At 41.9% G+C, this 251051-nt stretch overlaps 13 protein-coding genes and 1 long non-coding RNA gene across 26 annotated transcripts; 6 read left to right on the top strand and 8 right to left on the bottom strand.

The window, feature by feature from the left end:
- Window positions 1–9867: 9867 nt before the first annotated feature.
- LOC105895825 (uncharacterized protein C14orf132) lies at window positions 9868–25173 on the bottom strand. Its single transcript, XM_031580776.2, has 2 exons — window positions 24928–25173; window positions 9868–11757 (listed from the first exon to the last, which is right to left on the bottom strand). The coding sequence occupies exons 1-2, from the start codon at window positions 24952–24954 to the stop codon at window positions 11518–11520; spliced, it is 267 nt and encodes an 88-aa protein (XP_031436636.1). The 5' UTR covers window positions 24955–25173; the 3' UTR covers window positions 9868–11517.
- Window positions 25174–45664: 20491 nt separating this feature from the next.
- LOC116223574 lies at window positions 45665–48137 on the bottom strand. Its single transcript, XR_004165149.1, has 2 exons — window positions 47881–48137; window positions 45665–46933 (listed from the first exon to the last, which is right to left on the bottom strand). It is a non-coding gene; the product is annotated as an uncharacterized LOC116223574 (long non-coding RNA).
- Window positions 48138–95724: 47587 nt separating this feature from the next.
- On the top strand, window positions 95725–106122 carry LOC105896159 (gamma-aminobutyric acid receptor subunit rho-1). The gene is made up of 10 exons (XM_012822888.3): window positions 95725–97777; window positions 100047–100097; window positions 100195–100301; window positions 102882–102949; window positions 103081–103304; window positions 103900–103982; window positions 104095–104235; window positions 104341–104493; window positions 105475–105671; window positions 105826–106122. The coding sequence occupies exons 1-10, from the start codon at window positions 97680–97682 to the stop codon at window positions 106120–106122; spliced, it is 1419 nt and encodes a 472-aa protein (XP_012678342.2). The 5' UTR covers window positions 95725–97679.
- Window positions 106123–106713: 591 nt separating this feature from the next.
- Window positions 106714–110729, bottom strand: LOC105896307 (peptidase M20 domain-containing protein 2-like). The gene is made up of 7 exons (XM_012823056.3): window positions 109980–110729; window positions 109552–109700; window positions 109324–109466; window positions 108832–108986; window positions 108596–108722; window positions 107759–107866; window positions 106714–107449 (listed from the first exon to the last, which is right to left on the bottom strand). The coding sequence occupies exons 1-7, from the start codon at window positions 110385–110387 to the stop codon at window positions 107313–107315; spliced, it is 1227 nt and encodes a 408-aa protein (XP_012678510.2). The 5' UTR covers window positions 110388–110729; the 3' UTR covers window positions 106714–107312.
- Window positions 110730–115751: 5022 nt separating this feature from the next.
- Window positions 115752–120957, top strand: akirin2 (akirin 2). The gene is made up of 5 exons (XM_012823467.3): window positions 115752–116429; window positions 117115–117255; window positions 117341–117490; window positions 117580–117651; window positions 120193–120957. Exons 1-5 carry the CDS (start codon window positions 116258–116260, stop codon window positions 120201–120203), a joined length of 546 nt encoding a protein of 181 aa, XP_012678921.1. The 5' UTR covers window positions 115752–116257; the 3' UTR covers window positions 120204–120957.
- orc3 (origin recognition complex, subunit 3) lies at window positions 120862–130016 on the bottom strand. Of its 3 annotated transcripts, none has more exons than XM_031581015.1 (20): window positions 129311–130016; window positions 129080–129134; window positions 128773–128852; window positions 127348–127492; window positions 126915–127019; window positions 126389–126552; window positions 126049–126185; window positions 125768–125927; window positions 125327–125440; window positions 125069–125202; window positions 123052–123115; window positions 122844–122960; window positions 122658–122737; window positions 122444–122577; window positions 122251–122336; window positions 122064–122161; window positions 121819–121960; window positions 121619–121735; window positions 121402–121481; window positions 120862–121124 (listed from the first exon to the last, which is right to left on the bottom strand). In XM_031581015.1, the coding sequence occupies exons 1-20, from the start codon at window positions 129332–129334 to the stop codon at window positions 121019–121021; spliced, it is 2142 nt and encodes a 713-aa protein (XP_031436875.1). In that variant the 5' UTR covers window positions 129335–130016; the 3' UTR covers window positions 120862–121018. The 3 variants fall into 3 exon arrangements, with proteins under 3 accessions (XP_031436875.1, XP_031436874.1, XP_012677982.1); XM_031581014.1 differs by having other exon boundaries at window positions 128773–128867; XM_012822528.2 differs by having other exon boundaries at window positions 128773–128870.
- Window positions 130017–130106: 90 nt separating this feature from the next.
- znf292a (zinc finger protein 292a) lies at window positions 130107–143797 on the bottom strand. Its single transcript, XM_031581013.2, has 8 exons — window positions 143560–143797; window positions 142377–142531; window positions 142015–142093; window positions 141710–141845; window positions 141351–141553; window positions 140964–141100; window positions 137100–137238; window positions 130107–137004 (listed from the first exon to the last, which is right to left on the bottom strand). The coding sequence occupies exons 1-8, from the start codon at window positions 143707–143709 to the stop codon at window positions 130681–130683; spliced, it is 7323 nt and encodes a 2440-aa protein (XP_031436873.1). The 5' UTR covers window positions 143710–143797; the 3' UTR covers window positions 130107–130680.
- Window positions 143798–144278: 481 nt separating this feature from the next.
- Window positions 144279–145968, bottom strand: cga (glycoprotein hormones, alpha polypeptide). The gene is made up of 3 exons (XM_012822755.2): window positions 144951–145968; window positions 144504–144691; window positions 144279–144353 (listed from the first exon to the last, which is right to left on the bottom strand). Exons 1-3 carry the CDS (start codon window positions 145045–145047, stop codon window positions 144279–144281), a joined length of 360 nt encoding a protein of 119 aa, XP_012678209.1. The 5' UTR covers window positions 145048–145968.
- Window positions 145969–146025: 57 nt separating this feature from the next.
- Window positions 146026–150770, bottom strand: LOC105895867 (5-hydroxytryptamine receptor 1E). Its single transcript, XM_012822560.3, has 2 exons — window positions 150382–150770; window positions 146026–147374 (listed from the first exon to the last, which is right to left on the bottom strand). Exon 2 carries the CDS (start codon window positions 147290–147292, stop codon window positions 146219–146221), a length of 1074 nt encoding a protein of 357 aa, XP_012678014.1. The 5' UTR covers window positions 147293–147374; window positions 150382–150770; the 3' UTR covers window positions 146026–146218.
- Window positions 150771–155202: 4432 nt separating this feature from the next.
- Window positions 155203–165085, top strand: LOC105896520 (heterogeneous nuclear ribonucleoprotein Q). Its single transcript, XM_012823296.2, has 12 exons — window positions 155203–155384; window positions 156907–157064; window positions 158930–159048; window positions 159378–159485; window positions 159678–159791; window positions 160029–160205; window positions 160331–160466; window positions 160700–160905; window positions 161036–161185; window positions 161284–161405; window positions 161510–161876; window positions 162865–165085. Exons 1-12 carry the CDS (start codon window positions 155218–155220, stop codon window positions 162901–162903), a joined length of 1863 nt encoding a protein of 620 aa, XP_012678750.1. The 5' UTR covers window positions 155203–155217; the 3' UTR covers window positions 162904–165085.
- On the top strand, window positions 164924–177097 carry LOC105896503 (sorting nexin-14). Of its 3 annotated transcripts, none has more exons than XM_031579761.1 (30): window positions 164924–165080; window positions 165373–165517; window positions 165605–165725; window positions 165825–165898; window positions 166063–166141; window positions 166233–166276; window positions 166375–166462; window positions 166607–166691; window positions 166907–167063; window positions 168602–168677; window positions 168810–168854; window positions 168955–169035; window positions 169128–169242; window positions 169372–169527; window positions 169731–169855; window positions 170298–170356; window positions 170776–170802; window positions 172975–173107; window positions 174061–174247; window positions 174397–174480; window positions 174676–174776; window positions 174891–175002; window positions 175096–175136; window positions 175243–175362; window positions 175566–175689; window positions 175797–175961; window positions 176218–176313; window positions 176477–176568; window positions 176687–176743; window positions 176831–177097. In XM_031579761.1, the coding sequence occupies exons 2-30, from the start codon at window positions 165381–165383 to the stop codon at window positions 176870–176872; spliced, it is 2823 nt and encodes a 940-aa protein (XP_031435621.1). In that variant the 5' UTR covers window positions 164924–165080; window positions 165373–165380; the 3' UTR covers window positions 176873–177097. The 3 variants fall into 3 exon arrangements, with proteins under 3 accessions (XP_031435621.1, XP_031435620.1, XP_031435622.1); XM_031579760.2 differs by having other exon boundaries at window positions 164976–165084; XM_031579762.2 differs by lacking the exon at window positions 170776–170802 and having other exon boundaries at window positions 164976–165084.
- Window positions 177098–178260: 1163 nt separating this feature from the next.
- senp6b (SUMO specific peptidase 6b) lies at window positions 178261–185169 on the top strand. Of its 4 annotated transcripts, XM_031580808.2 has the most exons (18): window positions 178261–179584; window positions 179927–179997; window positions 180113–180241; window positions 180351–180415; window positions 180636–180865; window positions 181054–181227; window positions 181339–181372; window positions 181670–181834; window positions 182065–182234; window positions 182484–182626; window positions 182726–182842; window positions 182924–183046; window positions 183424–183516; window positions 183654–183936; window positions 184039–184091; window positions 184527–184592; window positions 184672–184813; window positions 184937–185169. In XM_031580808.2, the coding sequence occupies exons 3-18, from the start codon at window positions 180117–180119 to the stop codon at window positions 185081–185083; spliced, it is 2130 nt and encodes a 709-aa protein (XP_031436668.1). In that variant the 5' UTR covers window positions 178261–179584; window positions 179927–179997; window positions 180113–180116; the 3' UTR covers window positions 185084–185169. The 4 variants fall into 4 exon arrangements, with proteins under 4 accessions (XP_031436668.1, XP_031436666.1, XP_031436667.1 ...); XM_031580806.2 differs by lacking the exon at window positions 179927–179997; XM_031580807.1 differs by lacking the exon at window positions 178261–179584 and having other exon boundaries at window positions 179617–179997.
- Window positions 185170–187358: 2189 nt separating this feature from the next.
- On the top strand, window positions 187359–223384 carry myo6b (myosin VIb). 6 transcript variants are annotated; one of them, XM_031580995.2, is made up of 35 exons: window positions 187359–187503; window positions 193659–193803; window positions 196018–196087; window positions 196398–196471; window positions 197211–197340; window positions 197479–197584; window positions 197718–197773; window positions 197886–197983; window positions 198149–198313; window positions 199962–200042; window positions 201041–201049; window positions 201715–201895; window positions 203130–203274; window positions 205116–205273; window positions 205787–205878; window positions 206250–206322; window positions 207069–207196; window positions 207425–207520; window positions 207920–208090; window positions 209365–209403; window positions 209562–209655; window positions 209850–209980; window positions 210087–210164; window positions 210410–210539; window positions 210692–210782; window positions 210977–211127; window positions 212033–212241; window positions 212587–212665; window positions 214460–214620; window positions 215307–215345; window positions 217133–217171; window positions 218220–218323; window positions 218934–219065; window positions 220862–221080; window positions 221364–223384. In XM_031580995.2, the coding sequence occupies exons 2-35, from the start codon at window positions 193687–193689 to the stop codon at window positions 221561–221563; spliced, it is 3846 nt and encodes a 1281-aa protein (XP_031436855.1). In that variant the 5' UTR covers window positions 187359–187503; window positions 193659–193686; the 3' UTR covers window positions 221564–223384. The 6 variants fall into 6 exon arrangements, with proteins under 6 accessions (XP_031436855.1, XP_031436858.1, XP_031436857.1 ...); XM_031580998.2 differs by lacking the exon at window positions 215307–215345; XM_031580997.2 differs by lacking the exon at window positions 217133–217171 and having other exon boundaries at window positions 187360–187503.
- Window positions 223385–223748: 364 nt separating this feature from the next.
- On the bottom strand, window positions 223749–241762 carry impg1b (interphotoreceptor matrix proteoglycan 1b; the record flags this gene model as incomplete). The annotated part of the gene is made up of 17 exons (XM_031580936.1): window positions 223749–224518; window positions 225642–225725; window positions 226792–226975; window positions 227115–227300; window positions 227621–227831; window positions 229637–229856; window positions 236860–236943; window positions 237321–238093; window positions 238478–238615; window positions 238707–238885; window positions 239200–239258; window positions 239911–240063; window positions 240505–240548; window positions 240659–240699; window positions 240924–240955; window positions 241046–241212; window positions 241627–241762. Coding segments are annotated over 17 exons (2778 nt in total), but the record flags the coding sequence as incomplete, so codon positions are not given.
- Window positions 241763–251051: the final 9289 nt, after the last annotated feature.

Consider the following 251051-nt stretch of genomic DNA (forward strand, 5'->3'; position numbering starts at 1 on the left):
ACCAATCTATTTTAAGTCTAACGTCTGGCTCTAAGAATCATATGCAAAGCCTGTCAACTCCTAATGGCGCCATGGAGTACATACCTTTAAAGGAAATTTGGCTACCAGAAAAATGCTCCCTATAGTATAGTATAGAGTAAACTTTGCTTTGTAAACAAAGGTAACATTCTTCAGTGAACTCCTCTCCCCTAAAATCCTAAAATGTAATGTAATGAAAATGAGTTATAATAATAATAATTTCAATTGAAATTTAAAAATGAAAGGCAAATATGAGGCATTATAGTTACTACTCTAAAGTCAGGACTGCATATTTGCCTGCACTGTTCCAACATAACATATTCCATGTCAGTAATAGTTTGAGTTTCATCGTGTCATGTAGCATCTTACACTACATCAATTGAATTGCCTGTTAACCTCTATGTCCTGTTTGGTGGAAAGATAACCTGTTCTGAAAGGGTTAACACAACAGTTATGACATCTACCTTGACAAATAACCTTAGTTTCTTCCCTCTCCCTCTTTCTCTCTGTCTCTGTCTCTGTCTCTCTCTTTCTTTCGTTCTCTCTCCACAAACTCACAGAGACCCACATACAGTACAGTAGCTATAACTATTTCATTGTTTGGGCTCAGCTGCAAGTATTGTCTATATTTGTTTATATCATACAAATTCTCACAGTTTAGAGACAATCTTTGTCTACAAATATCAGCAAATACAACAAATCTTTGGAAAATCTCTATTTTGTCTGGGTTGACCTCCTATCCATACAGACAGCGAGAGAGTGTCTTGTCAACAGAATTCTGCTGAAGACAACCTTTCTGACAAGGCTGAAGACTGCCAGGCAGCAAGCCAACAGCATGGGTGTGGTTAGCCTTGTCTGGACGGAACGGCGACCAGCTCAGACTACCCGTCAAACACACTCATTTGTGGTGTTTTCTGTCTGCTGTTCACCCCCGCACTGCCACCCTGTCCCCAGAGCTGTTTTCCAGGCTCTCGCCATAGAGGTAGACCTCAGTGCCCCCCCTCGACCGCCATAATGAGTGTAAGTTTGGCAACTTATCCCCCAAAACTTGGAGTTTTATTCCCTTCTTACATAACCACAATATTCTTTTAACACACGACTATGCTTAGGCAGAAGGTTTATGTGCAGGGCCATGATTGATGAGGATACTCTTTTTGATCCTCGGTGGTGAAAAACAAATCTCTAAAGACTATTCAGGGCCACAGTGAAGATGCCTTTTTTTGGTGTGAAAACAAACCCATGCGCGTCTTAGTGGCTGTTGAGCATCTGCAAAAGCTCAACCCGAGAGCTCTTGTAGGGGCGTGAGAGAGAATTTAACACTTTGAATTTCTGCGCGTGGCGTCATGAACGAACCACAAATTTTTCCACTAGACCTTAATCCTCACAAATATACAATCCCAGACTCCTGATTGGTCCAACTGACGGGGCTGTTTACAAGAGTCTGACCACTATCAAAGCCACTTGACTTATTTGAACACAAAGTGACCCCATAAGCACTGACGCTGTCCAAAGAAACACATTAGTGCTTCCTTCAGATGCCATCACAACAAAAACAGCTTGAACTGAAACATTAGTGGTGGTGACCAATACATCTTAACAGTCTTGATCAAAACTAAGATAAAAAAAAACAATCCACTTAGCTTGTTCAAATTTTAATGTTAAACAGTGATTATGTCCTTATACTAACCACATCAATCCATCCTCACTGTTCGACTGACATCATTATTGCAACACCCAGTTCACCCCCTCAGTGGCTCTGCCTTGCTCCGGTTTAGTTGCTGAACTAGAAATTCTGAAGAGTAAACTATAACAACCCTTAAGCTATATGTGATGCAAGTGCTTGTGGGTGGACGTAAGAGAAGTTTGTGCTTGTGGTTTGTGACAGGTAGCATAAATGAGGAACAGCAAAGCACACCTGTGGGTTTTTGCTTTCTTTTTTTTGTTAAAAACTCCAGTACAGAGCCACTAAGAATAAGGGGGGAGGTTCTCTGAAAGAAATGATGAAAATGATGACTGGTTCAATAGGGTTTTTGTGGGATGAATTGAATAGTGTTTTGTATTATCTACTCATCTTTCTTAAAAAGAAATGAATAAATAAAAAGAAATAAATGTTGATCTCTCATCAGTTCATGGGATGCGCACATATTTAAATAAAGAAGCTCATACCAGCTGAGTTAAATTGACCGTAGTGCTTAACTGCACAAATGAACTTCAGTGTTCAAAACATTTTCAAATGTCATATTCATGTCAAATAATAGAAGTTTCATACTCATTCATATTAACACATAAAAAAATTGTGTTGACCGTAGACATAACATCTGTCCAAGCTGTGGTTCTCAAGAAACTGTCTGGTAACAACGTTTTCTTAGGCATTTATGTAGTTTTTAAAGTGACAGTTTGCCACTTTTTGAAGCACGTTTTTCTACGCAACAAGTACTGGTATCATATTCCAATTATTTTCATGGCAGATAGCTTAGTCATGTGTAGGACACATACACACGCCTGCTATTCCAATTAGCCGCCTATGCATGCCATTCTGAGGTCTGGGTCAGGCCACCGCACGAAACTGAAAAAAAGGCCTTCACAGCATCACATCTCCAACTTTATTGCCAAGCCTTTTATAAGTGCCAACTGTGCTGGTGTTGATATTTGTAAGGATTTTGTATGTCTTTTCAATAGTTAGATTGCTAGCTTTTGACTAAAACTCCTTACTTTACCTCATTTACTCCTTACCGATTTAATAACGGAAATCTCCATTACCTCACTGTTGTTTCTCTGGGATATTTCTTGTGAAGGAGCGTTAGGCCACTTTTTGCATAGTGCTTGAACATTCTGGATTAAACCCTCAGTAGATATGCTCTTTCTAAAGAGCACTAACTTTACTGCGCACCCCTTTCACCATAAATATTCCTATTTCACACCAAATGCTGTCTCTGAGAATAAATAAGGACAATAATGTATCTGTCTGACGCAGCCTACTCTTTTCCCATTAGGACATATCCGTGTAGGTTACGTTTGTGTCAGTAACAAACTTTCACTGTAGAATAAACAACCTGAGTTTTGAATAAGCCACTCCCAACAGCTGTGAAGAAAACATACACGATGTTTCAAACAGCCACCAAATATTTCTAGACCTTATAAATATTTGTATTCACAAGAATCCAGTAGTCAAGCAATCCAAATTTAGACATACCGCCGATGCGTTTCGATATCGTAAGCAGTGATCCTGATACATATGTCGGCATCTTTCCCAGCCACAAGAAGCATTGCATGTCTTTCAGTGCCCTCTGGTGGTGAGAGTTTTGAAAAACCGTTGCAACGTTGCTGATTCTTCCTCTCATTTGGTTTGCACAAAGTTGAAAAGGTACGTTTTAGATTTATTCCTGTTATAGCAATCAGATTGCACTTTAAAAGTGTATATCAATAAGTTAAGACAATTTAAATGTATTTATAGGCGTACAGCACATTTCAAAACAATAGGAGTTGTCCCAAAATGCTTTCCAGTCAAGCTGAATTAATTTACAATAAGAATAGAGGAAGAGATACAAAAAAATTAAGAAAAACATATAGAACATATAAAACATATTAAATATATAGTGCAGATAAAAGTGAAGGAATAAAAGACCAAATAAAAACAATAAAAAAGAGATAACAGGAAAAGTAGATAGGCCTAGAAAAATAAAACCATAAATATGGATAATAGAACCAATTAAAACCACCAAAACGATAAAAACTTAAAATTTTGAATTTAAACTGATGGAGATAATTTCAAAACACTGTTAATGACTTAAGAATATAATAATCAAGTGCCTTGTATTATTAATTACTTTAGATTAATCATGTACTTATGTAAGCAGGAACATGGCTTTTCTGTGTTTTTTGTGTGTGTGTAACTTAGATTATTAGGTGCCACTTAGTCTGCATATGTACAAGAGCATGTTTAGACCAGAGGTGATAAGAAGGGTCGAACTGTGCTTCTTCCGACCTTGTGCAAAACCGCCATCCTTACAAGACAGGGAGCCTCGGACGTCAGAGATCCACCATGTGGTTATCCCTGCTGAACGCTAAACTTCTGTCCATATAAACCTTTTGCGATGTGTTTAATATTGCTTCACTTTCAGCCTTGTGCTGGGAGTGAGCCCAATTGTTGTTGTTGTTGTTTGTCTAATAAATATACTTATGTGCAGCTCCGGAGTCCTGAGGTAACTAGGGTGAATTTTCACCTATCATAAATCAAAAGGAACTTGACCACAGAGTTGCCTCAGACTGACTAAAAGCACAGATAAAAACAAAAACTCTCCGCCCCTCCCTGCACCCCCTCTCAGCCCCTTGCCCACTCTCATTTTTTCAAAATGATGCAGTGGGTGGGGTTAGGCTCAGAGCTGTGGGTATACTTACACTTTAGAATTAGACCAAGGTAAAACCAGTCACAACATGAGCTAAGAATAGAACATGGACCACTTGACAGGAAGGTCACATGTCTGTACCTTACATCCCTTTTTCTGGTGCACGGAATAGCAGCCCAATATACAATGCCTAGTTTGCTTGTGCAACACTGCGTTTTCTGTTGCAGGCTCACAACAGTCCTCCTCTTCTCTCAGTGACTAATTATAATGATGCATTTTCAATGAGCCAGTGTGTATGTGAGAGAAATGGAAAAGCCCCTGCAGCTACGCAGACTCCATTTCCTGCCCCAGTTTGGCCCAGCATATCATTTACCTAAAGCAGATTTTAATGTAGAGATTGATTAGATCTGACGTCTTTGACTTTTCTTTACCCCGACATCCTTTTAATGATGGTAAGAATGCAGCGTTAGCCATGCACAGCTGTAAGCGGAACTGCACAGTAATGGGTGCAGAGGTGGAATGTTCCCAAAAGTGAATTCCCCCTTTTTTTTTTCAAGGTAATCTACTGTGTTCACTCATTTAGGATGCCATGCCAGGGCATTGTATCATAATTACATCTCTAATTCAACAATGCCAGGGCAGAGAACGATCTAATCTTGCCAACTGATGATGCTCATCTCGTCCACTCTCTCTATCAGATCCTCAGAAAGGAAACCAAGGTCTGTTTTAGACTCGACTGCATCCACCACCTCTGCTGATGGGTTGTGAGGATTTACCAGCCGGAGTCATTATCACCTTACAGGGACAACATTTTGGTCCCCTCCCCCACGGGTGAAACGCGCGGGAGGACAGGCTGATTCCAGGTGTCCGCCACAGTTTGTGTCTCTCTGTCTCTCCACTGACAGACAAGGGACTGTGTGGGCAGACTACGGAGCGGACTGTGAGACCGTCGCCATCCTCACGATAGACTTGAGATGAGCAGAGGAAAAGACTCAGGGTGTGCTAGGCACAAAAATGGCACTATTTGGTATAGAAATGTTGAAAGTTAACTAGCTTATATTTTATGGAAAGAGTAACCAACGTAGAGTTCTGCTGATGCACCAGTCTGATTTTGATGCCAAAGTGACTCTCTGCTGAGTATCTGAGTTGACAGACTTTGACAAGATGTGTCCAAATTGCTTGGCCATCATTAGCATATTCAACACCTCGCTGCTGAGCTGTCACTAGTCATCAGGCAAGAGAGCAGAGGGCTCCAGAGATGCATTCTGGGAGACTCCAGGTTTCTAGGCCATCTCTGGGCTCTAACACGACACAGCAGAGGCTGTGCTGCATCTAGCTTGGTTTTAACCCAGGGACTCCGTGAATATAAACAACCTATTTGTTGCATGCAAACAAAACCTGTGAGAATCCAGAAATACGTTGAGTGGCAGCTGAGGATTTCCTCCTCCAAACACACCTGCAACAGACACTAATTAACCCCAAATTAGCATAAGTTACCATGTGATGAGTTGGCCCAGTGGTCCTCCCTCTGCCACCGGGGTGTGTTGAAGATGGTGGCCCACTGAAGGCTCCCAGTCCCCAGGGAGCTAGGAATCCTTCTAGAGGTACGACACAGCAGTGCTACTGAGGCCTGGAGAGTTAGGGCTAAGCCAGGAATAATGATGAGCAGGGGAAAACTCAAGCCAGTACATAAAAAGGCACTTTCACGGTGGCACAGTGAGAGTAGTGTCTGTGAGGGCCACGCTCAACCATGTGGGAAGATTCATTTGAAGGAGGTGGTAGCTAGATATACACAGCATGATAAAGGATCAATACATGATATTTATGTAAATCATATGTACCAAAACCTTTTATAGAAGTTTTCTACATTTAATTTCTACATTTTCTATATTCATTTCTCCTCTTTTGGTATGTTTAAATTCGTGCAAGAGTTTGAAGATATTGACATACCACATGTCTTTCACTGTTGCTGTGGGATGAGGAACACTAATGTAATTCAGTCATAACATTTGCCTATGTCATATGTAAATTTGGGGACAATTAGTCATCTCAAATCGTTTGATAGATTGCATGGCTCTGAAAAAAGCTAAGAAATGAAATTACAAATGATGCAGGGTGCCCGATGGGTGTAGGTATTGCATGGCATCATCATAAACCCCAAGGGCATTATTACCAGTGTTCCATGTGCATATATATGAGCACATTATGACTGTATGAGTGCAGTGTGTGAATAAAGAGGAAATAACCATCAGGATTATGTGGGGATATGACCATATAACATCTCGCTTTAATGTGTGTGCAATGGAAAGAAAGGGTAACGAATGTTCATGCCCACCTTTTCCCATGCAAAACCCATTAATAGCTCAAGCGATAATAACATTGTGAAATGAAAAATAACCAGTCACACAATAACGAGTGTAGTGTTAACCACCAGGAGGTACAATGAGTGAGCAGCCCCTCCAGTGTGGTCCTGTAATCAAAGGGAGATAATCTGCTTGTGATGACATAAAATGGCCGTCCTTGCTTATGACCTACAGTCTTTGGTATAATGTGCACCATCAACAAGCCATCACAGCCTCCCGCTCTCTCAGACCCACAAGACAGCAGGGAAAGAAAATGGCAGAGCAAGAAGTAAAACCATTCAAATGCACAAGTGTACCTAATATCACTTTGTGTTGCCTTGCACGTGTTTCTGTTCCTCTTTCAATAATGTGAGCTAATGACTGTTTTAATTGTTTGTAACAATTTAATTATGGTACTCTGGGACAGCAAGCAATTTAACTTACCTGTAGGTGGACATCTAGAATAATAAATCATTCTCTAACATCGAGATATGTTCCACAATCATTCTAGACAGCTAACATAAAACTATCTCTTAAAAAGCCAAACCTTGACCCCGATAACATGGCGAATTACAGACCTATATCAAACCTCCCTTTCCTGTCAAAAATACTTATAAAACAGTTTCAAAGCAACCTCTACACAGAAACAATATCCCTGAAGTCTTCCAGTCAGGCTTCAGAGCCCACCACAGCACTGAGTCAAGGTCAAGGTTGTTAGTGACCTACTTATTGCATCTGATCATGAATCAATACTAGTCCTTCTGGATATTCACCATCATATGCTACTAGTGAGACTTGAGTACCATGTAGGCATCAAAGGTCATGCACTTGCCTGGCTTAGGTCTTACCTTAGGTCATCAGTACATGTCCATAATGAATCATCTAGTCATACAAAGGTAAATTGTGGTCTCCCAAAACTACCTTTAGGCTCTGTTATAAGGAAATATGGCATCAATTTTCATTCCTATGCTGATGATACTTAACTATACCTGTCCATGAAGCCAGATGAAAGCCTCCCTTAAAGATGTTAAAGTTTGGATGACTTCTTGCCTCTGAACTCAAAACTGATGTTATGGGCATAGGCCCTAAACATTTGAGAGGCACACTATCTATCCACCAATTTACACTTGATGGCCTCTCACTGACATCCGGCCCAAGTGTTAAGGATCTTGGTGGTAATCCGCGATCAGGACCTTTCTCTCAACACTCAACATAAAACAGATCCTTCTTTCACTGGCATAATATTCCCAAAGTAAGAAAAACGTCCTATCCTTCCCTGTTGCAGAAAAGTGCATTTGTCACTTCAACGCTTGACTACTGCAATGCGCTACTAACCCAGTTAATACAAAAAGCAGCTGCTCGTACATCTAATTAGAACTCAAAAAATACAAATACTTTTCTCCTGGACTCGCTTTTCTTCACTGGCTCCCTGTCAAAAATAGAATCGACTTCAAAACACTCTTCCTAACATACATAGCCCTGGACTACCTCTGGGATTTACTAATCCCGTACTGCCCATTAAGATCTATTTGATCTCAAAATGCAGGCCTTCTTGTAATTCCAAGAGCGTCAGATATTGCTGTAGGAGGTAGAGCCTTTTGTTATCGAGCCCCTCTCCTCTGGAATAATCTTCCTTCCTCTTTACGAGAAGCCGACACCCTCTCTACTTTTTCTGTCTAGACTGAAAACTTGGTGAGAACAGAGGACAGAGGGTGATTGCAGGAAGGATGCTATCTGGGGGGAAGGGGTTCAGATGTTCAGATGAACGGTTCAGGTCTCAGTGAGACAGACAGAGTACACATCCAGGGGTTTGAGTTACAGATACTAAATAATGCTACACTTAGTTCATGTCTCATACAACAGTAGAATAGCAATATTCGGTTCTATCAGTCCCCCATATGAGCATTTCTATGCTCACACAAGAACCACCACGCAACAACCAATCAGAACAGGAAAACATCAATATGCGGTTCCATCATTACTCTCTCATAGTTAGAATTGGTGTGCAGAGGTCCACACTTATTGCAGAGCCTCTGGTGGAAAGGGCTGCCTTTGCGGTTGCCTCTCTATGACCTGCCTGCCAGTCACAGCTGGCTTACTCAGCTCCAGACCATCCACAGCTGGCTTACTCAGATCCAGACCATTCTCATGGGGGTGTTGGATCAGAGTGCACCATCCCTTAGTTCCGCTGCCACAGGCCTAGACTGCCAAGGACCTCTCATGTATCATGCCGTACAACTTCTCCTTCCTCAGTCTGTCTACTGTAATACGTCGTTTTGAAATTGTGTAAGTTATCTCTCTTCTCTCTCCCTAAAGGAGGACCTTTTAATTCCATTCTCTCATTATGTCTTCTCACTCCTCTCTCAGTTCAGACTGTGGGGTGTTGCTGTCTCTCTCTCCCTCTCTCAGTTCAGACTCTCCACTGTGAGGTGTTGCTGTCCCCTGCTTCCAGCTGCCCATCCCCACCTAACAACCGCAGCCAGAGTTCTACTACTCATTGCCTACAATTCAGACTGCGAACCTAACAACCCATTTCTCTGCAAATATGATCACTATCATCTCCTTATTGTATTAATAGGAATCCCATGAGTACACGACTCTCAATTTGTTATGACCATTATAATTGCATGCTGGCATTATAAACACACTGTATACCCATAAAGATGTTCTACAACCAGTACTTTGAATGCTAACTCTCCATTTTTTACACACTTGTAGTTGTCGTGTATATATCATGTATTCTTGAATGTATATATGCAGTATGTATGCTAATCCTGATTAGCGTGTATGAATGTATCTGCTTGCTCTGATCCTCTCTTCTCTTCTGCTGCCCACCTCTTCCTCCTCTGCTCAAGGTTTCTTCCTGGTAAAGGGGAGTTTTTCCTTGCCACCGCTGCCTTAGTGTTTGCTCTTGGGGGTTGAGGCTCTGGGCTCTGTAAAGTGCTTTGAGACTATTTAAATGGTTATTGATGCTATGTAAATATAATGGAATTGAACTGAAATAAAAAAGATGACCCTTATTATTGGTAGCATGAAGTTAGGTGTCTTTTGTAGTCTTAGTTACTGTTATGTCAAGAAATACAAACTACTGTTCGAACATCTTATTATAGGACAGTTTGCACACACTACATCTGAGGACATTGCAATCATCAACGATTTTGTAATAGTAAGTATAGTCTCTCATTACAAAAAGTTTATTCTTGTATGTGTGTGTGTGTCATAATATAGTACAAAGACAGGCATTAGACTCTTTTTCAAATGGAAAATAAAAACAGGTCTTTCAGAGACCCTGTTTGAGTGCATAACTGAATCATCCAATACTATCTACAGTATCTGGCACCAGTGACACACGTTTAGTATGCTCTGTTAACCCTGCTGTTTATTATAGCCTGCTTTTAAAAATTAACAATAATATAATTAACTAAATAATTTTCCATGACGAACATTTTAGCCAGTTGTTTAAAGTGAGAATCACAGTAAATGATGAAAATATTGTAAGGTAGATGCTTTGCCTGTATTACTACTGGTACTACAAATGGTGAAAACACATCTGGTGATTTGTCCATGTAATGCAACAATCTGTAGCAACCTCTAATAATCAGCATCCTTCAGCTAATGGTGACGCTTCAAGTCCATAATTGTGTCACCATTACTGTAATAATTACAGGTGATCTGTGAATGCAGGAATGGTTCCAGTAGCCATCTGTGAAAAAGGATAGGCATGTTTCAAACATTATTTAACATTGTAACGAGAGAAGACCAAGTGTGCAATACATGACTTAATCTAGAGAGGTGTGTTCCACATTTCCCATCTGTTTTGGAGTCCAACTGTTTTCTCAACTGACGAAAATATGGCTGGGTACTCATATTGGTCTAGATCCAAATAAAACCCACTCGTCCACAGTGAGCTCTGTTTCAGAAGAAATATCATTAAGGTGCTATATTAGGTAGGATTCATCACTATGACAACAGCTGCCAGAGAATTGATTCTCATGATCAAAGTCAATCCAGTCAATAGAGAAGGAATGTTTCTACATCATAATATAAATCATAAATAAATAATAGTCGATTACTTTTTTGCATACAGTGATCATTTGAAGGAAAAACGACTGCAGTTTTCTACTGTGGTAGTCCCAGGTCCATTCAGTGCTGCTAGTTTAATAAGCTGTGACAGCGGAACATCAGGAGAGCATTATAGCCCATGCTTTGGTATGGCCAATGAAGCTGGAGTTCCGTGATGGTCTTAATATGGCTGATAAAGGAATAGTGGCAGAGGCTTAATGCACTCCATGGAGTTGGAGCAGTGGGTCTCATGCAAAAAGCCACCACAGTGACAGCAAACCCTGTTGTTTCAAGTCACCTTCCTCTGGCCGTCAAATTTACAAGTTATTTATAATGTAATAAGTTTGCCAAGTGCAGAGCAATGCAACAGTAATGACCGGATTCGCTTGGAACATTTCAAGATTCATGGTCCCTTCATCCAAATAATTAAGCTGCACTTTCCTTAATTGCCTCTCATCTATCTGGGGGGCGATTAAGCAGGTCCAATTCACTAACTACATCATAATCCTCTTTAAACCCAACACTCGGCTCTAGTGAAAGTGTGCACACACGATTTGATGAGGGGGGGGGGGGGGGAGTCCTTCCAGCTAGAACTCTCTACAGGAGTCAGATGGTTATTAGGATCACAGTGTCTCCATAGATCCAAGACAAGTTAGGGCACTGAACTGCTGGGGAGCTTGGTGGTTCTGTAAAGTTTCATAGCACTTTCCCCATGACTCATGTGTTTTTCAGGGTGGGGTTTCTTGGATTCAGAAGGTGAAGGCGTAGACGACTCCGACCACGACGATGTTGCCGATGGTGGCCACGATGGCGATCCAGAGCCAGATGGTGTCGCTGGACATCTGCTCCTGGTCGTCGGGTGGGGCCTGGGCGGAGGAGGCGGAGGCTGTCGCCACGTGAACGCTGGCCGAGGAGTTGAAGAGGGAGCGCTCGGTGCTGTAGTCGTCGTTGGGCGAGGAGTCCATGAAGGCACCCGTCATCACAGGGATCTGAGAGCGAGAGAGGGAGAGAGAGAGAGAGAGAAAGAAATGGGGAGGGTGAGATATGTTGCTTATGTTTGATCTGTGATACGATCTATGTCATAAAAAATACATGACTGTACAGTGGTGGTGTGGGTGTACAGTATATGCTTCATGCTATACCGTGTTTAACGAGATCTAGCCCATATTTCCCTATGGACAGACCCAATCATGAAAAACCCACAGATGTAGATTACGGTCTTTGAGCTAAGTGTTCAATGCTGTATCAAATGTACGGTGGTACGGTACAGTACTGTACCTTAACAGAGGATTTTCTACTTTGCAATGAATGAACAGTATTTATGCAATACATGAAACAGAGAGGACATCTTCTGTGCCATTATTTTGCGACACAACCAACACGCTTTCCACCACAGGCACAAATTCCAACAAGGACAATGGCAGGCACAAGAACCTGTGCTTAATTAAGGCCTAAATAAATATTTGAAGCTGCGGTAAGGTAAAGTGATTTATTGCCCAAGACAATTAGAGCTGGGAGGAGACTGGAGGGCTGAGCAGTGGAGCGTGCGCTCATAGCTACTGTACATCCTGTATGAGCAGGCTGAGTGCAGGCTACGCCACTCACTCGCACACTAGAAAACACAACCACCCCCTCCTCCTCCTCCTCCTCCTCCACCCCCTTCTCCTCCTCCACCACCTACTCCTCTCGCAAACACTGCTGAAAACAATGCTAAAAATACCTTGGGGCAAGATGAGAGATACACACATGCTCTCTCTCTCTCTGTCTCACTCTCTCTCAGGCAAACTTTGCTTTCACAAGCTGATTATGAACAGAGACAAATATGCAGACATATCTTATTGTCCATCTCTGTCTATTTCTGTCTTTGTCACTGTCACACACATATGTAAACATGGGATCTTACTCATAAACACACGCAATACATGCACATTAACACACCCTCTCACACATACATATAAATATGTATGCGTATGAGATGGTGGTTTGGAGGCATTTCCTTAACCGAATACATAACTGAAGAGAAACTTTACATTTTTAGATTAGATATTGAACAATGTAATTATAAGGGAATTCTGGGAAATAACAGCAAAATATGGGGAGAACTGGGGAACAAATATGAGTGGCTATTCTGGGGTGCTATCTCTATAATGGAGCTGGATTGGTTGAGGTAGCTGATGCATTTCACAGCTGTAAATGCAGAGCAACAGAGAATGGAATATTGTTACATGAATAACCATTATATAGATATAGATCTACAGTAGTGTGAACAAGGTTTTTCACGGACTTAAGATCAACCCGGTGTCAGATATGAGAAATTACAGACTTACCTTACATGTATGTGGTGGTCTCTTTGCCAGAAGTATGTGTAGTTGTACTGCAACTATAATGACACCATGACAGTGGAGCTCTTCATTGCTCAAGTTGATGGTCATATGACCAGTAGTTAGCATCTGTGTGCAGTCAGGTCTTTTAACATGTTGGCCATTACAAAAAATGAACCCTAATTAAAATGGATTGGTCAGGCAATCAATACTATGGATTTGTATACTGTGGAGAATATGGATTTGTTAACATGTAGTCAAATAAATATGAAAAGTTTGCATATGTTTTATGTGGGAGTCCTTGCTCATAATACAGAACAAATTGTCTGTAAGGCCTGAATCGTGAGCCTTGTTGCATTGCGTGATTCTCTGGGGTACAACATAGTGTATATTTGAATTATATTCCAGAACTATGAAATATGAATCAGATACAGATTCATTGGCATTCATTGTATTCCCAGTGGTGAATGCATTTGAATCTGCTCAAAGAGGACTAGGATCATACGTTTCTACAGAATGCATGTGAGAATGAATGTATAATGATTAAACCAAAGTTTCAGTCTAAGCTTTGACATTTTTCTTCATTCTCGTTGCATCATGAATTTCATTCTGTATATGCACTAACTTGTGTCAGCACTTCGTGGCGTTCCCATAATCATAATCGGAGCGTTGCTTTTCCTCAGCTAGTCACCTACCAACACAAAATTATTCTATTGTGTTGCATTGTGTCTTGATCGTCCCAGGGGCCTACGTGTTGAACTAGGCATCGAATGTGTTACATGTACATCCCCTACCATTCATTTCAATGGGAAATGAAAGCACACTGTGGTATGCCTAGAAACATTCAACAAATCATACACTGAAATAATATGCAATCAGATAAAGGGAACTAAAAGCAAGTCTCTTCAGGAACATGAAAAGGCATTGAGTATTGCACTGTGGTTGGATTTGGCCCCTTTTACATTCATTTATGGCCTCATCATTATTGCCCCAGGACAACTTCAACATCTGTGAGAAAGAGAGAGCCAGCCGAGAGAGATCTAAACAAAGTTCTTATATTAGTTGGAACACCCAAACTGGAGGGGTGATCAGCATGCAACCCCAGGTTCTGCCAGCATGCAACCCCGGCCTCATCGATTTTTCCCCTGGTCGAGGCGAGAGTGTTTTGCCGCGCGCTGCGCCATTCGATAGAACACGTAAAGAGGTGGGCTTCCTCAGCACGTGCCCGATGATCACTCAATAATCTCCTTGCAGCAGGGGAGTATCTCAATATAGATGACAACCATGTCTTCCTCATAACAGAAAGGGGGGGGGGGGGAATAAGGCAGTTGCAGTTCTTTATTTTTCATTTTATAAAGACTACTTTTCGTTTGTATCACTTTGATTATATTTACTGCCATAATTGCAAACTGACAGTGGAAAGCGGAGCAGCAGAAGAGAGCACATTCTGCCGATGAAATCCCTGTAAGTGACAAAGTGTTGTATGTGAGTCATTGAGTTATGTGAGGAGGAGAGGGCTTGCACAACAAAACAATGAAATATTGACAGTGCCGACAATTAGAGATGATTCCCCATTCTACCCAGATGAGCGAAGGGCCCTGGCCTTCTCATGGAGCGGAGCACTCTCTTGATTTATTATGTGTGGTTGTGTGGGCTTGGCAGTGACGATAAAAACACGATTTGCCTTTAATCTTGCTCGCTCATGACGTCTGTGTAGCTGTATATTTTAAATTCAATAGGAGTACTACTCTACTGTACTCCCCTCTACCAAAAAAAAAAAACACTGTTCGAGGGCAAACCCACGGCAAGCGTGGCACTCTTGACTAACTTTAAAGAAATGGGTGTGAGGCTGAGGAAAGCCAGTGGGGAATTAAAGAGCTTTAAGCTTCCCCAAAGATTCGGAGGGCCAAGTTTAATCTCCAAGGAAACGCCTGTGTTGCTTTCACGTCGAGGACTAACAGAGGGGCTTAAGCTGCCAGGGAAAAAATGTCTGTTCACTGAAGAACTTCAGAGCTTTACATATCTCAGCAAGCTATTTTTAAAAGAAGCGTGTTTTTCCGCCAGGTGGGTAGTCATTGTGAAGTGCTTTGTCCTCATTAGTGCCATTATCACCACTGCCAGCTCAGAGTATCTAGAGCTGGCCATTTCAGGGACTCTGAGGGACTTTTATTGATCCCTGTAGTCTGAGAACTGTAAATAAATAATAAGTCTCCTTAATTGTTACAAATAGTCAGAGTCCATAACTCTGAATCTCAAACACAATCTATTTGAGAAGGCTCTGCATATCATATCAGGTTTGGGTCCACAGAACTCGAAAACTGTTGTTGTGTTGTACAGCGTGTCACTGCATTTGGTGGATCTCATGAAATTCTGAAGGCAGCCTGCCTGCCAGAATGTTTTTGGGAGGGATTACATTGCTCGATAATATGCTTGAAGACAATGTCACATTATCCACTTAAAAATGTCAAATCATAGTAAACAGTATACAGAAGACATAACTAGACAGGCATGAACGTGAAATAAATAACATATTTTCCATTCAAAGAAAAGTGTGCTATCTTGAATGATTACATTTCTGGCAACAATAGACTACAAAAAGGTAGTTGTATATCTTATTCTGAGTGAGCATTTAGGGAACTATAATTTGTGGATGTGGTGGCTATACATTGATAGGGTGTGAAGCAGTACCTGTGAGTTAGGTTCTGCAATTTTGCAACTTGTCTAGTGAATATGAGGACAAGTGGGACTTAACACTATAACAGATATATTCTTTTGCTTAATTTGAGTATTTTGAGTACCTTCCACGTGGATCGGTGAAGTCTAACTATGAGATATCACAGACTAAAAGTTAGTAAAAAAAGAAGAAGAAAACAAACTTTGTGCACTACATATATGCCCACCTGCGCGCAGCAGTGGTCATGATGAGACTAGTCAGTATACATCTGGTTCTATCCTACATCCATTGCAATATCCAATAGATATACTGTAGATATATACTATAGATATCCAATAAATATACTACAGATATCAAATAGATATACTGTGTAGATACAGTATATACTATAGATATCCAATACATAAGACTCTGCTGTGCATTTCTGCATTTCAGTGAGGGCTGTTCATAGGTTTTGCTGTTTATCAATGATTCAACTGAGTGACGAGTGAAGGCCTGTCTTTTCCCTAAAGTGAGATGACTTTCAAACACATCTTTTCTCAGTAACTCCTCATAAATTATTTAAACAGACATGTGTTTTAATTTTATCCCACGGGAGTATGTGAGCGTCACCTATTTGTATCAGTATAGTTTACTGCCAAAGAAATTCCCTGTGTATGATCCACAAATAATGCCTGCAATAATGAAGACATTAACAAAATGTTATATGTGTTTAATGGTACCTCAACATTTTTTATGTGGACCAGTGTAACTTTCACCATGGAAAATGAGCAATTCCCTAAATTCATTAGTAAAATAAAATTATACATGACCGGGAATGATTAGTTTAGGTAGGCACCACATACTGTTATAAAACATATTCTGATCTTCTCTTCTTGTAGACACTGTAGCTTTAAAAGTGCATGCGACATATTCAGTTGGCTTTAGCCTGTTGCCAGGGGGATGTCCTTAGCAATGAATAATGTTTTTTTCTTGACAGCCATTCAAGGATAGACAAATAGGTGTAGTGTACTCTTGGAACCAAGAACTCTTTCCACTCTACTGAAGACTATGGAGGAAGACTATGGAGGAAGACTATGGACATTGCATCACGTGTCTGTCTGTCAATGCAAATAGCCACCGGGGCTTCACATCATTCATTACTGTGGAGACATATTTTAAAGCTGTATGGGTCTATTTGAGAGATGGCATGGTAGAGGGGTGTCATGGTAGACTGGGGAGAATTTAATAATGTGGTGTGTGTGTGTATGTGTGTGCGTGTGTGTGTGATTGTGTGCGTGCGTGTATGTGTGTGTGTGGGTGTGTGTGTGCGTGCTTGTGTGTGTGTATATAATTTAAGAGCCAAAGCGGGGAAAAAACAATCTTCTGTGTGCTTTTATCTTGAGTCTACATTGGGTTCTCTTATCTGGGTGGGCTCAGAGTGATATTGAGTAATACCAGAGCAGTGGTGGAGGATATGTAATGAACCCAGACTCAAGTAAGACCTCACTGGAAGGACGGTGGTGCTTTCAATTGGATCCACACATGGAGAGACCAAAAAAGATGAGGGAAGAAAAACATAAGCCGGAGCTTTACTTTCTTTGAATCACCTCTGAGACTTGTGGTGAGCAAGCTCTGTTTGACACAGTCCTAAATTGCAGTATCTTGCTGATGCGAAAAACTGTATACGCAGACATTACATTATGTAACAGAGATATTTGTGTCATAAGCCTGAGCTGAACATGTGACCCATCCAAGTGGTCGTATACATTATATGCATGTTCTAGACTCTAGTCACTACAATCCAACGTACCTTAGCAGTACTGGAAAAGAGATCACGACATCAGTATATGATAATATGATATATGATAATATGACAGAAGCTACACTATAACTCCCATCAAAAGCTACATGGATGCAGCCCATTGCTATTCTGCCGAGCATGTGACGGATAACACAATTCAGTCCTGCAGCTGCATGCCCCATGAGAGGCACATCAGACTGAGGCAGCCCAGCCTCTATGCCACGCTGTCTCTTATGCTGCCCTGCTGAGCCCCGCGGACACTGTGGAGTAGAGCTGCTCCGGTGTGGTGAGGGAGGCTTTGTGTCTGGAGCCTTCACTTTTCTGCCTCCTCCAAGCCTGCCTGCCTGGGATTCTCTCCAGAGCCCATGTCTGTCAAAGCCCCCCCCCCACACACACATCATACATCACAGATGAACAGTGGTGTGGGAGGTGTGGGGGCTGGCAACTGGGAGAGGAGGATGGAAAGAGGTAGAGAGGCATGAAGAGAAAAGAAAAGCAGGGCCAAGATGGGAAGAAGGAAGCGAGAAAGAGAGGAGGGAGGGAGAGGATTGAATGTCTGAATGTGGTGGTGGTGCTGATATGTGCCATCTATCAGTATTCACAACAGGATCCTGTCAACAGAAGTTTGGTTTTTGAGACCTTCTTTTGGTTTTGCATATCCTCAAACATATATTCCATGGGAACCCTTGACGAATGTTCTAAAGGAAACTTGTTTACTAGTTTTTGGCCTTTATCTCCCTCTCTCTCTGTGTGTTTCCCTCTCTCTCTCTGTGTTTCCCTCTTTCTTTTTCTCTCTCTCTCTCTCTCTTTCACTTGGCCCTAACTGAGTGCTTCTCCATGCTCTTTATGGACCGGGGGAAAGAGAGGAATGGGAAAGCGACAGCATCCAGCGTTGATGCATCTACTAGTCGCTACCCGCACTAAAGCACTCACAAACCATGACCAGGGCCCAGAGCACAGAGGCCACATCCGTCTTGAATCAGTCCTTGCGCAAAATAGATATGTGGAGTGTTCATAGTGCCTGTTATATTTCATCATACTGGAACAAAAGCCACATCCGATGAAGATCTTGATAAAAAACTGGTCAGCTTGATGTGTTTTTAATAGGCTGTGCATGACGTTCATGAGCGTTCAACAAGAGAAAACAACACAGCTGCTCACAGAGCAATTCATCAAACTGCTTGTGACTCATAACCCCCCGAGTCATTACTGTACGTCCTGCCCGCCCGCCTGCCAATGAGGGCTAATTGGCTAATTTTCACAATCACATTTAGTTGCGGAGCCGACACAGGTGTTTCTCCAGTTTCTCTGACACGGGTCAAATCTCACTGGGAACCCATAACACTGCATCTGCAGATTTTTTCTGTCATTGTGGTTTTGTTTACTGGTTGCTTTGTTGGTAGATTTGTTTATCCTGCTCGAATCTCACTGACCTTTATCTTCAACAACATGTGTATGTGAGCACTGCTGTTCACAAGGACACACTCTTACTTGCAAGAGTACATGGAAAAGTTTGTATTCAGGCGCAAAAGTGACCTTGTATTAAAATGTATTTCTGTTTTAACCTAAAGCACAATTTGATATATCATGTTGTATGAATAATCGTTACGAATTGTACAACTGGATCATTACTGTTTGTAGGGTATGGTGACTATTCTTTATAGTCCAGACCTGTATGGAACTAGTTCTCTGGGGCTTGAGGTAGCTATCGGATGATGTACATAAGGTGTGACAGAGAGAATATCTCCCTTTGGGAGAACATAAAAAAGCAGCACTTTACTCTGTGTTATTAGGATTGGCATGCCTGCTAGTGTAGCTGGTATACTGTGGCGCTGAATAAACATTTTAAACAGGAGAAAGATATGAGCAGAAATGAAAGAATTACCCCAGGGCACAGTTGTACAGACAGCAGCCCCCATGCAACTTTTCAGGGAAAATAGCTGCCAGCTGGCAAAAGGAAATGGACGTTCATTTATTTTACTTCAGGCAAAGACAGTGTTGCCACAAATGAGCTAGGAGTTATTTTCTAGTGAGCTTACAGTATATACCTGGTAATACAGTGAAGGCAGCATGTCCTTTTCACTGTATGCTGTATGCTCGGTGAAAAGAAAAAAGACAAATGTGATAAGGGGACTTAAATTAACACGTTTATTGGGGCTAGTTTGGAATGGCATCACAAAAGCAGGAGTCCCATCAGGGGAGAATGGAGGGAAAGCCAGACAGAGTGGGATGCTTGGGGATCCGTCAGATGAGGCTGACATTTGAAGATGTGAGGGACAGCTTATGAAGCTGTTTGCTGAGAAAACACCCCAGCAAAGGCTTGGGCTAATCCACCTTGGTTTAGATTAAGCTCTTAGCAATGATGCGCCCATCACCCGCACACATCCTATCCAGTGTACACACACACAGACACACAGACACAGACACACACACACACACACACACACACACACACACACACACACACACACACACACACACACACACACACACACACACACACACACACACTCTGGCATCCAAAGTCACACACATCAGTCACTGAGAGATACACAATATGTCACACACGAAAGTGATGATGACTCACACAGCCATTTGCCGTCTGTGCAGCTGTTAGGCTTGAATAGCGTTGCATCCTCAGCACAGTGTGAAAGTCCTGAATACTCCGGACGTCAGCTATGAGACTGGGATTAGGAAATACCTCTGTGTTGGTGTCTCGTTTTCCTTCAGTGGCAGATTGCTTTTTTTGTGGACAGCAGCAACTTCCTTTAAACGCTCATTTAGAGTTCATTACATAACGATATTAGTCTTTCAATGGTAAGGAGTTATTCAGTGAAACCTTTTTAGCTATTGAAGGAAACTGGCTGAATTAGCTTACATTTTGGAGTGACTCAGGGAAAGTGTATTGCAAAACTGCTAACTTTATCTACATTCAAATGTTTCTGAAAGGGAAGATTAGAAGGGGGAAATTCAGCATGAATGGATGGTGGATGCCGTGTAATGTGTAGCTAGGATGTGCTAGTTCAGTGACATGTAATCTACACAGAGGGCGGGCCAGTAATGTCAACACTGACACCTGTGAGGTCAAACAGACCTCTCACATAACCTCTCGGAACTTGTGTAATGGATAATGGAAAGAGTTCCAAGTGAGTACCGGTAACAATTACCCCTACCTGTTAATCTTGCTGAAGCAACACAATCTCTGGGAAAGAGGTAGTTCCACCTGCTATTGCCATTTCACTACAGCAATTTCTATTGGATAAAAGTTATGTCATGTTTTTATTAAAAAGGCACTGGTTGTTGTCTGCTAAATGATCTTTATGCTCAAACATGGTCCTTTATGACAATGTGAGTGTGAGTCATAACATATTTGCACAAGCAAACCAGTGAGGGGAGAAGTGAGCATGTGCAAAGGCCTTACTATCCTCTCTTATTCACACATGTGCAGATGAGCAGATTTGGGAAATATTGAAATTTAAGAACCACATCATGGTGGTTGCTGTGCACATATTTTAGCTTAATTGAAGTAAAGCCATCTATTTTATACTCACTCATTATAATATAGTTAATCTTGTCATATCTGATATTTGGCCTGTTCTATTTAGCCATAGCTGACAATAACAATGATGAAAGATTAAAGCAACTCTATGCAACAATTAGCCACTTTATGAGGTATGTTTTTATGAGCAACTGCTTTACGTATTGTCTTCAAATTAATTTTAATGGACTTTTTTGTGAAGGACAGATAAATATACCTTTCATTCCCACTAGCCGTCCAGGCTATGCACTATGTAGTTTTGCTGTTCCAGTCGGAACACCCCGCGAAAAGCTTTTATGCCAACATGCCAACAGGGCTGTTGGTGGTGTTTGCAAGGTCTTTGCGTGCATTTTAGGTAGCTCACTAGTTTTAGACAGACACTCCGTAATGCTGCTTTAAACATTTAAACAAACAGTATTGATGTTGTCTGATTTGTCAAAAGTGATTGTTTTTGGTTTGTGCTGCATTGAGATGTGAACTCATGTTGTAGGAATAATTCCTTCAAAATTGTTGTCTGTAGAGCCATACTTTGTCAAAAAGCCTCTCGCAGAATGTTCGCTTTCCAAGCACACATGCTTTGACATCAAGTATGCATCACATACAACACCCTGATCCTCCCTGCTACCCCAACCCTTGCAGCCCACATCACGCATTCACTAAGCAACGGCAACCACTTTCTTTACCATTTACCACTTCATTTAAAGCGCATCCTCTGCACGCTGCCCTACCAAACGCACACCGCATCAGCCTGCACTTCCTCTTTCATATGTGGATGCAGAAGACCGTATGGATAGCGTGCTCAAAACCAGTCATCTCAGAATGTAATAATCTACACCTTGCATTTCAGCACAACAAATGATCCAAATCCATGCCACCTCTTGTGGAACCCAACTGCAGAGTATCCATGGTGTCAGCCACGATGGTTTTTTCATGTCATGCCATTTTATACATGTGCAATTCTCAGAATGAATGCACCAGGGTCATTCTGAAAATATTATGTCTGGCTATAGTATTGGACAGTTAGTTTGCACAAGATGGCATTGAGCTGCAGGACCAACATGGACAATGGGACAGCTCAGCTCTGTGTGAACTCATACTGTATTTATATCTGTCTCAGCCAAGTGCAAATCAAATTCTACTTTGAAGCCAAGTCTTTGAGCTCATTTTTCTCTGAAACTGGGTAGAAAAAGCACTTCTCTGGAGGGGATAAAGGATATACGTCATGAAATCCCCTGTCTCATATATGGTGTTTTTGTCATGCAAAGCTATTGAGATATAATGGGAGAAAATATGCAAGTTAAAAAAACAAACCAGGACACAGCCAGGAACTGCTGAACTGACATAAATGAATTGCTTCAGAGTTTAATGGTTCCATCCCTAGATTATTTCAGGCGTGGTAATATGAGATGGAAATACGAGACCAGAGCAGAACGGATATATTGAAGGCATTTCCATTCACACCCAAATCACAGCTGCTTTCTGGTGTCACAGTTATTACTTTCCTGTCATGTAACTGACAATGAAGGTATACTTTCAGAATACTCTCTCTATCATACACAGTATAAATAAACATACAATAAAATAATGCCTCCCTTGACCTGTCTTGGCCAGATCTGTTCTTTGACATATTACAGCACTTCCCAAACAAATTAAATCAGTTAATACAATACAGCTGTAAATCTAGGCAACATGGCCATGAGCACCAATGAAGATGTCAATTTTAAGCATCTGAATATTGAAATATGCGCCCATCAATCAAAGACTTGCTGGACTCGCAAAGGACAACAGCTGTGTAGTGATGCCTCCATGTATGATGTAGTGGTGTGTTTATACAGCACCTTCCAATGGCTATCAAGAAGTCAAGTCCATAAAATGCTGGCCACAGGCTGATCATATTTACATGTAGGATCTACATTCAGCCTATATGAAGATCTAAGATCTAAATCCAGTATGAAACCACATCCTACCTTTAAGCAACCGGGATAAGTCTGTCAATAATTTTGAAGTTAAGTAACGATTGTGTTATTTTATTACGGGATCAGGGTTATTGTTAAAGTTGCAGATACAATACTATTTTAATTCATAACGACAGTAAATACTGTGCAATGGTATGGAAGTAGGACACCAGATGTACTCAATTGCAACACTGTATATAGAGTGTTGGAATGACTTACAATAAAGCAGCATCATGGAAATGTGTATCCTGGCCGAGAGTGTTCAGTTCCACGCCTATGCCTATTCCATTTCTCATGCCTACGCAGGTTCCTGTCAGCCATCGCATGTGTTTTTACAGTTACAGTCGTGATGAAAAACATGGAAGTCAGAGACTCTTCGGTCAAATATTATGACAAAACATGTCATAAGTTATGTCAGCTGTCATAATTTGTTGCAATGCATTTAAAACATCCTGTCATCCTTCAGAGACAATTCTACAGTCTTTGGCAGACATGACGAGCCACTCCAGTGATGTGTCAAAGCACATAACCATCTCCAAGCCATCACTGGCTTTCACTTGTGTGTCGAGGGCAACCTTTCTCTGTGCCTCTACTATATGACAGCACTTCAACTTAATGGAGCGTGACTGTTCAATTTGCAACCACTCAGGTGTCGCTTTGGCGTCTTAATTGGTAATCAAAACACATGGATGAACTGTTAGTTTAGTTCAATGGTGTGTGGTCAGGCGTGCTTTTGAAACACAATGTGCAAGAAAAGAAAGAGACTTTGATGCTCCTCCACTAAACATCATCACTGACCTGAATGATAACGCACCGCCGTGTGCTACTGCCCAAACTTGTAACGCATCCTGCAGCTGGCCTTGCAGGCAGCATCTGCACAGCCTCACCCCATAGCCCACCCATCAAAGGTCTGAGTCTATTTGATGTCACTCTACCTTACAGCGAGCACGGGGGGCTATGCTGGCTTGGAGTGATGTTTTCAGGTGGGGTGTGTCGAGAGAGCCCATCAGTCAGCAAGCTAGCAACCTGCTGACTGTGGTGGATAAACAAAGATAGAACCTGTGTTTTCCCTGTTGAATATACTCCCAAAAGTTATTCAGGTATCTGTGTGTGTGTGTGTGTTTGTGTGTTAGGAGTGCAGGATAACATGTAGCCTACGCTTGAAGATGAGCATTTCCTAAGATACATTGATGAATTCTTAGCCTCTCCGTGGACACTGAACAAAGCCAAGAACTATATTCCACCCTTTGAATATAAACAAAACAACTGTGCACACAATAATACATCAAAGCTGCTGTGTATTACCAAGAAAGCATTATGATGTATACCATATATTATCAAGATGAATTGGGATACTTATTTGACAAATCATTGCGGTGAAGATTTGCAACATTCATCCTCTTATACCCAACTATACAGCTGATGGATGGTAGTTTAATCTAACTGCTTACAGCAGCCAGAGGGCGTTTTTCCCCGTACTTCAGAAGCAATACAACGTTCAACAGTCTACATTTATCTTGAGTAAAATCTGAAAAATATCTGTTACAATCAAACTGTACGTCTAATCCCAGAAGCAAACAAAAGACATATTTAGTGTCGTTTTTACTTTATTTCTAGTTTGCCGTCTGCCTTCGACGTTTCCATTGCATGCTTGCTGCATTTAATTGTGCCCATAATCTTCATGGTTAACCACATGTTGTCAACACGTTTTCCCAGAATTAGCGTAATTAATAATTGGTAGTTTTCAGTCAAAACATGATATACGAATACTAGTAGGCTATCCTACAACTCTTATAACCACGCCCACATATGTGAGAATATTAAAGTTAGATTTCTGTCTACACCTGTCGAACTGACAAAAATATTTCAGACCAAACATGTATCTTACCTGTGCTGCCATAAATGAAAGATCCATGATGTTTACTGGCTGGTGCACCCGAATTCAACTTACGTAGGGGTGTTTCAACATGTATTAGTATGGTTTATTACTCTAAACAACCACCACGAATCTCTGAAAGTCCTCGCTCCATTGAAATGATACCGAACTCAGAGCAGTTTTGACGGGCGTCAGTTCGTAAGCACAACCTGAAGGCGAGTGAGCCGAGAGCGGGCGGGGATGTTGACGCGGGCGGGAGACAGCAGTCAGTGGGTGAGCTGTAAGGATGTGCAATAGTTAATCTCTCTCTCTCTCTCTCTCTCTCTCTCTCTCTCTCTTTCTCTCTCTTCTCTCTCTCTCTCTCTCTCTCTCTCTCTCTTTCTCTCTCTCTCTCTCTCTCTCTCGCGTTTCCCCTCTCTCGCTCCCTCTTGCTCTCTTCCACTCTGTCGATCACCCACGCTGTGTCGAATATTAATTGATTTCAAACTGAAAGTTTGTGTGCGAGAATATCACAGAGGGTGCCTGACAAATAAATTCTATCTAGTATACTAACCATATACTTCACACTCCTTGGCTTCTGATGAAGAAAAGAAAACTCAAGGGCCACAATATCCATCCAAAATAACATGCAAGTACAAGTATCCAACCATTCATGTGCATCAAGCCCTTTCAGAAACATTCATATTATCTCTAATGGAGTGATATCAGTCATACATCTTGAATCAAGAGCACTGCATTTGTTTTCAGCTGTAATAAAGTGTGTGTGCAAGATGGACCTACTATTAATCAATTGAGCTGACTTTAATGATGTATGACTCAATAAGAATTCACAAGGGAAAGAGCACATCCTCATTACTCACATTAGGTCCTTTATTCTATTCAAGAAACCCTAGGAAGTCTCAGTGCTACACATACATCTGTGTGTGTGTGTGTGTGTGTGTGTGTGTGTGTGTGTGTGTGTGTGTGTGTGTGGGTGTGTGTGTGTGTGTGTGTGTGTGTGTGTGTGTGTGTGTGTGTGTGGGTGGGTGGGTGGGTGTGTGTGAGAGAGAGAGAGAGAGAGAGCAAGAGAGAGAGAGATAGAGAAAGTGAGAGAGTGTGTGTGTGTATTACAGCAGTACTGTCATTTTTTCTTTCAAATAATCACAATGTTCTTTCATTGAATGCAAAAATATGCATATTATTCCATTTGTGTCACTAAAAACTTCCACAGTGCACATAAATATTCAGGATACCGTATATTTGCATAACATACAGATAATCCTCCATGGCAGCGGCTTGAGGGGCAGTAACTGACTGCTTCCAGCTCACAGGGAGAACTAGAAAGAACTCTGAATGTTGGAAGTTCCCTTTCAGAGAAGAAATGCCTGAAAATGTATGTATGTTAAATTTGGGGCGAAATCCTCACACCTGTGACTGAGAGTTACTCGCTAACCCTTTAAAAGTCGGTGTTGCTATGTGTATTCAAATAGAGACAGCTTAACTGAGATATCTGTGAAGAAAAGCATTGTGTATTGCCAAAAATGGGATTTTACTGAAGAACTTCACTGTTTTGTTTTTTCATGTGTAACACTGCTGACATTTCTTTCTGCAATATGATTTCTGTGAATTCTTTAGATCTTTTGCTGTTGTTGTTTATTGATCTTAAATGTATGTGTGTGGGTATCTGTTTGATAGGAGGGGTGTGGACAGCTTTGAAAGTATAATGGAAGACCAGCGGAGCTGTGTTCTGCTATCCCCTCGTCTGCACAGCTGGGCTGGTTAAATTAACCATCTCACTCCTCTCTCTCCCAGGGTGGCCGTATCCGCTGCAGCCGAGCAGAGAGTTCCTGTTCCTGCCCTTTATGACGCAGTGTGGCTCCATCCTATCCACCACTGGAGGAACCACCGCAGGCGGCTGGCACTGTGGCTCCGAAGTGTCTGGGTTTCTTGTCTCCACCATGGTGAATACAGTGGGTGGTGGTTGGGGGTGTACTCCGCTGGAGGTGGTTTGTATGAAGAAACTATGGGTCAGCACTCTGTTGTGACCTTCTCTATCATCCCATCAGCTTGCATTTGCTGGGCCTCACATGAGGAGGACAACATCGGAGCACTGTGCGTCATTTGTGGCTCCCTTGTGGACAGTTTCTGCTGTGTGAAGTGATGATGTGCTTGTGTGTGTGTGTGTGTGTGTGTGTGTGTGTGTGTGTGTGTGTGTGTGTGTGTGTGTGTGTGTGTGTGTGTGTGTGTGTGTGTGTGTGTGTGTGTGTGTGTGTGTGTGTGTGTCTGTGTGTGTGTGTGTGTGTGTGTGTCTCCATATGTGTTTGTGTGTGATGTACATGTACTGTATGTGTCATAAGTATTCTCGTGTGGATTGGAACAGCGTCTTCCTCCAACTTCTCCTCCTTCAGAGGAGAGAAAGAAGTGAAAAGCGCTGATGCTGATGCAACAGTTTCCCCACCGGCAGTCGTGCCCCGAGGCGACATCGCTCACCCGCTGACCGTCACAGCGCATGGGTGACTCCACCGCTCCATTTGTCATCCTCCACAAGAGGGTCATCGCCTGTGAAGGAAGCGGGCGCCGAGGTCTCCGTGGAGTCTTTGGCCCGGCTGCCCGTCCCCTGGTTGGAGACACTCCATGTGGCACTCTATATGGTTCATTCCTCCTCAGTACACCAATAGTGGAGAACCTACATCCTCAGCACCATGTCCTGTGAGACACTGGTATGTCTTTATGGATGGGCATTATCTTGGAGTGAAAGGCCTGTGTCTCTAGCCTTCCTCCAGATGTCCTGCATCTTCCATGCGTGACACTAATGCGTGCGTCTGGATTTCACACTCTGGTTGGCGCTTTGTCATGTGCCATGCCTGAGTCTGGCGTCTCTCTCTGCGGCACTGACCTATACTGCATGAGTGGGACTGCTTTAAGCAAAGAGCTCCATCAATAGAGATGCACTTATCCTGATCTAGGACAGTTCCACAGTATGACTAACTGACTGACTGGGAGTCTTAACAGATGTGAGACATACATATATATATATATATATATAGGAGGGAGTGTTTCTGTGTAATGAGGGACTGACTTGTGTGTTTACTCCTTTGAGAATGGGTGTGAGTCAGGTGGGCCTTTTCAGACAAATTATATGTTCTTGTCCAAAGGCCATAAAAATGTCATATCTGATCATAATACAAAGAAACAAATATCACAAACAGCTGTAATGAACAGCTGTAAGACACTGTTCCATGTGAATGTATGCCATGGATTTATCAAAATGGGAATCTGAATTATTCATGCGTGTGTGTATGCTACGTATATCTTATGTGTGATATATGCATTGATGTTTTGACCATGAATGACATGTAAATTTTCATAAACTAAGTCATGTCTCCTAATATACTTTTGCTTGTAGACATTTCCCCCATATTATTCAGTCCATTGATGATATGGTGACATTTCACCCTTATTGTCCCCTGTGAGATATCTCACATCAGACTGGCTTTTAAGGTTCCTACACTGGACTAAAAGCTACTGAAAATCAATTTCTGCCAGGAAAGGTCACTTAATGCCATATAAAATGTGTGTCATTGTAAATGTGCCTATTTTTGTCAACGTCTTGATACATTTTGCAAAACCCCACCTGTATGCTTTTGCACAAAACTAAACAAACACTACTTCTCACTTCTGCTCTGCGGGTGTCTGCACTTCCTTAAATAAGTTATGATTACAGCTAGACTACAGAAAAGATACATTTCATAGTCACCTGATTAAAATGGATGAAATGGTATGTTTGTGCTGGGCTGGTACACCATATGAGAACTGCTGCCTACTCTTCTGAATCTTAGAATGTTTAAGGTTGTCACGAGACTGTTATGATAGATAGATAGATAGATAGATGGATACTTTATTAATCCCGAGGGATAGTTTCAATATGGCCATGTTGTCACATTCAGTAAATAAAACAACATTTCATTTGTATTCATTGATTCATTGATCCACATTTGACAACAGAATTTTTTTTTAATTATTTGTCTCTTCCTCTAATGCATTAATTAAACATCAAAAGATCTGCACTGAATACAAACCACACCCACATAAATGTTCTTTTATCTTTAACTGCCTAGAGGGATTGTTTGTGGTTTCTAAAAATAACCCGACAACACACATGAGATTTGAGGCCGCGAAAAGACAACACACAAAAGGAGAGCTGCCATGTAAAAAAGGCCTGACCTGTCTCTGCACTCTCCTTAACATATCCTATACAGCGCATTACATCTACGGCTCTTGTTTCAGAGAGCCCTCATACTGCACTGTCTGACTAACCCATAGGCCCACCTCTTCAGATTAATATTGCATGTGTTCTTTTGCAGTCTGAAATTTAAGGTCTGTTTTGTATAGAACCGGAGGAATACCCTGTACACCTTAGCTTTGGAACATACTGTAGAAATGCACCATTGAAAATAAAGTGCTAGTAACTGTATTTTAGCCAATCAGCCTTTCTTGATGATGATGGGAAATGTATTCCCAGTGAACCAGTGCTTTCCACAATGATTGAAGCAGACAGCAGAGAAGTGCTGTTGGATGGGAGATTTCTACAAAAGTTTCTGCGTAACTTTTGCTTACATTGATGAGTGAGAGCCCAGACAGTCTTTGTCCAAATTGCTTCACGCAGCAGATCAGAAAAGCAACTTTGACTTCACTTTGTATTCACTGTGTGTAGTCAACTGTCCTCTCTGGCCTGCCTCGCTGTCTGCTGACTGGGGCTAAAGTGTGTCGCTTTGCATGACATGTTTCTGTTTTTGCACCGAACTCCCAGCTGGTGTGGTCAAGCTTTTATTATTGGTCGTGACAGCCGATGTCTTGTAGATATGTGGGAGGACACTGACAGAGATGTCCACAGAGCCAGCACCCTTTTCCCCTTGGATACCCTTGGAAAGCCTCCGTGGTTGTGTCTCAGTTACTGCAACACTCGGGACCCTTTAATCATCACATCCAAGAGTACATGATGAGGAAGAGGCAGAGGTTCACCAAGAACCTCATCAGACTGTCCAGTGCTAAGTGCATTGATCAGGAGACAGCTTCAGCGAGACCATGATGGGTTGTTTCTGATTATGAGAAGACAGGCATACGCCCATATGACAGCCCTACACATGGCCAGGCAGTGGTTTGCCATAGAAATCTCCAAATAATCCAAGCCATCCTGTTTTTGGAAGGAGCAGGAGCAAATATGGGCTGTAAGAGGACATCTCTGTCTGACCAGTTTGCTTCCATCCAGAGAGCTCTGGGTGAGACAGTGTCCTCTTCACACAGACAAGCAGACATTGGAGAAGGATGCTGCGAGAATGGATGGCTGAGTCTGAGTCACGCCCTGTGTTTCACAGGAGATTTCCCCAAGGACCCTCCTTTCTCAATTCAATTTGTGTTACAGATGCAGCTAAAACGCTAAAAGAGGATTTAATATTGTTTTTCTTCCCCCATGTCAGTACCATGCCTGAGCGCTGCACACCGGCAAAGGGCACCACACCGGGGTGAAGAAATGGAAATGAGGGAGCATGAAGGTCTAATATGAATGTGAGGTGGGAATTTTTCACCTCAGACTACCCACAATCAGGAGACTGGGCATCTTTTGAAACAACATTGCCCTTTATATGACAATGTTATTTGACCCTATTTTTTAATAGGTTGGTTGATGTTAGTTGTGCGATGTGAGGTTTTGCACAAGCCAACCCAGTCTCTGCGGTGCTACTATTCCTCGTGGTGTGAGGAAAGCCCACAGTCTTTGGGACGTTCAATACATCTCAGCTTGGGAAATAACTTGGAAAATTGTAGTATTGAAAACCACAAAGCATGATTCACTATGTGACACAAACTCAATTCAGAAGATAAAAGAATATATCAGTAATACACTATTTTAGGTCTTGCCTGGCCTTATCTAGGCCGGAAATGCCAAGAAATGTGACATGATTAACAAAGAGCTTTGGTGATCTTTATCCTCCAATAGAAATGATGCCTGTTTACCTGTGTTATGTGATAAAAGGGGAATCAGCCCTACCATGCATGTGAAATCTCTAAATAACCTAAGCTGCTCCTCACTGACAAAGATGTGTGGTTAACGATTGAATGTATGGAGGAAATTTACAACAAGTAAGAGACAAAGCAAGGCTCCCCTTTTCTCTCTTTGTATAAGCTTCCACAAGGGCCCAGGGGACAAATCAGCCATTTATCAAGTTCACAGAGGGTTGCTGAGACAATACTATTTAACCTTTTGCGCACTTGTAACATGGCGAGCTGCCTGAGGGCATGATTTATGACAGTATCTCTCCGACACACGTTGTTGTGGGCACCGGATGTGTCCCTTGAATGAATTATGGGAGAGTGATATTTAGTGGAAGGTGAAGGCGCCGGTAATGAGTCCATGTCAGGCTCTTAATCTCATCGGGATGCAAATGCATTATGCATAATGTATTCATCCAAATGCACGTCATGACAACTAAGTTCCTCATCCTCAGAAACCCGCTCCAAAAAAAGCTCCAAAAGCAACACAAATATGACCACTGTACAGATATTTTCGTCGAGTCATCTGTAAAATGTTCCTTAATCTAAAAAAAGGTATGAAAGGCATGACCGGAATCTCTCCATTGTTTTCTTTTTTCTGTTGTTGGTTGGATGTGTGGAGGAGGCAGTGTTTCCCAAGCAGTGGCGTGTAATTGCTTCATATTTTATGTTGCGAACATGGCAGCGGGTGGCTGAGAGCTTGTCTCTGATGAGTCGAGTGCTTGCGTGCCCTCCTACTCTGGAGCAGCTGCTCGCGTCCTCACTAGATTGGGCTCCGGTATGCACTTCTTGTGTTTCTTGCACTGGTGCATAAAACGACCTACCAAATGAGTGGGACTGAGCGCTCTCGGCAAACTTACATGCGCCGCTACACAGTCAGGGCCAAAGCAATCCGTGTCACTTTCAACGTCACCGCGGGACAGAAAAAAGTTGGTTGCCTTCATCTGGAGGAGGAAGAATTATCTCCTGTTGCTGACCATTTGGGTAAGAGGCTAGGTAAAAGGGAATTCAATATTGAGAACTCAACTTTAATATCTCCCAGTTTAAAATCGATCTACAGACAGCATGTTTTCATGTACACAAGCAGTGCTGTATAATGGATGGACTGTTGATGTGACTCTGATCACTGTTCATGTGAGTCAGACAGATGACCCGACCTGCATACTATGTCTTTAGGCTTACTGTTTCTGTCTCAAACTGCAGGAAGATGGTGTATTTGGCTACCAGAATTAAAAAAATTTAAAAATGTTATAAACTCTTTTGTTCTTGTTTCGCTTTCTGTTCTTACATCATATCTGCTCCATACATGTATAGTTGTAAATGTGAGTCCCAAGGTTAAATATTGATTTTTTTCAGAATCACTCAGATGTTGAAGGCAAACAGTGATTCAATCACGGTGGGGTTTTACTAGAGTGGCTTATTTGATTGGCAAGATGAATGGTGAGTGGTCCCTAAAAGGCTGTCAGAGCTAATCTGGAATGGCTGCACTGATAAGGTCACCCACTCCCTTGTTTCTCAGCCCGAGGTCTGCTCCAGCATATGATAGCTGGGCCAGAGATGGATCATGTGCTGAATGATGCCTTTCTGACTGACCCCCACCCAACTCCACCGCATCCGCCTCCGCCACCGCCACCACCACCCTGCTGTATTCCTCAATCCTCTTCATCAATTGGTGTCACATTTGTCAGTTTAAAAACAAGTACTGAGAAAGCCATACAAGGACTACTAGCCAGAACAATCTGAGACTGACAGCTGAATGAGCGTATGTGCATGTCATCACTCAAGCATGCATATAGGCAAGAACAGAGAATAATTTGCATGGGCTAACACTGATAGAGGATCCCACACTGTCCAATTAATATGAATACAAAATACATAATAAGTAAAACGTCAACGCCATTAATAATTCAAATTACTGACCTCTATAGTATTTTTGTGAGTGACCCACGTACTACATCGGGGACATCACGAAAAAGCAATTTTTTCAGTCATAAAGAGATGAACATGTTCTGGTATATAATCTAATATTGAGCAGAAAAATGAGACTGACATGACTCAGGTGATTAAGGTGACCCAGTAGGCTGATGAACTGCATTTAAAGATGTAATTATCCATGCGTTCAGGATAACATAATCCATCAGGTTTTCAAAATTGTAGCCTACAGGGTGCCAGAATTCTCTCTGCTATTAATATTAACATTGTCATTTGCTTAAAAAATGCATAGACCAAGTTCACTTGGTGCATCAGTTGATATCTGTGTGTGTGTGAGTGTGTGTGTGTGTGGGGGGGGGGTGTGTGTGTCAATAACAGTGACTGTGACAACTCACTGTTAAAGAGCGAAGAGATATGGTACCAACAATTAATATCAATAAATTATTCCAGCAAATGGAAGAGCTGGGGCATTGGAACAAATGTGCACATGGTGCAATCTTTCACTGGTTTACTCTCAGCAATATTCTCCCCACACAATAGAAGGCTTTAGTTCAGGGCCTGGAGCTAATGCTAAATAAATGACTGTCTGAGTCTGTGGCAGCTTATGGAGGGGAAAGTTGAATACTTAAAAAATACCCTGTGCGGACCTCACCTTGCTCTTAGGTGAATTACACCTTTAAAGGGACACAACTACTCACCTGCCCTGGCTAGAGAGAGAAACATCTAGAGCTCCATCATCATGCCTTACATGTCTTCTGCTGACACACCCTTTGCTCCAGTATACACACCACAATGCATAGAGACACACACTGCTTTCTTGCTTTAGCACCTTCCTGCCAGTGGACACCAAACAGTACCCAACCCACACTCTTCTCTTCTACAAGTTCTCTCTTCTGCTGTCCAAACTCTGTTTTCTTTTTTATCTGGGAAGCAGATTTGATTCATTACACTTCTTAACCATAACTACTGTTAAAGACACCAAAACACGCACCTCAGATGCAAATTTGTTTCAAAATAAAAGGTTTGGTGAAAGGTTGATGATTGAACGTCAACAGCCAATCAAACTACACTTCTCCCTTCCATATTCCTGAAGCTTCGTGTTCATTGGCTGTAATTGTTTAAGACCTGGTCAGAGCCACTGTGTGTGTTTCTCATTACAGCGCCAGAACTGGGCACATTTTTCTGAGCGCACGCACACACACACACACTGAATGGACAGTATCGTCATAAGTATCGTCATTAAATAAATAAGGGCGGTTTTCACACCAGTTTGTCCGAATATATATAGCAGTATATATATATATATATATATTAATGGCAGTAATAGTGGATTGCTGACCTCAGTGACTGTAAAACACAGTTTTTACCATCTTTGGCGACCACACCAAGATGATGCAAGTTGTCATTCAAAGAGTAAGCTGTAAACCTGCATCTTTTTCCTCTGCATAAAGTTTGTAATGTAACGTGATGTGTACATTTAAAACAGTCATTAGAAATTAAAATTGAAGGGTAGACATTTAAAATTAGGAGCCCAGATTCCTTGGCTTTGCCGTCATTTTAGTTTCACCATGCCTTCCAGGTCAATCTCATCAACTGAAGAAAGAAAATGGCATATGGTGTCATAACAGTGTCTCTCACTAGAGGTCAGCAGTGGCTTTTTTATGCTAGATCTTTATTCATAGTGGTCTGAAATGGTTCAACGGATAATAATAATTAACTATTGACTGTGAAAACTCTGTGGGGTGAGAGCTCTATAATTGATTTAGTTTTAATGTCCACAAGTTTGAGGTAAGCTGCAATCTTATGTCAGCCAAAATATCCTACTTATTCTATTAATTTTGAAATAATTAAATGAATATAAATAGTTAGATTTACGGAGGAGTTCATGTCTGTCGATATGATACGCATGTGTAGATTGCTCGGATTCCCCCACACGTACGCACACAATACTCAAACTAATTTTGTAACAAAATATACCCAGTAGAGGGCAGTGTATTATACAACAAGCTTACTGCCTCTTTTCTCAGATAATAGCTTTTTAAAGATGCTGTTTACTGCCAGCTCTTACAATCCTGGCAAAAGAATAGGCTTGTCTCGGAGGCTGAGAAATCACTCTGGCAGTTCAAAGTGAGACATCGCTTCGCTTCCCCCGCGTGTGCCTATTTAATGCACTTTATCGGCGCTCTCCCCATCCTACCCCAAAAGAAACCAGCCCCGCTGTGATCTCCTTGAAATGATCTGGATTTACACACAACACAGCCTGTGACAGAGCCCAGCTTCGCTCGTGCTGACCTCATTACAACATGGCTCGTGGCTAAATGAGAAACTGTGTTACGTTTTTTTCCTTCCCGGCATTAATTAAGAAAGCCTTCCTCACCACGCTGATCTGAATCTAATGTGATGAATGCGAAGTGAGAAAGTTCAGTCAAAGCCAAACTCGCTTCCTGAATTCCGAGCAACCGTAAACCACTTGAGGTCATTTTGACATGCTTGCACATTGAAAAACAAGTGCTGGTCCATCAGTGATGTACCTTGATGGGTCATAGACTACAAGTGCAAAAGAATCAGTCAGACTTTCCCATTACTGTGACAGGTGTGCTGGCTGGGCATCAAGGTCCATTTATGGCACAGATCTACAGACATAGTTATCATATAGAGAGACATGCACTGTAGAATGCTGGGATAAGAAATGGTGGTGAGGATTTCAATTTCCATGCCGTCTTCACAAAGTCATTCTTTGATGGTCTGATTTCATATTACACACAATAACTCCACTACCAATGAAAACATACAGGTAATACACTGAGATACCCAAATAGAGAGGCGATGCACGCTAGGACTGAAGACTAATTGCATTTGACTTTTTCCCGAAATGTCTGACTTTGGCTCCTTTGCCTCCTTCCCCACACAGCAACACCTTACTCAGACTCAGCCCTTAGTTTGTTTTATTAGGCCCACCCTCTGTCAGGGCAAGATAGAGTTGCCCCCTCTGCTCTTCCGGGTGTAAATCACGTGTTAATTGAGTGGTATGCAGAAAAACATGTCGGCCTCAGGTCCTGCTGTCTGCCAATGAATCCCCTCCACTAAGAACAACCCCATTTTGGACCCAAACCATGCATACACATCCAAACAGCCAACATCACAGGGTGTATGGTAATCCTCAATCCTCATTTCAACTGCTTAGTCCAGGGTCAGGGTGAACTCACTCGATGTGGCGATGAGTTTCAGATACGCTGAAGCTGAGCGAAGGGACGATGACAGATACCATTGGGCATGAGAAGCTGAGACAGCACACAGCTTCCCCCCGCCAGCTTCCCTCCTCTCCTCATTAAAAACGAACCTGCTGAGATCTGTCCTTTGCATTCCATGCACGGCCACCCAAATGGTGATGAGCAGAGACACGCCCGGACGCATGCGTTTGATACCTGTGTTGTATCAATTTAGGATGCTGACAGTGATACATTATTTTGGTACGTAAATAAGAAGGGGCTAAATGGAAGCATACTTTAATAGTTGCCATGCTAACTAGCTCATGTGAACTCACTGACTTCATCAAGTCTACTCTGGCAAGTAACGTGCTGCATTCTGAGTAGAAAAGTGGGTAGAATAATTAATCTGGACAATATTGAACTTTTACCTCATCTTACCTTGATTGGCAACCACTAATAGCCCATACAGTAAATAGATCTTGGTCTTTTTGCAACCCAGCAGACAGTACACCCATACTCCTGAGACCCATTTACCTAGCAATGGTTCTTGCATATGGATCAGCCTACTTTAACCTGAGGCTAATCGCAAAGTACCTCTCCGTAGACTTAATATCCATGGACTCCATTGACCCTTATCAAGTAGCTAAAAACCCATATGTACCTTCTGGACTTCACTAGTTGTGTGTGCCTACTGTTTGTCATTCCTGTTCTGGTGCCTACCACTTAGTCCAGTAGCGAATACAATACAAAACAATATTCTGCATGATATCGTAGGTATGGGTAAGTATGTAATTGAGCTGAATTTTATCCATCCTCAGAAAAACAAATCCACGTTGAACTTGACAGTCAAACACAATAGTTGAGGTTGCTGCACGAACCCTGAAGCTTGAAGACAAAACTTTTTTCCAAACAGATGAAACGTGCAAAGTGGCAGTAAGGCAAATTGGTCTGAGGAAACACATTTCAGCGAGAGCCACTTAGCTGGAAACCCAAGACACATCCCTCCCACCCCCAGTGTTGCACACGGCAAACGTGTTCATCCTTAACTCCTGTCTGCAGTTGGTGCAGACAGGGAGGAGGGGGAGATTTAGTCAGATTAAAAGCAGAACTGGGCGGACGGATGAAAAGAAAGCTCTTTAATCATCTCGCTCCGTTACATGGTGCTGAGTAAATATTAACATAATTAATCATTGTCCAAACGTCACTCACGTTAAAAAGAGTTCCCCCGAGATTATGCAAACACTTTTCTCATGCTGTGTTCAAGCAACCGCCCCCCCCCCCTCCCCCAGCCTGCTGCTTCAGGATGTAATTAGTCAAGGTCATACTTTGCAGTTTTTTAGGATCCTTTCCGCAGTGAACATAAGGGTTCTATGTGGTGGGTCTGATCAGAAACACTTCTCTTCTACTAAAGTGTCAAACATGTACAAGTGAGCTTGTGTACACTGCCAGTAATCACTTTTAATCATTAAACAAACTGGCTTAGGAAGCACGATTTAGAGCATCTTTGTCCCAATAATCAGCATGACTGAAACAAACAGCTAAATAAACAGAAGTTGATCCACACCATATTTCTTGTTTTGGGCTATTTGTTTAGACCGCCTCGACTAAATTCTGTTTCTACGACATGCCAAGCTAATTTATTAATTTTACATCTTCCCTTGAGCTAATTTACACATTCTAATAAAAGTGGCCCACATTTCAACATCCTTGTCTGCGGAGGCATGCAGAGCCCAGTGAATGCATAATGCAGCGCTTTGATGAAAGCCCATTTTTAATGACTTCGGCTGTTTTGTCTCCTCTTAATAACGGACATATCTCCAGAGACAGATCCACGGAGCCGATGGGAGTTTGGTCCATTCTCAGCAGGAGCCTGCCCACAGCAGTTAACAGCCCTGCATGAAGTTGCTGTGTAGCCTGCTGTAATGTATTGAACACCATCATGATAACATTTTATTTGAGCTCACCAGTGCAACTGGCAAAGTAGTACAATATGTTCCTTGCTGAAAAAAGTTATTGTTAATACATGAATGAGTGAATATATGAAGTGTGGTAAATAAATATAAATACTGAATATGACTTTACACACTTTATGTACATTCGAGGTTTGTGGGAACCGTGAGAAGAAAAAGTATATACCAAGGAACACAACAGAGACTAAATCTAGACTCTGACACTCAATGTAACTTTGGTGATCCAGATTTTCTTTTAGATATTCATATTTTTCTTCCATATGGGCTGCATTGGGATTTGTCATGGGTCTTAGCACCACTCGTTTTGATCACAGGATTTATTGTAATGCTCCAGTAGCAGTTGGTTAAAATAGGAATCTGTTGAAATTTGAGCAACATCTATGAAATCTGTGTAAGATCCTATTCTGGGATGGTATTTGTGCCATGGGGTCACTGTCTAACTTTCTAATTATGAGGTAGACAATACAAAAAGTTTATCAGTACTGTTCATGTCTGTATTCATTTCTTAATTTAAAAAAGGTTTCTATACCTCCTCCACATGTCGACAGTCATGTATTCTTCCTCCCCCACCTATGAATCTATATGTCTCTATGCATGATGTGCAAAATAATACCCCTGTAGCATATGTGTCTACAATATTTATATATAACAACAACATGTTTCAGTTCAAGTAAAACATTTATTAAAATAAAATTGAATATGTAGAAAATATCTTTAATTTTATGCAAAGAGATTTAAAATATCCCTCTGAAGTCGGATGACTATTCATGCACATAAGATCCTCATACATGGAGCAGCCTATGCTATTTTTCCCCAAAGGATTAGACTGAGCAGAGACTGATATTACTACAGGAATGCCCATGTACTTTCATATGAGCACATATAAAGGTAAGGTAATTAATGTTGTTATACCAGTTGGTCATTGAAAATACTAATTTCTTATTGGCTTTCAGGTGTGCTGTAAATCTTTGGACTGTGTGACTATGTGGTAGGTTAGTTGTGGGATAGCTGAGAAATGTTAGCTGTGGTATAGAAGAGAGATTTTGAAGTCTTAATATAGGAAAATAATAAACTTAGAAACATAAATTGTGATTTTGCTATATCCAGGTATAACTACACATTTGATAGTTGACTAACTTTGTGTGAAGTGACCAAGCTGAGGCACAGACAAAAGTAGAATGTGAATGTGAATGTGAATGTGAATGTGAATGTGCCGTACTGTAGCAGCAGTTGGCTGTTGCATACTTTAAGCTATTCGATTTTGTGGATGCTAACCTCGCCCTTCGAAAGAAGGGTTTGACTCACCTACAGTGGGGAAAATAAGTATTTGAACCCCTGCCGATTTCGCAAGTTTGGCCACTTGCAAAGAAATGTGTGATCTATAATTGTAATAGTAGGTGTATTTTAACAGTGAGAAACAGAATATCAACAAAAAAATCCAGAAAACTGCATTTTATAACATTTATGACTTAATTTGCATTTGATGCAGAAAATAAGTATTTGAACCCCTAGCAAAACATGACTTAGTACTTGGTGGAATAACCCTTGTTGGCAAGCACAGACGTCAGACTTTTCTTGTAGTTGGTCACCAGGTTTACACACATCTCAGGAGGGATTTTGGTCCACTCCTCTTTGCAGATCCTCTCCAAATCCTTAAGGTTGCGTTTTCAATGGGAGGGAATGAGGGAATGAGGTTCAAACCCAATATTCCACGTTACATGGCCCCATCCATAGTCCCCTCGATGCAGTGGAGTCGTCCTGTACCCTTGGCAGAGAAACAGCCCCAAAGCATATTGTTTCCACCTCCATGCTTGACGGTGGGGATGGTGTTCTTGGGGTCATATTCAGCATTCTTCCCCCTCCAAACGCGGCAAGTCGAGTTGATGCCAAAGAGCTTGATTTTGGTCTCATCTGACCACATCCTGTCTCCCAATCCTCCTTAGAATCATTAAAGTGTTCATTGGCAAACTTCAGACGGCCCTGTACATGTGCTTCCTTGAGCAGGGGGACCTTGCGAGTGCTGCAGTACTTCAAACCATTACGGCGTAGTGTGTTGCCAATGGTTTTCTTGGTGACTGTGGTCCCAGCAGCCTTGAGCACATTCACAAGCTCCCCCTGTGTAGTTCTGGGGTTATTCTGCACCTTTCGGATGATCACCAATACCACACGAGGGGATATCTTGCATGGAGCCCCAGACCTAGAGCGATTGACAGTTGTTTGGTGTTGCTTCCATTTACGAATAATCGCACCAATAGTTGTCTGCTTCTCACCAAGCTGCTTGCCGATGGTTTTGTAACCCATTCCAGCCTTGTGCAGGTCTACAATCTTATCTCTGACGTCCTTGGTCAACTCTTTGGTCTTGCCCATGGTGGTGAGGTTGAAGGTGTGAAGTATGATTCTTTGGACAGGTTTCTTTTATACACGTCACCAGTTGAGATCAGGTGTACCTTGTTAGGGCTAATGAGGACTAATCTGTGTGCTTCGTGGGCACATAACTGGTCATTGGGAGCCAGAATTCTTGCTGTTTGCTTGGGGGTTCAAATACTTCTTTTCTGCATCAAATACAAATAAAGTCATAAATGTTATAAAATGCAATTTTCTGGATTTGTTTGTTGATATTCTATTTCTCACTGTTAAAATACACCTACCATTAAAATTATAGAGCACACATTTCTTTGCAAGTGGCCAAACTTGCGAAATCGGCAGGGGTTCAAATACTTATTTTCCCCACTGTACCACCTGTTGGATGAGCGATGCTTTTTTCCACCTCCTGATGAAATTCACAGACCTTACAACGCCCGCCTTTTCAACAGTCACCACAAAACATGGAGAACATTACATATCCATCAGTGGTCCAACTGTTTACGACCAAGCTTCTGGACCTAACATATTGACCATAGCTAAGGCAGAATTTGACTGCATGGAACGTCTTTAAATTAACCTGTCTCCACCAACACAGGTTAATAATTAACCCTTAACTCCAGTCCAGTGCTCCAGGAAATTGAGTTCCTGGGGCACCATCTCACTGGGAGTAGGGAATTGCTGTAGGTGAGGCTGTGCTGAATCCCCCACCCCCCACACCCCCACCACCACCACCAAGGCCCTACAAGAGTTTTTGGGCATGGTAAATTTAGACCATTGGTTTGTACCCCATGCCACTGGGCTCATGCAAACCCTCTATAAGGCATGACTCCTAAGCAGGAACTGGAGGAAATGACCCAATTGTTCTCAGCCACCAAACAGGCCCTCGCCAAGGTGACACTGCTTGCTCACCCATTACCAGACGCCCCCCATTGCCTTAACCACAGATGCCTCTGATGTGGCCGCTGTTTTCGAGCAGTTGGTTAAAAGGGGTGTGGGAGCCTTTCGCCTTTTTCAGCCAACAGCTCTGAAAGGAAGTATAGCACTTTTGATGTGGACCTCAAGCCATTGACATTTACCATGTCCAAGTCATCTGAACCATGGTCAGCCCAGCAAGTTTATTCTAGGTTTACCACAGACATTCAACACTAAAATGGGAAACACAACCTTGTTGTTGGCTGCCTCTCCTGTGCTCTAATTGGGACCATCCACCTGGGAATTGACTATGCGTGTATGGCCATGGACTATGTTTTGGACCTGGCCATCCTGGCCCTCAGGACAGCCCTACAGTTGGCGTATGTACCTTTCACAGAGGCGGAGGCTATACTGCTCTTTAACATGTCGGCCTCACATTCTCGCCCAGTGATACCTTAGTGCTGGAGACAGCAAGTTTGTATTCAATCCACGGCCTCGCAGTCCCCTGGGAGGAAACCTACACAGTGTCTCATTCCAGCTAGGTTTGTTTGGCACGGCATGTAGAAAGACGTCCGTGAATAGGCTACGACTGTCAACTCGCAAAGGTCCCTCACCAAATTAGGGCCCCATTGGAGCCCGTTTGCAGTCCTGGCATAGTGTTTTGACAATGTTCATGTAGACCTTGTGGGCCCTCTCTCCTTCCAAGGGTTTTACTCACCTTTTAAGAATGGTCAATAGAACCACAAGGTGTCCAGGGGCAGTTCCACTGTCATCCACGACAACAGCTGATGTGGCCTCCTTTCATTGGCGCTTGGATTGCCCATTATGGTGTCCCTGGGCATTTTTCTCTTACTGACTTCATCCCTACCACAAACGTTCCCTGGTCAATGGAAGACCAACACTCCTCACTCCTTGATGCCGCCCGCACATTTCTGCCAACCCCCACCTCAAGAGGTTAAATTGTTATGCTTTTTTCATCTTAAATTAAATTACATGGTAAGCTAACATTTCTCGGTAGCTACATTAACCTGCTGCAAACACTGCATAGCATGCTAACATTATATTGAGGGTTTTTCCCGATCTACTGACGTCTTTGCCTTTTCAGTAATTATTGTATAGCCTTGTATACAATACACATACATTTTCTGTCAATGATTGTATTATAAAATGTAGAATACAAATAGGTTACATATTACGCTACCGGCCATAACTGCATTGGGGTCTTCTCTCCAAAAAGCCTATAAAGCCACAAAAGTCTTCATCTGCTCTCCCGTCCCACATTTCATACCAAGAGGAAATGAAGACCTGGCACAGTAACCTTTAGGCCCAGTGAGCCTCTATCTCCCATTTGCCGCCAGTCACTTTTCCCGCTTTGTTTTCACCCCAAAAGGGGTGTGGCCAGCAAAAATACCTCACGTTGATGTCATGTTGCCCGAGTCTATTCTGTTGAGCGCAATAGTATGGACTCCCAATTATAAAGTCACTTTGAAGACAAATTCACATAAAAAATAACCTGCAGTTCTTTCCCACACTTCCTCACAACGGCCCATTTTTACTTTCTTTGTGAAGGCTGGATAAATGAGAGTTAGTTCTCGGCTAAAGAAAGACCTTGCCCCAAGGTATATTTGGAAGCACAGTGGTGAAGGATACATTAGATAAAAGAGCAAAATAAATCATTAATGTATTGTTAATGAGGAGAAAATAGATTAATGGAATGAAGAAACATACACAAGACTAATCAAGACTTAATTTTTCTTTACAGCTCTGGGTGATACTGTACTTAAAATATGTAATCTACTTTTAACTGCTCCAAGGTTGGACTGGATGAATAATTTGTATGTGAAACACAAGCCACAATTACAGAGAAAAAGGTTGTGAAAAGATGAAACACTGATTACTATAAATGCTAAATATTTATGAGTTGATGATATTCAATTAACCACATATCTGTGATTTTACACTAGCATAGAGATCTGTATGTTTTAAAAATAAACTGGGAATACTCAGAGGCCATGTCAAACTATATATTGGTGAAAAAACAGCAACTTATTTAGTCATGTATGTCAGACAAGTGTGTATTTATTCCTTTTACTTAAGTCTTTTTTTACCATAAGAGGATAGCAACTCTGGGAGTGGAAAAAATACTTCAAAATGAAGCATGACATCTGTGGTGGATACTTTGTTATTATGGATTTTATATAATGTCTTTGTTTGCATGTGAGTTGATTGGGTTTGCCCTAATTGTGCAAACTGCCAAATGTTCTGTTCAAACAGTCATAACGATAAGTCAACATGCACTTGCAAATAGGGTTGTCATCACCCTCCGTGTACAACACTAAAACAGGGAACTGGTCCTCCAGTGCCAACTAGATTCAGCCAATGCTACTATATGCTATGGGATTCTATTCTGATATATAATATGATGCTATAAATCATACTGTGATGAAGTGTAACTCAACCTTTCTTGAGTGGCAATGCTTTTGAAACACATCCCAGTTACACTTGGACGTGTATGTGTGTCGCTCCACAGACAGGACCACGGACAGCTCACAGCCTGTTACTGAAGGCTGCAAAATCAGCTATCTACTCTCCTCTCATTATCTATCCTTTGTCAATGCTAGTTCTTCACTTAACAACCACAAGTGAAAAGATTTCAAAACATGGTGACTGATTGTGATTAGCTTGGATACCTTACATTATGAATGTATTATAGTCTGGGAGGTGTGCCAAGAAAATCAGTGTGAAGTTTGCACTGTTATCTCTGCTGTCTACAAAATGGCAAAATCGCAAAGGCAGTCTATGTACACAGGCACACGATACAATATACATATTTGAGCTGTTAATAGTGATAATACTCCTTGTTATCCTGCAAAGAAGAGCAAAAACTGTGTGGTTAGAAAAATCAAAAAGTGTTGTAATTAAGTGCCTTGCTAATTATTGCTGTCGTACCATCAAAATGAGACTTGAGGCTTGTTTTCACAGAACAGAAACAAAGGTTTGCAACTGGAATGACATCAAAGAGAAACACCATTCTCTGTTGGTTTGCAGCCAATACACAATAAACATGGAGAGAATAGGGAATGAAGACAATAAAAGAGGAACCCAATAGAGAAGCTCCCCTTTCACTAAGCCGAAGTCTGGCCCTCAGTTCAGTCTACCTATACCTAGATCTCAAAATAAAATGTACAGTAGGTCTATGTTCCTCAAGATCTGGTTCCTAGAATGAAGTCAGCCAGAACCATAACAGCCCCATGTTCAGGATGTAATTAAGCATGTTGAAACTGTTTAAACAGCCAAACAGATTTTTCACAAGAAACAATACAAATGCAAAACTCTGGAAATCAGTTTCAACTCAATATTCCTATAGGTGAACAAATGATTGATTTAACCTAAAGCTCTTGAGCTGATTGCTTAAAGCATTGGGATGATTTTATGCAAACAGATGTACTGACTATGACCACTGTTAACTTCTCTGACAATTAGTGTCTAGCATATCTCATCGAAAGAACAAAATACCAATTAGAGAGAATTACAGGGCATTAAAACACAGACACACACACACACATATACACCCAGACACACAATCACCATTGGTCAATTTGAGTCTTACAGGGGCATAATTAGACTTCTTTAAATTCATAAATTGAGCACATTGCGCAAAAACCCTGAAAACATTTTTTCCCAGTGAGCACATTAGAGCCTCAACGTGATCTCAGGCTGTGTTCCACATCCAGGTAAGACAATAGCTCAGAACAGAGGCTCCTGGGCATGTGGGAGCTCCAGCAGCTGTGGAACTTCAAACAACATTGTTTACTTGGTTCACTGCCTAATCCAATATATTCAAGAAATGTGGAGTTAAGCTGTTTTAGTTTTTTTTATATTTATTTCTCTCCCCCCCAAACAAGATTATTCCAGTCTGTTACAAATCTTGAGGGGCTTCTGCAGGAGTAGAAAAATTATTCTGACACTTATATGACTTAAATGATGCAGGCAAAAAGAAAGAGACAGGACAAAAATAAACTTGTTTGGTTTCTGCTGCTTTTGTTCCTGCCCGTTATGCCCCCTCTCTCTTTCCATCCTTCAGACTGATTTGAGATTTGACGGGGATCTGTCTCATTGTGTGAGATGGTGTAGTCACTGAAGCACAGTTTCATCTCTGCTACTTCAATAGAGAGTGTATTCTAAGGTAGGTCTTAAGCTGGTTAGGTTTGCTCTGTAGTTTGAGTAGTGCTTTAAAAAAAAATGCTTCTTAGTCTAAACACATCCTTGTCCTACATTGTCACCTGTTTTATGTAGTGAATTTTAATGACACAAATGTGTTGCGTGCAAGAGAGGTGTTGGTATTTAATTTTTATTTGGTTTTGATTGTTGTTAACAAATCAGCCAGCTTTAAACTTTGCAGTGTTGCAATTGTACAATTTATAACCATCCTGCCAAATTAGAAAACACACCAGATGAATCCTTATTTCCAAGGGGGGAAACACATAATTTACCTCACATTATTTTAAACAAGTTTGAAACTGGAGGATTTATGTAAATAATATACTGAAGCTGTTAATAAATCCCAATAGAAAGCATTTAGATAGAAATGATCTTTCCTCCCCATGCTTTGTCATGATAGTGAGGGTAGACATTCTTGGGCTGCGCCTTATCACAGGTTTTTACAGTAACTTCAGTCACTTACACTATCTAATCAATCCCGTGTCACAAAGAAATGACATACAAGACAAACTTTACATGGCCTATGTATATGATTCATTACTTAATTCAAATACATTCTCATAATTAGCCATTTTAACAGCACAGATTCAACTGCACAGATTTAACTGCACAGATTCCAATTGCCTCCATTTCCTCCAGGTATTGTGAAGGGTAGAGGCACAGAAGTCTCAAAATGTAAGCTTTCATGAGTCCAAACTTCAACTTGACGGAGTTTTTAAAACAAACAAAGCCCAATATCTGACAGAGTTTTTAAAACAAACAAAAAAAACGTGTGTGTGATACTCCGAAGGTATTCCACACTATTTTCATTGGAAATGGTTGTCATGGCACATGTAGATGTGAAGACTCAGTTGAGTTCTGGGCACGTACTGAAACTGTTAAGTCATCTTTTTGTATAATGTCCAGAGTAACAGATGATGGCGATGTCTTAAATGCAGGCACATGAGGCGAAAAGAGGGGAGTCCCACAGTAAGACACATTAGCACACTGTAAACACATACAGTAGGCCTTCATAATGAACATACATTCATACCGTACAGAGCCTACATGAATTGTGCTTCGTGTCCTCTATCTATGTCATGCTAAACTGCTAAATACCTGTCCATATATCATAACTCCAACACCTTTGGAACTCTAATCAACTTGGGGAAATAAAAGTCACACATTACAGGGTTGATCAACAATAGCATTAAAACAAATTCCGCTGTACAATGAATTGGAACTAGAATGAGAAACTCAAGGGTTTGTTGACTCTCAAAAACATTAGCCAGTGTGCAACATGAGCAGAGAGAGACAGCAGTGCCCTAAGCAGACATTTGACAATACTGATTTATTCGTGCAGAAATGTAAAGTCGCCAATTACAGTCCATCCTTACCCGAAACCTGCTCAGAAGAAAAGGTTTTTCAGTAAATAAAACAGTATGGCTACTCAAAAAATGTTTCTTCTTTTGACACAATTCACATTATGGTGTTAGTTAAAATTAAGAAGTTACTTTTAAAAGAGCTTATAAGATCAAATTGTTTGGGATGCAAACAGGGTTTGGGATGCATTGCTGTATATGAAGGACTGCACACAGATATGATTTTAGTCATTTCAGTATTTTTAGTTTAGACACAGGTGAATAAACCAGCGACATCCATCATTCAATGATTTAAGTAAAAGAACGTTAGGAACTTTTACAGTAAAAATGGACAGAACTAGAATCAGCACTACAGGGCTTCATGATGTCATGTTGATTAGAATGTACCTTCAACGCCTGTGTGTAACTTGGCAAAATGTGTTAATGTTCATATGGAAGAAACCATGTCTTCTAAACTGCATTACTCACATATATATGTAACGAAAAATGAAATACTTCTGAAATAATTATTTACCAAGGTCAGTAATGATAGTATTGACTGTAAATTTAGAGCCATTTCACAAGTATGTACATATTTTGAAAACTTAATAAAGTAGATAAAATACCGCTAGCATACTGTGAATGTGTGATTAAAGGGATATCTAAAATTTCGAAAAACAGGAGAAAATACACTTTTAAGAAGTTCTATCCAAGGTTAGATACAACCATTCCATATCCATGGATATAAGATTCAAATTCCCTTTTTATTTCATAAGGCAATATAAGCTGAAAAATACTGAAATAGCTCGTTACAACTGTGTAGAACACAAATGCATCTATTTCATCCTACCCTACAAATGAGCTACAAAACAGAGCAGTAAACCAATCAAATAAAACACGGTGATGCATTTAAGAAAAAAACATTGCAGACTTGCAAAGCCTTCGTGAGGCATCCTTACATTAAGCATGACCACTAGCTCAGATACTGACCTGATCATTATATAGAAGTTAAATGCTGATCATGAAGATAATGAATCCATGATTCCTGTAGAGGTCCTTTGCAGCCAGCTGCTTTCAGATTCTGAGACCATGACAAAAAAAAATCAGCTCCTAGACAACACTTCTGAAAGGAATGCCTCATGGTAAAATCTCCATCTTTGTAAAAAGTGTGGATGCATCACTTAAATCAGGCATGCTCTTTTGCTCATGTTTCGTGATTGACAAAATCCCATATTTATGGAGTGTCATACGCAAGATGCAAAATGTATTGCGTAAAATAAAGCATTTACAACTATACTCAATATGTCCTTGACAAGGTGAGCAACATACTGCACAGAGTTGCCATTTGTGGATTTCATAAATGGGTTTAACCTACAGCATCAGTGCCATTTCAAACAGTACATCAAAAAATGCTAGAAAGCTCATTTCGCTCACTTAAAGTCACTGAAAAGAGTTTCATTGGCTCCTCCATGTTTGTGACGAGGCCATCATCACAGCAGTAAAGCATGTTCATGCATATTTACAGTGGAGTAAGGGCTTGTTCTGTGACAGTGGTAGTGACCCAGTAACGGGAAGCCCTGGTGATTCTCTGGGGCCTTTTTCGATGTAACCGTAAGTTAGTCTTGCCGTAATAACATTGTCTGAGATCTATGTGGCAGTCGGGCGAGTCAACGGCCTGGACAGCCAGTCTGGAGTCTGAACCATTAGGCATGGCGGGAAGTCAGGGTGATTCTTTGCCTTCCGGGAGCAGCGGAGGGGTTGACTACAGTGTGGTGTAAATGTAGACAAAGATGATGACAACGAGGTTTAGTATGGTCCCAATGATTCCAAGCATGGCCAGAATGGACTCCTCCTTGCCCTCCTTGTCTTGGATTCCCTTTTCTTCATCACTGATCACAGTGTTGACCATTTTCCCAGAAAAAGTCTGCAGCTTTTCTCTCAGACCAATCTGCTGAAGACAACACACACAAAAACACACACAAAGAATTAAATAAATACATAGAAGAATGAATCGACAGAGAGACAGAGATTAGGGCTGCGAAAAATAACATTTAGAGCAATCAACAAAGAAGGATAAGACTGCAGCTGGATACAAACCCTTTGATGTGCCTATGAATGAGATCCACAAATCCCCTTTAATGACAACAGCATATAATACTAACAACAAAAGTCTACATATGTCTCTATTACAATCTTCATTGAATTTCAAACCACTATGGAAAAAAGGCAGAAAAGCATACAGCGCTGCTCAAATACTGTTCACTGTCAGAGATTAGATCATTGAGTTAAACATACTGTAGCTCTGGGCTAGTTGCTAGTGGCCAGTTTTCCCAGCGTGGCCTTGGGAAAGTTTTAAAGCAGTTCAATAATGCAGTCAAGAATACATACTAGAAGCATGTGACATCTCGCTAGGCTCCTCGCTCCACAAAGGCCTGAGAGGGGTAGTGAGCATATGTGCATCAACGTGTTCTCTGTAGCGTTAGCACAGGCAGAGAAGAGCCAACAGACGGCATGGGAATTCAGCGAAAGCCTCGAGGATGCCATCATTAGCATGGCAAATGTGATCCAAACATGTTCAATATGCACAAAAACATTTCTCGAACTTATACAGGAGTCCAGACAATGCTTGCATGTATCCATAGAAAATAATCGTACCTTTATTTGAGGTAAATTTAGTCTGAGATTATAGCAACCAGCAGTGAAAATGATATTCTTAAAAAAAAATCACGTCACAATTATTGGCACCCCAACACATTTGAATTAAAATGCCTACACAACCGTTAGGGCAAACATGAAGAAGTTTAAGACATTTTAAATCATGAACCGCCCTGGATGACGACACAAGGACATTTTGTATGAGTTTGGTTTGGTAGCATCTTGTCTCCAAATCCACCATAAGACGTTTGTTTCTCTTTCAAAGGCCCTGGCAGTATTGTTTGCATACATGGCATTATGGATTCCAGGAAGTACCAGGTGATTTTACATACAAATCTGGCTACCTTTGCCAAGAAGTTAAAACGTAGTCGATGTTGGATCTTACAGCAGGACAACGGTTCAAAGCACACATCAAAATCCACTCAAAGATGGTTAAATGAACACGAAGGCCATCCCAGTCCCCTGACCTTAAACCAATTGAAAACCTGTGGGTTGAGCTCAAGAGGAGAGTGCACAAGAGAAGACACAGAACTCTGCCAAATCTGGAGAGACTCTGCATTGAGGATCGGTCAAAAAATCTCTTCCTCTGTGTTCTCAAGTTGCACAAAATAGTCAGTGATTACGACACACGTTTTTTGGCAAAAAATAAATTGTCATGTGGATTTAATATATTTTCTTTATTTACTAAGCAATGACAACATTTGATAAACAGTAAGGGGCATTTCAGCCTTTTCAATCATAAGGGTGCCAATAATTCTGGAAGGCACTGTATTAGCTATAGCATTGTCTTTATCATTACTTATATGCAATTGCAATGTCTATAGCCCATATAAAAAAGATCCCCTATCTGGTTTTTGATTATTCAACTCCACAGGCATTGGGTTTTCCCTACATATATATCCTTTGCATGTTGCATTAGTTTTCCCTCATGCTTTTACAAGGTAATGTTTTATTTAAGAACGTGAAAAAGATTTTTCATCAAAAATATATTTTCATCATCCACTGAATAAAAAATGGTCATCATCTGAAAATCTTTTGCCAAAGCTGTAAAATGTCAAACACTTGGGGATTGTTGTCACACATGTTAATCCCACTGATTTATTATGGATTAATTAATATTAATAATTAACTCCCAAATGGAGTTATTTTTTCAGATCCTAGTTCAGCTATTTCCCAGAGTATGAAGAAGTTAGCCCTCTAGTAGCTCAAATTTAAAAGATAAAAACCATCTAAAACGTTGTTAATGCAGTAGAATGTCACCCTCCAACTAATAATGCAACTTTGATGTGCTCAAATAAAGCCTTGAACTTGAACTCAAAATCTGAAGAACCAGGAATCCACTTTATGTTCCCTCACAAAACTGCATTCACAACATTACTGTCCTACATTGAGCTCGGTTTTACCTCAACACATCAGTGTGAGTCTGATTCCATTTGCACTGGATGGTTAACCAAGCACACGTGTAGCCCCCGACCACACCGAAAAAAGCCGGCTCTCCAGAAATACCTAGCTGACTTGATTCATCTTGACTGACACGTTTGTCATTGTAAGGACAGTTCTCTGGTGGTTCTCTGGATAAGAGGGTTGCTGATACAATATGCCCCTGCAAATCACCATGGCAATAGGGGGGGTTAGCAAATAGGTTAGCAATGTGGACACTGACAGAGGGATTGGCCCACTTATGGGGAGTCAGTGGTTTTGGTGTGTACACTTGTGCTAATAAAAGAAGTGTAAAAACAGAAAGTGGTTGTACATTTACAGTAAAACTAGGGTTCTATTTTATAAAATGAATAATTGATACCTAAAACACACTAATGGAGAATAAATTTGGTATTTCGACACCACCAGAGGTGCTAAAACGGTACCAGGTTTAGACTAATGGGCAAAATATTACACTGTTTATGCAACTCAGAGCTGTGGCCTGCTGATTGGAAGTCTATGGTTAACATTCAGTCAGCTTCTGGGGTCTCATCCATCTAAATGACTGGACAAAAAAATCCTCCCCTTTGGAATCCATTTCCAACCAATTGTTTGCTATAACATCCAGATTATTAAGGCTAATTTGCAAATCCTCCCCCCAGTGTAATTGAAAAAGTATATGTGACCTTCTAGTAGGTCAGGTGGGGCTTTGTCAATGCCCACCCAAAGGCTCTGTCCATCCCACAGGCCCTTGAGACACAACTTTTTAGCACCACAAGCGAGTTACAGATGAGAAGCCGCTAGTTATTTTCCCACACTCCTGTTTTAAGATGTCTGACAGCATTTATCACTTGGGATATGACTCCCAGGTGTTAAATTTAATTGTGCGCTGCTTGAATAAATCGTTTAGCTCTGCCAAAGAGCACCACACCATATGACCGGCACAGTTCCTACAGGCAGCCCTTGCAAGTGTTACTGTTAAAAACAAAGTCATCATGTATTCTCCTGTGCTCCCATCAGGTTCCTCTTTGGAAAGCGCAAATGAGCACAATTGTGTGTGTGTGTGTGTGTGTGTGTGTGTTTGTGTGTGTGTATGTATGTGTGTGTGTGTCGGTGGGCACACTGGATTGTGCTTGTCTGTGATCCGCGCCACAACAATAGTCTCTCCCCACGCCACTGGGGATCAGAGGGAGATGCAGGGGCACTGGATGCGCTCTCGTGCATGAACACGGCTGCTCTCTGCTGATACACACACTGGTGGAAGGAGCGCAATCCAGGACTAGCCAAAAAAAAGAAGAAGCGCACACAGGAAAACAGCTTCAGTGGAGAGACAGACAGAGAGAGAGACAGAGAGACAGAGAGAGGGAGAGAGGGAGAGAGAGAGAGAGAGAGCGAGAGAGAGAGAGTGTGAGAGAGAGAGAGAGAGAGAGAGAGAGTGAGCAGCTGTTCATCTCAAACAAAAGAGCTGGACTTAGCCCAAAGGCCCCTCCGTGGCCAAGCATTTGGAAGCGTATAGTTTAAAACCGCCACTGAAGTGCTCTCCAGGTGGGGCAGGCTGTCATTTTCATGCCACCTGAAGTCTATTCTTTCCCTGCACGATGCACAGCTATATGGTGTGGCCTGTGCAGACATACTAAGCCATACACACTCAGGAGGACTCTCTCTGTAGTGTCTCTATGGCCACTCTTGAGAAAGTGGAGGGCCTGATTTCAGAATGTGTTTAGCCTTAGTTGCGCCCCTTACAGTCATGGTCAGCCAAATGTTTCAAAGACAAAGTAACTCTGGCCGGTCTGTGCACACAAAATATTGCATAACACAGCAAAACTGGACAATCTTTTTCCAGCAGATCAAATCCATTTGTTGAGCACTCTGAAGCTAAAAGATGGAGTGATATGGCAGCTATTGTTATCTATGTAGGACATGTGGAATTATATGGTAGGGCTTGCCCAGCCAGACTGGCAGATATATTGTTTAATGGTCTTAGTCTGGGTCATTTGCAAAAGGAAAAAGCAGGAAATCAGAATATAACATGGTAAATGCAAATGCTGTGGATGCCAACTAAAGAATGATGGTTACAGAATAAAGCTCACTTGCCCGAAGACATCCACTTAAATGCCTTGAAAAGTGAAAGCTTAGCTTACATATCTTGTTCCTTCCTACCTGCTTACATAAGCCTGAAAGGAAGAGTGTTATATAAACACCCTTTCACCACAAATATAAACATTCATTTGGTCCAGTCCTCTACTGACTCCTCTGTCTAACATGGAATATGTCTAACCTACTCATGTGAGCAATTCAAAGTTATTGTGCAATTAGGTCACCCTGTATCTCACCATTTTACTATTATGTTACAGTAAGAGACTAACATTTTTGGATGAACTAAAGCTGAAACTTGTCCAAAACCAAGTGAAATCCCTGTCGAAAATACATTTCATAGAGAAGCTAAATGACGTTTACGTTCTGAAGTGAACTTGCTCAAAAGTATTATTTCTTCAAGGTGAGTCAAATGAATGTTAAAAGAGTTTGTTCTTAGGACTAATTGAGATTCACTGAGGGAAGTCAAACACACACATTTATTTAACCTATTTAACAAGGCATTTAAATATATTACTCATTCAAACAGATAGTTCAAGGCTTTATTATGTCGATGTTGCTCAAGTCTAAGACTGGGCAGACACAGTTTTATGGTGAATGTCAATTAAGTTTTTCATGCCACGTTTATTGATGACACAGAGAAGATCACCATACAGTGGCTACGAGCTGCACACATTAACATGTATGATTTGTAAATACATTTTCATTGTAAAAGTAATAAACTTCAGATGTAAGCAGTTGTAAAGTGGCAACTGCATTGTTCAGTATGTTTAGTGGCAATTACATTGTTCAGTATGTTTAACATTATATTACTGCACAACTATAAAGCATAGTAGTTCCAAATGAGGCTTTATTTATTTTGCTGTACATATCAAGCTTGCTTGGAAAGTGCTTGCAACTTTTTTTTATCAAACTGAAGGGGAAAATCATTACTTGAACCATTTTAGTTTTCCTCAGCAAGTACAGACAGCCTTTAAGGGGCACTTAGCCATAGAATATTTTGCACTGCCGTCCTTTTCAGTTTCAATATGAAATGTAACACCTGGGTAATCTGTTAAGTAATAACATGCTTCATTCATCCTGACTTCAGGATTATATTTAAGATTGGAACATGTCCCATGATTACACAGTCACACATAGAGCAGCACCCCCTATAAGTATTACAGAACCCAGACTCTTCACTTGCATGAAATACAGAATTTCTGCCTAAAATTTGCCGGTGTGGTGTGTGAAACTGCCAGACTGCAGCAGTTATCTCTCATGAAATCATGTTCATCTTTGGGAAAGTTTCTTCAAATCAAGACCTGCAATGCTTGACTGAGCCTCTGTAGTCAGACGAGAGGGGAGGCAGGACAACGGGTCAGAACTGAATGTCATACCTGGAAAATGGAACGCTTGGACTGCTGCTGCTGCTACACCTAATCGAAATTAACCTCGCCGGCCCACTCAAGTGAAAAACCCGCCTGCGCCGTGAATAATTCTGAGCATATCATCAAATGTTTCGAGATGCTAACCTGCACTGACAGCGTGTTTTTGCTTGTGGCATTGTTTTAAACTGGAATTAAAACAAACAAGACCCAATATACACAGACACGCAAACATTTACACACACACCCTCTTACACTGTCAAACACACAGGCATGCACACACACACGGACACACATACACACACACACACACACACACCCTCTTACACTGTCAAACACACAGGCATGCACACACACACACACACCCTCTTACACTGTCAAACACACAGGCATGCACACACACACACACACCCTCTTACACTGTCAAACACACAGGCATGCACACACACACACACACCCTCTTACACTGTCAAACACACAGGCATGCACACACAAACATTCACACACACACACACACACACCCTCTTACACTGTCAAACACACAGGCATGCACACACAAACATTCACACACACACACACACCCTCTTACACTGTCAAACACACAGGCATGCACACACAAACATTCACACACACACACACACACCCTCTTACACTGTCAAACACACAGGCATGCACACACAAACATTCACACACACACACACACACACACCCTCTTACACTGTCAAACACACAGGCATGCACACACAAACATTCACACACACACACACACACACACACACCCTCTTACACTGTCAAACACACAGGCATGCACACACAAACATTCACACACACACACACACACACTCTTACACTGTCAAACACACAGGCACAAACACACACAAACATATACACACACACATACACACACACACACTCTTACACTGTCAAACACACACAAACATATACACACACACGCACACACACACCCTCTTACACTGTCAAACACATAGGCACACACACACACAAACATACACACACACACACACACACACCCTCTTACACTGTCAAACACACAGGCATGCACACACAAACATTCACACACACACATACACACACACACACACCCTCTTACACTGTCAAACACACAGGCATGCACACACAAACATTCACACATACACACACACACTCTTACACTGTCAAACACACAGGCACAAACACACACAAACATATACACACACACATACACACACACACACACACACTCTTACACTGTCAAACACACACAAACATATACACACACACGCACACACACACACACCCTCTTACACTGTCAAACACACAGGCACACACACACACAAACAGACACACACACACACACACACACACACTCTTACACTGTCAAACACACAGGCATGCACACACAAACATTCACACACACGGACACACACACTCTTACACTATTAAACACACAGGCACACACACACACACGAAAACATACACACATATCCACAATCATGCATGCACATGTAAGCGTGCTCCCAGATGCACAAAGGGAAATGCATGTATCACAAACATATGACGTGTAATTATGCGCATTACTCAGAAATAATGTTTTGCAACACTCCACTGCATCTCATAAGCTGTTTTGAAAGCATTGATTTTGCCTTGCAGGCTGAAATGAAACAAGCCTTTTAGAAAAGTTTTTATAGGTTGATAGGGTATGTTTTCACAATTATGTATCATCTTTTTGTTGCTCCATGTTTGTAATAAAAGTTGTTATTTTGCCATCAAAAATGCTTAGACAATTTTGAGAGAGCAATTCAAAAACAGTACAGTCATAGGATCTAAGAATGTGAACAAATGAATAGAAACCACAAAATGCACGGCAATATCAGATCAAGGATATCTGTGAAAATCAACTGTGCAATGTCAACCAACATCTGAAAAGCAAGAGCTAAGCCAAAATATATACGCTAATATAGTTCCATTATGAGAGTGAATCCATACCCAAAAGAATGTATATAATGAGGACGTTCACCTGAGGGGATATAGATGCCCCCGAGTTCCTCTTATTAAATCAAATAAAGTCACATGTCTGAGAATTTGAGTGCGTAACACAGAAACTGCTTCAGCAAATTAGTGCACCACCACAAATGTCTCTAGACACACATACAGCATAGACTGTCCACATGTCGTTCCCCCCCAGTCCAAATGATTAACACATGCGTGTGTTAGTACAGTTAGAGACACACAGACACCACGGCACCTTCAAGAGAGGTGATCCCAGCAAAAGCCAATTCCCTTACCTTGCACAGCATCAGGAGGAACGTAACATTGGACATGCTGGACAGGACTGCCTTTCTGGAGTGGGCAGACATCCCTGGACACTAAGGGGAAAGTCGGCTCCGGTCATTCTTCGGCTGGGGGGGGGGGCTCCTGGATTTCAGAGAGGTTTGTGTCCACTCGCTCTTCTCCTTGCGGACTGTCCGTTTCGGGGCGTCTGTGCAGTTTGTCTCTCGCTCGGGTGGACGGATTTCCTCTCGCTGGCGAGTTTCATCTCACTGGCGCCCCGAGTTTCAATCTCTCATCAAGTTCCTCTTCTGCGTTCAGGAGGAGAGGAGAACTCCTCTCCATCACTTTGTCCTCTCAGAGATGAAGTGAGAGCCAGTGATGAGCAGATGAAATGACAGGAGAGGAGAGAAGAGAAGAGAAGAGGAGGGAGCATGAATCATGTGCTCAGTGCTTTCTCCCTCTGTTTTTAATTTGCCACGGTCACAGCCACCTCCCCACACTAGGACACTACAAGGATGCTGTTTAATTGATGCTGTTCCAACTCTCACTCAAAACTTTAAAAGAGTTTAGAGCTTTGCGTTGGGCGTCCCCCAACTTAAATGTCCACAAGAGAATGAAGACGCCAGGAAGACAGAGCAAAAAGTTCTAGAAAGAAAGACAATGATAAAGTGAGAGGATCATTCTTCCACTGAAGTGCGACCGAGACCCTCTCAGCTGCTTCGGCGGCAGACTGAGGAATGAGTTGGCTGTCTAGCTGGGGCGCTGAGAGGGGGAGTTGCACTCCACGCTGACGCCAAACCCCACCACAGGCTCCGCCAACTGCTGATGCTGCCGCTGATGCCGCCGCCGCTGCCGCCACGCTCCAGAGGCAAGAGGCTTCCCCTGCTCCCTCCGCCGCGCATATTAATGCAGCGCTCCGTTGCCTGGCAACCGGCTCAGGAGAGCCACCGGATGCCTGACGACAAGCAGCGCTTGTGACAGGAGCCTTGATGAAGGGGAGGAGGAGGAGGGACTTCTCGAACCACGACTCGAGATATATATTCAGATATATATATAATATATTATTTATTTATTATTTTTTTTCCTCTATTTTCTATATTTGTCCCTTCAGTCAGCTCTTAGTTCTCTGCGCCCTGTTAGTGGGGTTGCAAGAGTGCACATGCTGATTTATTGGGGTGTGTGTGTGTGTGTGTGTGTGTGTGTGTGTGTGTGTGTGTGTGTGTGTGGGTGTGTGGGTAAGAGGCACCACAGGGGGACTGACAGGCCTCCACACGCGTCCCCTCATGGCCGCCGAGGCGCAGCCGGACCTGTTTGGGCCGAGCGAACCTGTCCACCGGGAACCACAGCAGCATCCGCGCATGCAGCACCAAACCCATCCGGGCCTGACAGCCCGTTCCACTTCAACACCAGGGAATCCCCCCCCCCCCCCTCCATGTTAGTCACTCCCTGACTCACTCTCCCTCGTTTGCCCAGGAAAAAAAATGACACGATGAGCTCACTTTGCAAGAACAGACCAGGGGGGCTCCTGTCACAGTGTGGCAGAGCGTGATGCTCAAATGTGAATCAGCCTGGGCAGTGGCATCAGCAGCCCTGTACACACACAGAGAGGGACAGGCAGATTGGCCCCCGCTAATCTATCTTCTCATTCATTCATTAGTGCTAGAAGTCCCCCTCAGTGATTCGTATCTCTATCTGTGACTAGCACAGGGGAGAGCAAGGCACGGCTCATTAGAGCCTTTGCTCTCAGACTTTGGGGATCCATTTCAGGGGAGTTATGATCAAGGGAAACAAATGACAGAGATATTTCATCTCTTCAAGGCAGCCAGGGAGCAGCTCCACGAGCTCTGTGGTGTCTGTGTTTCTGTGTCGTTCTGATCTACTAAAAGCCTTATTTGTTACTGAAATAGATGAACTGTGTTTTTTCTATTCGTTACCAACCAGAGGAAGGCAAGGAACTTAAGATGGCCTTTGCTTTTGGTTTACTGACAGACCGGTGCTTCTGGACTTTTGATGCTGCAGCTGCTGCCACTACTAATGACAATGATGATGATGATGATGATGATGTTTATACTGATAATGATGATTACAGATGACACACCGCCCTTGATTCTTGATGCACAATTCTTGTATGCTTAGGATTCTCATCAATTAACACATACCATTTTAGGAAATGTTTGTGCAAAGTATCAAACCCATATGAAATGGAGCTAGTCATGATGAAACGCAGGCATATGTGGCTTAAGATGCCACTTACAGAGTACTGACAATTTAATCTACTCCCTTTTGTCATTTGCATATCATTGGATGGGACATAAAACAGAGCCACGTCCGTAAAAGGACCACCTGTTCCTGCATGCTTTGCAGATGTTCAATTACTCTGCACGGAAGCAAAGCCTTAAAAATAAATAAAAAGAAGTGACATGGCATATAGCACATTTTACAAGTCCCAGTGACAAATTACCCTTGTGAGCATGTGACCCTGTTGCCTTGCCTTGCCTTGAAACTGCAAGCTTGCAGCAAAGTAACACACAGCAAAGGGACTAACCCACCATACCAACACACCGATGGGTGCTTGGATGCTGAAGTCACTGTCCAGTGAAACCTAATCATGTTTTGGGTCATTTGGTCACATACAGAAACATCATCTAACAATCCTCTGGTGGGTCTTCAAAATGCTGAAGTAAACCAGCCACGTAACAGCATAGCCATGATCTTTTTCAAATGAGGAAGGAATGCGAAATCTATAATTATTCAAAAAAATATCCTCTGATGCTGTGGGGAAGACTTAAAACATTTTTTATTTATATTTTCTGTTTTGGCTGCTCGACTTCAGATAATGGTAATCACTTGCAGGACAGATAAAGCAGTCTTTCTCCAGCAAAACGGTCTAGTTTGTTTTCCTCTCTCAGTTATTTTAATGTTGACTCAATTTTCCTCGAATGCTAATACCACATATTTTAAGGCAACAAAATGGACATCTTGATAAATGCTGTTTCTATGGCACTGATCAAATTCAGGTTTCTGCTCCATAAAGTTGATACAAATTAGATAACTTCATAGTCCCTGCTTAGTGATCCTTGATATGATTAGATTTATATGTTGCGCAAACTCCGCGTCCAACATTTTTACATAGGCAATATTTCATTATGCGGAAGGGATGTTAATGGAAAAGTTTAAGGAAGAGTGGAAAAAAAAGTCAAAACAAATTGGTTTAAGGCTTGATGTTGCTTTTGCGCATGAAATGGCCTGGAATGGACAGCAATAAAAATGGAAATATACAGGAAGGAGTCCACAGACGGAAATCGCTACCGCGCATAATTTCAACACTGGCTCTCATTCCTCTCTGGGCTCTGAATTAACTGACCTCCAGGGTCCATATTTATCAAAACATTAACAATTAATAATCAGACAGGAAAAAAAAAATCTGTTACTGTCATTTGTCAACCCAATCATGCAAAATATCACGGCAGACATTTTAACTTGTGATGTTGGTAAATATGTTTAACATTGAACTCCAGTATATGGGAAGCACAGCTGCTTTACTCACCTGCTTGTCCCTTTGTTGACCCCCGGAAGCAAAATGCAGTTTGCATGTGTTTGCAGAATAAAGATAACAGTGGCCTCAAGCAGTAAGATTAGGTCCTCTCATTCTTAGTGTTTCCAAGCAAGTTGAAAAGGGCATTGCAGGCATCAGGCATTTGCTTAGCATGGGGGGAAAACTGTTCAGCTCTACAGTCTACAGCACAATTCTGTCTTGGTCAATGATGAAACCACTGACCTTGCTTTACACTGTTTTTTTTTACCACAGGGCCTCATTTAAACTGAAATAACTGCCAAGGTTTGAATATATATAGGCACCCTGGATGACTATGTGTATGTGCATTAGCACCTGGAGGGGTTGAAAATGTTGTTCCAGCTAACCCCAGAGATAAATGCATTGATCCTCATTAATGATGGACATGCCAAGTCCAGGCTGATGAACATTAAAGGGGTTCTGCCATGAACTACAGAACATCTATGCAGAATGAGGTGCCCCACCTCCCTCAGATGAATCTTGTGCAAAGACTATGAAGATTTACGAGCAAAAAGCCTAATCAGATGTTTTTCCTGGTTGGAAAGAAGATCTGTGAATTCCACAGTAAAATTGATTAATCTTCCACATGGCTCAGCCCAAGGTTATGTAAGTGTCTAAACCAGAACTATTTTGCAAGCAGGAACTATAGATTTTGTGATAAAGAGTTCCACTTGAACAGTCTTCCTCTGATGCTCCAAAAGGGTATGTTGATGTAAGGAACCATCCTCACAAAACTTGGCTACATGCTCTAAATGTTATTAAATCACCCATTCAAAAGTAATTTAATTTTGAACATTAATTCAATATGCATCTAAAAATGCAAAAGCTAAGCTGATTGCTGGCCAAATATACCCAACATAAACTTGAGGGTTGTTTAAAATTCAGCCATCCCTAAGGAATGAATTAGAAGGAATAATTTCGTAACACATGCAATGTCTAAACTAAACTAATGAAGGTTATAAATAATGTTGTCATGCTTCCATAATGAATTATGTTAATTAAACATTTACTCCTTTTGAATATCTAGTCTAGAATCATTCATAGAAACAAGAGACGTTACCATGATTAAAGTCTCAATGAGAATCTCTTCCTTGAAATTAAAAGACAAGCACTAAGAACTGGTATGGTCATGGGGGGTACTCTTGAACATGCATGAGGCATCTGCATGTTTATTACTACATTAACCCTATATGAAAAACGCACCATGCAAATGTCAAATTAACAAAAGTAACCTAAAGTAGGCTATCCTCACATATTGATGATTACATTTCCCCAAAACAACAATGTGTGCCCCAGCTGCTTTAGTCAGTTAGTGTGTTTTTAAGTGTTAGAACAATGTTAAATTTGAATGAATTGACATGAATTTCTTTGTAAAACTTCAGCTTTAAGCCTTTTAAACCACTTTGTTCAGTCTGAAGCTTCAGTCGTACATCATTTCAGCACCCAACTGGAGAGACTCCCACTGAGTCTAGACTGACTCATACCGAGTGTGTTCAAAAAGTATTGAGGCCGTTTCTTTTTGTTTGGTGTTCACTGGTCCTCAAGCACCAAAACTGAGCCTGAATCCCCTAACTTGTCAACGTGTAAATTACTTATCTCATCTGTTTTACTGCATCTGACTTGTGCATGCCAGACACTCGGGAGGGTAATAAAACCAGTTATATAATACAACAACAACAATGATAGAACAAGTGGAGTCCTAAATAAATAGCTGCCTATTGAGAATAAGCATTTATAATAAGCTTGTCTTGTCTGGCATTTTACTATAGCTAACAACAGGGCTGGGTTTCCCGATTATAAAAACCCTGCCCAGTACTTTAACAGCCGTCATGGTGCTTCAGCCAGAGGATGAGTGAACAGTTCATTTTATTGCATTAAGAATTCAGTTTGACAACAACACAGTTGAGAAGGCCTTCAAGAGGAACAAACAAAAGTATGCACAGCTGGTAGCTGAGGAGATGGAACAAAGCAAGTAAGCAGAGATAAAACAGAGGTAGGCCTTGGTGGTTTCACAGCAAAATCAACTTCTTAACTTCTTGCAAAGTTCGGTTTCTGATGCAGGTCACGTAGGGTCGTCCGAAGCAAGCCACTTGGGGAATTAGCCACGAAGATACTCAAGTATGTACTGCATCACTTGGGCTAGCTAGGTAGTTAGTCAAATGATAACTAAATTGTAGAATATTTCTTTGCATCTCTGGGACATGGGTTTGAAGAGGTTTGGGTCTGGTACACAAGACTTGACACTGTTGAGTCTTACAGAGCTTGTGAGCTTAATCCAGCGAATGACAAGTAAAGGAAGGCAGCCACTTGACAACCCCTTGACAACTTGAAGTCTGCAAAGGTAGCTCTTGTCATAATGTAGTTGAATCTTGTTATCTTCCTTGTGTGGGGATTTCCTGGGCCTGATGTTCCTGTCTGGGTGCCAAGACAGAGACCAGGGATTCATATTTCGGCCTGGACTTTTTAGCCTATACCTCCACCGGGCCTTTCCCACCCAAACCATATTCCCTTACTCTAAACTGTGTTTATATTCAGTGTAACCCCATATCCAGGGATATCCCACCTCACATCCTTTACCCATGGTCTGTGGGTTGTTGAAGCTCTCCAGAGCCACACTTGTGAATTTAGTTATCTGTGAGACTAGGGACAAGTGGGTTAGGTGGTACGAGCTGTCATTTGGTTACTTTCACCACAGTACAATTAAAAGGCACTTTTACCAAAAGGAAATTTTTCCAGCTTTTTCTTAAATACTGAATGCACTCTGGTTGCTGAACTTTCTTGATTATCTGAGTGAAATGACCACTGCAAACACAACACAGATTCTCCCCGCGAAAACTAACCTCCCCGTCCTTCTGGACTACATAGCGATTCTGTGTAGGTAGGGCAAAGTTTCAGGTAGGATCAGCTTTCACTCTCAAACACTGTTTGAGAAAACAACATCCATGATGCCGGTCATGAAAGGAATGTAAAATGTAAGAGTTGAAAGTAAAGGGTACAACCTAACTACAACACATACCAGCTCAGCTTCATTAATCTGATGAGAACCAGCTCAGCTGACATGCTGTCTAACCGTATTGAAGATAACAGCAAGCATGAGTAACATCAACTGCGAGTGACGTTTTACTTGTCAAAAGGCACATGACTCTTAACTTAGCTTCAGACAAAGGCAATCAAGTGCATCAATCAGCTTGTTCAAGGATGTCTCATTAGTTGCAAACTTTTACACTTTTTTTCTGGAGTGTAGAATTTCAGCGAGGCTTTATCTCACGTTAAGTGATCATTCCCTTGAGGCCAGCTAAAACAACTGCGAGATATTTTTAAGCAAACAACTTCCATTTTCTCACTGAAGATTTTACACAACATACCAAGAGAGCGGATCACCAACTAGTATTACTAATAGATATTTGTATGAATGGGAAGATGTCTGAGGCATTGATCTGTAAAGCGCTTTGAGTGCGCTATGAGTAGAAAAGCGCTGTATAAATGCAGTCCATATTTGTTCATTATAATGAACCACTCGTCATTTTTGTATCAGTAACTCTGTTCATCAGTGCTGCTCAGTGTATCATCATCCAGGGAGAACCATGTGTCTCTGCAGTGAGACTGCTTGCATAACTCCTCTGAAAAAGAAATGTTGCCTTAAAGTTTGAGGAGAATAAACACCAGGTAGACCCTCCAAAGGAATCTCTGTCTGAAATGCAATCTCTGAATCCAAAACCCAGAATCTCTCCAATCTCTCCTCTCCATGGCTTACTTCAAAAGCCTGTCAGGAGGAGAACATGAAAGCTTGCGAGCTGAGAGACCCTCGCTGTCTGACTGGAACACTCGATGGAACACCAGCTCTCGTTCTTTTTTACCCCGCAAAACATCTGGGAGAGGAGAGAGCCGTGCCTGTTTCACGGACTTCTTCGGGTCAGTGAGTATACACTTAAAAACATTTTAATCTCATGGAAATGCATTCAAATGTATTCCCCTCCACCACTGCTTGGTACTATATGCGGCATATATTATCTTTTATAATGACTAGATCCGCAGCGGCACAAACAACCTCCTCAACATCCCCGATATCATCAATCAGATTTGACTTTGGGAACAAAAGATTGATCAGCTTTTATGGTCATCCTCACCCATGCAAAAGTGTTATTTCAAAGAGATTGAAGGATCTCTTTGAAGGAGTGAATAAAAAAGCAACTAAGTATAAATAAATGAAACCACAAAAAATACACAGTAGGTTGAGTGGCAATATGAAATACTGAGCCTCCATCTGGCTCTTAAAAGTTGTTTTTTTAATCAGCCACTGCTCCCTAGTGAGATCAGGCTCCTTAAACATCCACAGATGAAATCTAAACAAACCCATCTTCAGCCAGTGAGACCAGGACGTTTTGGCTGTCTGCTGCTGCTGCTAACATTCATGATTGATGTTTTCCTCTGGTGCTCTGCTGATGCCAGTACAGAGGTTGCACACTCTGAAAGCCCATTTAAAACATGGCACAGAGCGGGTTTCATATTGGTCTACTGGGTGATAACAACGTATGCCTCGCCTTCTGCAAAGCGACACGTTTCGGCAATGATACTAACACCTAAATGTTTTCATCGTGAAGCACCACCACACACATCCAATTGGATACGAGCTTAGGTTTCAGACCCAAAAATAGTTTGAGATGTAGAAGCAAAAACAGGAAGGGGGAAAAAGCTTGCATCATAATGCAGCTGTCACGCTTGAAATGGACAGTAACATCTCTGCCAAGTCCTAGACATATTATCCATTTGGTAAGAGATATTAACATATAAAACACGCGGCTATCTTGCAGTGGGATTAGCAAGAAACATGATCCTAGATACATCAACGATCCAAGGTATTAAAAAAATGAAATAAGAAATCACTGGCTTGCCGAGTGAGGACCACTCTAAATTCAGGATGATTCTGAGGATTTAACAATGGTACTTATCCAGGCCAAGATAAGGCTTGAGCCTTCTCTTCCTCTCTCCCTCTCTCTCTCTCTCTCTCTCTCTCTCTCTCCACCTCCTCCCCCTCTCTCTCTCTTTCTCCCTCGCTCAGGGATTATAGGATCTGGGCTTTGGCAGCGGTTCAAGCCTATCCTTCAGATCTCCCATCACGTGGACACCTCAGTAGGTGGAGTATTGACTTGGGAGCCAGAGACAAGCTGTCTGTGTGTAGCCGGAGGATATTTGGGGAGGTGGAGGCCCAAGTTTTCTGAGCAGCACAATATGCTGGGGAGAGAGAGAGAGAGAGAGAGAGAAAGAGAGAGAGAGAGACGAGCTCGCTCCCATTACCAAACCTTCAAACAGCAAAGAGGGAAGGCAGCATGGGGCCCTGCCAAGCAGCAAGCCTTCACACTAATTTCATCCCTCTTTCAGTAAAAAGCAATGGGGTTTGTGTGGTTTAAGCACTACACGTTCCACCGCACAATATACCTTAAAGACTGTATTTTATGCATTAATCCCTAGAGATGCTCAACAACTAACAAGCGTAGAGGCAGACAACTCTAAACCTAAACAGGTGCTTTATGTTGCAAATAAAAATGTTACTGAGCGCTTTTACACGGACACTCTATCGCAGATGTCGATTTTGCCCTCATTCCCTGATGCCATCCAAGAGAGAGAGAGACCAAGTTGCTTGACAGTTGGCAGCTGCTGATTCTAAAATCTCAAAGGGGGGGAGTGGGACCACATGCTGCCTCGAGTCTGTCAATCAGCGGCGCAGAGATAAGATGACTGTACATTACACATCTTGTGCAGATACACTTTCCCCCATCTTTCATCACCTTGTCCTCCTGTTCCTCTCTTCCTGCAGGCATGGGACCAGGGGCATTTCTAGGGATTCTGGAGGCCCCAAGCAAAAGTCTGAGCATGGGTCCCCTAACCCTATCCCCTGACCCCCACTGTCTACACATCTACAAAGGGGATCTGTTCAAGCAAAAATTTCATTTTTTTAAAGTACAGAAGAAAGTGCATACTATATACGGTAAGTAGTGCCTGATATGTTTGTGCATGCATCATGAGCACAGCAAGAGGTGGAAAGTGAAGGAAGTGAAGGACTGCTAGAAATAAAATGATATATTGTAATAATGAAAAATGTGTGTGTGTGTTTGTGGACACCTTATACTAAAAACGGCAAGAAGTCAAGTCACTGTCATCTTCATACTGGGATAAACTGATCCTACCTTCTGTAGTATACCTGTCCGTGGAGACATGTAGGTCTACGTATTAGGATGCACTAAGAAAATCACCTTCAGAGAGAAGAGCGTAGTTGTGTTTGGTCTGCTAGCTTTGAAAACAGATTTGATTTCTATTGGTTTGGAGAGAACAATGCCAGCACAGCTCCCAAATAGGCCTATTTTTAAGATCATCATGAAATTCTTAATCCACAGCCTTGGCTACATCCTAGGTTATGTCTTTGTACACTGTCCGACTTGAACAACCATTTTGTTTTGAATTACATACACTATGTGCTGTTTAAGCATTTAAAACAGGTTATTAAAAACAGATGACAGTATAAGAAATAACCATATCAGCCAAAACATGAATGCAAGCTAAATAGTGTACACTCATTAATTCAATTCAATCTTATTTATATAGCGGCAAAACAATAAAATTGTCTCTAGGCGCTTTACAGAGCCCAGGGCCTGAACCTCCCTAGAGCAAGCACAATGGTGACGTTTTTTTCCCATCATTATTAGGTTACTGGCTACCGTTGCCATACCTACTTCATTCTTCTTCCCCTTCTATCACCTGCGCTTTTGTTCGAAACAGCATGACAGGTAGTTGGGTTCAAAGAGAGCTCTCAGTTGGAAAAAATAAACCAAGATGGCGGACAGAACTCTGTTGTATATAAATGTAATTTGTTTGGATTTTTGGCTTTGGAGATATAGACACTGTACAATCTAAAAACCCTGTAATTGTAAAAAAAAAAATACATCCAAGACGATTTGCAAGGTGTCTGCTAGCAATCTATCTAACATTAGCAAGCTAACTACCCACAATACAGTTTATACAGTTTGCCAGGGAAGTTAAACCGTGGTCAGCAATTCATAGCAATGTGATTGGTTGTTGACCTGTCAATCTCGCTATAATACCTGCGTTAGCAAAGGTTTTATCACACACCCTTAAACATCAGGCAAGCCCACCATCCACCCGTATGTATGAATGAGCCATAACGTAATCAGCTGTCCTTGGAGGCCCCATTCCAGCTTTGGCCCCCGTGCCGCCTCTGCATGGGACACATAAAATACTTTTACAACACATTTTACATTTTACAATCTAGTGTTTATTCCTCATGGACTGTAAGTTGCCAACCTTTCAGGATGAATTGGGATGTCTGTAAAAATGCGATACTGATTACAAGAGCACACAGAATGTCTCATTATATCTCAGCCTCTCAGGTAAGGTGCAACCTTTAATTACAGAGGCTTTAGCTCATTTACGTAGCAAGTGCTCGGGCAATAAAAACGCAAACGTATCTGAACGCTACAGTATCTGTATGAAATCAGAGCACATCACAGTTTGATAAATGTCCCCCTTGATGCAACACTCAGACTCAGCATGAGGGGGGGAAATGTGAGGTGACTATCCCAGGCTACGCTACGGTATAAAACTCTGCTGTAAAACGTGTCAGTTTTGAGATGATAAACTTGTTTAATTCTGCTGTTCTGACAAGACGCTGAGCATATGCATGGCTGAGAATGTATTATTGAAATGGCCAATTCAGGCTGCTCGGGTGCAATAAGCAGTGGGGCGCTCCGTGTTAATCTTACAGGCATTCCCTGGTGCTGACTGCGCGGGTATCAGGAGTTGAGGCCTGCGATTTGGGGCCTTATTTCATAATCAGGTGCAGCGTTTGCATATTTCACTGCTACGAGCAAATGGGACTCCCGTTTCTGTCCTTCTCAGCATAGTAATGCCATTTCTTTCATAACTGGAGAATCAAGCATTTGTTGTTCATAATCGCTCATTCCTCATCTCTGTAGACAAAGTTTTGAACAACACCTCCACAAACAGCTGTGAGATGAGACAAACATGTCACAATCTACTTGGTTCTGTGTTTATAGCGAGCATGCCCTAAATGTCAACTTTCTATTCTAGGTTCTTTTCTAATCCTTATCAAATTGTAAAAGTATTTGAATTGTTGCTGATAATATGGGATCATCTTAGAGGGGTTTGACAGGAGTTTTTGCTTAAGGGATATAAGTACAGCAGGGCTTCTATTAACATAATTACTAAATGGACAGTTACATGAGCTCCATCTATGACGACTGGTATTGGATGCCAGCTCACTACCACAGTTAAGTCACTATGACGACTGGTATTGGATGCCAGCTCACTACCACAGTTAAGTCACTATGACGACTGGTATTGGATGCCAGCTCACGACCACAGTTCAGTCACTATGACGACTGGTATTGGATGCCAGCTCACTACCACAGTTAAGTCACTATGACGACTGGTTTTGGACGCCAGCTCACTACCACAGTTAAGTCACTATGACGACGGGTATTGGATGCCAGCTCACTACCACAGTTAAGTCACTATGACGACGGGTATTGGATGCCAGCTCACTACCACAGTTAAGTCACTATGACGACTGGTATTGGATGCCAGCTCACTACCACAGTTAAGTCACTATGACGACTGGTATTGGATGCCAGCTCACGACCACAGTTAAGTCACTATGACGACTGGTATTGGATGCCAGCTCACTACCACAGTTAAGTCACTATGACGACTGGTATTGGATGCCAGCTCACCTCCACAGTTAAGTCACTATGACGACTGGTATTGGATGCCAGCTCACTACCACAGTTAAGTCACTATGACGACTGGTATTGGATGCCAGCTCACTACCACAGTTAAGTCACTATGACGACTGGTATTGGATGCCAGCTCACTACCACAGTTAAGTCACTATGACGACTGGTATTGGATGCCAGCTCACTACCACAGTTAAGTCACTATGACGACTGGTATTGGATGCCAGCTCACTACCACAGTTAAGTCACTATGACGACTGGTATTGGATGCCAGCTCACTACCACAGTTAAGTCACTATGTCTGCTGTGTAATTCTGTGCTCAAACCCTATGACCCTGCTTGACCTGTGTGGACTGTCAATGCAGTCTATCCCCAGAAATGTATTCGCCATTTTATTCACTTCATTTTTATTCACTTCATTTTTTTTCATCCTTTTATTATGATGAACTTTCAGTATTCCCCCCCAAAAAATTATTTCACATACCTCGCTGGAAGTTGAAATGCAGCACACGTCCTCTCTCTCTCTCTCTCTCTCTCTCTCTCTCTCTCTCTCTCTCTCTCTCTCTCTCAAAACGGGTCTTTGGAGCTCTTGAAGCTCACTGCGCTATCTGCAAAAACGTTTATATCAGCACTTTTTAAAGAATTCATTAAGGTCTTTGGGTCACAGTGACTGTCATATTCTGCTTTCACAATTTCTTTTCTTTTTTTCCCCTTTTTTTTAATGAGTGAGAAGGGTCAGAGTACAATACATTTCAACGTGTTACCTAGTCATCAAGAAATCAAAATTCATGATTTGACCCTGTTTGAGTTGCCCCTCCACAAGAACCATAGTCACATACGGTGGTCATCGCAGGTAATAATGCAGCACCCCCACATAAGCATTTTTTCATCCAATTTTTCAATTGCAAGTACTTCTTACATATAGTACTTATTGCAAATACAATTTTTCTTTGTCATTCTTTAGTTCCTGAAATGAAAGTACTGCTCCCGAGTTATGGCTTGTAATATCCAATAATTGTTTTATTAAAATTCTTTTTTTTTTGCTTGGAGAAAAGGGCTAGAATTAAACCATTATGTTGTAACTGATGATTTTCAATATCCACGTTTTTTCACTTGTATTGTCGTTATGTGGTCAATATAAAACATTTGAGCTGAGTTGTGATGAAGTTCCAACTTTGGAAGGTTTAGGAATGAATGCAGTGATTGCATCAGAAATTAAATTGATTGCATGAGAGTGCGTCATCCTTACGTCAGCCTATTGTAGTCACTTTTCAATTGACCATCACACAGTAAACACGTCATTATTCCGCATTTCGCTGTGTTTTACCTTCACTAAAAGCACATAAAAATGGCTAAAAAGCGTCACTCATGGATGCCCACACCACTTTCCCCAAGTCCCTGAATTTGCACATTTCATGAGTGCCATTGTGAACTCTATACTTTATTCTCACTAATCGCTTATTCACAATATCCTTCCTGGTGAAGAACAAGAATTTGAGTCCTCTGGACTTCGTAAGTGATGCTTTTTTTACCCATTTCATGGCTGTTTAAAAAAGGTGGATTGATTTTCCTGCTTTTGGTTGAGCTATCAAAGGAACTAAACATGTTGTTCAGCTCTCCCCCAATATGATCACTCCTATTGAACTGTCCAACACCGTTTCAACAAGACATATCTGATAGGAGGTTTGTAGCCATTAATAACAATTCATAATTTGAGTTCTCACATTTCACTATTAAGAATCTACCATAGGTAGCTGCATGTTGGGAGACCAACTTAAATGATATCCTCTTGTAAGTTAATATTCACACTTCCCCTACTCCTAGAAGAAAATACCGCTTCAAAGGCCTCCCCTCCTCATTGCTTCTTAAGGTATTCTATTTTCCCTGCTTTGAAGTGGAGCCCCTTTAAGTCTAGTCAAGATCTACACTCACAATTCCATGAATATGCTATGTTCTATATGTCTATTTTTAGTTGCTGATTGTTGTAGGTTAATGAATACCTGTTAGTTCATTATACTGAGTTTTACCTTTGTTTACCCAGAGTAAATAGACCGGGCAGCTACTGCTCAGCTTTTGCTAGTAGCAATGCCCTGCCAAGCAGACACACATATACAGACACACACAGACACAGACACACAGACACACACACAGAAGTACAAGCAGCCATAGTACAACTTTAGGCGATCACATTGGAGTAATGGGGGTTTAAATACCCTGTTCGGGGGCTTACAGACAACGTTAAAAAGGGAGTGGGAAGTGCTTGTGTTTCACCTTCTGATTTCAGACTGGTCCAACCTTTTAGTCCCCAATCTCTAGGCCACAGCCTGTGATGACATTTACTGTGTGAAACCTTTGAATAACGTTTGAGGATCCCTGCATATGTGTCCATCCATCTTAGATAACGTTTGAGGATCCCTGCCTCATATGTGTCCATCTATCTTGTGTCAAACTATGTATATTTTGGAGCTTTACAAAACAAACTGAATCCCTGATGCCTTTATAGTGACAGTTTCAGAGGATATGTGTTCAGTGACAGAGCAACATTTTAGCTGTATACACAGACTGGACAGAAATGTAGCTAATTAATTCTTCATTTGGTCTTCCTTGTAAATTTAACTACAGTATGTTGACTAAACGCTATTGTGGAGAGCTGTGGCTGTGAAGAAAAAATGTGTGCAGGTGAGCATCGGTGCTGTCTGAGAGTCTATCAAATTGTCTGGGTCGCAGTCGCCCTGTCGCTCCAGACAAAGGTGCATTCGTGGCCACTGACCTCCGTGATCGAGCTTGTTCTCACTAATGAGCACTGGACGATTAGCACGACTTCATTTTGGAAGCCCAAAGTCAACATAGACGGGAGAGCAAAACAAAGGCAGAGACAGAGGCCCCAGTCAATAGCGCTAAGCCAATTAAAATCAGTCTTCATTTGAGCTGTGATCTCTATTGATTTGTCTTTCAATTCCCGTCCGTCAGGTCCTCAGACTGCAGACGGCCTTGAAGGGTTCTGCTACGGACTAAAACTACTTACCAACTTACATCTGCCAGCAGCTCCTGGAAACCCTGCGTTTATGTTTTACTTTTTTTTTTTGCGGTACATAAAAGTAGCAGAGGAAAAAAAATCTATTTCATCTTACCACAATTCTAATGATCCACATTCTCTTCGCTGCCTTTTGTCCTTCCAGCAGAATACTCTGAGCGCCTGTGTCTCCCTCTTTATTACCACTTTTTCCCACAGTACCACCACATCGAGTTGCCCTTGATTATGCCTCCTGGTTGTCATACTCGCTATGAGACATGGAGGGCTTGAATGTAAATTAGCACAGCTATAACAGCGGCTACTTCTAAAATAATATTTACGGCAACATACATGCGTGCAATGAGTGTTTAGGCTGACTACTTTCGTGACGCCAGCTAATGTGTTCAAGTCAAACGGAGCTGACAGCTGTAATGGAAGCTGAGTGAAAAATGTAGCAGCGTTTTTGATCTACAGTGTTGCAGCTCTTTTTCTTTTTTGCTTACTGCGTTTTAATACTGCCTTGTAAGCACACCTAAATGTTAATAATACGAGTGCTTACAGTTGCATTTCTACGTTGCGCTTTTTTTTTTTACTTCTTGCAGACTGCAAGGCCTTGGACTGTCAGTACCTTCCCCTTCAGGCGCAAAACGAAGTTTCTGGTTCAGCAAGTTTGATAATAATCTGATCTCATTTTGGTTTGGTTAGTTGAAATGTTGAACTGATCTTTTTTTCCTCTTCTTCTTTCGGGGTGTGATAAATTCAAACCTTCATTTGGAATTCCATTGATGGCTCCCCGCTCAAGCAGACAGCTCACAGCACTGAGGTGCTGTAGCTGAGCCATTACATTTACATTGAGTCACTTTAGTCCAGGGTGATTTACAAGTGATGTGGAGTACAACAATCACCAATATTTTGCCTTTTTTTTTAATAGTCGACATGGTTGCACTCCAAACATGGAATTTGGCAACACACCATCCATAAATTCACTTTTACAAAATTGGCGCTATTTAAATAGGCTACATTGAACACAACATGCAACAGTCAGCCTTATATCTCTCATTTTGATGTTGAAATATTATGAATCTAGGTGGTTTCTGGGATGTAAACTAACATCTCAGTAATGAAGCAGCTCAGTATTCACTGCCTGTCCTGCACATGAGAATATAGAGTGCAAGAAGACTGTCTGCATTTTCTGGGCTCTATGCAGAGAGAACTGGGCTTTGAGCCTTATTGTGCAATCTGCCCATTGTTGCTCCGTCCAGCTCATCCAAAAGTGATTCCAATTAAGAGGGTTGCTTTAGCGTAGAACACAATGTAAGTCGTGAGCAGATTTCAAGCAGTCACTTCATTTGTAGGCCGGCAGTTCTCTGCACTTGACAAGTTGCTAAGGCAAGGAGAAGCTCAGTCTCACGTGAAGTTACCTTGTGCTCACACAGTGAGAAAATCAGCTGAGATGTGATGTAACAGTGATAATATATTTTGTGAAACAAAAATAACAAAGTTGTTATTATTATAATCATTATTATTATTGTTGTTGTTGTTATGGACATATACATACTACTATGAAGGTACATATCAAAATTGAAATGTCAAGTGTCACAAATAAAGAACTAAATCTTCGTCTCACCACCAAATTACAAATTCAACCACAATAACAGTGAAAGGCCAAAGGCCACGAGTTATGAAAAAGTTCATGAAGAGGCTGCTTCCCACCGACTGCTCTTTGAATTCCTCTTTTCCCTTCTTGTTTACCACTCAAGTGTCCTCTAGGTGAAGAGTAGGTTGGAGCTAAGCCCTCAGGTCCTGATAAATACCAGCTGACACAAGGTGTTGACAGCTATGGCTTTATGTCTCCACATGTGCGTCTCGACTCCATTTATTATGCACACCGATGAAGAGCACCGTCCGAAACATTGGAACAACACAGGAAAAGGTCACTGTGACAAGGTGAAGTGCCACCTTGGAAACGGCTTGTCATTTTGCCATTAAAACAAAAGAACGTTCACGTCATACTAAACCTTTGGTATTCAAATGGTAACTTATGTATAAAAGTAACTGAAAATGGCAGACCTTACCCTTTCAGAACACTGTGATATGAAACAGCTGGTTTCATATGATGCATGAAGTGTCAAGTTCAAGTCAAGGTCCCACAATCCACTACAGTGCACTTTTTCCTCATGGTTACTCAAGGGGGCGAAAGAGTTAATGTATTTTTTTTTGTGAAAACTAATTACAACAGTGACACAGAAACAGCACAAAACTAACCAACCCCCAACAGTGGGAGTGGGAGAGGGGAGGGGAACAACAGCCATCATCAGCGTGAAATAGAGGAGAACACTTCTGGGGATATGTCAGTCTCTCACCAAATTTCCCTCTGACATTTAAACACCTGAGAGCGGCAGATCCCCGCTCCAAAACAAGCGTGTCCCCACGAGAGCAGGCGGAGGGGAGGGGAGGGGAGCGGCGGGGGGTCGGGGGCAGAGCAGCGAGATGTGGCAGCCGTCTGGATTTTCTGGCACTGGATGGTCTTGAGTGGGGCCGTAATGTTATTTTGTCAGCTTGGTGAACTGGGGGGGGGGGGGGGGGGGGGTTTGGGAGGATATGTGCTGTAGCAAGCACTAGCACCATGAGAAGTGCCACAGCGCAGCCTGGCAGAGCGCTCTCCATTACTCTCTCTCTCTCTCTCTCTCTATCTCTCTCTCTCTCTCTCTCTGGCCTGGCAGCCTGTTCCAGGGCCAGCACATTGTTAGAGGGGATGATTAATTACGGCCCTGATGAGACGTGATGGCTGGGAGAAAATGTCACGGAGATGACACCGCTCGTCAACATGCGGCAGCGGGAGGGATGGATCACACGCCGACATCTGAAAGGTTCCGCCGCAGCAGCCGCTCACTTGCTGCCTCGGCGGTGAAGGCCTCCTCTACGCTCTCAGAATATCTCCACCGCACTCATTTATTTCATAAAAGTGACAACACATAGTATGTATGAGGTATTTTCAACAGAACGGTCAGAGCTGACGTGTTATCGATAAGGGCTCATGTAAGTCAATACAACATTTATGACACATGGATGTGATCAGTCACTCTGTCAATTGATTGAGTTAGCAGGGCAATAAAAAGCTTCATGGGCTTCATTGAGTTCGTGTGGGTGGCAAGACGGGTTGCTATCGACGGACTTGACATACGTCTCGAGGCTGTCAGCCACCATACATGCACCATACACTGAAATGAAAACACTGGTGGTGAAAGCTCATGTCTCAGCGTTGAAGGCATGTCTAGTGTACGGCATCAGCCAGTTTTGTCCAGTCAATCATTCTGGCGAACCTGTACTGGGCTTATTTATTTAATAAATGTGACAACGTGATGTGTCTGTGAGGCATTTCAACTGCCTGCTCACAGAATAAGTGAATGGTTGTGGAGATGTGAGTCATTCCCACACGAATGCAAACTTTCTCTCAGAAGCTGTGGCGAGTTGTCCTGCGATTTTACACCAAATCTTCATAATTTCCTGTCCAAGTCCTTCCTGGTGTCATGCTGTCCACATCTAGTGACTGAACCTGATTTCAGGTTAGACATTTTGACAACCATTTTTTTTCTCTCTCTCTCTCTCTCTCTCTCTCTCTCTCTCTCTCTCTCACTCTCTCTCAGAAAGCCTTTTTAATTTCCCTGACGTCTTCAGAGCGGTTTAATTTAACTGTGGTCATGACAGAGCAGTGGGAAGGTACCTTTGGTATAAAAACTCAGATGACACAAAAAATTCCTGATGAATTGCTGTATTTGCTGAAATAAATTGAACTGATGTGAGATTTCCCAGAGGTGCATAAAATCGTCCAGCTGTGGACAGAAGCCCCTCTTGTTTGCGCTGTCCTCGCCTTAAACAATTAAACACCAGAATTTTTCCGTGACATGTTGTCTGTGACCCCTTTCACACTTCAAGGGATCCCAGACCCTCAGTTATGTCAGCTCCAAACAAAAGCACATCTCTGACGCATTAAGCCATCTCTAATTCAGGTTTTGGCCATCCATGCCAGAGAGAAGTGAAAAGGCCTTGGTAATGTATTATTTCACTGTCTCACATACAGAACTTTTCGGTTTCATCGTCCGCTAAACTTGGCCAACCACCGTTTTCCATTCTTTATTTGTCATTTTCTGTTTTTATATGATAAAGCTCAGCATGGCAGCAAAACGAAAGACATTTTGAATCTGCATTAAAACCACCAGTTGTTTTCCATGCGAAAAACACAGAATGAAAAAAAACATTGAATGCAAGCCCTGCTTGTTTGACAGCTGTGCTTATACGAGGCATGTGAAAGAGGACTGTTCTAGAGCACCTCTTAAAAGACACCTCCATAACACACATATGGCCACTCTTTATCAGCCATGTGTTTCAAAGGCCCTCTCATCCCTCCAAGACCAAAGAGAGAGAGGGAGAGGCTGCCCACACAGTGCTATTCATCACAGCGAAGCACACGGTGAGCCAAAAGACTTGCCTCCCTGATGGTTTCATGTTCTCCAAACGCACACTAAAAATACATAAACATGCCCATGTCAAAGTGAGAGACAGTGCTCTAACATGAGTATCGTATAGGATTCAAATACTGACTGCAAAATCCAAGGGTTGATGTGTAGATTAAAGGAAAAGTGTGTGATGTGCTCACTTAGCTCTCCAGTTCCCTGTAATAGAACATGGTCAGCCACTGTATATTAAACTAATGTGGAATACAATTTGCATCAAAAATGTAAAGAAAATCATATCTATAGTATAGGCAAATAAGCACAGCAGCCTGACAAAGTGACTGGTAAACCTTCCGCTCTGCGATTTCATGGCAGCATATCTTAATCTCAGCATAAATACTGTGTTAACTAACTCCACCTCCCCCGTCGTTCTCATTACCCCTCTGCCGGCGCTGAAGCATATGGTGGACCTGATTCCCAGGCCTTCCTGATCAGGACGAGAGCAGATGTTATCTGCTGATTTAAATCCAATTGATCTGGAATGATGAGTGTCTAATGGAGCGTTTCATCGCAGTGCGTTTTTAATGAAGCGCACACCACTGCAGCAGTTTTCCTCCTCTTGGTTTGTTTGCCATGTGCGTTCGGCACAACTGATTTCAGGCCAAGGAGGTCACGAGCCAACTTCTCAATCTATCCCTCCTCATTACAACTCCCAGATTGTTTTCAGTGCCCAAAAAATGTAAAGACTAACTGGTAATAAGTTATTCTCTGCTACTTCTAGCCAAGTTAAGGTTGGGGTTTTAGTGGATTTTGTAGTTTTTTAATTAGGTTTTCTTCCAAAGTGTATGAAAGTGTTGGTTGTGCAAAATATGTAGAGATGTATTGTATGCTCTGTGCTACATAGTTGAGACGTTACTCACTCTGCCAGCTGAGGTGTCTCAATCTTCTCTTTGTTGTGACAACATGACAAACAACGCCTATCTAGAACACAGCAGCAGAGCTCCTTATCATGTTTACAGCAACAGAAAATATAGACAGAGTATAACAGAAATCTCTTTGAAATTCATAAATATGATTTAAAATCCAACTCTGTGTTGAGACCTGTAGGAGTAAGAGAACCCAATGCCTAGATCCACTCAGCTTCCTTTTGCAAAAGTATTCTATCCAAATCCACCTGTCTTGGTATCTCTACCTTTTCAATTCCAATGTAACGAAGCGAGGTGTTACATTTGTGTGTTACATTTAAATAAGGTGAGCGGCTAAAGGGTGTCTGTTGTTCTGGCACCTAACGGTGTTACGGTGTTCGGCCACACAGAGTTTTAGTTTAGTGCCTAGAGTCTAGTTTTACAGACGTACACCTTAACACAAGGACATGTAGGATTGTGGATGTTTAAGGTCAGGGCATCTACAGTATATGTACTATTGCACTGAGCACATGCCTCGCTCTGGTAGTTGCGGGAGCCAGTGTCAGTTAGGAAGGTTTTCATTTTCACTGTGGAGACCATCTTGAATTGGAGTTGTACCTTCACATCAGGATTCAACTATGTCGCCTTGCAGTGTTATGTTGATCATCATTGGTGGAGCCATCACATCTACAGGCAATAGCATTTTATGGGCATTTGAGCTAGTTTGTGTACTATGGGTTTATTCATAACGTACAGAGATAAATATTTACCTGCCAACTAGAAGAAATATTAACTCAATGTCTTGAGACAAGAGACAAATTGAGACAAACTGACCCTATAATGGCTGCCAAGGTTTATTCTGTAAAACGGTACATGGTCTTTAGGTAAAAACCTGCTGCAACCCAGTTCTCATAGTTTCAGTATTTACATTATTCTTAAATCTTTTGAATATGGCTCCTTTAGTGATTGTGAGGAGACCAAAATGCATGACTCACTCAAAAAGGTTTAAAACACCCCTTGCAGCAAACTTCTGGCTTGAAACACGCATCAACAAAAAGAAGAAATAAATAAAATTAAAAAAGTTCAGGCCTGCCTTGTGCCACCAACAGCCTTCTTACGAGAGATGTTTTGATTGCAGGCCTATAGTCTTAACTAACTTTAGAATGTCCCATTCATTTACAGTAACACAGTTGTCTCTACGAAGCACAAAGGCAGATGTACAACTTTGTTGTCTTGTTTGGTATTTGGGTCTTGGACTTGTGTTCCACTTCATGGTGGTAAACACTGAATGTGAAACTGTTCATCTCAATACATAATACAAATTCACATGAAAAGAACACATCACACTACACTGTTTTTCCACAGCTAACAACACCCCACTTCTACGTAATAATGTAGGATAAACTAGTAAGAATTGCATTGTACTTTACATTGTAAACTTTACATTGTAAAGTTTACATTGTAAACTTTACTGTTCACATATGACAATACAACTTAACGGCACTGCTCTGAACCTGGAGTTCATCTGAGAAAGAAATCCTCCGCTGTCAATTAAGAGAAATGATAACATGTTTCTTGTGCACAATGCAAAATTATTTGGAGACAGAAATGGTAGCATAGGGATATCCTCTGTAAGATTGTTGTTGCATAATCCTCAATTAAGGGCATGAAAGCCAAACTAACCTTGAAAATTACTCTGAGGAAACACAGCAGACAGCAAACCTTTTGAGACTTTTGATTAAAATGTTCATACGTGGCTACCACAAGAACAAAGGCATTCCAGATGTACTACTTGATGTAGTTTACGTTAAGCGCTGATGTACATGACCCCTTCAATTTCTACTGGGTAGAAGTTTACACTTAAGTCTTTTAAAACTTTAGACCTTGAATTTAATAAATGGACAGATGATAACATTTTTGCCTTGATCTAAAGCTGTGTAGCTTGTTGTACACAGCAAATAAACTGTCAACCCATTTTGAATACTGTTTTATTAATCATAAAGCCTACTGTATGCTCATGTGTTCCAGATTTTATAATTATAATAATTAGCGTTAGGGCTGTAATAATCTGTCATTTGCTGGGCAAGGGTTAGTGACCCACTGCTACTGTTGAGCAATCACACTTCGCATTTTCTTGCAGAAATGCATCTCTAGTTTGGAATCATATTTTTAAATTCTGCCATTGGTTTTGATGTACGAGCCCATCCGAATAGGATCCCGCCTGTTACAGCAACTTCTCATTGCATTGCTATCGATCTCTCACTATGACAAACTAGGATGTCTCAATTATCTGTGATTTGTAAGGACATAATACATTAATCGCCATCAACCCGCATTAAGCTGCTCATTTGTCAAGGCATTGATTTGCGGAGCAAGCAGTCAATTATCTTTTTATCAAGTTATTTAACAGAGCCAAATGACTGCTTCCAAAAGGGAAAAGGCCCTACACGAACTGTACCTCAGGGAATGTGGGACATTTATTTAAAAATGGCAGTTATTTCAAAGCCTGATTAAAATATCAAAGAGATCACTGGGGCACAAGTCGTTTATTTATGCCAGGATCTGTAGTAAGAAATAAAGGTATTACAGCAACATTGGCATGAGAATATTCTATAAGTATGATGATTTGCTAGTTTGGCTTCAGATCCCCTTGAACCCTTTGGCCTTCTGTTTTTCTCTACGTAATATGCTTTCATGCAAGTGAGGACACAAACTAGGGAAAGACTGTTGATTATAAATGCCAGGCTTTTTTTGATGCCTCATAAACAGAATGTTATACTGACTGTAGATTTTGGGCTTTTGATTGACAGCTAGAATTAGCGGCCACGGCACACATAGCTGACACCAGCGGTTATACTCAGCATGCATCAAGATACACCCACACAAACAAAACAATAGGCTCCATCTGTACACACATGAAACCATTAAAGCTCAAATAAACACCTGGGTAAACACCCAATATACTTTGCAAAAATCAAGGGTAACACTTTATTTGGATAGCACTTCTACAGAGACTTTACAGACGGCTCTTTGAAATTCATGTTCAGTCTTTCCAATTGAGAGTTTTAACAGACAGTTTGCATACAATCTGAGTATCTGTAGATAGTCTATAGGGGGCCATCCAAATAAAGTGTGTCCAAATCAAGTATTTGTAGGTATCACCCTTAGTGAAAATACTCTGTCACATCAGTGTAGGAAGCTGAAACAAAACATCTCTCAAAAACTGAAACTGGAGGATTATTTGGAGGATCTGCATTTGTCCATCCAGAGGAAAGAAAATCATATATATTTATATTTAACAAAGAAGTGTAAAGAAGCAATCATTAGGAATGCATGCACTCCGGGTTTGACTAGCAATGCCAAAAATGGTTAGCAATCTTGAGAGTGTTGAGCCAGAATATTTTGTACAGCACATCTCAGAGTGTTTTTGGGAGTGTATTCCCTAGCCAGCACCTGTGGGGGGGCACAGGAGGCACACTTGAGGTCTGTCGGGGTTGTGGTTTTTCCTGTGGCTTGGGATCAATGACCATTAATCATCTCGGAAAGCCACTGACTGCACTTTCAGGAGCAGGATCGCTGACCTAGGGTACAGGGCAGTTTCTGTGGCACAGCACAAAAATGCACTTTTTTCTCAAAGTGCTGTGGCCGTATTGCTCCTTATGGGGGATTCTAGGCAGAGTTTAATTAAATCAAGTGTAAGACGGTTTAACTTGATCTATGTGTTGTCCATTTCATGAATATCGTCTAATGTTATATTGTACAGGATATGCCAACTTCTATTGACATACAATGGCATACAGTCACTGAATGTATTGATTGAGTGCCTCCTATTGCACAGGCTGACTTTGGTACGACAGCCAACAAACTAATCGCGCCCTGAAAAATGTCCTGGGAAAAATGACGACCATAGTCAGAACATTTCAGACATTGAGAGCTGCTTTGAGACATTTGGGGGACATGCTATTTCTGAACCACATCCGGCTCCTATGCATAACACATCTTGTGAGACTCAATGAGAAATCCCAGTCTTAGTGGGGTGGGTGGGGGTAAGCACAGCTGACTGATGTGAGGACTCACAAAGGCTGAATCCTGTAAACCACATCGCCCTTTGTCAGCAAAGTTCAGCCTACTCAGCACCAGTCACTTCGATGTAGACCTCCAAAGCACCTTGCAGAACAGCACAGGGATCACATGCATAAGGACACATCTGCTGCTTCAGCTGGGATGAGACGAGACGAGACGAGATGAGATGAGATGAGATGAGATGAGATGAGATGAGGGCTTTGCAGACAGTGTTGCCTGTTCCTGTGGAGGCATAGAAAAATGGAGCTCCCTGCTCCTTCAAGCCATCTGAAAGACTTTAAGTGAAGTTACGCAGAGGTCGTCACATACATTAACACGTCCCACAGAAACACTTAAAGCAGGACCCCTTGTCCGCATGGAGAAGTCTCTGGTGCCAGAACTGGGCATGCTATACAATAGCATACATATCACGCAATATGATTGTTAATGTCTGTGTTTGGTTCATCTGTTGCCCTGAATAAACGCCTGCTCCCAAGGCTGCCATCTCCCCTCCACCCCCCTCGCTCCCCCCAACCCCCCACACACTAAGCATCCCTCACTGGCCCAGTAATATGCTGAATGACAAAAAGAAGGGAAAGCAATAAAAAGGTGTGTGTGTGGGGAGGGGTGAAGATGAAACCACTAGATTGCAACTATTACAGTCAATACACAAATCAAGAATAAAAAGAGACAGACAGGGTAATAAATCAATTTAATAAGCTTCCTTCTCTGTTTTCTTTTTCAGCCGTAAATATATATACGAGTTACTGTTGCAAGGCATGAATGTCGGGCAAATTACTGGCATCTCGTTTCTGTTGTGTTCACCACTTTTCCAGATGTCATTAGATCCCGAGCACGGAGCTGTTAAATACCCCTTTGCATTTATTTTGACACCCAGGCAGATGGTGCGCCCCGATCTAGAGCAACGCTGACTTTAGTGAAGTGTGTGCAAAGCGAAAAAGACTGAGGATAACTTGCATAGACATACCTGTGGCAACAAATACGACTAAAAAAAACCTTTGAAGTTTTAGGAAGGACCAGAGAATGGAGAGTGGATTGCCAATCAGAGGTCAGTCCTTACAAGTATACGTCAGATGAAGCCATTTTTAGTTCTAGGGTTTTGACAGCATTTCTTTTTTTTTTCAAGCCTACATCCAAGTGGTCCACTGATAACAAGACCCAATTTAGCAGCTAAAACCCTTTATGAAATTTCCAGGAATTCTTTCATCTTTTTCAGTCTAAATATTCCCTGTGTGCTCCTGAAAAAGATACTGGGGGTATTTTCCACGGCCAGACTATTTAAGGGAACAATAATACCCAGGATATATTTTATGCATTGCAGTCATTACTTACTATGACTAATTAATGCCAAGGGGACACTGCATCAAAGCACAGCATATCGCCCTCTAGTGGCAAGCTTTTAATGTTAGCCTCAAACCAAAATGTTCATTTCAAATTAGGACATTACCATTACCACTATGGGATGTGAATGATTTTTTTCCCCTCCAAATAAAGATTCAAGATTTCATCTCATTTTCCTTCAATGTTTTTGGGGCAACATCACAACTCCTTTGTGTATATCTACCGTGGGGACTTGTGAGCATGCTCCCTCAAAGTTGTTTCAAAGATGAGTCGCTGAAAGCTGGTGCGTACTCCGCAGGCAAACTTGTGACCATCACAAAGCTTTGCCCTGGGAGGCAGGAGAGGATGCGCATCTTCATCAGTGGAGGCGCATCCCCATCAGGGAGGCCATGTTACACCATTTCAATTAGACGCTGCCTCCTCGGTCATCCATTTATTTCAAACCTCCAGGAGCAAAATAATGACAAAGAAATTAAAGTTGAGTCTTAAATGACTCCAGAGCTAGAGTGTGTAAACAAGCTCTTGTTATTGCCTGAGAAGAGCTCTGCCCTGTGGCTGTGAGAGGGATTAAATAATGAATGCTCGCCACCATCCATAGCTTTCATAAGCCTTTAAAACTCAGAAGCATGTAACTCCTGATTGACTGTGCTATCATATCTCAGTTCTACATACCCTTAGATTGAGATTACATTTACTGGGGAAAATGTTGATGGATCAGTGTTAGGAGGCATTAACGCTCTTGCCATGCTCAGTGCAGGTCAAGTTCAGTGCCATGGGGAGAGTGGAGGTTGGGTGCAAAAGGGTAATGCCAGGAAAAGATGGGCAATCACTGTGGACATCATCTATTTCAGGATCAGAGGCAAGAGGGATCCCAGCTGGACCGCGATTAAACACAACTTTATGATGAGGGTGAGGCAGAGGTATGTGGAGTAGTATGCACAAACACAAACACACCCACACACACACACACAATGAGAGAGAGAGAGAGAGAGAGAGAGAGAGAAATGAGGATTGACAGATGTTACAGTATGTTTTTTAGGGTATTTAAATTGTGTGTGTGAGTGTGTGTGTGTGCGCATGTGTGATGTGACAGGGAGAGGTAAGCAAAATAAACAGCTATCCTGGACTTCCCCAGTTTGATTTCAACACTCCTGAATAATTCAGATATGAATATAACACCTTCTGTCCTTATTTTACCATACATCAGCACGTGGGGGCTTCTGCAAAAGTACTGTACTGCTAGAACAAACAAACAAACACAATAAGCCAACCCTGTGTCTCTTTTTGTTCAGTGTTTTCATGAAATTTAGCCCGAAGGAATACCATAGAACAAAAACCAATAATTTCACATAAACAGCAGCGTGTGAATATGAACTACTTCTGTAGGGGTGACTTAATAACCCTAAGAGGTGGGTCTACTAAACACATTTAAAAACTTCTCTTCCATTATAACATTCAGGTGTCACTGATGACTACAGGCGATATATTAAAGCTTCAGAGACAAACTTGACAGTGTGACACTAAGGAGGGGAAGTGGAGGCTTCTGCCCACTGGAGGTGAACCTCTGTCTGGCGCAGGGAAATAATGTTGAGGGGGAGAAGGACCCAGTCCAGCGGAGGACAAAGTTATGGGAAACCAAGCTCACTACAATGCGTTAATGGATGCGTCAATATGTCAAGATATGTCAATATAACATATCAAGATTCTCTTAGCCTCCAGCGCCTCTAAACATGGCCAGTTCTGCACAGGGCTCCCCAGACAGTAAGGTCAGAACCCATAGGGTTTCATTTAGGACCCTGGTACTAGTGGCATTTGTCATAGCTGACTTCTGGTATACTGCTAGTGTGTAATATTGGAGGTAGTGGAAATACCTAATATCCACTTGGGAAATCATGCCAGCGTTTTTAGCCATGGCCTTCGTCATCCTGGAGGCCAATATGGTCCTGAATGTGTTAAGTGGAAATGATTAGTAGCCACTTTGGGATTTATGTGTGAAACTTATGGCACTGAGGTAGTGCATTAATGCACATATCTGCGGGAATAGTCATGACATTAGACACCCATTAGTAATAGTGGATTTCTATTGGGTGGTGGGCATTTGATGCATGAGATATCACATCTCATTGTCCAGTCTTCTAAAGGGGTCGTGGGCTTGAGCAATACAGAATTAAAAAGGTACTGACTTTTTAAAGCCTGCTCAATACTATCATTGGCAGCCATGTTGACAGCTGCACATTAGTAAGTAATTAAGCCATTGAAAACTGTGTTTATAGCGCTGCCTGATGGGGCACTGGAACAATTTGGCAAATTTCATAAATCTGGGTCTTTGTGTCAAGCTATCTAATTACCAGTCAAAGATATTGAACATCTCATTTAATTTACATACCCTTCAAATTACAATCGTCAGAATATGTCTACAAACCAATGACTCCTGTGTTCTATTTTTTCTACCACTGAATTTCCCTTATTTCAATCTGATGCTATGATACTGTGTAGAGTCTCTGAAATAGACATGGTTCATACATTTACATTATAAATACTACATGAAGGGCTACTATTAGTGTCCAGTCGAGTATATTTTCATTATTTGTTTCTGCGAACATTCAGATCAAAAGTTAAAAGTTAACTTAAATAAATGACAAGTCATACCAGCCAGTGGACTAGGAGCTGGTTTACCTGTGTCCTATTAATTATTCTTTTAATTATTCTTTTAATAATGCCTGTGCTAGTCCGCCCTGCCGTGCAAAAGGCCAACTCAGATCTGTCCCTGGCTGAACATAACAAAAGGTTGCGGTGACCTTCAGCAAGGAGAAATAGTTCTGTTGTGATGTAGCATAAATGAAACACGGCATAAAAAGGGGTCATTAAAAGACTTTAATTACCTTGGCAAAAGGTCAATGAATGGCCCTGTTAATTCATTGTCATTTGTTGTCTCAAAGATTCACGCCATTGGGCCATGCGGTAAAGAACAGGATGATACAGTCTTGATTTATAGATAGCTACTCCACTACTCTCAGATCTCATGCCTCTATTTCACTGAACTACCACTGCTTTCTAGCGGCGTTATATAATTCCCCACATGCCTCGCAGTTGCTTCATGCAAACCATGCTAAATGGAACTCTCTCAACATCTATGCCGTCTGTTCATTCTACTGGGGTTCCTCTCTGCTGTTCAATACAACATTACCTCTGTTCTTTTCCAGCCTTTTCCTCAGCATTGCTGGGGCCAACATCTGCATCAGGGAATCTAATCCTTGACTCGCGCATCAGAAACATTCTTCCACATGATGAAATTCCTCTTACTACAACTTCAGTGTTCCCCTAGACCTCTGCCCAATGCTCCATGCATTCTGATCCTTATTCACTGCATGTCATTCACCATGGCCGCCTTCAGTGGAACTCATCAAGCCACAAGATGGTGTCCAAGCATTTACATATACTGCCTGAAAGAGCATCTTGTGAAATGCCTTTGTAACAGTCCATATCTCTTAATTAGCACAGCAACTTGAAGGGACTGACTTGATGCTGGCTGACGCACAGGGTAATTGCATTGCTCAAATGTCATCCTTCCATCCCAGGTGAGTCACTCTGACTTAAATGTCACAGTGTTACAGTATATCTCACATATGATATCAGACATGGATGTGAATGAAGGATGCTGGTAATTACTTAATTTCCCGAGAGCCAATTAGCTCATGTAATGACATGCCAATGACATGCCTGCTAAATTGTGGTGACATTTAAAGCAATGATCCATCAACGCAGCTAATATGTAAAGATGCAGAGGTCCTGACAAATTATGAGGCTGTACCCTTTGTGAGATGGGAGTCTACCTGGGACACGGCCTTGACTACTTTCAGCTGTATTTAAAAGATGTCACGATTCTCTTGAAACAATGTTCTGTTTTCAGGTATAGCTGCAACAGTACACACACCCATTATAAACTCATACAGCACTAAAACTTGTTTTCAACCATAAAATGATTTAGAAGAGCTGTAAAGCTTCCATTATGTTGTTTTCTGTCACAAGAAAACAAAGAGTTGTACGGACTGTTTCAGTGAGAGTGAAGTCAAATGCTTTGTTTTTGCCCCATGGGAACCAATTATCCTGTCAGTGCCTTCTTTTGACCATGACAATCACTAAATGATGGCTACACAATCAAACACTTGGTCCTTGTCAAGACTGAAATGAGAACTCAGTTTTGTAGACTATGTTTGCACAATCAAGATTAGTCAATGGTCAAGGTTGTCTTCATGCTGCACGCTGCAAAATATGAAAGATGCACGTCTTTGGTATGAAGACGTTATGATTCCGTAACATCCAGACGTCGAGACACCACTCTGATCAACTTAAAATTGCGTTTTAGATCCCTAACCCAAGTAAAGCTCCCTATCAGATGGTTGAAAGATCAGATGGTCGTCTTCATCTCTATATCTTTCATTTCCACAGACAATTAATGACTGAAATAATGAATGACTAATAATTCCAGAAATATCAGCTCAAGCTAAGCAGTGCTTCTGACAGAGGCACTGCATTGGAAGTGAGATCTCTAATGAGGGGTGCTGGCCAGGAAACAAGACAGCCAGGCAACAAATTAGACAAATTATTGAGGGTTATATATAAGTTTGCGTGTGTGGTAGGTAAGTGCATGTTTGTGGGTATGTGTTTGCGTGTGCGTAAACAAACATTCACTTCAAGAGATGCCGAGAAAAACACGAAGAAAAAAAATCTGTGTAAGCGTAGTAATGAAAAGAAGCCCTCAGGACATATTTATCAAAGGGAATAATATTTCATGGATGATTTATCCACAGGTACTGAAAACAAACGAGGACAAACAGATGTCCCTTCCCTTTAATTGGGACTAGGAACATAAAATAAGGCAGCTGTTGGAAACTGTTTTGGAAAAATACCTGAAATTCTGCTTTTTATCTGAAGGAAACCTTAAGGGACCCAAAACAAGAATTTGTACAGTTGGAACGTGATGGCTTTATTAAGGCGGAAACTTCAGAGTCAGTCTATGATTAAGTTCTCATGGCATGTAGCTGCAGCCAGAGGTCAGACAGAGGTTGTCAGGTGAGGGATGTTCCTACCCTGAACAACAGACTCTAGAGTAATGAGGTGAAAGGGGTGAAAGGCCAAATGGGGCCATGGCTAGTAACAACTACCCACATCCATAGGCTGGATTGTCTCATAATTCGCAGTACAGTCCATTTAAAAAATGAAATGAAAGTTTTTTTCAGTTGTGTGCCTATAACATTACAGTCAAGCCAGTCTTCATCCTAATCTTCAAATGTATTTGATTTCTCTGTTTCTATGGGGAAAGACAGCTTAATGCCAACACGAACACGTGTATAGGACTGATCGTGACATGCTGTACTGCTATGAGCCTGATGTCTGATCGTCCTGGGTAACAGGGACTGTTTAACCAGGCCTAGAATGCAACAGGTTTCGCTTGACCCAAAAAGCTCTGTTTCACAGCATGGGCACCCACAGATTATTAGAGGGCTATCACGTACAACAGAAGCAATCAGGCTGCTGTCTAGTGCCACACAATTTGTCAATGGTACACGGTACAAGAGGCCAAGCAGCTACAATGGCTGTGTGTCGCCTACCCTAGAACTTCGGTATCACTATAAATTAAATATTTCCTTAGATGGCAATAAATAAATCTGTCATTTCCGATGGCTGGCCCAGACCAACACCTCTGTTTCCAAACATTAGTTCTGGTTTGCTGTGTCCTCAGCAACCATGTTGTTGTCAGCACTACATAGCAGCATGACTGCATTAATGGCCATTGATTTTGAATGTAAATGCTCCATTGCTTTTGTTGTTTCCAGAGAAAGGCCTTATTCAAGGCTTCCTCTGGCTGACAATTGCAATTATGGCCTTTCAGAATCCGGTCCTCTAACCTTCAGGTTGATTCAGTTACGTCTTTGATTTTATGGCCCTGACACGAACATGAAAGGGCAATGTACCTCAGTGAACTTCACACTTGAGAAATGTCAGGCATTGCATCTCTGGAGAGCATTACTCTGGAGAAATGCATCTGGAGCCATTTGCAGGGCTGTGCATAACTTGGAAGGCTGGCTTGGAGGTCATTTGCGTACGGTCGGACAAAGGTTGGATTCGCTTGCTGTAGTAGGCATGTGAGCATGCAGAGCTGGGCTGAAAGTGTGTAAGTCATCATGAAAGGCACCTCAAACTCATCTACAACAGCAAAAATAGAAAAACAGAATCATGGTATGGAAAGGGATGTCAAGTGATTCATTTTTCAGCTAATTCTGATGTTGTCGGTGCTTGTAATTATCGCTGCAATCGTTGTTAGTCGGAATTCATCCTTTCGGTTGCTTTTTGAAGGCACAAGTTTGGTTGAGGTGAGGTTTCAATGAAGGGAGGCTCTGGGGCTTGTCGCTGGCCAAGCAATCTCTCTCTCTCTCTTTCTCTCACTTTCTCAATGTCGGAGAGGAGAGAGGGGCTACTGGTCCGTGAATAATTCACACAGTCCGCTGAGCTCTGGCTAACTCTGAGAGCAAGAGTGAGCGCTAAGCAGTCTTCTGCAATACCATGATGCAGAAAGAAAGCTCGCTGTACAAGATGCATACCTGACGGTGCACATGAGTCAAATTGGAAAACCTGTCTCTCTCTCTCCATCTGCCTTGAAATGTGATTCCGAGATTGTATTATTGATCTATGGTTGAGTGACTTTATGTGAAGTGATTTTATATGTTGTAAAATGTTTAGTCTCTTATGATGTATGTACCAAAGCAAGACATCAAAGAAGACAAAAATCAAACAGGCTCTTTGCTTTATCAATTTTTTACACTAGTGTATAAACTGTACGTAGAACCCAGCAGACCAGCGTAAAGGCAGGTAGTACACTAACAGAACCAATAAACTTTTGTGAGATGTAACATGAATGCACCTCGTATACGTACAGAATGTCACAGGCGGGGTCAAACAACAGGCCTTATATAAGCATGCTTTCTTTGCACTATCCATGTTCAGGTTGTAAACTTTTATGGTCTCGTAAAATTAGGAAGTGGCATCATCAAAGAAAAGGTCAAGATAATTTGATTAGAATGAAAAAAAAAACACATTAATTGCAGCATGCAACATTATTGCTCAACAGCCATTTTGTATTTTAAATACTTTTGTTTTACTCTTGCATTTCATCCGTAAATAAATAATGTAAATGGAAAAGTCCTAATTGGGTCACATATCCAGGTGTCTGGCTGGCTGACAACAGATGATTTAAAAAAATATGTACTTATATTAAAATATGAAATAGTCATACTAACTGATTAGCATACGCACCTAACTGATTAGCAACACAGGCAACCAAAGGCTATGAAAAACTAGTTGTTGGTGACAGAAATCCTCCTTTATATGAGGAGCAACACTGAAATCATAAACAGCACAAGAACGAGAGGTCCTGAGAACGATTACCCAGGCATCAATTAAATCAGGTCAAACTGTCCTCAGAAGCTTGTTAGATTAAAGGAAACATTTGTCCAATGATGTTTGATTAACTACACCACAGTTGGCTCACGTCCATGGACATCAGCCCTGTTTAAATCTCACAGTAATTGCCAACTCAAGCCAAGTCCCTATGGTGGAGCACAAGGGGTGGGGTGGGGGGGGGGGGGGGGGGTGAAGCAGTGAGCTGCTACACAGTCTGGCTTATTAATGACTGTCATCTGGCATGGCTCTGAAAACGTCTCCCTATCAAACACCCAGAGACTATTTTTGTGATAAACCTCACAAATTTCAGTAGGAACACTTTTTTTTTTACTATGATGGGATCTAAACAAATCCCAAACACTGTTTCTGGTCAATTACATCAATGCCACACACTGTTAGAGTTCATAACCATGAATGTTAGATTATTGCCCTGGCCAATTACTGTCTGGTTGCACAGCATGAGGCAAACTGCATCAGTGGGAGATAAGACAGTTAAACAAAAAGCTAGATACTCTATTATCCGCTAATGTGTCTTTGCTGTTTATTGTTATTAACTCACTGAATCTACACCAAGCAGAGCTACAATTTGTGTAGGCATTATATATCCACATTATATATCCTGGAATGTTCAGTCCCTTTGATTAATATATAAATATGCCACTGGGGTCCCTGGTCGTGAGCGAGCCACCAAAGAGCAATGATCATATGTTCAACAAGCAGCAGGCAAATGGCTGATGCCTGAGGTAGAATCTCAGACCTCTTATCATTAGATTTAGAGTGCCCCCCTATGGATGACACTAAGGAGAAGGGGAATCCCTCAGTTTAGTATTAGATACGATCTTTTTGCTGAGAAAAATCATAAAATATTGGGATATCATGATTAAATGACATATAACTATGACAAAATATGAAAAATGCCATGGAAAATTAGAAGTAGTGAAGCAGATCTTTAGTCAGGTAGGTACAGCAAATATTGATGTAATAGTTTGTGAGGAAACAGTGTCATGTCCAAAAAAAAAAACATCTCAAAATGTGTGAATGATTAATGTTCAAATTGTTAAGAAGTGATGTTTAAGGTTTGGGGTCTAAACAACTGACCAGATGAATCACAATCACACCTCTGTCCTTCCAGCTGATGTGGTTGTCTCTGGTGTCAGAGAGTCTGGAAATGCTGCAATACACTCAAGAACTTTCAACAAGCTTGTGCTCACATCAGCCTCTCCTACTGAAAAGTATATTTTCATAATTTCCTCAATTCAAATGCTGCAGTGTCACTAATTCCCGTGGAGAAGAGAGAGAGGCAGAGCCAACACCCCCGGGCTGTGTTACCTCACGACGCCTCCTTTCTTTAACATTGCTAAAGTGGCACCAAGGTTTATTTTTGGGGACAGAAAACATCTTTAAGGCCTTAAAATTTTAAATCCTCACAGAATTTTTTTTTTCCTTGAACTCGTCTGAACCCTATTGCTGTGCAGACAGCTCACTAGACCCAACAATAGAGTGCATATTTTGGAATGAAGCACGAGGCTCTATACGGGTCGATACAGCAGCGAGGGCTAAATGTAAGTTAGCACAAGGCGAAAGGGGGCGCAAGGTTGCATCACCTAGTCCAATGAAAAAGATTGATTTTCCAAATCTCTGGAAGACACTCCTTGGCTGGCGGGTAATTAACAGCGGACCGCAGACGTATAATTGACTGGTCTGCTTAAGAAGCATGTGCACGGAAGGCAGTGGACAATTTCAGCAGTCAGCTTGAAGGGATGAAGTTATCTACAGGTCAATCAGGACTCAATTTGGAATTGATCTCACTTTATCAAACCAAACCAGTTTATGGGAAGACCAAATGGATAACAAGAACAAATGGAACTGTCAGATACTTTTTAAACACAGAATGATTTGGTTCATTACCTCTTTCTACCATTATACATTTATGAGATGTTTTATCATATGTTTTATTATATGCACAGATATCATTAATACTAAAGCTGGAGGAAATCCACCGCAACTGCCAAGAAGCAACATGAGACATGAGTGATGCTGGTAAGCTAGGCATCCACGCCACCTGGTGGTGAAATGCAAACTATCGTGAGATGGGTGGGTTGGGTTGGGTGGGATGGGTTGAGGGTTCTCTGGTTCTGCAGTGTATTCCAATTCCCTGCCATTTTATAAGGATATCAAATTACAGGACTTTTTCATTGGAAGGTTGCTATCTTTACCTTCAAGCTAAGACCACATTCAGAAGACCTGTGACCTGCGCCAGAGCGCAACTACAGGGGGAGGGGGGTGGAGGGCGAAGGCCTATGGAGCTTCTGAAATAAGCAAAAGGAGAAATTTACATCATCATATTCAAGTATGACTTCTCCTATCCAAAGAAATTGCGGAATTTTAACCTACACCAATCTAATACAGTGCTTTGCCTGCACCTCTGTTTGAATTCAGCTATACACAGTTTCAAGAAATAAGCATTTGAAAAAATCACCCCTATGTACATGTAAATAAAAAAGAAAGCAAACACTTAGTATGATTACTGCGTTTACATTTCTTCATTAGTCATTCATTTATTCATTTGCAGTTCCTCATAAATTTGTTCATTTAATCATTTAGCTAATGCTTTTTATCCCAAGAGACTTACAGTGTACATTTCACTTGAAATATTCAGCTATAGATTTATTTTTTTATCAGTTTGCCCCATGGATGCTAGAAGTATGAAAACTGACATGAGGCCTAGCATGGATAATGGATTTAGCTGACATGTCTTTTCAACAACTCCTCTGTTTGATTTCTAGCATGGTAAACTGTTCTCTCTTACAAATGCAATCGTGAGGAATGATGTTTTTTTACTTTTACTTTTCTGTATTCCATCGGACAGGCAACCACAAACCTGATAAACTGTAGCAGGTATGCTGAAGAAACCATTTAAAAATCCAGGGACCTAAGAGGTGACTAGGGGAGTGCCACTAACAGCTACGTCAAAGTGTGTTAAAGATCAAAGAACGATGGTGGCTGCAGGCATTGTATGAGAGTCCAAAATGGAATACAGTATTTGATGTTGTATTTAATGTTGAGGACTGAATTCCTAAGTTTGTGATGAAACCTGCTGTCCTGCCACCGTGAACTGAACTACTCCAGAAAAGCTCCATGTAACTCTTACGCACATCCTCTCAGTAAATGACTTGAAGCTCTTAACAGCTAACAGGTTACCTTAGCAGAACAGATGAAGGCTGTAGGACGTGTAGAAGGTCAGTCTTGAACCACATTTTTATGGCTGTTTGTATGACACCAACCAACCAGTTATGAGTGGGTCTATTTGGACTTATCTGTGATATCTTTTTTTCTTTTCACCTATGAAAAACATTTATGTATTGATCATGTCATTTTTCTATGAGCAGCCAAAGAAAAAAATGATTTGAACGGTCTGATCCACAATTCTTCATGGACACTGCAGGTGAGAGAGGGCAAGTAGACAGTGATGCAGTGGCTGGATTAGTAAATCAATCATTGTAAAGTTCAAGATCAACTGAAAAGAGTGTTCAACTACTTAGACTGTCTAAAACCCCACGTTGTGCTGTATTCAATAAAACATACTTTTACCAGAAAGACTCATTAGGCAAGAACTGAAATGACGATTTAATCCTGATATGTAACAGGGTTAAGAATAACAGTCTATAAAGCAGAGTAACAGTCTTTGGCGTAGGCCCCCATCCAGGATTCGGTAAACGGCAAAGAGATCTCTGATCCTGTCAACGGGAAAAGGCAGGGACGAGGAGCCTACCCCTGGATTTCTAGAAGTTAGAGTCTGCGTACAGAAAGTAGAAGAGAGGTGAGTGAGACGCGAATGGATGAATGGATGATGTTGACAATGAGTCTTTCCGCTGGCTTAGCTCAAGCCATCATTGGTTAGTAGTAATGAATGAATGGGGGATGTAGGCTACAAGTCTTCCTGGTAGAGCTTTTGCATAACCAATAATTTCCTGTAAAATCAACCAGAGAAGTTTACAGTTTAATTGAACAGTTGGTCTCTGTGTTGATGTTTTTGAATATTTAAGTATGCAAAGATCCTAGGCTAGAGTCTGTATTTGGTCATGACATGACTAAAGTGCTAACGCACGGTTCTCCATAAGGTTCCAGATTCCCATTGGCCACTTTGGGCTGAGACATCCTTTCAAATCCCCAGCAGATGGCACACACTGACCAAACATCAGACAGCTGATTATGAAGTAGGGTTCTACAACAACAGTAGTTTAGTTTGGCTTGACCATATTATCTGTTTGCCATTGGAAACCAATGTAGTGTAAATGTAATGAACAATCTGTAGAACTTTCCCTAGATGGCATGTTGTGCTAGTACTGATACATGTTCTGTTATGTACCAATGAATGTTGATCACCCATTCTAATGTTCATGACACATTCTCCATGGAATCTCACAACCACCTTTAAATGTAGTCAAATTTACTGGACGCTTTCATCCAGTACAGTCTACAAGTAAGATACCAGCGAATGGCTGATTGAGATGGAATCATTCAAAGTGCACTTCAGTTTTACCTGACGGAAATATCAGACCACTGTGAGGATATTAAACAAAGTGCGAAAGAAGCTTGAAACTTAAAATGAAAGAAATTGTGTGTTGTTTGATGTGGTTGTTTTGTTCGCCTCCTATTGTTTCAATTTTAGAACTTTACTAACTCCATTTACTTGACAAAGAGGTCAAGGTCAAAGAGCTCTTTCCTTCAGTATGGCCTGCTTCTCAAGCTTCAAATATACAATCTCCGGATGCACATTATATATATATATATATATATATATATATATATATAATGTGCATCCAGAGATTGTATGTTTGAAGCACTACATTATATATATATATATATATATATATATACACATATATATGTTAAATTAAAAACCTGCCGGTCAAAATGTCCGGTAATAATGCTCATACAAGATGTACCTTGTGTTTCGACCTATTAACAGCCTACATTTTTTTGGGTGTGACTTCCCCTGAATCAGCCTCTCATTGATGGCCAAGGTGTGGGTGTGACATCACCTCTCATTGATGCCAAGCGAGTGCCAGTGATGACGCCGCTCCACCGTTTTCCGACTGCATGCAAAGCACACATTTATGAGTCCAGCGAGCTGGAGGCTCCCCCGACAGGGCTACACTGCTTGTGTTTGGCCCATGTCAAGCGTGCAGGCAGAGGGGCAGAGGGGCAGAGGGGCAGAGGGGCTTCTCAGTGCAGCATCAAGTTAAGGCGGCGCTGCAAAGTTGTCTGGAGGATGAGAAAGTTACCCGGCTTATGCGCACTGCAAAGACATATTGGACACATTTGATTTCAAGTAAGCAGCAGAGGATTCTACTGTGGAGCCCCCTAAAGTTCATGGTGGTGATTTCCCCCCCAGATATTTTTACGTTCCCTCGCAATTTTTTTGCATTCCTTCGCAATATTTTTGCGTTCCCTCGCTAAAGCAAAACTGTTGTGAGGTAATGCATAATTATTGCGAGGGAACACAAAGTTGCTCAGAAAACCACCGTGACCCTTAAAGGGCTCTGTACTTTCCTGCAATATAAGAAGGAGAAAATAAAATTATAACTGGTAGCCTATAGCCTACTTTTGATGTCATGTAAGCCTTTTTTTTTAAACACAGGCTACAAATGTTACAGGTTACAGATGTTATAGCCTACATTTTAATGATGAGGTTTTGCTCAATCATTACTGTTCACTTTGCTTATCGTTACTGTTCGGTAAATTGTCAAACTGATTTGAGGTCGTTGTCATTCTTTTGTCAACCTTGGTGTACATTATATTTCCATTTGCACATAGACTATTATTGAAACGTGACCAGTACGTTTCAAATTTGTCCAGAAAAATACATTCTTTCTTGACACCGGACCCGCAAGAAAACAATTCTAAACCCTCTAATGCTCCATTTCATGTACATGATTTAAAACCTGATATGAATAGAATAATTTAAAAATGATTTAAAATATATATATAAAAAGTAAAAGCGATATCAAACAACAACAGTCCTAGGAAGCCAACCTGCTATATATCAATATGTATCAACCTTCACAAACTCTAATATTTCAGTGTACATAAAAATCAGGTGTACCATTACCCTTAACTGTATTAAAAACGAATGGACAGAACAAAATAAATCGCATACATTGTTTTGTGCCATTCTCACCAAAGAGACATCCTGAGGCACATCACCTGTTCTACGTAAGAGAGAACCTTGGCATGGGTCTTAATTAAGCTCTTTTTATTCACTACATCTACATTAATATTCCGAGGATGCATTCCCATGTACCTCCGTGTGTGATGACACATGACCCCTGATCCTGTATCCTGTATCCATGACTACCACTATCCCGTCACTAAAAATAGGTCATCATAGGCGGAAATCCCAAATATGCTGAAAAAAATCAAACATCAACAATGGCGTGCGTTACTTACACCAATTTTAAAATTGACTCACGTGGAACTAACCCAATTTCATGAGCTCATAATCCAACTGTTTAGCCTGGAAAGACAATGGGGCCAACGGAAAATGTCATCAGATTTTTAAATAATTTTACCTAGCCTTTCTGGTCTTTCACGTGCCTTGCTACAAAAAGTTCACCAAAAACAAAAGATAAATAATTGAATAACCTTGTAAAATCAACTTCTAATCTATTTGAGATGTAGACACATTGCTTGGTAAATAAAACTATCCTTGCCCAATTCAAGGATACAGATGGCCAAGAAAAAAGTAGGTGGGGGGGATGTCTTCCAGGGGCATCTTTTCCTCCAGATGAGCGCCACTGCCATGGGGACCAGGCTGCCTGGCCTCCAGTCACGACAGTATGACCGTCTCCACGGAACCTCCAGGCCCTGACCTCCAGGGGCTGAAAGCATCCCAGCTGTGTCATTACGGGGATTGGTGCGGGGCGGTGCTGCCGCCGCCGCCGTCATCGTCGCTGCCGTGGAACGCTGCACATTCTCCACTGGAGGGATCAAATCTGTGCCATCTGACGCCGGGGGATTTGTGGGTTTAGTCTAAATTGCTTTTTTTCTCTCCCCCCACTGTGGAGATTAACCACTGAGGGATGTTTACAGAGCACTGAGGCAGAGAGAGACAGAGAGAGAGAGAGAGAGACAGAGAGACAGAGAGAAAGAGACAGAGAGAGATAGAGAGAGAGAGATGCCGCTCAGGCTGGCTGAAGCGCTGCGCAGCTGAAGAGAATGTCCCTGGACCTGGGAGCTGTTTTAGCCGGTGCGCCGAGTGGATTTGGACTCTGAGGAGTTGCAGGGTGGTTTTTTCCCCCCCACTTTTGTCTTGTGTGTTTGAGTGTGGGCTTTTTTTTTTTGGTGTCTTTTTTGGCACTCCGTGTGGGGTAGGTGCATCATGCAGATGGAGGCTGTCCTTGTGCTGTTCTGTGCCTGTCTGCTGGGGGTGACTGCACGTCAACGGAGCCACAGGCTGGAGAACTACAGACAAAGCAGGTAGAGTGGACATCTTGTTGGCTTGGCACCATGCATGGACAGAGCAGATGACGGAAGTTGCTTGTGAGGAGGATCACACTGTGCTGACCTGTTCCTTTTGTCGACCAAGTTTCATTTGATACGGTTCTTATAAACAGGGATCTTTTTCAGAAACTTGTAGCCCAAAGAAATAAAGCGGACTTCCAGTTCATTGTTCCAGTTAGCATTGTCAATGGATGTCTATTAAAACTAAGTTGGCATTATGCGTGTGACTTATTGTACTGTGGTTAGCAGCGCAGAGCTCATCTGCTGTGCACAGAGGTTATGAGCTGGACCTTGTCCGATTACCTTGAATTCTCTCAGGGCATAACAGAGACCTGTAATATGGAAAGGAAATCCGTTTGTGCATACAAATAGAGACCTACTTTATTTCCAGGGCGGCATACAGATGTTGCCTTGATCTGGGTGAACTGCAAATCCATATGACAATACACAGATGCTACTTCCTATGACAAAGGCTGAAGAGTTATTTTAACAGGCTTATAAAAATATGTTTTACAGGGAGTGTTTATGTCAAAATGTCAGTCAAAGTCACATGACAATCGCTGAACTACTTCCATGTGCATAACCATTTCACTTATAACTGTTCTAAAATGCCTTTTTAATAGTATCAACATTCATCATTTCAGGCCAAGAGTCATTAATAGTTGAAGTACCATACACTCAAATTAGGCTACAAGCTACTACTGACCCTGGTGCCAGAACTGAGCATAGTGTCTTAATGTGCCCTAATGGCTCTTCTCACATAATCCTGCTAAGATGTAGTGATGAGACAGCATATGGCACCATGTGATGTGGAATGTGACGTGGTTTTAGAACAGACAACTAAAAACCAGACACAAGCAAACCTTCTCAACAGCATGTCCACTAGGCCTGTCCAAGCAGGCAGAATGAAGGGTTTTCCAGTTGTTAACGCAATAGAATGGGTAAGGGATGGTATAATATTCTGCATTCAGCTGGGATTCTGGCAGCAAAGGCATAAACAACGGAGCTTAGCCAAAAAAGGTCGGCCTTTTTCCCCGACTTTGAAACCTGTGAAGCCCAATCTATCCGCCTGGATGCCAACGCTCAAAGCAAAACATTGCGAGCGTCAAATACCATTACAGGTCACGATGATGGCAATTTCCAGTGACCGTGACCTGCAGCGTTTTGCAGTGCCATGGACTGTGAAGGAAACACGGGGATTCAGGCAGACAGACAGTCTGTTCTCTGGGCCAGGAAAAAAAAGATTGAAAAGACCTTTCTGCCAAGCAGATTAGCAACCAGCTGTTGGGGCGGACAGAGAGAGACGCAGCAGCCATCAAGCACACTCTGGCCCGGCGCCCCGCCATTGTCACGGGTAGATAATATCAAATGTCACTTTGTGCCACAGTGACCACGCAGTGTGCCCGTGAGTCACTGCATGCTCTCACTCTTTTGTGCCAACATTAATCCATTTTGGGTTTTCAAATTCATCTACAGTGACCTACTTAGCACTAGCTAACAAAAGACAAGCTTACCGCATGGCGTCAACTCTCGGACAGGAACAAAACTGCCTCTGGAAGTATGGAGGATGGCTCACGATAATGGCCATTTCTGAGGGCTTTTACAAAACCCATCATGGTTACCACAAATGACAGTGGGATGTCAGATTTCTATGAGAACATCTGCCATATATGTATGACCAACACATGAAGATAAAAAAAAAATTAAACTAATCGGCCTAAAATATCCTGACGGAAAAAAAAACTTAATCTGCCTAAAATATTCTCTGATATAGATTCAAACGGAGTAGGATAAGAAGCTAGTGTGCAACAGGTTTGTTATGTAGCCTTTGACTATAAGCCTAAAGCTGCATCATTGGCTGCCATTAGACATATAATATCATATATGCATATGCACCTGAGACGATGAAATCCAGTGTGTACGGCCCAAATTCAATGAAAGGACCAACATAATGTTGGTAATGGAAAGACAGTGAAAACAGTTCTCCAGCATTATATTTGCAGTTTTTTTCAACATAAAACCGTCAGATACAAATATTGAATGAAGATTCGATTTATGTTCACATACTGTACAGGCCTCCATAGACCATGGTCAAATAAAGTCTGAAGCCACAAGTTGTCTCAATGCAACATAACAAAAACATTACGTCTATTAGGAAGTTTTAAGTCTATTGTCAACTGGTGCTATGCTTTGGTTCTCAGGTGGCCAAAAATAATCCTTTCCCCCTCTGATTCCTTCCCTACAGATTAAGAAGAGAGACACCAAAAAGGGAAGGAGTGCCTCACAAAACTGGCAGGTCAGATATTCTCTCATTGACATTCAAATGATCTACTCAAGTTTTGAAACTCGATCTGATTACTGATAAAAATTCATTACATTTTCAAATTTGACAGCCCAATCTTCAGAAGAAGTCCAGATATGACAAAAACACCAGTGACAAAGTCAGAGCAACTGTTAAGAATAGACGACCATGACTTCTCAATGAGGCCAGCATTTGGAGGTAATGTTACATTTCTGACTACGCCACAGCTGTCATTATTATGGATGCATGCATATGGGCACATGTATAGCAAATGCACAGAAGGATGGGTGTATTTATGAATGATGAATGCACAAGTAGGAGGGGTAGGTCCCTGGATATGTGTGTGTGTGTGTGTGTGTGTGTGTGTGTGTGTGTGAGCCTTCTGATGCATTTCTGGCATACCTCAAACCATCAATCTATAATGTAATTTCATTGATCTGAGCCCTACTTACACTGTATGACAAGCTGGGTCATAATTACACAGCAGTAAATCATGCCTACAAAACCTGAAACTTTATTTGTGTAGATTACCATACATGTTTGTTTGTTTTCTATTTATTGACATTTAATCTAATTCCACAGGAAAGCCAATTCTGTACTCTTTATGGACGTGATGATCAAAGAACTTCTTTGATACGATATAATTTTAGACAATATACACCACAATTTTTGTGGTTTTAAGTATGGTTATGTTATCTATAATTTAAAATGTTTTAAATGTTTTAATCATGGTTATGTTATCCTACGTGACAGCCATGAGAATAACAAAAGAACAGGATAGAATGTAACATCTGAGCAAACAGAATCAATTGGAAATTATGGTATACTGGCTTGGACAATTTCATGTTTACAAATAAATACATAAATAAATAATTTCCTTGATGAAAAGTCAGCTTCATTTTAATTTGACCACCATCCTTCATGGATGACTGGAACAATGACATGATGGATGGATGGATGGATGTATGGGTAGACAGACAATAAACTGGATAGACAGAGGGATAAACAGATGCATCAGGTGATCAGGAGGATAAAGCAAAAAAAAAGAACACTGGTATTGCCCTAAGAGTGACCTAAGGGTCACTAGAGTCACTAGATTTACCCCTCGGGAACATTTAATGACACAAATGTTCCCGGTGCCGCTGGAACGTGCTGTGTGAGAAGAGATTTCTTTCTCCGTGTGTTTGGTGGTTTCATGACAACACAGCAGAGGTCTGCTGGCAGGGGCTTTACAAAGTGGAGGATTAGAACACAGCCCCTCATGATCCTGTGTGCCAGCACAGGCTCCAGATGTGTTTATGCAGTCCATTTCACATTTATGGGTGACATGTGACAAATGGGTTTTGTTCTGAAGGCATAATGACAAGCAGGTCATTGAACATGATATTAACATTATGAACATTATATTAATATGTAAACAAAATATCTACAGATAAAATTCTTACCTAGCTATACTTCCATTTAAAGAGCAGTAAACCTAGTTTGTTTCAGTATTTGCGTTCAGCATTAAAACCCTTCAGACAAAGTGAACTGTCGGCTTGAGCATTCTGTCCTGTGTTGCTTGGAGATGGCGCTAAATGAATAATATCAGTCTGAACGTCTAATCTGCCGAAAAAACATGACACCAAGAATGAGCCTTCTGGGCTTCTTTTGCCTTCATTTCAAAGGTCCACTCTGGCCAAAAGAAATGATGCTTAGCCAAAATATAAAACTGGACAGAATCCAGATGTCAGACGCTACGACAACTTTGATCCATTGTGACCTAATTGTATTTACGTACAACGAAAGACCCTGGAGCCTGCTGACAAAAATAGGACAGAAATCCTGTGGCGAAAGCAACTGCAAATCCAGCCGTTTTCCTGAAACTTCCAGAAATTCCATGGATTTCATGCAGCTTGAGTACAGTATATGTGATATATTTCTGAATAAGCATCATCATCCGTTATCATGCAAACATATGCAAACACATTTTGCAGATTTGTTATCATTATTATTATTGATAGAGGAGTGTGCTGGAGGTGTGCTTTGAAAAATATAATGTCTTTACTAATACTAATGACAAATATTTTGTGATACTGGGCCTCGTGCAGGATGCGATACACAAACAAATTTCCTCTTATTTTTGTTCGTATCCATGATTTGTTCTTTGCATTTTTGCTCTTCTCTTAGGTAAGAGAAAAGTAGAGAGAGTGGCAGACTTACCAAGATAAAAATAAAAACATCTAATTTTTCACAGTCCCAATAGTGATTGTCCAACCCAAGGAAACATACGTTTTAAATTTGAGGAACATAATATGAATGAATATCATATAAATCAATTTAAATTATTATGTTTTAAACTAACCATAATGATGGGGTTATGAAATGTGTGGCCTAAGGAAATACTATTGGTCCATTGATCCCAAGTAAGACTATAAAAACCCTTGGATGATATTGTGTGTGTTCAGCTTCTGGATGCCTTACATACTGTTCTTAGATGCTCCGCTCCATGTGGGCATGTGGCAAAATATTTGCACACGGCACCACACTTGCTTTTATATAGCGTTTACTGGCCGTTTCCTGTGATAACAACAAACAATTGGCCAGACGCCTCCAATTTATGATCAAGTGGGATTCATCATTCAGAACAGCAGAGTAAGAGCAGATTTGGATGGTTAAGAATGTTTGGTGTATCTGGAGTTGACTTCTCTTCCCACGTTGCTGCATGAGGCCCACTGTATAATATATAATTTTTTTCTGTCTGTTTGTATTCTATATAATTGCTTTCGCTTGTTCTAGGGCCTCCTATTCCAGTAGGTGTGGATGTTCAGGTTGAAAGCCTTGACACCATATCTGAAGTTGATATGGCAAGTACCTTGAAACTGTTAATTTCCATAAAAAACACCCAAAACTTCTTATCCCCAGAAACATTCAGATTTTCCTGCCAGCTACCTGACTCCCTATGACATCTGTGCTCTTTAATCAAACTCTCCACCAGGACTTCACCATGACCCTATATTTGAGGCACTACTGGAAGGACGAGCGTCTGTCTTTCCCCAGCACCAACAACCAGAGCTTGACCTTTGACAGTAGGCTAGTGAAGAAGATCTGGGTGCCAGACATGTTCTTCGTCCACTCAAAGAGATCCTTCATCCATGATACCACCACCGATAATGTCATGCTTCGGGTGTCTCCGGATGGCAATGTCCTCTACAGCCTGAGGTGACCAGTTCTTTGATTTTCTTTGTGTTTAGATGCACAGATACACAAACAACTCTGGTAAATGGTGGAATTTGATTCATTTTTCTAACTGTGCCGTGACAACTATGAACCGGCCAGATGGGCTGAAGAATGTTGTAATCAACAGAAACAGAAAAATATGTCATCTCCTGCCAATGTTGTCCAGCAAACGGATTAAATTAAATAAATCACATAGCTGATAGCTGGAAGGGATACAACGGTACAAATGTGACACATACAAATTCCATGGTTATACAATCTAGCAAACGAAAATCATTCCTTAAATACAGAATGTTAACATTTAGCTCACTCACAGCATTCCGTGAACATGATTATATGGCACACAACATTGCTCCCAGCTTCTGCACTGCTGTTAAGGAAAATCAGTTGGCTATGCTAGCTAAAGGGTTTTCAGTGACATCGACTTGCAAAATGCAGGGGAGCATTTCTCACCCCACATGGAACTATAAAGTCAAGCTATCCACAAATGTCTTTTAAACCAGACTAAACCAGACTAAACCAGACCAGGCTGAAGGACCACCGTGAAAGGCAGTCAACTTTGTTTCTTTCTCCTCAGGGTCACAGTCACTTCTATGTGCAATATGGACCTGAGCCGCTTTCCTCTGGACACACAAACATGCTCGCTGGAGATCGAAAGCTGTGAGGAGGACTAGCATCCAATAAACCATCTCATGACTTCAGAACATCCTCTGTAATACTTCAAAAAGTTTATACTTTTAAAAATGTAATGCTTTGTTTTCCCTCTTCTCAGACGCGTACACTGATGACGACCTCATGCTCTACTGGAAGAAGGGCAATGAGTCCCTGAACACAGATGACCGCATTTCTCTGTCCCAGTTCCTCATCCAGAAGTTCCACACCACCACTAAGCTAGCCTTCTATAGCAGCACAGGTGACCGGCAAGCTGTGCAATACCAGGCAGAACTGGTATCTAACGCGCTTCGTGCTGAGAACTCTGCAGAGATAAGGAGTTCCTAACTTTCCTTGTTCTTCACAGGCTGGTACAATCGTCTCTACATCCATTTCACCTTGCGACGGCACATCTTCTTCTTCCTACTTCAGACCTATTTTCCAGCAACGCTGATGGTAATGCTGTCCTGGGTGTCCTTCTGGATCGATCGCAGAGCTGTACCTGCCAGGGTACCTTTGGGTAAGATGTTCCTGAGCACACCATAACATCCAATAGGAAAGATTCAAATGCTACATATTGGGAAAGCTGAATGTTGTAGCGTGTAGTGTGATGAGAAAATATTCTACACTTCAAGCAAAAAGAGAGTCAGGGAATCCAGGCATATGGACTACAAACACCTGCTGGACAACAGTCAACTTCAGTAGCTGGAGCAGATAAATGTGAGGTAAAAAAGGGTAGTTACATTACAATCCTCTAAAGCTCAACTACAATATTGACAAGCAGGGCAGACATCAACATCTGACGATGGTACTGACCATACTCCACAGGAATGTAACTGACTATGAATATATTGAGCTACTTGTACAGAACAAATGAAACACTCAAAAAAGATATGAAGCCCCTTTGAATTGCAAGCACAGTGTTTTTGTGTGGGCACAGTTAACCTATTTTTAGAAAAAACAAACCTGAGGAAAACATGTGCAACTCAAATTGAACGTGTAGGCTGTTGCATGGCGCAGCAAATTAAAATCCATGCCAGAGCTCCAGAGGCATATTTAGTTCTTAGTTCTGCTATGGCTATGCTCAGACCACTGAACATCCCTTTTGTTCACCTAAATGTGTCTACAAGATACACAGACCAACAAAAAAGGGAAAAAAAGACATGCTTTTAGACTAGACTAGAATTCCAGACTATTTTTAGTGCATCCTACCTGAGGGGGAAAGTGGTCCCCTAGACCCGAGAGCATAGAGATTGCAAATATTCAGGGTTGTTGTTATGTAAAGCAAATCTTGATTATATTAGCTGGTATATTTAGTGTTGAAATCCACAAAAAACATTCAAATCTACCTCTGGTTAAAACCCTCCCCACTTCCCTTAGGTGACCACCCATTTCTTTTTACATCCAAAGAAGTGAAGAAAGGAGTGCTGCATGACATTCAAACATCAAAGCTGTGTTTATGTTCCCCCAGTTCCCAAATAATGTGTGCTTCTTCTCTTAGGAATAACGACCGTTTTAACCATGTCCACCATCATCACTGGTGTCAATGCCTCCATGCCACGAGTGTCCTACATCAAAGCAGTGGATATTTACCTGTGGGTCAGCTTTGTATTTGTCTTCCTCTCTGTGATTGAGTATGCAGCTGTGAATTACCTATCCACAGTGCAAGAACGAAGAGAGAGAAAACTCAGAGATCGGGTGAGATTTCACAGTGTTTATTTAATACAGTGCCATCTTACTTTTCATCCCCCTTGTTAGTTCACATGAACAAAATTACAGAAATTGTACATAACTGCAGTTATTTTGACATGTAATATGCACTTATGGAGCACTTTTTTGTATCCATATGCAGCTGCCCTGTACGTGTGGCATAGCAAATCCGGACGACATGATGATGAACCCGAGCTACAGCGATGTAGACCCACAGAACAACATGGGGAACTACGGGATGCCCGAGAACGGAGGACGCCAGGAGAGGATTTTAGCCCAGTTCACTATGGGGGACAATCAGACGACGAGCCAGGTGAAGAGTTCCAGGACCTACGTTAACATCTGGATCGACACTCACGCCATAGACAAGTACTCGAGGGTGGTCTTTCCAGGTGCCTACACCCTCTTCAACATCGTCTACTGGTCCATCTACTGCTAAAGATGCGTTCGAACAGGGAAGGGAAGGACCCTTGCCCTGTGCAAATATGCTTTGGAGAAATGATGTGATTTTGAACAACACTGTGTCCTTCAAGAGAAAGGGGAAGTCTTTTTTTGTCATCCTTTTTTTGTCTCTCCAGAACATTGGATACTTTTGAAAGACTTTAAGCGTTACGTCCAGCTGAAGATGAATACTGCTATACATTGCCTTCTTTATTCCGTTCAAAAGAAGGCATTTACAAAGGTACTATTCTATTCTTCAAAGATTACAAACCTTCTTGAACAGTATTTTTTCTGTACTTTTTTTGTCTCAAATCGAGGAGTACCATTTTGTACATATAGAATGTCAGAAGAAATTAATGACCTGGGTCCATGTATAATGCTTGCAAAACGACAGCTCAGGTTTAAAAAAAATCTGTAGTGTCATTTGTACATGGCGCACTTTGTAAACCTGAAATGGCTTCATGTAAGGTGCCACTAACAGAGGTGCCACTGTGATGAGGACATTCATTTGTTGAATGTTGAAGCAGGATAGAATGCATGACAAAAAGGCTCTGTTCTGTAAACCACTTAAAGATAGTCAGTACATTAATTCTGATGAAACTACATAGACATTTAATGTTTCAGTTTAGTAACATAAATTAATTGTCTTAAAAATATAATAGTTCGCAACGTGTACATGTATTTTTATGCACAAACGACTAAATCAACTGAGATGGGTTTTCACAAAATTATGCAGTTACCCAGAAAATACTACTGATATGAACTGTGGAACCTTGAGACCTCAGTAGTGTACAGTGGTCATGGAGAGACAATTAACCATACAAAAACATGGTTAGCATTCTTAACACTTGAAAAGCTTTTTATGCAGAGTAGAAATAGTCAATAAATATAGTTTTCTGAAAGCTGTTGTGATGTTTTGATGTGATGAAAAACCAAATGTAATTATGCCTTCAAGATGCTTCCATGGCCTTTGTCATCATTTAAGATCTTAAGATTAAGATTTTCATAAATTAAGATTTTATAACACAGCATTAGAGGATGTATGTGTGGACAGAACAAATATCTGCAACAACAGTTGCTGAATTCTCGGTGAGATGTGAAACCTCGGACATACACGAAGTTGGTCAGAGATGAAGAAGTACCTCACGAACATGTGGGCTGACTTGGGCTGACGCGAGTGCTCAGTCCTCACTCCTGCTTCAGTTTGGCCTGGGTGAACTCCTCCTTCACCCTCTGCAGCACGTCTGGCCTGAAGAGGACGTCTACAGCAGTCATGGCCAGAGCGTTGGCTGTGCGAAGAGCGTACAATTGGGCCTTCTCTGCACCTGAGTCATTTCGGGTAGTACATTATTTCCTTGTCAGAACCTTGCAGAGATCAAAATTCATATTTTCTACTCTGCTTTGTTATTTTATTATGATGCTAACAGCTGTTATGATGCTAAACCTTTGGCACGTTAAATGCCTGGCCAAATACCTCCCTAAAATAACATTACTTAACTAAGCAACTCCATTTCCACGTAAATAGAATAAAAAATGGTGAATATATAAATGTTACATTTCCAGGTCAGTCTGCATACAAATACTCTTGCCATTACATCATGAGACAAAGTGATTCCATTTTGTGGCTGTCTTACCGGCAGCTTCTGTGTACTGTGCAGTGTGATTTAGAGCCTGAGATCCAATGTAAAAGAAGGGGTGTATTCCAGGGACCACAAAAGACACATTTCCAAAGTCGGTGGACCCTATAACAAATGTTAACATATTTTAGAAAATTGCAATGCTACTGAAATACTTTAAGTATTCCATAATTCCACTTGATATTACAGGCAGGGACATGGAAAGATAAAAAGTAACAATGTTGTGTCTATTCTATGTAGATAAAATACTTGAATATGTTGTAATTACTAATCTGTAAACAAGTGTGTATAAATCGTGTGTATTGCCCCATCTATATAGTTGTAACTAAATGTACAATACATGTGCACATAAAACACAGTTTTGATTCTTTTAATACAGTACACCAGGGGTTTTCAACCGGGGGTCCGTGGCCCCCTGGTGGTCCGCGACGGCATTGCAGGGGGTCCGCGACATGAGCCTATGTTGATCAGTTCACCATTGAATTTTTTTATTTTTATAAATTCGCTTTGATATTTCAACACATTTCCAGATTACTCTTGAATACCCTGATAACTGCACATATTTAAGTGTTATAGGCAGAATATCTGTGCAGGGGGAGGGGGCGTGGCGGCGGCTAGCGATGCACCCTGATAATTTCACATATTTAAGTGCTATAGGCAGAATATCTGTGCGGGGGGAGGGGGCGTGGCAGCGGCGGTTACAAACACGTGCGCGCATGCAGGCACATAAGTGGGCCGCGAATTACTTTCTAGTCAGAATAGTGGTCCCTGGGACAAAACCAGTTGAAACCCCCTGCAGTACACCAATACTAGAAAATATTTTGAGATTTTTACCAACAAAATGGTTTGGGACTTCTTTAAATTCCATTCCAAGCGCCTTCCCATTTTCTTTATAGAGGTTCTCCAGTGTAGTGTTTCGAAGAATATTTGAATATGAATGATTAGGGTAAGTTATTTCCACCTGAAAAAAAAAGATTATAAAGCAGATATTAAGAGGTATGCAGTTGAACATTTCAGTGAATGCTGTCTTGCTAAATATATCTGCACTCTTTCTAATGTTGTCAACTTACTTGGCTACCAGTTGCAAGGGCAGCAGATCGGAAGCAAGCCTCTGCTTTGGCTTTGAGCTCAGAGAGATCTTTGTACACCGGTGTGCGGAGATAAAACTCAAGCTCAGTGTAGTCTGGGATGATGTTAGGCTTTTCTCCACCATGTTTGATGATACCTAGGCAGGACAGAAGTGCATGTAGAAAGCGATAACTGGATAATGACAGTTAGGCCGAAATATTTTTCAAGACTGGTGTTTTTTACAGTATTTTAATGATGCAGTACATAAGGAGCTGCTGTATTATGTAAATGAATGTTTGGGGAAAAGTCATTTAATTATCCATCACCTCATCAACCGACTGTTTTTAATTCCCCAACACCTTGTCACCCAACAATGTGAACTAAGACAAAATGTGTAACTTGAGAATACTGAATTTCATTTTTTTAATTAATTTCATTCAAGTTTACGAAAAAGTATTGAAAGAATGTGGACAGAAGATCACTGGAATACCTACCATGAAGCCTCCATTCAGGCTTGAGCTGCTGCCTCAGCACAGACAGGTTGTTATATGCCAGCACGGCAGCATCCAACGCATTAATCCCCTCCCAAGGATAGGCGGCCGCGTGTGAGGCTTTGCCGTGGTACTTCACCGTGCAGCTAAAAATTACACAGCATCTAATTATGATTGCAGTACATCAGAAATCCTTTGACTATTGTGATATAAAGGGCTAGTGCTTCTCACTCTGTGATAGCCATGCACGGGCTGAATGATAAATCTTCCTGAGCGGGATGGGCCATGAAGACAACATCCATGTCTTTGAACTCCCCAGCCAGGATCAAGTCCACCTTGCCCCCTCCGTCCTCCTCAGCTGGGGTCCCAAGTACAGTGACCTACCATACAAACGGCATATTTCTGCTTACCCTAAGCTCCAAACCTCTCTCTCTCTCATAAACACACACAAAATACAGTGTGACTCCACCTTAAGTCAAGTCAGGTTTGAGGACAGTATTTACTGATAGGCCATCCCATTACATTCAGAATCAGGACTTTTTGGTAGCATGGTGGTCTAAATCCCAATAGTTTTGCCTATGTCGATGTTTTCTGATATTCAAATGTTTGAAATCGGTTTTTTTGCTAGTCCTTCTTAAAGGATCCCACAGCAGCCATACCTTGACACGCACTGGACAGTTGGGCTCGCGCTCAAGTGCACCTTTTAGCCCTATGGATGCTGCAGCTCCGACCTCTGCTATCAGGTTGTGTCCGCATGCGTGACCAATAACTGGCAATGCATCATATTCACACAAAAATCCAATATTCACAACTATATCGCCTTCTTTGCCACCAAATGGACCCCAAGTTGCCCGGAATGCAGTTTCTAAAATGAAATGACTTTCAACAATCCATCCAGATTCATTTGAGAAAAAAAGCGCGAGCGTATCATGCGATTGTTTTTCCTGGTATGCAAGCTCTGGGCAGCCCCATATCTCATGACTTAGAGTTTGCAGTTTGAACTTTGCCTCGTCTATACTGTTGACAATGTCCCGTTTCAATTTTTGCGTACAGTCAAAAGACGACATTGCCACCAACAATATCGCACCTGCAGCACAATGGAAATTAACAAAGGCAGAAAGATACGACCACTACTCTAGGGGTAACTTCGAGGACCTGAATGCAACCTCAGCATTTTGTTTAGGTGGAATGTTTACATGAAATCCAACCGTCTGCCGGTGTCTGCCAGCGACAATAACGAAAGTTTATATATGGCCCCATCCGTCTTTTTTCTTCAGAATAAGAGTCCACACTTATTATAAAAGGCTCATTTAACAAACTGCAAAAATACCAAGGTATATGCTATATCTTATATTTAGATATAAGTTTTATCACAAATGTCCAGCATTTAAAAAACAGTCAGATGACATAAACTGCGAGGTGTGTTTTTGTGTGTGCTGTGTTGGCTTTCTAAAAATCAATGTAAAACAATGTAATTTAGGTTGAATGTTATTTAGGCTGAACCACTGAACTGTGGAATGGCTGAATTTGTGCTATCCTTAACATTGTAATTATGTGCCATTATTCTTCTTTAGTCAACTTTAGTTTATCCACAAGAAATAGTGCAATTATCAATATAAGTCACAACGGTAAAATTAAACATTGTAGCAAAACAGCTATCAGTAGATGATGGGTGGAAAGGTAGACAATCTTCCCCGGAAGTAATCTAAGTAATGATGGGTTAAGTTCCGGTCAGGTGACTGGTCTTAACAAATCATTACTTAGAATTACTTCCGTCTACCAACAACATCTCCTAAAGTTCCATTTGGCTTGTGCATTAAAAAAAAGTGGTTACCTATTGCCAATCAAAATTCAGCAGCTAATACATGCTTGTGTGAATGGCCAATCTTTATGGAATTATGTATGCTCATTAATAATGGCATATAGAAGCCATTTACCCAATTTCAAACAATTCATCCATATGATGTTACACTATGTTTTCCTCTGTTCCTCTGACATGGTTTGGTCTATCTTCAAAAATAATTTTGAGTTTTAATCCTTACGGATCATTCCATCTATCATTACTTGAGACAGTTTGCACATTGTGCTTGAAGCTCAATGATTGCTGCTTGTGGCTTTGTTTTTATGTATGATAATATATACCATGTCCTGTGCATGAAGAGGCAGTCATAAAGTGTTACTGCTTTACACCCTTTTAGTGTACAGCCAACAGAATCATAAGTATAGTTATTTACATTTTTGGAACCCTAGGGATCTTTCCTATTTAGTGCTGTTTCAGTAACTAACCTTGGTTTATCGTTTCAAAATATTGGCATGGTTTGATATATATAGGAATCAAAATGTGGGAAAGGTAAATAACTGCTCACTACTTTTCACTGTGTCTTCGCAGAACAATGAAATACGGCTTAACCATTATATCTTAAGGTTATAAAGAGTATTTTTCAGTTATTGGACTAGAGGCAATATGTTTATCGGTTTAGCCAAAACAGCAGCCACTTTTGACACTTAGCCGTCCATATTGGTGTCAGCCTCCTATAGGTTATACCGGTGTCTGGGTTTTATCAATACTAGTGTAAATGTACCCTCTTTTGTTTACCTAATGTATAGCATGTTTGTTTTCCTGAACACCTGTTGTATCATACTTGCTATATGAATTTTTGAGACATCTACATCATCATGATCAGAACTTTCTGACCTGTCTTCTGCCCTCTGGTGGATTATCTGTGCACTCAATACAGCAGTGCACTGTAGGCAGTAGTGCAGAAGTGGGCCTTTGAATGCTATTTCCAAAATGGTTGCCTTCATATAGTAACTCACAAGCACACAATTGGTAGGGACATCTTTGGTAATTTTGAAAAAATGACTAACAATAACATTTATATTGTTACTTATATTTCAATAAATACATTGACTGTATGCCTATTGCAACTACTTATAATTAATATTTCATACTTTAATATTTCATACTTCACAGTGAAATCTTGAAAATGTACGTATCAAATATGATACAGCAGGTGTTTAAGGTAAACACATTAAACATAAAATATGAAACAGCAAGTATTTAAGGCTTTATATTGCAATTCATGAAGCTGGCAGAAAGATCACGTCGCATCAAATGTTGCATCATTTTATCACGGGGGGGGGGGGGGGTAATAAGGCTGTAATAAGCAAATTATTGTTTTGTTTTGGGCAATGGCAACAAGGAAAAATAAAAAAGGTTGTAAAAAGGTTCAAAAGAAATATAAAGGTTATAAATAAATATATTGTTCTGTCTTTTTATATATTTTTCAATACTGTTGTTATTTCACCTAATTCTTGCTCATTCTCTCACTTTGTGCGGCGGTCATATTATACACCTCTAGACAGTACTACTTAATATTGTCATGCTTTTGCCATGGACTACATTTTGTGAAAATGTGCTATTAAGTCACTCCACTGATGTACACCTTAGTGTACACTTTAGGTTTAAAAATGCCAGTGTGAGTGCATAAAATTACACAACAAAAATACAGTGCAACACAGCCTTCCTTCCCTTGTGGCCCCTGAGTCCTGCTGAGATACAGTAAACTAGACATTGGATTATGGTCACTCTCAACTCAGAAAATGGATATGAAATATCTTTAGTACAGCCTAACCCCCTGCTGTCACTAAAAGTCTACATAGTTTTGCCTTTTTTTTTAATTATTATTGTATGTCAATGTTTGAAGTTTGTCTGTCATTGGTTGTTAAAATATTGCTCCTATGTACACATTTTATTTTAAGTTCCACAAATGATAGGTCCTTCAGAGTGTTCCTTATTATTTATGTGGAGTGTCAAATAGATCTTTAACATGTTCTCTGTCATCTGGGTCAATGTATACACAGCACATATATAGCCACCTCAGTTGTTATTCCTTTATACAATTGAATAGAAGCTTGTGAAAAGCCATGTGGTTTTTCAACTAAACAGGCCTGGCTTCCTCAACAAGTCATCTGTCATCTGTTTTTTTTGTCTCTGTATTTGATCTACTTTTTTTTAGCTTTTTACATGTGTTTGATATTATATGTAATGTAGACAGATACAGTATACGAATACTCCCACCTTCCCTGTCTTGCTAGAACACTCTCCTGTCCATCCCTGACCAAGACGGACAGTTCACTTGGTCCCTGGGCGCTGAAAAGCTGCCCACTGCTCCTGGGGGGTCCTAGAGGAAGGACAGTCCGGGAAGGGTTAAAGGCAGAGATTACATTCACAGCGACCTCAGGCCTGCGTGTGTGTGTGTCCTGTGTCGCCTCCATATCCACGTGTGTGTTGCAGGGTGTCGCTTGTGCAATAAAAAAACTGACATGAGTCAGCCTTGTTTGCTAACAAAAATGGAATCCAAAAGTTACAATTTATCCATTGTTCATCGTCTGTCATTGGTGTATATAAATAGTGTATGAACTGTATCTCTATGTTTGTGTATTGTAAGACATGCATATTTTAAATAGGGAACACAATACGGGCACTCTGTAACTCTTTGTGGTGAGTTGTGTAAAGATGTCAACAGGTCCTTTTAGAAAATACTGTATAAAGATATTGAGGCCTGAATCGCCTTTGCAGGTACCAGGGTATAGTAACACCAGTGGAGTCACATGCACTAGGTCTACAGTAACAGTCTAAGACTTCTATTTTTGCCTCTCAGATACGCTTGTGTTCAAAGATGAACTGGTGTTACACTGATGAAGGTGTCTAATGCTATAAAAGCCCTTGAAAAGGCAAACTTATCTCCGTCATGGTTTTTTATCATTTTTTGGGGTAAAATAGTAGCAATCTATAACAAAATGATATGCTTATCCTACATACACTATAGAAACTATTACAAAACTATTAAATTATATAAACAAGTTCTTATTTTCATATTCATATTCATATTAAACACTGTTGATCACTGTTGTAGCTCAATTGATGCAAGATAAAACGACAAAATTCACAGACGCAATACACAGTATATTTATCTAGGCTGGTTTGCAGCACAAAATGGCATATGTCGCCTAAAACTTTGAAACATTTGTGAAATCGGATTTTTAAACAACATTTTGAAGTGGACTTTTATGTTGACGCCTTTCGCCACCTGCTGTAAGGAACTACAGACGTTTCCTCGCCTTCATTCGTTTATAATTTTTTTAATACGTTTTAGAGCCGTCTAGTGGTATTGACGAAATCTGTTGTTTAGGAGATTAATAATTTCCAAAATAAATTAAATCTCTGACAGCAAGGGTCGAAACTGTTTTAACTTCTGCGCTTTCAAGATGAGGAACTGATATATATACAGTATAAAACATTCCCTCAGTGGAGAGTAGCCTATGGTCTGCCATCTCGAGATGATCACTAATACACTTAAATACAAAACGTTAAGGACAATTTACTCCTCAATCTTACACATTTTGTATGTATTCTTGTTTTTTTTTTAAGAAAATTAAACATTAGCTTCACTGATGTTTTCATTACAATAACCTATGAGCAGGCTAGGGAGAGATCTAAGTCTATAGCCTTATTTGCCAACCCTAAGCTATTTGGTTGGTGTCATTGGGCCCAGACCATACTGAACAATGACAGACAGATAGCAACCACACATACTGGAATAGTACTGTAATACTACTGCTGTCCTAATATTGTAATAAAACAGTATTGTAATTGTAAAATGGGAGGCATGATTGTTGTGATTCATTAAGAGAAGATCAGTCATTGCCGTTATCTAACTAACTAATATACGCCTAGAATGAAGGAATTGCACTTACACAAACAACATTGGGAACAGACCAGCATTGGCAAACAAAACCAAGAATAGCTTGATATTTTTTATAATTAATATTTGGTAGGCCAGCTGATATTAAATGTTTTCCTCCGTGGGTACACGTGAAGAAAGATGCATGTCATCTTTTTTTGTATTATTACCTCACTGAATAGTAGCTGATTCATTCCTATATAAAGGTAGGCTACTGAGTAGTAGTAGATTATAGACCACAACATATGCATGGCCCAGAGTGCTCGACAATCTAAAGTATTGGTGGATTAGAAATAAAAAATGAGTGGAAGACATCTGTATATTTTCTGATAGGCAGACCACCTGACACTGTAGATAACATTAATGCTGTTTATGAAGCCTAATTGGTAAATAGCCTAATATGTCAGCAGGGCTTGTGTGATATTGCCATCAAGTGGCCGGACACTGAGGGCAGTCTACAACCTGTCTGAAGCCGTCCAGTCTTGTCAAATTGCAATACTAAATAAGTGCTTTAAAAAAAAAAAAAGGATCTCGTGGACATCTCAATGCGAGACTGACTATTCAAATCCCACCTATCAGTGAAACCATTTCCTTTTCTTTTGTCAAATTGCAACAACGTGGTCATCATTGGCTAGTTGTGGAAGACAAGCGGAACTACAACTACCAGAGAGTGAATTGCGCATGCCCAACAGTTCAAATTTACGTCATCAAAACGCAGGAAACGGTGGAGCTATGTTGACGTCCAAAACAAAAATTGTTCTCTGAAAATCTTCGTCGGCTTATCGCCATCGACTACCACATCGGCAGGAAGGTCAATCGTCAGGAGACTGGTTAGGAAGAGAAAGTAGGAGTCAACACGGGTGGAAGTACCTTGTCCACTTTCGGTTATTTTCTTGGGATTAAGAGGAGTTTTCGTTGTCTAACATTAGCTAGCAAGTTAGCATTATCGTAGTTAACGGTAGCTAGCGAGGCAGGTTACTGCGTGAAGTTGGCATTCGAGCACGTTAGTCATTTGGCTTGCTCACAACTCACTTGCCAAGGCCCAGCAATCTAACAAAACGTGCTAGTGTGGAAGTATAGTTACTAACTGGATGGTCTCAATCATCTGGTAAACGTAGTTTTATTCGGCAAGAAACAACTACGCAATTTTGGATTTTTAGTGCTCTGGGGCCTCTGCTAGCTAGCTAACTATGGCGTGTGGAGCTACTTTGAAAAGGACAATGGATTTTGATCCTTTGATGAATCCCGCATCACCCAAAAGGAGGAGGTGTATTCCTGTATCGCCATCGTCGTCTTCACCAAGGAAATACCTGCGAAATGAACCCTCACCATTCGGAGAAGTCTCCTCTAAACTTACAACAGGTTGGTAGCTAGATAACCAAGCTAGCATAGTTTGCTAATGCTATGGTATGGTTGTTTCAGTTAACCTACTCGAAACGTTGTCGTTACCTTGGGTTAACTAGTCGGCTGGTTACCATCTGTGATTGTGAGTTAAAGTTTACAAAAAATACATTACTTACGACTATAGGGTTGTTAACTAGTGTTAAAACTACCAGGTCCTTTCTAACTACGTTATCATAGCGAACTACTCTCGTCTTCAGCGTAGAAACTGGGCCTATCGTGCTACTTGATTAGCTGACTAGGTAGGTCACGCTCGTTAGCTAACTTATATATTTCAAAGAGCTTAAGGTTAAAATAGGCCAGTGTTAATATATCTAGTAAATTATATATCCGTTTTAAGTATATCCATAGTCTAATTAGATATGATTACGTTAGTCTAACTTGGCTATTAAACCGCGGCACTTGTGTAACTGAAGATATTCTTTGGCTTTTTCTCAGGACTAGTTAAATATTTCAGAACTGACGTTGCTTTTAATAAACTGCTGCATGAAGTAGCTGATAAGATTTTTCAAACTTGTGGTAATGGTAGCAGTACAAATGGCATGTAAATGTGCTCGTTGTAATTCGTACGGCAACACATTTCCCCATTGGTGTTAAGACCGATATTTCTGAGACCTTAAATAATCACGTTGTTGTTTTCTCACAGAGCAAATTCTTCATAACATTAAACAAGAGTACAAGAGGATGCAGAAAAGGAAGCATTTTGACGGTAGTTTTCAACCAACGGATGGCTGTTCACCTGAGTCACAGCCTGGTATGTCCATCCTAAGTGGCTGCAGTCTTCAAGGTATTTATAGTTTTTGTCATCGTAATCGAGTGGTTTAACTCTATTAAATATGTTGGTGAGAATGTTTTTTGTTTCGTTTTTAAAGGTGCATCCTCAGGTTCGGTCTCTCCATCAAGGAAAGAGCAGCCGTTATTCACTCTTAGGCAGGTGGGCATGATCTGTGAGCGTCTAATTAAGGAGCGGGAGGAGAAAGTTCGTGAAGAGTACGAGGAGATGATGACTACCAAACTGGCAGGTGCGCATTTAGGTGTCAAGGTGCCAAAAAATTGTGCTCTGTACATCTTGATGGATCGTTGTAAGTTGTGGAATTGTAATGTTTTACAGAACAATATGATACCTTCGTGAAGTTCACTCATGATCAGTTAATGCGACGCTTTGAGGAGCAACCTGCTAGTTGTGAGTACCTAATTTCTTAACATCACACAGTTGCAGCATAAGTTTAGACTTTCTTTTTTTGTTTAACCCCCGTACATCATGGTATTAATTGCCTTGCATGCTGATGAATAGTGGTTTTAATTTGCAGTGACTCAAGACTTGATTTCCTTAAGTTTGAAATTCTTTTTTTAATGTTACTTATTTTTTAGTACAGTACTTTTATATATGTGTGTGTGTGTGTAATTTTATCTAAAATGTTCGGATGGGGATAATTCACACGTACTTATTGTGTGTGTGTTTATAAGCTACGTGTGTGTTGTCATTCATGTGAGCTGCTGTAGCACTGAAATTTTCCTTTGGGGATAAATAAACTAGTCTTATCAGTTAAGTTTACCTTGAACATTACAATGTATACATTACATTCGAAATATTAGGTGATGATAATTAAGTTATTATTTATAATTAAGCATATTTCATTATAATGTATTATATGGAAACTGAAATGAGACACACACCTTACCTTCTGCGTGGGTGTGATCAACGCCGAAATGGCCAAATAGGACCTGGGGCGGTCTTCCCATTATCAATAGCTGGGTTTCCCTACAACTTTTTAATGTTCATTGTCACCATCAGAATTAGAATCCTGACTAAAAACGCTTGAAATTAGCATAGAATCCTCTAAACTGAATTTTTTTAATCGATTCGCTAGTAGTGAAGGAGTGGCGGTGGATTAACTCCCGATTCGCAAAAGGTATAAACATATAATCCATAGTTTATGGAAACGAGTTGACTCGCATAAATTCGCATTTTTATCAGGTGTTTACGTTAAAGTTTCCCTGACGATTATACGTTCTGTTTCCACAGCTGTTCACAACGCCTTGATTAGGAGGGTGTCCATTTTTTATTCGCATAACAGCGCAAAGATTCGCATTTTCTTTAGCCGACTTTTCGTGAAGGCCCTTGAAATGTGCAAATGAGTTGGGTGGAGACCCAGCTAATTACATGGGCAATGGCATAGACCATCGGTTCCCCAACTGGGGTACGCGTACCCCCAGGGGTACGCGAAGTGGTTCAGGGGGTACGCGGGGAGAAAATTTCCGCGATAACAGAAAACGGACGGAATTCGCAGAATGTACCGTTTGAAACACAATTGCAACTTTCAGACGGAAACATCATTTTGTGGATCAAAATCGCCCAAATTCCCCTGTATTTTGTCCTGCAAGGCTGTATTTCTTTCTTATAAACACAACAACGATCGCAACGATGAACAAGCATTAATTAGAAAACAAAACCACTGAGAAAATGTCACGTCTGTGCTGAACTCCGCTCCGGCCACGCCCCCCTATTCAACACAGACCTCCGTAGCCTGTCAAATGAATTCGCTCATCTTCCCAATCGCCTGCAAATAATTTTTTTTTTTAGTCTTCTGTTCTGTTGATGGCTGGCAAACAACAACCTTAGAAGGTTTGGGTCACTTGTGGCACATATTATTCACTCATTTTAAGCCATCAATCTACCTCTTAACAAAATGAGCCGAAACGGATTGAAAAGGAATTAAAGTAAAAGGTGAAAAGGAAAACTTTTTGTTTCAACGGGGGGGGGGGGGGGGGGGGGGGGGGGGTGTGTGTGGGCTGTTGGAGATTAAATGCAGCTGGAGATTAAATGTCTGAAGGGGTACGGGACTGTAAAAAGTTTGGGAACCACTGGCATAGACAATCTCCCATTCTTTGTCAGAGACGTCAGTGGCATAGATCACCAATGATGGGTAGGGGAGCGGGTCTATTTTGCCACCAGTCTTCTCAGAGATTCTGATATAAACTAGGCACAGCCCATGTTGCTGGCATAGGTCAGATTCACATTCAACCCGTTCTTCATCAGTGTTATCTGGGATATGAATTTTGTCAGCTGAACTGTTCATTCTCAATTGAGCGATTACTATAATCTGCGCTGAAAAGAAGTCAGTGTTCTGAGTGATGGATCGGTCCCTGCAGGATTTGTGTGTTCGGGTCGTTGTGCAACTTCAGAGCTTCAGGCTTCAACTGTGTCGACCCCTTAACAAGTTTAGAGTAGGCTGCAATGGATGGGCCACACTGCCTCCCACAGATACTGCGTTTGTCATTGTGGTTGAAAGTAATACTTTTTCTTCACCGTCTGTCAGACTCTCCCTGCAACCCGTACTCTAATCATCACTTGTGTCTTGAGTCGGGACGGGTCATTGGTCCTCTCCACCAGCCTCCTCCTCTCAAACGTTTTACTGACCGCTTTCCTTTTTGGAACACGGTAACAGCTAAATGCATTGTTCCGCGCGTTTCATCATCAGTATATATAGCTGATGAAATGCATGTAGGGGGAGTGACTGAGCTAGGTGAAGAAGTAGTAGTAGTGCCTGAAGCAGTACCTATGTCGGGGTGCACCTAAACAACCATGTTGCACCATTGCGACCATATGAAGTTTTAACTCGCACACACTCAAAAAGTGGTCCTATAAGACCTTTTTGGTTGCAGTCTGAAGCCCTGAACGACAATAAAATGCTTTGTGCTCTTCTCTTTTTTTTTTTTAAAGATGTTTCCTGAGACAGACCCATCCACCACCAGGACACAAGCTGATGTACTGCTGTGACTGATTTGAATTATTCTCTGATGACGTCAATGCCAGAGATTGTGTTTGATTGCAAATAAAAAGTGCCATATTTCACTTGTTGGCAAAGGCTACTTAAAAGCTTCAGTCAGTGGTATACACCCTTTCCTAAGCATTTAGGTGCCTCTTGGTGTAAAGCTATGTTTTGGACCCTTCCTGATTTTTCTACCAGTGGCCTACCTATCACTTGCTGTAAAAGCCTTTTTTTCTCAGATTTTATTTAGTCTTGGCATTCCACATCCTTTGTGTTTTATATTATTTTTGTTACTTGTATATCAAAGTTATTCAGAATGCCATGTAACATTTACTGATCAGCCATTTTTAATGAATACAGGTTGTTATAATCAGAAAGTGAAAGGTATCACAGGTCAGTTTTTTTTTTGTTTTTTTATAATTAAGGGCAATACATAGTTTGTAACAGAAACAAGTATTGTGTGGGTCATTTTTGGTTCAAGCCCGTGGTTGCTTTCTCTATTCAAGTCTCACTTCTAAGTAACAGCAATGAAGATTGATTATTGCCGTTTTGGGTAGTGTGAGCCTTAAATACATTGTACTGTAACACACAAGCAATTACTAGAAAACATCACCACATCACACAATACCATCTCATATTTATTTTGATCTTTATCCTGTTCATTTTTTTCCTGCTTACATAGTTGAAATGTAAACAATAAAACTTTTTAATACAGATTTCCACCCAGCACTTGTCGTAATTTGCCATTGAGTCTTTTGATAGAACTGGAACTACAGCTTAGCAGCCTCCCCAAGTCAGTCGTGCTACATGGTCAGTCTTCATCTTGGTGGACTTCACAAATCCCAGGAACTCCAGCTCTGACACCGCTTGGATGAATCGAGCACTTAAAACAAGCAGTGAAGGAACAGCAATGGTAGGGGGAATCCAAGGGCATTTAACAAACTAGTTCTAAAGAAATCACTTGAATATTTCAGTTCTGTATCTATACTAAGTGGGCTTTAGAAAAATAGTGAGTGGTATTCAGCAGGAAAATTAACACATTTCTTAAGTACAATTCAGGTCTGAGAACTAGGCAGTAGACTTAAAATGTTAATGCAACTCTTGTTACTGTCATATGGCTTAATGGACAACAGAACACGGTATAGTTTTCAAAAGGATACTGCTTTAGTTCATCCACCTTGCCATAATCACTGGAATCAGGATCTTTACCCTCTGCTGCACTGACAACTGTGGAATACGCCTAAAAACACCCACCAGTTACTTTTCCAGCATGTTTTAAGGTAATTCCAGTTACTTAAGGCATGTCAACACAGAAACATGGGTCACTTGAACAGAAGAATGTCAAAACAGCATATTTAAATCTTGGATCAAACCTACCTCCAGCCAGTCAAAAAGGTTAATTAGCCTCCCACACTCAAGGTGGAGTTTGTGCACAATGCAGATGTCAGGGGCTGCGTTAGAGAACGTGCCACTGTCGGTCTTCAGACCTTCATGCTGTACAAGAACACACAGCAATTACTTCTGGCTGTGAGCGCAAAAAGAACTGCAACTGACCCAAATCTATTTGCTTGGTTTACCTGTAAGTAATAGTACGGGTGACTGAGGGCGGTCTGAATGGAGGTACGAGGGGTGGCATTGAGATGTCTCCGGAGGACCCCAGAAGAACCGTAATAGCACACCTCATTCAATGGCTGTGACTCAGGCGGAACCAGGTGCGCTCTGCAAATGGATATAATACAATCTATTGTGCTCTGTATATAAACACAAGAACACGGCCTGATTAGTTCTTAGCTGGTTTTGTTGGATGTATGTTAATGCCTACCTTACAAGACTGTCGACAAATTCCAGAATTTGATTTCGGAGCACCTCGAAAGGAGTCATCTTCTTGGTTCTTCTGGTTTCCTTCCTCTCTAGAAGAGTCTGATTGAAAGATAGAACATATTGAATCTCATGTAAAAAAAATTTAAAAAAAAAGCTGTTACCTATTTCTACCATAATATCCATTATACCTTCTGAAGTTGGAAAAGGTCAGTTTTCTTCTGGAGATCCTTTTCTGGTGAAACCGCCTCTTGCATTACCTCCTCTGCTGAGAGAGCTAATAAAAGATAAATGGAGACGGTTGGGGATGTTTCAGAGTAATTGTACAATTGAAGATGATGAAAAGGTGAACAGTCATTACATGTGAAACTACTGTAAACGTACTGTCAAGTTGGTCAAATTTTGCTAAGTAGTTCTGCAGCTGTCCAAGAGCAGCTTTCATTTTCTTTGACTTGCTGGAACTCAGAATGACCACACACTTCTGCAAAAGTGCAACAAGTTCATCTTTGGCCATCAATCTGTAAAAGGACACAATTGTTGCCTCAAGAAAGTATCCACATTGTGTCTTATCAAACACTGTATAACCACCATGTCTTACTTAAGGAGCTGCATTGCAGAGTCATACTCTTCAGTCTCCCAAACATTCTTCTCCAGACAGGATATGTGTATCTCTCTGATCTGAAAATATAAAAGAACCAGTCTATTGGAGAGTGCAAAACACGTTTAGTATCGTTTATTTTTTCCCACTCAAAGCTTTTTTTGTTTTGTTTTAGCCAAACTGTACCTGTTTCCCCAAGGGGTACTTGGGCAGCGAGGATGTCAAAGTATGGAGACATCTGAGGATGGGGTAGTAGTTCTTGTGATACTTCCTGAGGGCTTTCATCAAAATCTTACACACTTCCTGGAAATTTTTCCAAAGGCAGCAAGGTCAATATTCTGAGCAGTTTTGAAATGACCAACAAACTATTCCATTAATAGAGGTATTCAGTCACCTTTACACACCCATCATTGGTCAGCAGCTCAACTTGTTTTTGTGGCTCCTGATTTTCCACATACCTGCAGAGAGAGCGAGAAAGAGATGGGTAGGGTTACCTAATGCTTAACATTTTGGTTAAAGCAACATAACAGGAAAACCACAGTCTACCCAGATTCACCAAGTCCTGAAAGCAAAATATTCCAACATGCATTCACCACGCAATAACTTTCTTGGTATAACTGTACATCAAACTATAGTACTGAATAATAATGTGAACACACATCCGGAAGCAATTAGCTTAATTCTGGCAGGTAAATGCATCAGTTTTGACCTAAAGTGGTATTACCAGGACATCAGTGTATTTGACATTGCAACTTCTAATTTGGTGTAATTTCAATTAAACATTCAAGCTGTCCTGCCATAGATGTAATCCATAGAGGTAAAAACTGAAATTCAGCTAGTTTTGATCAGCTGAAAAAATTGCAGCAGAGCAGAGGACCACAGGTTTTAGTTTTGGTTTTTTTGCGCCATGAAGAAAATAAATAAATAAAAAATAACAGTGGATAGGCCCCAAATCACCCCAGAGAAATAAATGTACCAGCACACAGTGTGCGGTAAACACAAGTGAAGAGAAATAGGGTGGTCTGCTTTACCTGTTTTAAGGTTGCTAATACGCTATTTATGGTCACCTTATATCAGATAAACCCAGAGAAGGCCGATAGTTTTCCTATAGATTATGCCTGCCTCGTAAAAATAAAACAGAACTGGCACAATAAACGCAGTTGCCAGTATGCGATCACCAACAACGCTACACTGAATCCGAGCTTCATTACATCAATAATTATTCTAATTTAATATGATAAAAACCACTGCCCCCTCAAGAATAGATGATCAGTCTAACGATCTACGATGCATCAGCAGTTACATTTCCAGCACAGTTTGAAGCCTCCTCCCCAAGCTCCCACACAGACAGCTACAGCTGTAGAGTTGAGCCTTCAACGCACTACTGAGGTGATAAATTCAGCGACTACTTTAGATGGAGTTACAAAGAAATATGCTTCACAATCTATTTAGTCAAAAACCGTCATAACACCAAACCTGATTTAGATTAATTAGATTACATTTTCTATCTATTGGCACTTAAGCCTGTTTCACACTGCCTGCATGGCGTGTGCGGTGCGGCTGCGTTACCTGTTGATTTTCATTTCGCTTCCTATGTTAACAGGTTAGAGCATGCACACTGCCTGCGGGAGATGCACGGCTCAGATTCGGCATGGCGCCTATTTTTCATGCGTGAGGAAAGCAGTTCTCAGCAGAAATAGACAGTAAAAGATGTTTTAATAATCATATTGACATCATATGAGCAGCATTACATAAACTGACACCTTTCACTGCAGTTCCGATGTCCAGGCTATAGGTCACAGACATGACAGAAAAAATCTTATATTTTTTAACCATTTTATCAGCTGAAAGGGGAAAGTGGAAGATACAGGTGTACTATACAGTAACACAATGTAGGCTACAATTACATTATAATCAATACGTTTTCAGTTGCGCTCTCTCCCTTTCCCTCTCGCACTTTTGCTCTGAACGAAGGTAACACAAGTCACGTGACTGATTCCTGGTTACAACTGGTCAACTTCCTGGTCTTTACTTTTCGGACCACTCATCAACAATGGATGACACCAAGCTGATTGTGTACTGATGCCCATTATCATAGGCAAACTAAATGCAAAAAGATAGGGCTGGCAGTAGCAGCGCCGCAGCAGAAACGTCTGCGGTGTGAATAAGCACATGCAACCAAGACACAGCAGTACCACAATGCAGGCCCCAGGCACACAACCCAGGCATTGGGGTGCGGTAAAGGCTTTGAAGGGCAGAACTCACACTCACACTAAACGTGTTTCTGCTTATTCTCGTCCAGTTTAAATGAATCAGCTGAGGGCAGGTGCCAACAATGGTCTCCGATTTTGACATAGCATGGATGGTGTTGTTCATTAACATCAACTACACCGCCCGGTCTCTAGTTGTACCTCATAAAGGATGGCAGCTGTCGGATCCTCTCCACCTCCTGGTGGCTGAGTTTCTGGGCGTGATCCAGAGCCTCCTTTTTGGGGCAGCACAGCACACTGAGGGGCTGGGAGTGGAAGTGCTCGACCAGGGCCAGCTGAGCAGGGCACAGCAATCACAGATGCAACATTCTAAGTATGCCATCCATCTGAACCATATATGCCAGAATTTACTTTGTAAGGCTGTGTTAGTCTTGTACAAAGTTCTTAAGCAGTACTCACCTGAAGGCCCTTAATGAAATTGCGGACCGAAAAGTCGTGGTAGAGAAAAATGCTCACTAGCACCTGCAGTACCTTGCCAGAGAGCTTGAAGGGGAACTCTGTATTCAGAACCAGCTGAAAGAGAAATGATTTTAGAAAGTTATTATTGTGCATCAGGCACAAAACTATACACACAGAAATGAGGCCTCAATTGGCTTAAAATTGATGCTGTCAAAAAGTGTACTCCAAAGAATCCTTAATTTCCTGTATCCATAGGCAAATCATACTGGCAGTCACCTTCCCTCATTTCAGCTGTGCTCTATTGTTTGACTGAAGCTAGATAACAGTATGATTTGAATCTCCCTAAGACCAAGGACAGGTGCATAAAGTCAGTCTGCAGAGTGTTCACAGCCATTTCGCCAGACAAAAAGAAGGGAGAACAAAACGACCAACAATGGTAACCTTGTCAACGACTGTGGCCAGGTGTTGTGTGCAGGACAGAGACTGAAAGAGCTCGATGCAGAGCAGAGAGGACACAGAGTGGGGCAGCATGTGCTGGATGGTGCTGGGAGACGTGGCAATTCCAAAGATGAACATCAAAGGGAGTTTCTGGATGTATCGACTGGAGAACACAAACAAGAAAAATACAGGGAGTTCAGCTTGAGGTCTCACACACACTTTCAGTCCTAGATCCTATGAGGAAATGAACTCAAGCCTTTTACTTTTGTTACATTCCAGAATACCTGCAAATCACAATGAAGTCCTGTAGTACCCGTGGGTTGAAGGCTTCAAGGTCTTTGAAAATGATTACTATGGGTGGCTTAGATATCATGTCTTTGGCCATCGAAGTACGTTTTTTGCCTGGAGAAGTTTCATATTTCTGCAAAACAAACAACAAAAAAACAACACTATGCATGATGCTCAAGAAAGTAATTCATGTAACTTAACATACTTCAAGTACTTCTTTTGTGAGTCTCCTGGAGTGTAAAAACAGGTGTTGTACTTTTGTTTTCCAATATATATATTTAAAGCCCTTTACCTAAATGTCGTAAATCAAAAAGGGAAAATCTTCAACACTCTTACCTTGGTTACTGAACTGTACCAATCACAGAGTGAACTGAGGGAGCAGTGCACCCTCTTTTGGTGGACGGGAGCACTGCGCTGACCTCCATCTTCGTCGTCGTCATCCACAGCCACATCTACTCCTATTAGTCTCTCCAGGACCTTCTGCATCAGGTGCTTTAGTGCTGAAGAGTGGCATGGGAGGACTTAATATCTTCACATCAACATTGATATGGGCTTTTAAAGTGTCTCAATCACTGAAACAACTAAACTGAGGTCAGCAAATTGAGTTCATATCATAACTCTGTTTTGTAATTTCAGAGCCTAAATCCAACTATTTGGACCACAAAGCATGCTTACATTCATATGGCACATTAGGGATCACACTTGGAGACAACAGACAGACAGAACAGTTAATGATGGGTTTAAAGCTTTTCATGGAAGCATTATGATAAGATAATGTTGAGAAACAGATGCCTTATTTAAAACAACACTGAGAAAATAAACATACAAAAGCAAACAAAAGTATGTAGCAACAAGAGCACACCTGTACACTCTTTGGCTTGCACAGAAACCACAAACGGAGTTACAGACTGCTGCAAGAGCACTGAAAGGCTCTGGAATGTCATGTCATGATCTGGTACATTCACTCCTGTAGAAGGAGAAAAAAGAAAATGTGTACTTTATCTTATTTTAGAAAACACACCAATTGAATTAACAATTATGATTTAATAATAGTAAGGATTGGTCTAAACTACACAATAAATCCTGAACTCTATTCCCTTTGCATGACAAACAGAACATTCAATTAACAAGAGGGTGATTTCAGCATTTTATGACAAACAAGTAGGATTATTTAATATATGTCAATTCTAAAATGCTGTTAGAAATAATCTGTGGATTGTGTATTGACTGGATTCTGGATTTGTCCTGAATTTAAATAAGTGATCAGGTCACATCTCTCCCTTCCCCTTCCTTACCCAGCACCAAGGCAGCAGTGGGGATCTCGCTGGCCCTCATAAGAGAGGCCCAGTCATTCATTTGGGACTGAAAGCTTGAGGCACATTTTTTGATGAACTCAAGCAGGCTATCCAAGATTTTCTTGTTGAGTTCATCCTGCAACATCTGTTGAGACATGACATTGAGACATTGTTACATGTAAACATTAAATGTCAAACTATTATTGCGTGTCATATTGCGTCATCATAAGCAGCATCAATATGCTGGTAGATGACTTAATAAAAGTGAGCAGCAAAATGTACAGATTAGACATGAAAATGGGCTGTCTGCACAAACTGTTCAGCTCCACCACGGTCATACCACCACAGAGTTCACTAGCTAGCCAGCACCTCTGTGCACTGCCATCAAATTGTGGAGTTCACAAAACAACCCAACAATGGACGCCAAGAAAACAAAGACATAATAGACTTCAGTAGACACCACGTGAAGACCACTGAACATCAACGGAGAAAACATCACATAACGGAGGGCCTCACGTGGACAACCAACACAACTGCACAGCAGTGGCTCGGTCTTCTAAGGGGAAAAAAACAACAAAACTGTCCATGCATCTGCTTGTGCATTTCTACCATTGTTCCATAAAGAGCAGACAAACATACTGCATCACAGCATGGTGCGCTAAGTGTTCAGCAGCAGACAAGAAAGCTCTACAGCACTTTGAGCTGCATTCTTTGTATGAAAAGTGCCACACAAATACAGTATTGTTTATTATTATGATCATTGCTGTATTATTATTATTATTATTATTATCTGCAGAGGATATCATTGGCCATTCCCTGTTCTCACTGAATTTACCTTATCGCCTTCTTGGAGATGCTACATGCAGTTAAGACCCACACCTCTGAATGATTGAAACGGTTTTTTTCCCCAAGAGCCATCTCTGAACTACACCTAACAAGAGCTGTCATCTCCTAGCCATCCCCTCTAACCATCACTGACTGACTGTCCATCAATACTTTTCCACAGTTACAGTATTCAAATTTCCATGTGCAACATTTCCGTTTTCATGTGCAACATCGACTACCAATGCAATATACAACTGCCACTTTATATTATATTTTTCCTTTTTTATGTATGCTACACTGTTTTTGTATTAATACACTGGTTCAACTGTACTTTTAAAAAAACTTTATCTATCTACCTTTTTTTTACCTGTATGTCTTTGTTAAAATGTCGTTGTACTGTATAATGACATTAAAGACATTCTTTTTGTATTCAAAATGTATCCATAGGACCCGCACTTAGGGCCAAAAAGAGGTCAACTTAATTTATATCGACAACCTGATCATAAGAACAAAGGCATTTATAATATGTCCAGGCATAGTACAACTACACAGACCCTATACAAGAATACAGTTGGATGAAGTGTGGCGGTTCATGTTTACCTCAGTCTCAGATTTCGTCATGTCCCAAAGTCTCTGACAGATGTTGACCCGTATTCTTGCCATTTCTCCATCGTCACTACCTTCAATGAAATAGTCTACTGCGAATGACACATTACACAAATCATAGTACTGTTCATTTCAGTTGAATTATCAACTCTCATGACTTCCCCTAACATTTATTGCCATAACGTCAATTTGACAAACCCAGCTGTAAAATCCAATAGTTTACATGAACTGTAAGTAGTCCTTCAGGAGTGCGATATCTTCCACAGCAACGCATTAACTAAGTTCGTTATAAGTTACTCACCAACATCGGAATTTTTCTTCCTCTTTTTAGAACTTGGCTTGAAAACAAAACAGCCCTGAGGATGACAACATACGGCACAGATGTAATTTTATCGTTTTGTTATATTAAGTTAATAGATTACACGGCCTGACTGTCTGCATTTAATCGCAACATATAAAAACGCTTGCTCAAACCGAAAAAGCTATAGAGGTAATGGTAGTTCACGTTTAGCCGCCGAACAAATGTTCTTACCTTCGATACAGAAGATGTTGCCATGTCTAGCGAATGCCCTTTAGATGGATACCAGCTGAAATGTCATTTGGTCAGTTCCTTATTTCATAAAATGTAACTGAGTACTTGCCTGAAACTTGCTAGCTAGCTCAGGTTCAATGAGTTTGCACGAACTCACATTGTTTATGCACTTCCTCGTAAGTTTCCCGCGGCTGTAAACGTCATGAGGAGAGAAGGCTATGCATGGATGTGATTGGTCGTTTTTTCTGTCACTTCTCTGTTGTTAAAATGTAATCAAATAATCGTCGAGTGGTCAAATGCTTCGAGTGAGGCTTCAAACATTTAATTTCTATCCAATATCATTGAAAAAAAAAATCCAAATGAAAGCCTTTATATCGTAACAAAATTATCTGATAAGCAATTACTCCAGATTTTTTTTTTTAGCCCTAGGCAGACTCTAGAACAGCTTTTAAAAATAATAATTCATTAATTAGTGAGTCTTTTTCACATTCAGCTCTCCACTAAACTGAACTGTATGCATAGACTACTCATGCATGTATGCACACTTCACTTCGCCTGTAAAAAGTGAGTGTATTTAAGTTATAATTGTATGTTCCATAGGCCTACATTAGTCACCTATCTTACATCCATTCACACTTTAATATAGTAATTTAAAATAGTAATCAGATTTTTCACCATTTACAGTCTAAAGGATGCAATGTACCGTTTGCAAGCTGTTGCTAAGATAGGAATTTTTATATAAAAAATGTAATGATGTTAATGAGTCAAACATGTATTAAATGAGATGAAAACTTGATTAAGATTATAAACACATTTAATTACACAGTGCAGTCATATTCATTACACAATTCACCATACACACTGCTGGTGTTTGTTGTAAGAAATGTAAACAAAGTTTACAAAAGCAACCATTTCCATTTTATTGAATACTTTGTGGAAGACATGTAAATGTACAGACACTACATTGATGTAAAAAATAAATACATACCAAACAAGAGAATATAAATCCCATGGGGATATATCAAAATGTCTTTTTTATTCTTTAAAGAAAATTTATCAAATCATACTTTAAAAAGAAGTTTTATAAATACAAATGTGTTTCTAGTCTAAAACCCTACATATTACCTGCTCCTGGGGCATTTCCAACAACATATACTGTATAATGATATATCAAAATTTGTCAACATTTTTTTTCATATTTAAAAACCTATACAGTTGTCCAATATCCATGGTCTACTTGCAATAAATGTTGTCTCACGTTAAGAAAGTATGGGTCAAATGAGTTGTTGATGTACCACTCTGCAGCATGTTACATTTCTAGTCCTGAGTGCAAGGCATATGAATGGAGATGTCAGCTTCCAAATAAACCATCAGCTATAGAGCCACTTTTTGAGAATGACCATTGGACGCATATCCTGAAGCTGTTTCAGCAAAAGATCAGCACCATTTGAAAAAGCTTTGTCCATCACTATCTTTACATTTTTCACAGACTTGATATTTAATGGGTTTCTAAAATGAATGAGATTTTCATTACTTGCTGTCCTCTTCCTATAGTCACTCAGTCTTTTGCCCATTATGTTGGAGGACTGTGGTTGAAGAGTGCGCTGCTTTTTGGGGGGACTTTCAGTCTTGCTACTCTCAGTTGCTTTCCTTTTCAGGGAATCTGTTGATTCCTCCAATAATGAAAGAAATGCTGGCTCCAATTCAAGAGGACTCATGGTATTTTGTGTGTCCTCACTGTCTTCAGAATTCTGCTTCTGCTCCACATTTGTGTTGGGCTCTGAGTCTTTCATCACATTTTCATCTGTGTGGACTTGCTGGTTTAGCCTCTTAATCTTTGGGGGACGACCCCTCTTTCGTTTAACCACCGACTCAATTGGTGTCGTTGGGGCGTTTTCACTCTCCATAAACTGATTTTCAGATGATGTTACGTCAGTGCTTTCATCTTCCAAGGACGTTTCAAGTGAATCATCTGCCATATCACCTGAACTTTCAACATTCTCCGTTTCTTCATCTTCTGAGCCCTCACTTGATGTGCCATCTGATTTGCTGGCATCCATATTTCTAGAGCGTGGGTATTTCTTACAAAATATAAACTGACTTCTCTGATCCTCAATGTATCGCTCTGTGAGACCATGGGTAGCATAATGTTTAAAAATATTCCTTTCAGCACTTGAAACTGAATCACAGCCCTTTATCATGCATGGATATTGCAAGGGAAACCGTTTGGTGCACATGGCAGAAGCTTCATCCATAGATTTCAGAGTGGGCTTGCCAAAGCTTGTCCAGTGATTCAGCACTTTTCCTTTCTTCTTCAAATTCTTCTTTTTCATTTTTAATTTGTTATTTACCATGTTCTCCTTTCCATTGTTAGGACTAAGTCCTGTTTTCATTTTCTTCTCTGCTAGTTCTTCGTCTCGAATGTTTTTTGGTTTAATTGTGTCCTCATAAACATCATGATGCTTCTTCATGAGATGCCGCAGAAGATTTGACTTTGTGGTGTAGCTACGATCACATCCCTCACAGTCACACTTGAATGACAGGTCCACCTTAGCAGAGGACCCATCCCCACCTTCAGATACTCTTATTGCCTTGTGGTGATCTTTGACGTGGTCGATGTATTTCAAGAAAGAAGTGAATGATGCGGAGCACTTGTTCTGATCACAAGGGAAGGTTCCAACGTCCACACCAGTGAGCATGGTACTAGATTTTTGGACTGTGAACTTGTGATGTAACAGGTAATGTTTAAACAAACTTGTGGCTTTATGGAGTACCTTCGAACAGTCTTCCACTTGACATTCTAACTCTGTGACCTTGAGAGTGCCATCAGCACCATCGCTTGACACTCCTCCCTGCTCAGTAACATGATCAGCCTGGTGCACAGCTCTATAATGGAGGGTCAAGTTCTGCTCAATTGAAAAAGCAGCCGTACACCCTTGATGTATACATCTGTATGGTCTGAATGACTTAGAAACCTCACTAATAACAGTTTTTTCAATTTTAAGTTCTGGGCCAGTCTCCAACGATTGGTTATCAGCCTCAACCTTAATCATTTTTAAATCCCTCAATTCTGTTACTGATTGTGTCTCTGTCTTAAAACTGCCCTCTGCAGCCTTCTCATTACTGCTGACTGGCTGTAGTGGCCCGGCTGTTGATGGTTCTGTTGATGGTTCTGTTAAAGGGTCCACAGAGTTGTCCACTGATAAATGGATATCACCGGGCACCATATCTTGATTTAACAAAGTTCCCTGTGCAGCTACTCCTGAAATACTCATCTTTTCAGCCGACTGGCTGTTACCTTCCTTTTTAATTTCGAAGGAATCCGGTTTTCGTTCCACCTTCAAGCCATTGCAATGACTGACCGGTCGATTAACAGGAAGAGATTTGGGAGCTAAAGAAGCCTTCCCAGCTGTTGTGGATTTGATGATTCTGTTGATTTTGCTTACTTTTATCTTGGGTATTGCCTCTTTTGCCATATGGTGAACGTTCATATAGTGTATTCGGAGACCCGTTGTTCTCGTAAAGGTTTTTGCACATATATGACAGCTGTAAGGAGAAAATCTGTCTGGGTTTTTTTTAAGTTCGTTTATCATATCATCAGTGTAGTTATGAATCCTGAACAGATGCTTGAATAATGCTTCTTTTGTCATTGCACCATAAGAACAGTCTTCCTTTTCACACTTAAATGGTTTAGAGACATTTTGGTCTGCGTCTGCCTCTTTTTTTATAGCCCTTTTCGGCACCACAGTTTGTTTCGGTCTTTCCTTTGAATGGTCCTCACTCTTCAGAATGTTTAGAGAGGAATTCTCATTTGCCTTTAGAGAATCTTTTAGGACTGCATCAACCAAATCCAATCGTTGTAAGGCTCTTTGAATTTCCACAACTTTACTGTCTTCTCCATCGCCTGTGGATGTTATATCCACTGCATCTGTAACAGAATCCTTCAAATGTATTCCACTTGTATGTTCTTGCTCCGAGACCATGTTTACTTCAGCATCTTTGTTCTGATAAGCTGAAGTGTTAGGCAAAGACTGTGACAGATCTGCAGTAGGAAGAGATTCACTCTGATTAAGAGCTGTATGTTGTTCTGTGTTAGACATGCATGAGGAGGCAATACCTGCTTCTTGTTTTGGAAAATTCATGTTGTAAGTTGGTTCATATAATTCTTGAAAACGGTCATTTTGCAAATAGTTAGAATCTGCTGATTGATACATGCAGGACCCAACAGGTTTGCCCTTGTAGGCGCCTTCAATCTTAACCGTTGGAGTAACTGCTGGCTGGTAGACAGCTGAAACATCGGGATCATTCAGGAAATCAAGGAAGGATGTTGGTAAGTCAGCATTTAAATCAACTTCATCAAAAGCTTTACACTGAGACCGCTTTGATAAATGACCACCAAGAGATTTTGTGCTAGAAAACTCCCTGTAACACCTGCGGCAGATAACCTTCCCATCTTTTATAATGGCAGGCCATTTCGTCCTCTTGGATGATCGTACCTTCTTCAGTTTCTTCGCCTCATCAGGCTGACCAGAGGTTTCCTTTTTGTCTATGGACTCCGTGCCTGATGCGGCATTAAATGTTCCTCCATCAGAATTTTGCATTTGTGAATCAGCCACCTCCGCGGTATTACTGAAATAGGAATTTGTACAGTTTAGCATCTCTGTTGGACTCTGTAGATGGGTTGCTGCATTGTCAACGTGGCTCTTGTAGGGCGGTGTATTAAGGTGAGCAATATCATTAACATCAGAGTTACTGGCAAATGAGTCATGATGGTCAAAACTCAAGGATTTGTTAATGGACTCCAATGGTTCGACCGACTGTGCATGCATTTCAGTAGGCATATTTGACACATAGGGATGAAGGCTTTGTCCTGGTACACTGTCTGAATGGGACAAGCTGTCATTGTGAGGGATCCCACTTGGATGAATGTGCATTGGAGACACCATGTGTCCTACATTTCTCTCGTTTTCTGCGAGATCACACTGCTGTCCACCCTCTGGTGAATGTAAAACCATAAGAGAGCTAGATATATACTTCGACGCTTGATTCATCACACTGGAGTCCTGGGTCATCATGGGGAGGATATTCCCATCATCACTTGAGGCAGTGGCATGTAGTGTATCACTCTGTGTCTCAAGAGCAGCCTGAGACCTATCCATTTCAGGGGAGAATGAGTGAAAGCCTTGCAGTTGATCAGGTAAGACTTTTAAAGGGGAACCACTCTGCTGGGTATAATCACAACTGTAACCATTTGCTGTTGGTGAATGCCATAATTGAGAAATATCTGAATGCATCAGTCCAGCTGGGCTTTGTAAAGTCTCACAAAATGAGTTTTCTGGTTGTGAACAAAAACCAGAATAGAAAGGCAGAGAGCAATCAGGAATAGAGTCGGCAGAGAAAGACGTTGCAGGTAAAGTTCCACTTTCCTCAGAATAGGGCAACTGCCCGATGCTTGCATCCAGTTCTTGTGATGCAAGACCTGTAGTATTCATCTTCTGAATCTGCTTACTAGGGGACCTCTGTACATTTGATTGTTTTCTTGCTGTCAGTTCAGCAAGTCGTTTGTACCTCTTAGACAGTTTCCATTCCTCGAAAGCCTCAGAGTGCACTTTCTTGACATGCCTCGCCAGACTTTTAGATGTACAATACCTCCGAGTGCATGCCTCAAATGGACAGATGTGTGTTAGTTTATCATCTGCATTTTGAGTGGTGCTACTTTGTGATGAACTGCCTTGTGGAGAGACTGAAGAGCAGGATGTGGGAGGAGGTTGCTCTTGTTTTATCTCAATCATTGCAGGCTGATTTTTCGGACAGGAGAAGAGTTTTTTGTCCTGTATAATAGTCTGAGGCTGTAGCTCAGCCTTGGAACAACCTACAGCTTCTAAAGTGTTAATGGGAATCGGTTTAAGTTTTACGGAACAAGGCTGTGTAATTGGTAAAGGCCCCTTCAAGTTAAACTCAATAGAAGATTTCGCCTCTGAGGCTTTTAAAGGCTGAATGATGGGCACATCATCTGTTGGGGACTCAGGCTCGCTGTTACCGGGTGCACTGGCTGCATCTGCAACAGCAGCACAGATTTCCTCTGCAGTAGCAGGACCATCGTTCAGCATGCTCTCTACAGAGTGCTTTATTCTCACTGATGCAGACTCGCCTGAGGCATCATCAGCCTGGCTCGGGGACTTCTCCACAATCTGCATGCTGTTTGGATCAGTTTGTTCTATGAATGTGGAGGACATCTCTTGTTTCACGTGTTCCTTCATGTGTGAATTCAGCAGAGATTGTGAGTAGAAGACCTTGCCACAGTTTGTTGCTTTACAGGTGAACATTATGTAATGCTGTGCTTCGTGGTCATACAGCTGGTAGGTTTCTGTAAAAATCCGGCCGCAATTTGGGAACATGCACTGGGCCTGGAACTCAGTGTGCACTTTTCTGTGCATTTGAAGTTCAGCATGAGAGGGAAAACCAGCTTTACAATTCAGCTGAATGCAGTAGTATGGCTTTGGGCCACTGTGCATTTTCAAGTGATCATTCAGGTGTGTCATGTTAACAAATTGACGCCGACAATACTGACAAATAGCCTTTTGGCAATGTGTTTCAAGGAAACACTTAGCCTCTTCGTCATCTTTATGCACTCTCATATGGGCAACTAGGTTCCTGAAGTACTTGAAAACCTTCTGACAGCTGGTAACAGGGCAAGAGCAATCCTCAGTATTTTCAGCCACACCCGCAACACGTTTAGGTTTTTCTTGTTTCGAAGTGACTATAATTGCACTGCTGCTAGGAGCTCCTGTAATATTGGAAGTGTTTGCAAGTGCTTGGAGTTTTGCTTCAGGATTTACCTTCACTACAGGGGATTTTTTCAGAATGTAATCCTTTAAAGGTGACTTCGTGGGAGATTTCGGTAGCTTCTTCTTAGGGACGTTCATAGCAGCTAGTCGCTCCTTGCTGGACTGTTTAACATGCGAAGCAACATGTGGTTCAAGAACTTGTCTCGTCTCAAAGGACTCTGCACATATTGGGCATCGATACAATCCATCTTGGACATGTTTTAGTGCATGCTTTACAATTCTGTGACCAAGAAACTCCTTGTCACACAAAACACAATACTGCATATAAGCCCGCCAGTTTCGAAACCTTGCTGAAACAAATCCCTGTTCTCTCAGTTTCTTAATTTCCCTTTTCTTCTGTCTTTCAGCATCAAGATCACTAAGATCAGCTGAGGGACTCATTATCAAATCCATGTAGTTTTGACCACCCTCTCCATCCTCTCTTCCTTCAGTCTCTTCATGATCATTTAGTTCATCAATGGATGACACGATCGAGGCCTCATCGCCCATCAATGTCAAGCAATTACGTTTTAGCGTTTTCCAGTCCCAGAATTCAGGGTCAAAAGGCCACTGTGTCTTCAAGGCCAACAACAAGTCACAACGTAGTGAGTTGGGAATGGGCAGAGACTCCTCCTCAAGCTTTTGGTCTGGTTCATTGAAGAGCGTTTCAACAGCATAGTATGAATCCACAGTGGGCTTCAAAAGGAACTCTGTGAGTTGGCATGCACGTTTCACTTCCAAGTCATTGGGCATTAGGCAGGATATAGTCTTGCAGATGGTGGCTTTGCTGTCTTCGCCATCATTGGCTCCCATTTTCAAAGCTTGGATGCACATTTCAATGCATACTGGAAGTCCTACATTTTCCACCTTAAAAAATAAAATAAAAAGGTTTGTCATCATCAAATCTGTACTCTGTGATAACTAAAGTGAGCAATTAACCATGAATTCAAAATACCACTTACTTCAGACTGGATGACTTTGATGAGGAGCAGAATATGGTACACACTCGTGGACAGAACCACTAACTGTCTGCATTGATCCAAGAAGGCCTGTGCAGATTCTAGCCTCATCAGAAGCTTACTCCACAGCAGTGTGAGTTCCCTTTAAATGAAGAGTATATAAACAGTATAAGAATTGTGTAGAGACAACATTTGACAGTGACACTAACTTGATGCCAGATTAATTTCAATGCATTTGAAATATATATGCAATTCATTATCACACCCATTAGTTTTGTTACTTGCATTTCCCATCTTAATTTGTGGTAACACATATTTTAGATTGTTAGAATGATATATAAAACAGGCATGCACCATACCAATACCAGAGTTATTATGTCAAGCCAACTAAACCATGATTATTCTCATAATGGTTAAAAACAAAACATGTCAAACTGACATTGATTCTGATGGCTTGTTGGCTGTTCAAGGCAGACTTTGACAAAACTTGTAACCAAAGAACATACCAGGCTCAGGCTGGCTGGTCTACAATATCAGAATCTAAGGACCAGAGGAAGGAGAATGGATGTTGCTGCTACTATGTCAATGTCTGAGCGTGCAGGTCTGTATTTGTACTTGAATCTAAGTCCAGTAGTTGAAGTAGGCTAAATAAAATCAGCTCAGAGTCACACCCCATACCCTATATGCCAGAGAGGATTCATTAGATTACATCATCTTGCAACACCCTATTATGATAGTTAGTGGTATCCTTGGCATTAGAGAGCGCCCCACCACAACACAGCAAGTACAGTGTGGGACGGTTATCACTCAATGCTCGAATGCTCCATGTTTGTGAAATGGCCAGAGTAACCTCATCCAAAGTGAAATTAAGATTACATATGGTACCACCAGTCTACATCTGATAGAGATTCAGCTGTCCCGCTCTGACGGAGACAAAACGCTGTTATTCTTCTGACTCTCACTTCAGAGCAATTCAGTGAATAAACAGACTGTATTAAGATCACAGCAAAATACATAATGTTTTTTTTATGTTGTATCTCACCAAAACCATTAGCGCATATCTTTTTAAAAAAAAAAGAATTTTAAATCAAAAAAAAATTTCAGAGCCCTAAATGGTAACGTTTTCTTGGTAAAATAATTGCTTTGCATGAACTAGTCCCAGTTTCCAACATTCAGAATCAAATAATCATTTTGAATCATTCAATTAAGATGAAAATGGTGTATAATGACAATGATTACTGCTGATGTTGAACTATTCAATAGACTACCTGGTACCTCTTCGTCTAGCATCAAAACAGTGCAATTCAAACCTAAGATTATCCCTTACTAAGACCAAACATTATTTCGCTTATGGAGCGAAGGCTCTTTCTGGCTCTTTAGTAAGAGAAGGCAGAGAAGAGAATTTGTAAGAGCACTACAGCTTACTTTGATCATGTGTATGTTTTACACAAATCCTTGCTCACTGATGTGTAAATGCAGTGTGAATGCATTTCGATATAATGAGAAAGCTAGCTTCATTAGAGGCACCAGTAAAGCCATATATAGTCAACGCTTATAATAATATTATGACATGTGTAATGACCACATGTCAATGGGATTCACAAGGGTCTGTGATCTGCTACAAATGTTTCATCATAGTCTGCCTGTGTTTACGAATAAACCTTCCTATTATTTTGCAACTGCACAGGGAGTTGACAGGAGGTGGTAATATGGGCATGAAAGTTTAAACTCTAAGTGCATTTAACAGATAAACTAAGTCTAGATTTTCACAGACAGAAATTCACTTCTGATAAATCAGGAGAGCTAAATAATGGTAACAAACTACAATAGTGTAACAAAGTGTTGGGGACAGGTAATGATAGTCAATATATGTTTATTCACATGTCAGCTGCTTTATAACACTACAAAGTCAGAGGGACTTTCTGCAATATTTCAACTTCTGATCATGAGGGCACTCATAATTTAGTGATGGATCCGTACCTGCGCTATTAAATGGATCGGGTATTGGTTAGATTTCACTGATGGTCAACTTAATTTAGGCTACAGAATAGTTTAAGCTTTGTCATCTATGGGGGCCTATCTTCTCTGTCCATAGCATATTATAATGCAGCCAGCTGTTCATTGAAAGTCACAATTGTCATTACAGTATGTAGTAGGGAGGGTGACTATTACAGGTGTGTTGACACCTTCTTCATCAGTGTTTATTGTGTAGGTCACTGGCTTTGAAGAAATGGTGTCACTACAAAGTTGTAACACTTTAGTAGTCAAACCACATGATATTTCGAATGCTTTAATCAACTCTGTGTAGCCAACACCTAAGTTTACACGGTCCAGACCTCAAAAGTGTTGGCCTTGGTCCTAGTTATATTATAGGCATGTCAAACTACCTCAAAAGTGACTTCAGAGGGTTGATAGGAAGTGATGTGTGGTTAACTACAGCCTCATGTAACCAACTAATGTAACCAAATAATACCAACCAAAAAGTGGATTGGTGCTTCTCTAATTTGGACCCAGACATGATTTCAAAAGTTCAAGCTATTTGCGTGTCCCTAAAGTTAGGGAGATCTTGGAAACTGAAATGATGCAATGAAACAGCCATGTGACCCTGAATAATGGGTCAAGGTTACTCAAACTGGTCAGTTAAAATCAGCGAACCAAAGTTTAAGTCCTGCTGAATGTCCTGGGAGTCCTGTAGCACAACTGCACTGAATTTCACAATGACACCGATTCAAATGTCAACGTAGCCCACAAATTGAAATATTTGAGTGTTTTAAAGTTACTGTTCCCCTTAACAAACAGTATACCTTGTTTTCTGTATTCCATTTCTGAATTAGATTTATTATTATATGGCTCTTCAGAATATTGCAAAAAGTTCCACTGAATTGAAGGGGCCATCCAAATGTTGGGAGGTCCGTTATTTCTTTATAATGACCACTGCAAAAAAAGTATAACCCCTGCCATTGGCAATGGGTTTTGTTCTTATAATTCACATCTTTCATATCATTCCGCAAGAAGTCCGTTCACTTTTCGTAACAGAAATTCATTGGAACAGCAAGTAATGCATTGCTATGCAACACCTGAAACTTAAAGTTCTATTTGCGTGAAGAACAATTTTTTTCTCGGCAGAAGCCACTAAATGACAACAAAATCACTTAACAAACAACAATATTTTGGAGGAATGTATTTTATCATTTTGGCAAGTAACCATATAATAAACGGGTTACGGTAATGTATAGTCCGCCGGTCAGTACAGGATGAAACAAGACCTGTTCATCCTGTTGGGATTTATTTTCCTCTACTGACCGCTGGACTACACACTCTAGCTTACTTAATATATTGTGCCACTATAGGGAAAAAAAACTAAAACAATAAAGTTGTCATCAAAGTTTGCTTGCAATGACCAATAAGACTTGACAAAAAAGCTAGCGTGCTTGCTAACTGCTGTATTTAGGAAGGGTTTTTGGCGACATATTCAGATATTCTCACAGGCTTTCAGAAACATAGTACAAAACCACATTGTGAATAGCATGGATGGTTAGTGAGAACGACAGCGTGGAAACAGCTGCCTATATTGTAATGAGCCATTCAGTGATTCACCCAGACCCTTCAGCTGAGGTAACTATTTCTGTGTTATCTTGTGTGTGTATACGTGTGTGTATAGTGTGAAACCAGCAAAAGTAGTACGTCTGCTCTTTCATAAAAAGGTAGGGTTCATGTTCGAAAATACATGTGGCATCACAGAAGTAGGTCATATCCTATGACCGAATTTCAAGAACAGCATCTCCACTGGACCTTATCCCAAGCCACTGAGCAAAAGAAGTGCCCTCATTTAAAGGTGTTCAAAAACGAAAGACAGTAACGACTCACCAGGCACAATACACATCCCCTTGAACTAGCTGCCGTTTAAGGAATGCAGAGCACAGACTGAGGGCCCCCTTCTCGTCTCCTTCAGATTCCAAGTTACAGATCATGTCCAAGGCATCTTTGCAATCTACTTCTGCGATCTGTATACAAAGACCATAGGAAGCTGTTAAACTACCGCCTATAGTTATCAGGCACACGGAAAAGAAACACTATTTTCTTCACTGCCATTTTACAAAACTACAGATAATTTATTACAACAAATGTTGAAAATACACCTACAGTATACATATAAGCATACATTGATCTATGTAAAATATGAAGAAAAATACATGTTTGCAGATAAAATGTCATGGCAGTCATTTAAAAAAAGTGAAATGTATGAACACTCACCTCTTGCTTCAAATGTTCCTGTGAACTTGTCCCACAAAGGCATACCAGATAGGCTTGTTTGAAGTTTCTTTTTCCTCCAAACTCAGGAAACTCTGTACAGACTTTGGCCAGCCTGGCAGCTTTTTCTACTTCATTCTGTTTTATAAGGTGCTTGATGCGCATATCAAGGAGTACAGGCCCCTCTACAACCAAAAGCTCATTAACTTAAAAACAAAGGAGAGTGAAGAAAAAACAAGAAGAAAAATCTCTCATTTAGGAAGACCACCAAAGCATGGAATGCATGAGATAATTTAAAAAATGTCAGCCCAATTGATCAATTTATCCACAAACATCTAAACGAACCGCTCGGACATTCTTACCTTTTTCTGTTTCTGGTGTCTCATTTGACAGAATGCTGCACAGAGTGGAATTAGTCCAAATTCCACTTTCTGCGGCAACAGCTGATAGCGTCTGAAGTTGTGAGTTCCCACTCTCCTGCAGAATACCATGTGCCAACTGCAGAGAGGAACGGTATGACAATCAATTGACATATGGTATGATCAAAGCCAGAATACCAATCGCCTGCATCCCACCAGCAGCTTTTTGTGTTGATGAGTAAATTCATGTATCGTTCAAATTGAGTCCACATTCTTTTCCAAAGTGCTTATGCAGTACAGTCTCTAACCTTCACAGATGACTGGAATTCCTCCCATAAGGCACCTGGGATCTGCTCAGAGAGTGAAAGGAGAAGATCCATGCAGTTCCTACAGACAAGGCAGAAGTGGTGCAAGATGCAAGAACTTCAATACCATTAATTAATTTGAATGCGATACAAGTAATGCTTTCTGGTATGCATTGTTATGCATAACAGAGTTATGCATTAAATACTACTCGAGCTTCTTAGACACTTCACCCAACAATAATGTATAGGACCACACACACACATACATATATAACACAAAAATCAATTGCAACTATCAATGCCATTTTAAATTTGTACGATATATGTTGACCAGAATGAAGGACTGTTGTAGAATTACTACTTACAGGCCTAATTTATCAAGTACAAATGGTGCCTGTTCACATTCAGGAGAGAGTGATGGGGTGGCCTCTGCATAGCTGAGTATGGCCACCGTGTACATCTCCAACAGAGGCAATGGGTCTTCCTCTGTCTTCCATCGACTCCCATGTTCCACCAGAACCTGGTGATACATATTGCAAAACTGACTAAGTTTGCTTAAATCAACAGTAATCTTTCAACAAAAGATATCTGTTCCAACAGTCAAAAACAAGTAGACGTGCCTATAGGAGATCAGTTTTCCCTTGGCAATATCTTAATCTTTAAACAAACTCTGCTTATGTGTAAATTGATTGTCAAATTATTTTAGTAAAACTCCCATATACTTTTCAACAAATCTTAAAACTTACATTTATTGTACAAATTATGTGAATATGGGAGCATGTCATAACCATTGGTCTTCAAGTGGCCTTTACTGCACAGGCTAATTAAGGCCACTGCATACCATGCATTTTATTGATATTTGTTGTCTATTGGTGCACATTAATCTCAGCACACATTACGAAAATGTAGGTTAAAAGCGTCGAAGTTGAACATCATGCCAATCTTAGTCATTAAATGCATCACGGCTGGTCATTAGCGGCACAAGAGTGGTCAAAGCAAGCCACAATATGTCAAAGCAAATTTTCCGTTGTCTATGATAGCTGACCAAGTCATATTAAATTGCATTTTGCAAACTCTGACCCATAACTTGCATCTACAACATTTCAGTTGCACAGGGGGTGCGGGGACAATTGTATCATGCCTTCCGCATTAAATCATAAGTCAACCATGCAATTAGTCCATATTTGCACAAAAAGCTAGCTAGCGTCTAGCTTGCTCGACCAGGGAACGGGAGGCTTGGCCAAACCTGGTACCAGTAAATTTGGGCAGTTATCAAAATTAACATTCAGAACTTCTTGAGCAAGCTATATTCTTTGTAGTACAACTACAGCGTGCAGATATTTCAAATGATTATAATAACTACATCATTGTGCAATTATGGTATCGTGAATTCTATCCACCTAGGAGGCTGGATATTTTTTTTTGCAGTCGGTCATTTGATGGTTAGCAATCAAGATAGCAAGCTAACTAGCTAGCGTGCTAGCTGAGAGCAACATCATCAATCAGAAAGCTTGCGCGCTTGGTAGCGTTAAGGGAAATATTGCAGACCTGGCAAAACTCTTGACAAAAACTAGAAGAGGCATCCAGTGGCGATTCCGAACTCTCTTTCAGTCCTGTGATCAATTCCTGGAAACGTTTACGGAGGGCCACAATTACTTCCCTTGTGTTGCACTCCCTCTCTGCCTCCTCCTCCGCCATCTTCACAACAATCACGGCCGCGTTCAGATAGACCTTCACGTACTCGTTCACGCACAGTGACGCATGGGCGTGGGGGTGTTCGAATGACCTACTGAGCCACATAGAGCAATTCTTATAACCTTGCCCACCACTTTCCCTGCAGTTTGGGAGGAAGGCTATTTAACCTTGTAAATTGCAGACATCAATATTTGTCAGCTAACATTTGGGGGATAGTGTGCCATAAGAAATATGGATTTTATGATACTGTTATAGCTCATGAAAACTCTCAGATATAGGCCTACCCTGCACAGATGTGTCACAATGATTTTGGCAAACCAAACACATCCATCACATCATCTAACACATCAGTCACATCTATTTTCCATTTTTCAGCAGAAAAGCAATTGAAAGCCAACTTGTTATACACATTTAGTTCTACTTTTTATTAAGTTAAAAGAACAACAGCGACACCCAAATGAATACACTACATCACAAGGGGTTAAAAAAATGGCAATGTAAACTACTAATAATTACATTGGAAAAACACATGGTGCATTTAAGGCATTTATTTGCTTACACTGAGACATTTTCTAAGACTTGTGATGGTAGCATGTGCTGCAATGGCATTCTGTGTGGTTCTGCACATTCACACCATAGACGGACACCTGTGAAACACGAACAGAATTAGTTAATATTTAAATTATTCTTCCCCATGACAAATACATTACTTTGTCTTAATTGTGAGATAATGTTTATACACATATTTTTTTTTTTATGGTTCTAAATTCTAGAAGATTTCTAGATTTCTATCATACCGTTTCATACTGTCTGGCCACACAGCATGTTGCCTCTGAGGTGATGTTTTTTGGGACCATCATTGTATTCTTGGATCGCAAAGGAGTAGGATAAGCTCTTGAGAAGCAGCATCCCATACACTGATAGACTTGAGGTCCGGGCTTGCTGAAGAAATCATTCACTCCCAGATGACACCGCTCACAGCCCACTGAACAAAAAGAAAATACGGAACACAAGATCATACTTCATCAATCTCTTCAGCATTCATCAGTGGACACATTCCAGCTGTGCTGCACTCGTAACAACTTTCACAAAGTCGCTTGTTATAAGCTTCTTTTCATTCGCCAACCGCTATGCCACTAAGAAGTTTTACACTCTCCTATATTGTTCATATCATTTAATTGTAATTAAATGATGTACTGATAAATTGCTAGTGACCTGGTAGTGATCAGTGACCTGTTACTTACCGGTTGCGATGTCGCTGTTGGGATAGAAATCTCCTACGTGAACAAGTATTGATACCAGCAAAAGGGATGCCACACAAGACTTTGTTGGTATAATCATGGTATCCTAGAACAAATAATGTCTCAAGCTTAATACCATGGCAACGATACGAAATCATTTGAATAATACATTGAAAATAATCTGAAAATAAGAATATAAAGTACAAATGTTACCTTTGGTCTTCACCTGCTGTTGTTGAATGAGGGCCTCCAGAGTGCCTACCAGCCACTTTTATACTATTACCTGTCCTCCTGCAGATGCCACATGGATTAAAAAAGACCTTCATCCTCATGTTCTCATTGCTGTAATCAGCATGACTCACTGAGTGCTTTCCTGACTTATAATCCCTTAAGTAAATGAGAAGTGAATACTGTATGCACTTCAGTGGCAAAACACATCATTTTCTCATCAGTCTGATATGTTGGACGCAAGGTTTTGATTACACCGATAACAGCGAAGGGCACATGTCCCTTGAGGAGTAATCATGTATCCAGGCAACTCTTGGGATATCGTTGTCATGACACGGAAAACTTATCTTACCTGATTCAGAATTATGTTTAGTATTAGAAAAGGAATGAAGGTTAAAGTGAACTAATTAAGACATTAGAATGGGTAAAGATGAAAACCAAAGATGAATATTCTTTTAAAAAAAAGAGCTATGAACAGATTCTTCTGTAATAGTTTAGTTGTTTTTCTTCTACAGTATACACTTTATAGTCTAAGTTATTCAGGTAATGGAGGTGCTTAGTATTTGAACCCACATTCATTCCAAACCCAAAATGTATGATAATGTAGCACTGATGTATTTATTTTTCCATCTCCATGGTTTTCCAGAATGAGTCAAAGATAAATATGAACTCACTGTGCTTTTCCTCGTCTTTCTAATGAGGAGCCTAATATTTTCCATGTGTCCTTGGTTGTTTTAGATACCAATACCTGTTATGGTCCTGGTGTAACGTGGTCATACCCAAGGACAATAAAGCAGACAGTCTGAGATTTTATGACTTTTATGGAGACACTTTTTCTTAATCTACATTGATAATGTGAACAAATCTCTGATTTGTTTCTAGACATTTATGTTCCAGACTGCTTCTTGGCTTAATCACATAACAGTCAACATTATGTACTGCATTGTATATTTAATTTATTTCAAATAATCCTAATGATTGAAATAGCTTGATTTTCACCAAACTTAACAACAGTAAACTATCGATCTTAATCGCTACTTCAATCATACCCTGCGGCACTGCAGTAGTCTTTTAAAGGACTGCTTAAAGTCCTCATTAAAGCTTGTATACAGCAGTGGGTTAATGAGAGAGTTAGTATAGCCTAGCCAAGTGAGAAAGTTGGACATGTGCTGTGATGGCTGGAGAATCCCAAAGCCTACCATCAACTCTTTCACAAAGAAAGGCAGCCAACAGAGCACAAACGCTCCCAGGATGAGGCCTAGTGTTTGGGCCGCTCTCCTTTCTCGAATGGCATACAGTTGACTCCTTTCTTTATCCTCCTCCAGGGTACTCTGAAACACATTTGGGCAGGGGATGTCACTGTCTTTGTTGACCACAAGCTCTATTGGTTTTCCTGGATTAGGAGTGGACGTCTGGGACACACAGACAAACTGAACGGAGGGGAAACGTCCATTCTTTTCTCCATTAGAACACAGATTTGTGGTGACACTTCGTCTCTGGTACAGGGTTTTAGCAGCAACAAAGATCCTGCAGTACAATATAAGGATCAGAGCCATTGGGATGTAGAAAGCTCCAAATGTGGAGTAAATTGTGTAGGTAACATGATCATGTTCAATTGTGCACTGAGTAATACAGCGATTACTCCTCCAGAACAGTGGTGGAACTGAGATGAGGACAGAGAGAGTCCACACAATGGTCACCATGACAGCGGTGAGCCGTGGGGTCCGTTTGCAGGTGTACTCCAGGGCACTGGTAATGGACCAGTGGCGATCCACGGCAATGGCACACAAGTGGAGGATAGAGCAGGTGCAGCAGATCATGTCCATACTTAGCCATGCCTCACAAACAATGTGTCCCAGCATCCATGTTTCTGTGGCAATGTACAGAATGCTCAGTGGCATCACCAGTGTGGCTACCAAAAGGTCCGTGATTGCCAATGAGCAGATTAAATAATTGGCCGGCAGGTGGAGTTTCCTGGTGGTACAAATAGCCAGAATGACGGTGCAGTTTAAAAGAGCAGTGATCAAGGTCAAGACAGTCAGAAAGCTCACAATCAATACCGTCCCAGCATCAAACAACTTCTGCTCCTGCACTAATGAGCAGCTGCTTATGTTCATCGTTCCCAGTCATTCCAAACCGGAAGGCATCTGTCCACATATGTGAATGTTTCTCTCCATTGCTTTTTAATATCAGGTGACCCTGTAAAAATAATACAAAATGATAAATAATACATTACAAAAGGGTGTGCAATTAAATCATTTATAAGGGCATGATGATTTACATGATGAGCACTATTATTATGGTAATACAGATTGTATGTATCAGTTGTACTTTCACCTCAGTGTTACCTCAAAAAATGACAACAGATCTTCAAACATATCCACAGTCTAAAATAAACTAATCCTTGAACGTTAAATGTTTTCAATCTTAGATCAGCCTGTATTCCAGTACTATTTGTCCTCATGATGGCAGTGTCGACTTGTGGGTGCTGTCTGCACACTACTGCAAGAATGAAGGGCATATGACACACCATGAGGGCACACAGTTTCCAGCACAGATGTTTAAATGTGCAAGCCAAGTAAGATATATTTGGTACAATTGGGTGGGATTGGTACATTATGAGAAGTTCTGAAAAGCAGCTTTATTCTGAGTCTGTAGGGAAGATTGAGTTTGTCAGATCACAATTTCCACCTTAGAGGCTTTGTGATGAAGCAGTAGGCCTACATTAAAATATCACAATTGTGTGTGGATTGTAAACATGTTCAGTTCCCTAATGTGTTTATATTAACCACAACCTTTGCCTCTGTTTTGCTCCATGTTTTGTGTATACTTGTGCAATGATGTAACTAAACATAAATTAGCACATCATTTCTGGCAGAGGAAATCACTCAAATCTAACATTTAGCATGTGTCCCGAACAAACGTCTATATACAGTTCATCCCAAAGAACACTTTCCTAAAGATAATCATTCAAGATTCAAGCTAGTAGAATCTAAAAAAAAACAAGTGTTTGAAGAGACACTATTGCACACAACAGAATGAACCTCTTTGCAGAGGAAGATTTCCATTACATTTTGCAGACCATTGCATGCACTCCCCTTCCCCATGGAAGTGGTGGATACTGTTACTGGGCCGGCTGCTCAATTTCAAATAGACAGCATTTTGCATGATTGGGTGAGTGATGAAGTGATACATGATAAAGGGACATATTGCCTTAGACTAACGATTAAATGAAAAAAAAAAAATTGTCTCAATTGCTTTTCAGGCATCTCACTGGCTTTGCTCAAATGATGGTGATCATTCTTATCATGCAGCAATATCTGTTCAACTGCCTGGGGTTCTGTGTCAAATCACGTCATCATCATTTTGATGAACCATCAAGCACACCGACTTGTCAGAACTCCATTTCCCCTTTATCCAACTAATAGTTTGGATGCAAAAATGCACCATAAGAGAAAATGTCATCGTCAAATGGCAAAATTGTGGCTGCCCGTCACTAGCTGAGGAGTGGTAGCTATCAATTTCATTAAAAAATAAGTAGGAATGCATGGGATTTCATATCTGTGGAACCCTTCCCTTCTTTAGAAAAAATTCTAAATGTCAAAGATTCATCGGAGTCTGTGGTTGGTGAGAGACCTGGAGAACCAGGAGAGAAAGAGTTTATTACTTTATTTATTTACTATCACTTCAGTTATATGTATTACAAACATTTTATTTACTGTTTTAATACTGCAATCACACATTTTGGGCTTGTCTCCTGAAGCAGTGCTTTGGTGGCAGCAGCCACCTATTTTAACATGCACACACGAGAGAAACTCAACATTCACACTGACGATCACACCAACGGTGCACAGATAACGTTAAACTAATACATGAACTAACACAGGAATGAATCAATACCACACACGGACGAAATGATAAACAACTACATAATCTACTACACACAAAAGGGATACCTAACCTGTGGGATATTCCAAGTATGTAGTATGACCCAGATAACCCAGATAAGTTTACTCAGTGTAAGTGGTCAACCTCTTAATAGAAGAGACCAGTAGCTTCATTCTCCTAGAAAAACAAAGCCATAGGGCTCCTCTTTTAGGAGGGTTTACTACTCACTCTGAGTTCACTTATCCGGGTTAGTTACTAAACCACATACTAGGGGGGTATTCCATGTCGTATCAGAGTGTACATGGTGTTCCCGTTTGTGAATGCAGATGCTCAAAGTCTTTCACACTCCCGTGTATCCAAGGAGAGAGGTAACTCGCCTTTGCACTGAACCACAGCTGTAAATAAATATTGCAGAACATATGTGCTTGTTAGTTGTTGGCTGTATTCTCTCTGGTGTGTTCAAGTGCAACTTTGTTGGCCCAGACACAGACGATGTGAGGCAACGCAACAGTCGGCCTTTGTTGCTGCTAGTTCTTTTATGTCAGTTTGGTGTGTTAAGGGTTTAAGCATATAGGCAAGTAAGTTGATGCAACATCTTAAAGCATGACTATACCAGCTCTGTGCTTAACTCCACCCACTGCATAATTTTGAATAATGCTAAAAAGTGGGCAATGTGCTGAAAGGGTGGGTGGAAGGGGGCCTAAACTCCAATGTGCTGAAAGGGTGGGTGGAAGGGGCTCTAAACTCCTGTGAATGTTGAGTCTCGATTAGCAAATGAAAATGAACCTCACAAGCAAGGGAAGGGGCTGGGGGAGAGGGGCACCCATTTCATGACGTAGATAAATCCCAAACTGTCATCTGTAGGCAGCATGGATGATTTTAAACAGTAAATGTCCTTCAACCCATAAAATGCCTATTTTTTACAAAAAAGGTAATTTTGACAATAATAACACCAGCATAGATGTGTTTCATCACAGTACGGCCATTTACTTTACAGCAAAAAAAACTAAACAAATGTAAGTGTGCAGTACCTCTTTAAGGGTGAATTGTGATTGAAGACTACACTACAATCGGTAAGCATACTGTCAGTGTAGCTAAAACATTAAACAATCATAAATGTTCAAATCGTCGCCTATATTTGTTCTACATGTCTAACGCTGTCACGTCTAGGACAAACATATTTGAGTTGTCTTTAAACCAAGTTGTGGGAGCCAAAAAAGCTACATTCATCTCAGCAAATAAACAGCCATAAAAATAAGATATAAACACTATAGGCTATTTGTACAGTAGGCTACATGCACCACAGAAAGGTGTGTACCTTGGAAACCGGTGGATTGCGGATGATGATAGGTGAAATCTGACGCAGCCAGCCCTCAGCCCTGTCACATTCAAAGCTGAGGTTTATTCCGGTAGCCTACAACCAGGTTGCCTTCTCCTGACGCACGAGGTATTGTGGTCTACTACAAGCCCGCCGTCCCGCAAGCATATGCAGATAATAGTCAGATAAACGCATCCACACACGCGTGCGCTCACCGCGCATATGAGCACGCGGTCGTTCGTTGGGCTATTTCAGTAAGCAATCCGAAGAAAAGTTAAGACTTCTTTAGCAAAGTTACCAACGAATATTTTCAACGAATGCATTGTAGATGCTTCCATGTGGAACTGAACCACTTGGAGAAACGTTGTCCTTATTTTGGGGAAGCTTATGATGTTGTTTCTCTGGTGGAGATAACGCTGCTGGAGATCTTTTCCAGTCAGCATTTTATGCAGCACGTTCGAAGGATGCCTGTGCAGGTCCCAAATGGGACCCTTGGGATTTAGCCCATGCTTAATCTGAATTGATTCAGTCAGCAAAACTGTATAAATGAATATTACGTCCATTTATGAAACAAAGACCTATCTATCCATCTTTCTCTCTCCCTCTTTCCTTCCATATTGTGTGTGTTGAATTGCTGAGTCATTGTAGTGATACCCCTACACCTTTGGATAGGCTTGGACAGGTGGAACTGAGCACAAGGCTATTGAAGAGATTTGTATTTTCTGCTACTTCTTAGTGCTTTCTCAGTGTTGTATGCATACATGACATTCACACCAAATGTGGTCACTACAGTGCCCTCCAGAATTATTGGCACCCTTTAGTAAAAATGAGCAAAACGAGAGGCGAAAAAATGTCTTACTTGTTTATCCTCATGATCTTTCTTTCAAAATATTACAAAAAAATCTAACCTTTAATTGAAGTAATAATTGAAAAATACAATACATTCTTATCATGAAACAAATGTTGGTGAACACATGGCACAGGATCTGAGACCAATTCTCCATACAGTATCTCTCCAGATCCTTCCGAGGTCGACGCTTGTGGACTCTCCTCTTCAGCTCATCCCACAGATTTTCAATAGGTTTAGGTCAGGGGACTGTGATGGCCATGGCAAAGCCTTTATTCTGCGGTCGGTGAACTATTTTGTGTAGATTTTGAGGTGTGCTTTGGATCATTGTGCTGCTGGAAGGTCCAACCACGGCCCATTTTAAGCTTCCTGGCAGAGGCTATTAGGTTTTCATTTAATATCTGCTGGTATTTGATGGAGTCCATGATACCATGTATCCTAACAAGATGTCTAGGGCCGTTGGAAGAAAAACAGCCCCACAACATCAAAGATCCACCACCATATTTCACAGTGGGTATGAGGTGCTTTTCTGTATGGCTATCTTTCTGTCTATGCCAAACCCACCTTTGATGTTTGTTGCCAAAAAGCTCTATTTTGGTCTCATCTGACCATATAACCCGGTCCCATTGAAAGTCCCAGTAACATTTGGCAAACTGTAGGCGCTTTAGTTTGTTGTTGATTGACAGCAGAGGCTTTTTTCTGGCAACCCTCCCAAACAACTTGAGGTGATGTAGATGTTTTGGAGACTTTCTGACCCCAAGACTCAACTTACTACTGCAATTCTCCAGCTGTGATCCTTGGAGATTCTTTTGCCACTCGGACCATCCTCCTCGCAGTGCGTGTCAATGTACACACACATCCTCTTCCAGGCTGATTCTTAACCTCTCCTGTCGCTTTAAACTTCTTAATTATTGCCATGATAGTGGAAATGGGTATTTTAAACAGTTTAAAGATTTTTTTATATCTATTTTCCGATTTGTGCAGCTCAACAACCTTTTGTCGCACATTGTCACTGTGTTCTTGAGACTTTCCCATAGTGATGAAAGACTACGGGAATTTGGCCTGTGTCACCTCACATTTATACTCCAGTGAAACACGAAATCATGGTTGACCACTTAAGAGTTCCTAATCAAACAGGTGAACTTAAAAATGTAAAACATGACTGGAAATATACTTCAGTTAGATTTTAATTATAAGATGTTTTAGGGGTAGCAATAATTGTGGCACACAAATATTTATTTAATGTCAAAATTCTTTCAATAATTTTACTTCAATGAAAAGGTAGGATTTTTGTAAATATTTTGAGTGAAAGACCAGGAGGATGAACAGCAAAAAAAATGTTTCATAGCCTGTTTTGCTCATATTCACTAAGGGTGCCAATAATTCTGGAGGGCACTGTAAACAGTGAAGTAGAGGTGAGAAGAGAGTCAGAATTATTTTCAAGATGATCCAAATTGTTATCAGCGAGATTCTAATTTCAGAAGCCCTTTGAACAGTGTAGCACAGTGGTGATGAAAGTGAACTAATGCATATCGAAAACTCTGTTAAAGGCTACCCGCGCCCAGATAATTACTTACATCCAGTGCAAACAACCTCATACATGGATGCCTCTGTGTGTGAGCAGCATATAAACTAGGTGCAAAGGTATCAAATGACTACAATTGCCCTTCAGCCAGTCTGCTTTTGCCAGACTGGCCAAACAGCCTACAGCCTCCTCTTAGCTTGGGACATTGCAGGTACAATAGAAGTGGCATAAACAAACCAGACGTTATTAATGGAACAACAAGATAAGTTGGTAAATCAAGATGGGTAGGTAGATGAGGAATAAGATATTAGTACAATCAGATATTAAACACAGATAGCATGTGCTTCTAGTCGAGTTTAAAGGACAATAGATGTGGCTGTACAAAATATGTGAAGTTATTGCCATGATTATGAATACACTTTGGTCACTTGCAAATCATAGTTTTAATTTAGTGGTAATGGGCAGTAAAACAAAAAGGGAAAAAAAGACAGGCCTTGTTGACCCAGTATTAGCTGTAGGGTTGGGAGAGTTTTGCCAAGTAAGTCTAATTTCTCCAACAAGACAGAGGTAAACTTTGATACAACTGTTTTATTCAAACAGGAACATAACTCTCCGAGTGACACAAAATGAATTTAGTTAAATGTCTTTAAATATGAACTCAACTGCATATAGTATCACAAAAAGTAATGGTGAGAGGCAATGAGTCCTCAAAATGGTGGGTCTCTTTTCACTAGCACCCATTCTCAGGAAATCATTGGTTCCCTTTCCATATTGCCAAAAAAACATCCATGCCTGCCACACAAAATGGAGGCAAAAGTCTGGGCCTCCTTGGGATTTGGGACCACCAGGCCTGGGCCCATTTGTAAGCTACTATTGATTAGAGGTGTAATTACATATTGTTGGGGGTAGAACAAAAGCAAGTGCAATCCAGTATTAACGTGTAACTTCACCCCAACTCCACTGACACTACAAAAATGACAGAAAAGGGTGCGGTGGAAATCTAAATTAGTTTACGGTTTTAGATGAGACCGTTTCCTTCTAGAAAGATATTGCAGGCAACATAGATGGCTAAATGTATGATTCTTATAGCATACTAAAACAAAAGCTTAAAATTGCAAAAATTGCTATAATTGTTCGTATAGGCTTAAATAATTTTCCTTAAACTAACATTACCAATTAAAAATTAGGTCAAATTCAAATAATTAAAGTTTGACTAGTTACACTCCGCTACTGAACTTGCAATGGGCAGCATCACTGTGGAATGAGTATGAGTTAAGTATAATATGTTGTCAGGCATTTATAAGTGGACTTGTGTCCAGGGTTAATTAAGGGGTTGGCTACCACATGCCAGTACAATACTGGTTTAAGGAGAAAAGTAAAGGCTTGGGAATACTCATTAGAGAGTGTGGTATGATTTCTGGGAAAATGCAGATGTTTTATGTTTACATTTTAAGGGTGTCCTCATGCATTTCCTCATGATATCAGCCGAACACATAATTAGTACATTAAACGTCTTTCTTATCATACCCAGTTAGGAAGAGAACCCCTTACCCCTGATGTTATAATTTGGGCTATGTACCTCAACTGCAGTAAAGGCTAAAAACTAGAGCCAAGTAGTGTATGTAACTACCAGGCCCTTTAACAGTTCTGTCTGTACCAATATTTTGGTCTCAAAAAGAGGACATGTCCATGAACAAGGAGATATACAGTATGGTCGATTGCAATGTGGTATAATATGTTATATTAACTATTATTATTACTGGTTTTGTAAACAGAAGATTATTTCAGTTGACTCTGACAAAAACCCATTTGTTGCTTACATACTTTGTGAATGAACTGACAAAGGTTAGACATTTCCAGCAAAGTGAGAACAACTTATGAGTCTGTCTGAAATTGGGGGGGGAAAGATAGGCTATGATATTCTATTCTATTCTCCAAATTCAGGTGCATGGAATGGTGTTTTGAAGTCTTACTAGCCAATCTTCACACAAACTGCTCTTTTATAGGAAGTCAACATTTCGTTATTGAAGATTTGCCAACCTATTCACAGAATGTTTCACATTGCAAAAAAATATCAGGAACAGACATTAAATTATTCCAGGCCTGTCTGGTTATTTATTATAATATATTGACTCAAGAGACAGAGGCACAAATAAAAGCTTATATTGAAATTACTATGTTGCTTTTCCTTTTCGCGCATTTATGTCTTCTCTCTGACATAGGCTACTGTGTATTGTACTGTAGCTCAAAATTCATTTTAAGGTGCACTTACACTTTAACGAATCTGTCATTTGTAGAAAACTAGCATTTACTTACTCATAGTAACTGGAAATAGATAAGGAGTTATCATGATCTACAGTGCAAACTTGTACATGACGTCTTTTGATGCAATGATTCCTCCTAGTGGTACATTTGGTCATCGCCCCTGATTTGGTACAAAGCTGAAAAACCTAGTCCCTTGCATATGGGTGTGAGAAACCCCGTAGATGGGAAAAACTCGCGGCGTGAACGTAGCCGCCATTTTACATCCTCTAGAGTGAAAGAGTGGAGCCGGAGCAGCGGCGGGGATTTCGACTCTTTTCTCTATACGTTTCCCTCCCATTCAGTACATTACAGTGGTCTAATCATCAGGTACGACAAATACTTACTAATTGGTCGCATGTGCTGTTTTGTAGTTATCATCACCCTTCGATTATATTGTGTTTTTAAACAAAGTGTGAACTGGTTGGGACGTTTCTTCAGACCGGCTTTTTGAAAATGGATTCCCCTATGTGGCGGCACGTTGGCAAACTCGTTCATAGGCGAAGCAACTAGCCATTCACTGTAGCTGTGTTAAATAAATCATGAATGCAGGTGTTTAGTTTTGTAGAAGCACAGATGATCTGAAATTGTTTGCAACAGAAGGTCATGTGGGTAACTTACTGTAAACTAGGATAAGTAAGCTAACGTTAGCAAGCTAGCTATATAGTTTTCTAACGTTTGCTAGCTGGCGAATGTCACGTCAGCTTGCAAACTTGGTAAAGTCGTCCTGGATTTTAGTGGCTGGTTGTCTGGGGTAGTGTGCGTAAAGTTGGCCCAGGAGATTGACGCTACGATGCACAAGCTTGTCTTAAGATGGCTTGTTTTTCAACCAGACACCGCCTACTAAGTAGTGTTGCACACGTAGTTAGCTCGCTATCTGCCTTCCTTGCTCGTCCAAGTTACGCTAGCTAGCTTAGTGGGTACGTTTGAATTCGCTAACGTTTGCTTGCAGAGCAGCTAGCTGTCGTATCTGTTTGTACTGTCTATCAGATGCTAAGGCTAGTAAGAACACTGGCATGGGTTTTGATGGCTTTCGGGTTGAAGTGAAGCCCAATAATGTCTTATTAGTTACTGTGGTTAACTTAATGTTAAACAAATCATGCCTCTTTATATAAATGTATAGATAGCCAGCGTATTAAAGTGAACTAATTGGATTTAAAGCTATCTTGAGTAATGTTCCCGAACTTGAATAATCTTGGTTGCACGACATCAGCGCCAAACAAACATCATAAGGCATTGATCTCCCGGAGGAACTTTAACTTCCTATAGTGTGCACTACTTGAATATATGTATTGTTATTGTGAATTAGCCAGCTAGCGATGTAGGTAGCTATCATTACATTGTGGCGCGGCACATGCTCGCTAGCAAAGTAACGTTACCGGAAACAGTGCTAAAGGAACACGTGTACTAGCAGGGAGAGCTACAGCGTTACACTCCCCGTCAATTGCCCAGTCTACGCGTCAAAGGCAGGGCAGTATCAATGACTTGAACTTCCATACACCGTTTGTCGACGTTATGTTAGGGGCGCTCTCAGAGTTTGATTGCAGGACGTTAGGAGGAGGAGGAGGTGGTTTTGCTCGGAGGCACTTTTCCCTGCAAGCTCAAACCTTTACAATTTAGGTAGTTAGAGTGGACGCATTTCTTGTTATGTTGTGAAATTTGGCCCATGAATTTTCTGTAACATCAGAGGGATTGTCTGCATGTAGACATAGCATTGACCTGTAGGTAGGGTGTCTCAGTGCAAGCATTCAGAATCTGTGGATCGTCAATACCCAGCATGGAAGCAAATACAGAGTACCTCACTTTAATTTTGTCCAGTTTTGGATTAATTTGGCTCATTGCATCTGTGCAGATCTGGAGACATGGCCACAGAGCATATTAATGGCAACGGTACTGAAGAACCAATGGAGACCACTGCTGCAGTTACCCATTCAGAGCACTTCCAGACTTTATTAGACGCTGGTTTACCAAAAAAAGTTGCTGAAAAACTAGATGAAATTTACATAGCAGGTAAGGCCCACTAAACATCCAGCTCAACCACATTCATTACCATATTTTGTTGTTTCTAATTGCATGTACTCCCAAAAATTATCTTGGAATAATGTTAATTTTGACTATCAAGCAACTTTTTGTGGTTTCCTATCGAAATGGGTACTGCAGTGTAAAATTTAAAGAGGCAAAATTTAAAGTGATGAAAATGCACAGTAATGCAAAACCATGGGTGTATACTTATGATCCGTGCATCGTCAGAATTGAAATCACAACTAGTCTGCTTGCGTCTCAGTGTTTAATCTAGATTTTTTTTCTGCAGCGGGGGTTATAAAGGGTTTTGTTGTACCTGGGTGGTGTGCGCGTAGTATGATGTTGGTTGGTGTGAATATCAATAGGTAGCTAGAAATTATGAAATAAAATGACACTTGACTGCAAAACAAACATTTATGTATTCATACATAATGCCTCTTTGACCCACTACTTGGAGAGGGCAGTGTTTCTCCTAGGATTGTTTTTGGGCAGTCTTACTATTGTGCATACAGACATGCTGGATTCTCAGTGCTTTCCTTTTAATTGCTTCAATTAAAATATATATATATATTTATATATATATATATATTAATATTTTTACCTGCATTGTGTCTTCACTTATTAGAAATGGAGAACAGACTTATACATGCAGAGAAGTGTTATCTAAAATCATCTGTGTTAATTTGTGTTCTGATTACTATGCACTGAGTTTTCATTCACAGTTGAAAATGAATGTACTGTACAAAAACGTAGGCCTACACTGTAATGGTGCACTGCCACTTTAAAAAAAAAATCTGCTGGTTTAGGTTATGTTTTCATGACGTGAACCTAACACTGGAAAGTGCATCGGGTTTTGCATCAACCCAAATTGAGCTGTTCAAGTATTTATTTCAGGACTACAACATGTGGTAAATAAACTTGGCAACATTTCATTCTAAGCACGTTGATAGACGACAGATCAAATGAGGTTGGAAATTGACTTATTAGGCTAGCCTATAAACTGGTGTGCTTAACTGAGAGTTTGAATTGTGTCTTGAACAGGGGCGTAGTGGATAATGCTCCCCCCGTATACGTTTTGTTCAGTCATATTCGGACATTGAAGCACTCATGCTAACAGTTAAGACTCAACATTAATATCTCTGCGTTTACTTTTTTATATATATTTTTTTAATCAGTACTCACTTACTTCTGGCTTCCGGTAGTTATTTGCCCCATAGATTAGGCCTGCAACACTAAATGTACCATTACATTTGTTCCCAAGCTAAATATATTATAGTTTAGTCATGAATAATCAACCGTGTGAAATTTCAGCAGTGGCGTGCCTAATTGACCAGCGGCGCGGCGGTGCGCTGCTGTCTATGCATGTAGCGGAAACACTGTCTCTGAATTGCATCACAGACACAACCGAGAGAACTGGACCGGGTGGGTGAGTGAGTAGCCCCCTTCGTTCAGTTCAGGGGGTGGATGTGCTGCATGCGCAGATTGTCCTAAACACACAACACAAGCAGCTGTTGGTGGCTGGGACAGGTGAAGGACAGGTTGCAAAAAAAAATACTAAAGGAACTGGCCAGTGTAAACCAATTATTCTTTGTGTGAAATTACGCTGTAACTTATGTTTAGGAGAGTCATGGTTAGTGCCCTAATTTCGACCGGTCTCATGTCCTCCTGAATGTATATTTTGCCTGCAACCTATACACCTGTTGGTGTGTTATGCTTTCCATTTCAGATAGGCTATGTGGAAAAATTAAGCATCGGTTTCTAATTTAACCTCCTAGATTATTAAAATATATATGAAAAACATGAATGGTTTGATAATTTGCTTGTTCTTTTTTGTATGTCTGCCTCTTCCTCAGGGTTGGTATCACACAGTGATCTAGATGACCGCGCAATCGAAGCCTTGAAGGAATTCAACGAGGAGGGTGCCCTGCAAGTACTACTGCAGTTTAAGGATAGTGATCTCTCACATGTTCAGGTAAGTGTACACACTCAGATGATTTACTCTTCTCAAATGAGCAGCATCATGGCCTTTCTCGCTGTTATGAAACGTATTATTGAAGTTTAATTTGGCCTGAAAGGATACAGTGGCCCACTGTTGGCATAATTGACGGGGCCCTGCTATCTTAATCTCTATAGCAGAGTCATTCTGGCCAGTCAGACTTTTGAGAAACCTGGTGATGTTGCCACGTCATCAACCCCAAGTTAACTTCTGGTTTTGTCATGCTAGTTTGATGGAAATGGTGTCAGCATTTCCCTGCATTTCTGCCTCCTATAACGTGTACTCTTGTGTGTGTTCTCAAACAGAACAAAAGTGCCTTTCTGTGTGGAGTGATGAAGACATACAGACAGAGGGAGAAGCAGGGGACCAAAGTGTCAGAATCCAGTAAAGGACCAGATGAAGCAAAAATAAAAGTAAGCCTGCTGTTCATGTGTTTGAGGAATTCTGCATGCAAATGACATGCAAATAGTTTTACAAGAAATGTGGTTGAAAAATCCACTATGTTTGGATGTCAGTTGGAGCGCAAACTTTAGTGTGTGTACATCGGCCTTGGTTATCAATTGTGCTAAACAGAGATTAATCCAAATGTCTCCCCTCGGTCTTAGGCTCTTCTTGAGAGAACTGCTTACACGCTTGATGTAACAACAGGTCAGAGGAAGTATGGTGGTCCTCCTCCAGAGTCTACCCACTCAGGAGCACAGCCCACTATAGGCACAGAGGTGAGTAGCTGGAGGAGTCGAGGTGACCACACTTTCACTGCCAAACTAATATTAGCTGCCTCGTTTAAATGATGAATTATGTACTATGCTTGAGTGGCTTCTGTTACACTGAGGGTATACCACCAAGATCTGACAGCCTGGTTCCTTAGTTTAGGGTTTAGTTTTGTGTCATGGCATGTTGTAATACTTAAGGCAGTGTGAAGCTTAACTCTTGCATCCTGTTTTGCGTTCCTTAAGATATTTGTGGGGAAAATCCCACGGGATCTCTTTGAGGATGAACTGGTCCCCCTGTTTGAGAAGGCAGGACCTATCTGGGATCTGCGTCTGATGATGGACCCACTCAGTGGCCTGAACAGAGGCTATGCCTTTGTCACCTTCTGCACTAAAGAGGCTGCCCAGGCGGCAGTTAAACTGGTAAGGCTCTTTTGTGGCATAGCAGTGTTTCCGTGTATTCACTCCCCACTCACTGCCGCTATTGAATAAAAGAATATGGGCAGTGTTTTGATGACTGACGCTCTGCTGTCCTTTCCCCTCCCTAGTGTAACAACAGTGAAATCCGACCTGGCAAACACATTGGCGTGTGCATCTCTGTGGCCAATAACAGACTGTTTGTCGGCTCCATCCCGAAGAGCAAAACAAAAGAACAGATTGTGGAGGAGTTTGCTAAAGTCACCGGTAAGCACTAACATGTTCGTTAAGCCACACAGAATCTTCCACAGAGTCTTTTGATTGCATTGTGATCAGTTTTTTTAATATAAATGCACACTGAAAAACTGACACTAAATTGGTTATCCTCTCTGTAGTTATAGTAGTAGTATGCAGTGATTTTGTAATTGATGAACATGTCAATTTTTTGTATTGCCTTGTTCCTCACTAGCCCCCCCACCCCCTTTTTTTTCTCCATACAGAGGGTCTTAATGATGTCATCCTGTACCATCAGCCAGATGACAAGAAGAAGAACAGAGGCTTCTGCTTCCTGGAGTATGAAGACCACAAGACGGCCGCCCAGGCGCGGCGCAGGCTTATGAGCGGTAAAGTCAAAGTCTGGGGCAACGTGGTGACTGTGGAGTGGGCTGACCCTATTGAGGATCCTGATCCTGAGGTCATGGCCAAGGTGAGAGGGTCAGCCAATCAAGGGATGCCAGCGATGGTGACATAATAGATGTTAGTTGTAGATGGAAAGCCTCTTCTTTGAAATGCCAGATGCGTTGTGTGTCTGATTTACTGTATTTTATGTATCGCAGGTCAAGGTTTTATTTGTGCGAAACCTGGCAAGTACTGTAACAGAAGATATACTTGAAAAGACATTCAGCCAGTTTGGTAAACTGGAACGGGTGAAGAAGCTGAAAGACTACGCCTTCATCCACTTCGAGGAGCGAGAAGGAGCCGTCAAGGTGCCTTTCTGTTGCTACTGTTGACCTCTTGATATTGCAGTGATGTAAAAATCTGGCCGTATTTATTTATTCATTTCTTTGTTTATTTGTCTTTCCAGGCACTGGCTGACATGAATGGCAAGGAGCTGGAGGGAGAGCAGATTGAAATAGTTTTCGCCAAGCCCCCAGACCAGAAGAGGAAAGAGCGCAAGGCTCAGAGACAGGCAGCCAAGACACAGATGTAAGCGCAGACGGGGCCTGTTCATTACGTTTAACACAGTTTAACTAACCGATAGTGAACTAAATGAATTCTTTAATTTCGATGGTATCTCTCTTCAATCCCAGGTATGATGACTATTATTACTATGGTCCCCCACACCTGCCTCCCCCAACGAGAGGCCGAGGACGGGGTGGACGAGGAGGCTACTCCTACCCCCATGACTACTACGGCTATGAAGACTATTACGATTACTATGGCTATGACTATCACAACTACCGTGGTGGCTACGAGGATCCCTACTATGGTTACGATGACTTCCAAGCCACAGGGCGGGGCAGAGGAGGCCGAGGTGCCCGCGGGCCCTCCATGTCCCGGGGTCGAGGAGCCACCGCCACGCCCAGGGGAAGGGTTGGCTTCACCCAGCGTGGAGGTCCTGGAACCAGCAGGGGTGCACGCGGCTCCAGGGGAGGGTCCCAGCAGAGAGGCCGTGTGGTAGGTGATGGTGGACTCTTTTGGGGAGAGGTGGTCGGCATAAGGGAGTGATTGCGAAGTGGTAACCTTACAAGTGAGCAAGAATTGGGTCCTGATGCAAATCCTTGCATTTTGTTTGATTATTTATGACGTCCCTTTTTTTGGGTTAATGTGAAGTCTGACTTGGTCTCTTGTGATGTTGAGGTTAACTGGCATCTGTGGAGCATTTGCATGTTGCATTTTCTTGAAGTTTATGTTTGTTGCCAGTAAAAAGTAGTTGTCAGTCGTGCTCAAGCACAGAATAATTTCTGGGCAGCACTAAACTGAAGACCATCTGCATGATCTTTTGCAGACAAAAGCTGTATGGTGGACTAGTATGGAATTCAATTTAGACCTATAACGCTGATTGTTATGTACAGTTCATTAGATTGTGCTGACCTGCACCTTTGTCAGTGTAGGGTTTTGAGTCATTGAGTATTGGGTATTGAGACTTCCCTTTAAGTTTGCACAGCTATATCTCACTCTTAATGATCAAGCTATACTCATTTGAAACGTGTATTCTGGCTGTTTCTCCCATTTTTGCATACTTGTTGAAGGCTCCATGTGGAAGGAATGGACCAAAGGTTAGCATTTGTGGCTCACTAGCATGCTGTCAAGTCCCATAGACCCTCAAATTCACACTCATCAGCTGGTTGTCATTTGGTCAGCTGAATGTAGACTGCTCATTTTGGACGTGTCATATGTCAGTGGGTGTTTGATTTGAGTCTTGGGCCACATACATACCGGGATCACCCATGACTTCACAAAGCTAGGTGTTCATGACCCAACTGTATTCAGAACTTCCTCCTATACATTCCTTCATGCATCTGTACATCACAGCTTGCGGTGGAATTCCATCTATTCCTCTGTGTGTGTGTGTGAGAGAGATCCTTCATTGAAAGCTAGTCTGAGCAAAGTGGGCATTGGAGCGCTGTAGGATTCTGACTGTCCTTGTGTTTCTCTTCAGCAGGGAAAAGGGGTCGAGGCTGGTCCTGACCAGTTACTATGAAGACTGACTTGTTACATGGGGTTACACCGGAAGCTGCCAATGATATGATGGTAAGGTCGACGCAATGGTCCAATGATATTCCAGCCTTACAGAAGCATATCTCCCATACTGCCACCCTAAGAATCTACGGAAAATTCAGAAAGCTACATGCTTGGACTTACTGTTCTCATTGATGGAAGCCTTGCATTTAAAATATGATATATAAACATGCCACCCTCTGTCAGATGCCCCAACGCCCCCCCCAATGGATGCCATTTTAAATCATTGAAGTTCAGCTATCCTAAAGGATGCTGAAATGTCAAATGAATTTTGCACTTTTTGTTTTTAAAGTTTTTAAGTTTGAAGTGGCTCAAAGGAGCTTGATGCTATTGTATATTTTTGTGCTAATTGCAATTTTATTGTCAGAAATATCCATGTTAATCAAAATTGATACAAATTTTAAGAAATTAAGTAATTAAAATCTGCAGGTTTTTGGTGTAACCACCTTGCATGGATAAGTCAGGCATTCCAGGAAAGTGGTTCTTTTCAGAACTTGTCTTTAAAGGGTTGGTGTACTACCTCAGTACAGAGGATTCAACTACCCTGCCTGTACTGTAAATAGGGAAACTTATATGGATGAAAGCCAGGCTTGTTTATCATTTTAAATATGCACAAATGCAGCAGCTAGGCAGATGTACTTAATGTAATATAGTCATTTAGCTGCTGCCTTGACACTGCGAACAGTCTAACTGGGCATGCAAAATCTCATAAGATGAGCTTAAACAAGCCTTGCTTTCATCGTATTTTTGAACTGAATTAGCTGCCTTGCTTGTTCAGCTGTAGTTACTGGTGTATGATTGATTGTATAATAGTTTGGAATAAGATGTTACTTTTTTTGTAATGGCTTGAACATCACAAAGGCATCTGAGTGCTTTTGAAAAAAGCCCTGCAGTGTCCCTTTTCTCCTCTCAGCCAGACAGGTTTTTACTTTGGTTTTATTTTAACGTTTCATACATAGCAGTGGAGCATTGTGAAGTTCACACACAAAAAAAAAATCAAAACAATTATGTCCAGTACCATTAAATCATCCCTTTTGTGTCGGTTTGAAAATCTTAATCATGAACAACTGGTGATCACACGCCTAAGCCAACTGCCTTTTGGTCTTTGACTGAGATGAGGCCTGTGGTGATTGCCTTTGGTTGAACACAGGCCTGGTTCAGTTGACTGGTAAGGTATGGGTTCACACAATGGAAAAAGGGATGCTGCAGCTATGGTTTCTATTCCATGTTCTTTAGCCAAAAAGGAAGACTGAACCATACACCCGGTTTTGTACACAGGTATTAACTCCCTCTCAATAAAGCTGTATCCATACAACCTTTTGAAAAAGATGTTAGCAGTTTTAAACTATTGTTGGTGGCCAACAACGTTTTTGCATTCCTGCAAATAAATGTTTTATACTGTAAAATGAGGTTGAGTGTAACTTATTTTTGTAATAAAGTTGGTTGATTTTTATCTGTGTCCCTAAACTGTTTACTGTGGTAGACATTTAACAGTTTCTTAAAACAGTCCCATCATATGTGTAACACTACTGTGTGTTGTATAAAATATTTAAGTAATTTTAGGGATATCCTGTGCTCTCTTAACGGCATGGTAGCAAATCCTTCATATATCATGCATTTAACTGTTATCCTGAGTTATATTAGTTGGTAAGACCTGGCCAGATGTTTATACATGAACTGAAACATTACATTCTGGGTGGATCAATCCACTACAACGCAATGAGTGGGGAAAACAATATTTCAACGCACCGCCATAAACCGAAGCATGGTTGAGTGGGTTATTCTGGGCCACTGGAACAGTAGCTGGCATCTCTAAAGACCGGAGATGACATCAGCTGGAAGCAAAACAACTGAAGTGTAAGCCCCGTGCGGGACAGCAAGCAATAACATGCCTGGTTTCAAGTGCGTGGTAGTAGGCCTATCGAAACCATGCCATATCACCATCTTAGAAATATAACAGTTGTTTGAAAGATCCCTTTCAACGGCTGGTTAGCTTGTGAATGCCAGATGGAAACGGCACCGTTATTTATGAACCAAACCAGCTAGCCGACTAGCTTAGCATTTAACAATTTGGGTCAAAACAATGCCGTGACAACCATAGCGAACTCAGAATGAATAGCCCTCTGCGTTTTTGAGTCGGTAGGTAAGCAAACTATATTGTATTACTGATGTCAATATGCAAGCTTTATCATAAAATGGATAAAGAATTTTAACAGATTGCGAATCACGTCTAGATTCTAAAACGATTTGGTCAGTGAGTGAAATGCCCGGATTGTAGCACCAAAGCTATAGTATTTATTGAGGGTAAAATATGTGACCAGCAATTGTGAAAAGCAGTTTTACATCAATAACAGTTGAATTAAGTTTACGTCTTTAGCTTATTCTGCATGCAAGCGTTTGTATGGCTAAACCTGTGGTTTCTCCACTACAGGAATAAAAATGACAGGCATCAGGGCACGTTTGTCAATTCTGAGGCAGAGGCTGAAGCTGGACTTATTCAAAGAAGTCGGGCGACAGTACCCAGTGTTCTGCTTTCTCCTTGTTATTTTGCTTTTAGCCACTGTTCTTTTGAATAGGTATTTTCTACACTACAGTTGCATCCATGTTTGTTGGGCTTGTGGCATATTGGCAGCTTTGAATAATCATATATCCGATGTTTCCAGATTTCTCCACATTATTATGGTTTTCTGGTCCTTTCTGGCCGGCGTTGTTACGTTCTATTGCTCATTTGGACCAGACACTCTACTACCCAACATATTTCTGTCCATTAAGCCAAAGGTTAAGGTTAGTAAAGCAGCAACATGTAAATGTGGTGCATATTGTTTGGCCCGGGGTTCAAATAAAACGATCAATCTAATTTGGGCCTGTTACTGTCTGTAACAGCAAGATCAGCAGGAGCTGTTTCCACTGGGGCACAGTTGTGCAGTCTGTGGCAAGATCAAATGCAAAAGACACAGGTGAGCCAACTATTTTCTGTGGAGTGTTTCTGTCATTAGATCTGTTCATGGGTTTCACCACAATTTTAGGCTTGTTATATTAGGTGTTAGAAGGTAATTCATAATTAAATAGAACCACTTGCCCTTTCATTATATTAGGTAAAATCTTGTTTTGTCCTTTGCAGACCAACATTGCTTTTAGAAAACTACCAACCTTGGCTGGACCTAAAAGTGCCCTCCAAGGTGGATGCCTCTCTATCAGAGGTATGAACTTAATGTCAGTTGTCCTTTTAGATTTATTTTGGTGCAGACACGATTGTTTGTTTAGCATGTGATACATTTTTTACCATCACAGATTTTGGAGTTGGTGCTTGAAAATTTTGTGTACCCGTGGTACAGGTACAGACTCAGCTGTTCATTTTGAGCTTTAAACATTTTCTTTTGGCGCATTCTAGTAGTCTCAAATAGATCTAACATTAAGCAATTTTCTCTGGCAGAGATATCACAGATGATGAGGCTTTTGTGGATGAGCTCAGAGTCACCCTGCGCTTCTTTGCTGCAGTGTTGGTGCGTCGAACGCAGAAGGTAAAATTCAGTTTTAAAGAGTCGCTGATTGGATGTTTACTACACACGACTGAAATCTCTTAGACATATTGTATATAACAACAAACATTTCCACTGTAGCAGCCTGCTTCCTGTGGTAACAAAGCTACACTGAATTACTTACAGGTGGATGTCTCTTCACTCATCACGCAGAAACTGCTCAAAGCCGCCATGAAACATATTGAGATTATTGCCAAAGCAAGGCAGAAAGGTTGGTCCAGTGATCCATGTATGAACCAGAGAAAAGCCATGCCAAGAAAATGAATAAATCCAGTTACTATTGGAGTCAATGAGTAGTCAATCCGGAATAAATCGAAGGGACCAGAAAGAGTCGAGACTCCATGAATTTACCATGAATGTGTAAGGATCATATGACAAGTTTGTTGTAGAAGCTTACATTTATGCTGCTACTTTCTCTTCTCTCAGTGAAGAACTCTGAGTACTTGCAGCAGGCAGCCCTGGAGGAGTATGGGCCAGACCTGCATATGGCGCTACGCAGCAGGAGAGATGAGCTGCTGTACCTGAGGAAGCTGACGGAGATGCTCTTCCCCTACATTCTGCCACCCAAAGCAACGGACTGCAGGTGGGCTTCTTACGGACCAATCGGCCTCTCTGCTTATCTCAGTCTGCACTCCACTCCCCTCTCATCTTTGTCAAGGGTTGTCTGCTATCAGTCTGTTCAGAACTTGATAGAGATCTGTCTTTACTAGGACTCATTATACATACCCACTCAAAGATGGGGGGAAACTATAAACAGAAATATAAAACCCAGACCCAGGTTACTATGCTGCACCTCCACCCAACACTAACTTCAATTTTAATTCAATTCAATTCAATTCCTTATTTATATAGCACCAACAACAATTGGAATTGTCTCAAAGTGCTTTACAGAGCCTGGAGCCTGAACCACAAGAAAAAACTCCAGAAGAAGAAACTAGCCACTACCATACTAGCGAAAACTAGCCACTACCTTGCAATTCCACAATCAAGAGGCTGAATGTGTAGATCTGAAGTTTATTGTAGTCACTAAGCCACAATAGAAGATGGTCAATGGATGATCTCAGAGTATGAATCGCTGATCAGTCTCTTTAAAGGAACCTAGTTCCTCCCACATTCTTGTGTGTAACTGTTAGAATTAGCTCCGTCCTTTAACTTTTACTCAATCCGAATTTGTTGCGTGTTTAGTACTACTCCCATTTCCAGGGATAGTCAATTAATCTGGTTTACAACCTGGCTGTCCGCCTCTCAGCAGTCAGCCTTTGTGGTATTATCTGTTAGCCACTTTGAGTGAGGCTATTCATACTTTCAAAAGTTGATCCATGGTGACCAGATACAAAAAAAATTAAGGGGGACCCATCAAGCAGAGCAGATAAATTCATACATGTGTAACCTGCGTTGTGTAGACAAGCACAGTCCCGCACAGCACCCTCAGGGATGAGAGGAGAGCATGCTAAGCAGAGAGGCTAAAACCCATGGGTGCTAGTATCTGTTGCTAGCATGTCTCTAGGTGTCGGGAAGTGAGATGTACTCACTGCACAGCACTGTATCTGCTGGCTACTGTTACATATGCATCAGGATAAAACATATTAAAATACATGCAGCATATACACACTCGAGGATGCATTCAAGATTGATAGTGGATAAAAAGCAGAAAGAGCCTGCGGCTCTACAGCAGCGTCCCACAGTGGAGATCTAGAGTAGGAGGGGAAAAAGAGGCAGAGTGGGTGGACACGGCTAGGTATATGCATATATATATAATTATAGGTTAGGGTGATGAGGAACAGTGTTATCACAGCCATCAGCATTTGCAAGGTCCTACTATATGGGAGAGAACAGACACAGGTTAGTAAACATAATATCAGTCATACACAAGGAAAGATTTCACATCCATATCTCAGTGTCTAAACAATGCACTCCCTAAATATCTAAACATGAATCTATAGGAGCTATACAGGGTAAGGGATGGGGTGGGGATAACCCCCTCGGGAGTACGAACCCGGGTTAGGGTAAGGGTAGGATTTGGTATGGGATCCCTGGTCACTACAAGAAATGTGGCCGCTTAATCAGTATCAACAACACAGCACAATAGTATTTATAGAGAAAACATTTCTTTTTCAACAGGTCTCTTACTTTCCTGATAAAGGAAGTGTTGACTGGTTCCGTTTTCCTCCCCTCCATGGACTACTTGGCTGATCCTGTAAGAGGCACTAAAATCCTTACTTTACATTCATATTCTTTTCATACATTTACATTATTCTGTTTGTTAATGTGATGCTGACTAGTGTCAACAGGAACATTGTTGTGACTGTAGATGGGTTTTCTCTACTAGGATACAGTGAACCATCTGCTGCTGATATTTATAGAAAATTCTCCGGTAAGCAAAAGTAGTTGAGCTGTCTATGCCACCTTTGTTTGTGAGATGGTAGCTGTGGTGTTGTGAGTTTGTAATGTAAAAAGCTTGTATCCATCTGTAGCCAGAGGCAGTGACAGAGCCGTCACCAGCCCTAGTGCCCTTCCTGCAGAAGTATGCTGAACCTCGCAATAATAAGGCCTCGGTAAGCGCTCATGGTGCTTGCTCCCATGTCCCTACACTGCGTCTTTTCCCGGTGCTGACTCTAGCTTTGCTTTTTCGCCTACCTTTGCACAGGTGCTGAAGCTGGAGCTGAAGGAAATCCGTGAGCAGCAGGATCTGCTTTTCCGCTTCATGAACTTCCTGAAACAGGAGGGTGCCGTGCACGTCCTGCAGTTCTGCTTGACAGTAGGTGAGTTGGTCCACTTTTGAGCTCATTTTAACCCTAATGTGAGGTGAGTATTCCTGTTACTCAGTCTGGGACTTGAGTATGGAACCGCAGTGATTTATTCAGTGTACAATTTTATTTCTCATTTCACAGAGGAGTTCAATGACAAGATCCTGTGTCCAGAACTGACTGATGCGGAGAAGCTCATGCTGCACGAGGAGGTGAAGAAGCTCTATATAACCTACTGTCTGGATGAGAGCATTGATAAGATTCGCTTCGACCCCTTCATCGTGGAAGAAATCAGAAACAGTGAGTAGCTGATTTCTCACTACTTAAAAAAAATCGCACAATATTTTCTTTGACAAGTGAGATTCAAAGGCTCCCCCTTATTTCCTTAACAGCTAGTCATATCACAGTGAAAGAGGACAGCTCAGCTGAAAAGATCTTCCCTTTAATTCTGACACCATCATTGGCTATGTTCTTTAATGGTGGTTTATTTCCTCCCTTGGCAGTTGCTGAAGGCCCATATGCTGGTGTGGTGAAGCTCCAGACCATGCGCTGCCTGTTTGAAGCCTACGAGCACGTCTTATTCCTGTTGGAGAATGTCTTCACACCCATGTTCTGCCACAGCGACGAGGTAACCAAAAGGGAAAGCCTGCCTCTCCCCCCCCCCCCCCCCCACTGGTCTCTGTCCCACACACTGACCAGCGCCCCTCCCCTTAAACAGAGAGCAGCCCTCACAGCGATAATCTGCCCACTGTGCACAATCAGCGCTTGTGTCATCACCTCAGGAAGACACATGACTGGACAATGACTTCACCCTGGCAACAAGCCCTCAGACAGGGGTTTATGCTGGGGGGCATCTGTTGTACAAGAGAGGCCTGTCTTTGGTGATGCAATTCATATGTAATGGAGGGTGTTCAGCAAGTGGAGAGTTCCTTGAATCTTTGAAGATTCTCTTGAATTTCATGTCTTCAAAGTATTGAGATGAAACTGGTGGTTATGCAAGACCTAGCCCAGACAAGAAGTGATTAGCCAGAAACATTGAAGTAACCTAGAGCATTTTATGTATTTTTCAGTACTTCAGACAACTTTTGAGAGGGGCCGAGTCCCCTACCAGGAACTCCAAGCTGAGCAGGTGGGTGTCTGTCCACCTCCCTGTTCATTTCATTAGTCTGGTCTGGTGGGTATCAGAATACCTGAAGCCAGATGGTGGATGTAATCAGTAGACCCCCCCCCCCCCCCGTTTTTTTCTTTGTATCTTTTCGTGATACATCTGTGTGCATGAAGCCTTAGGTTAGCTTAAGTGGTGTCCCTCACCTAGATGCCTGGTAAAATACCTTACTACCGTACTACCTCTTGAGTTGGACTAACATCCCTGACACGTCTGAATATCATTGTTTTGTTTTTATCAGCACCTTGTAAATGGTATTTCTCCCACTACATGGTTTACGTTGACGGACGCGGTTCACCAGTTGTATATTTCAGCAGCCACTGGTTTTTGATAGTGGGGTATGCATATGGGCCAGTTATAACCCCCTGTGCCTGTTATTTCAGAAATAGCGTGAGTTTGGATGACATCCGGTGAGTATGATGTGCAGCTTTCCTCTGCCCTTTTCACGCTGCTCGCAGGATAACTATACTTGCTGGACTGCAGTCAGAATACAAAGCTGCTTTTATAACAATCTCATCAGATGATATTGATGCAACAGTTTCAGCCATTGCCCGTGAAATATCTGAATCGAGATGGCTCTTGGTGTCTGATAGCATTTAGCCTCTCGGCTAAGGTCCATGCATAAAGCCTTTTCATCTGTGGCCGTGAAGCAGTTTTTAGATGTGTTGAAAAAGAATCAAGACTGGTTGCACTTCTCTAGGTCTAAGTGGCACTCAGGCTTTGCTACTTATTTTGATGTGTGTCTATGTTTTTGAGGTTTATTTTTCTGAAGATGGATCAATGTTAATGGAAAGAAATGTCAAAAAACCTAGGTGAATCCTCACCAACCTAAAATTGCTCTTAGTTGGGAACAGTTCTTGCTGTTGGAGCTTATGATATGATCATTTGCCTGTTCTTCCTGGCTGTAGATTCAATTTAATGGACTCTCATTGCGTTACTTTCCCCATAATTGGGCTGCAACAGATGCACAGTAGCTCTCCATCTGTCAGAAGCTCCCAAACGAGACTAAGGGAAGATGAAGAGTTCACTTTGTTGGTGATCAAAACAGAATATTCAAGCAAAGTGTAATGCCAGAGCATTTCTCATAACCAGAGAAATACAACCAGCCTTCATACTTTTTGAACACACCTTGTTTACCAGTTTGAGCTGAAATGACAGTTCAGCCAATTGAAATCGCGAATGACAAATCACATAGTTATAAGACAGTTTGCGCAGAGTCTATAGACACACATAAGGAAGATGTTTAGGCACGGCCATTGGTTTAAAAAAGGCAGTGCTCATGGCAACATGGACTGAGGCCTTTGTCGCTGGAATGAGGAAGAGGCAGAAGAGAATGGCACTTTTTCATGCGCCCCCCCCCTCTCTCCCCTCCCCTCTCCGCTAACCTCCGTCTTCCCACGTGTCTCTCTCTCTCATACCTCTCCACTTGGCCGCCATGGACTGTGCTTGTTGTTTGTCATCCATCCTTGTGGCGTGCCGTGCCTGTTAAATACGGGGCTCTAGCTCTTCGGAGTGGGACGATCCGCTGAGCGCGGAGTCCCCGTCCATCTCTCCTGGTTCATCACCTGCATCCGTCTCCCCCCATTTCCAGTCCATTCACACTCTCCCGTCCGGCGGCTTAGCGAACCGCGCTGCCTCGCTGAAGTAAGTCAGGGCCCATTGCAAATATCTGTCCACCCCCCAGTCACCATCCCCTAGCATGGGCCCTTGTGTTGCCTCCTGATTTGATGTTGAAATATGTTTGTCCTTTGGGTGTTTTATGTGCCCTTGAGCTTTAGCATGACTGTTTTGGTACCTAAGATGTGCATACATGGAACAAAATTGTATCTGATGTGTACTTTTTTATTTATTTATTTATGTATGTATTTATTTATCTATATATGTATGTATGTATTTATTAATTTATTTATTTTTACTTTAATTTGCTCTCTCTGCTTCAACTGATTTCAGGCAGGTTTCTATGCAATTCTGTGTGTAGGACATGTTAAAAGCTGACATTTTCAGATTTATTACATTGTTCCATGATGTTTTTTACTTTAATTATGTGATGCCTTATCAGTAGTATTATGAAGCTACTGCAATTTTGTTTTACTGGAATTGATTTAACCCTCATGTTGTGTTTTCAACATGGTTGCACATGTTGTGGCTTTGGTCTGGCATAAATGTTAATAATGCTTTTTTGCAAACATTTGATTTTGATCTGATTTGATTTCAACCTTTCACATTATGGACATTCATTTTAAAGGCCCAGTCATTTTTGACCCAAGATTTGGAAACACTTTATGAATTTTACTATAATTTTTGTATCCATTCAAGTTGGTAGTGGATATCATGAATCCTTGTGTGTTTAAGATGAAAGAATTTTCTAACTGGTCATTTTTCGACTGGAACACAACACGAGGGGTAAAACCTGTGGGCGTTTGAAATGGTAAAGCCAAGACATCAATCTGTTCCGTGTGGGACAGATGTTCCTCGACAGCTTATTACGCTGCATGTGCCATGATGTGGTGGAGCCTCCATCAGATGTAGCCTCACAACTAAGGATAAAGATAATGATTTCTGTGTGTGTGTGTGACCTGCAGAAACACGTCAAAACGAGGAGAATCCTTTGGGATCGGTCGAATTGGGAGTAAAATCAAAGGCGTGTTTAAGAGCACTACTATGGAGGGGGCCATGCTACCCTCCTATGGACTGGCGGAGGGAGAGGATGACATGGTTAGTGAGGCGTTTGCATTTTTGACAAAAAAATAATGACATTTTGTGGATGGCTCTTGCCTCTGTGTCAATTAACAATTATTTCTCCTATGAATATTATTTCCTAGCAGTACCACCATGAGGAGTTTTACTGAAGTATGGGTTCTTTGTGTTGAGTAACCACAATGTATTGCACTGCAATAGTCTCCCTTGTAATAGCCTACACTAGAGACACTTAAGACTTTTATGTCATGCTTTCCACCCCTGTAGCTGTAGAAGAGTAGTAAACCTGAACCATCAGCATATACTTTGCCTTTAGGTAATAGTGATACTGCGATCCACCAATTCCTTTCTTACTTTCAAAATATAAAAAATAGTCAGTCAAAGAAGTGAACTGCTCTCTGTTCCTCTGGTATGAAGAACAGAGGCCGAGTCATTCATCTGGGTGTGAGCATGGACTACTTCCCCCACAGTGATGTCTCTTCTACAAACATTCATTTCTGAAACTGAAAAGTAAGAAACCTCGGCAACAGCCAGGCTTCCTCTCCCCACGCAGTATGGAATCTAGCGAAACAGAAAACAATGAAGAATTGAATTGAATGGTTTACCTTATCTATATTTCTGTCCTAGTTGTTATGGTCTTATGCTGTGGGAACTGCTGTGGGAGATAAAGAATGTCAGATTTCCCCATTGTCTTGTGAAATTGGCCAACCTTAACAAGGGTATTACTAGAAGGCTGCAGTGTCAAACCTTGTGAGGATCTACACCCAGATACAACAAGACTGCTGACCATGACATTTGATTAGCTTACTAGCACATTTTCATTTGAATAGTTATTCAGCCATGGTACCATGATACATCTTAATAAACCTGCACTTTAAATGAAAGATCATGTTTGAACATCTTCCCCAACAGTCTGTCATTATGGGCACTGATGTTCCCTCACGTCTTGTTGTGTTCGGTGGTGCTTCAAGGTGGAGGAGGCCACTATGGTTCTTGAAGACGATGCTCCGATGGAGGCCGTCAGCACCCCCAGCACCCCTCGCAACCTCTCAGCCTGGGACATCACCATCCCTTACGTGGACTTCTTTGACGACGAGGTCAAGAAAGAAAGGATCCCAGTGTTCTGCATTGACGTCGAGCGGAATGACAGACGTGCTGGTGAGCATTCAGCAAGTGCCACATTAAGACTGATGTCAGATATGAAGAAGAGAAGTGTCATTTTGTGTAGATTTTAGACACGTTTCTGTCAAGTGTACACTGTAGTGTTCGCCTTAACCATGTCCTGCTTTCATGTGTACACCTCCCAGTGGGTCACGAGACAGAGTGCTGGTCTGTCTACAGAAGATACATTGAGTTTTACGTCCTGGAGTCGAAACTCACAGAGTTTCACGGTATGTGTAATACACACATAATATGGTTCGATTTTTCACCGCACATGACTTCGCTGCACCGCAGCTGGTGTGTTGTGTTTATGGACTGTAGTTGCCATAGAAGTATCGCCTCTCCTCCTTGCTCATGCTGTAAATGAAATTACCATGCCTTCTCTCTCCGTCACTTTTTCTCACAATGCTTTACTGTGCTAACAGGCTCCTTTCCAGATGCACAGCTGCCGTCTAAAAGAATAATTGGCCCAAAGAACTACGAGTTCTTAAGATCCAAACGGGAAGAGTTCCAAGAATATCTACAGGTACTGAGCATGTCACACAACATTCCATGCTTTCACTTTTGTATGAGTTTGGTAGTTTGTTAACAGTGTCGATTTAATGCAATTAACTGAGGGCGTCTTGTGTTCTTATACCAGAAACTAGTACAACACCCGGAACTCAGCAATAGCCAGTTGTTGGCGGACTTCCTCTCTCCTCACAGTATGGAATCCCAGTTCCATGACAAGATGCTCCCCGATGTCAACCTAGGTATTTATCTAATGTATGTCAGCATAGTAAATCTGTCCATATCCACAGATTTAGTCCGATTTTCATAACCACAATTTGTATTTTATTCCTCAGGAAAGATAATTAAATCTGTACCGGGAAAGTTAATAAAAGAAGTAAGTCACTCAATTTTGGGGTAGTTATGGTCCTAATCGTCCCTCACTGATAACCGCTCAGTGTCTACTTGACTTTTATTATGTTTGTTAACCTCTTTCACCTTAGAGAGGACAACACCTGGAACCCTTCATACAGTCATTCTTCAACTCCTGTGAGTCACCCAAGCCAAAACCCAGCAGACCTGAGCTGACAATCCTCAGCCCCACGTCTGAGAACAACAAAAAGGTACATCCAGTGGAAATGGCCTTGTATGGTGACTCCCATGCAATGACCGCCCCCTAGTGTCATTTGGGCGTTTTTTCTTCTCTTAATATGGTTTTCTAAAACGTCCAGGTGACACCAGCATGATAATGCCCCAGTCTTTTTCAAACCTTCTGAAACAATTATTTAGGCAAACTAATGGTTTCCTGTTTTCTTTTCCCTCAAAGCTTTTTAATGAGTTGTACAAAAACAATGCCAGTCGCTCTGAAACCAGTGAGAAGAAGCATAATCAGAATTACTTCATGGAGATGATCACTGTGGATGGAGTTTATGACTATTTAATGTATGTTGGTAAGTGTAGTCTGTATTTACATTCTATCTATTTATCTATCTTAAAATTCTACATTTCTGTATTTTACATTCTATCTATCTTAAAAGCACTTTCTTGTCATTACCAGGCAGAGTAGTCTTCCATATCCCTGACTGGTTGCACCACCTTTTAATGGGTGGAAGAATATTGTTGAAAAATACACTGGAGGCCTACACCGATTACTACCTGACACTCAAGCTGGGCCAAGTTGTGTTGGAGCATCGAGTGGTCTCACTCATCACACTACTGAGAGGTACTCTGTAGGATCCCTGACAGCAGTCTGTCCATAGATTCACAGATTCACATACTTTAAGAAACTAAGTTAGTTTATACCCACTAAATCTTGCAAGTACTGGAGGTATAAAGTTCCCTATTAAATCTGGCTAGATTTAGTTCAATTTGAGATATTTTGGTAATATTTGAATGTACTGGCAAATGTGTATGTATCACTTATCTGAACATTTCAGTTCACTTTATTTGAGATAGTTGCCTGTTTTATTCTGTTTTAGATTCTGTATTCTGTGAATCCTGTGAACCCCGCCCCCTTCAAGATAAGCAAAAAAGAGCTAAGAAAACGTTTGAAGAAATGATGCACTATATACCAGGTCTGAGTTTTTGGTCTATTATACTTCCAAATGATCTAACCGATAAAATGATGCCACAGACTTTAAATTGGCACTGAAGGTTTTTTTTAAACCAATTACAGATTTGACAGTCATGATGGTATATTTCCTTAGTATTTAAAGAGGCTAATATGTTTATCATCAGATCTTCTAACAAAGTGTATTGGAGAAGAATCAAAATATGAAGGGGCTAGACTTCTCTTTGATGGACTCCAGCAGCCAGTTCTAAATAAACAGGTAGGCCTATTAAGTTAGTCACCAGGAATTTACAATATTGTTTTATTCAGCAGAACAATGCCTATGACCATTTTACATTTACAATAATTTATTTCCCTGTTTTGTTTGGTTTTTGTAGTTGACCTACGTCTTGTTGGACCTGGCAATCCAAGAGCTCTTCCCAGAACTTACCAAGGTATGGCAAGCATGAAGGACCGTGACATAGCCGCATGTATAAAGTATCTTTCGGAGAGGTCATCTCATGCCATGCCTTTCCTGACAGGTACAGAAAGAGACATATCTTCTGATGGCCCCATGGATGTAGGAAGCTACCCAGTCACTGTTGTCCTCTTAGCATCTGCTGCATGTGCAATCTACTGTGTGAATGCAATACACACCACACTGATCTTTTGACCGTAATACATTTCCTAACCTGCTCTGTGTAATGTTGGGGAATGACTCACTGTAATGTATTTTGAAAAAGAATGTTACTGTAACTGTTGTTGTATGTAATGTAGAGAACTAAATAAAATATTTATTGCTTAATTCATATTGATTAAAGAGAGTGAGGTAAATTGGATTCACTGGAAATAGATCACACCTTCAACAGTAGTTGCGGTTTCATCACGGAATACTTTCTGGGGCGACAGTGGTACAGTGGTAGAGAAGTCGTTTAGTAATCAGAAGGTTGCTAGTTCGATTCCCTGTCGAAGCGTCCTTGAGCAAGACACTGAACCCCTAATTGCTCTTGATGTGCAGTGTGCCATCAGTGTAAAATGTAAAATGTGTATACATTGTTAGTCGCACATATAAAAGGATAAAAGCGTCTGCTAAATGACTAAATGTAAATGTAATGGAAGTAAGTAGCCAAAAATAAATTGTTTCTTAGACAGACATCTACAAGCTATCATTGAAAATACAATGAAATGTAAGATAAGCTGGGTTGTGATGATGAGTAAATGAGCGATGTTCTTTTCCTCTGGTTCTTCATTTAAATGTGCATCATTAGGTGTCGACTGTGGGAGTGGCATGCGGACCAGTGTCGGTTTGCTGGTGTATGGGACATGTATTGAGATTTGTAAGGATAGGCGCGCTCTACTTCCAAAATAAAGGCGATTTTGGGTGCGAGTGAAAAAGACTGTTAACTTAAAGTAGAAAAAAACGCACTCTCAAGCTTGTCTCATTTCTTATTTATTTTGACCAGTTTGTCCACAGACACGTTTCGGCCTCATCTGTGTTGAGATGCCTTTTTCAATTTGAGAGCAAATAGCTTACACATGGCGATTTCAAAATGAATCCCTTCAAGTGATCTGAACTGTATTATAATGACCTCTGAAGTACCAATTGAAGGTACTCTCAATTTTGTATTCTAATGAACACTTTTACATGTATTCCGTTACTCCCCAATACTGGACGCAGATATCTGCACAAAATACGTTTGGGCTAGACAATTGACAACGCAAGGTAGGCCTGATGTCACTTGCATAATGTGGTACATTTAGTTATATACAACATCATTAATACTGAAGCATCAGTGTGTAAGCAGCATGTTGCTGTTGTAGGACTCGGAACTTGGAAAATTGCACTAGTACGTCACCCCACCCGGACTCGAACCCGGGTCTACAGGGGGCCAAACATGCACTCTGACCGCAACGCCAAAGAGCCAGGCTCGATGGCATGGCAGTCAGAGCACATACTCATCTGTAGTGACGATCACATCGTCACACTGCCCTCACCTTCGGGAAGCGCACCCACCCGATCACATCGTCACAAGCTCTGACTCAGAAACTCGGAGAAGAAAACATCCTTGGCTTTATTGAGGCATCGGGCTATGGATGAGTGTCTGTGGCCCTTTATGGTGTGTTCTACAACATTGGCACTCAAATTTGGCTTTTTGGCCGATTGAGCATGTTGAATCGGCGGTAGGGCCCATTGGTGAGAGACATCACTCTGATTGACCATTCAGCTTAGTGTTAGTGTCAGTTAGTCTTTTGTCACTGGATGATTGGACTGATTAGTTCCTTCAACACGTGGAATCCCTTGAGCCTTACACTGTAGTAGCCATGATTTCACCGATTTAGTGCGAATTCTCCTTATTTTTCATTATTATTATTATTATTATTATTATTATTAGTTCTCCTCCACTAAAAGACCAAGGGTTGAAACACGGTGTTTTCAAGTACAGCCTTTTGGCCCCCAGACAGGCGCCGTGAGGTGACGCAACAGTAGTTCTTTGATGTCAGTTTGGTGTGTCTCTGGCTTTACACAAACATCGATCTGGCTCTGTCCCTACCTCTGCTGCCGGCTTTAAGACGGAACAACAATCTGACCCCCCATTCTGTGTTTGTTCCTTTTCCAGAACAGTGAGGTGTAATAAATCTTAATCTTTAACAATGTGTTGTATTTTAAAACCTTGTTATATTGTAAAAACTTCATCCTAAGTAACTACTAACTACAGCTGTCAAATAAATGTAGTGCAGTAAAAATTACAATATTTCCCACTGAAATGTACTGGAGTGAAAGAATAAAATGGCATAAAAAGGAAATTCCAGTAAAGTACAATCACCTCAAAATTGTACAGTAGAAAATGTACTTAGTTACTTTCTACCACTGTCTAAAATCACAGCACTACCAAGGGAGTTGTTTGTCAATTCAATCTGACCAAATCTGAATGAATTTAAAACTCAACACTGCCACCCAGAGGCAAGTGTTGCTATATTTCAACATGCGAGCGTTGATAAATATAAAATGCACTATACGAAGGTGCACTTTTTTCTAAAAGTTACTACAGAGCTGTGCATTTCTTTTGGGTTTTGCCTTGGTGTTAGACTGAGTTCACCAATCGCCTATACATATGTTCGCGCTCATCCAGACGACCTACCCAGGTGACCCAGCTAGCTAAGACATGCAGCTCTCATAACGATGACACCATAGTTGTATCGCTCTTGAAAAGTGTTCAGTTTAAGAAGAAAGCGTTCACATGTGCTTTGGATTTCAAGAGACTGGGGGATAACATCAAATTGACATGGAACTCAATGTAAGTGAATACATACAGTATACAATCTGTGGCAGCTGGCATAGATAGCTATCTGAACTAGTTAGGAAACTAACGCTACACTACATTTTTTCTGCTTGTAACGTTAGTTCGTTTGTCAGCTAGGATAGATAGTTTTCTACACCAGATTTGTAATTGATCCTCTGAATCGGTATCGGTGGTCCACTTTGTCATAATTTTCGTTTTCTACCTTAGTTAAGTTAGCAGTTCGCGCGTGCTGCCATGTCTGCTTTTTGTAACGTTCATTAACACAACTTGTAGTGTTAGCCTAATCACTGTCAGCAGCAAACTGCCCATCCATTAACCTAAACCTGTCAACAACAGCCACCGACCACCTCCAGCATCGGCACAGCCAAACCTTTGAAAGGCATGTTCGGTGTAAATTAACTTTTCAGGTAGATACCTTTGTTGTTGCGATTGTTTGCATTTTTGACACTGCTGGAGGGTACAAAATGTTTAAACAAACCAATTTACCTAATGAATGTAACTGTTTGATATTTTCCTTTCAAGCCAAATGTCTCAGTCAATATATTTAAGGTCAATCCACTGTGGACGCGAGACACACAGCCCACGTGTGATTCAAGGGCGGCTGTTCCATCATACTATTAGTCCTTTACCTCTACAAAGAACATTTGAAAGGTCTGACCTTTTGTCAATCTACTTCTAATTTGTTTGTCCATGAAAACTCCCCTAACCGGGACAAAGAACCTGAAAGTTTGTTTTATCAAACCATTTTATCCCATTCCAGGAGCGACACACAACAAACACAAGAGGAGCTTTGTGTGATAAGTACCAGCAGTCCACTCTGCACAGGTAAAGTTGCTGAACATCACAGGACTTACTTAAAAATACATCCTGAAAATAATTACATTGAGGGATGAATTGGATAATGCCAATTGCTCTAGTTATTTGACTACTCCCAAGTGACAAATTAGTCCAAATATGCTTGTAAAACCATGGACTGCAATGGACTGCACAGTTGGCAAATGTCCAAGGCATGAACTGAAATTGCTCATGTGGACCACCTCTCCAGCTTTTCTCCCTAGTGTTGGTAAGAGGTCTCCTCGAGAGGTCCCTGACTTTGGAATCTTCTCCAGCATTCCTAGCTTTATCTCAAAGCCTTCGAGTCCTCTTCTCCCACCCATGGCACTCTCTGCACGTTTTGAAGCTACTCTGAACACCCTGCCCAAGATCAGCAGCCCCTACTTCTCAGCCTCAGAATCCAAAATTACACTGCCAAGAAAATTACGCATGAGAGATGAGGTGTGGAATTAATTGATGGATAAATCAATTGGTGTTGCATGCTAATGTGTTGATGTGATATCGGTTTGGGGGAATGTGTTTACCACTAGTAATTTACAGCTGTGTGAACTATAAGGAGGAATCAAAGTAAGTGGTACTGGCCACTGTGGTGGACTTGGACTGACCAGATTTCTGGCTTTCCTGCACAGTTTGGAGACACTGTGGACTGGAAACCTTTGGTGAAAAAACGCAAAATCCAGCCACATCTACGAGAGCTTACGGAATCTTTAGTGAAACCAGAGGTGAATAAAGTCTGTCTGGACATCACAAGTTGGAGCCAGGGGGGATTACACAGTGTGACAGCAACCAAGAGGACAGTTAAAGTAAGCTGATTTAGAATGTTTTGTTCATCATTTATTGTTGCAATCATAACACTGCTCATAAGTGTTTATAGATTCATGTGTTTTTTTATAATTACTTTTATTTATGTGCAGTTTACACAAGAGCAAATTGAGATCGACCAGTGTGGTAAGAAGATTGGAAATTTGTCCTTCCAATTGCTTTAAATCATGAACTATACAGCATCATCCTTTAATAATATCTTATGATCTAGTGTGTGTGATTCAAAACACACGGTTGTTATCAATGATTTTGGAACAAGGTCTTGTGTATGCAATAATTGAAGAGACATGACCAACGCTTAGACTGGCAGACATTTGCAGTGTAGGCAAATCTGGCATATGGTGTAATATCCCAGCATCATCTGTGAAAGTGTATGTTTTTGTGTCATGACTTGGATATATCATCAGTTATTTTATTTACCAGTGCATGTACAGGCAGCAGAGTTGACCGGCTGTGAGTTGTGCCTTGATCAGAAGCTGCCAGTCATTTTCCTCTGGACCACCCCTGCTTGCAGCCTGCGACTCCAAATACGGTTGAAGATGCTCCGGGAGAAATGGGCAGAGTGGTATGACTGTGGCACAAGTGCCAGTAAGTTCTACCAGCATATTGCATTTGCAAAATGCACAGCATTTCCTATGAGTAATACATAGAACAATATTCCAGTAATGATCTGGAGCTGTTAGATATAGTTATGAACAACTGCTAAACTGCCAAGCATGATCAAGGACTTGTAACACATTTCTGAGGGGAGATATTTTCCAATTCCAACATTTGCTTATGGTAATGACCGTGTCTTTTGTTATGTGTTCTCTTTATAGGTCCAGCAGAGAAATACATTGTGCTGATGTTGGGGAACTTGCCATCAGCACAACAGCAAAATGTTCTGGAGAAAATCCTCTCCGGCATTGGCAGAGCAAATCAGCTGAATGAGTTCCCACACAAAATCTCTTTGGATGAAGCCAACAACAGACTAAAGACACAAGTCAAGGGGAGTTGTGTTGCATCACTGTATGGAATCAGTCAATAATGCTGGGAATTTGTATTACTCAGTGATGTAGCACGGCTGACCTCACTTTATAAGAATTGTTGACCTTATGTGACCAGTTTGGACACGCACATGATGGGTTTCAGTTAGGGTTCCATGATTAAGGCACTCGACAGAGAATCTGGAGTCTCACTCTATATTTCATTGCGGCTTTGCAGGATGAACCTTCTATCTATGTGTTTGTGTTCTCAGCAGGCAGCACAGAGTCCTCCGGTCCCGCTGCAGAGTCAAGAGCACACGCTCAATGTCTTAGACACAGATGAGGAGGACTTGCTCGATGCCAGAGGCAATGAACTGGAAGTCATTCCCATAGCCTTCACTGACTCAGTCAGAAGGCAAGAGAACGTGGTGTTGATACCACTCATTCCACTCATTTCTTTAGTGTTTGTTTTGGTATGTAATGCTTTTGGTTTTATCTTGTGTTTTGTTCCAAGGTTGTTGGTTTACCCCCCTCCACCAGCTAAAGGAGGCATAACTGTCACAAACGAGGACTTACGCTGCCTCAAAGAAGGGGAGTTTCTAAATGATGTCATCATAGATTTTTACCTGAAGTAAGGAGATGTTGGCAGCTTTTTTGTGGCAGCTTTTTTTTGTGTTAGGCGTCTGTTTAAAAAAAAAAAAATTCCACTCAGGTATCTGGTGTCAGAAAAGCTGAAGATTGAAGATGCAGAGAGAACTCACATATTCAGCTCCTTCTTCTTCAAGCATCTTACCCAAGGAAGATGGAGCAGGGATCGGACAAGTGAAAAAGAACTGTAAGCATGTTCCCTCTTGATAAAAGAGAGCAGTATTGAATTGTTTCTTTTACTCTGTTGCTTACCTATGCCAAAATTACACCCCACAGCTTGAAATACGAAATGTTTTTTATTGACTTTAGATGACAATGTAGTTTAAGCGACTTGATCATTAAAGGGAATTTTCAGGATTTTTCAACATGGGCCTTATTTTTAGATCTTTTTGGGTCCAAACTTTTACTAAGGACAGTTTCCCTTTTAAGCTTAACAAGCACGCTTGTGAAAGAATGAACAGATAAATGAAGAATGTGTTTTGATTTGGTGAAATTTGGGTGATGGAATGCACTAGAAACGTCTGGTTAGATGTGCTTGCCTTTACATGTGCCTCATTTGCTCAGTCTTAAGAAGAGGAGGCATGATCGAGTGAAGACATGGACCAGACATGTTGACCTCTTCGAAAAGGACTTTCTTTTTGTTCCCATAAATAAGTCGTAAGTTTAATCCTTCACTTTAAGAAGTCTCAAGTTAAACTTGCCACACACATCCATGTATATGAATATGCATGAAAAAACACACACACACAAACACACACACACTCCTCTGCCCTGCTTATTTGTCCTCCCTGAAGGGCCCACTGGTTCCTGGCCATCGTCTGCTTTCCTGGATGCTTCCAGCCTGATCCAAAGAGCTGGAGTCCAGCAGACACCCAGGCAGACCTCAGCCCAGAGCCTGCACAGTCCAACTGGCTGGAGACCAGATTCTCCTGGAGGATTGGCCAAGACTTCTCCCACTCCGCCAACCCCTTATCACTGTTCTACAAGCCCCCAGTCTCAACCATAGGACCAGCTAAGGGGAGCACATGGCCAGCAGATCTCTTTTCCTCCGACGATGAGAAAGATATGGAAATTGAGGTATGGTGTGTTGTGCTCACCCAAACTAAAGACTTTGTATTTAATTGAATTGAATTTATTGTTGTCACAAGTTATTCATTTGTTTCCTTTGTTTTTGTTAAGAGTGGACTGCTGGAATACAAGAAAACTGTTCCAAAACCATGCAACTCCAAACAGTGAGTGTAATGTACAAAGAATTATTTTGGCATGAGACTGGATGCCCAACACATCATTTGATGATGTAGATGCTATTTTTTGTGGTACCACTAGATGGCATAGCTATTTTATTACGACGTGATTCTTCAGAACAGGGGTCCCTCACTTTATCCATGAAGGGCAGGTATGGTTGCAAGATGTGTTCCACCTGAAAAGTAACACACATGATAGAGATAATGCATCACATGTAGACTCATGAAAATACATCATTCAAACACATAAGCAAATGTGTTCTTTCTCTGTGGATGTGAAGCTACACAGCCATCCTTGGCCTTAGTTTACAGTACTGGACACTGTGCGCCTCTTCAATCTGCTCATATATATCCAAGACATTAATGCTTGTTTTGTAAGAGTATGGCATGAGATTAATAAACAACTAACCTCTGTTTCTATAGGCCCTGCATTCTCATCATGGACTCCCTAGGCCATGGAAAGGCCACTGTGGTCAACATCCTGAAAGAGTAAGTTATGGATCCGTCCTCTGGCTTAGCCTTGCTGTCTCTGGGCCCGCTCTGTGTAATGAGCTCAATTCTGTAACAGATACTTGGAAGAGGAGTGGAGAGTAAGGAAAGGAACTCAACGCAGTTTTGAGATGAATGGCTCCAGTCCTTTAGTGCCTCAACAGAACAACCTGAGCGACTGTGGGGTTTACCTGCTACAGTATGTGGAGAGCTTCTTTGAGGTATGGGGGTTGTAGTTTTTATACTTCAAAACATTTGTTACAATTACATGGTTGGCATATGTTTCTCATTTTAACTATTTTAACTGATGCTTTTGTTTTGTGTTTTCTTTTTCTTTCTTTAAGAGTCCTCTTCAAAGTTTTAAAGCACCCATTGACCTGAGTGATTGGTTTCCTCAGAAATGCGTGGCGACGAAGCGGAAAGAAATTAGACAGCTGATTCTCAAAATTCAAAACCAGCAACAAATGGCAGGAAAAGCTCAGGATAGGTAACCATAGGCAGATGGGGGCTGCTCTCTATCTTGCGCTCTCTCTCTCTCTCTCTCTCTCTCTCTCTCTCTCTCTCTTACTCACTCATGCACACACACACACACACAAACACACACTTAGATGGATGCATAAACACAATAAGATGGTTTCAGTTTGTTTTTTGCAACCTGTTGTTACTTTTACATTTTTGTTTGTTTATCATACAGACGTGTTGATTTTTTTTATGTCCTCTTTGTAATATGAATAGAGCAGGATTCTAAACTACGAAAGCAAAATATAATTTTGTCCTATTCAGTTGTGTTGATTAAATAATAAATCTTATTTAAGAAATGTATGAACATTCTCTTTGAATTTGTGCCTACTACTCATCGACTACATTATGAACCACAATTTGAAGGGTCTCAGTCGCGGATGTTGAATTTACTAAGTGCCTCGCCGATCAATTATTAGTGAGACCCTTTGGAGTAGCCCATCTGTTCACTAAGCAGACAGACATATGGAATCTGGGTAATTTAAGCTTAAATGTCCAAACAACCCAGGGTAATCTCAATGAAGTTGTGACCGAAGTCACAGAAACGAGTCACAAATTGCAGAATTTATGACAAGAATCCAGGAGGGGCTCATCATGTGATATCACTTTTGTCTTTCTAACAGACCCATTTTCTATCTAATTGCATTATCAGCTTAGCAAGTCTAGGCATGCATATTGGACAGGATTTAAGTCTAGCCTTAGCACACAAGGCTATTGTCCTCTTAATTGTGTGACTTCATATTGTCACAATGAATGTACTAATCTTAAATTTCCCTGGGATTTATACACAAATCTGTTCATTGTGTACTTTAGTACTATCTGAAGTGTCATCTGGTTCCTGTGTCTTAAATGTGAGGTTTGCTGTTTTTTGTCATATAAAGATGGCCCTAGACCTACAATGATATTATAGTTCTGAGGAAACGGGTGGAAAGATGGTGTTCTGTATTCATGTGTGTTCTGTGCATCCTAATACATTTTTTCAGGGAAAAATGATGCATGGAGTACACAATACACAGGAATATTGTGCACATCTATAAACCATTTCTTAAGCATTGCATAAACATTATAAATTTAGTATTTTTTGTCTTTAAAAGCTTAGCAGAATGTGTCTGATTTAAGATACAACAGTACTGAAAAACAAATTTGATACAAACAAAAGAGCCACATATGTTACTACTGCCCTGCTATATCTCTTATCCCAGATGGTTACCTGGACCACCAAGATGTCGTGTCCAGACAGTGTTCTGGGCTGCTAGCAACAGCCAATGAATAATACATGTCATTGTCCTGAGTACACCAGCAGTGCTGCAGCATCAGTGATTTCCTGTAGTACCTGTCCATGAGACAGAGAGTATTGGGTGTGAGAACACAGGGGTATGATCTGGAAGCTCCTCCCTGTACTATGAGGCTAAACTTCATAATTGCTAGTAGATTGTTTGTCTCAGCACAGACCAGGGAAAGCCTAAATAAGTTCATGCCTGAGGGAGAAGTTTGCCTTTGCCATCAGACAGCGTACTGAAAGTCAATTAAGAAATAATTATTCCCTGTTTATGTGATTATCAGGCTTACGTAGGGACTACAACAGAAACATGTATAAACCTTATACAGTATATGCTTTGGTTATTTTGCCTAAATACTCTTTTGTTTTGACTGGCAACATCATGTACAGCATAGGTCATGAGAAAATATAAACAAAATAAATGAAATGTAAACATTTGTATTGATCTGCTTGCACTCCTCTTCATCTCTTGCTTGGAAATGTGATAGTCCCACATAGCACATATCAAATGTCCTAATTAGATTTACAAACGCGGTATAGGCTTTCGATGGAGGATAGAATGTCTACTTCAGAGATGTTTTAAAACGGTTTAAATTACCTGCTCATTAAATATGAATAGATCTCAAGTCTGCGACTCACCTTAGTGGGAGTCATGGTGATGTGTGTAAACTATCAACTCCTTCAATGTTTTATAATTATACAAACAAGCAAAAATAATAGTTTGCTGAAGTATTTCTCCTACATACCAGTTCATTTTAACACTAGCTATATATGCCTACACTAATCCGAATATACCTCCTAGCGGTGGGATAACCTATAAATAGTCTATGTTGTATTTTGTGACACATGCCTTTCTCTAAATAGAATTCATGAAAGGAGCATTATGTCCAAGTTCCTTCTTTCAAGGCACAACTTGAAAGTCTTCAGAAACTGGAGCGACTCCCTCTGCCCTGACGTCACCACTTCGCTGGACTTCAATCCAAAGCCGGGCCAGATAGGGAGTACCAACAGGAGAGTGTAGGGACGCACTAATGACAGCGAATCTGTCCTGTGGAACTTGAACGCACTTTGCCATAGCCTTTATACGGAGTGTACTGTTTGAAAGACCTGCGTGTAAGTAGTGACGACTTTCGTTTTTTCATCTCTTGCTGTGTTTGTAGGGAATGGGTTTTCGGTCAACTAATGTTGGCTAGCTGTTATTTGCAAATAGCTTTATTCTGAGGCTTGCTAGCCCGCTAGCAAGGAAGTGGAGCGCGTCTATGTGAAGGGCAGTTTGGAAGTTAGACAGCATCCATGACATTTTATTAAGTGTCATGGTATGTAGCCTTCCGTAAGCACGCATATTGTCTGTTAATTGATCGATTGCAAAAACAATAAAGTAGCTCAGATATAATGCTAATGTGGTTAACTTGGTTTAATGCATGCTTATTATGTGCACCGTTAGCTCAAATAGCAGCGACTATTGTTTTTGGTTGTTATAATGATTATATCATAATAAGTCCTCAGTCTACGTGGTCAGAACTCGGACTTAATTGTATACGTTCGTTCAGTCTGACCAAACTCTGGTACTATGACTATTACAGCGGCTCTCAAAAGTGACAGAAGAGAACTGTCCGCAATGGAGTGACAACGACAAAGTTAGCAAGTGGTTATGCTGTAGCAGTGCGCTTGGAATGTCCTCCACAAGCTGTTTGAGCTTAGCAAGAATGCACAATACATGTTTGGAGATTATTTATGATACTTTCAAAGTTACGTGCCTAACTGCATCTATCGTGAAACCAGTCTGCTATTATCTAATTATATTGTAGAATAGGTTAATAAGTCAGATAATTAATAAGTCTGAGTATTGAATTTCATAATGAGGGTAAAATAATGTATTTCACAATAGCACAGTTCTACAAGTAAAGTAGGACATATAGCTAACCTTTGTGACACCTGCCTGCATGAACTTCATCTTATCAGACTGCCTAATTTATGATGAAGAGGTTTCATCAAGTTTGTTTATTCTTGGACTGTCATTCTGAAAAATACATTATAGAAGTAACATCAGATCTGATGCTTTATATGCAGTAAAGCCCATTTAAGGAACACACTAACCACACTTTAAGTAAACCTCTCCCAAATCTGTTATATACTATAAATTTATAATACAAGATGTTTGAACGGCTCCTGTTCAAATCGAAAGAATGAAACCTTCCATTATTCACTGTCTGATTTGAAATAGAATGTTGTCCTAGAAAGACAAGTGAGACAAGACAAGACATTCAACTGTAGATGTCCTTTGATATTCATGATTGTCATAAGCTTTAAAAGTTTGTGAAGAAAGTGAATAATTTAGCTATCTATGTTTGTAGTGTAGTTTGGATCTGACATGACTCTATTCAGATGAAACATTATTGTAGTGAATTACCATTTGTGCCATGTTGGTCAAAGGAGGGAAGGAAGTGGAGCGGAGGATGTCAGCTAGGACCTCTCTCCTCCACATCCTGTTAGTCTGGAACAGATAGCAAAATGCATGTTCCATATCCTCCAGCCACATTGCGAGCAGGAAGTGGACTGGTGCGCATATGGGTGGGTGGACTGTGGATTTTTCATGTCCTCTCCAGGAAGTTCCCATCTGCCCTTTGACCCCTTCGTGGACAGCCCTTGTGCTGTTTTTTTGCCCATGACAACAGCGAAACTGCGTTGCCGGCCGCTCATTCACCAGTACGTCTCTGTAGACATCACAGCTCTTCTCTCAACTCCAGTAGGCCTGATACAGTATATATCTCTCCTCCTCTCAGGATTAGAACAACATGCCAAGAGGATTACAGACAAACTAAAAGCAACCCGCCCCATATGTGACCGCTTGTCTAGCAGGTCACTTGCTAACTTTCAGACCAGCAGTGTAATGGTGATGAGGGACACAGGTGAGAGACATGTCTCATAGTGACGCAGAATGACGTCACACCTTGTAGTGAAGCCTGACCTCAAGCAATCATTCCACGGATTCATAATAGTCTGGATTGGAAAAAAAGCTTATGGAAAAGCTTTAAAGCCGCCATACTTTGTGAAAGCCATATTTAGTTGACAGATTGGAAGTCATGGTCACTGCTACGAGGTGATTGGTGTGTGGTGTTTTACCTGCAGTGGTGTATGATCACATGATGCCTCTAGATAAAGATACAGTTTGATGCACCCCTTGTTTGAAAGTTGTGTGTCATTTAGGCATTGCCACCTTAGGCCAATTCCTGTGTTGTTAAGAGAAGAGCTGCCACTTTTTACCCAAATGATTCTACTAGTTCCATTACTGTCTATCTATTTCAATAGATGACAACTCTTACTGTGCAAGTTTGTATGTTTATGATTGGATGAGATTCTTACTGAATATGAATCCAGCTGACTTTGATAACACACATGTAGTGAACGTAGGACATATTGATCAAGGTTAACTTTTAGACCGACTGATTCCTTGGCATGGCCATGGATAATGTGAGAAGATGAAACGGTTACATTGTCCCAGTCATTAGCTTTTAATGAAGAGGTTAGCCTTCAGTCGACTTCTAAAATAAGACTTACAGTACAGTGAAGCCATGCATGTAATCAGCACGCCGTAGGCTGTGCCCTCTGTGGATTCAAACTGATCAACAGTCACTTTTTTATACCTCAGGAGAAACAAAGCTCACGCATGCTTTTTGTCATCCATATATTTATCTTCAATATTTTATCTTTATATTTATCCTTAATATTTGACATTTCATGTATTGATTCTGTCTGTGATCAAGACACCACTAAGCTGGAAATGGGGTTCTGCGGCCACTCTGTAGTGTTTATCAGCAGGTTTTAAACAGTGATCCTTTGTCTACAATATCTGAAACGGAGCAATATAGCAATAAAACCCATCCAGTGTCTGCTGTGAGCTAGCGGTTACTTAACGCAAACACAGCGTGTTCCAGTTTGGTTTTATTGCATATGTTACTGCTGTGTTTCCATGACAACATTATGTAAGTTGGTGACTTACAAGGTTGTTGACTAAATGCACTGACAGAGTACTAATCCAGTACACCCAACAGACCACACAAGACATGTGATTGGCTCACTGGGAATATGTGCTATCAACCTACTGTTGGTTGCCCAGTAGAGGGCTTATAGGCACCCTGCTAAGATTGTGATTGTCATGTTTGATCCATCTGGGTCTTGGAGGGTCAAGAGTGTGTAGCCTGATTTATGTAAGCAGTCCTTTCTAACTTAAGTAAGTCTATGTTCTGGTTTCCCTCTTAAACCACAATAGTGTGGCCACCCCTAGTTTCAGTATCAACAGTTGTGTGCTATACTATTTCATCCTAATCTGCTGTGGTATTCCCCCATCATTAGCGAAACAGAAATACCATTCACATTAATGTCACACTGTTATTTTGGTGTGTTGTAAGGGCCATGGGAACTCTTAACTGCTCCGCTCTGTCATGTCTGGTTTTTTTTCCTTCGACACTTGGCTCCTCTTATTTTCCAACCTGGTGTGTAATTCCATTCCCAGTCTAAATCCATTCAGTTCCATAGTGGCACAGTTGCAATTAGCCTTTGAACAATCTAATAGTGTCTGTGTATTTTTTAGCAATGCAGTATTCAGGCCAGCAATACACGCTGATATTGGTACAAGGAAATAACAGGCCGTTGATTTGCTAAGCAAATCTGTTTACTGGAAGCTGATAGGTAACGTAAGCATCTGTGCCCGTAACCTGGATAGCCATTCAACCTCCAGGAACAGATTGAGGGCCTATCTAATGATCCTTTCCCTCCTTGATGAATCATGCAACAGTGACATGGAGTTAACAGGGCAGATCTCCATGGCAACATAGAACAAGAAAGAGTGCAGAGCCTAAGTACAATGACATCACAGCTAGCCTTTAGCCCTCGGTAGCTGGCGCATTCATGCTTGAGAACATCCCTCGCCAGTTGGCAGCGTGGCACACAGAGTCAGGTTTACGAGTTATGAAGCCCTGGAGGAACTTTGACCTGCTCACATCTCCAAACTGTTCTAAACCTCGACCTGGGACACTTGACCTCAATCCCAGATCTAATGGGATCACCAGTGGACGGGCTGTGTGTTCTCTGTGCGTCTGGGCCTGTATCATATCAGCTACACGGGGATTAGTGATTGAATGACTCAGGTCTTTGTGCTCAGCATTTAAAACTTATGTGCTTGTGTGTCAGAGCTGTGCTTTGAATAGGCTGCTGCAGAGGTGATTATGGGAAGCTTTTGAAGTGAAGCTTGACTGATAAAGTCTAGCCTAACCAAGGGTTTCTTTTTAAGTGACTGCACACGAGTTGTAAAAGAAATAAAAGTTCTAAAACGATTAGCTGATTAGCTCTCTCTCACACACACAGACACACACCTACATACAGACACTCTCTCACACACACACACACACACACACACACACACACACACACCATATAAAAACAATTCTCAGCAATCCTGACATTGAGGCTGACATTGATGAACGGGAATGTAGCCATTTCATTTCTCTGGTGTTTATTTATGGCCTCTGGGACACTGCCTTTGGCCTTGCCTCTTTCACTTTCTGATAGTAGCAACATTCTTTTAATGAAGACTCTAGGTTAACCTGCTGCACAGACTAATTCTCTGTTTATTTTGACTTAATACTGTGCCTAAGAGTTGAAGATTTTCTCCTGAAATATCTAACAGAGTGTCTATGAGTTCATGTTGCGCCTCATAGAGCCACTTGCAATGCTAAACATTCTTTGGTAGCTATTATGCTAACAAGCTCAAATGGATTACAAACTGACCATTGTCTCTATATATGCTCTGAATCGATGCCATTTTTGACCTAAAGGCTCTAATTGGTCCGAGAGTAGCATACCCATCCACTGTGGAGCAGTGCATTCATCCACACTTAATAGTCAGATTCACAGTCTGATGAGGTAGCTGCCATTCTTGTCCCTTGGCCTGGGCAACAAAATCCAGCCAAAAGGAACACTCCCAAGGCCTGTCACCTTTGTCTCTGGACTGCCATCAGTTTATTTGAACAAATGTGATTGTGCTTTTGGACAACAGGCACCACAGCGCAAATCTGGCAAGTGGACAAAGTGCTTGTTTGATGGGACGGGTTGAGATTTTGTGAAGCGTGGCCTACTTAATTGATCATTACGGTCAGGGGGTTCTCACAGGCCTCCAGGCTGTGGTATGAACGCTGGCTGGAGCTTTTAGGGCCCCCCTGGCCTGAGAGAGCACAGGGACACGCATGTGTATAGGTGGGGGGCATGGGAACTGTATCCTGTCATTGTCATCAAAGCAGTCAGTCGCTCAGCGGCCACAGTGCGGCCCATGTGACCGGCCCAATTTCACACTCCTGTTTCCTGTGTTGTAGGGAGACATCATTATTCTGCTTTCAACAGCTGGTCTCTCAAATCCTGGAAGTCTAACACAGACAAAATGAACCTAAAGACACTGCAGTTGGATAGTATTGGGAACAGTATGAACCCTGTCAAAGAGCTTGTAGCAATGGGTATCTTCACAGCCATGAACAAATTTAGTTGTGTATCCAATGCACAATGACAAATAAAGTCTATTCTATATCGTTTTGCTTGCAAGCACGTGTTGTGGTGACAAGGGTATTCAAGGGTATCAAGAGATCATAAGGCTTATACTGTCAGTGAGAGCCTTCAAGTGACACATGTCATCCCCTCTTCTGCATCAAACATGATTTGCATATGTGTTGCATCTTTTAGAGAGGCAGTATCAGTAAAGGAAGTGTACTGGATGCTACATGAGGTGAAGTAGCCTAGCTGACCTGACAGTCCATCCTTATCTGCCTTTCTAGCTGTAGTGTGTTATCATCTATGTCATTCTAACGTTACTGGAACTCAGTAAAAACAGCTTCATCTTTTTCAAAAGGAAATTCCCAGGTGAACTATTTAAAATGTAAGTGGTAGAGCACTGTGGTCCCATAGGAAATATGATGCCTGGGGGATCATCTCAGGGAATAACGAATTGAGCAAAGCAAATCCTTCTCCATGGTGCCAGTCATTCATGATCTGAATAACAAGAGCATGGAAAACCTGCGGAGACCGGCAGTCAAATTACGTCCACTGATGGAAAATCCCTAAAGCACCAGTGGTCGATAAGGACTAAGCTGTTATAGGATGTGGAAACGAATTGTTTAGATAAACAGGAAGATGATGCAGCTATTGCCAGCGCCTTGCACCAGGTGCACTCCTGACCTCTCCCATGAATTAATGAATACAAAATAAAATGCTGTGATCTGCAGATCTGCGGGTGCATTGCTGTGCTCTGCAATGGATGATGGGAAGCCTGTGTGGGCGCCTCACCCAACCGATGGGTTCCAGCTGGGCCTGATCGTGGACATCGGTGCCGACAGCCTCACAATAGAACCCCTCAACCATAAAGGCAAGGTGAGTCTCACAATAGAACCCCTCAACCATAAAGGCAAGGTGAGTGAGTTCAGTCCCAACCACACGTTGTGTGCTACAAACATCAATGAATAGCATGACGGGGTGGGTAGCAGTGTCAGTACACTGTGTGATCAACCTTCCATTTCATAGTTTGCATGTGTTTTTGATTACTTTTTATGATTGCTAAACTTTTGACCACAAAAGAGGTTGATTAGATGTCAATGGTATCAGCAACTGGTAGAGATCAATGCAACATCATAACACAGCGACTAAAAACAAAGAACCAAAGAACTTCAGGCTCAGGGGACATTAGTAAACAGACCCTCCAATGATTAGAAAAACAGCCAAGTGCTATGGCAACTGTTGTATGCCAGTGACCCTTCACCCTCTCCAGGCACCTGTCCAGGTAACAACCTCACGGCACTCCTATAGATTTCCCTCCGAGCAGCCGGCACGTATATAGTATGTCTGAGCTGCTCGCCAGCTCACCCGAATGACAGCATTTTTTCCAAAACGCATACTAAGTTAAACGTGAGAGCGAGCGAGCGAGCGAATGTAGAACAGCCCCGAGCACGTTCGGTGGTGTCGCTGGCTGAAGGAGATGAATTAATCATGCCGGGAGCAGCAGGTGGATCGATCGCATTACAGGCTGCGCTCGGCTCATTACTGAGGAGGGCCCACCTGCGCCACCCGGGGCTGAAGTCACCCAGGGCCTGAGCTCCCTCCCCCTACCTCAGGCAACAGGCACAAACAAGAGCAGCTCCAGACACCTGTGGCCACAAACTCATTTCTCTCTCTCTTCATGTTTCCTGGTTAATAGCTTATCGCTTGAAAGTTCCGGAGCACCTCTCCTTTCCCTTGTTTATCCGAAATGCTTTCCTGTTAGCTGAGCTTCCTTTGTAGTAGGATGATGGCTACATTGATAACTACTGTTATCAATTAAAGTTATCAATTAAACTTTCTGTCTCTGTGATTATTCCATTCACGCACTTTTGATTATGGCCTTTTTGGCTCAAAATTTGATAAAAATTTGAGGGCGTTAAAGAAATGTGAAATGGACACATGAAGAGCTTGCATTTGATTGCAAAGCCCAAAGTGAGCCCTCAGTGACAGCTCCACATGTGATCTAGGCTAGAGAATAAAAGCATACCGACCCAATTCTCAAATGATGGAGTGTGGAGATGTGTTCATCCCTGACAATAAAGCACAAACTAAGGATTATAGCAATGTGCTGTTGTAGGCTTCATGTACAGATTAAAGGTTACAGAGTCACATAGAGGTCACTGGAAACTGGGGGACAAGTAGCATTAAAAACACAATCCGCCTTCACAGACTTGTTAAATTCATGTTAAAAAAAAGTCACCCCAGGGGATGTCCCAGTGTCCCCTTGCAGAGGTCATGTGACACAGAGTGTCTGGACCTCCTCTCTGCCCCACTGAACCTCCCACGTGTAATAGTGAGGCTAGCTGCCCCACTGACCAGCTGCTTTTGCCCAGACATCCACAGCGTGATGTTAATGACAGCAAATGCCACGCGAAAGAGAGCGACTCTGAGGCACTAGTCATGTGAGCGCTTCTCCCTATTGCTCTCCAGTGTGTGTGTGTGTGTGTGTGTGTGTGTGTGTGTGTGTGTGTGTGTGTGTGTGTGTGTGTGTGTGTGTGTGTGTGTGTGTGTGTGTGTGTGTGTGTGTGTGTGTGTCTGTGTGTGTGTGTGTGTGTGTGTGTGTGTGTGTGTGTGTCTGTGTCTGTGTCTGTGTCTGTGTGTGTGTCTGCGTGTGTGTGTGTGTGTGTGTGCACTGAGGCATCATTAATGCATGCAGTAGGGCCCTCAGCATCTCCGGGAAAACAAAGCGCCCCGGGCCTGCGGCACACTTTCCGGAGCCATGCTGTGTCCGCCCCACAGAAAAACACACTCAGACTCAAGCCCGCGGTTCTCAATAGGACACAGCAATCTGGGCCCCAACAGAAGAGCGAATGCAAATCATTTAGAGGAAAAAAAGAAAGAGAAGACCCTGCTTTGTAATTCCTGAGCTAGGGTTAGGCCGTATTGAATCGATGAGCAGATGTTCAGTGGATTTCCTGTGGTTGTCAGATTTAAGAAGGAGGTTACTCTCTGCATGGGGCCCCCGGATGGTTTCTCATGAGAATGTTTGTGTTCATTAAGAGAGCAGAGAGGTCACGATGAGTTTAAAGATGTACACTCTGGTGTTTGCAGAACTTTCTGGCTCCCATCAGCCAAGTGTTCCCTGCCGAGGAGGATGTCAACAAACACGTGGAGGACAACTGTAAGTTTACGTCTCAGGGGTTTGGAATTGTATGATTTCCAGTTCCCATGCAGTGTTTTTATTTGTTAAGATATTTAGCATATTTCGTCATAAAGTTCAACAGGATTAAGATTTCCTCAAAACAACCCCCCCCACCCCCCTTTTGGTCTTGGAAATCCCATTGTAACATTCAAAAGACCTTGCAGGATGGATACCAAAATCAGAGGGATTGTACGGGATTTCATTGGGATTTGTATAGGAGCCCATAAGGATTTACACTGGGGCAGAAGTCTAAAGCCCTTAATTTCAAAGGTTTAATTTCCTCTCTCAGGCTCTCTCATGTACTTGAATGAAGCGACCCTACTGAACAACGTCCGCTTGCGCTACAGCAAAGACAAGATTTATGTAAGTATGACACCTCCCCTTCTCACCTGTTGCAAATTCATCAACAACCACACCACGCATCCACCACCCTCCACCCACCACCCAACACACTCCACTATTGGACAAACTATTTCCAGCCATTTCAGCCAAAAGGGACTACTTAAATTGGGGGGACTCTATTTCATCCTGTGTCCATCTGGAGGAAGCCCTATTGTTGTAGTGTATTTAGAGCGGGGGCCAGGGTCCACATGGCTCCTGATGGTGGTGGTGGGGGTGGGGGGGGGCCATTGTATTGCTTTGATCAGCAGAGTGGCCACGCCTGTCATCCGAGGCTCACCTGAGCCCCTGGGCCCTGCCCTGCTGTGCCCGCCGCATCTCGGGTGACCTCGCTAATCGTGCGGTGACACTATCACGTTGCCCCATGAAGTTAATTAGGTCTTCTGAGGTAGTGCAGCTCTGCAGACTTTAGGAAAGGAGGGGGTCGGTGGGGGAGGTGGCGTGGGAGGGGGCGGAGGGAGAGAGGGTGTTATTGTTTACAGTAGGATTATGTTCCACAGCCTCCTTCAGTTGACACCTGTTGGCCACTGTGGGCGTGAAGCGATGGTTATTGGATATTATTGTGTTTGGGGTCACGGCGGTAGTGATGAGTAGCCAGATGCAGTAGTTTCAGAGAGGAACACTTAAGTCATGATTGTATATTCTGTTAGGCAAATATGTCTATGACCTATTAGACCTGTATCTATTCTTTCCCTTGTTTAAGACATACGTGGCCAACATCTTGATTGCTGTGAATCCCTACTATGACGTCCCCAAGTTGTACTCACCGGAGACCATTAAGATGTACCATGGTCGTTCCCTGGGCACCCTTCCTCCTCATGTCTATGCTGTTGGTAAGAGGATGGGGCCTCTGTCTGGTGGACCACCACCAGTGAAGTCTGACTGGCCAACATCAGAGTTTTTCATGCAAGTAAAATGCTCTTAGTCTCAAACTAAGGCCTTTCTGTCTTTCCCATTTTTCTGTTTGTCAGCGGACAAGGCCTACCGTGACATGAAGGTCCTGAAGATGAGCCAGTCCATCATCGTTTCAGGTGAATCTGGAGCAGGAAAGACAGAAAACACCAAGTTTGTCCTCAGGTTGGAACCTTTCACATTTATTTGGAATGGTTTGTAGACTGTGGGCACGCATACCGATATGATATATTTGAAATCAGTGACACGTTTGTGACATTTTATGGGTTAAGGTATTTATTTCAATTTCACTTTGTAGGTATTTAACATCATCATACGGAACGGGCCAAGATATTGATGAGAGAATAGTTGAAGGTAGGGTTTCCTTTTGGACAGAAATAGTTGTAATGCACCACGCTATTGGTGGGAATACCATCTAGACAATCAATCTTTCCGTATTTAATCTATCCTTTTTGTTTCCTTCTAGCCAACCCTCTGCTCGAAGCTTTTGGCAATGCAAAGACAGTCAGAAATAACAACAGCAGTCGATTTGGGAAGTTTGTGGAGATTCATTTCAATGAGAAGGTATTGCACAGTGCTCAGCCTACTGTATGTTCAGCTTTGGCTTTTAATCTTTGAATAACACAATCAAATAACATACTGTTGCTTCCCATAATCCTATGCTCTCTGCTCTTGTTTTACTGCCTGAAATGCCATTAACCGTCTCACCTTTGACCTTTCCCCCCTCAGAACACAGTGGTGGGGGGCTTCGTCTCTCACTACCTGCTGGAGAAGTCCCGCATCTGCATGCAGAGCAGTGAGGAGCGCAACTACCACATCTTCTACCGCCTCTGTGCCGGCGCCTCAGAGGACATCAGGCACATGCTGCACCTCAACTCCCCAGAGAGCTTCCGGGTCAGTGCTTCCACCTGGCACCACACACAACCCATGCTCCACACACACACACACACACACACACACACACACACCTTACCACCACACACACACACACACACACACACACACACACACAGACACATAACCCATGCTCCACACACCTTACCACCACACACACACACACACACACACACACACACACACACACACACACACACACACACACACATAACCCTTGCTCCACACACCTTACCACCACACACACACACATACACAGGGTTTGGTAGGTTACTTTTGAAATGTAATACATTGTAACAGATGTAATAGAGTACAGATTACTAGTTACCCTGTCAGAAAAAGTAGTAAGTAATGTAATGATTTTAATTACTTTTGATTACTTTTGAGCGCATCCTGCCAAATTAATGGAGCCTGTCTAGACAGCGGAAAGATGCGAGGCAACTGAATTAATGTTACATTCTACTTATAAGTAGAAAGTATATTGCTTAACTCCATTTCATGTAACTCCACAACTTTGCACACACACACACACACACACACACTCTCATACTCTCATACCTAACCTCATACTCAACACACAATGCACGGCTGTCAGGTCCTCTCAAGACTGTACCAGAAGATCGTCTGGAATTACCTGCTTATATTTTGGGCATTGGAGCGACAGCTTATGGGCCCCGGGTAATGGGAAACTACTGGTCCGTATCATGACAGAGAGGGTAGAGCCACTTCAACCCATCCGTGCTGAAATGGAATTTTAGACTCTTCTGCCAGATTCTCTCCCATTCAACAAACTGCCCCAGGCAACAGTTCTTAAAAAAGACAGTAATAGATTCATGACCAAACATGAGTGTGCTACTTGTGATAAGAATGAGTTTTTGGTAATGCGTTTGGTAGTAGAGTGATTAGACATTATTTATGTGTGTAAATCTTATGTTTGATGTGTATCATTAATTCCTCGTAAGCCAACAAGCTTTTTTAACTTCATCCAAAAACTGAAATTTGAAATGAAATTTTGGGATGTTTTGTTTCTGCCTAAGTAAAGTATCCTTGACCAAGTCAGACTATTAAAGTTGAAGCACAACTGTTGCTTTGTTACACTGACTACAGGACTGATATCAATCTGTAGTGTATCAAATCAAACTTCAATTGTCTTTTCTAAGCAGAATGCTTTGAATGCTTTGAATGCAGTATAAATAGCCATAATCATTTTATTTCAATATTATATACTCTGTTATAAAACAATACTGTGGTGACATATGTCATTTCTACTATTTCCTTAAATGTTCTCCCATTTTTAAGTGTATAATACTTAAGTTAGTTTGACAGTCTCACTGAAAGTCTCAGTTTTCTCATTGACCACTAGGTGGCACATTTGCTTTGTGGTCTGCACTACAAGCAGATGCCATCACAGTAAAAACGCAGTCAAAATCACTAATTAATTTCTCTGGGTTTTGACATCAGAGGATCTATGTGTTGTGCTTGGCAGAGCGTAGGCATTAATAAAACATTATGATGTCCAGGAACAGCTTTTGTCCTGGCTTGTCTGTTGTGTACATTTACATGTTGCAATATGGGACGACCATTAGCATACTCATACCATCACGTGTCTTGATGCTTTCTTAGTTTTTCCCTTGTCTTCTCTGTGCAGTACCTGAACCGTGGCTGTACACGTTACTTCGCCAGCAGGGACTCCGATAAGCAGATCATGCAGAACCGGAAGAGTCCTGAGGTACCTGCCAATCCCTCTCTCCCTCCCTCCCTCCCTCCCTCCTGTCATCCCTCCTTCCCTCCTCTCTAGCACCCCGGCAGTCTGGAGCCTCCCGCAGATTAAACCCTCAGGGCAGCAGTTTCCCCCAGAGCTCTGGGTGGTCAGCGGGGGTCACGTCTGGAGCCGAGGCCACCCGCAAGGCTCCCGCTCTGGGCCTGGGACACTATCAGCTGGAGGCTCACCCCCAAAGCACTGGACCAAACAGATTTAATACTGTGATGAATGAGAATGTTGTTAGGGTGAATATAAAGGCATAGAGAAAAAAAGAAACATTTGTCCTTAATTCACTGTGCACTTTGTGCATTTTGTTAGTCCGACATGGAAAACAGAAGCCCAGGTCTTCTGCTAAATGTATTGATTAGAATGCAGAGTCCATGCCCTACCAATGAAGTGAACCATGCCCTGTGCTTTCCAATCATCTTAATAACGCTGCATCAAGAGGAATTAGTGATGAGCATAAATGAGTTCAGGGCTTTGATGAATAATGTACTGACTTGGCGAGAACCACAGCGTAGCGCCCAAACGTGGGGAGCCTTGTAATTCCTGTTATTGTTATCGGGAAAACAGAGCACTGTTTCCCTCCCTCGGTGACCAGACTCAGGCTTGTTATCTGGAATCCGAGAGAAAAGAGAGAGAGAGAGAGAGAGAGAGAAAGAGAGAGAGAAAGAGAGAGAGGGAGAGAAAGAGAGAAAGATTTCCATGTCCTACTACTGGAGACAGACGTGATCTGTTTCTTAAGACGAGTCCCAATTTAAACCTCTCCGTGAATGCCACTATTGATTGACAGTTGTGAACATGCATTTACGCTGCTCTCAAAGTGCACTTCACATTCACAAAGGCAAGCTGTATGAATTTCAGATTTTGTGCTGAGAGCCGTGGGGTATCTCTGCCCTATGGCTTCTATTTGCTGTTATTAACCGACGTTGTGCATCTCTCTTGCCTGCTCCGTGTAATTGCAGGACAATAAGGTGACTTTCAGGGCACATCTCCTTGTGTGTTTCCTCCTCAGTGTAAATTCTGGGTGTTTCGGTACGCCCAGCATTTACAAAGGGGAGCTGGTAGTAGGGGATAACGCATGCCTTCTCTTGGGGTGAATTTTGCATGGGGACTGTTTCTGTAGAAACGGGAAACGTGGTACTCCAAACTAACGTGGGGGTGTCACGGTGTGCCAAAGCACATTTGACTGGCTGAAGCTTTGCACTGACCCCAGTGTCACAGTCTGATGCTTTCATTTATGTTGGGAGAAAAAGACATTAGGATGAAAACATGAACATTAAAACTTATCAATTACTCCTTGATGTGGTGTTTTTACAGTATGTGCCAAGGTTATGCTTAGCTTTTGGGTTTTATTCATCATGATTTCATCAGACTGTGACATTTTGGGGTGTTTGCTGTGATTGATTTTGTAGCCCTCTAATCAGAACAGACAGACTCCATTAAAACCTGATGGCTTTGAACTCAGACTGAACACGACTCTTACTTTCTGATTAAAGGGTGCGTACGAGTTTGAGCTCAAAGAGAGGTGCTGTAGCCACGTTGCTTTGATTCTAGTGGAAGGTTTCAAAGGTGTGTTTCTAGAGCCTGAGGTGGTGGAGGGAGGCCTTACTGACCGACTGGTCTTGTGGTCCCGTAGCACACGAAGGTGGGCCCGCTGAAAGACCCGCTGCTGGACGACCAGGGCGACTTCAACAGGATGTGCGGCGCCATGAAGAAGATCGGCCTGGACGACACGGAGAAGCTGAACCTGTTCCGAGTGGTGGCGGGGGTGCTGCACCTGGGCAATGTCGACTTCGAGGAGACGGGGAGCACCTCGGGTGAGTGTCAGCGCAGATGTCTTAGCGGCTCTCACTTTTTTTCTCTTTCTCTCTCTCTCTCTCTTTTGCTCTCACTTTCTTTCTCTTCCTCTCTCTCTTTTGCTCTCACTTTGTTTCTCTCTCTCTTTTGCTCTCACTTTGTTTCTCTCTCTCTTTTGCTCTCACTTTCTTTCTCTCTCCCTCTCTCTCACACACACACACACACACACACACACACACACACACACAATGTTTTTGACCACCCCCTCTCTGGTCCCTTAACCTCCTCTCTCTGTCTCTCTCCCTCATGCTCTGTCTCTCCTTTTCTCTCTTTCTTTCTCTCCCTCTGTCCTCCCCCCACCCCCATCTTGTTATTCTCCAAGCTCCTCTCTGGAGCTCATTAGCACGGCTCAGATACATAGCCAGGCCTAAGAGAGCTTCTGCCAGATACCTGCCAGCTACATGCCCCACTTTTTTTCCCCCCAGCTTGCATTAGCGCTGCCAGTCTTCTCCTCTTCTCTCTCTCATTCTGCCTGTTAAAAAAAGCAGCCATGGAGTAGACACCGGTGGCGTGAGGTGGCTACGGCTCGTTAAGAGTTCCCGGTTGGCGCCGGAAGCTCTTAGAGTGGACACGCAGTGCCCCTTATCCCGGAGGTCTCTATCCATCAATGGCCGTCTCTTATCCGTACCAATCAAAAATAGATGGCTGCTTTCTGCCTCTATCGGCAGACTAATATATCCGTGGCACTGAGGTTCAGAGATAGCAGTGGGCCCATCTCCATTACTCTGCTCTTATGTCTTTACCGTGACAGGTCCATTTCGGAGGGCACACCGAGGAGCTGCTTTCATTTCATATCTTGCTCTCCTTTAAATGCCCTTAATGTTGTTCAAATCACATTAGTTGTTGGCTTTGATGCAGTGCTGATACGTGATATGTGTGTGTGTGTGTGTGTGTGTGTGTGTGTGTGTGTGTGTGTGTGTGTAAGTGTGTTTATGTGTGTGTGTGTGTGTGTGTGTGTGTGTCCGAGAGTGTGTATCTCTCTGTTTGTGTATATATGTGTTCTTGTGTGTGTGTGTGTGTGTGTGTGTGTGTGTGTGTGTGTGTGTGTCGGGGGGGGGGTTTGTGGATGACTTTGTGTTTTTTTATGTGGTAATGATGTGCATACATTTGTGTTTTAGCATAGTCTGCATTCCGTGCTCTGGCTTATGTGTGTGTTTGTGTGTGTGCTCGTGTCCTCGTCTTTCTGTGAACCAGGCGGCTGCATCCTGAAGAATCAGTCCAGTCAGACTCTGGAGTACTGTGCGGAGCTGCTGGGTTTGGACCAGGAGGACCTGCGGGTCAGCCTCACCACCAGGGTCATGCTCACGACAGCAGGGGGCGCCAAAGGCACAGTCATCAAGTAAGCGCTGCCAACCAACCATGCCTCTCAGTCGTTATCAGTAATATCACACATACATCACCATATACATCATATACAACCAACCATGCCTCTCAGTCGTTATCAGTAATATCACACATACATCACCATATGCATTATATACATATATGGTGAAGTGCGGTAAAGAGAACCCCATGGCAGTAAAAATACATAGTATGGAGAACCTTGATTCTGATGACTTTGCTCAGGAGTGGATATCTCCCTGTGCCATTCATCTAAAGTTCTCAAATGCAGTTACACCACCGAATGTAATGGCGTGTGTCTTATTGATGTTAACACCCTCATTAGGTGCGGCCGTGATTAGTTCTTTTTTTCCTCTCCCACTAAGGACGTGCTGCCACCATTGAGCTAAAAATAGCTAATCGTGGCCCCGCTCGAGTTGACAGATATGTGGCCTGATGTTTAATGAGAGCTGGCATTGCCAAATTGGCTGAGGGACTGTAATAGTCTGGTTGGCTCTTAAAGTCCACTGTTATATTTAAGCCACCTTGCTTTTATTGTTTGCGCAATGGGAGAAAGCCAAAGTGTAACTAAGACTGATTTAATTCTGGATATAAAGATAAAGTATAGTCTCTCTCGCTCTCTCTCTCTCTCAGTTCCTCCCTCCCTCCCTCCCTCCCTCTCTCTCTCTTCCTCCTTCTCTCTCCCTCTCTCCCCCTCCTTCCCTCTCTCTTCTCCTCTCCTCTCCGGTCATTCGTGACTTTACTTGTGAGCCGCATTAGCGTTGGCGGGAACAGTACGTGCTCGCCGCCCTCTCTGGGTTCACGCTCTTCTGGGGACGGCCTCCTGCTTCACGTCCTTCTTCTCGTCCTGACCTCGCCGCACTTAGGCATGGCCTTTCCCCCTCCCAGTCTCCCCCTCAGAAGATCTTACAACACTTAGGAGGCCTCTTGCCCCCTCACAAACCATCCATCCCTCCTTTGGCGAGTGACAGGGGCAAGGCGGGATGGATGAATATTTCAGCGGGCGCAGATGTGGGACAGGGGAGTATTTTAGCCTGATGAATAGTGAATGTGCAGCTCAGGAAGGAAACTGGCCATCGTTAGGGACGAGATGAAAAAGAGGGATGCCGGCCTGCACCTGGAGAGGGGTCTGGTCTGGTCTGGTCTGGTCTGGTCTGGTCTGGTCTGGTCTGGTTGGCTGTGAGCAGAGGCCGTGGCAGCAGAGAGCTGTTTCCTGGGCACCACACGGGGAGTCCTGGGACCGTCTGTCATTATGCTGCTGAAACAAAAGCCATTAATTAGACTGATGAAGCATGCTACAAGGCTGAATACACATAATACCTATGTACGACACACACAGATTACATTCACAGACATGCACTTGGGCACATATTCTCACATACCCTGTGAGCCCTGAAGTACCACTGTGGGATCTCTACATTGTCCTCTCTCTAGTTCTGTCCCCAGGTTAAGCTGCTATGACCTGGCATTCTCATCAAGTGTTAAAAATCTGAAAGCACTCTAAATAATTGAAATCAGACAGTTCATGGAAGTGGAATTGTGGGAAGGTAGCAAGTCAAACGGAAGTGCAACGGCAGGTATGGCGGCCGGCAAACTGGTGGTGTCAGCAAAGCAAATCAATAATTCATGCTCTGCCGCTCCCAGAGACTTCACAGGTGTTTGTATTGTTTACTCTCTCTTTTAACCTGGGAAAGTGGAGCGCTCTGAAAAGCACAACAGAAGTGAGGCACAGAAGCTGAAAACGATCAAAGTTGCCTGTATTGAGTAAACACCATCAGGACCAGCCCCGGCCCAGATTCTGACTCTGTGGCCCATTTTTGTCCCCGTCCCCCCCTCCAGGGTGCCGCTAAAGGTGGAGCAGGCCAACAACGCCAGGGACGCTCTGGCCAAGGCTGTGTACAGCCGCCTCTTCGATCATGTGGTCAAGAGGGTCAACCAGTGCTTTCCTTTCGAGACTTCCTCCAACTTCATTGGGGTCCTGGACATCGCCGGCTTTGGTTAGTATTGCATCTGTGACACTGGCAAGATGATTCAATTTGATTTGTTTTATGCTTGCTAACGTCCAATGGATTATTCCCCATTTGCACACTCCTTTTCCTTCAGTATCTTCTGCCTGCTTCTAATTCCATATTTATAGACACATGTCTATTTAAGAGTTTTTATTCCTTAGCATGGCTTGTTGGGCAAGTAAGAATCCAATTTCGTGCTGATTTGGGTTTTACACATTTTAAGTTTCTAGCTGGATATGTGGTTACCTGAGCTGCAGAAAATGGAGAAGGCAGCTCTATAAGATATGAGAAGGCAGCTCTGCCATTCTATGGCCACTAGACTGGCATAACTGATGGGGCACTTACTTGGAGATACATTGCAGGCATGGAAAAGATTTTAGGAGCTATTTTAGAAGAGGCCTGGTGCTTTATGAATAATGAAATCTTAATCTCTCGCTCTCTCGCTCTCTCGCTCTCACTCTCTCTCACTCTCTTTCTCCCGTTCCCTCTTTTGCCCTCCAGAATATTTCGAGCACAACAGCTTTGAGCAGTTCTGCATCAACTACTGCAATGAGAAGCTGCAGCAGTTCTTCAACGAGCGCATCCTGAAAGAGGTGAGAGAAAGAAACAGAGAACCAGTAAATGAGAGAGAGAGAGAGAGAGAGAGAGAGAGAGAGGAAGAGAGGGAGAATGCATCAGTCATCTCCTCCTCGTTAATGACTCACGAAGGGAGAATTTCACAGCTGACATGATCCGCGTCGGCTCGCAACAGGACATCTGTCTGTTCCCGCCACTGTGTTTCACTCGGATGTTCCCCCCCTTAACACGGCCTGCAGTTCAATAATCACCTGACGTCACACACACACACACACACACACCATGCCAGTCTCTGCTGGCGGATTAAAGATGAATTTGAGGTGCAGGAGCCCAAGGGGTAAGCTTCAGATGCCGAGGTAATTCTGACGTCCCTGTGCTTGGCTTGCAGGAGCAAGAGCTGTACCAGAGGGAAGGCCTGGGGGTGAATGAGGTTCACTATGTGGACAACCAGGACTGCATAGGTGAGTATCAGCTGGGGACACTGCAGTTCTGCAGATCAGGATTCAAAATGGTCCCAGAAATGCTCATGTACACACCATCCGACATGCATACACATATTTGCCCCATTTTTCTTCCCTTTCTCCCAGTCTCAGTCTTTCTCACAAACACACATGCATACACACACACACACACACACACACACACACACACACACACACACACACACACACACACACACACACACACACACACACACACACACACACACACACACACACACACACACAAAATCCACAATCCACAATCCACACTCCACACCTGCAAACCTTTCGCGCGTGACCCCTTAAACACCCTCATCGACAGAGATGCACCTGTGCCTCTTCACTTGGAAAATCGCTGACTAATGGGCGCAAATAGAGCACCTCCCTCGCACTCACAGTCTGCCGTCAGTCTGGAAGGTTCCGGCCCAGGTGTCTTCTGCTAATGCAAATGCACGGCGCCCTGGCTGTGTCTGGGAGGACTTGGTGTCATCTGCAAACAGCAGACACCCTCATGAATTATTCTCCTTCTAACCGAAAGCATTTGTATCGCTTGCTAAATACTGTCACAGACCCAGGCCTTTAAAGAGCTGTACAGCCTGTCAATTGAGTTCTTCTCTTTTGGTTCCTCTTCATGGTTCTGGGTAACCTCAGTTCCTGTTATCTTTGCGCCCCACCCCCCTACCGTTGAACTCCTACATTGTCTGTGTTGTCTGTGTGCCACCCAGACCTGGTGGAGGCCAAGCTGGTCGGAATCCTGGACATCTTGGATGAGGAGAACCGTTTGCCGCAACCCAGCGACCAGCACTTCGCCGAGGCCATTCACAGCAAGCACAAGGATCACTTCCGCCTCACGGTGAGCCCTTCACTCTCTCTCCAGCTCATCAGCCCTCAGCGCTAAACCTCTTTGAAGAGGGATCAACTTCAAGTAGAACTTTAAGTGGGAAGGGAAATTGGGGGGTGTGTGAAAAATAGAACTGAGAGAATAGAAGCTAACTCTTTAGAACGCACGTGGCTGTTTAAATGTAGCGATGTGATCTGTATGCTATATTTAATGGTCATTTCTTATGTCTTTGATCTGCAGGTTCCCAGGAAATCAAAGCTGACGGTGCACAGGAACCTGAGAGATGATGAGGGCTTCATCATCAGGCACTTTGCTGGGGCTGTGTGCTATGAAACGGTACGAATGCAGCGCCTCGTGTCTCCGATGAGCTAGATTTGCTTTCCCAGAACCCATTCCTTTATCAGGTCATTTAGCACACCGTGTGACTCGTGTGGAGTGTGGATTGGGTGACTGTGTTTCCGTGTCTCATTGTTATCATGGAGCTCCTAATATTTCATGTTTTAATGTGTGTCATTGGGAGCTCTGGTCAAGCTAGTGGGTTTGCTCCCCTGGTGCTGTTTGGGAAGCGTATTGAGTAGTTGGACTGTGTGCGTGTGCGTGTGTGTGCGCGCGTGTGTGTGTGTGTGTGTGTGTGTGTGTGTGTGTGTGTGTGTGTGTGTGTGTTTGTGTTTGATGTGTGTGCTTTTCCGTGACCTGTTTATATATATATGTGTGTCTGTGTCTGTGTGTGAACAGGCCCAGTTCGTGGAGAAGAATAATGACGCCCTCCACATGTCCTTGGAGAGCCTGGTGTGTGAGTCAAAGGACAAGTTTGTGAAGGATCTCTTTGAGAACTTCAGCAACTCCAGGGATTCCAAGCAGAAGGCCGGCAAGCTCAGCTTCATCAGTGTGGCTACCAAATTCAAGGTGAGACATGCCTCGGTCTCTGTCTCCCTCCCTCCTCTTCCTCCTTCTCTCTCTGCCTTGCTCTCTCTCTCTTGCTCTCTTTTTGTCTACTTTTTCAAATTGTATTATACTGTGCAGGAAATCTGCGTTTTGCTGAGTAATAAGAATGTTAAAGCTCGGGAATCATCCGCAGAGCCTTAAATCCATATTTGTGCTGCCAGAATGCATTTGTGATTTTATATTTCTCCAGGACATTTCTTTCTTCTCTGTGATACTCGTGACTTCTGACCTTGGTGACCTAATGTTCCTTCTCCCTGTGCTCTCCTCCCTTTTACTCTCCTCCTCCTCCTCCTCCTCCTCCTCCTCTTGCTCCTCCTCTCTTAGACTTCTGCACCTTTCCCTCAGAGTCAATGTCTGATGTGAGTTGGGCAAGTTCAGGTGTGTAGAGAGGAGAGAGAGGGAGAAAGAGGCAGGAGGCAGGAGGCAGGAGGCAGGAGGTAGGCGAGGGAGAGATGAGGGGGGATTTGGGGGAGGGGGGTTGGGGTTGGAGAGGAAGTATAGAGTGAAGCAACAGTGGAATCAGGTAATCAGGCCCCATCCATGTGCATGTACATGTGGCTGTTCCCCATCCCCACACTTTCCCTGCCTGCCTTTTGTCAAACATCACTGTCCTGGTCTCTCCGTCTCCCACGATGCACTTGGCCTGGCTCCTTTGCTGCTGCTTTGTGTGTGAGTGTTCCTTTGTGTGTTTATGTGCGGCTGCTGCTGCACTAACAGACTTGGCTTTGGCATTGACACTGTTTTCACACTCCTTTTCCCACAAATGAATCAATTAATCAGTTAATGTTCTCATTCACTCAATCACTCATTTATTCCTGCACTCTTTTAAGCGTTGTAAAGTGTATGCAAGTCTTTCCATTAAATGCTCTATATTGGTTATGGTATGATTTTTATGGCGAACCTTTTCTGGTATAATAAGCACAAACAATGTGTGTCATTATTTCCTGTTCCTAATAGACTGACTTCTCTGGATGTCAGTCGATGTGTGTTCGTTTGCCATCCCATAACATGTTATGTTTCTAGGAGACCATCTGTTTGCATGAAAAGCATGTCACCCTCGTCTACCTGACGGAGACACATAATACATGTATTAACCCATGCAGCTTTCTTTGGCTTGTGTTTGTACACATTTATTCACCTCCCTAACCTGTGTTTACAGTGTTCTATCCCAAGGGGGCTACCTTTAAATGACCCATAAACTAATGATAACACGCTTTCCTCTCCCCCCACTGCAGACTCAGCTGAACCTACTATTAGAGAAGCTTCGCAGCACGGTGAGTTAAGCATTTTTAAACTATCCAGCGTCTGCTGCTTTTCCCTTTCATCTGGTGCCAATAGAGAGACCTCTGTTTGAACCACTGCCACTGTGCTCCCTGCCCTGTGTGCGCTCTCTCTCTGTCTGTCTACCCCCCCTCCCCCTCCCACCCCCCAGGGCTCCAGCTTCATCCGCTGTGTCAAGCCCAACCTGAAGATGGTGAGCCACCAGTTCGAGGGCGCCCAGATCCTCTCACAGTTGCAGTGTTCCGGTAGGTTCTGCACGAGGGAGATACGACCCTAAAAAAAACCTCACTTCTACGTATGTCCACGGTTTGGTTCTATTTGAGCTCCTTGTTTTGGTGCCTGGCATTCTTGTGGGCACCTGGATAAGCACCTGGCTGGGTTTGTTTTGGCTTGCCTTTAACGGCCTGTTATGCCCCCCTCCCCCCGCCCCCTCCCTCAGGCATGGTGTCAGTGCTGGACCTGATGCAGGGTGGCTTCCCTTCCAGAGCACCTTTCCACGAGCTCTACAACATGTACAAGCAGTACATGCCTGACAAGCTCACCAGGCTGGACCCACGGCTTTTCTGCAAGGTGCCACCAATGCCCCCCCCCCCAAACTGACAGGTCCTCATAATATGACAGAGTATTTTTGTATAGGCCTGAGACTCATCTGCCTGCTTGTCCCACCCCTCCACAGGCTTTGTTCAAGGCTCTGGGCCTGAATGATAATGATTACAAGTTCGGCCTCACCAGGGTCTTCTTCCGTCCGGGGAAGGTATTGTAATTGCTTGGCACGCAGTCCTTTACATAGCTCCATTACGCAGTCCATACATCTGCATACCATTTCCCAACTCCCAAGGGCAAGAGATCCTTGGGAACTTTTCCTTATTGCTGTGTGCGTAAATTAGTCCTTGTGTGTGCGTGTGTCGGTATGTGTGTGTGTGTGTGCGTTTGCGTGTGTGTGTGTGTGTGTGTGCGTGTGGGTGTGTGTGTGTGTGTGTGTGTGTGTGTGTGTGATAGTTTGCAGAGTTCGATCAGATCATGAAGTCGGACCCGGAGCACCTGCTGGAGCTGGTGAAGCGCGTCAACAAGTGGCTGGTGGTGAGCCGCTGGAAGAAGGTGCAGTGGTGCGCGCTGTCCGTCATCAAACGTACGTCAACCCGATCAATAACCCAGTGAGGCCCCAAGGACTAGAGACAGAGAGGGCCCCTTCTCACTTAATCATTACCATCTTCAGTATACCGGCATAATCAAAATGCATCTTCTTCTCAATTGTCTCCCCCCTGCCCCTATGTCTCATAGTAAGGAACAAGATGACGTACAGAGCCCAAGCCTGTATTAAGATTCAGAAGTCGGTGCGCATGTGGTTGTGCAAGAAGAGACACAAGCCACGGTGGGTGTTTGCATCCACTCACATCACATGCCTAAATCTCTGTATATCCTCCGGAATATCGAAAGCTTTTCTCAGTGATTATATTTCCATTTGCAACTGGTGGCATAAAATCCCTCCGATTAGAACTGTACCGTTGTGTTAGCGTAGCCTGTTAGCGTATCTCTGCTGAACACGGTTGAATGCTTGTGCCACAGCGTTGACGGCCTGGTGAAGGTGAAGAACCTGAAGAAGACGCTGGAAAAGTTCACGGAGGTGGTGAGCGGCGTGAAGGAAGGCAAGCAGGAGATGGCCAAGCAGGTGCAGGAGCTGGGCACGGCCATCGACTCGCTCATGGCCAAGATTAAGGTGAGGACCTCACACTGCCTCGGGGCTCAGATTAAACCCCTTTGAGGCGGTCCGTGGCGGTGCTTTTAGATTGTCCCGGCTATCACCCCCACGGAGGAAAGTCATTGACGCATTGTTGTGTAACAGTCTCCGAACCAATTAAGGCTATCCACCGCTTAAGGGCTATAGCTACTTCTTTTATAGGGAGGCCACATTGTAGGCTGTATGTTATGGGCAGCCAGTTAGAAGAGGGAATCTAGAAGCTTCCTGAGTCTCGCTCGGCATGGCTGGCACTTTTGGAGGGGAGCCTTCCACTGGAGTTAGCTGTTGCCTGCTAAATGAGCTTGGTGAAGTTTTGACATGTCTGCCCACCCACAACTCATCCGTCATAACTGTCTCTGATGGCATCTGCTCTTTGATTAGCATTATAAAGCTGTAATTTATGATGGATTATTCCCTGGTCTACTGCTTTACGCCATACAGCTGACATGGATCATGCCAGTGGGTGTCCGGAGATTTATTTTGTATGGGAAGGGAAGGCTTGTTTCTCTTTAGTCATGCCAGGACAGTTATTGCCATTCTGCCTTCCTGCTCTAGGTTCTAGGGGGGAGACTGCTGTTATCTTTTGATGAGTCGCTCCTAGCCTGGCCTGAGCTTTGGAGCTTTCATGTTAAGGAGCAAAGAGTTTCTAGTTAAGAATAAAAACAGTATGCCCCAGGCAGTTGTTTACAAGGGGCAGCATTAACTTTGTTTGACTCCTTTGGTTTTGAAGACCGGCGCAGGGCATTTGCAGTATTGAAGTCTCGGAATTTCTGAAGAGTGTTTTAGTCCTTGTTGTGAATGCCAGAGTTGTTTGTTGTTTGTTGTTTAATCTCCCGTTTTCTCTGTCCTGTTCCTCCCCCCCCCCCCCCCCCCCCCCCCCCCAGAGCACGGTGATGAGCCGCAAGCAGATCGAGGAGGAGTACGAGGGCCTGGTCAAGCGCTCGGAGCAGCTGCTCTCCTCCATGCAGAAGCGGAAGCAGGAGGAGGAGGAGCAAGAGCACCTCAAACGCATCCAAGAGGAGATGGAGCGCGATCGCAAGCGCCGCGAGGAAGAGGAGCAGCTCCGCCAGCGGGAGGAAGAAGACCGCCGCCTGTGAGTACTGTCTCCTCGCTTTCGCACCGAAACCCACTTCCCAAGAACCTTTGAAACAAATAGATAATTTGAATACATAAATAAATAAACACTTTGTAAATACTTTGATTTGAAAAGTTTGCTTCCCTTACGGGGCCAGGCCTGATTGACTGAATGCCTGCACCTTTTGTTTACTAAGCAACAATAGATCACTCCCGCAGGCGTCTCCTTTGTGTTTGTTGTGCTCTGATGACTCTGCATTGTTTTAAAGCATCTGCCTCGGTGGCAGGTCGCCTGAGTGCAATCACTGAGCGCCGCCGTGTTGTGAACTCCTCTACCTGTCTTTGTGCTTCTCCTCCTCTGTAGGAAGTCAGAGATGGAGCAGAAGAGGAAGCAGGATGAGGAGGAGAGGAGGAAGAGAGAGGAGCAAGAACGCCTCCTGCAGGTGGGTGACCGCTGCCCCTCTCGTCCTCCCGAGAGCAGGCCTAGAGTGAGATCTCTCACTACCTGTCGTGAGGTGTTGTGGAGATTAAAAGTCGAAGCGGTGAAAAGTAGAGGTGATATCAATGTTGAGTGCAGTTGATGCTCTTAAGACAAGTTGAGACTTTCTCCCAGCATGCCGCTCTCCTGAGTAGTGATCTCTTTCAGCCTTCGATCTTTTCGCCCACTCATCTGACTCCACAGCCTCAGTTCTCCTGTGGTTACACCACTCTTTCTGTGATGCTCTTTTGATCTCTCTCAAAACTTCATAGCCTCCATTGGCCTCCACACCCTCCCCTCACCAGAGCTGATCAGCCGTGGTCTTTTGGCCTCTCTCTGACGCCGTAGCCCGAGCGGCATCAGCGCTGACGCTGGCGTTTCTGCCCAGCCAGCCCGACCCGCCTCCCTCTGGGCGGCCCCTCCTTATTTATGGCCCCTCCGCTCCCGATGGGGTCAGCATCACATTGTTCCCGCTCAGTGAAAGTCATTCTCTCCTCTGTCTCCTGTGGCGATGCCGCTGGGCCACCGCACGGCGCCGCCTGGTCTCCCGGCACCCCCTCCGCATGCTCTTGATGGATCACCTCCTTCCTGGCGTGCGGCTCTTCTCTCCCACGGCATGCCCCTCACTCACGCTGGGTTGCGTCCTCTTTTCCTCCCCCTCTGGCGTTCCATACCCTTCAGACCATCATCCATTCTGCTCTTAAAGCTTTCGCCGCCTACTCTGTGCTCACTCAAAGACACGCGCAAAGGATTTCATTTCATAGGTGGCCTTGTTATAATGTAGCTATATGTGCAAATGTAAGGATGTGGGGTGATCACATATATATGAAAAAGGTACATATTTATCCTGTATATAAGGTGTATATATATACTGATTAAATAAACACTTTATGTAAAAATACAGATATATTTGCTAATTTCAGAGGCCACCCTGTTCCATGAAAGTCCTTAGTGCTCTCAAATAGCTCACATTCTTTGGCAGGCTGTTTGTTTTGTTGCCAGCCCAGTCTGTTTGTAGGTCGTACGTCTAGACTAGCATAGCAAGACAGGCTTATTAGATGAGATAACCTCAATAACATGGGCCATTTCATTTTTACAAGGTAGGAATTCACTTAAGTCCCTGGCACCACAGGTTGCGTTCTGCTCTACTGGCCAAACAGGCTATATGAAAGTGAAATGCTCCTTAATCTCAAAGACAAAGGGGACAGAGAGGTTCAATCTATAAACAGAAAACGCATCTCCACGTGTGGACTCTTGACCCATTTGAGAGAGAGACAATGCAATATGTTGTGCTATTGTGTTATGCGTCTGTATAGATGTTTCGTATAGGGTGGAGGCGGCATACAGTCTGATGAGGGAAGGTACACTTGAATCTGCTTGGAGAAAACCTTTGATTAAAGAAGTCCAAACATACAGAGATTGGACATTATTAATGGACGGCTGTCTTAACGTGTCACAGCACTGGCTATTGTGAGGGTTTACAGTAGACGTATGTTATGTCTCCTATTTTTGATGATTTTTCATTTAACATTGACATTTCGATTCCTATGATGTGTGTGTTTGTTGTGTGTGTGGTTGTGTGCATTTGCCCTCACTTGTATTGTATGTGAAGGATCACTGGGCAAACGGCAAAAAGTTCCATCTGAGTGTGTGTGTGTGTGTGTGTGTGTGTGTGTGTGTGTGTGTTGGGTTTTTACTGTGCACCAGACTGACATTGAGTGTGTGTGTGTGTGTGTGTGTGTGTGTGTGTGTGTTGCAGGCTGAGCTGGAGATCGAGCTGGCAGTGGAGCGTGAGGAGGCCACGCAGCAGCAGACCATGCTGGAGCAGGAGCGGCGCGACCGCGAGCTGGCCATGAGGATCGCCCAGAGCGAGGCTGAGCTCATCCAGGAGGAGTCCCAGATGGATCCCAGCCTGCGCAGGTGCCTGGCACACCACACCGCATCGCACCACACCACACCACACCGCACCACATCACACCACACCACCACACCACCACAGCATAGGCACTAGAGCAAACGTATCGCACCAAGCCACTCATTCACTCATTTAATCACCTATTCTAATGGTAATCAAATGCAAGCAGGATTCAGGTTTCCCCAGAGTTCGTTGCAGTTGTACATTTTTTTCATTGGACATTATGCTGAGACACTCAGAGATATACGTACAAATATACTGCACACAGCTCACAGTTAGTCACGCAACTGTAAAATTGTAATGTCAAAATTGAACTAGAACACAAATACAGCATACATTCTTAGCAAGGCACCAAAGCTCAGAAGTGGTCATTAAACTCTGCATAAGTACAGACCACTGGACATTTGAACAAAATGTATCATGTACAACCCAACCCCTTTCATAGCCTGACCTGGCACCTTCCAACATTTACACTGACGAGTCTCTATCTACTTCCAATGTATTTTCAACATATGCCTTTATGCCTCTACTTTATTAGTCCCCATATGTACAGTGTTTGCACACAAAGTTACATACTATGCAGGTTTTTACCACTCTAGGTTGCATTACCAGTCTCGCATATGTATGTTGCATAAAGAAGACTGCTTGGCTCTGTGGCTGTGTAACGTCTCTCTTTTTTTGTGTTCTCCAGCTACGATTTCTCATGTGCCTCATTCTCAGAGAGAGAGAAGTAAGAAACTTCCCCCCATCCCCCCCCCCCCCCCCCCCCGCGCGCCTTCGCTTCCCAGCCCTTCTATAGATCGCATCAGTGACTATCCCTGAGACCCTCTCTTCTCCCATGCTTCCTTAATCTCACCCAATCGCTCCCCAACCTAGATAGAGGCTTACACCCTGACTGCCCAGCCATCATAAACAATGGGCCAGTTCTTTATTTGATGCCTAAATCCAAATACTCTGTAATGCACCGGAGGAATCAATCCTGCATTGTATTTTGCCTGGCTCAGGGGATCACTTGATTTGGCGTGCGTTCACGTACGTACGCAGTCAAAAAACACAAACAAGCGAATAGTCAGCCAAAAGCGGGTGGAGAGCATTTCAAAGACGCATTCCCAAACTGTCGAAAGTTCACTTTGTTGTTTGTGTGCGGTTGAAGGAATTGTAAGGCATTACGTAACTCCAGTTGTGGGATAGTCGAGAGGATATACGAGGCTAAAAAACTGTAAGGGCTAAGCTTTCAGGCATAGGCTGGAAAAATAAAAATCCAGAATATTAGACATGAAGGCAAGCCCTCAGGCAATGCAGCAGGGTTGGCCGTGAACATTATGATTGGGACAAAGGCAACAGAAACAACTTTCTTGCAACGAGCACTTTTGAAACTCTTATAGTATCTTAACCTAATAGAGTTATTTATACTGCCTGTGGTATAGAAACTAACAATTAATCTGCTGTAGTCTACTTGAAGGTGCAATAGGCAGCATTGCATAATGAGAGAGAAAAAAACAAGTGTCAGTGAAAAAGAATACATCATGACACAGCATAAAGGAAAGCGCAGAGGGACAGAATCATGACCTTTTGTAGTGTTACATTTCACTACCTGAGGTGGACAGCTGCCTATTGTGCCAATTATACCACAACTAACACATTGGTTTTCATGTTATCTTTAAACCTATAAGTGATTATAGCGTACAGAATCCTTTAATCATGGAAAGGATATCCTATTTAAAAAATGAATTGGTATAAACGCAGTCAGGTGTCTTTGCTGCTTGGTGTATTTCCTCCCTCAGTGACAAACCCACGTTGGTCTGGTGCCCCTACACATGCTTAGGATTAGTGTGGTGCTCGTCAGGTCTGCTAATGTGCCCTCAGAGAGGGCTTCAGGTGTCTCTGCTGACACTGATCTCTATGCGTGGGTGTGTGTGTGTGTGTGTGTAAGAGAGTTGTGTGCGTGTGTGTTTTTACTTGCGTGCAAGTGTCGGGCGCTATCGCCCCTGCTCAGGCCGAGGTGACTCGGCCATAACACCTGCCACGGTGGGTTAATCAGGCGGGTGGCTGTTTTAATGACTCTCACTCAGGCACTCACCTAAGCAGCTTCCCCCATCACAGCTGTCAGAAGTGCTGTGGCACACTCGCTGCCATTGTCACGACGACACACACACCTACACACACACACACACACACATACTAACATATTTACACTCATTGACACACTCACGCACACATATTCACACACATACTCACATATTTACACTCATTGTCACACACACACACACACACACACACACACACACACACACACACACATTCTGGTGAGGAGGGGGGCTAATAACCAGGCTGATAAAACGGAGAGCAGACACCCGTGATGTCTCCTGTGAGAATGGGTGACAGGTGAAGAACAGGGACCCGATGACTCGTCACCTTGGAAGTCTGAGCGCGTAGGGGTTATTTACGCGCCAGTACATTTGATCTGGGTTGTTATGTCTTTTGTGAACACGTGTTGGGTCTGTTATGTTCCTCTAGGAGCGACTTGGCTGACGAAATAGCTGAACTTCTGGCTAGGTGGGTAAACCGCCGAAAGACCTTTGAAAGTGAGGGGGGTAATCAGCCCATCAAATCACCCAAATGGCCAAGATTCAAAGAGGATGAAATCACATCAAAGTCGCCTGAATCACATCAAAAACAGCAAATTATCTTCATTAAATTGAACCTTTTTGATTCTCCATGTTTGATCTGTTCAAGATGATTTTAGATTAGAGAACATTATACTTGGTCATGAGATTCATCAAAGACATCCTCCAAATGTCTCCTGACAATGGAGGAACCATGTAGTTTCATCACTTGGTTACTCAACCTTTCAAACCCACTTTCTCCTGTGACATTACTGCAGTCCGCCACACAGTATGTACCCACTATGCCCCCCCCCCCCCCCCGGAGTGGTCGCTATTTACATTACTGCACCTCTGCTCATTGCCCTCACCCATGGCCATCATCGGGGGCACCCACCCGGCCAGCTAAAGGTCACTGGCACTGCGTGACTTCCCGCTGGTTGGTACCAAACAGGGCTCCCTGTGGATGACAAGAGTTTACCCCCCCGGCCAATTGGATTAGGGCAGACACTATTCCCCAGTACTCCAAAGCTGCTGGGAGAACCTTAGGTGCCTTGTGTAAATCCCCTGGCTGGATGGACTTATTGGTCTCAAACCAGCAGGACGTGAACTTCAAACCGATGAGAGGATGGCTTAAGGGAGAGCAGTTACCAGTCAGGGAGTGGGCGTTGGGGGGTGGGGAAGGATTGTCAGTTCAGAGGGCCAATTCATGTCACAACTCCTGATTTATGCTCCTACCTCCATTCCCCAGTAGCGCTACGCTAATGAGCTAGCTCAGGCACTGGCTGTAGTGACCTTGGATGCTCAGATAATCTATTCAGAAGTGGAGAAGGGTCATATGTCAGTCCATGCTGTTAATGCCACACCATAGAATGTGCCAGACATTTATAATCCTTCAAGTGTCTCCTCGACTACCACTTCTATCACTTGGAGACTCACTGACTGTCTTGGAATGAATAATTAGTAGTCCTTTCTCATTCCACTTTTTTATTCCACCTCAGGGGAGTCCAAGTCCAAGCCAACAAGGTCGCAGCTGGTGTCAAGAAGTATGACCTCAGCAAGTGGAAGTACGCCGAATTGCGTGACGCCATCAACACCTCTTGCGGTAAGAGCGCCGAAACTGACTGCACTAAACCGATAAGGACTGCAGACCGGTCTGATAGAGCGCACGATACAGCACAGCTGTAACAGTACACAAACTTGAAAGACACTGAAGTGCTAAAGAGTACGACTGGTGGGGTGATGGATGAGGTATGAGTTTAGTAGAAGGCCAGTGCTCCCCACGTGTCCTTAGTGTCACTGTCATCATTAGCGTCGGAATACTCTACAACCTCTTGACCTTTTCCATGCGTTCCTACTCCCTTAGTTATAGTGGGCTGTGGTGGTGATTTGGAGCTTTAAAATGGCATGACCTTATATCTTGCTTTAAAGATTGTCAGAGTTTATAATCATGCTATAAAGACTAGCAGAAATTGAAATTTCACTGAACAAGCCTCGTTATTTTCCCTGGCCGAGACAGTTTTGTGATTGACCTTGAAGGATTGCTCTGACGATGCAGTCTTTGAACCATTTTAATTAAATCAATGTATTTCTCTCTTGCACTGACATTTTTACTGCATTTTATGTACTTTTGTGGAGTTGTGTGTATTAAAAATGCATGTGTTTGAATGGCTCCCGGGCCTTAGTATTAAATTGTGGTGATTCTTCACATGTAGACATCGAGCTGCTTGCCGCCTGCAGAGAGGAGTTTCACCGCCGCCTGAAGGTGTACCACGCCTGGAAGTCAAAGAACAAGAAACGCGACACCGACACCGAACAGCGGGCCCCTAAGTCAGTCACCGACTACGGTAGGCAGAACCAGCAGCAGCAGCAGCACTGCACCACAGCTTAGGGGTGTGTGCTCCTCTGTCCTCATCCACACACAGACAATTACTTCGCTCACCGCATGGCTTCCCTTTGAAATTGAACCCCATTTCGAACAAAGAAATCTCCACGGGCCTCCAGCAAGCTTGCCGTAATCTGTTGGAGAATTTAAGGAGATAAAGATTTCAGTCGCTCTTAACTCTCCGTGCAGAAAAAGCTCAGGTGCTATTCTGGATGTTTGAGAAAGGGAGATGTAAACACAGCCACAGCGTTGTTCACCTATGTTGCCGACGCCCGCTGTTTGTTAATGATGAAGCTTCCTGTTTGTTGCGGGCACTGAGGCGAGCCTGGCACGGGCACTTGGCACCCTAATTGCTCTCTCTCCGCTCCCTGCCTCTGTCTGTGTGCGCTGGTTTGTTTGTTCCCTCTCTCTCTCTCTCTCTCTCTCTCTCTCTCTGTGCATCCAGGTTGTTTGGTGCTGCACTCGGCCTACGCGCCGGCGCCTCAGGGGGTGCGTTTTGCTTTTCCGATGCCTGCGAGCACCGCGGTGTCTGGGGGCCGGAGCCAGAGCCGCATTGTTTTTGCGGTCCAAAGCCACTCCGTCCCTTTGATTTAGATGGAAAGTTTTCTCTTTTGTGTTGTTTCTTTTTCGTGCATCTCCATGGGAAGAACAAAGGGAGTTTTATCCCCACGCTGTTCTTTGTGGTAACACTCCGTGTCGCTTGCATATCCTTCCCTTTTCTTGAGCGTGCTTTGGTAGCATTCGGAATCCTACCGTGACTCCGCTGTTACTGTTACTGTGTTAGTTTGTGTGCCTGAAACTCCTTGGCGTACAGACTGACAATAATGAGGCCTCGCTTTGGCAAAGATAGTGGGACTCTTCAGTATAAGGCGACATTAAGCTGAAGTTGAGTCCCTGCTTAACCGACATACTTTTTTATACCCATGTGTTTTGTTGATGACACCTCTCGTGTGTTATTATACCATAGACCTGATTTTATTTCAAAGCAAAAATACTGCCACACTTGCTTAAGGCTCCCAGTAGTGTTCTATTATGACAGTCTTGCCAGTCATATTCAGAGTCACGTCAACACAAGTATGTAACCCAGGAGAGATAGCCCAATTAGTGACAGACACCATAACAATATTAAAAGAAGTGTTGTTTTATAGCATCATTGCATAGGACTGATTGGTCTCAACTTCACGCACTTTCATCTTAACACATGAAAAAGACACACTGTGACTAACAATAAAGTCACTCCTAAAAGGAGTCAAATGGCAGGTGATTTATCTGCAGAGCAAAGCATAGAGCAAAGTGACTACTTACACAGAATTCCTGGCAGAATTGAATATGTGAGCTATGTTTGCAAAGGCAAAAGTGTCATCGTATGTCATAAGAGCATCCTGTTCGATGCTTATTTACGCAATTAGCAGTGAGAATGCCAAATTCCGCATACCTTGTCTGTTATCTCTCCTCTCGGCTCTGCTCTGTTTTCCTGAGGCTGTATATTCTAATGAAGAGCACATTTGCTGTCCACGTACTCAGTTGCTGGACACTCAGGGGAAAGTTCTGTGGCAGGTGGCAGTACCCAGATGTGTGGGGTCTTCTGCCACAGTATACAATACAAGTCCTTTGTTGTGAGTTCAGACCCTAAGGCCTGTTTTTGACTGGTTTTTGTAGATTTTCTCATTTTCAGAATGCTTTTTCGCTTTACAAAATCGATGAAATAGCTAAGTGCAGATGCCCAGACTAACACAACAACTCTTTTGGACTCCACAGCCGAGCAGAACCCGGCGCCGCCCGTCCAGGCCCGGCAGCAGGAGACCGCCATGAACCGCCAGCAGCGCTACTTCCGCATCCCCTTCATCCGGCCGGCTGACCAGTACAAGGACCCACAGAACAAGAAGAAGGGCTGGTGGTACGCCCACTTCGATGGGCCGTGGATTGCCCGACAGATGGAGCTCCACCCGGACAAGCAACCCATCCTGCTGGTGGCAGGTGCAAGAACTCACACATTCACACCAGTTTTAGCAAATTAAGCGTTAGCAACACTAGCACATGTCCTTGCCTTTGAGCTGTTATTTTAGAAACAAAGGAGATTTTTTCTTTTATGAATATTAGAGGATGGCCCTCCATGTGTGAAACATTCATGAAATTCACATCCATGTCTTTTTCGGAAGGGTTCAAAGGTTATTTTATGTGTGAACAGTATGCCTTAGTATCGGCTAAAGAGCCACGGTGACTTGTTGACCCCGGTATGTATGTTTTTGTTTTCTTTTAGGGAAGGATGACATGGAGATGTGTGAGCTCAGTCTGGAGGAGACGGGCCTGACCCGGAAGCGGGGTGCCGAGATCCTGCCCCGGCAGTTTGAGGAGATCTGGGAGCGCTGCGGCGGCATCCAGTACCTGCGCAGCGCCATCGAGAGCAAGCAGGCGCGGCCCACCTACGCCACGGCCATGCTTCAGAATCTCCTCAAGTGAGGAAGCCTCGTGAATACTGCACACTCCTGTCAGGCTCCAGTTCTGGGCGCTTTGGCTAATCTTGTGCTATAGAGAGCGCAAAGGGAACACATACACATACACACAAGGGTAGTTAGGCCTTTACTTCATCTCACGCTGGGTATCCAGCAGAAAACCCTAAACTACTCAGTTGTTTTTTTGTCATATTTAAAGAGTACTTTTCTTGATTTTCTTTTGGTCATTTCTGTTTGTCTGTTTGTACGATTTTGCTGTGAGACTTTATAGATGACAATTTCTGATTTGTATTGTTTTTTTTTTCCCATGCAAATATGATTTATGCTTGAATTCATGATACAAAAATTGGGGCCTTATTGTAATGGTGGTGTACCTGTTCCTTATGTTATTATGTGATCTTAACTCTGTCTTAACTCTGTTAATGGTTGTTAATGTGTCAAGGTTAATTTTGTGGGACCAGCTGTTGAATGACTCTGTGCTTTTAATTGTGACTCGATCTATCAGTTTTAAGTCCTTCAAACACTCCTTTAAGTGTCTGTCCTAAGGGCTTCACACGTTAATGCTGACTCACAGGTTTCTACTCATTCCCTTTGGTTGTTTGTTGACAATCAGTGCAATTCATTCTTTTTTTCAGGTAATAATGTACATTGTTTTCGAAGAAAAAAAAATTGGAGCCAGAACCTCACCTGTAGTTCACTTGAAAGATAAGATAAAGTTTACTTCACAGGCACTATGCATCCACACACTCACTGAAGTCAGAGTGTGTTTCATGACCTTACAGTATATTACCACGGTGATGTGCAGGGCAAAAACACCCTGTATATCAGACTGGAATGCTTGATATACTGTAGCAATATAACTGCCTTCACAGTCTTACAAACGTTCTATTCTTGGTGTTGTATTGGTCTAGCAGGTTCAGTAGACTACAGGTATCCATAATTCATTTCCTTCGTTTTATTCTCCCCACGATTTTGTACTTTGCAAATAAAAAAACAACTCAATTGATGAAAGCGGGAATATTTCCTCCCAGTAAATGCGGTGGTGAGTCAGGCGCCCTGGTGAATGATTAGCTGTGAGGTCTGTGCTGTGTGCTAGGTCTCCGATGGCTTCTCTAGTTATTTGTCGATGCACAAAACGTCAAGCACCCTTGTTATGAGCGGGAAAGAATACGCTTTTCTGATGCGGTTAGGCGCTTTGCAAATCAAGTTATTTTAAAACCCATATGAATATTTATATGAGCCGCTGACCATTTTGCTGAGAAGTCATAGGGTAGAATAGTAGATTAGGCACAAGTGCAGTTTTTAACACAATTGTAACCTTTTGACGAGGGCAGATTGCTTTTTTGCTGTGCTATGAATGCTATAAAGTAGGCAGAATATATTAGATTATGAAAGGGTAATACAGTGGAATGTTCCAAGCCATGATACTGATGTCTAATCATGTGCTCCGGCGTGGAAACAAATGAGCTCTGTGTCGTAAACAGGGATGGAAATCTGAAATGTATAACATCATTTGACTAACATGAGTCTGGAAGATGGTTGGAGGTCATTTAAGATACGGTGCAGAGTTGTTCTTCAGGTCTGTTTGTACTCCAGTGCTGTTTATTTATGATACTTGATCTCTCTTTTGTGTCACGAACACTATTTCATTATGTAAATGTATTTGGATCCGATAGCGACGCAGTGCAAAGCAACCTTGCTGCTGTATCCAGGACTCTGAAGATGACTGCTTGCTTGTGATTGGTAGGGTTGCAGAGGGTCATTGCATTTCAGAAGTGTCCATTTGTTGGCAGCACTGTGCTATCGTAATAAACATAATTTCTCCCAACTTCTTATTCTGCATTTCTAATTTTGTTCTTCTTCCCAGCTGTGACCTTGTGGCATTGGTTAGCGAGCAGTGGACCTTAAAGAGCTGGGTTGACTGTTCTCGATAGTAGCTATATATTAGCCAGGCCATACCATTCACTGTCAAGAGGCCAGACAGCTGTGACATTAACTGCTAGAGCTGAACAGGTGAATCCAATGGCTTCCAGAGGCTACACAGAAACAAACATGATGTATACCTTCTATAAAGGTCATTTTGGAAGTGGAATCAATGAACCTTCGATGTAACTAAACAACAAAGAGAGAACACCAAAAAAAGGCTAGTTATCATGTCCTTCAGGAGTGCAATGTTATAAAAAATATCAGCCTTTGATAAAAAAAAGACTTATTTTATTGTCACATGAAAAAAAGTATAAAATCATTAATACCACCCCGTCACACATTTCAAATGTGTTTTGATATGATCACCACACATGATTGGGAGGAGCAAGAGAGAAGAGTGGACTATTATCATGGCATTAAATAGTATGATATATGCATTTATATTGGGGTATTTAATACATGGGCATTTATTAAGGTACATTTAAGACCGTATTTATGTAAATAGCAAGTAAGAAAAATAACAAGCGGCTTATTGTACATTCAGCTTATTTTTGGGAGACTGAAGGTTAGATAGCTAGACATCTTCTTGTCTCCAGTCACGATACCAGCAAGTGTATCCGACGTGTATAAAACCTCATTGTGAGGGAAGAGAAACAACCTTTTTGACAAGGGTATTTGACACAACATTCCTAGTCTCCAGTAACACATACAGTATGTGAACGCAATGAAACAATGTTTCAGACCAGTGTACAGTACATAATTAAGATTAGAAGGGCATTCTCTTCTTAGTTCAAATACTGGGTTACTGATGCGAGATCTCCATTCTCAGCCAGTCCTGTCCCTTGACTTCTGTTTCCCCCTCAGCCAAAGAGGTCCAGCTGGGTCCAAACACAGTGAGGAGCAGCACAGACCTTTGGTTCCTGTATTGCGCTGTCAATCAGGTCCACCATCATAATACAGTCACCTCAAAGCCCTCGCTGTCGGCTCCCCTAAGAAGGCGACAAGATGGCCGATACTCGCTGGGTAGCCTCCATGTCTGCGCAGGGAGCAAGGCAGAGATGGAAACACAATTAGAAAAAGCAAATAGAGAGTTGTTGGGGTTTATGTACAGTCTTTAGCTATTATTTAGCTGTTATATGCATTAAGTTGGTACAGGCATGGCAGAGGTCCGGCTGAGCCTATTACACATTATATCATTAAATGTGTTAAGCATTCACTGAAAGGTTGACTGGATAACAAGAGAGAGAGGGGGGAGAAAATGTCCATGGTAGTTTTTAAGGTCAGAATGTCGGGTAATTTAGTCATAATTAGTATGGGGAATTACAGGTTTTGTAAGTGTTTTAATCAATACATAATGTAGGAGGCCGAGGCCTGTTTGACTTTTTTAGGAAGACTCACATGCCTTGGTGTTTTTGTATATTTTCCCTAACTAAAAACTATCATGCACAAGTGGCATATATGTAAAAGATTAAAGGTGTCTGGGGGTGTTCTTTTTATGATTCTAGGACAAAAACTCGCAGAGCTTCAAAGGCATATTGACAGCAAGAACAAAAAACTATTTTCCCACCGGTGGGAAATGGCCTCCTAAAGTACTATTTAACTGATATAATTTGGAAATGCTTGATGTTTAAACTTTGTTTAAAATGTAAAATAGGCACTTCATGTAGCATAAAGGGCATAACTAGGTTAGATTTTACCCCTCTTACCTTAGCCCAGAGTCTTTCACATCTACAAAGAATTCTATATTTAATAATAGACATAACAGTCATTAACCAGCCGGATCTTCACTTTTGCAAAGAACTGAAGTCCTGACGTACTGTATTTGGAAGCATTTAATATAGAATGTTTGTGGTTGTATCACAAGTGAACCTGGAAAGCTGCTTTAACCCTTTCTAATGTTGCCTGTCCATCTTTTGGCATTTAACAACTGTGACCTCTTGAGGGCATCATGATGGATGAAGGAAGCGATAAAGAAAAAGAACACATCGTTCCGGTGCTATGTGCGTGGGGTGCACAGACAATTTCACGATTTATCTTGAACATACTCGTTCTTTTACTCACTGCAGCAGACATCAGTGGGTATCACACTTTTAATTATCTTTTTTTCCTGTCATACAAATATGATGTCCCTTAAGAGGTGCATGTCACCATGGCCTTACCTCATTATGTGGTATGCACTGATGGAAATCTACGATGTCTGAAACTAGCTTGTCTGATCTTGTGGTGTAGAGCTGTCTGGGGATCTGCAAAAGGAACGGAGATCAGCACATCCGCATTACATTGCAGAACTCAGTCTTTTAAGCAGCAAGCGGAGCGACTACGGCAGGTTGAAGGGGCTGAAGGCAGAAGCAAGCTGATGCTGGCTTTGCAGCTATGCTAACTGCAGGCAGAGGCATGTTTAGGTTTGGTGCAAAGAAGGATGGTGCTGAATGTTCAGGCTCACTACTACACACACGAGCTACAGCTCTAGGTCAATCCATGCAGAGCCATACGGATCTCATTCAAGCTTCCTTTGTTGGGAAGACATCTCTACGTCTGAAACCTTTTTAAAACCTTTTGGGCAGTACGATCACAACTATGTTATTAGAATGTTGCCAACTGAAGGTTCCATTTGAAAATATAATAATGAACTCAAACAACCGTTATGAATGGCAGTAAATATACATTATATATCAATACAGTATAATTCTGGAATACTTAAAAAATTCAAGTCACTCCTCAAAGTGTTAAATGTCTGAACTCAAAGGCCTTGTTTACCGTGTCAGAACACTCTGACACTGCTATGATATGAGCCTGAGATGAACCTCTGGCTCTCAATATAAGTAATACTGAAATTAGGATGTAGAAGGCCCCCCAGAAAAACTCTCACCGAAGATTTATTTGACTTGATTGTCAATGACAGTCAGATATTTAATTAATGGAGATCCAAAAAATCCATAAATACTGTGAAAGGTACTGCTGCATGGATTATTTGTTTCTAGCACTCATCTATTTTGCACAGAAGAGACAGAAAACTATTTATTTGGAAGAGTTGATGTAAGCTGGTGCATACAAGGTATAAATGCTGTTGGGGAATAATTTATTGAGTTTTTAGGTTTTATATCTTTTTGGTTCTTGGATTTAAAAAATCAGATTTTGTGTGAAGCTATTTAGTTAATTTTTAATGCATTAAAAGACACTGTGTGGCAGAAATTCATCATAGACCAAGAAGAATGTTAGTATGCTTGTTAGTGCAAACCTAGCCATGCAGCTAAAATGATTGTGGAGGGTTCGAGCAAGAGGGTATGATATATAAGCTTTGCTCTTTACCTCAATGCTAACGTGTATGTTTTCAACTGAGTGAAAGGTTGCTTGTTCAGGGACTTGGGAAGAACCCGCTTCCGAACCCAAAGGGTAGCGTATTCTAGCCACTTGGGTTACAACAGCATCATCACTCTGAAACACTGGATTAACTCTCATTGAGTTCTCATATGGAGATACATTTTGAGTATGCCTACAACATAAACAAGATGAGATTTTAAAACCACCCCACACTGAAAATGAAACAAAAACACAGCATAGTGTATAGCAACACCTACTCTACGTAGGCATTCTCTAAAAAAAACATAAGCAAAAGAAAGAGGCCTGCTTACACCAAAGTCACCGTCTTTCTGGTCCGTATACATTTCTTGTTTATGAGTAGCAACAGGCCTATCACCGCACAAACCAGCACGAGGCCACCCACCAGACAGGCTACCAGCAGGAATGGGTCTATGGGTAGAGACACCGCCTCTGTACAGCGCTCTCCGTGATAGTGCCAGAATTTGCCTACCGGACATCTAGAACGGTTAAGAGAACACAGGGAGGGTTAAAGGACAACTGTGGAAGAGCCACACGCCCTCCTACAGTAAGTGTGCCTTGGTCTGAATTACTGTTTAACTTCACTTCATTCACGTTAACTCATCCAGGCACCATTGGCTCCTCTTCAAATCATCAGTTCAGGGAAAACAAAAACAACCAAAGGTACTAACACATTAACTTAACATTCAGACAATCAAAGAGGCACAGGGATATACAAACAAATACAAAGGAGATAACTTTGTTAAAAAAAGAAATGTAACCAGAGGTCACAGCTTGGGGCGGGGCAGCTCGAGGGTACCTGCAGGTGGCGCCATGCCCAGGGATGATCTCGCACTGGCCATCGTTCTGGCAGTAGTCAGGCTGCAGAGCGCATATGCTCTGGCAGGGCAGGCCGTCCACCATGCTGTAGCCCGGGTCGCACAGGCACTCCGCCTCCCTGGACCACGCGTTCACCACACAGCGGGAGAACTCGTTGCAGGCCATAAACTTACACGGCTCGGCGTGATCGGCTGAATGGCAGGAGACGGCAGGAGGTTAGTGTTTATGACATACTGTTTTCAACTGGGTTTCATTAGGTATGAAAAGTTGGGACTATGGATGTATGGAGTTAGATTTGTTTCATAATTCACAAACAAACGAAACGCGATTCAAACAAACGAAACGCGAGTCACGAACAAACGAAACGCGATTCAAACGAACGAAACACGATTCACAAATGTGATTTGTGATTCACAAACAAACGAAACGCCATTCACAAATGTATTTCATGATTCACAAATGTATTTTGTAATTCACAAATAAATGACCCCATGACATTTGTTTGCAACCTGACGAACACGAGTTACAAATCCCTGCATTCTTCTGTGTGGATTTTTGGAACTTTCCTAAGGCGTTTAGATTCACAAATGCATTTTTTCTAAAAGATATTCTCTGCAGCCTATCAGATCTCTTCCAATTTTAGCCAATCACATTATTGTGTCTATGTGGACTACAAACCACCCGTCATGGTTATGGACATTGTCCGAGATCACGAGCAATGTCATCTGGTAGCTGCTCACCAAATGTTAGTGAAATATAGCTTGTTAATCTTATTCAACCCATTATCATACGTGGTTGAATATTCTTGAGAATGGCAGGATCCATGATTAGTCATTTTAAGTGTTCCCTAGGCTAACGTTTAGCAAGCTAGCTAGTCAATGTCTACCATAACATTGGCCTTGCTAACATGGATTGAGCTACGCTTGCTGAATTAGTTTGCTCTCTAGCCAGGTAACATCTTACATGGGACTTTAGTGAACAGATCATTAAAGCGATTTTTTTTTTTCAAAGCAGGAGCTGTCAAGTCAAGTGGAGGCAGCAGCACATGTTCTTGTGCAAGCCCTAGCTAGGAATATTTCCCCAATGCCAGAGAGCAGAGCAAAGTTAGGGCTGTAACTATGGCCCCTACCATACCTAATACCGACAATACTAGGGTGAGACAGGCTATGAGAAGGTAATAAATACACAGTGCACAGACACACATAAGGTGCTTCAGAATTCTACGGAATATTAGCCTAAATTCGAATGAATGGACCATCCCAGCATTCAGATGTCTGCTATAATTTACATTGGGCATGAAATGACCAATTTCTAGCTACCAATGCTTAACTACCAAGCTACTGCCACACAATTTTATTAGTTTGACATGCCACACAATTTAACCATGTAAGATGTGGCTAGAGAGCAAACATATGCAGCGAGCGTAGCTCTATCCATGTTAGCCAGGCCTAGCTTGATAAACGTTAGCCTAGGAAACACTTAAAATGACTAAACATGGATCCTGCCATTCTCAAGAATATTCAACCATGTATGATAATCGGTTTAATAAGATTAACAAGCTATATTTCGCTAACATTTAGTGGGCAGCTAACAGATGACATTGCTCGTGATCTCGGACAATGTCCATAACTATGACGGGTGGTTTGTAGTCCACATAGACACAATAATGTGATTGGCTAAAATTGGAAGAGATCTGATAGGCTGCAGAGAATATCTTTTAGAAAAAATGCATTTGTGAATCTAAACGCGTTAGGAAAGTTCCAAAAATCCACACAGACGAATGCAGGGATTTGTAACTCGTGTTCGTCAGGTTGCAAACAAATGTCATGGGGTCATTTATTTGTGAATCATGAAATACATTTGTGAATCGCGTTTCGTTTGTTTGAATCGCGTTTCGTTTGTTTGTGACTTGCGTTTCGTTTGTTTGAATCGCGTTTCGTTTGTTTGTGAATTATGAAACAAATCTAACTCCACAGATAACTATTCCCCCCCTTACCAGCTTTGACATCCAGGGAGTCGCTGTCAATGTCTAGGTCGAGACGTTTGGACGCGGCATTGCAGAACTCTTCCAGCACGCAGGTCACGGACTCAGTGAGGTTATAGGGAACAGGCTTCTCTAATTTCATCTTGCTATTCACCACCACGCTACCATTCCTGAAGTTGAGAATCTCAAGCTCTTTGAATCCTGTCATATTTGATTGCAGATATGGCAGAAGCTGTAGACAAAAACAGGAGAGGAAGGGAAGGAAATTAGTTAGTACAGTCGCACCGTATGTCAAAGTGTTGAATCATCCTCTCTCGCCCAGGCTTTCAGATCTTCAAAAGAACAATTTGTATCAAAAAAGGGAAATCTACCAAGGGTTCAAAGCAAAGTGTCTATTAGTTATCATTAAAGCAGATTAAAAACGATAGGCGGAGAGGATGATTGTGTTGACATTTCGTTTGTACGGCACAACAGTCTACAATGTCAGAGATGTTAAGGATGTTTCACTATTGACTCTTTTTCCATTCATAGGTTAGTACTAGTAAATGGTTAGTGGAAGTTAAAGGCATAGAAACACATAGGCCTACAGGCTGGATAGGTGATTTCATTAGACACTAGGTGGCAGGAAGTGAACCATTTCGTTTTATTGATTGAATCTCAAACTCAGTTTTGAATCAGGTGTCCTCAAAATCATAGGTTTGACCTTGCCGAGACCTGGGAGCAAAGCAATGTCTGAAAATGATCACCTTACCAACCTGGTGAAACACCAAACACTTCAATTAATCTGGAACCCAAGGCTGCAATGTTTGTGGGTGCCTCTCACATTTTCAGTTAATATGTTGAACCCTGAATTCATGTAAAATGTCAATTGTTCAAAGCCCAAGGCCAAATGATTTAAAGACATTGATTTGGCATCCCTCTGCCTCACGCCAACAAATGTCTGGAGTGCGAAAATCTTTTTTTCAAGTACGATTACGTTAAAAGGTCAATCAATCCTAAGTCAACATCTTAAATTAACGTGGGGTCTTGCGCGGGTTTACCAAAACAACATTAGGGTTTAACAGTTTCTGGGAGATGAAACAAAACGTGTTCCTGCAAGCCAACAACTTCCCTTTCTATCTTGCACAGGTATTATAACAAGTGCTCCGGCTTAAAACACGTTTTCAATAACATTCTTAAATGTCAAGAAAAATAACACCCCTTAATACAATACAGTAGCCACAACACTTGCTTGACATTTTGTTTACATCAGAAGGGCGCTATACTTTTAGCACGGAGAATAAGAGGATTAGCATGTCTTAGCGCAGTAGGGCCATGTCTGTATACGAAGAGATAAGCGGCATTACAGGATGATCTGCCACTTTAACTGCACTTCTCACCTCTCGGCTGATCACCAGGACCCTATAGGTATAATACACCCCCGCGAAGAACACTGTGACTCCCAGTTAGGGATAAGCCAGCAAACCAGTGACTGAAATAATTGGATGGGCACACCTTGCACCATTGCAATCCAGATTTTGAGTAGGTGCCACACATAACATCACTCCTAAGGCCACACAAGCACAACAAAGAGGAACCAAGACACGCCTCAGAAATGTTACAAGTCACCACATTATTTGCACTTCGCAACACAACAGTCACGGCCCATTGGCCATACCCGTCCTAAATTACACGTGTATCTACTGGCTCTGGATTGGAATCCCAGATGATACAGTACCATCCTGCTCTTGTTTTAAGACGTTAAGAGGAAATTAATACTTTGTGTCACCACCAAGCCATTTAAACCTCCATATCCAATTATATTGGTTGCAACACAAACCAGTAGAGACAGGGGTAAAGGAGGGGTATGTCAAGGCCCTAGGGTCTGTTTAGTTTCTCTACATTACTGTGCTGTATAAACACAAAGTATGACTGGGTGACCCTTTGATACCAATCACCAGTATTTGTATGTTTGCTTGAAATATAATGGGTGCATAATTAAGCAATCTTTGTTGCTATCGACTGTTGGTATCACAATCTATACTGCTTCAGTTTAATTTCCAAATACGTATGCACAAATATATGGGGCGCCGTTTGTAAAATGTTGCACGTTCGAAAATCCTGCTCAGTTTTGCTACATTTAGCATTTTCATAAGGAACAAAAAGCACGACAATATTCGAATGTCACTTTTTCAAGCATTTAGAGAGAAATTCATGTAAATTCATGCGATAACTTTTCCAAGGATATTTTTTGGCAGTAACACAAAGTTGTTGAATAATATAAATGTTTCATCTAAATGTAAATGTTAAATATAAATGTAAATGTTAAATATAAATGTAAATGTAAATGTTAAATATAAACGTAAATGTTCAATGTTATATATAAATGTTAAATGTAAATGTTAAATGTAAATGTTAAATGTAAATGTAAATGTAAATGTTAAATGTAAATGTAAATGTTAAATGTTCAGTCTACATTTCAGATTTGAAGACTGAACCTTACAATATTTACGGTAATTGGCTTTCATAGTTTTCACGTCACGTCAGAATTACCAGCTTGCGGGCAAGAAAATACACTCCACAGCTGTCTACCACTGGAATTTATACTGGAACTGACCATCTTTCATTCAAGATTATTTAATATATCCGCTTTAAAATTGTCTGACATAGGTAGTAAAATGCCAGACAGTTGTTGCTCGGTTGGCTGTTCAAATCGGCGAGGAGACAAGCCCGGCTGTTTCCAGCTGATTGTAGACGTCTTCTGGGTCAACTTTTCTCAGGCGGGCAGTAAACTAGCCTTCTTTTTGGAGCTTGCAATAAAAGCATTAACCCTGTTTTGGTCGCCTCATTCATCAGAATAACTACCTAAAACGGGAATAGATCAAGAAATAAAGTCAAGAAACAAAGCATCAACACGATTAAAATTGGATTACCCGGTTTCTGCTCTGAGATTGCGACAAGTACCTAAGCAACTAGGCTAGGCTACTGTATTTTGTCATCCAACTGGTAATACTACAATGCCAGTAGAAAATACTTGGGAAGATAATTTCAGTTGTCATTCGCCAGACCAGGTGGTTGTACTTGTGTTAACCAGGAAATTGTGTAAAATGATAAAGAACAGTGTTGGGTAGGCTAAAGGTGGCTAGCTAACAGCATGTAGCTCGCTAGCTGGTAGCTAGCTATTAAATGGCAATCATCTTTGCTCTGATAATGAAGATGTTTATTAGTTTTCACCTTCCAGACGACATCGTTATTAACCCATCCCCTTCTGAAAATTAAATTACTATCTGTGCTTTTGGTAGGCTTTCAGTTTTTGAGGTGTGTAGGGGGACGGATTTTCTATTAGATATATGTAAATATCTCCAAACTGGAGCTCAGGCAGGGACTTCTACGACGTTACAGAAATACAAATATCAGCGGGTGCAGTAAAGGGATCACAGGTTCCCAAAATGTAATTTTTTTCTAGATATCTCTGTCTGGCTATTGTGGTATGATCTGTGTTTGATGGCGATCGTAATTGAGTAGGTTGCACTGCTCGACGATGTCCACTGTTGGTCGACACATTTTGGCCGCAAGGTATCCCTGGTAGTGTTACTGAAAGCTATGAATTACCGTAAATATTCTAATGTTCTGTCGTCAAGTCTGACATGTAGACTGAACATTTACATTTACATTTAACATTTACATTTACATTTACATTTAACATTTACATTTAACATTTACATTTAGCATTTGATATTTGTATTTACATTTAACATTTACATTTAACACTTATATTTAACATTTATATATAACATCGAACATTTACGTTTATATTTAACATTTACATTTAACATTTACATTTATATTTAATATTTACATTTAACATTTAACATTAACATTTAGATGAAATATTTATATTATTTAACAACTTTGTGTTACTGCCAAAAAATATCCTTGGAAAAGTTATCGCATGAATTTACATGAATTTCTCTCTAAATGCTTGAAAAAGTGACATTCGAATATTGTCGTGCTTTTTGTTCCATATGAAAATGCTAAATGTAGCAAAACTGAGCAGGATTTTCGAACGTGCAACATTTTACAAACGGCGCCCCATACAAATACCCCTGATGCAGTTTCAGTAGCCCATTTGACAATGGATAAACTATGCTAATGGGTATCTACTGAGGTACTGAGGTGTTCTATACTGAATACTTACCAATGGAGATGAACCTCTGACATTTAGATTTAGTAGTTAATGTGTAAATTTTCAGATAACATTGTATTTATGAAATTGTATCTCTAGTTTGCGCAACCATTTACAATTGGAAATGGAGAATCAATGTCCCTAAAATACATTTCCTAAAAGTCATTGACCATATATCAGCCTGTATTTAGTGGGTTAGTTCCTTAGGACTGTTCTCTTCCAAACAACCTGTCAGTTATGACATGATTTCTTATGAATGATTATGAATGAAAGTTTTCTACAAGTGTGCCAGTGTTATTAATGAGTTAAGATGCTAATGATCACATACCAACAATTATACTCATGCCAGTGTGAATACAAAAAATATACCGTTTATAATGTCAACACAATATGTACTTTATGTTGATCTTTCCAAAGTCTCAGTGATACTTTCATCATTATATCTTTTAGGATTAATTAATGAATAATGGGATGTGGCACCAAATGTTAATTCCCCATGCAGTTCTATAATAACAAAAAACTGCATCAGCATGTGGATATAGAGTCTGAATTATACGTTGTAGACATATCTGACAAAACACAGGTCTGAACGCCCAAGCATACACACACACACACACACACACACACACACACACACTCACACTCACACTCACACTCACACTCACACTCACACACACACAGGTACAGTCTCTTGCACGTGCACAACCACACTGGCTCTAAGCTGATTGGAATCAGCCATAGTGTTCATGTAAAACATCCACGGTACAAACCAGCATTACCTAAAGCCTCTTAGTCAGTCACCCAGCAGCGAGGCAGAGCATGTACATCGTCACCTGATTTAGACCACCCTTAGTCTTCCATTCTAAGTTGGTTGAATAGAAACCCAACAGTATTCAGAAAAGCTTCACGGCACTGAACAACACATTGTCACGTTACATCTTAATCCTCTTAATATCTCGATCAAACTACTGATGCTATTTACCCTCTCCATCACACTAATTCGAAGAGCTCTCGTGCATAGAAAACTGTTCTGTGTTTGCACACACCACAGAGCAAGGTACCCAAAGCTTGCAGACGGGATTCAGTGAGTTATTCGTTCAGAATATCTATGACGCACCATCTCCAGCCTTTCCAAACAGTCTGAGACTGAACTAATTGCACCATCGACTGTTGAGCAGGAAGTTCAGAGGTTTATTGAAATCCATAGAAAAACCATACAATGCAGACAAACACTTCACAAAAGAGACATTGTACAACGGAGGCTGCTTGATGCAGTTTCAGACTAACAACACAATGGAATGAGCCTATTAGTAGTCCTTGGCTTTGCGGCTTCCAATCTCCACAGTCAAGACTAAGAGGTTCATATCAAAAGATTATGAGCTACTGTGCCATTCATATGTTATCAGTCCCATGGAGGCCTACTGCAACCCCTTACATACCTGTGATCCAAATGATAAAATGGACTGCATTTATATAGCACTTTTCTACTCATAGAGCACTCAAAGCGCTTCACAGATTAATGCCCCAGACATCTACCCATTCACACATCAACAACAGAGGCTACTATCTAAAGTGCCAACCTGCACATGTGGGAGCAGGGGGGTTTAGTGTCTTGCTCAAGGACACTTCAACACTTGGTGGGAAGGCGTCAGGATCGAGCTAGTAACCTTCCAATTGCTGAACAACTCCTCTACCTCCTAAACCACTATCGCAGAGATACTGTAGACCCCTTGACTTTTTTCACTTTTTGTTATGTTGCAGCCTTATGCTAAAATCATTTAAATTCTTTTTAATCTACATTCAATATCCCAAAGTAAAATTTTAGAGCGGTCACCAAAAACCGATGGTCACTCTGGCTTCCAGAAACATCCAGAAAGTCAACCATCACTGCAACACTCCACTGGGTCACACTGGGCTTTATGGCCGGGTGGCCAGACAGAAGCTCTCCTCAGTGAAGGGCAAAGAAAAGTCCACTTGCAGTTTACATAAAAACACCTAAAGGACTCTAAGACTGTGAGAAACAAGATTCTCTGTTCTGTTGAATCCAAGATTTTAAAATGTTTGGTCCATTCTAAGCGTCATGCCTGGAGGAAACCAAGCACCGCTCATCATCTGCCCAATACCATCCCCCCACTGAGGCATGGTAGGGGCAGCATTAATGCTGTTTTTTTTCAGTGGCAGGGACTGGGTGACTGGTCAGGGTTGATGTAAAACTGAATGGAGGAAAGAAGAGATATCCTTAATGAAAACCTGATCTAAAGTGCTCAGGACCTTAGACTGGGCAGAGGGTTCACAATGGGCCTAAGTACACAGCCAAGGCAACAGAGGAGTGGCCTTGAAACAACTCTGTGAATGTCCTTGAGTGGTGCAGACAGAGACCTGACCTGAACCCAATCAAACATCTCTCCAGAGCCCTGACCTGAACCCAGTCAAACATCTCTCCAGATACCTGAAAATGGCTGTCCAACCTGACCGCTTAAAAAGATCTGCAGAGAAGAAAGGCAGAAAATCCCCAAATCCAGGTGTGCAAGGCTTGTCGCATCATACCCAAAAAGACTCAAGGCTATAATCGCTGCCAAAGGTGCTTCGACTAAGTACTGAGTAAAGGGTCTGAATACATTCAATGTTTGCAGTTTTTCCTTTTTAAGAAATGTACTAAGTTACAAAGTTTCTGAAATCCTTTTTCACTTTGTCATTATAGGGTAATGAGTGTAGATTGATGAATGAAATTAATTGAAATGATTTTAGCATAACGCTGCAACACAACAAAATGTGAAAAGGTGAAGGGGTCTGAATGCACTGTACACTGTAACAAGAACAAGCAAATTAAGGCACAATAGACATCCCAGCAAAGGTAACAATGAGCAACTGAAATTGTGGTGTAGATATGAATGAATTGGGTGGGAAGTAATATCAGCGAAGGGACTACTGGTTAGTATGGATAGACATGGACAATATTTGACATGATGGTTAATTATTTCCACTACTGAAGAAACTGTTAATGAATTAGTTGCCTCTAGATTAACCGATTCTAGAGAGATCGGGAAAAATCTTGCCAGTATGGAGATACCGGTAATGAGGCTAATGTCCTTCCAGTTTCCGATTTAGTGGATGCTTCAGGATTTGGAGTCTCCTCAGGGTCGGGGAACTGTCTCTAGTTAAACACAATTTAACCAGCAGTTTCACAGGTTATATTGTTTGAGTCTACATTTACTTATTACACTACATATAATTATCCAGTTTATACATAAGACCTTTGCACCTTACAGGTGATTTATTTTATTTTAGGATAAAAAAATAAATACTTTAGACATAAGCACCTTTGAATTAAGAACCACAGAATTTCATCCTCACAGGAGAGATATCAAAGGTCCCTTAAAAAAATAAAGCGTAACCCTTATGACAAACATGTCCAATGACTTGTTGCTCCTTTGGCTTGTTGTCCTTCACATGAGCCTGAAGCTAAGCATACAAAAGGAAGAAAAAGGCATGCACACAAATGAAAGGAAGCACATAAATATGTTTACCTACCAGCTCAAGGAATATGTTCTCCAGGGTTTTGTACTCTGAAGAGTTCTTGTTGAACAGGTCATCAGAAAAAATCATGTTAGTCACTCTTAAGCTAAAGAACACCACCAGATCATTGGCCTGGTTGGATGCCACCATGGATGGCGTGGTCAGGATTCTGAGTCGTGGAGGCCCAGTTGCGTCACCAGCCTCATTCGTCTGGAGGGCATCCCCACTGCCAAAGTCTATAGTCTCAACCTGTTCCACATCCTCTTGCATGCCCTGGGCGTGGTCTGGGACTTCCTGGCCCTCCTCCTCTTGTAGTGATTCAGGAATGGCTGAGGGTCCAGTGTCAGCAGTTGAGCCGGGCTCAGAAGGGACCTCTATGGGTTCTACGGGTTCTAAGACAGCAGGTTCAGGGGGAATTTCTACTGGTCCAACTGGTTGGATCGTCGTTTCAACAGAAGGGACGTTCATGGGCAGGTCCTGCCTGGGTGTGGTAGGGACTGAGGGAGCTTCTACAGGTCCTACAGACTCAAGAATAGTTGGTACTGAAGGGGCCTCTACTGGTTGTACTGATTCAGTTACTGCAGGTATCTCTATGGTTTCTATGGATTCAGATGGGATCGCTACAACATGGATGTCTGTGGTTTCATGGGCCTCAGTAGTTTTCTCTTCCGGTATGATGGCTTCCTCACTTGTGGCTGTTGGAGGCGGGACGGTTGCTGGTTCAAGGGCTATTTCAAACTCCATAGGTGCTGTTACCATTAAATCTTCCTCAGGTGTTGTATCAGATCCTTGGGAAACAAATTAATGCATCAGACACTGCTCACAATGCACGGCCCAGAAAAAAAAAAGACTCAGATGCATTTTCAGAGAAGGGAATTATTCACCTGTCATGCATAAATTAGAGTTAAAATATACATTTATATAATGAGACTAAATAATAGCTTCATTATCATCATGCCCTGTATATCCACATACTGAATTATTTTACTTGATCCAAATGTTAACAGCTAAATTAGTGTCACCTGGGTTGACCGTTTGTCACTTTGGATAAAAGTGTCTGCTGAATACCTTACCTTTACATTTAGTAAAATTAACATGTTTTTCTTTGTTTCAATCAACATCCTAGGTTTCATACATCTCGTTAGCCGCATTTATGTAAATGAGAATTCTACCTTCTGTTACAGCTATGGGTGTCATAGCAGGAGGTTCCTCAGCCCCCTCCTCTGTGGCCTCCACCAGAGGTGTCTCCTCTACTCCATCCCCGCCAGGGGCAGCCCCCTGCTCTTCCCCACTCTGAGTGGGCATGGTGTCTGGAAACAGATATTGAGCGTGTGTTCAGCTAGCTCATTTTACATGTAGCACTAGGCCTGCTCCTGTATTGTAAAAAAAATAAAGCCTCACCTGAGCCAAAACTGAGTGAATGGATGTCCACTGGAAGTGACGTGTCTGCACTCAGGGCTTGGGCAACGAGTTCCCTCAAGTCCATTTCGGTGGGGGGCTCAGCCTCTTCTGTGCCTGCCTCAGTGGGATGGCCATTAGACTCAAAGACCACAGTATAATGCACTGAGACATCCTCAGGCCTGGCAAACAAAAGCAGGGCAACAGGGGAGAAGGGAGCTCAATTAGCATCTACTAGCGTCGACAACATGAAAGGAATGAAAGGACATGTCCTCATTAACCTCATACTATGTGGTTATGATGTATGACAATTTGTCAGTCCGAATAATTCTAAATTGAGGAGAACCGCTTTGAATACAATTTGTGCGCATCCATTCTTAAACCACTTTCACTACCAATCTGTTCGTTTAAAAAGAAAGCTATCCGTGTGAAAAGACAATTTGCTGGCTCAATGGAGGGTAATATCAGAGGAACTTCCACAGGTTGAACAACCCACCGAAATCCCAACATCCGAATCTCTTTAAATCCAGGAAGTTTGTCCAAGATGTGTACCATCTATGGAAGAAGAAGCAAAACAAAACATAGCTTATGGAACCTGTGTAATTAATTAAAAGTCTTGCTTGATTAAAACGCTTGACTTACAAATCCTTTAGGTTACTGTTGCAAAAGTGCTTCAATTTACCAAATGGCATTCTGGTGTGAAACAAAGGCTCTCTTTTTTTTCTCTGGTCTTTGCATGCTCATGACCTCTGTACAAAACAATGCCTCCAACGAAATATTTTTTTATCATGCATAGCCATAGTCCCATTGTACAAATTGGCAGCAGGCTTTTGAAGTTGCCCAACACTTAAGTCGGCTTTATCATATTTTGACCCTTTACAAAAGGCCTAATTAGAACCCCAAGTTCAGCAATTCCATGCATGTGCAGTCAAAGCTCTTATTACAAGAGTCTTAATAGCAATTCCTCCCACTCATTTATTGGGGAAGATTTGCTAAACTCCAAAGATCTAGCCAACAGCGCAAGGCTTGCAAAATTAATTGTGATAGTTGGACGATATTTTGATTACCATAAAACACAAAGATTAAAAAGACTGAGAGCTCACAGGCCTACAGTATTGTCCTTAAAGGTGCACTAAAATAAAGGCTACTTAGGTGGTAGAAGAATGTTTAAATGCAAACTTTAACCCAACAGATTGCATGAGCTCACCTGCTCATAGAGAGTCTGTGTTATGTCGTGGTACTGGGGGGTGTCAGGATCAGCCAGAAGCTCACTATAGCCTGGTTCCACTATGGTCAAGCTGAACTCCACTATTATCTCCTCGTCCAGTTCCTCTGGAATGAAGTTCGGAGCTTCTGTGTTCTGAGAGACAGAGTGACAGCAAAGACGGATCACAGATAAGCAGAAATGTGACACAGCATTTTGGCCTTGCCCACACTCTTGGCATGGCCAGCCTGTAGGTCACTGACTGGTGAGCTATACACAACCTCAACTGCCACAGTAAATACATTACAGGGAAATCGGCCAACTGGCTGCAACCGAAACTGTGATGGGAGAGGTGATCAGCATTAAGGAAGTAACTATAGGCAGGAGTGTAGGCCCATTTCTGGAAAGTTCTCCATTTAAATTATCTTCTTTATTTTTGTTGTTGTTCATTCCATGTTCACTTGATGTATTCTGTCATAAACTCCAAATGGGTTAGAGGTTGAATCACATAAAAAAAAAACATAAAAAGTCCTGTGCCACTATTACACCCTGCAGTTTGAGCATTTGGTAAGATAAAACTCCGAATATCAGCCTCACCTCTTCAGATTCAATTATCAACAGCTCGGCGGGTGTCTGTGAACCTGTGAGGGATTATTGAAACACACATCAGTAATGTTAAAGCCAGAGGAAAGGGAGAGTTCTTTCTTTCATTTTAGCAGTTCCCTACAAAAAGAAAATGCTGATGACTCACACTTCTCACCACCGGGGTTCTGTGTTGCCAAAGCAAAACCACTGGTTTGAAGAAGAAAATATTTATATACATTATGACAATTGCATACATTGGACTCTTTAAAATGTATGAAGCACTATTATGAACGTAATGTGAACATTTCACTAGCATGCGCATAGAACTTCATCCGAAGATATTGTACTGTAGAAACACTATTTCAGTACGCATAACTTAAGTATATCAGTGGAAAAGACAATTTTTGTAATAAATGTGTTGCTTTCTTTACCTTCCCAGTTGGAGCACTGTAGGATTCCCTCTCTGTGGGGAATAAAACAACATTGTTAGGCGTAATCAATTATCCTGCCACAGTGACCATTTGTGTTTCTCACAGTCAGCCAAGGCCCTCACCTTTGCCACCATGTCAAGATGCTCCTGGTTGCTGCTGAAGTTTTTGGCCAGGCCATCTACGCAGAGAGAGTCCCGTTGACAGGCCTCCACCCACTGATGGTACTCTACGGTGTCTGGCACTCGGTCCAGAAAGATCTGGAACGCCTCCCACACTGCCTCCTGACAAACTGTGCAGTGAGCCACATCTCTCATCAGTTTTGTGGTTGTTATTGGTCCTCCAATTATAAATGCATCATTGGATCTTTCTCAAAATATGCACTGCTAGTGCTAACTGTTTCTACTCTGGTAGATAATGGCATCAGCAATAATTAAAATGTATTTAATTTTATTTCTGTCACACACACACACACACACACACACACACACACACACACACACACACACACACACACACATGCACGAAAGAACACCATTCACACTCTTGTACTAATTTTCTTTGTCATTAGTTCTGTTCATGACAGCACAACACTGACACTTGTGTATATTTTTCAGAAAAGTTCTAAACTAAATTCTAAGATTAAAATAGACCACATTTGTGTTTCATCTAAGCTTCCCAACAGTCCAGAACCGTAACCGTTTACCTCTCATCCTGTAGTAGGCCCGGTGGCTGGCTATGACCTCTGCCATCGTCTCCTGAGGACACACTTTCACCCCAGTGCTGAAAACTGTGGACCTCTTCATGCGTAGCTTGCTCAGATCATGTCCTGCCTTGTCACCCGAGTTCTGTTTGACTGGCCGTAACGTGTCCAGGAAGTGTCTGTATTTCACGTTCCTGATTACAGACAAACCTTGACTGTTGGTGTCTTAAAAAGAAACAGGAGAGGTTGGGTATGAACTGCTGTTCTTGTCAAATATTTTTCAGTGGTGATTTCTGATGAGTCTGCTTGCGTAAGAGGATTCCCAAATGGATACAACAAACAGTTGACAATCTTTTTTGGAGATAGTAGTATATGTTTGTATGTACAATGTTCATTTAATAGGATTATAGTCTCAAGCTCTGTTGTAATACCACCATGGCAGATGTTAAGTAGCCTACACTTAGCTGAACAGAACAGCCATAGGTCTATTTAACTCAGGGTGTCAAAACAGTCGAAGCCTTTTTGAAGTATTCATGGTTGTACCCTTTTATTGTGAATGAGCTCTGTGAAGAGATTATTATCACCTAGCTATATTACTACGGTTACCTTCTCATATGACATGTATTACAGTGACATATGCCCTGTGCTCTAAAACTGATTATTGTTGGATGAATGATTCACAGATATCTATCTCCCTGATACCCAATCAAATACACTGTAAACTCATCTCACCACTGCAAATTTGGAGCACCCAAGTCATCCACCCAGGTTTCATCCAGGTATGATAGACATTACGATCTTATCAGTGATTCTTAAATAAGAACAGTCACTGATTTGTTCTTGTGTGCATAACGTAACGGTAATTCCCCTTATACAAATTGTTAGTTTTTGCTATTGAACCATTGCGCCAATATATCATGACCTACACTTGAACTGTGCCCCACTGTAATCTAATCAATCAGGCTCCAAGCTTTTCTTGTTTACTTCTAGAATGAAAACTGTTCCTTACCACATCGCACTACATCACTGCAAGGTAGTGCCATGTAGTTATGCAAGGTCATTAGGCCAGAAAGCATAGGCCCTCCATTCAACGGGGGCCATTTTCTCAAAATCGCTGCATTGTGCGACCAGGTGGCAAACTTCAGAGGCTGTTCTTAAAACCTTAAGCCTTAAGGGCTCAGCGAACGACACACTGCTGCTCCTGCACTCCCTGCACGTGGATTAAGAGCCCAGGTTTGACAGCAAGAGGTGGAAACGACATCAACACCATAGCTTCTGGCTGAGGTTTGTGTGTGGGGGGTGGGGGGGGGGGGGGGGGGGGGGGGGGGGGGGGTGAATTGTTTAGTTACTTTACATCCTGCCTTGTCCACGAGGTCTCTTATTGATAGAGCTGAACTGTGCCATGCATATAACAACGGGCTAAGCTGACCATTCCAACAAATGACCCATAATGGGAGCGAGCCATGGAGCAGTTTGTGGTGGGTCCCTCTGTGTGGAGTTTTAGCATTCCCACATCTTCTGGGTCAAAGAGCACAGCCTTGTAGTTGTCGTCGGCACAACAGGCCCGCCGACACAACACAAGCGGGCATGGTAATTGCTGATAAGATTTTTGCAGCCTATTAAAGCCAAGCACTGCAAAGCAGAGCAATCTTCTATTTGACATTCTCATTTAATTGACAAATGGAAACAGGTCGGGAGGCATGAAACTGTGCCGGCATGAGGAAGACGAGGCTAAATGGGCCCTTATTGTGGACAAGCACAGTGGAGGGCTCACAGAGAAGCTACAAGCCAGAAAAGATTAGCGTCCCGCCCGGCCACGAACAGAATGCCTTTGTTTTCCCACCCGCTAATGAATGAATCGGGCAAACACGGTGTGCAAACACACTTTTTTTTTTCCTGAGAAATCACTGAAAAAGTAATCATTCACAAGCATGGGTTCATCATGCTCTTTGATGATGAAAGTTTTGGTTTGCATCAGTGAGTTGGGAATTGTTATTAGGGAATGAATTAAAGTTTGTAGAGTGTCGACTGATGGTGTGGGGGAAAAGTGGTAATGATAAAACACATCGGAACTAATGATGGCAAATATACATGACGACTTAAATCGAACAGCAATGTAAATGTATCCCTTTAAGATTTAAAATAAATATACCAGACACAAAAGAACGACAAACTACACAGTAGGGTGCAGTGCACTGGGCATAATTAGAGCACATGCATTAACTAATAGCGCAATATATTAATGAAATAACATTAGTTTCTAACAAACTTCAGAGTGTCTACCAGCGTCTTTCTCATGGCCTGTAGCTACTTTAGGAAATGGACATCACCTGGCACAAAATGGAAACTTGCCTGGTACACTAAGCCAAGGGAGGACACCATGACAACACTATTTTAGTCCTCGTCCTGTGGTTTGTGTGTATTAACTGCCCATGAGAATGCCCTCTGCCTCTATTCAGAGTCACTGCTGAACAACCACACACATCCACAGAGATATATGTCTCTCGTGGGGCACACAACAAAGGCACCTGTACGCTCATTTAAATTCCATGACAGCATCCAAACAACCACCAGCCACTACCAGATGCCACTGCAGGCTCCCTGGAGTGAGTGAAGGCTTACCTTTGATGGTGGTGACTTGGAGGGTGAACAGGAACAGACAGATAAACAGTCCTGTGTTCAATGGCATGGTGGACCTATTCAGGACGCACAATTGGTCATTTGGGAAAGGGTGAGGCAGAAGCACAATCGGTCCTTTCTTTTTTTATCTTGGATCCATAGGTGAAAAGCAAACTCTCCGATGCCTGTATATCCAAGTTGCCATTTAAAAAGGGTTGGTGTGGTTCTCTCTCCCTTTCAGGAGGCTCAGGGACCAGGTCCTGAGTAGACGGCTGTGGGCTGCTTCTGGGTAACCTTTGATCTCTGGTGACGTCCAGAGACGCTGCAGACCCCCGGGCTTGAGTAGTTACTCGCGTAGGTTAAACGGCGCTGCTCCCGAGTGTGACAGTAGTGACGAGGTTAAAAAAGCAGGCTCCCTTTAGGTACTAATCTGTTTACCTCGCGCTCACACCTAATCCCTTCCAGGCCCACGTGGTGGACTATCTTCATCCTGTTAGGTGCCTTCTGGACCAACATCTGTTAGCCAGGCAGCCGTGAGCGGGCCACCCCCCAAGGATTCCTACTTCACAAGCAGCCCAGCGCGTGCACCCCTAGACCTGGCCTCCCCAGCTTGTGCTGTGCTCTCCCCCTGGACTGTGCCAGGCTCTTCTGACTGCCAAACAGGGAGAACTGTGCGACTCCCTCGGGTTTAGACAATGTGCTTTATTCCTTCCCACCAGAGTGTGGCAGCTGATCTGGCCTCTCCTCCTGTGTGTGTGTGTTTATGTGTGTGTATGTGTGTGTGTGTGTGTGTGTGTGTGTGTGTGTGTGTGTGTGTGTGTGTGTGTGTGTGTGTGTGTGTGTGTGAATGTGTTGAATGTGGTCCTGTTGTCCTGTGGTCTCCACTCCCTTAGTGCAGAAGAGGATTACTAGCTCACTGTTCTTGGTAATGTTTTGATGCCAAAAATATGCCTCCTCAGAACAAATCCATTCACTAAGTTCAGGACAGAAGACCTTTCAACTTTCACTGACAGTAATGGTGCATGTGTGGCTTCCACCCACACACGTTTTCTCAAGCTTCCCAGAAGTGAATGGAAGAACTATCCTAAATACAATAATGAAACTCTTCCAATATTCAAAGGTTGCAAGTCATCCTCAAATCAAAAGAAATGCATTAAATTCAAAGCAGAGCTTGTTTAGTAAAAACGTAAAACCTGAAAATGAATTTTCTCCTGTGATATTTTCTTATAATATAATATGCCCTTTCCTCTGCAGCATTGCTTTATGCTTTGATATTCACCTCTGATTGTCCTCATAACACCTTATTCTTTTATAAAATGTCGCAATGTTTGAGTTGCCCGTACTCATAATCAAGGTGTTTGTTGCAGTGGTTTAACGAAAGGAAAATAATAATAGCTTTATTATGCATCTGATTCTCCCAGTGAGCGAGCTGAACCTTGGGGGAGTGTGCTCTATTGAGTGGGTGTAACCGAGCACGAATGGTGAACAATGATCAGATCGGATGCGAGCGGTTGGTTGCAAAAACCCTCAGGCCACTGCGGGATTGCAGAAATTCATCAGGCCATACGAGGCCCTGATTTAACTTGCATAAACTTTTTGCGGCGATGCCAGGGAACAGCTGAGGCACAGGCACGGATGCATCTTCACCTGGAATGTTGAGTTCACTCTAGGAACATTCCAAGTATTCCATTTTTCATCGTATTGTTTTGATCAAAGGTACTGATTGCATAGTAAATGTCTGGATGACTCTGAGATACATCAGAGGGTTAGAACAAAGCATGCTGTGTCATGTAAGACGCTATAGCTGGACTATCTTTCAAATGATGATGAATTCAATATTTTTCTACTTAGAGGGGTCACTTTGAATTATGCATAGGAGGGTGAACCTGACCGTCTGCCAAAAAATATTTAATCTCCGGAATGTCCTTACTGTCAAACCGAGGTGGAATGGATTGAGATGGACTTTGTGTCTTGTCCACGTCCTTTCAGAGACTACAGATTTATTTGTAATGACACACACTGAGCAACCTTCAAATCGCTGTGTTCTGAAAAAGAGATCAGAATGAATCAGATGTCTTGTGCACAGTATGTTTCTATATTTATAAAAAGTACAAGTGGAGTACACAGCTTTATACACAACACAGTTGTCATATATTGAATGTGCAATTAGAAGTAATTCGGTGCAAAAGCCTGTATTTCTTTGTGTTATATAGTTTATAATTGCAGCCTTTTATACATTATTAATGCAGCTGATATTCTTATGAAAGCTTGTGTACCAGAAATGATCAATAACTTCTACATGTTCTATATGTTTATGAATGTATGTGTTGCATAATGTATTACTGGGACCTGATTAATTATTCATTCTTTACCTTTACATTTCATAGACATCGTTTTTCTTTACCTACAGATCAAGGTTAATGCATGATGATATGTCTTTAAGTGTGCTGCAAAACAGGAGGGGATGATGATGATGATGATGATGATGATGATGATGATGATGATGATGATGATGACATGATACAGTATGTCTGCACATACCCAACACAACATCTTCTCCATGGCATCCATTAATTAACAGCAGGCATCACAGCTCCCTCAGAGGATGGGTCAGACATGACAGGCCTCAGATCTAATATTAGAGATTGATGGTGTGGGTCCCTTTGAACTCTCCATGCTAAGCAAATCTGTTCAGCACTACTGATTACAACCCTCCTTGGTCTATTTGATGATCAACGAAAGTGACACATATGCCTACACCGTGTGTGTGTGTGTGTGTGTGTGTGTGTGTGTGTGTGTGTGTGTGTGTGTGTGTGTGTGTGTGTGTGTGTGTGTGTGTGTGTGTGAGTTGAAGATGTTGTCCACCTTCTTCTTCTTCTTCATTGTCCTCCACTCTCCTCTCTCCTTTGGTGGACTCGAACCTTGAACAGCAGATGCGGGGGCGGTGGAGGCATGGAAGATGTCAGGGGAGGGGTCGGAGGATTCGGGTTTCGGAGGAGTCGAGCTGTTCTTCTCCTCATGTAGGCAGCTCTGCTGCTGTTCAAAGTGACAGAGTTTTTACTTTTTGTAAATTACCCATTACACAATTATTTTTTTGTAAAATACCCTGTATTTATTTTTTTCTTACACCGTACCTCACACTTATCCTGTTACATAGCCTTTAATGGAAGAAGTTGACCACGTTGTTAACAGGATGTCCCTTGTAAGTAATCTTAAGTAACCTATAATTGCATTTAGAATTACAATGACTTAGAAATCGTAGATATACATTCCTTATTTGTAAAATGTTTATAAATGACCCGGTAATAACCACTTACTTCCACAATCATATCCTATCCATAAATCATATTTAAAGTGTTATCGGGACTTATCGGTGTCACTATATTTTGGACTAAGTTACAGACTGCAAAAGGCGCTGGTAAATGACAACAGGTTGGAACCTATGAAAGCACCTGCCTGTACTGGACTAATGACATTTATAATTACATGTCTGAAAATTCCACGAAAGTGTCACACATGCTTGATGTAAAGGACTTGGTACACAAACGTTAATCCCCTGCTCCTCTCCCCTTGGGGAGTGTAGTTTACTTTGATGGCATATCTAAATGTCCAGCTGTCCAGGAAATATGCTCCTCTAAATGGCAAGCTATGTAAATGGCTCTGAATATGGGCATCTGCTCAGCAAATGAGCAACATAATGTATTCTGTTGGGCACTGGGGTTGATGTGGGAGCATGGAAATGAAGCACTCCTAAATCCTCTTAGAACTCAACAGATATACATAACCGTGCTGAGCGTCGGTCGTCTGTACGGGCACCCCTGTGGAATGCATATTAGGATTCCGGTAGAAAAAGAATCTTGAATATTAATTAAGTCTTAATAGAGTTCAGAGTGCATCTTAAAAACACTAGTCAAAAGACAGATTAGTCAGGGCACTTTGAAAACACTGAGATGCATGAAGAGAATGATTAGGTTTCTGCTGCTCTCTAGCCCAAATCAGTGATTCAGCAGGCGGCAGGCAGCGTCAGATCAGCACTCTCATAGGGGCTGGAGCAAGAGGGCAGTGGAGGGCCTAATAAGGCTCCCGGCAATAGCGGGGTGCAGACAGGCTCTATTACTCTTTCATGGGGCAAAGCGAGATAAAAAAGCAAGATGAGGCCTGATCCATGCTAGTGCGATACAGTAATGATACTGGCAGGGTGTGAAAACACAAGGCCACGCTTTGGTTAATGGAACACACACACGCACAGAGGTGCTGTGTTGAGGATCTGGCACAAGCAGAGTATTTCAGTTTTGTCGACACAGGGGGGGAAACAGGGAAAACCCATTTGGGAGACACAATGCTAGAAATTGACCAAGGGTATTACTTCTAAGAAGACTTAAGACTTTATGAACAGCATTTTCAGTCCACCTCACTGGAAATGGGCCTTGGGGCATGTATACTGGCTAAAATCACCTTTACCATGTGAATGGACTCGGGCTGAATGAAATAGAAAAGATTTCTTTCTGTGGACCGCTCCAGAGGTGAGAGGGTGAACCATGTTGGATTGTGAAATGGAGCCCATTTATCAAGGCACCCAAGGGAGAGTATATGTTCCAAAGTAGGGGAAAGAAAGGCAGGCTGACAAGCAATGATAGCCTTGCTTTTCTCCTTCAGGATAGAGTCTGTTCAATGGTTCTGTGGTAGATTCACAGGTTTTGGCCAGCTCATCTGAATTGAACATTCTCGACTGTGATTGACCTGACTAGAAAGAAACACACTGAATCCCAGATATAAAAAGATTTCTGAATGCAGCCTTGGGTGAGATGTAATCTCCTTTGATTTCTTTATTTGTTTGCACTAAAATCCATGAACCCAATTTTCTTCAAACAGGACTTTTTGTATTACATTTCTTCATACTAATAGAATGAATGACAGGTATGTTATTGGATTTCGAGGTCCAAACTGCAGAAATGCCATTCATGACAAAGCTGTCGACTGCTCCATTTTCACAGTCATTCAGATGGATTAGTTTTCTCCCACTTCCCAGAATAACTCCATTTTGCCAAGAGGGTTGCTGGTGGATGGGATAGCTTTTTCGTTCCAATGTCCTATCCAGTTATCATTCAATTCAAGTGCTTTCCCTCTTTTCTCACCCTTCCTGCCCTAGCAGTGGCCTTAAATGTGACTTTCAGAGCATGAACGCTAAGCCATTAGCGCCAGCCAGGCTGGATGGGAGCCACAAACACAGACTGTGTTTATAGACTCACAAAATGAGGAATAGGGATTGCAGGTGATTAACAGTGTGACAGTTGAAGGGCTTGTTAAGAGCCTGTGACTTACAACAAGAGCTGTAACGTAGCCATGCTAACAGCCTCCCTGGGCAAGCTGACTGAGCACTTCTGAAACAGGCATGCCTGCCTCTTGACGATCCTAATTTACACTCCCTGATGGGAAGATAGACTTTTTTTTTACACACTCAGAGCCATCAGGCGGTAAATAAATAGACAGTTCAAGGAAAGACCTACATTGCTTTTGACCTTTCATAGCTGCCAAGATTGTCTTTATAAGCATTAAGTATATAAATATTGATCGCTAATGTCAGTTTGCATTAGCGCAGCTCTCAATCCGTGTAAGCAGACAGACACCATATTGAAACAAAAGGGAGGTAAGATAGCATGCCAACAGGATACTCACTGTGACCCCAGTAGCTGTGTGGGCTGAGGGTATCTGTGCCTCAGCTCAGGAAGAGGGCATAGGGGGCGCTGGGTGTCAGCTGCAGAACGGTGTGAAATAGAGCTGAAGGTAACGCCAGTCACCAGGGAAGCAGATAGATGCCCCTGTCTCTACACGCCGCCATCCATACTAATATCCCCGTCTCTCCCCTCTCCTCTCCTCTCCTCTCCTGCCCCTGCACCATCCGCTTGGTGGCCTCCGGGGTCCTGACCCTCCATTGCTCCTGGGCCCGGTGCTTTAGAGGACAGAGCTTCCAGGGGTGGGTGGGGGGTGTGTGTGGCAGAGGCAGCGTTGAAGAAGGACACTGACGGCCCTCTGGAGGCATGTGTGCTGCTAATGAGATTGTGCTTCAAGCTTTCAACAATTTCACTTGGCACATCAAAGAGGCTTCTCTCTGTGGCAATTCTTTGCAGACATGCGAGGGAAGGTATAATAACACTGGGCTGCAATGTATTCTACACGTGTATATACACATACATCAACATGTCGTTACTGTCATTCACATGCATGTATGTACACTGCAAAAAATCAGCCTTCAAAAACAAGAAAAAAAAGTAAAATAATTGGGTATATATCACTTAAAATAAGCTAAATTATCTGCCAACAGAACAGGAAGATTTGACTTACCAAGACTTTGTAAAAAAAGTAAAAATATCTAGCCTCAAAGAACCCAAATATGTCTTAAAACTAGTGTGGCCAGACTAAAAACAAGTACATTTGTCAAAATATTTAAGAATCATTTTCTCAATATGTAGGAAAACGTGCTTATATTCATTAAATGCTAGCACCATAATCTTGAAATGAGGCTACATGCTAGGCAATGTATCTTGAAATCAGTACAGCTACACCAAAAACAAGTACATTTGCCTATATACCAAAATATTTAAGAATTATTGTCTCAATTTGTAGGAAAATGTGCTTATATTCAGCAAATGTTAGCACCATCATCTTGAAATGAGTCTACATGCTAGGCAATTTATCTTGAAATCAGTACAGCTACACTATGACAAGTAAATTTGCCTCTATACCCAAAAGATTTAAGAATTATTTTCTCAATATGTAGAAAAAGGTGCTTATATTCAGCAGATGCTAGC

This window comes from Clupea harengus, chromosome 14 (assembly GCF_900700415.2).
Source record: "Clupea harengus chromosome 14, Ch_v2.0.2, whole genome shotgun sequence".
NCBI lineage: Eukaryota > Metazoa > Chordata > Actinopteri > Clupeiformes > Clupeidae > Clupea > Clupea harengus.

What these genes read in the sequence shown, in the direction of transcription:
- myo6b (XM_031580995.2), top strand. Translation starts at nt 193,687, where the DNA reads ATGGATGATGGGAAGCCTGTGTGGGCGCCTCACCCAACCGATGGGTTC. An exon ending in TCTTCTTCCGTCCGGGGAAG is followed by an intron (nt 210,165 to 210,409) that starts GTATTGTAATTG and finishes TGTGTGTGATAG; the next exon opens with TTTGCAGAGTTCGATCAGAT. An exon ending in AAGAAGAGACACAAGCCACG is followed by an intron (nt 210,783 to 210,976) that starts GTGGGTGTTTGC and finishes CTTGTGCCACAG; the next exon opens with CGTTGACGGCCTGGTGAAGG.
- orc3 (XM_012822528.2), bottom strand. Translation starts at nt 129,334, where the DNA reads ATGGCAACATCTTCTGTATCGAAG. An exon ending in GACTTCATTGTGATTTGCAG is followed by an intron (nt 125,928 to 126,048) that starts GTATTCTGGAAT and finishes TGTGTTCTCCAG; the next exon opens with TCGATACATCCAGAAACTCC. An exon ending in ACCCGTACTATTACTTACAG is followed by an intron (nt 121,736 to 121,818) that starts GTAAACCAAGCA and finishes GTTCTTGTACAG; the next exon opens with CATGAAGGTCTGAAGACCGA.
- LOC105896503 (XM_031579761.1), top strand. Translation starts at nt 165,381, where the DNA reads ATGACAGGCATCAGGGCACGTTTGTCAATTCTGAGGCAGAGGCTGAAG. An exon ending in GTGAGTTTGGATGACATCCG is followed by an intron (nt 170,803 to 172,974) that starts GTGAGTATGATG and finishes TGTGACCTGCAG; the next exon opens with AAACACGTCAAAACGAGGAG. An exon ending in CGGGAAAGTTAATAAAAGAA is followed by an intron (nt 175,137 to 175,242) that starts GTAAGTCACTCA and finishes CTTTCACCTTAG; the next exon opens with AGAGGACAACACCTGGAACC.
- cga (XM_012822755.2), bottom strand. Translation starts at nt 145,047, where the DNA reads ATGATTATACCAACAAAGTCTTGTGTGGCATCCCTTTTGCTGGTATCA. An exon ending in CAACAGCGACATCGCAACCG is followed by an intron (nt 144,692 to 144,950) that starts GTAAGTAACAGG and finishes CTTTTTGTTCAG; the next exon opens with TGGGCTGTGAGCGGTGTCAT. An exon ending in TGGCCAGACAGTATGAAACG is followed by an intron (nt 144,354 to 144,503) that starts GTATGATAGAAA and finishes CGTGTTTCACAG; the next exon opens with GTGTCCGTCTATGGTGTGAA.
- senp6b (XM_031580808.2), top strand. Translation starts at nt 180,117, where the DNA reads ATGTCTCAGTCAATATATTTAAGGTCAATCCACTGTGGACGCGAGACA. An exon ending in CTACAAAGAACATTTGAAAG is followed by an intron (nt 180,242 to 180,350) that starts GTCTGACCTTTT and finishes ATCCCATTCCAG; the next exon opens with GAGCGACACACAACAAACAC. An exon ending in ATCATAGATTTTTACCTGAA is followed by an intron (nt 182,843 to 182,923) that starts GTAAGGAGATGT and finishes AATTCCACTCAG; the next exon opens with GTATCTGGTGTCAGAAAAGC.
- LOC105895867 (XM_012822560.3), bottom strand. Translation starts at nt 147,292, where the DNA reads ATGAACATAAGCAGCTGCTCATTAGTGCAGGAGCAGAAGTTGTTTGAT.
- LOC105896520 (XM_012823296.2), top strand. Translation starts at nt 155,218, where the DNA reads ATGGGTGTGAGAAACCCCGTAGATGGGAAAAACTCGCGGCGTGAACGT. An exon ending in AGCCCACTATAGGCACAGAG is followed by an intron (nt 159,792 to 160,028) that starts GTGAGTAGCTGG and finishes GCGTTCCTTAAG; the next exon opens with ATATTTGTGGGGAAAATCCC. An exon ending in GGAGTTTGCTAAAGTCACCG is followed by an intron (nt 160,467 to 160,699) that starts GTAAGCACTAAC and finishes TTCTCCATACAG; the next exon opens with AGGGTCTTAATGATGTCATC.
- znf292a (XM_031581013.2), bottom strand. Translation starts at nt 143,709, where the DNA reads ATGGCGGAGGAGGAGGCAGAGAGGGAGTGCAACACAAGGGAAGTAATT. An exon ending in TTTGTCAAGAGTTTTGCCAG is followed by an intron (nt 142,532 to 143,559) that starts GTCTGCAATATT and finishes ATGTATCACCAG; the next exon opens with GTTCTGGTGGAACATGGGAG. An exon ending in GACACCAGAAACAGAAAAAG is followed by an intron (nt 141,554 to 141,709) that starts GTAAGAATGTCC and finishes TTTGTTTTTAAG; the next exon opens with TTAATGAGCTTTTGGTTGTA.
- LOC105895825 (XM_031580776.2), bottom strand. Translation starts at nt 24,954, where the DNA reads ATGGATCTTTCATTTATGGCAGCACAG. An exon ending in TTTCATTTATGGCAGCACAG is followed by an intron (nt 11,758 to 24,927) that starts GTAAGATACATG and finishes TCTCGCTCTCAG; the next exon opens with ATCCCTGTGATGACGGGTGC.
- LOC105896159 (XM_012822888.3), top strand. Translation starts at nt 97,680, where the DNA reads ATGCAGATGGAGGCTGTCCTTGTGCTGTTCTGTGCCTGTCTGCTGGGG. An exon ending in CCATATCTGAAGTTGATATG is followed by an intron (nt 102,950 to 103,080) that starts GCAAGTACCTTG and finishes ACTCTCCACCAG; the next exon opens with GACTTCACCATGACCCTATA. An exon ending in AGCCTTCTATAGCAGCACAG is followed by an intron (nt 104,236 to 104,340) that starts GTGACCGGCAAG and finishes TGTTCTTCACAG; the next exon opens with GCTGGTACAATCGTCTCTAC.
- akirin2 (XM_012823467.3), top strand. Translation starts at nt 116,258, where the DNA reads ATGGCGTGTGGAGCTACTTTGAAAAGGACAATGGATTTTGATCCTTTG. An exon ending in CTCCTCTAAACTTACAACAG is followed by an intron (nt 116,430 to 117,114) that starts GTTGGTAGCTAG and finishes GTTTTCTCACAG; the next exon opens with AGCAAATTCTTCATAACATT. An exon ending in GATGACTACCAAACTGGCAG is followed by an intron (nt 117,491 to 117,579) that starts GTGCGCATTTAG and finishes AATGTTTTACAG; the next exon opens with AACAATATGATACCTTCGTG.
- LOC105896307 (XM_012823056.3), bottom strand. Translation starts at nt 110,387, where the DNA reads ATGTCGTCTTTTGACTGTACGCAAAAATTGAAACGGGACATTGTCAAC. An exon ending in GCCTGAATGGAGGCTTCATG is followed by an intron (nt 108,987 to 109,323) that starts GTAGGTATTCCA and finishes TGTCCTGCCTAG; the next exon opens with GTATCATCAAACATGGTGGA. An exon ending in ACAGTACACAGAAGCTGCCG is followed by an intron (nt 107,450 to 107,758) that starts GTAAGACAGCCA and finishes GAAATGACTCAG; the next exon opens with GTGCAGAGAAGGCCCAATTG.